General features: G+C 38.1%; 3 protein-coding genes and 2 long non-coding RNA genes across 10 annotated transcripts; 1 reads left to right on the top strand and 4 right to left on the bottom strand.

The window, feature by feature from the left end:
• Nucleotides 1-23,636: 23,636 nt before the first annotated feature.
• Nucleotides 23,637-76,051, bottom strand: LOC141570396 (uncharacterized). The gene is made up of 4 exons (XR_012494399.2): nt 75,600-76,051; nt 75,110-75,208; nt 72,655-72,748; nt 23,637-24,187 (listed from the first exon to the last, which is right to left on the bottom strand). It is a non-coding gene; the product is annotated as an uncharacterized LOC141570396 (long non-coding RNA).
• Nucleotides 76,052-97,729: 21,678 nt separating this feature from the next.
• Nucleotides 97,730-104,964, bottom strand: LOC148758510 (uncharacterized). The gene is made up of 3 exons (XR_016020549.1): nt 104,610-104,964; nt 98,287-98,378; nt 97,730-97,943 (listed from the first exon to the last, which is right to left on the bottom strand). It is a non-coding gene; the product is annotated as an uncharacterized LOC148758510 (long non-coding RNA).
• A 21,390-nt stretch (nt 104,965-126,354) lies between these two features.
• On the bottom strand, nt 126,355-139,166 carry CDO1 (cysteine dioxygenase type 1). Its single transcript, XM_019727833.3, has 5 exons — nt 138,545-139,166; nt 135,593-135,670; nt 133,304-133,458; nt 128,019-128,188; nt 126,355-127,100 (listed from the first exon to the last, which is right to left on the bottom strand). The coding sequence occupies exons 1-5, from the start codon at nt 138,712-138,714 to the stop codon at nt 127,071-127,073; spliced, it is 603 nt and encodes a 200-aa protein (XP_019583392.1). The 5' UTR covers nt 138,715-139,166; the 3' UTR covers nt 126,355-127,070.
• Nucleotides 139,167-142,132: 2,966 nt separating this feature from the next.
• ATG12 (autophagy related 12) lies at nt 142,133-153,680 on the bottom strand. Its single transcript, XM_019727836.2, has 4 exons — nt 153,238-153,680; nt 149,680-149,816; nt 143,955-144,017; nt 142,133-143,283 (listed from the first exon to the last, which is right to left on the bottom strand). The coding sequence occupies exons 1-4, from the start codon at nt 153,398-153,400 to the stop codon at nt 143,224-143,226; spliced, it is 423 nt and encodes a 140-aa protein (XP_019583395.1). The 5' UTR covers nt 153,401-153,680; the 3' UTR covers nt 142,133-143,223.
• Nucleotides 153,681-153,736: 56 nt separating this feature from the next.
• On the top strand, nt 153,737-219,320 carry AP3S1 (adaptor related protein complex 3 subunit sigma 1). 6 transcript variants are annotated; one of them, XR_002137042.3, is made up of 8 exons: nt 153,737-153,951; nt 169,686-169,777; nt 172,803-172,914; nt 192,958-193,029; nt 208,667-208,774; nt 212,077-212,117; nt 216,503-216,550; nt 217,793-217,860. XR_002137042.3 is itself a non-coding variant. In XM_019727835.3 (7 exons), the coding sequence occupies exons 1-6, from the start codon at nt 153,883-153,885 to the stop codon at nt 212,110-212,112; spliced, it is 489 nt and encodes a 162-aa protein (XP_019583394.1). In that variant the 5' UTR covers nt 153,737-153,882; the 3' UTR covers nt 212,113-212,117; nt 217,793-219,320. The 6 variants fall into 6 exon arrangements, 5 of the variants coding, with proteins under 5 accessions (XP_019583394.1, XP_074184688.1, XP_019583393.1 ...); XM_019727835.3 differs by lacking the exon at nt 216,503-216,550 and having other exon boundaries at nt 217,793-219,320; XM_074328587.2 differs by lacking the exon at nt 212,077-212,117 and having other exon boundaries at nt 217,793-219,320.
• Nucleotides 219,321-261,297: the final 41,977 nt, after the last annotated feature.

Consider the following 261,297-nt stretch of genomic DNA (forward strand, 5'->3'; position numbering starts at 1 on the left):
TATCTCAACCAAAACAACATATAATGGACTGAGTGTAAAAACATCTGAGCACCCAGCTTCTTGTATGAGTCTAAATATTAAAGAGACTCACACAAATATAGAACAATGTTACTCTGTCACTAAATGTTTAGTTGGAAAGTATAGCCACTTTTTAAAAAATGTGTTATGTTCACATGTATAGTGGGTTGAATTATGTCCCCCCAAAAACATGCGCAAGTCATAACTCCTAGTGCCTGTCAATGTGACCTTACTTGGAAATAGGATTTTTGCAGATATAATTAAGAATCACAAGATGACATCATCCTGGATTTAGGTTGGGCCCTAAATCCAATCACTGCTGTTCTTATAAGAGAAAGGGGAGAGAGATTTGAGGCACACAAACAGATATACAGGGAGAATGCTGTGTGAAGACAAAGATTGCAGTATTCATCCACAGGCCAAGGAATGCCAAGGATTGCCCAGAGCCACCAGCAGCTAGGAGAATGTCATGGAACAGATTCTTCCTCAGAGCCTCCAGAAGGAACCAACCTTGGCAACACTTTGATTTCAGATTTCTGGCCTCCGCAACTATGACAGAATAAACTTCTGTTGTTTTCAGCCACCATGTTTGTGGTAATTGGTTATGGCAGCCTCAGGAAATGAATACATGTAACGGGTTTATTATTGTTATTGTAAATGAATTATTCAATAAATATTTTAAGTGTCTATAAATTTTTAATTAAGATTATTTGTTAATTTATCTGATTTTAAAGATTCTGGGATCAAAAATTTGAGAACCATTGCTTTAGAGGAACTCATGCACAGGTACACCAGGACACGTATACAAGAATATTTAAAGCCAAAGCCTAATAGTCCCAACCAAATTGGAAATACCTGAAATTTCCATAAATTTTGGTATGTACAGAATAGAAAGGCTGACAACAGACAAAACCAAATGATACTGTTTTCCCTAATACATGGTGAAGCAATCCAAAGCAGGAGGCAAATAATTTTCTCAAAAGTCAGGATAGTGGAGAAGGATGGGATAATAGGTGAGAAGTGACATAGGGCTGTGGGTTGGTGGGGGGGATGGTTTCTTCGGGCTGGCATTGCTCTTTTTCTTGACCAAGGGCTTGTTACATTTATTTCCACTTTATAATTACTTATTAAACTTACATATATTTGATGTACTTTTCTGTATGTATGTTATATTTCACAATAAAAGAAGGAAAAATTAATATGCTAGGTGCATCAGCTAGCCATCATTGTAGGGGAAAACACAGCTCAACACTTGTGGCTTACGTAATACGTATTTATTACTGCTTGGGAGACTATAGGTTAGCTGGGACTGCTCTTATGCAGGCTCACTCATTTGTGGTCACTTGGGGGTTGGGGGGGGCAGCTTTGCTGATCTCAGCGGGGCTTGCTCATATTTTTGTGGCATAGCTGATTATGGGTTGGTCTAGAATGGCCTTGGCTAGGATAACTGGACTCTCCTCCATGTAGTAGTCTCTCACCCTCCAATAGGCTAGCCCGGGCTAGTACACACAGTGGTTATGGAGTTCCAAGGGAGAGAATGTGCAAGGCTTCTTGAAGCCCAGACTCAAAACTGGGCCCTGTCACTTCTGCCTCATTCTATCAACCAAAACAAATTACAAGGCCAACCCAGATTCAAGGGACAGAGTGGAACTGCAAAGACTGTGTCAGTCAAGGCTCCATTAGAGAAGCAGAACCACTAGAAGGAAAAACAAGAACTATATATGTGCATATATATTTATGTCTGTGTGTATATAAATACATATCTATGTAAAATATTGAATATAAACATATTTTTATATTTATATAAATGTAATCATATATGTGTATATACATTTATGTATACATACGTAAAATAAAGAGTCGACTATAGGAATTTGACATTACTAATTGTGGTAGCTGGTTAAACAGACTATGGAAGGCTGTTGTTTCTTCCTCTGATGTGGAGCCTGAAGTTTGCAAATAAAGCAATCAAAAAGAAAAGGTGGATGTGAAGTTGAAGAAGGGGAAGAAACTAGATCTGCGAGGATGGGCCACAGCCCACACCACTTTCTCACTGCCTGCAAGCCTCCAACTTCAATGATGGGTGGTCTGCAAGAAAAGCAAGTGTTCTTCTTCAGGGATTTAAATCTGCATCTGGCCCAGAAATAGAGAAGCTTCGGGTGTAGGAAGGAATATTGTTGCCGCTTCACCACTTATGTCTCTAGTGGACCACTAACCCCCAACTATGAGGATTCTAGGAAAGACTAATTACAGCTGAACTAAGTTAAAACAGTGCAAATCTACCATACACACTTTGTATGTTGGATAGCAATTTAGACACTAGAGTCACCCTTCAATTCTAGTATTTTTAGAGGTAGTCTATATTCTAGTGTTTTAAATAGGAAAAATACTCAATGCATTCCATATGCATACAAAAATCCAACCAATTTTCCTAAATATCAGTAACAAACTCTTCAACTTCTGTAATAATCCTTACGTGTGTCTGCATGATATAAGCATTCAAAATACTAATCATCCAGTTATTTAACACTTAATGGGCTCATCAATAGTATGTTTGTATGTAGCTCTCAAGGATATTATATAGTATCAGATATGAATCATGTTTTCCTTCTACACTGCAATGAACATGCACTGTAATGTAAATAAACAAGGACATACTATGTTAAAGATGTATAATAACACTCAGGAAACTAAAATTTTATAAAATGAAACATTAAAAAGCAGTTACTTTCTAATTGCCCCAGTGAGGTTTGGTGGTGGGAGGGAAGGGGGATGTGGTCTTCGTAGAGGTTTGATGATGGGTAAAATTTGAGAAAGCGTGAGCTACCGTGTTTCCCAAAAAATAAGACTTAGCCGGACAATCAGCTCTAATGCGTCTTTTGGAGCAAAAATTAATATAAGACCCGGTATTATATTATATTATATTACATTACATTACATTACATTACATTACATTACATTACATTACATTACATTACATTATATTATATTATATTATATTAGACCCGGTCTTATAGTAAAATAAGACCGGGTCTTATATTAATTTTTGCTCAGACGCATTACAGCTGATTGTCCGGCTAGGTCTTACTTTCGGGGAAACACGAGTGAAGGAGTTAAGTGACACAGTACATGTCAGAGATGTGTCCAGGTCTAAATTCAAGGAATAGCTAGACAGTCTTCTCAACGTGGCAATTAAGACACAGTCAATGACTGAGAAGCCTCACCTGAAGCAATAGGACAAAAACCAAAACAGCCAATAAAACAGTTCCTCAAAATGGATAGCACTCCCTTATCTTGCAGTTTATAAAGCTCCCAATAATAAGATTGTACATGGAAATGCATTTTTGAAGGTGATACTTCCTCTCATGTCATAATCATAGTCATTTACAACACCAATCATTTCCTATGGACGATCTAAAATATCTTTTAAACATTTGGCATTGAGTGTTCAGAATTGCTCTTTTTCCTCTTTCTCTTCTTCTGACCAACAATGAGCATTAAGTTGAACAAGTTTCTCTTCAAGTTCTTCAACATTTTCCCTATGTAAATATAGCCACATGTATATATGTATTTATATACCTCTAACTTTAGCAACATCTGCAATTTTTTGCTTTGAGGTGATCACTTCCCCAAAACATTGGTAGTCAACAACTAATTGGCAGCATCAATTTTCTAGAAAACATTTTTACTTAATGTTTTAGTCCACTCGGGCTGCTATAACAAAATGCCACAGACTGGGTAGTTTATAAACAACAGAAATTTATTTCTCACCGTTCTGGAGGTTGGGAAGTCCAAGATGAAGGCTCCAGCATGGTTGCCTTCTGGGGAAGGCCCTTTACCTGGTTCACAGCTGTGCCTTCTCACTGTCTTCAGATGGTGGAAGGCGTTAGGGAGCTCTGTGAGGTCTCTTATAAGAGCATTAATCCTGTTCATGAGGGCTATACCCACTTCCAATAGGCCCCATCTCCTAATACCTTCACTTATGGAGGTTAAATTTTCAACATATGAATTTTGGTTGTGGTGGTGATGGTGGTAGGGTGACACAAACATTCATAGCACTTAATAATGTGAAGGCGATATCTTTAATGTACAACCCGTGTAAACAAGGACAGCAAAGACCCATCCTATCTGGAAAAGGTCTGAGCTAGGTCTGCAGTGCACTCAGCATCTTCTCTTCCAGATGTGTAAACTAATCTACATATTTTGGCTGGTATGCAGATTCCTTACAGCAGGTTTTGAGTTAGAGAGAATTTGGAGTAAAATTGTTTGTAATCTTCAGATGGTGAGAATTCAGAAAGTAAGGGACACCTGTATTTTTGCCCGGCTCCCACAATTGCTCCCTAGTAAAGATTTATCTGATATCTCTGATATTTGAGAGAAAGGCAAATGGGCATATTAATTCATTATTCTTCACAGTTCCTTAATTTGAAGAGATAGACACAGAGATATGCACAACGGATGCATATTCAGAGTTTTGTGAATACCCAAATCTGTGAGTACTTCTACACCACGTGATTTTTTCACAGTAGGCAATAAATTTGAAATTTAAAAACTGATGTGACATCTTCAGAATCTTGCTGAGAGTGACTGCCTACTTGACAGTGAAAAAGAAACCCTCATGTTGGCCAATCATGCAAATCACATTTGTGTCTCAAGGAAAGACAGATTGTCAGATGTCCCTAGTCTTCACAAGTCTCTCACCAATGGCTGAAATGGAAAACACGAAGTCTGTTGAAGCCAGGAATCCACTCCACCATATTGTCAGCTCATCAAAAAGTGCTGCAATCAGATCCTGTTGTCCCCCTCTCCAAAGAAATTTCTCAACATTGTAGAATTAAGATTTTAGGTTTTGAGCATAACATTAGGGGCAATATTTTAAATACATGTTTGAAAAATGTTTTTGTGGTTTACACAAGTGAAGATGAAGACAGTAATAAAAACATCACCTTCCTTCAGAACATCAATTTTGCATTCTCCAAAATTTAGGAAGCAATGGATAAAGAAGCTTCACCTATAAATGAGCAGGTGGCCCTGTAAACACACTGCAGGCTTTCAGATTCCTGGTCACTCATCGACCCCACCTACACCATACTGTCCACTAGGTGGTGATGCTCCCCTTCTAATATTTCTGCTCAGGCACAAGCATCCAAGTATTCCTTTTTCATCCGGGATTTACAGCAACACAGCTGAGATATTTAAGCAAAACTTTGCTAAAGGCACCAGAATAACAAAAGGGAGGTGAGAGTTAAAAGTGGTTAGTGAACGGATCACAAAGCTTCTGGAAAGTCATGTTTATATATTTGGACTTCTTCCCAGGATAGTGCAGAACCATTGAGAAGTATTAAACATGAGAAATCCTAATTAGAGTTGTATTGTAAAAAGAGCATTCTGGCTACTATATAAAGACTAGATTAGAGAGGTGAGAATATTGAAACCAGGAGACCAATTGAAAGACTGTTACAGTAACCCAGATAAAAGATGGTGGTAACCAGAAATGAAAATAGTGTGTCTGGTGATGGCTGACTGGCACCTATTGGGATCACTGTCAGATGGGAGAAGATATGAATCAATACAGTAGGAGATGGTAAGATACTGGCCAGGAGTGAATGAATAGAATATAGGTGATGCTGTGGGAGAAAAATGATGAATGGGAGAGAGAAAGAGAGAGGGGGTTGAAAAAGTTGTGAAAATGTTTGCCTAACTGGAGCCAAGTTACTTAGGCACTCAGAGACATCTTAGTGATGCAAAAGAGACTGAAGCAGCCTGGCAGCAGAGAGCAGAGAGCAGTCATTTCTTGGGTAACTGTAGGGTGGCATTCTATGAATGAGCACCTCTGTTTTCTGGGCTAGTTGTTTAAAATACCAAGAAGTCAAGCATCCTTATTTTCTTATAATTTCCTCCTTTAAAAAAATCACATCACAAGACAGAGAACTGTCTTCTCTTTACTCTATTATTTTGCACAAAATACGTGGTAAATAAATATTGGTTAAAGGGATAGATGGATGGAGAATAAGAATGATAAATGCAGCTATGATTATCATTATTATTTATAGGGATATCTCTGTTGGAAACAAAATTTCACTGACAAATGCAAACAGCTCCAGATGGGTGGTCAGGGTAGGAAGCAATTTGGTATTAATTCATTTTCATTGAGCTTAATTGGCAAATACACAATGTCCTATATTTCATATTATATAGTCAGGTAGCAAAAACTAATAACAAAAAAATGTATTTTAGCTTAACATTGGCATTTGGAAAATAACCAATGGTCTTGCTGAATGAGGCAGACCATGTAGTATTATTAAGAAGAGCCTAGATAGAATATCCTTTGAAAAGATCACCCTCTATGATCCAAAAAACTATAAATTATTCTGAATTATACTATTATATAAAACACATTAAACAAAAAGGAATGCAGATCTGTCTCTGAGCAATAGTCTCATTTGATTGTTGTCACATCTATTCCGCTAGAAATCTGGGAATCATCCTTCATTTCCCTGTTCTCCTCAGTATTGTTTTGATTTAGTATTTTGATAGTAAGAAGGAACTCTGAAAACTTCAATCAGGTGCGTCTTCCCATAATTTTCCTTACTCCAGGGGTCAGGAGACAGCCTGAAAATATTATCAGGTTGCTACACCAACCCTATAGTCAGGAGCTGAGAAAATAACTACGGAAAGGATCTTGGGCCCACCTGGGCTTAGGGTGAGGCAGACTTGGATCACAATCCCATTTATTACTTGGCCCCTGCTCTGATTGGTGAAGCCTAGTGATATCTGGAGTTCCCAAGAATTAGGTCAGCTCACTAGTATCTAACAATCCTGACAGAATTATTTCTCCAAGTGCATAATTTCCAAGATAAATGGCCAAGGTCCACAGGAGGAAGGCTAGCAGTATGATCATGGAAAAGGTCTTTCTCAAGGATAGCCACCATCTTATTCAAAGCATTCTGGGGGTGGGAACTGACTCAGGTCTGGAAGTAGAAGACTGTGACTCTCTAGAGTGGAGGTTCAGGTCAGATTTCTCCCAGCCTTCACCTACTTGGAGTCTGTGACTTGTGTAAATGAAGTAGGACCGTACTTAGTACATTGTTTATCAATTTTATTTCTGTGGACTCCATGAATTAATCATAACCAGAAATCTCTGCATATTGCACCCCACTCTAGGTCTGATTAACAAACCCCTCTGCCACTTATTAAAATGATCAGAACCATATTCTTTAGGGCACAGTTTTTAGGGACCCTCCTGACCCCACTGAGCTCAGAGAGCCCATTTTATTCAGCTTTTCCTATCAGCCTTCCTAGTTTACTAAGGACCGCTAGTAAAGCCTGTTTTCGTGGTGGTGGTGCTCTCTTCACCAATCTAGTTATCAGGGCAAGAGTGAGAGTCTTTAGGGAGACAGTGGTGGTGAGAGGGTGGGGAGGGATGCTTATAATATTGAATCCAGCATGAATGTCTTCTGAAGTCTTTGAATTCATTCCTCAATTTCATGCAAAGGAATTTGTTCCTTTTTAAATATCATTTAACCAGTCAGTCAATCTTTGCAGGCTTGTATTTGCTGGTCCAGCCAACACACACTTTTAGAAACAGTTGATTTCCTGAGCCTGCCCATAGAATGACACCACCTGCGTCTAAATATGAGCTATCTTAAAATATTCCCTCTTCAACCACGTACCTTCAAAATCCATTTCCATTAATATTCTCCAATTTTTTTACAACACAAATTGGTAAATTCCTGCAATTCCATGTGATGTGATTCTCATTTTTCCTACTCTGGTTCTGTACTTTACTCTATTTGAGGTTGGAATTCTGCTTACCGGCCAAGGCACAAAACTTACGGTGTGATTGTTAGCTTTCTTCTCCAAGGGAGGTGAGGTTGACCAGCAAAGGTGAGCAGTGGCCAGTATTTCCGAAGATTTGGGGGGTTCTGGAATCTCCAGTTCCTAACCTTGTTCTGACAGCTACTCCTCTAATTGCCAGGCTCCTAGTTTTTCCTGATTCTTGTCCTAGAAGACGTTGTGAGGTTGTGAGTCAGCTACCATTATAATAAAGCAGCCCAGGAATTAACCTCTAGGTGTGGTTTGCAGTGACCTCAGGCTTCACCAATCACTGGAAAGATTTAGAGTTTTGTATGTGTTTTGAAGGAAAAAAATTAAGATTTGAATGTGACTTTCTTTTATGTTATCATCTGGTGGCTTCAAGAATAATTCTCCTGTTTGGTACCCCGAAGATTTGCCCCAGGTGAACACAGACTGGAGATTAGCTGTCTCACCACTGCATACCAAGGGTTGCTGACGTCACAACTTGGAATCTGAAATTTTGTCACTACCAAATTTTGTTTGATATTTTTTAGGGAATATGTATGAAATATACTATAATAATCATTTGCATTGGCAGGGGGCTTGTGATTAAAAACAAGTGAATAAAATGCTATGTTATTGGGCATTTTGATATTTATGCTGATTATATGTGAGCTTTTGGACTTGTCTCCAAAGGTCCTGACAGAATGATGACAGGCCACTTGTTCTGGGAATATATAGCACATCAGATATTGTGATAACATGTGCTCAGAAATTCATCTGATAATTGCCTTTCTTTGATTCATTTTAGAAGATGACACACATAATCAAAAGAAAAACAACTCTGATAACCAGTGACGCATACTTTTGTTAACTTTAGCTTGATGATAGCTTGTTAAATTTCTATGACTTGTGTGGTATAGAATCTGATTCCCATCAAGAAAAGGCACAGAAAGGTTATGTATGTCATCTAATCATCTTCAGAAGACAAATATGATTAGACAATTGCACACTACCTTTCCTGAAGCGATAAAAGAAAATTCTGTTTGTTGGTCATGCTCAGATGGCAACCATTAGCTATCTGCCCAATATATAAATTTTTCACCATGCTGCTGACTAAGAAGAAAAATACTCATCGGTAATTGGACAAATGTTATATACAATATTGAGTGTTCATATTTCATGTTTCATGTATTTATTTAATTCAGATGGAGAACAAGGTAAACTTTTATCTGGAGGTTATATTATTGGTGATTATTATTAATATAATGGGTTATATTATTAACCCATACCTGATTCCCCACTTACTGGTTACATGTGAAGGAGGAGTTAATCTTGAGAGTGGGTGAATTCACTGAGCCTTCCTAATGCTAAACCAAAATAAGTTTTTAAGTGGCTCTTAAAATAGGGCAGAAATACAGTTTCTGAATTAGGCTCTACCCTACTACATATGTATAGATTTGGTTTGAAAATTCACTTCAGAAATAGAACATGGGGGAAAAAAGGAAAAAGACAAGACAGTGTGTCAAAGGTGAAGATGATAGTGAAACATCTAGGATTCAGATTGTTCTCTTCCATAAGCTTTCTTACAATACAGGAATAAAAGATAACGTATTATTTTTTATGTAACTCTGGTCTAGTTAATGGTAGTGTTGTCTATATATGGTGCTATATAATACTGTGTTTTCCCTAAGCCCACACATAATGATACTTTATACTTACTTATAAGGAAACCATATACAATAAGCAGCCTAGCTCAGGAGACAGAAATCAATTCAACCAGGCAGCTCTTTCTGAGGAACTGTGGCCAGGCTGCAAAAGATTTTCTTGGGTTCCTCTTTTGCTATTGTTATTGCCCATAGCATATTCTTTTGAATAGTCTGACATGGAGAAATTTTAGGTTTAAGGAGGGAGATGATTTTAAGAAATAAACAAATAGCTTTGGAATGTGAATAATTTAGCTGGTTTTTTTTTTTTTTTTTTTTTTTTTAGAGGAAGCAAGGGAAAGTGAAAGGCAATTATAAAATAATGAAGCTTATTTTCTTGCACATCTGTGGTAAATTTATTTAAAAATAATTACACTAGACAGCATGTATCTGTATGCTCCTATGTGTCAAAATAATTGCATCAGATAGGACATATATGTACGTTCCCATGCACATCCACTAAAAATTTATATTTATATAACATAACCGAGTTGTTCTTAACACAGGACATGTAACTAATTTCAATGAGACTACAGGTTTTACATGATTGATTTATATAAAATATGTTCATTGTGTCCATATCAACTCTGGGGATTGATAAAAATCATAGCGAAACAAAATACCGGGATAAAGCACAAATATTGTAAACATCCATAACTGGTATGGATGTACCATAATGGTAACTTTAATTGCATCAAGGTAGTAAAGATGTGAAAGGAGCTGTCACAAATCAGCTCTCAATACACAATACATGGGATCCATCAGTGGATACAGCTGACTTATAGCACTTACTGCGTACTAGACCCTATCAGTTGCTTTACACACATTATATTGCTTCTTTCCCAGGACAGTCCTTGTACTACGTGGTAATTGCTATTACTTGTTCCCTTTTAACAAAGGGAGGTTTAGAGAGGTTAAATAAGTTAACTAAGATCACACAGCTTATTAGTGGCAAGGCCAGTTCTTGAAAATGTGTTTGTCCGACCCCGGGTTCTGCATTCTTAATCCTTGAAGTCTTTTCAAAATGTTTTCGGAAAAAGTAAACAAGGAGGTGAAACGGATGTGCTCTGCTTACATTGAAGCCATTACACTGAAAGTCTTTCCCCGACCTGGTCCTTACTAACTTATACACACACATACCTACCTAGTCCTGCTGAATGAATCCCTTCTCTCTCGCCTTTTATACACACACACACACACACACACACACACACACACACTCACACACACACACACACACACTATTGTTTGTGTTCCTTTATATCCCTTCTTCACTATTGCCCTTCCATCAGATTCTGTCTCAGCCCAGCTATTCCCATCCCTTTCAGCTGAATCCCACCCTTACTTCTTTATCAAAGGCAAAGACTTTGGTGGGAGGGGGTTAAGAGGAAGAGAACCCCCACACCCTAGTCCCCTCCTTCTCCCCAGCTCCAGGCCACACATCCATTTAGCTGTGTCTGAGGCTCTGGTTTCCCCAGCAGCCTTCTTGCCTTATTCTAAAAGCCCTTCTCCAGCCCATAGGCAGAGATGCCCAGAGTAATATCAGTCTAGATTTTCTCTGAATTGTAGCTCACCCTGTTACTTGGGTCCTCTGAGGCATACCTTCACCATCTCTTTTCTTTTCTTGATAAGGTTAGGAGGAGGAAACACAAAGACAGGGGTACGGGAGGAAAACTTTGCTGCATTTATATGGTTTCCATATTATTCCCAGATAGAAATGAGCTTTGGTAAAAGGTTATTCAGGAAGTGGGACTGCTCATCAGATATGACCCACTCTGGGTGCCCAAGTCTTGGCCATATTAGGCAGGTGAGGTCCATGACTAGGCCATATTCCACTGTGCGCTGGAGAGAGGGTGAAGGGGCGAGGTTTTTTAACTCCAAATTTCATTAAAATACCAACAAGATTTATGAGAAATGATGGAATCCACAGTATGGCATAAAAACGAATTTAACCATAATTATGTATAATAAACAGATACTATGCGATATTCCTGACATTAATTTCCAATTCCTTTATCCATAAAACATTGCTTTAAATATACCCTTGGCTAAGAATGGCTAAGAGAATAGTCTATGTTCTGCTCTAGTCTAAACGTCTCTTCTCTAATATGTTGATCTAATTCTGCTTATCTTTTTTTTTTTTTTTTTTTTTTTTATGATACTAGGTTGTTCCTGTCCTATGCAGGGATGTCACGCCTGTGTCAGGAACCTTGTTACTAATCAGTAAACTGTCTATATCTGCAATTGCTTAAGGTTCATACTTTTAAAGAACAGAGTCATTGTCATAGAAATGCCAATGTTTGTCTTCAATACCCTCATGATGATGCCTGGAACTAACTACTTTTTGCTCCAGGAACAGTGTCAGGCAACTAACAGTGGCCTAACGAAATGATTGGGTGTGTGGGGGTGGGGAGAGGCAATTTAGTAGAATGACACAGGGGTAGTTTATGGTCCCTAAGAGCAGGAAATATAAGTAGGCTTCTTCAGTAGGGACTGGAACCAGGAAGTAGAAAGTTATGAACGAAAGCTAGTCTGTCCACATTCACATGACCTCTTGTTTCTGCTTCTCTCTGTGCAAATGTTCTATTCTCTTTCTTCCAGACTGGCTCTTTCTGCTTCTTGCAGCACATGGGAGAATATGGCCACCCTACCAGCCCAAGTCATACATCCCTTCCAAATCATGCATTCAGGGAAGATTTAGTGTCTCTGTATTCCAAATCCACATTTGCGGGAAAGTGAACAGATGGATCGGTCGGTGGGAGTCAGGTTTACACTCTGGGTCCAATGAACCCAGGGCATGGGCCAACACGGGAGTCTGATTTCTGAGAAGGAGAGAGGAAGGGTGCTTTAAAGAGGGGCCTTGAGATGGGGTGGGGGGAACAATGGCTTCTCTCTGGGACAAATGGCTTCTTTCTGATGGCATGGTGGTAATGAGATTCCTCCTACCACTTCTTTCTGACTCCTCTGTCCTTTGTGCTTCTGTACTTTGTCAGGACAAAGAGTTTCTGACCAAAGCCTAAGCTGCAATTTGAGCAGCCACTGGGCTTAACAATGGATTCCAGGACACGTCCCCAGTGTTACTGTTAAAACTCACTGATAGTTTAACCATGGTCTCTCCTTTTTCTTTAGAGACAAAGACTAGAAGCAAAGCGCAGATACTCAAACATCTTTCTTCGTGAGTCAGGAATGAAGCAAACAGCAGTTGGAAGAAGATAGTTGTGTTTCACCCCCGATCCTGGGTTGTAATCTCCTATCAGGATTTAAATCATATCCAAAGGAAGCCTTTTTCCCCACATAGTGGAGGCCAGAAATTGGTCAATTAATAAAGAAAAAAAAATCAGTTAAATGGGAAATTATTAAAAAATACACACATACCTTAAATATTTTATTTTCATTTAAGACATGCATATTCATTTGCAAATCTTTTGATGTAGGCCCAGGCCCTTTTCTTTGAGTATAGAATAGTTGCTTGGTGTTCTAATCCATATTTCTTGCCTAAATTACATCCATTTACTATTATCTCCAGAGTTGGTTTATTTCAAGTGGAATGAACATTTAAAGACTCTTATGAAACAGACTTAACACAAAACACTAGCTCTTTACTACTTTTTCTCCCTCTTGTAAGGACATCTCTTTGGTGACTTGTCTTCACTGAGTCTTTCTAAAGAGTCAATTTACTTTTCATAAAAATAACGATTCTCTTCATTTTGCCCTCATATTTCATTGGCAAACATAATAATTAAAATATATAAATAGAGTGACAAGTCCAACTGGCATAAACAGGGGTAAGAACAAATCCAGCCGTCTCTTGGTAAGGCTGCAATTAAGCTGGTGATAGTCAAGTTGTGTTACACACAGGAGTGGTGCTTTGCAAACTGTACTGTGTGTGTCTCAGAATCGCCGGGAGGGCAGGTTAAAACCCAGGTGGCAGAATTTGGGCTGATCTGGCCTTGCATTTCTAACAAGTTCTTAGAGGATGCTGATGCTTCTTATCTGGGGCGGTGTGTGTGTGTGTGTGTGTGTGTGTGTGTGTGTGTGTGTGCATATTTTGTGAACCACTGTTCTAGCGAGCTACAGAGTGACCTGGTAGCCAGCATGGGCAGCCATTTGGATGTTTTCAGAGTGACCGGAGAATGCCAGATAATCTAGCCGATTCAATGAAGCTCGACTGTGAGCCCTGTCCCTGTCCTTCTCTATCAGGCACTCGAGTTGCTTATCCAGATATTCTGTGCTGAGCTGTAGAAGCTTGGTCGCCCTGGGCTCTGGTCCTGTCTCCGCAAGTAAATGATTGCGTGATCTGGGATGCTCACTTCACTTTAACACCCCCCTCCAGGTCACTTAACTTCAACAATCCTCAGTTTACTTATCTGTAGAAAATGGGTATGACAATGTTTTTCCCAGAGGCAAAGGACTTATGACTCATTGCACAGCAAGTAGCGTGAGCATCGATGTGTTTATGTTGGTCTCCTTTGCCATCAAGTCCCACAGGGGTGGCACAATGGGGGGACAGATGGACGCTATGCACTCAGTGGGTTTGTGTGGCAGCTGAGGAACACAGAGCTTGGAGAATCCACTGCTTATATAGCAAGCACTAAATAATCCTGCTCTTGATCTAGAGGAAGACATTAACTTATTTCTCAAGCTTATCAGCAATATAAAATAATCCTGAGAAATGGCCCCAGTGGAAGAACGGGCAGGGTCTTGCAGTCTTGGCACACCCAGCAAGAGTACAAGAGACCCAGGAAGGACCATTTCTCCCAACAGGATGCACTTGTACAAAAATGCAGAATTGCTGGATTCAAGCATATTCACATTTTACAGTTTGATGCTTGTTGCCAAATTGCCCTTCAGAAAACTCATACCAAGTTTACATGCTCACCAAGACACCACAAGAGGGCCCATTTCTCTACATTCTTACTAATACTTACCAACTTTTGACTCTGCTACTTTTACAGGCAAAAGGCAAATTCTCATTTCATTTGTGTCTCTTTACTCACTAGTGAGGTGGAACATACTTACTATTTGTGTATCTTCTGTTATGACCTGCCTGTGTTTGTTTTCTCAAGACTAGTTGGGTTGGTCTGCTTGGACCCAGGAAGAATGCATCATAGACCATCAGTGTTAGCACTGAGCGTCTATTATAAGCAAGACTCTGGATCTGCCTCTGAGCTTCCCCAGAATAGTTGGGGAAAGAAACCACACTCCAATAACAGGGGACTTACAATGCCAGCCTCTGAATGCTAAGGGTCAAAAGTATAACAGCCATTTTTCACTTAGTTGTCACAGAACCCCTTTCAGTGCCAAGTGTTTCTCTAGGCACTGGAGGTAGAAGAACCAATCCGACATAGCCACCATCCTGAAGGCACTCACAGTCTCATAGAAAACAGGCAAGTAGAATAGTGTGAGAAGAACTATGCTAGTAAAGGCATACATAGGGTGCTGTGACAGCAAATTCATAATTTTTAATAAAACAATAATTTTGATCTTTGATAATTTATGTAACTTTTGTGTGTAATGATAATACATAAGAAAATATTATACAAACGGGCAACTAAAAATATATCTTATATAGTCTTGCCGTATTAATTTTGTTTATATTTGGGTTTGGGTTTGAAGGTCCCTGGTAAGTGATTAGAGGGAGGAGAAGAATACTCGTAGATTTGAGATATTTATTCCCCTCGCTGCCTCCCTTCAGGGTTGACATGGGCTGGGGGCAGCATCTGTTGCTCAACGGTCGTATTTCCTGTCAGGTGACTCTCTAAACTAGGTTCCAGCCACTGCTCCTTTCCTTTCCTCTTCAAGTATGAAACTCTACTGGTTATAGTCCCAGAATATTGCACTATTCTTTGTGATTTGTCTTACACCACCTGCACTTTTAGAAATAGTCCTTCTGCAAAACTCTCTTCAAATTACCCAATTTGAGTATGCCATCTTTTTCCTGCTGAGACCCTGATAGGTGCAGTAATAGGTGCTGTAACTGGCTCCAGAAAAATAAATCAAAATCGTTAAAACGGAATCAGATAGAGCTGGGTTGTGTAGTATTTGAAGAGTATGGAGGAAATGTGACTATGGATAACCCTTCACATACAGTAGTATCACGATTACTGAAACTCTCACTGATGATGACACGGAAGGGCAAGGTATTGGGAAAGCAATAGCTGTGGACTTTGATTGCCATGACAACAATAAGGATTATTATATCTTCTGGGTAATTCTGATGTCCCTAAAAGGCAGTAGGAAATGGGAGAAATGAAATAATCAGATGAGAACTCAGGTGGACCATCAGAAAACCTTGACAGCAGCTTTAAAAGAGTATCTTATTTACTATAGTTGCAATGAAGATGTGGCTGAGAACTAAGCCTAGGGTTTGACTATAAAGGTTGAGAACCAATTAAATGCACAAGCCCATGAGGTCTGTTACATTAAAATAGGAACACTTATGGGGCAATGAGTGGGACTTTGACCACTGAGTCATAGACAGAGACACACTTTACAGCAAGGAAAGTATGACAGTGAGTTCGTACCACTGTAATTCACTGGTCTTGCCATGTGTTCAATCTCCAAGAAGCCAAGTGCATCACTAGCAGAGTGGAATAGAATAGCCTTCTGAAGACACAATTTTGGGATCAGCTCAAATAAAGCACTCTCAAGGTTAGGGCACTATTCTACAGGATAGGGTACATGCTTTAAACAAGCAGTCAATGTTTGGTGTATCTTTCTCCACAGTTAGAATGCATGGCCTGGGAACCAAGCAACATGTAAATCTGCAAAAATTTGTCATACACTAGGCCACAAAGCAGGGCGTAATAAATTTCTAAGAATTGATTCATACAATTGTTCTCTAAAAAGAATGCAGCAAAATTAGAAACTAATAATAAAAAATAGCAGAAACCTTCATATGTTTTGGAATTTTTAAAAGCACATTATAAAAAGATTCATGGGTGCCATAAGGCAAGAAGAAGAAATAAAAGGCATAGAGTTTGGAAAGGAATAGTAACATCATCATTATTTGCACATAACATGAATGATATGTAGAAAATCCAAACTATCTCTCTCACCTTCCTCCAAAAAGCTATTTAAATTCATAGGTGAGTTTAGTATGGTTATTAGATTTGAGATCAATAAGCAAAAATCAATTTTATTTCTATGTATTAGCAATGAATATCAGAATACAAAAATATTTAAATACCATTTTTGATAACTAAAATAATCAAATATCCAGAAATAAACTCTGCAAAAAATAAAACATCAATGGGAAATTTATAGCCAACCTAAATAAAGTAATGCAAGATTCCATGTAATCCCAATCAAAATATCAGCAGGTATTTTGATTGTGGAAACTGACAAGCTGATTTAATAATTCATATGGTAATGCAAAGACTCTAGAATGACCAAATCAATTTTGCAGAAGAAAAAAGAGTTTGAGAACTTCGACTATCAGATGTTAAGACTTCTCATAAAGCTATATTAAATAAAACAATGTGATTCAGGAGCAAAGATAGTCAATTACACCAGTGGAACAAACTAGAGTCCAGAACAGATAGATTCACAGAAAAATATCAATGCAATTCATTTGGGGGTAGGGGGAAGAATAATTATCTTTTCAATACTTTTTTCAATAAATGGTGCTAGATCATTTGGATATACATATGGAAAAGAAAATGAACTTTGATTCCTAAATAATGCCCTACACAGAAATTATTATTAAATGTAAACAGTAAGACAATGAAGCTTTTAGAGGAAAATATGAGAACAGCTTCATGACTTTGGGGTTGGCAAAGATGTCTTAAACAGGACACAATAAGCACTACCATTAAAAGAAAAAATTTAGAGTTCATTGGGTTATAAATTTTAATTCATCAAAAGAGATCATTTAGAGAGTGAAAAGGCAAGTCTCAGAGAAGAAATTCACAATGTATATATCTGATAAAGGACTCACATCCAGAGTATATAAAAAACTCTTACAATTCAATGATAAGAAGACAACCGAATTTAGAAATAGGCAAAATGTTTGAATAAACAGTTTATAAAAGAAGATATGCGAATAGCCAGCAAGCATATGAAAAAGATGTTAAACACATACAAGTCAGTAGGGAAATGCAGACTAAAATGATTTTATGGTACTACACACACAACCAGAATAACAAAATTTTTTTAAAAAAAGAACAATACCAAATACTGATGGGATGTTGAATAATGAGAACTCACACATCACTGATGGGAGTGTAACTTGATACAAACCACAATGAAAAACTGGAAGTATCGAATAAAGCCAAATATATGCCTACCCTATGGCCCATCAACTCATATATCCAGGAGAAATTAGGACATATGTCCACCAAAAGACATTTATAAGAACATCCATAGTAGTTTTATTTATAATAGCCCCAAATATGCATCAAGAGTAGAATGGACAAATAAATGTATTCATTGTCAGTAATGGAGAGAGAGAGGGAAAAAAAACCTGTTGTTATAACATGAATAAATTTCACAGTCACAAAATAGGATACATAATTCTATTAGGCAATGTTGCAAAGGGGGTAAAACTAACCTATGATATTAAAGTCAAAGCAGTTACCTTTAGAGAAGTATTTATTGGGAAGGGGCAGAGGGCGCTGGAATGCTGGAAATATTTTACATTTTGATCTAGGCAGTGGCTATACACGTGTATACATATGTAAAATTCATTGGGTTGTTCATTTAAAGTTGTGTACTTTACTCTATGTATAATACACGCCCATAACATTTTTTTAAAAAGTCATGGGATAAAGAAGAAACTATAATGAAATTAAAATACTTAGAGATGAAGGACACAGAAAGCACTACCCATCAAAATTTGTGGAATACATCCAATGCAAAACTTAGAGGGTAATTTATAGCCTTAATTGCATATATTAGAAAACAAGAAAGATGGGAAAATAATGAGCTATTCAACGAAAAAATTGCCAGAAAAATAATCATAGAGAAATTCTAAAGAAAACTGAAGGAAGTTGAAGGCAGAAATTAATATAACAGAAAACAAAAATAGTAGCAGTGGGGAGAAGAAATGCATAGAGAGAAAGCAATAAACAGAAGGCATGAGACAGTAGAAGTCATTAGAGAGAAGAAAATGAATAGCAGAAATGAGTCAGCAGCTACAGAAATTATTATGAAATGGATTATAAACTTAAATGCAAAAGGTAAAACAATGAAGCTTTTAGAGGAAAATATAAGAGAATAGAAGTACCAAAATGGACCAGCCCTACAAGAGGGAGCATACAATAACCTACTCTATGCCATTATGATATGGCAATTTCTGGAGTGGCTTTTTTGTTACAGAGTTGCAGTCAGACTACTGGACCTACAGCTCCAGTAGTATCAGGAACTGTGCTTCATTTCTCCATGAAGACTGTTTCCTGCTCTCCCTCACTTCCACATGAATCCTTGCAATAAAATCGTATCACTAGAGGTAAATTGAACTTGTCTCTAATTCAACCTATTGTGTTTACCTGACCAATATCGTTTTCCTCTTCTTTTGCTAACAGCATACCATTTAGCCTTTCGAAAACCATTCTTTACATATTCAGATTACATATGATTTTGTTGCCTGAGATGCTGACACAATCCTGCAGTTCCATGTTGGGTCCATGATCCAGCCATGGTTAAGTACAACCTTATACGCGGTTGGTATAGGGATAGGACACCTGCCCAGCCAGGCCAATCAATGTGATTCCTATGACTTTTCCTGAAATCATTGGGAAGAAGGCAATCTCTTTCTTTGAGGTTGCCAGCCTGGTTGAATTAAGCCTGGAGTTGCTGATGACCATCTTTCCAACTCAATGGGAAGAATGCCTTGCCTGAGAATGAAACCACCATACAGGAAAGCAGAGCAGCGTTTTTGTTTCTTTGTTTGTTTGTCTTGTTCCTTTGTTGCTTTCAGTTTTATATCCCACATATCAGTTTAGTGGTTATCAGAGGGTAAGGGGGGAGGGGGTTGGTAGATGAGGGTAAATGGGATCAAATATATGGTGATGGAAGAACTGACTCTGGGTGGTGAACACAGAATGTGATATACAGATGATGTATTACAGAATTGAACCTATATACACTTGAAATCTATGTGACAACTTTGCTAACCATTGTCACCCCAGTAAACTTTAATTTTAAAAAAAGAAAGAAAGCAGAGCAGAGATGGAGAGTGAGAGAAGGTGTAAGAGAGATGGCTAACAATATTGTTGGATGTCCTAAACACAGCAGTGGCTGAACTCATCACAATCAATTATTTTTTTCCTTACAATAATTTGTTCTCGATTTCTGCACGTATAACCCAAATTTTCCTAATAGCAACAGTTGACCAAAACAAAAACCTATATCAAATACTTTTTCTTTTAATATCACTGCCTTCAGCGACCCCAGGATCTACACATAGGTTTTCCCTTAATGTTACACTTATTTTTCCCTTTCAAATTATTGCTTAAAACATGGTTTCTATAGTACGTGCACCAACACGTACAAAATTTTTGCTGATTGCATTGCAATTTTTGCTGAGTTTTTATTGGCAATTTTGGAAGATTCAGCCAATGGACGAGTAAAATAATTTGGCAAAGCCCGTGTACATTCAGTAATTGTAATACAAAAATAGCTTTTGTGAAAAATTGTTCTCCTCTCTTCCTTGGAGACTCGTAGGCATAGGCTGCTAAAATGAGATTCACAGTTACTCGTACAATCAAAATGCTCGGAAGGATCAGGGCTCATTGAAAATGTGTTGAGCACTTATGATTTTTTTAAATACTTGGAATTCAACCCTTGTGAGTGTTAGCCTCAATTTCCCACAGAATACATGAGTAAAGGAAATAGAAATCTAAGCAACACCAACAGAGCCAGCAAAATAAGTGCTGAGCTAATCTCCATGTCACCCCATGATCCGCTCCCAGACCGAGCCCTTGGCTAACACTGTCACTGTGTGTGCCCTTTCTTCATGAATGTGCTCTCTTCCAGAGAAAGGCCCACATTCCTCCACCACAAACGCTGAAAGGATTCTCTGATGATTTCAAAGGACATACCATGGCACTAAGAAAGCTTGCCATTTTCATTGCTACGGTTTTCAATTCCTGTTTTAATAGAATGAATTTTGACAGTAGATCTTTCTTAATTAATGCTAATCCGTGGTTAATCGGACAGAACTTTAGAAATTGCAGATGACTGAATTCTTTTTCCCTCAAAATTAGACTCTTAACTAATGAAATGTATAGCTTCCTGAAGGAGGTTATTCAAACAACAATCCTGCAGTCCCCAGCACACAAATTCTCTCACAAGGGCTTTGAGGGGTCTTGTGTATACATTCCCTCTCTGACTAGACTAAGCAACATGCATTCCATTTTAAGAGATGCTGACAAAAGACCACTTTTCAGCAAACAAGCAATAAGAGTATTTCTTTTGTCTCGTTGCCTTTCTCATTGTATTTCTAAACACTGATAGTGTGACATCAAGGTAAGGCAATACGCTGAATCAGATTTACAAACATTTAATTATTGGAATAGATTAATAAATTCAGATAAGACTACATCTAAAAGTTCGCCAAAGAAGTACAAAACAAGAAACATATCTGCTCCTACCAGGAATATCTAGAACTTAATACTTGCAAGTAACTTTTGCTAAAAATATGTTTTTGTCTTTTATTAATACTCATATGTTTTTGGTGTCTAGCATAAATTTATCTTGAATAAGTGAATAAATGAATGGGTGAATTCTAGTTCCTTATGGAAATTTTCTTTCTTTTTAAATCATACCTTGGCATTCAAAACAAACTTTTTGTCATTTGTACAATTTTAACAACTTGGGAGTCAAATAGTTTGTAATTAAAGCTTTGCTACTTGAGGTCAAAAGTAGAAATCTTTGTTTAATTACTTGTCCAAATGTTCTCCTTTTAAGGAATTGTTCCTTCTTTCCATTTTGTCCCACAAACCTAAAGACTGGTGACTGAAAAGAAAAATACAATGCCAGAGGGTAAGGGGGGCGGGGGGTGGGGGGTGGGAGATGAGGGTAAGGGGGATCGAATATATGGTGATGGAAGGAGAACTGACTCTGGGTGATGAACACACAATGGGATTTATAGATGATGTAATACAGAATTGTACACCTGAAATCTATGTAATTTTACTAACAATTGTCACCCCAATAAATTTAATTTAAAAAAAAAAAAAAAAAAAAAAGAAAAATACAAAATTCATCTTCTTTCTTAGGATTGGCCAGTAATTGCATAGCCTGAGAGAACTTTCCCTGTTCATTGGTTGGTGGAATTTTTATGGATGAGTAAACAGTTCTTTGTAGGATGCCAATTGGCAAAATCAAGTCACATGCAGAGTGTCAAATTAGGAGCAAGACTCCATTTCCCCAAAAGGACAATGTGTATTGAAGAAACTGACCCAAAGTTTTCAGAGCTTTTACATTGCTCTACACGTAATGTCCAAGTAGTATCCTCTCCCCTGTAATTGATCTCATTTATTCCACCGTGAATTTCTAATATAGAAAGAAAGCTTTTTTAAAGCACTTTTAAGTTTGTTCAACCATCTGTCTCTTTTGCATAATGATTGCCTTTTAGAGTGATGATAATGCCTGTGGGGGGGGTGTGTGTGTGTGTGTGTGTGTGTGTGTGTGTGCGCGCGCGCGCACACACACATGGTTTTTCAATGAAGGCATTTGTTTGCTTGGTTTTAGAGCAGCATTCCTTGCTTTAAGTATTTCAGTAACTTCCAACATCTATCACTACAAGGTTTTCCAAGAGCTCAACTTTTGCTAGCAGGCAGTTGATCCACTATCTTTTTTGCCTTTATTAAAAAAAAAAAAAAATCCTGGACACACCATCCTATCAGGTTTTACAGTTATGTCTTGATCTTTTTGAGCATCAAACACTGGCAGTGACCAACAATTCTTTCTCTTTGCTGCTATGCCGCTAACGCCACATTTCCTCTTGCCCATCCTCACTTGAGGATCAACTCTGATTCCTCTACAGAATGAGTGATTTTGGGTATTTATGCCATGTAAAGTACAACTTCATTTTAAGAGTTAAAATTCCTTTTATGAAATATTCAAGTGTTTTCTTCTCCACCACAACTTTGTTACTGCCATATTCTGGCCTCCTGGTCACTTTTGCATGATGTCCGTGCACTTAGCTCAATCTTCCCCTTCATTTTTAGTTGGCCACATCCTGAAACATCTGACTGTTCATTGCCAATCACGTATCCTATTTTCTGAGTTTCTTACCCTTCTCAATGCCAGTGGTTTTCATTCACAGTCCACAAAAACAATTCCCATGGGCCATACTCTGGACCATGTCATAATTTATAGCTAATCTTCAACTGATATCCTAAACATTAGTACTGCTTGTACCCTTTGTCAGCAACCTCTTCTTCGAGCTCACTCTTTTGTTTCCAGTATATCAAATCTTGTCCACGTAGAGTTAATTGAGCCACTTAATTTTCTTCCAATTTTCCACCTCACCTTAAATGACATTTTTGGCCCATTACTGCATACGCTGACTTCATTTCCTTCTATTTTACTGCACTCATAATACCACAGCCCAGGATCCATGCCATCATACTTTTCTCATCTGCTCCTACCCATCGGTGGCTGCATATGGTGGGCAGGATTGTTGTTCAACATTATAGATTAAAAACACTGGGAACCAATGGTCTCCAAGCACAATGCTAAGCTCTCTCCTACTGCTGGCCTCAGTCAATAGATGACTTTGTCCCTGACTTCAATGAGAAAATCCCAAGTCATTGCATAATCAGGACCTCAGCTGACCACCCCTTTGCCACCTACAAATGCATCTTAACTGTACCCCCAATTTCCTTTCATGCTATCTCAGTCAAAGAGGCATCCTGTCCCCTGAAAAGGGGCAATCTCTCCACAGTTTTCCATCTTGTCCCATCACCCATCTCTTTCCCTTAACTTGCCTGCTCCACTAGGTCTCCACTAACTCTCCCTCAACAATTATTGAGTAAACACTTAGTTCTTGCTTTGTACTGCATTCCCATCACCTTCTCCTGGATACATCACTGCTTTTCTTGAGAAATGCTTCTGCCTGCCTCATCCCCTCCCACCCCACCCCCCGCCAACCCAACCTCACCAGGTAGCTCAGCATCACATGCCATGTTTCCCACATAATCCTATATGCCAGTCACAGCTGAGTCTCAAGAGAACGTTCTAAGATCAGCATTGGGACTTGATTGAAGGTGAGATCCCAAAGACCTGAGTATTCATTCAGAGGTGCCATGTCTTCAGAGAAGTACTAAAGCTCTTCTCTCTGAGAGGATGGTATGGATGAGCTTGTTGTTGTAAATGAGGAAGAGAAGAAAACCAAACAGAGAGAGAATAGGAAAACCAAGAGAAGCAAACAAGATGGAGACCAGCTGACACTAGGTGAGGAGTGTTGGTGAAACTCTAAAGTGGAGGGAGAGGCGGCAGGCAGAAGAGGAGAGAAGGGGGTAAAGGGAGAGGGAGGTGGAGAATATTTCAAAAATGGGAAACCTATTTCTTTACTTCACAGTGTTGCTGTCATTTCACTCCTCCGTCTTCCCACACATCTTCATAAAGCATTTTTCTGAGGCGATTTTGTTGTTGATGTTGGGATTTAAAGAGGAGACTGAGTTTCACGTCTGCATCACTGTGATGCAGCACAAAGACTTCGTACATGGAAGAAAGAATCAAAAAAAGGAAATGATGAGATCATGGAATGTGCCACCTGCATCCCACCCCTGAAACTTATAGAAATTATGAGATGAGCTTTGGACTTCCACGTGAGTGGGCTTCAAGTCCACTTTACCGTTTTTTGTGTTTTTTTTGAAAGGACAGAAAGAAGGCCCTGCTGACACTGGGTTATATGTTATATGCCCAAGTATATAAACGGCATTCCATGCACAGTTGCAAAGTAGTGGTTCTTAAAATAAAATTTGTCAAACACTGATGGAATTTGGGACTTCTCTTTGTGCAAGTCCTTTTTTTCCCCATTATTATGAGTGACTAATGCACAATATAAACTTATTTCACTCAGTGGATACTAAATTTAGCCAGTTAATAGGTTTACTGAATGAAGACTCTAATATAAGACATCTGGCTGCCACTGAGTGCTATAAAGTTCTGATTGCATCTGATTCAGAGTACAATTTCCATAACTCTCAGACCGAACTGTATTATCTGCAACATCTGTCCTGACATGAGTGGGCCACAGTTTCAATTGCTGCTGTTCTTGAAATAATAAACATAAATTAATGAGGTTTACTTTGGTGGATCATTTTGTTTTTATGTACTTGTAATTTTTTTGTGTAATTGCTGTAATGTTACCTTTTGTACTTTAATTTGGGCCCTCTCTAAGGTTTTTTTTTTTATTATTGACATGCAGTCAATGCTGGTTTGTCAAGAGCTTTTTCTTTTCTTTTCTTTTTAAAATGTTTATTAAAATATAGCTAACATACAATATTAGTTTCAGGTGTACACCGCAGTTATTCAACATTTATATACCTAAAGAAGTGATACCATGGTAAGTCTAATAACCATCTGACACTGTATGTTATCTCAATATTTTACTGACTATGACCCTCATGCTATAAATTACATATCTGTGACTTATTTATTCCATCGCTGGAAATTTGAACCTCTTATTTCCCTTCACTTTTTGCCCCCTTTAAAAAATTTTTTCAATTACATTTGGCATTCAATATCATTTTATATTAGTTTCAGGAGTACAGCATAGTGGTGGGACATTTGTACAATTTACAGAGTGATCCCTCTAATTAGTCTAGTGCCCACCTAGCACTATACATAGTTATTGCAATATTATTGACTATATTCTCTATGTTGTTCTTTACATTCCCATGACTATTTTATAACTACCAATTTGTATTTCCTAATCCCTTCACTTTTTTCACCCAGTCCCCAATGCTCCCCCCCCACCATCTGGCAACCATCAGTTTGTTCTCTGTATCTATGAGTTTGTCTGTTTTATTTATTTTGTTCTTTAGCTTCTACGTATAAGCAAACTCATATGATATTTGTTTTTTGTGTTTTTGTTAGTTAGTTAGTTTGTTTTTTTACTTATTGCACTTAACATAATACCCTCGAGGTCCATCCATGTTGTCGCAAATAATAAGATTTTATTCTTTTTTATGGCAGAGTACTATTCCATTGTATATATGTACCACCTCTTCTTCATCCAGTCATCTATTGATGGGCACTTAGATTGCTTCCTTATCTTGGCTATTGTAAATAATGCTGCAATGCACATAGGGGTGCACATATCTTTTTGAATTAGTGCTTTGGATTTCTTTGCTTAAATACCCAGAAGTGGAATTGCTGGGCCATAGTTTTGTTTTATTTTCTTTTGTTCTGTTTTGAGGAAGCTCCATACTGTTTTCCAAAGTAGCTGCACCAATTTGCAATCCCACCAACAGTACATAAGTGTTCCCTTATCTCCACATTATTGCCAACACTTGCTGTTTGTGATTTATTGATGATAGCCATTCTGACAGATGTGAGGTGAGATCTCATTTTTGTTTTACTTTGCATTTACATCAAGCATCTTTTCATATGTCTAGTGTTAGTTTTTTTGGTGTTATGTTGCATGAGTTCTTTACAAATTTTGGATATTAACCCCTTATCAGATATATCATTGGTGAATATCTTCTCCCATTCCATAGGTTGTCTTTTCACTCTCTAAGTCTTTGTTACGACCAAGCTTCTTTTTCCAGTGGGAGATTGGAACAGCTTGTCTAGGTAGGCCATGGTGCCTTCTGTTCTATGTTGGCAGAGGTTCAAGCAATTTTAAAACTACTAAGCTTAGGGTCTTTCGGTAATGACTTTGTAAGTAGTTTTTCATTCTGTGCTTCAAAGAGACTGGTGCTAGGGGATAGGAAACTTGTGCTCACTTGCATTTTGGCAGCCCCATTCTGATGAATACTTTTATTTGTGTTTCTCTAGGGTCAGTAGTGATGTCTCCTCTTTTATTTCAAATTTTAGTAATGTGTCTTTTCTATTCTTTTCTTAATCAATCTAGCTAAAGATTGACCAATTTTTGCTAAACTTTTCAAAGAACCAACTTTCATTTTGTTGATTTGCTCTATTGTTTTTCTGTTCTCTATTTCATTAATTTTCCCTCTAATCTTCATTATTTCCTTCCTTTTGCTTGCTTTAGGTTTAGTTTTCTCTTAAGTATCTTAAAGTGGAAGGTTAGGCTATTGATGTTAAAATGGTAATTTTTTTTTAATATAGGGATTTATACCTACAAAGTTTTAAGTACTACTTTAGTGGCATCCCATAAGTTTTTGTATGTTGTGTCTTCATTTTCATTCATTTCAAAGTAGTTTTAAGTTTCCCTTGGTGACTTCTTTGACCCATTGGTTGTTTAGGTATATGTTATTTAATTTCCATGTATTTGTGAATTTCCCCAATTTTTTTTTTCTGTTATTGATATCTAATTTCATTCCACTGTAGCTGGAGAACATATTTTGTATGATCAATCCTTTTAAATTTATTAAAGCCTGTTTTATGGCCTAGCACGGTTTATACTAAAGAATGTTCCATTTCACTTGAGGAGAATATATAGTCTGCTGCTGTTGGGTGGAGTATTTATCTAGTATTATTTTCTTACTCCACCTACAGCTTTACTTCCACCTGTGCTCCACTTTAAAAGTGCTTAAGACTTTTCTTTTATAACAATTGTAACTTCATAGCAAAATTAAGAGGAATGTAGAAAGATTTCCCATATACCACTTACCCTCACACATGCATAGCCTCCCATTATCAACATTCCCCCACCATATAACATTTGTTATAATTGGTGAACCTACATTGACACATCATTATCACCCAAAGTCCACAGTTTACAATTAAGTTCACTCTTGGTGTTGTACACTATAAGGGTTAGGACAAATGTAAAATGACATGTATCTGTCAGTATGGCATCATGCAGCCTATTTTCACTGCGCTAAAAATCCTCTGTGCTCCACTTATGTATCACTTCCTGCTCCCCACAACCCTTGACAACCACTGTCCTTTTTAGTGTCTCCATAGTTTGGAAAAGTTTGCCTTTTCCAAAATGCCGTGTAGTTTGAATCAGTGTGTTGCCTTTTAAGATTGGCTTCTTTCACTTACTAATATGCATTTAAGGTTCTTCCATGTTTTTTTCATGGCATGAGCTTTTCAAGCTGATTTCTTTTTAGTGCTGAATAATATTCCATTGTATGGATATACCAAAGTTTATTTATCTACTCACCAACTGAAGGATAACTTGGTTGTTGCCAAGTTTTGGCAATTATTAATTAAAAACTCCTATAAATATCCATGTGCAGACTTCTGCAGGGACGTCAGTTTTCAGTTCCTTTGGGACATACCAAGGACCATAATTGGAGGATCGTATGGTAAGAGTATGTTTAGTTTTGTAAGAAACTGCCAAACTGCTTTCCAAAGTGGCTGTACAAATTTGCATTTGTACCAGCAACAAAACTGAGTTCCTGTTGCTCCACATCCTTGCCAGCACTTGGTGTTGCCAGTGTCGCACATGTTGGTTATTCTAACAGGTGTGTCGTGGTATCTCACTATCATTTTAATGTGCATTTCCATGATGATAATTATATGGAGAATCTATTTGTATGCTTTTTTGCCATCTGTGTATCTTCTTTGGTAAGATGTCTGTTGAGGTCTTTGGCCCATTTTTTAATTGAGTTCTTTGTTATTGTTGAGTTTTTAGAATTCTTGTATATTTTGGATAACAGTCCTTTATAAGGTGTGGCTTTTGCAAATATTTTCTCCCAGTATGTGGCTTATCTTCTCATACTCTTGACACTGTCTTTCGTGGAGCATAAGTTTTTAATTATAATGAAATTCAGCTTATCAATTATTTATTTTAAGGATCATACCTTTTGTCCTCTCCTCTCCATGCCCAAGGTCATCTCCATGCCCAAGGTCATCTAAGTTTTCTCCTATATTTTCTTCTAGGAGTTTCATAGGTTTGTGTTTTAACATTTAGGTCTATGATCCATTTTGAGTTAATTTTTGTGAAGGGTATAGATCTGTACTTAGATTCATTTTTTTTTTGTGTGTGTGTATATGGATGTCCAGTTGCTCTAGCACTATTTGTTGAAAATACTATATTTGCTCCATTGTATTAACACCTCCAGAGTAAGACGTAGAATATATATGTCATCAGTTCTGATAGTACACGCAGAAATCTCATAATTTCTATTTGCCTTTACAAATAATTTAAGGTAAAGTTGTTTGGGCTTGAAATATCCAGACTGGGTTCCTATGGCAGGAATATCCCTCCATAAGTAGTTAAGAGTTTATATTTTAGAGTCAAACTTGACTCTACAATTTTCCAGTTGTGTGACCTTGGGTAAATGATTAATGTTTTTGAGTCATAGTTTCCTCATTTTTAAACGGCATCAATATTTTTCTTATAGGGCTGCTTTGAAGATTAATTAAGGTGCTTTTTGTAAAGTGCTTTTTCACATCAGTAAATACTCAGTAAATGAGAACTATTGCTATTATTGATACTAGGAGAATGGTTCTTTATAAAAGGAATATCACAAAAACTGTTTAAATGTTTTCTTCCCCTAGAAACTATAATAATTGAGAATTCCAGAGTAATCTAATATTACATTTGAGACTTAATCCGTGGAAACCACAAATGTTCCAGACAACTCTGGCTGGGGAACAACATTCTTTTGGAAGACATGAGATGCTGTGTGGAAATCAAGGGTGGTGTACATGCACAAAATATTTTGTTGACACTCTGGATACAAAATGAAGGTAGGAGATGGGTGTGACGCAAGACAAGAGCCCAGGATTTCTGAAGTTTATTTCTGGTGTACGTATCATTCTATTATGTTGCCTCCAATCTCCCTACCTCAGTCCTCCCTTTTTCCACTGCTTTGTCACCCTGATATTGTTACAGTACGGTTTCCTATGAAGAAGAGGTAACTGTAACTGCAATAGAAGTACTCCACTTTCCACTCTCAATTAGGTTAAGAATATGGATCAACCATGAAATTTATTCATACACTGAGGAGTTGGAATCTATTTAAAAGAGTCTTTGTATTTAAGAAAAGTCATGTATACCAATTAATTAATTAATTAATTAAATGAGAACTGAATGGGGCAGGGTTGTTCTAGACACTGGAGATGAATTGGTGAAAAAGATGGACAAAGAAAGTTCACGAAGCTTCTATGAGTTAATGTTATGAAATCATTGAAGTTGTTACAAATAGTTTTTTGAAAATTGTTATTATTGAAATTGTCAAACATACAAAAGCAGGGAGAAGCTGTAATAGTCTTATCACTTGGTTCAACAATTTATTAACACCTGGGCAAACTTATTTAATCTGTACTTCCCATACTTGAAGAGTTTTTGAAAGGCACTTTGATTTTAGCTTATCTGACCAACCACCTTTTCTGATTTGGGATTTAAAAAACTCAGAACACAGCTCTTAATTCTTCCAACTGTGGCATCATGAGAATAGCTTTTCATTCTTCTCAGCCACTCAGGGCTTAGTCATCCAATCCTGTACTGTGAGCCACGAGAAAATTGTATTGGCCTTATTTTCTGTTGCCTTGCCCCGGCTACATGATGAATTTGGGGAATGACATTAAACTTGGTAACCCAGCAACTTGATAACTTAGACCTCAGGTAACTCCCTTCTCCATGCAGTTCATTCTAAAACTCGTCATATCAATTATGCACTCCGCCCACCACAGTGAGCACGACCACAGAACAGATGTGAAGTATTTCACTCCCTCTGGACCTTGACTCTGCTTTCCTCTCTAGCAGTTCAGTATTTCACTATTTCATTTGCTCCCAGTCTTCCCTGAACACGAGCCTGCCATCTCAATAGCTGCACTGGCTTCAGGTCTTGACATGTCCTCCTTTATGCAAGACAGCTGCACCTGTGCCTCTCTGCACCTGTGACGTAGATGTCATCCTGGCTCTCTAACGCCCAGGCCCACACTCATTTCTTGTCTCTAGGTAAGAAGTCTTTTAGGGTAAGAGAGTTTTAGTGTGAGAATGACAATTCTCTTAAGGGTAAAATTACCCTGTTAGACGAAGTAGGTTGAAGAGGAAAAAATTATGCCAAACAGACATATTTTGAAGTCAGCTTTTTAAAGAATAAAAAAGTAAGAGAGAAGCCTACTAGGAAATATACCAGAATACTAATAAGATTGGTCCAACGATGTTAAGATTTGGGATATTATTTCTAATCACTTCTTTACTAAGTTATGTAATTTCCCACGTTTTCTAAAAATTAACATATTATTTCAACAATCAGAAAAAAAGCCAAAACACTAAAAAGCTCTCCAAAGTCATAGCATTAAAAATTGTAAACAAGATTAACATCATTTCATTTTATAAGGCGTATTGGCCAGAGGCTTTTTCAAAAATCTGTTATAATATTCTCACTGTGAAATGGCATGGCTCTAAAAAACTGGACCTAAAACACTTTAGGAATACGATTCTGCATGTGTTTGTTTTTTCCCGATTTTAGAGATAATACATGTCTACTTTAGAAAATTTGGAAAATACAGAACAGCACCAGAAAAGACTAAACATCACCCCTAGTAAACATACTGTGGCAACAATGGAGCTGTGCCTCTCTCCAGCTGGTGCAAGAAGTGGAATGATCCGATAGACTCCAGGGGCCACCCTTGGGGCTCTTGGCAGCATTCACCCAAGGCCATGCCCTCTCCCCTTTCAGCCAATGGTTGAGAAGGGCGGGGGTGGAGGAGGTGCCAGAACCAGGCCATTTCTGCTTGAGGCAAGACTCCCCTACCAAGGAAATACTCATTTATAGTTTTGCCCCAGGGCTCTGTTAACTTCTCTGCCTTCCCTCGTAATATAGTCTAAAGTGACCTGGACTTTCAGGTCATCCCACAGAACATTACACTGATCGGTTACCTCGATGACATCATGCTGAGTGGATAGGTCAAGCAAGAGACGACTAATATGTTTAGAGGCCTTGGTAAGACAACTGCCCTCCACAGAGTGGGAGACAAGCCCGAGGAGACTCAGAAACCCACCACTTGGGACCTTTTTCAGAGGTTCAGTGGTCGAAGCTTTGCCGAGACATTCTCTCCAAAGTAAAAGACAAATTTCTGAATCTTGCATTCCCTTCTTCAAAGATGGAAACATAAGGCTTGGTGAACCATTTTGGATTCTGATGGCAACACATTGCACATCTACGAATACTTCTCTTGCCCATATACCAAGCGATAGGAAAGGCTGACAACTGTGAGTGGTGCCCAGAGCAGGAACGAGCTCTGTAGCAAATCTAGGCTGCAGTACAAGCAGCTCTGCTGATGTCAGAGATGGAAAAAGTTGCAGTGTGGTGAGCCCCAGTGAAAGAATCACGCTGAAAGCCCTTGGGGTTCTGGACCAAGGCCATGCCACTTGCAGTGGAGAATTACATACCTTTTGAGAAATAGCTCTTAGCATATTACCGGGCCCTGTAAGAGCTGGAAGGCCTGACTGTTGAGCACCAAGTGACCAATACAAAGTGGGTTTTGTTAGACCCACCAAGTCACAAAGCGGAAAAGGCTTAGCAGCAGTCCACAGAAAGATGGAAATGGAATGTCTGGGATTAAAGCCAAGTGGGACCAGAGGGCATGAGTAAGCTGCATGTGCAAATAGCCCAGAATCCTATGTCACCACCGTGGTTACATACCAGTGACACTCCTTCAGCTCACACTTGTGGCCACCTATGCAGGAATCTATACAACCAGATGAAGGAGGAAAAAGCCAGGTTTTTGTATGAGTTGGCTTGGTATATGAACGAAGGCTGAAAGTGAACAGCAGCTATATGACAGCCACCGTCAGGGTTGGCCCTGAAAGACAGTGGGGAGAAAAATCTCAATGGGCAGAGCTGGGAACAGGACATCTGACTTTGTGTGGAAGAAAAAGTATCCCGTGGTGAAAAAATATATGGATTCCTAGGTGCCAATGTCCAGTCAACTGGACAGGGGCCTGGAAGGAAAAAACAACAACAGAAAAACCCTGGAAGATTAGAGACAAGGAGATCTTGGGTAATAGCATTTGAATGGAGTGGGCATGAAGTATGAAGATTTTTTAAATCACATATTAATGTCCATCAGAAACCACCCATGGAAGACATACTCAACAACCAAGTAGACACAAGGACTTGGCCACTTGACATTAGCCAGCTTGCAGCACTGACCGTCCCAGAACAGGCACATTGTGTACACGAATGGAGGTGCCACAGGGGCAGAGCAGAGGCCATGCGTGAACTCAACAGCACATACGAGTATGTTCATTACTAAGGCTGATTTAGCTACTGCCACCTTTGAGGGTCCAACCTGCCAGCAACAGAGACCATGCTGAGTCCCCTAAATGGCACTATTCTTTGAGGAGACCAACCTATCGTTTTATGGCAAGTAACCTTCTCTGGGCTCCTTCCATGCTGGAAGAGCCAGTGGTTCATCTTCACAGGGAAAGATAACTATTTGGAGTATCGGTTTGTTTTCCTTGCCCACAGAATCTCAGTCAACATCACTATCTGGGGACTTACACAATGCCTGATTCATGGCCATAAAATCCCACACAACACAGCATTCAACCAGAAGTGCATTTCACAGCAAAGGAGATGTGGGAGAGGGCCCATGACCATGAGATCCACTCAATATACCACATACAGTGCTTCAACAGCAGCGGCCTTCCCCTGATGGCCTTCCAAAGGAGCAAGTGCTGTCTTGGAGACAGTAAAAAATGGGGTGCCTTTCTTTGGGATGCAGCATAGACACTAAATCAGAGAACTTTATATGGTGATGTGTCCCCTACAGGAAACATACAAGTGTGTGAGACCCAAGGAGTGGAAGCAGGCGAGGCCTCACTCGCCATCATTCCCAGTGATGCACTGAGGATCGTTGTGCTTCCTGGGCAATTCCGGGCTCACAGGGGCTCCAGGTCCTGGTAACCAAAGGGGCACACTGTTGCCAAGGGAAACAGCAAGGGTCTCACTGAACTACATGCTATGACTACTGCCAGGGCACTTCGGACTCTGTACCCATGGACCAGCAGGTAAGGAGAAGACTCACCATCATGGCAGGGATACTTGACCCTGACCAGCCGGAGCATGAGATAGGACAGCTCATCTCATGCTCAGACATGAAAGCAGGGCAGAATTCATATGCATCCCATATAATCTGCTTCCGTTCTTCTTGGTATCCTTTGCCCAGCTGAAACAGTGAATGGACATGTGCAGCAATCCTAGCTTGAAATGAGTACAATTACCAAGGGTTCAGCCCCTGCAGGAACGAGAGTTTGTGTCACAGCACCAGGTAACTCATCAAGACTGTTCCCCAGGAAGAGAGGCCCATGGTTCCTGGAATATACAGAGCAAAGGATCTATGCCACGCAAGGGGTGGACTGGGGCAGTCATGAGGATGCATGCTCAGACGTCCTTCAAGAGAACCTGCTGCAATGAGTGTAGATAACTGTCCAAGCAGGGGCCACACTCTCCCCAGGCTGTACCCGCCAGTGACAGAACATGGTGGGGGTACTAGAGATGGTCCATTTCTGCCTGATGTAGGACTCTTCTAATGGGTAACTTCTGCTCTGAGGTTGACTGACTTTCTCAGAGCTGTACTGCAGTCTGAGACTCTTCTACCTTCTTCCTTCCCTCTCTCCTTTCACAGGTGTCAGACCTGCACTGCCATCTGAAGTCTCTCCCTGCATATTCCAACCTCCCCCCACCCCAACTTTTATCCCTCATAGGCATTTCCCCCAATACAGCTCTTGAATTTATAAATCCATCCTGGCATCTGCTTCCCAAAGGACCTGACCTGACGTATTAATGTACAACAATAAACATTATCAGTACTGTGAAGTACTTGCTTTGAATCATAAAGTATTTATTTATTTGGGACCACACTGTCTCTACTGAATTTATGCCCATGTATAAGCAGTTATACAAGCTGTTCAGGCTTGGGCACAAAAAAGCACCCTAATTGCAGTGACACCTACTATGTGTCTGAGGTATCAGTTTCTACATTTGCTTTAGTTCTCTTGCCAGTGCCACGTATTTAACATTTCAAGGTAGATCTTTTCATCCTTCTAATATGTGGGTCTTTATTACCACAATATCCGAATTATTGGGCCAGAGTCTACATCTTACATGGTACATTTCTGTAAAGCTGATCTTACATTATGTAATGCAGAACTGGGAATAGTAAAGTAAGCAGCTATGATCACGAGTGTGTGATAGTTTACATTCAGACCTGGTGAATGATGCCAAAAAGACAAGATTCTTCTTTCACCTCTTAAAAGTGATCAAGTTATTAACTTGGGGCCCAAGGCTGGAAAGCATCTCAGGAACAAAGGTAGAATCTGGGAAGGAACAAGGGTGGACAAGAGTCAGAGATGTGTGTGGGGGCCAGGTGTGGAAGTGGGAGTTGGCTGTCGGATGAAGATATCTATTGTGCACCTTATTTGGTCATTTAAAGTAACGCTGAATGTTTAACAGGTTGTTGTTGTTGTTTGTTTTAATTGCAAAGCTTTGCACACATACACACAGAGATGGGATTGCCACAATTTTTAGATGAAACACATTTAACTGTGCATGATCAAATGTCGGCTTGAATGGGCCAAGGGTTTCAATTAACATAAAAGGTTATATTAATAACAGATTTGTAGAATTACTGATAGATTTTACTTCTGTTGATCATTTCAAAATTTTTTTCAGTCAATTCAATAAGACCACAATTATAATTTTGGCCCTCTCCTAATTTTTTGTAATCCCCAAATTATTTTCCCAGTAGGGGGTTGATCTAGGTAGACAATGGGCTGTCTTAATCTGAGCAGGATTGAATGAGGTCAAAAATATTCGGGAATATTGATCCATAAGACTATCAAATATGCCTTTATAAGTATTTTATCACTGCCCCTTGAACAGACTTGTATTCCCCCTTGGCCTACATGCTTTTGGCTCTAGGAACTTTAGCGTTCATTTATCAGAGGTCTGGGCTTAGCCCAGCTCTTTCTTTGAATTATTTATTCTCACAGCCATTTCCCCAGGGCACAGTCCCTACCACTTTTTCTGGATTGCAATGAGAACAGGTGGCCACCATCTGAAGCATCCAGAACCACAGTTCTTTAACCTTCATTTTTCTCCTCTAGACTCTGAGGACAGATGCTGTCTTCTACTCTTTGTCATCAGGGACATTTATTTCTTTCAGGTGAAAATCCTATCCACTTAGATGATACAGTTACTAATAAACAACAACAAAACAAACCCAATCTAAGTACACAATTGCATTTACAATTTAATCTGAGCTAGGAAAAAAAAAAGAAATGTAGAGAGAAAGTTCTGAGAGGAAACACACCAAAATATAAACAAATATTCCTCTTGGGTGATAGGATTATGGGTAATACTTTTACTGCCTCTTAGCAACATTATAGTACTTTCCAAATTTCCTACAATAGCCATATACCTTTGATCAGAAGGGGGAAAAAATGGTGTAGAATGCTAGGGAACAACACAAAATGTGTTACCAATTATTGTAAACCAGATAAAGTTGCAGTGGCAGAGAATGTGCACAGTTTAGAATAAAGACCCTTGCAGCTAGGTGTGGTCCTGTGACTACAACATGGGGAAGAATGGAAGGCAGGAGCTGATCAGCTTGGTTCATCTTCCTACTATTCCTGGGCAACCACCATGTTGGCTGTGTCAGGGTCTTCCTGCCCCACCATCTGCCACCTCTGGGTTTGGAGCATGTCAAGAGCCCCTGCACCTTTTGCAGCAGTCCTCTTTTGCATAGATTTGAGCTGTAGCTCCTTCTGCCTTTCATCTTTCAGGAATTTTGTAGTCTCTGGTCCACTAAGAATATTACTTCTGTTCTAGCTTGAGTGCAGTATTTAAAAAAAAAAAATCTGTTATGTCTTGGAATTTAGGGAATAAGACTTCTTTGCTTTACATAATTATGTGAATAGTTCCTTCTCTTGATCACCTAATATTTTAATTCGAATCCACCAATACTGTCTCTGGGTTGGCTTAGGTGGCTTAGTTGGACTGTGGACTCCCTGAAATTATAAAGCAAAATATTGTATTTTGTAACACATACATTTTCTTAGAGCATGGTCCAGTAATTCATACTTCCAAAGAAAGCCATGAATAAACAAACAAACAAACAAACAAAAAAACAACAAAAAAGTTTAATGACTGCAGAAACAAAAAGCAATAAGATAATTTAATGATTTCAGAATTTTAGATCTGGTCTGGAATTTTAGATTTCCTTTTAAATTTTATTTTAAGATCTGAGCACCTTTAATCTAAAGAGGAAAAAATAAAAGCAAGAGTCTGCTATAGCCTCAACTGATTTTCACATAGGTTTGGAGCTGCTTTATGGGAAAAGCAATCTGTATCATCACTTGTAGTCAAAACTAGAGAGAGGAAAGATAAAAGAAGTTAAGAACCGAGTCAGTGAAGGTCTGAGGCAACAGTAGCACTCCTGGAATCCCACAGCATGCACTCAGCCCAGACAGTAGCAAGCAGCTGGGTACCAGCTGCTTTGTATTTTCAATCTGTTGTTTCCTTTAACAATGATTTCTTAAGAGAGGTCACCTTGCAGGAGTGGTTGCAATTGCAAGTAAAGAAAACAGATGAGAGAAAAGAATTTGTTTTCTTCTCTTCTCTGAATAAGGCACAGAGGTTAAATTTGTGAGAGGACAAAATAAAACAGTCTCAGCATGTAGATGAACAGTATCTATTTTTAAAATTACACTTGGGATTCTGTAAACACAATTAATGTGAGGGCAAGTAGCATGTGGCTTTCTGGAATCCTAGGAACAGAATGTGAATGGTGATAAGTGAGGATGATGGGACACGGTTGGTGGGAGAAACTCACTTTGCTAATCTCTAGAACAATTAAGAAAATGTCTGGAATTCATAAGTAACAGCAGAAGGAAAGCATGAATGGCCAGAAAGCTGTTGTTCCTGTGCCTGGCTTTTAGCAAAGTCTGAGGTATTTGTTTGGGTTATTTGAGAAATTCTTGTGGTGCTTGTAATCAGCCAATGTTTCATGGCGCTCTGCTTGCCCTCTGGTGATTTCCGGATGCGAGTTGTACAGAGGAGTTGTTAAATGAATTTTCCTTCACATCATCTCTGGGGTGTTTAGAAGTATGAGTACTCTGTCAAGAAGTGCACTGCAGAAGACCCCAAATCCCCAACCTCTCTTCTCCCCTGGAGGCACTGAGATTAATCACCAGGCCCTATTTACCTCCCTGACACCGCCCAGAGCCTTAGAGATTCCAGAGTCTTCCGAGGCATGACTGCAGGCTCTTGGTTTGGGGCTGAGTAGGCCTAAGAGGGCTTTGTCACCCCAAGGACTTTGCCTCTCCACCCTTCCCATTCATCGAGGGTTCCGCCACAAGTTGCTCGGCCTCTTAGCAGCCTCAGAAGCAGAATTCAGAGAAAAGGGACAGAGCTTCAGCCATGTGTGGAGAAAGTCAGCCCAGCACATAGCTGGAGAATACTAAGCATGCCTGTATGCATTCTAGAAGTCACCCACCTGGCCTACCGCTGAGCACTCCCTCTTCTCGAGGTTCTGCACTTGGGATCAGCTTTGAAGGCAGAGGGGAAGTGAGCCCCTGAAAACACATCCTTCCGACTCCAGAAGTGTAGGCTGGGATAGTGAGAAAAGGGGGCCTGGGCTGGTGTTCTAAGGGCCATCCTTATGATGGCCTCACTGACCAGCGGGTCTCAATCCTGGCTCTACATTACAGTCACCTGGACAGCTTAAACATCCAACAAAAAGCTCTGCCTAGATCTAATCCCGAGACTCAGATTTCATCATTCTGGGATGAGGTGATGAGTCTAGTCTGCAGCCAGGCCTGACAGCATCTGATTTGGACCTAGGATCACGAGCAGGTTGTATGGTTATAGAAACGAATTCATTGAGCTCATATCAGTCCCTGTTCTCCCATTTGTGCTTGGGGAAAACAACCAAGTAAAAACATTTGGGGAGATAGCTGGGGAAGTGGAAAGGATGCCTCATCCTCTAGAAGCAGTAAGGGTCCAGGCAGGAATTGACTCTTATATTCAAATGTTCCAATATGTTACAGTTGCTTTTCTTTGTTAATTGAAAGTTTGACTGAGGTAATTGTGGTTCAGACGCAGTTGAAAGAAATAATACAGATAGATTACACATATCCTTTGTCCAGTTTTTCTCCATGAGAACATCTTCCAAAACTATATAGTACAGTACCCCAAGCAGAATATGACATTGATCCAGTCCACTGCTCTTATTCCGATTTCCCTAGTTTTACTTGTACTGTGTATTTAGTTGTATTAAGTTTTCTCACGTGTAAATTCATATGTCCACAACCATAGTAAGCTACAAAACAGTTCCATCACCACCAGGACCCCTGTGGTGCCCCTTTATCACCACACCCAACCTTTCCCATCCCTAACCCCAGGCAACCACTAATCTATTCTCCATTTCTAAAATTTTGTCATTTCAAGAATGCTCTATAAATGGAATCATACAGTATGTAATCTGTTGGGATTGGCTTTTTTCACTCTGCCTAATTCCCTGGAGATTCAAGTTGTTGTGTGACTTAGTCGTAGCCAGCAGAATGTTTGCATCACAGTTTAACTATTCACCTATTGAAGAATCTCCGAACTCTTTCCAGTTTTTAGCTATTATGAATAAAGCCGCGATGAACCTTCATTTTTGTGTGAACATAAGTTTTCATTTCTTTGGAATAAGTACCCACAAGTATAATTGCTGGATCATAAGGGTAGTTTTATAAGATATTGCCAAACTATTTTTCAGTATGGTTGTACCATTTTATATTCCCACCATCAATGGGGCCCAGTTTTCCCATGTCCTTGTCAGAATTTGGTGTTTTCACGATCCTTAGCCATTCTGATTGGTGTGTAATTGCACTTCATTGTGGTTTTAATTTTAATTTTTCTTGTGTCTACTGCCATTGAACATCTTTTCATGTGCTATTTTGTCATCTGGATATCCTCCCCAGTGAAATGTCTGTCATATCTTTTGCTCATTTTCTAATTGGATAGGTTGTTCTTTTTACTGTTTTGTTTTGAGAGTTCTTTATGTATTCTAGATACTAGTGCTTTGTTGAATTCATGTAATTTTAACATGTTATTCATGAAATACATGATTACATTTTCACTGTAAAATTAATACAATAGAATAATATTTAGCATAAAAACATGGACGTCCCCCTGACACACCACTATCTAATCCCACTCGTGCCCCATAAAAAGGGGTAACCATTTTTAACCATTTAGTTCAGGCCTTGTTTTAAGCTGCACATATACAACAAAATGGGCGTGATCTCTATACAGTTTTCTGCAACTTGCTTTTTTTTAATTAACATTTTGACATGACAGAAAACACATAATTTACGTTACTTTTTCTCTAATCATTCAGCTTTTCAAGTTTTTTGTAATCCAGAAGGAAACACAACAATCACAACATCTCATGTCTCCAGGAATCTGAAAGTTGAGGACATTGGTTTCTTGAGTGAAATCTTAAGTTGGAAAAAAAAATGGAGACCATGTGGCTGAGGATGTCATTCCAGGTAATGTGAAGAAAGAGCCTTGTACCACCTGTGTAGGGCCAAGAGACTCAGTTTCCCTTCCTGGTGCTGCCATGGTTAACTGGGAAATTCCTTGCCTATCAGGACTCCTGTTTTATCCTGAGTAAAATCACAAAATTGGATGCAAAGCTTTCTCAGTGCCCCAACAGCTTTACCATCCTGTCAGTCAATTCTCCAGAGGAGTGAGGAACAGGGTCTGGGTCTAGCCCAGGATATTGATGCTTACGCAGGTAAGGGTGGAATCCATCACCTCCTTCTCTTCTCCACTCGCCTACAATAGAAGCCAACTCCAGGACAGGCAAAAAAATCAGCCCTTTCTTCTCACTGCCTGGGAAACATATTTCCCAGTGAAAAGAGAATCATGTTATCTGCAAAATAAGTGAGACTTGGGGAAAGAAGATTTCTTGTTCTCTGAGCTGCTCTACTATTTTAAGACATAATGCAATGTAGCAATGGTGACTGGTTTACTAATTTGCTTTCCCAAAAGAGGGAAAAGAACTTTCATCATCATTACCCCCATTAGTGAGATGTAACAGAGTCTATGTGTGTGTGGGGGAAACCTTGATTATTGTAAAAGCTGCCATCCTCAATAGCCTAGATTAACTACACACACACACCTTATTTGATATATTTATTCACTTAACAAATATTACTAAATGTCTCTGATGTTAGGAACCCTGCCAGGCAGTAAGGTACAATAATGACCATACATAGAGTATCCTAAAATCTTTAGCATCAGAAAATGGTCCAAACACTGAGCCCTCTTGCTCTTGTGGCTTATTAAGCCCTTCTAGAAACTTCTACCAAGGAAGAAAATCTGAGGACAAAGTGGACTCATAATAAAAAAGCAGAGTACCTACCAAATAGGGCACTAGCAAAAGTGTCCAGTGTTTCAAAGCTGGTTTCCTGGGCTTACAGGGTGTTTTAGTCACAGTGGTAAGTGTGGTAAACCTGTGTAACAGAGACAAAAGCATCGAGCAGCCCAGGACTGAAAGCTGGACACTCTGGGTTTCATTCCAGTTCTTCCTCTTTTAGGTCTAACATTTTGTCACGTGGCAATTTGAAGTTCACAAATTCCTTAATGGCTTGATCCGACCTTGACTGAGAACATTTGGTGTCACTGATGTAATGAGAAGAACCCACAAACGTTTGCCACTTTCACAAATGATTTTAAAGACAGGGTGAGACAAGAGTTGCTGACATCCTATGAAAATGTAAAAAGTGCTCATTTTTTTAATGTTGATTGGCTATTAACAAATTCTTCACTATTAGATGCCATGTTTGAACAGCGTTATACAATGAAAATACATTGTGTTGAGATGGCTTGGTATTTCCTCCCTCTCTGAATTGTCACATTAACCTCTCAGGGAAAGTTACCATTAACCGTCTCATCTATTTTTTTTTTTTTTTTTTTTGAGGAGGTTTTAAATCATGTATTCAATTCTCATCTATTTTTAAGAAAAAGCAAACTGCTACAGAATGAAAGCCAGATGCTAAGCTGCATACTGACTTGTTCGGATTGCTCAATATACAATTGCTTGTGATACTGAAGCCCTCAGGATTTACTTATGCTTCCTGTCTGCCCTCTAGCTATAGGCCTGAATTTATCTGGGTTGGATTTTTTGTGTCTTAGATAATTCCCATTCTAAATCTTTAAGAAGTCAGAAGTTATTCAGTATCTGGCTATTCTGAGAAGCTGATAGAGGAGTGTTGCTCAGGAAAGCAATAGGACTTTTTTAGGGAAGCAATTAGATCAGAGAATTTATTTGCTGAAGGAGGTTGGGGTTATAGATGTGTGAAAATAGTATGTCTTTAAAAGGGAGGGGGGAAAAGATCTTTAAAACATCTGTTAACTTTTATTGAGATTCAAGCTCATTTGGAATGTTTTAGATACAGAAAAAGTATATTAATGCCATCACCATTTACATTTCCACAATGTGGAATAATTTTGTATTTTTCATTCAATGTCAGAAAAATGCTTGAACGTTTTTCCTTATTGGTTTCCAGGGCTTACTGATTTCAAATCCTCCTCTTATATTAGCTAGCTCTAATTCCAGAGCTTCTAACAAGGCATTTGACATGAGAATTTCTATTAAAAAAAAAAAAAAAGACTTGTATAATGTAAAGAAATCAAGGGGACAAGGATCCAGAATAACAGGGGCAATGATTATTAATGATCATCCCTAAGAATTAGTTGCAAAAAGAAACAGATGATTTGTTGCTCTTGTTTGCTAGAAAGTAATTCAACAGCATTATTAACTATCCAATTTGTACTTCAAACAACCCTTTCCCCATTTTCATTTGTTAAAATTTATTTGTTCTTCAAGGCCTGGCTCAAATGTCACCTTCTTTCCTGAATTGTTTCTTCCTCTCCTGTGGCAAATAAATGATTTTGTATTGTGTACGTAGAGTTAAAAATAAAAATTTCACCTGCTACAAAGTAAGTCCCATGAGACCTAAGTACTACAGACTCAGTACTTAGAACAGTTGCTCAAAAATTATCACTTTATGAGGGGTTTAAATGTCTAACTATTACGTTGCTTTGTACACCTGAAACTAAAAAAAAAAATAAAGTGAAAAAATAAGTTGTGTCCCATTTGCTGGTCTTTCTCATCAAACTAATACAGGTACACCTTCTCTGGAGTTGCCCCACATACTGCTGAGTCATTAATCCCTGCTCAGCCAATTCAGAAAAAATCTCCAAACTGCAGTGGATGTACCCTAGCTATGCTCAGAATGGTCCAGTGGAGCAGAGGTATGTGATGGTTAATTTTATGTGTCAGCATGGTTAGGCTATGTTGCCCAGATGTTTGGTCAAACACCAGTTTTATATGTTGCTGTGAGGTATTTTTTAGATGTGATTAATATTTAAATCAGTGGACTAATGATCACAAAAATCTTTAGTGCCACATAGGTTCACCTGGTGGCAGAAGCAAGTTTATTCAAAGAGTTATCACACTGAAAGATAAAATCAAAAGGCAAAGGCTACAAATCTTCTGACTTCTTCTGTGAGGACAAATTAGCTGGCAGTAGCATGTCATCTACAAATATTTTCAAAAAGATGGACACACAGTCTGTTGTTTCAAGGTAAAAGTGGTAGTTTAACAATGAGTGAGAAAGTGAAAGCTCAATCATGCTACAGAAAGAGCATCTTGAAAGCAAATGTTTAAAAATAATCTTTGTTACTGAAAGTAACTTAAAAGTTACCTTAAAGCCTACATATGTATACATTTAAAAAGTTGGAAATAAAATGTTAAAATGTAGTACCTTTCAATTACTTTGCAAGAACAACTGGCTGTTTAATAGCCCATTTCAATAGCAACAAAACATTGGCATAATTACAGTACGAAATTTAAAAAATGAGTTTTATGATTTTTGAGAGCATTTCTTCCATCTAGGTCAAAGTACTTTAGAAAAAATTTTTTTCTACTGTGATAGCCATTAAAATTAAGTCTCCAAATAAACTGAACCTCATATTGCTGCATCACAATATATTGAACTAAGATTTAAAAAAAGAAGCCTATTTAATTACATTACTCTTATTTAAAATGTGATTCATAATAATGATGATGAGTTTAGTGATAGCAAAGATGATAGAAATACAATAATATACATTTAAAAGTGATGGATGTTAAGTTATAGACCTAGTTGTTTACACCCTTAAAAAATTATGAAGCATGCTGAGAAAATAAAGACAACTAATTACAAAACTACAAATTACCTGTCAATCAGAGGTAATCAATGATGGTAGCTCCACATCCTCACAAGAACTATCCTATTGTGACTATTTATTTATTTACTTAGTCTACTTATTTGAAGGATTATGTAGGGTTATGAAAGAAAGCTCTGAGGTGGCAGAGGAGAGCTGTTGGGAAAAATCAGTATTGCATTAACAAAGAGCTCTTGCCATATCAAGACCACTTTGTGGTCATGTGCAATTCTGAGCTCTTTTATTTTATTTTTATTCAACTTACTTAAACTAAAAATAAGTTCACCCATTTTCCCCCCACCCCATCTCTTGCAATCACAAATCTGTTCTTTGTATCTATCAGCTTGGAGTGAGCTTGGTTTATGTGTGCGTGTGTGTGTGTGTGTGTGTGTGAGTGTGTGTTTTAGGACTCCACATATGAGAGACATCATCCAGTATTTGTCTTTCTCTGTCTGACTTATTTCACTTAGCATAATGCCCTCAAGGTTTGTCCATGTTGTCACAAATGGCAAGATTTCATTATTTTTTATGACTGAATAATATTCCACACCACAATTTCTTTATCCATTCATCCATTAGTGGATACTTGGGTTGTTTCCATATGTTGGCTATTATAAATAATGCTGCAATGAGCATAGGGGTGCATATATCTTTTCAAGTTAGTGTTTTCATTTTATTTGGGTATATACCCAGTGGTGGAATTGCTGGATCATATGGTAACTCTACTTTTAATTTTTTGAGGAAACTCCATGTTGTTATCCATAGTGGCTGCACCAATTTACATTTTCACCAACGCTGCACAACGGTTCCCTTTTCTCTACATCCTCACCAACACTGGTTATTTCTTGTCTTTTTGATAATAGCCATTTTAATAAGTGAGAGGTGATATATCTTTGTGGTTTTGATTTGCATTTCTCTGATGATTAATGATGTTGAGCATCTTTTCACATATCTGTTGCCAATATGTATGCCTTCTTTGGAAAAATATTCAGATCTTTTGCCCATTTTTAAATCCCCCACCCCTTTTTTTTGCTATTGAGTTGTATGACGTCTTTATTTATTTTTGGATGTTAGCCTCTTATGAGATATATGATTTGTAATTCTTTTCTCCCATTTAGTAGGTTGGTTTTTAACTTTGTTGGTTTCCTTTCCTGTGCAGAAGCTTTTTAGTTTAATGTAGTCCTCCCACTTGTTTATTTTTGCTTTCGTTGCCTTTACTTTTGGTGGCAGATTTAAAAAATCACTATTAAGATCTATGTCAAGGAGCTTACTGCCTATCATTTTCTTCTACGGGTTTTATGGTTTCAGGTCTTACATTCAAGTTTTCAATCCATTTTGAGCTAATTTTTGTGTGTGGTATAAGATAGTGGTCCAATTCCATTCTTTTGCAGGTGGCTGTGCAACTTTCCCAACACCATTTATTGAAGAGACTGTCTTTTCCCCACTGTATATTTTTGGATCCTTTGTCATAAATTAATTGAACTTATATTAATGGGCTTACTTCTGGGCTCTCTATTCTGTGCCATTGATCTATGTGTCTGTTTTTGTGCCAATACTATACTGTTTTGATTACTATAGTCTTTTAATATAGTTTGAAATCAGGGAGTTCTTATGACTCCATTCATTATGCTGAACCAGTCGTTTCACTTTCAGGAATGAATTCACAATTCTACAAGGGATTTCTTTGGAGAGAGGTATCAGTAATATGTATAGGTGTTAAGCATCCGCTTAGCTAATTGTAAAGGAGGAGAATTGCCACACAAAATCCTAGAAAAAAGCTTTCTTTCATCAGATTAACTCTACTTATATGGGAGAATTCAGGGAACAGAAAAAGTAGGGCAGGATTCCAAAGTATTAAACCTGGCTAGATGCTGATGTGTCATTAAAATGAGGAAGTTCTTTTTGAAAAATTAGAAAGCTAACAATGTAGGAATTCTCCAGTTGTAATATCCAATGTTCTTCCCCAGAGACAGCCGGATAGTTATTCTCTGCCACAAAGCATTTCTGACATATTCACACATAATAAATAGTCATGCAAAGTCTTTTTGAGTATGTTCATATTTCCTGTTGGGACTAATTCTTGAGGCTAATGAGTTCCATATATTAACTATAGGTTTTGTGCTTACGTTTTAAAGAATGAACTCTTACTTTGACAAAATGAACACTTTGTAAAACAAAACAAAGTATGAACTTTGAAGTCAGATCAACTCGGATTGAAATTGCAGCTTCACCACTTACCTGCCATGTAATCAAGGACATGTTACCTAACCACTGTGAACCTAGGCCCCCTCATTGTGGTAAAACTCCTAACCTCATTGATTTTTATTTTTTTGGTTGAGTGAGATAATAGATACATAATTCAGCTCACAAATAAAATGGCCTTCTCACTTTAACTAAAATTTTAACCCCAAACAAGGTCTATCCTTCTATGCTTGTATCCTTCTATGCTTCTTTATGGTGTTTTCCCATTACATTTATCATTTATTTACTTTATTGTTCATCTCTTTGACTAGATTGAATGTAAAGTGATGCAGCTACTTTCAAAACAGTTTAGCACTTCCACAAATAGTTAAGCATAGCTATCTTATGATGTAGTAGTTCCACTCATATACCCAAGAGAAATCAAAACATGTGTCCACACAAAAACTTGTACACAAATATTCATTGCCCATTATTCATAATAGACCCAAAGTGGAAACACCGAAATGTCCATCAATTGATGCAATGCAATATTATTCAGCAATAAAAAGGAATGAAATATAGATACATGCTAAACTCTGAAACACTGATAGCACCAAATGCTAGTGAGTATGTAGAGCAACAGGAACTCACATTCATTGCTGGTGGGAATGCAGAATGGCACAGCCACTTTGGAAAACAGTTTGTCAGTTTCTTATAAAACTAAACATACTCTTACTACACCATCCAGTAATGATGCTCCTTGTTATTTACCCAAAGGAGCTGAAAACTTATGTCCACACAAAAACCTGCAGGCAGATGTTAATAGTAGCTTTATTTACAATTGCCAGAACTTCAAAGCAACACAAATGTCCTCCAGGAGGTGAATGGATAAATAAACTTTGGGACATTCAGACAATAGAATATTATTCAGCACCTAAAGGAAATGAGCTATCAAGCCACAAAAAGGAATGGAGGAACCAGAAATACATATTATTAAATGAAAGAAACCAATCTTAAAATGCTGCATACTATATGATTCCAATTATATGACATTCTGGGAAAAGCAAAACTATGGAGACAGTAAAAAGATCAATGGTTGCTAGGGTTGAGGCGGGGAAAGGGAGGAATAGGCAGAGCATAGAGGATTTTTAGGGCAGTGAAAAATCCTCTCCATGACACTATAATGATAGACACGTGTCATTATACATTTATCCAAACATACAGAATGTCTGACACCAAGAGAAAACCCTAATGTAAATTATGGGCTTCGGGGGATGATGATGTGTCAGTGTAGGTTCATCAATTGTAACAAATGTACCACTTTGATGGGAGATGTTGATAAGAGGGGGGGCTGTGCATGTGTGGGTGTAGGGGATACACGGAAAATCTCTGCATCTTCCTTTCAATTTTGCTGTGAACCTAAAACTGCTCTAAAAATCATAGTTGTTTATTTAATTATGCTAAGTGAAATAAGCCAACCACAAAAGACCACATATTGTATGATTCCAGTTATATGAAAAGTCCAGAATGGGCAAATCCCAGAGAGATAAAGCAGGTTAGTGGTTGCTTAGGTCCTGGGGGTGGGGGGAGGCGGGGGGATGAACAATGATGTGGATACCTAAAGGGTTTGAGGTTTCTTTTTGAGATGATGAACATGTTCTAACATTGTCTGTGATGGATGCACACATCTGTGAATATACTACAAACCATTGAATGATACACTTTAATTGCTGAACTGTATGGTATGGGAATTATGCCTCAATAAAGCTGTTAAAGAAAGCTATAACATCCTCTTGCTCATTTTATTACAATGAAATGTAAAGTAAGGTTAATGTGTACATTCTCTTTTCTATATGGGTGGGGGTTTGGTTACCACTGAAAAATTCTATTTAATTACACTCTCTAAATTTCTTGAAAGTTGAATGGGTCAGATAAGTTGTTTTTTTCCAAAAATATTTCAGGTCACAAAAATATAAACAACAACAAAAAACACACACACACACACAAAAACAAAAAAATATAAACATGTGTTTGACTAAATTAAATTGTAAGAATTACTGTCTCTTCAAGGGATTGTGCCTGTAAACATCAGACAATACTGAAAATCATTGATTTAACTATTTCATGTTCTAAAATCTTTAAAATACAATTTTTCTAAATTTTAATACCAACAGCAATTATGTTACTCTATGGTGTTCCAAATTAAATATAATTTCCAAGATCCTTAGAGTTGGACTAATATTAATTTTTAAATAAACTCTGGTTATCTGAAATCTTTGGTTATCTGAACACTTTCTAAGAGATTAAAAGTTGTAAAGCTAGAAAAACAAAAGCAATGCAAAATAAATAATACATATTTGGTCTTTGTAAAGCTCCAATTATGATGATAAATTTGATGTAGTACATTCATAGTCTTATATAAATTAATGACACAGTTAATATATCTGAAAGCTAAAATTAAAGCTTTAAAATTTTCATCTCATTTATATGTATTTGTGTATGTTTAAATTTACATATAAAGTTATATTAAAATTGTGACACTGAGAACCTTATGAATAACAAAGAGGAAGAACTAACACTTCAAAGGGAAATAGTCTTTGAATATTCAGTCTCCTCTTTAAAAAAAGCAAAGGAAAAAACAAAACCCAAGTCTTATTTGGTGGCTTTTTACAGAGAATAGAACTTTCTTATTTCATACAGAGAGAACTTCTAGAGAGGCTCTGGGTGGTGAACACACAATGCAACATATAGATGATGTATTATAGAAATGTACACTTGAAACCTATATAATTTTACTAACCAATGTCACCCCAATAAATTTAATTTAAAAAAGATGTGGTATGGGGGTGGCAGGATGGCTCAATTGGTTAGATCGCGAGCTCTGAACAACAGGGTTGCTGGCTTGATTCCCACATGGGCCAGTGGGGTGCGCCCTCCACAACTAGATTGAAGACAATGAGCTGAGCTCCCAGAGGGGTGGCTGGATGGCTCAGTTGGTTAGAGCTCAAGCTCTCAACAACAAGGTTGCCGGTTCAATTCCCACATGGGATGGTGGGCTGCACTCCCTGCAACTAGATTGAAGGACAATGATTTGACTTGGAGCTGATGGGCCCTGGAGAAATGCACTATACACCCCAATATCTCCCCCCCCCAAAAAAAAATATGTGGTACATATATACAGGGGAATATTACTTGGCCATAAGAAAAGATGAGATACTGCGATTTGCGGCAACATGGATGGATCTTGAGATTATCATGCTAAGCAAAATGTCACACAGAAAAAGGTGAGAACCATGACTTCACTTGTATGTGGGATATAAAACTGAAAGCAACAAACAAACAAGACAAACAAACAAAAAATCATGAATACAGACAACAGGTAAGTGGTTACCAGAAGGTGATGGGGGGAGGAGGGGTGGTAGAAGAGAGTAAGGGGGGTGAAATATATGGTGATGGAAGGAGAACTGACTCTGAATAGGGAATACACAATGTAATAAATATATAGATGATGTATTATAGAAATGTACACTAGAAACGTATATAATTTTACTGTCACTCCAATAAATTTAATAAAAAATTGAAAATTGAATTAAAAATCAGCACAAAACTGCAAAGATTTAGGAGCCTCTCTAGTCCATTGGTCTGTGTGTCTGTTTTTCTGCCAATACCATGTTATTCTGATTATTGGAGTTTTGTAGTATAAGTTGAAGTCAGGGAGAGCGATACCTCCAGCATTGTTCTTTTTTTCTTAGGAATGCTTTGGCTGTTCGGGATCTTTTGTAATTCCATATAAGTCTGATGATTTTTTGTTCTATTTCTTTAAAAAAATGCCATTAGGATTTTTTTTTTTATTCTTATTAAATTTATTGGGGTGACAATTGTTAGTAAAATTACATAGATTTCAGGTGTACAATTCTGTATTACATCATCTATAAATCCCATTGTGTGTTCATCACCCGCCATTAGGATTTTGATGGGGATTGCATTAAATCTATAAATTGCTTTGGGTAATACGGTTTTTTGACAAAAATCTCTTATTTCTGAAAAATTTAAAATTTCTATTAATTGTTACTTACTGCTATGATTGTTTTAAATGTTATTTCTGATTATTTGTGTAACTAAAACTTTAATCAGTTTTGTTTTTAGACACCTATGACGTATGTTTATACAATAATACTATAAAATGTTTCTTCAGCAATTATTTTTGATGTTGATTTCCCCAAATATTGTATAATGAAAATGTTAAGATGTTACTTTTGCCTAAACTATATTTAGGGTTTCCTAGGAGGCTTCTAGAACATGACAAAGATTTGTTTCAGGAGTTTATGAGACTACTACAAATGATTAAGGATATGTGTCATGTGTAAATATGTGAATTGCATAGAGCGATAATATATTTTTAATAACTCTACACAATTGTGAGAGCTGTACTGTTATCAATCTCACAGTATGGGGAAAAAACCCTATCAAACCATAGACATTCAACCTCATCTAGATTAATTATATGCAGGTAAATGTTATGAGTGTAAATATATTCCTATTTTCAGGATACTTACAAATCACATATATTATTAGAGAATTCCACTTTTCTTCATTCTGTTAATTCTGGCTAATGTAATGTATTAACCACAGCCATTCAATTTTGTCATTAATAGGTGGTTTCTACTTTCCATTTATACTTGCATAAAGGCTCCTGCTACAAACCACAGATCTGAGATTCTGGACAAAACTTCAAAAGGTCTTCAGGAAAGAACTGTTGGCTATTTGATTCCACAAGAATATATACTCATGGATCTGAACTTGCCCCCAAAAGTTGCCGTTCTTATTACAAAGAGACACCAGTCAGACTTCACCAAGACTGACTTAGAACTTCCAAAACTTCCATCCAGAAGTGGTTCACCTCACAAAAGTGAACTCTTAAACTAAGATTAACCAAACAAGAATTAATTAATTACCTAGGGCTAAAAGAACTGATTTGATTATGATTAATGTTTTATTTATAATGAGCATATTAAAATTTAGTTTTTCTTCTTAATAGCATTATTAATGTCCTCAGGAACCGTTTCCTAGAGATGCTATGGCTAATGATCGGTGAGATCCCTTCCAAAGCTATTATCCTTTGAGCTGATGTGAATAGTAACTCAGTGAACTTTAAGTGCTTCTCTGCAGGCGATATTTTGCTCTCCAGGATATAATTACATCACCAGAAATGTGATCTGTGCCTCTGATTGTTTATACTCTACTACATTAGTGATGTATTGATATACGTGATATTTTAAACATTAACGTATTAATTTCATCTGTCTTCTAAAATATATCTAAAAATAGTAACCACTGTTATTAGGAATGTGTGCTGCTTTTACGAACAGGGGTGGCTGTCTTAGCATTTATCAGTGTACTCTGTTCAGCTTTGTTCTGCTTTTTTTTAACAGGGAACTATGATAGTCAATTTCATGTGTTAATGTGGGTATGTTATAGTACCCATTTAATCAAACAGCAAACTAGGTGTTGCTGTGAAAATGTTTTGCACATGTGGTTAATATCTACAATCATTTGACTTTAAGTAGATTACTCTTGATAATATGGTGGGCCTAATTCAATTAGTTGAAGGCCTTAAGAGCAAAATCTGAGATTTCCCAGAAAGAAGAAATTCTGTCTCAAGATTGCAGCATCAGCTCCTGTCTGAATTTCAAGCAGGCCTGGCTGCCTTACAAATTTGGACTTGCCAGCCCTCCAAATCATGTGAGTCAATTTCTTGGAATAAATTTATATCTATCTATCTTTCTATCTATCTACCTATCATCTATCTATCTATCTATCTATCTATCTATCTATCTATCTATCTATCTATCTATCATCTATCTATCTACCTACCTACCTATATACCTATCTATCTGTCCTATCGATTTTATTTCTCTAGAGAACCCGGGCTGATACAGGAATGTATTTGCATAGAAGTTGGCTAAAGTTAGGAGTACTCTCTGTGCCTATAGAAAAGAAGCACTCTATGGAAAGCGGACCAAAGCCACTTAAAGATCAAATCCATTTACTTAAACTCATAGGACCACCATGTTTTACAGTAAGGACCCAAAGTGGCAAGCCCAGACCAAGACTTGTTTTTTTGTGTGTTTTTTTAAGAAAGCATTTTGTTCTTTCATTGAATTATATATATTTGTTTCAAGGTCAGAAGGTGAGAACTCAAAATGCCAAGTGTTATCACAGTGGAGCTCTCTTTGCCACAGTTGTTCAGTTTAATGGCTGACCAGATACTTTTTCCAGTGCCAGATCAGGCAGTCTGATGTGCCACCTGCTAAGGAATGGACCTTATTTTCTATATCTGACATCTTCATATTACTGAATGTTCCAGTGAAAGAAACATTCCAAAATCAGCAAGGCTGAATTGGAAAAAATGCATTTCTTTTAAAATCATAACCACACCTGACCACAATACAGTTTTGCTTTCTTTTGGAGACCACATCTATTTCTGCTCTAACCACCAACGGCAATACAATGCTATTTCCTCTGTTCTTAGAGGAAGAAGCATTTTCAATTTTATATTACTGTATATTTAAAGTCTTCATATAAAAGTTTTATTTAGAAACTTTTCTCATAACACTGTTGTAAAATTAATTCCATAAAATATATAGGAAAGGGGGGGGCAACAGGACTTTGAATAACTTTTCCAGGAACAGTTTAAAAAACTAACAAAGGATATCTATTTCTCAAATAATTTCTCCTTGTGCCCAGTAGAACAAGACTGCATTTCTAGCCTGTTGTTATTTTGTTTCTGCTGTTATCTACATTTAAAATATTTAAGTTCACACAATACAGAAAAGTTTCTGAGACAATTAGTATCACCATTTGCTATGTGCCTTCCATCTATTCATTTCCCAAGTCTGTATGAAAAATTTGAAACAAAATCAGAAGAATGTGTTCCCTGCATTACTATCCCCTAGGATTTTGGTTCTACTTTTTTGAACATCAGTTACTACAGAAGATACTCTATGTAGAACATACTTTATTCTTCCCAGGGTATACAAATGCTAAATTAAACATTCTATATATTATCATAAAAGATCACCAAATTAAACTGTTACATGACTAAAAGCAAGTTGCCCAACAATATTTATAGTTATATAATGTATGTATTGCTATGTGTATCTATTTAAGCAGGAAAAAATATGGAAGGATACAGAATAGTTATCAAAGGAGAGTACTAAGATGTGGGGTTGAAGGTAAAAGGAGATTTCTTTTTAAATTCCATATCAAAAGCAACTGGGGAATAACAAATTAATTCTCTTCAAAAGAGTCAAGGTCGTGAAAGATAAGGAAAGACCAAAGTACTGTTACACATTAAAAGAGACTAAGGAGAAATGACAACTAAATGTCACATGGTATCCTAGATTGGATCCTGGAACACAAAAAAGACATTAGTGGAAATAAGGTGAAATCTAAATAAAAAAAGAAACTTCCTGGGATTCTTTGCATGTGAGAGAAAATATAGGTAATCTTTCTTTGGAACCTGAACTATGGGATACTAAACTTGATGAAATAAATTGAGTACTTTCTTTTTTCCCAGTTACTGCTAAGTATAATAATACATCCATGTTCCCAGTGGCATATGAAGATCAGAGAATTATAAAGTATATATCACATATAAATGCTTTGTCAACAGTGATTCCTTCTCGGCAAGAGAGTGGAAGTGGGAAGGCAGAATAAACTTTTTTTCCCCACATTTATACCTTATATACTTCAATGATGTTTGGGAAATTTTCAGAGACAATGGATCAGTATATTGCCTGAATAATTAAAACTCCATGAGGGTCAGAGACCTTGATCACTACAGTTTCTAGAATTCCATAGGAAGCCTAGAAGTGTTTCCCACAAAAGAACAACAGCCTCCATTCATTAATGGAGGCTGGTTGATGCACAGAATTCTTTTCCTTGAATTTGTTAAAATTTAGAGTTCATGAAAACAAGCTCAGAGGGAAGGGAGACATTAAAGTCAGGTGTGCTTTAGACAGATTTTCTCAAACTGTGGTCAATTGACCTCCAAGCATGCCTATGGATAGAATTCAGGAAGTCCATGGACCTGGAAGGGAATAATTGTGTATTCATTTTCACTAACCTCTATCTGAAACCTAGAATTTCCTTCAATTAAGAACATAGACAGAAAACCACAGTAATAGACAATTGCGTATTTATCGCTAATGGAAATGACAGATCTATTCATACCCATTACAGTTGTAGATATCTCAAAATCCTGCTTCTGCTCATCATGCTTCAGAATTATAGTAGGTAGTAGGCCTGCCACTAGATCGTAGTTAATGCACTATTAAAGAAGCACATGTTACCGTATCATAAATTTGGCTTGTTGTTTAGGTAACCACATTTATAAAACTGTTTTTATTTGTAGCCCTACACATGGTGCTTTTAATGCATTTAAAACATTATCCTAGGGGTTGTAAAGTACAGCGTAGAGAATATAGTCAACAATATTGCAACAACTATGTATAGTGCCCGGTGGGTACTAGATTAATCAGGGGATCACTGGATAAATTATATAAATATCTAACCACTATGCTGCACATCTGAAACTAATATAGAATAATACTGAATGTCAACTGTAACTAAAAAAATAAATAAGTAATTTAAAAACGAAACAAGACATTATTCTAAGAAAGGGTCTATAGGCATCACCAGATTTCCAGAGAGGTTCATGGCACAAAATAAGTTAAGAATCCCTGCATTAGAGCAAAACAAAATTAAGCAATCATTTAAAAATAAAAGCAATAATGGTCTTTTACTCTGGTTAAAAGAGTTTTACAGATATGTAAAAGTCCATATGTCAAAATAGTCATTTTCATTTTGCAGAGACTTAGCACAAATGAAATAACATCACCGTTGTCTGGAGATAACCATCTTCCTATAGCTGTAGCAAGACCTTTCCTTTAGAAAGAGGAGCTAAGCAAAAACCAGTTTCTACAACAAAGATGATATTTTTCATTTTAATCAAGCACACAGTATTTGACCAAGTCCTGATTTATGAACCTTAACAAGAACCAGGATCCATACAGCCAATCAAAGTGATGTGACAGGTACAAGTACTCGATTTAGGAGTTCAAGACTATGGCCTGGAATCACTGCATTGAGGTTTATGGCCATTTCATTTCTCAACTCTAAGATCTTTAGAAGGACAACACCTGACGACTGATAGAATTTGGTGAGGGGATATTAACAGAGGTTGGGAATGGGGAGAGGCTGCAATACCATGTGAGGCCGCAGTGTCCACAGAGCATATTGTGTAACCCCCGTGCTTGTCCCTCAGTGGGACACATGTTCTGTCCTCATGCCGAGTTGTGACTTGCGTAAGTAGAGATATCAGTGTTTCGCTTTTTGTTTTTTCTTTCTTTCTTTTCTTTTTTTTTAACCTTACCTTTGTTTTGTGTTCCCTTTGTTTTCCCGTCATAAACAAGATGCTGTTTATGACAGCAAGGGCATCAGGCCCCTTTGTCTGACTTATGGGCGAGGGAAACACCACTCACTCTCTCCTCGTCTCCTTAACTTCTCAGTGGTCTGAGTTTGTGGCAAGTTGCAGGATGTGCCAAGTTACCATAGGAGGGCAGGGAAGTCCCACTTGAGAACAAATACAGGAGGGACCAGGGTAGAAAACTATCAGGGCTCAGATATTCAAAAGTATGGCACCAAATGGCAGACAGATATACTACATGTTTTTGAGGTTTGTCTGCTTCTGACCAGCCTGGCTCCATGAGCCATATTTATCAATAAATAAGAAGTGATCCACCAAAGACACTCAAAGTGTGACCTGTGGACAGGAAACATCATCTGGGAGCCTGTTAGAAATTCAGATTCTTGGGCCCCAAACCAGAACCTACTGAATCAGAATCTCTGAAGGCGGGGGCCCAGAAATCTGTGTTTTCAGAAGCCTTCCAGATGATTTTTCAGGTACACCAAGGTTTGAGAAGCTCTAGTCTCAGCCACCCTCTGCAGTCTGCTCTTCTGAGGAAGGAGGATGTCACTGTCGCACTGAACAGCAGCAGTGTAATGTGCTGTTTATTAAGTGAGCAAAGTGCCGCAATGAATTGCACCAATGCCATGATCTCACTGGACACAGATCAAGGGGGAAAAATCCATTCGTTCCTTGTTTTTAATTTGCCCATGCTACATCCACATCAATGATTTTACAAAACATGACACACCCCTACTGTGACTAATTGTTTTGAAATTGTAGGCAAGAAGTAGAGGTTGAGTAATTCGGAGAATTAAGGCAGAACAATTTGTTTGGCAAGTCAGGAAACTTTTTCTGGTCTGTCCACTGACTTTGTATAAATATGTTGAGAACTGGAACTGAAACTCCCACTTTTATTACCAGCAACCAGCTTAGTGCCAGGTTCACTGTAGCTGCTCAATGAATGCTTGGAAAATGAATAAATGAGTAATGAATGAATGAAATGAAATGAAGCTTTTGTCTTTACCTCCCTGTATTAGTTTTATATTGTTACCAAAACAAATTACCACTAACTTGGGGGTTTAAACAATGAAAAATTATAGAATCTTAGAGTTCTCCATGTCAGAAGTCCAGCCTGGGTCTCACTGGGCTAAAGTCAAAATATCAGCAGGGCTGCATTTCTTTCTAAAGACTCTAGGGGACCATTTACTTCCTTAATCACACAGGTTGATGGCAGAATTCAGTTCTCTATGGTTGTAGAAGTCCCCATTTCTTTGCTGGCTGTTGGCTGAAAGCCCTACCAAGGTCCTGGAGGTTGCCTGCCTTCTTTGAACCATGACCTCTTCCTCCATTTCCAAAGCCAGCGATAGGGGGTTGAGTACGTCTCAGGCACTGACTCTCTCCTCTTTCTTATTCAGCCACATCTCTCTGATGGACCCTTCTGCCTTCCTCTTCCGCTTTTAAGGGCCTATGGCTAGATGGGTCTTTCTCGGATAAAGCAGGATAATTTTCTTATCTCAAGGTTCATAATCTTCATTACATGTGCAAGTCCCTTTTGCCATATAAGGTAACCTACTTACAAATTAAAAACCAGGACATGTACAATTTGGGGGCCGTTATTCTGCCTTCTATACTCTGTTAGCCAAAGTGTATTAAAAGCATCTGAATCCCAGGAATTTGGGGGGGGAACAGGCATGTTGTCTTTGTAGAATGCATTAGCACAAGGCATCAACACCCCAAATAAGGTCTTTGCAAGGTGATAAGTTTAGAGAAATTTGTAGCTTTGTACCATGACCACTTTTAAAACTCTTCCTCCATCTGCCATGCAATGCTAAATGGCACCCAAGCTCTCAACCTTTCCTCCTCTTTCCTTTTCCTGCCTCCTAATCAAAACATAATAGGAATAGTTAATAAGTATTCCTACTACATGTTTGTTGTTTACTACATGTTTGTTTAGTATTTTCACACAAACCATTACATTAAATTATCATATGATCTCTATTAAGTAATTATATTCTCATTTTAGAGGAATGGGAAGATTAGAAAGTTTAAATATCCTATTCAAGATAGTAGAGGTCAGATTCTCTTACAAGTCCCTCTTTTTAATCATTACAAACCCTACGTCCTGTGACACCCCATTTGCACATTTCCCACATTCCAAGCAATGAACAGTAAACTTAATATGTTTACTAGCTGATATGCCAAGAAGTGTGTGTTAGTCAGTGTTCTTCAGAGAAACAGAATCAACAGGATACATAGACAGACAGATAGATAAGAGGAGATTTATTATAAGAGTTAGCTCATGCAATTAGGGAGGTGGGGAAGCCCCACGATATGCAGTGTGCAAATTATAGAACCAGGAAAGCCAGTGGTGTAATTCAGCCTGAGTCCAAAGGCCCGAGATTTGGGGTGGGGATGATATAAATGCCAGAAAGAGTCTGAAGGGCCACACTCTGGGAGAACCAGGAACAATGATATCCAAGGGCAGGAGAAGATGGATGTCCCAGCTCAAGCAAAAAGAAAAAATGTGCCCTTCCTCCACCATTTTGTTCCTCTGAGGCCTTCAGTGGATTGAACGACGCCCAGTGACATCAACAAGGGCCCTCTTCTTTCCTCCGTCTATCAATTCAAATGCTTATCTCTTCCAGAGATGCTTTTACAGACACACCCAGAAATGTTTTGCCAGCTATCTGGGCATCGCTTAGCCCAGTCAAACTGTCACATAAAATTAACCATCTCCAGGTCTTTCATAACAAAGATGCTTTGATTTTCACAGATCTCAAGCTGTAAAGAACAACATCAATGGTGAAAATCAAAGCATCTTGTGATAGGCCAGAGGAAAAATCAAAACATCTGGTTTTGTTTGGTATACAACAATGTATAAAGCCTGGCAGAGTAGGAGTTTAAGAGAAGAGCATTTGAGAATTCCTTTTTTTGTCCTTTCTATGCCAGAAAAAGTCCTAGTTGTACGGATTAATTAGGAAGAAGATCTAGGGGAGATCTCAGGAAACTGGTGATTGCTATAGACACAATATTTGGACAAAGTCCTTCACTTCTAGATAGAAATTCTGTTCCTACCAGAATTGTATCCAAACTGGTCAAAATCTTCCCTCAACTCGCAGACGTGCAAATAGGAAGAAGAACTATTGAGTAATGGAGTTATTTTGCCCCTCTTTTGAATAGTGTTGGTCTAGTTTTATTCATTAGCATTCAGTGACTCATTTTTTAAATACAGATGGGATATTCTCTTATTTGCAGACACCATGCTAGGTACAGAGGTAAAAAGAAAGAATACAAAGTTCAACCCCAGAAAGAGAAACACTCACCAGCCACCAATTATAATATGACAATTATTATGTAACCACAAAAGTACAATCTCATATTTATCCTTATCCTGGAGGATGCCTTAATCAGGAAACCCCAAGGAAACATGGATTTGATTCTGGATGGCTTGTTGGTTTAGAGGCCAAGGCTTGTCCCTAAAATATTCATTTTTAACAACTGTCCCATGCAGGGCAGGGCAGCACACTCCCCCTTTGCTCTGTCCTGTTCCATACACAAAAAGGAACTGTGTTCCTGGAAAACCAGACTACAGCTCCGGCACTCTGTTTCTGCCTATCTCTGAAGATGGGTTTCGCCTTAGATTTCCCACTAGCTTTCCTGAGAGAAGAGCAATTCAATGCCTTTCCTGCTACTTACATTTTTACTGAAGCTACGGTATAAATAAATATTTATTGTGTCCTGTGTTTACCATGCTTATAATTTATCATGGAGAATAATCCTATGGCTAGGATGAGTGTGCGTGATTTTTGTTGTTATTGCTATTGTTGCTTGAGCAGGACTAACCCTGTGAAAATGATAATGTAGGTGAAGATTGTTTTAACCCATCTCTTCTCTTTCAGCACTGACTCCAAAGGTACCAAGAAGGCATAGATGCTATTGGATCCATCTTACATAACTCCCACCTCCAGACTTCACCCACGTAGAATGCTTTTCCAGTATGCATTATGTGCTTCTGAAATTTGTATTGTTGATTTCAATTCCCCATTCCATAAAACTTCCTGTCCTGTTCATCTCTCGGTTCAAAATTTAGCTATCTAACAGATAAATAAGGAAGCAACTACGGGGCAGGGTCTATGACTTACACACATACCTGTATTCCCAAAATCTAGGCCACTTTGCCCGGCTATAATAATAAGTAACAACACTACAAACCATATCAATAATAATAGCATAATAATAACATACGTTTATATAGTATTTACAATATTGCTAAGCAATTATTTATACTTGTATATATTAACTTATTTCCTCTTACGACAACTGTAGGAGACATGTACTATTATTATATTCATTTTACAGATGAGGAAATTAAATCTGTTTGTTGAGCTAAGGCATGAAAAAATGGAAAGTTATCACACATAATTAAATGGACTACCTTGAGACAATTCCTCCAACAGTGGGAATTTGGGGTCTGGAAAGGTACTTGGGAGTGGGGAGGACTGGAGTGGGAGATGACAAGTCTTTCACGTCTCTTCAGCCACACAGTGTTGAACTTAAACAGTTTTTCAGGGATCTCTCCTTGTCTGTGATCTTGCTTCAGACAACTCCACACCATCATTTTTCTGATTTTAAGGATTCCCAGGAGTCAGGGAGGTTGTAAACACTTTTGTCCAGGTCAGGGAAGTTTTGTGGAGAAGTCTGCTATCCAAGGATCCTAAGAAATGTATTGGAGATGAACAGAGAAAGCCAGCCTAACCAGCCACACGAGCCTGCGGGATAGTGCCGGGAAGGCTCTCGTCCACGGGCTCTCTGCATTAGTTTTCTCTGCTACATCAAAATTACTACAGTCTTAGCAGCTTAAAGCACCCATGTATTATCTCAGAGTTTCTGTGGATCAGGAGTCTAGGAATGGCTTATCTTGATCTCACAAAGCTGCAGTCCCCGAAGGTCACCCAGAGGCTTGACTGGGGAAGACTCTACTTCCAAGTTCACTCATGGTGCTGGCAGAATCCAGTTCCTTGCAACTGTAGGTTTGAGTGCTCTGGCTGCTTGCTGGTTGTTAGCTGGTGGCTGCCCCCAAAGCCTTGCCACATAAGCCTCCCAACATACTCCTTACGTCTTCAAAGTCATTGAGGGAGTTTCCAGAGTGAGTATGCAAGCAAGATGAACTCTTATACATCCTATTGCAATCAGGAAAGTGACATTCCCCGACCTTTGCCAGAAGTCACGGGTCTGGCCCATCCTCAAGCAGAGGATGTGTACCAGAAGATGGAATTGTCAGGGGCTACCTAAGAGTCTATATGCCAGTTTCTCAGGACCCTCTTGAAGGCAAGGCAGAGTGTTATATGCACTGCATTCACCTAGCATGTGAGTGGATGAGATCAGGGGCCCCTTCAGACTTGTTCATAGAGGTATCTCGAGTCTGAAACAGTGCCTCCTCCAGTTAGGGTTTCGGGAGGGTATTCCTGTCCATCCTCAGGAATTTTTTTCGCCTTTCTGTTCCAGAATCCTGAGATATAAACTGTTTTCCTCGATGAATCGTCCCCACAAAGTGACAGCCGATACTACCAGCCACCTGGGCTCAAGGAGCCGATTTTCCCGATTTCCCAACCAACTTTTCTCCAGATTCGGGAACAGAAAAGCAAAAGAAATTCCCGAGAACGGGCAGGAGTTCCTGCCTGGAAACCCTACTCCTCAATAAACCTCTGTGAATGAATGAATGAATGAATGAATGAATGAATGAATGAATGAATGACTTCTGGTATCATGCTTGTGGTAAAGAAAGGGAATATACATGATGGGTAGGAAATAGGCTAGAAATCATGCTTTCCACTAATCTGATGTGTAAAAGATAGCTCTTTACTACTATTTACTCCTAGTTAACAGTCCATTTTCTACTACGGAAGGCCGTTGGCAAAGACAGTTTTTTAAAAATTGGGCCAACAGCTAAGGGAGGAGGAAAAAGCCCCTCTGTCAGGGCACCTTTCCTGGGACAAAGAAATGCAATGTGCTCCCAGGAAGAATCGGCCCCCAGACTCCAGAGTCTTTCTGGTTGACTCTGCTTTTCATAGAGAAACTTGGCAAGAGCTACACACATTAACAAGGTTGCTACGCCTTTCTCTTTTATAGCACTTGTAAATTACAAACCCTCAGGCATAATTCTGAGTCTCAATCTCCAGGTAGCAACACTGGACCCAAAGAGAAAACAAATGGAAAGACAGACCCACTCAAATGAGAAGAGAAAGTTTTAGCAGTAAAGTGGCCAAGATCCAGCCAAAGATCAAAGCCACATATTGCTTGGAGCCATTGAGTCGTTGACTGTTCTTTCTAGAGCAATTCCTGATGCGGCCTCTCGGCGTTGTACTAAATTTGATCCTGGTGGTGAGGCCATGGGCATGGAAATATGTACAAGCAGGGACACGAGGACAAGGAGCACAGAAGATATTCAAGATGTGACCTTTGCCATTTACTTGAAAACATGTAGAAACAGAACAGAGCTTGGCTGACAAATGGCCACACCCCAGACAAGTTCAGTGTTTAATGAAACATTGGTTGCTGGTGTGTTCATGTGACAGTGTGTGCGTACAGGGAAAGGGATGGGAATTAGGGAGGACACGTCCAGCTTCCCTTCCAATAAATCTTGTAGTTATGAAAGCGAGGAATAAGGAACTTGTTAAGAGGAGAATGAAACATTAGGCTTTCCCAGCATGCAAAACCAAGGTTTGTGAGAAGAAGTACAGTAATCAGAACTTGGAGACTGCCTTTAACCTCCCCTTCAGGAAATTTTCTAAACTCCAACAGCACAGAAACTTTCAAACAGGACAAAGTGTCTATTTACATGCTGAGCCTTGACGAAAATTTATGAATCAGAACATATTATATAACTAAGAGGTAGGCCCTGAACTCAGGCCAGGAAAAACTCCAACGGGGGGCATTTACTCCCAAGAAGAAACAGTGGCCACAGAAAACAGAAAACCAGTGAGTAATCACCATTGCCTTTCCAACCCATGACTCTGAGCTGGGGTTTCGAACATGGGATTCTCATCTTCTGTGCCTCAGGCAGGTCACACTAACTTACCAGACGCTCTAGGGACTTGAGAGACCCACTCTTTAACTGGAGGTCTGTGGACTTTCTTTGTCTTGCTCCTTTTCCTCTTCTACCTGTCTCATGGTTGATGATGAGACACGTTATTTACCTCTAACATTCACCCATTAGTTCTGGGTGAACTTGTTGAATGAAAGGCCTCTCAAAGTTGTATAATCCTGGCTCTCTCAAACACACCAGACATTGAGAGTCGTTGTTGATGAGTGACCATCTGATCAGCCCTATCCCCTTCATTCAGATGGGAAGTATTGAATCTATATAATCTGCCAGGGCTGCTAAAACAAAGTACCACAGACTGGGTGGCTGAAATAACAGAAATTTATTGTCTCATAATACCGGCAGCTAGAAGTCCAAGATCAAGGTGTTGGCAAGATTGGTTTCTTCTGAGGCCTCTCTCCCTGTGTATTCCCATGATCTTTCCTCTGTGTATGTTTGTGCCCTGATCTCTTCTTCTTATAAAATACAAGTCATATTGGATTAGGATCCACCCTAATGACCTCATTTTATTTATTATTATTTTTAAATTAAATTTATTGGGGTGACGTTTGTTAGTAAAATTATATAGGTTTCAAGTGTAAAATTCTATAATACGTCATCTATATATTGCATTGTGTGTTCATCACCCAGAGTCAGTTCTCCTTCCATCACCATATATTTCACCCACTTTACCCTCTTCTACCATCTCCCCTCCCCCCTTACTCTCTGGTAACCCCTAAACTGTTATCTGTATCTATGAGTTTTTCTTTGTTTGTCTTGTTCCTTTGTTGCTTTCAGTTTTATATCCCACATATGAGTAAAGTCATGTGGTTATCGACTTTCTGTCCAACTTATTTCGCTTAGCACGATAATCTCAAGATCCATTCATGTTGTTGTAAATGGCAGTATTTCATCTTTTCTTATGGCTGAGTAATATTGCATTGTGTATATGTACCACATCTTCTTTATCCAACCATCTGTCGAAGGATACTTTGGTTGTTCCCATGTCTTGGCCACCATGAACATAGGGGTACATATATCTTTACCAATAAATGTTTTTAGATTTTTTTTGGTAAATACACAGAAGAGGGATTGCTGGATCATATGGTAATTCTATTCTTAATTTTTTTGAGGAACCTTCATACTGTGTTCCATAGTGGCTGCACCAATTTACATTTTCACCAACCATGTATGAGGGTTCCTTTTTCTCCACAGTCTCTTCAACACTCGTGATTACTTGTCTTGTTGATGGTAGCCATTCTAACAGGTATGAGGCGATATCTCATTGTGGTTTTGATTTGCATTTCCCTAATAGCTAGTGAAGTTGAGTGATTTTTTTCATGTATCTGTTGGCCATTTGTATGTAATGAGCTCATTTTAACTCAATTACCTCTTTAGAGACCGTATCTCCAAGTAGAGTCATATTCTGAAGGGGGGGGGTGTTATTCAGCCCATAACAGACTCCAAGGAGGTGGAGACCAGGATGAGAGTTTTGAAAAGGATCTTCCTTTCCTATTTCTCCCATCACTTGTAGAACACCTCTCCTAGCTCTGTAGATGGACCCAGAGGCCAGGAGTGATTTCTTTGAGAATCCACTGTTGGGTTTGAGATTTGACCTCAGGGTCCTTTGTGGAAACTCAGGCAATAGTCAGAGGGAGCCTACAGTAGTCTGTCCTTTCTTCTATGACAAAGCTGCACTTTCTAAGTGGATATTCTACTAAGATCCAGTACAGCTGCATCTTTAAGGGGCATATATCATTTCACTAAGAAACACAAAATCTTCACAAATTTTATCTCAGCTTTCTAACATGTGACACACATGCCATCAGCGATACCTGAGACACATGAACAGGGTATTAAGTTACATCAAATCAAATTGTGAAAAAGTTATTCCCTTTTGATCTTTTTTTAGTTCTTTTGATTACATGCAAAAGAAACTGTCAAGTTGGGGTTAATATATCTTTAGCACCTAACACTAATGGTTCTTTTTAACAAAGCGAGCAGACCTTAGGTCAGAGACTTTAGCAAGCAAAAACATCCAGCTGGAATTTAGTAACATTGTTTAGTCTCCATTGTATTTACTCTTATACTTAAATACCATCACCAGAGGAGTGATAACAGTGCCCATCTACCTTTTACAATTAATCTATATTAAAAACTGAGTTAATTTAAAGAAACCATGATGAGAACAATAGCACAAGTGATATTTGAATATGGAAAAAATTATATAGGCAAGTTGCAAATGATTGAACTTTGGGAAAGCCAGCTTTACGTCATTCTTCCAGCAACTTAATAAGGTAGGTTTTATTCACCACATTTTAATGAAATAGAAACTGAGACTCAAAGAGCTTGTTGTTCACAATCCCCCATCTAGTTATCTGCAGAGCCAGAGTTCATATGCAATGTGTTTGATTGCAAAGCTTATGCTCTTAACTACTAAATGACATCACTTGCTCAGCAGGCCCACAAGAGCTTTTTGAGTAAAAGAAGGCAAGTGCTTAAAAGTAAACACCTCGGGTATGGGACCTGTGACTAAGGAGGTCTTGGGGCTTGACTGGTATGGGAACAATCATTTCTTTACTCAGTCAATAAATTTGTATGGAGTATCTGCTATCTGCCAGCCGGATTTTTTTTCTGGAAGTAACCAGAGACATTAGTTCCCAGACAAGAAAAATAAAAATCAAACAAAGCAAAAGAAAACACAAAACAGGGAGGTTTCTTTTTTCCATGGAGATCACTAAGTGGCTTGAGAATGACATAACTCCCAAAGGAGCACCAGGATTGTCTGCAGCAAAACGCATTGACCCTTCTTCTGCTCTGGGCCAGGAAGGAAATATTAATGGTCTCCTCTATAAAAGAACATTGCGCCATAATTATTTTAAGGCATGGGACTTTAAAGAAAAGGGTAGGAGGTTCTCTCATATCCAATCTCTGCTAGTATGAGTTTCTTAGTGTTGGCAATAGTCCCCAGTAATTTTGCCAGAAAAGTCATTGCAGTCTTTTAAAGACTTTATCTAGGAGGCCTGCCAAGACAGAAAATTCAAACTGCGACAGGAACCAAATCCAACTCACTCATGCTCTCCCTCTCCCCTCACACCTACTACTATCTATAATAAAAAGAAGTGTTCTAAGGCCTTAAACCATTGATTGGCAACTGACCATATGAGGACCAACAATTCCATAATCCCTATAGTACCAGAAGAGCAGCAGGGACAAGGGAATCAAAGGCTTCTCTGCAGCCTCCATCTCTTCGGTGGGACCCCCATCAGTAGCCACAACCACAAAGATACAGAAGTCCAGCATTAGTAACTCCATATTGCCGTCCCTCCCACCCTCCTCCTGGCAAATCTTAGAGACCTTCTCCATCTTCAGTTAGATTAGAGAAACAGCAGTAGAGTTTGCTCCTGAACACAAACCGTTTCTGTTGGGTCAATTTGGGGATTTCCCTCTACGTCTTTCTTCTTTATGAAGGGATCCCAACCTTTTTGGGAGCACCTGAAAACTTCTGATTAAAAATTCCCTGAGAGTCAAGTCTCCACCCTGCAGTACCTTGGTACTGACTGCCCCTCTTCAGGGGCAGAATTTCCTTTAGGCGTAAGCAGACATGATTATTTGGGTTATTATCAGACTGTACTGTCTACTCCATCAGTAGACCCAGACAATTTGAGCATGAGAAGCTTTTTTTAGTATCCTCCAAAAAAATGGTGGGGACCACCACATGACCACATCTGTTCCCTTAATACTGGTTGAGATGACGTGTAATGACAAAAAATATGACATAAGGAGTCCTTCTAAATGATGTTGGCATTTATTAATCCCAAAGCAACTATAAGCTTGGTGCAAAAATAATTGCGGTTTTTGCAGTTACAAAATAAACCTTTTAAACCACAATTACTTTTGCACCAACCTAATACATACGTTTTTAAAATACAGTATATATGTCTGAGGCAGATTACTTATTCAGTCTGATGAGTAGATTCTCAGAAAAAGGCTTCCCACGGAATCTCCATTCTGTAGGTTGAAAAACATTACATTATATTATGAGCTCCTTGAAGAAAAAGCTGTTTTGTTCCGTTTTATATTCCTAATCCAGTGCCTAGCCCATAGCAGGTACACAATAAGAAATCAATATTTGGGAGGAGTTTTGATTTAGCTAACACTTGTTACATTCACAGAGCATTATTATATGCAAAGCACTGTTCTAAGTGCTGTACACATATTAGCTCATGTAAGCATCAAACAACTCTAGGGGGGGCAGATGTTATTACCATCCATATTTTACAGGTCACAAAACTGAGGTTCAGAGATCTTCGATAACTTACTCAAGGTCACACAGCAAAGAATTTTACAAGCTAGGATACAAACGAAGATTTTATTGTTGTTCATGTCTTTAAAAGTAACTTTGTGGAGTCCATCGCAATAGGTGTTCAGTGGGGTTTGGGCAGTGCTGACGGACCATTAATAGAATGTGACTTGGGCAACTCCACTGCATACGAGGAGGCATGAGTGCACTTCATGAAGAGGCAACAATCTCCTCGTCTCTAGGTTACTAAGAAACAGTTACACAAACATGCATCACAGTGTGTGTACCCTGTCCGTCCCAACCTGATGTATTTCACACAGTGAGCTCTCACCTGGTTTGTAAAGAGAATGAAAGGTTACACGAATGAATGATGAAGTGAATGAATGTCCCTTCTTAGAGGAAGGCTTTAAATGACATCAATTACTTTTCTGGCTGTGAGGTTTGTCGTTACATTGTAAGCCCTTCCCTGAAAGAAAAATTATGTCAAGGCTTTACTTCTAGTGGTTGAAGAATTAGAACCCATCAGTAAAAGAGACAAAAACATGAAGCAGAGACAGACGGGAGGGAGTGGCCGGCCCAGCACAGCCAGTGTGACTCTCCTGTGTGCCCTCAGCCCTGAGTACACCAGAGAGCAGGTGCTGTGGGAGATGCAGAGAGAAATGGGGCAGCATTCTGCTCTTAAGGAGCTCACGATGGATTAGAGAAAGTGAAACATTAATAAACACCACACAAGGCAAAATGTGACCTGTGTTTAAAAAACAATAACAGAGAAAGATTTGAACCAAGTGTTCTGGGAGCACAGAGAGGGGCCAGATGACTTCCAACGAGCGGAAGCAGGAAATGCCAACCTCTGAACAAACAGTATTTTAATTAATAGAGATTAGAGTAGACAGACTTTCTACATAAGTGAAACTTTCCGGAGATGTGGCATGGGAACGTGGGAGGAGAACTGGCAGTTCGTTCTGGTTGACTGAAGAGTGGCTGCACACTGGCCAACTCTGGACTAATCTTTATTTAGCTAGTATACTATTGTCCTTTTTTTTTTTTTTTTTTTTTTTTTGTAAAATACAAAGGTTGTACTTAAATGCCCTGAGGGAAGACATGGGCTTTTTATCCTCCTCCACTGTCTGACTTACCGGCCCATTCACATATTCCTGTTACCTGCTGTCTCTGCAGGGTTTCAGATGGCTGAACAGGCAGGAGTTCTCAGCCAGGTATTAAGGCAGGAAAGGAGTGTGTGTGTACAGAGAGGTTGAATTTGATGGGAAAAAACATGCACCTTTATTTTTACTCACTCCTAACTGAAATCTAGCATTTCCTTCCATTTTAAATGTGGGCCAAAAAAAATCACAATGGTATGAGCAGTATGTGTGACTGTCACCAGTAAAACTCACAGATTATTTTATTTCATATTACAGTTGTTGCAGATATCTTAAACTATTGGTTCCACCCTTCAATACTGTGAAAATATGGTAGTTATGAGACTGATGCTGGCTCTTGTTATTTAATGAGTTAATAAAGAAGTATATCTATACTACTACATCACAAATTTTATAAGCATTTTGATATGATTTCCATGTAATTGGTTTCCTTTGTACTCCTATGTATTTTATTTTATGTGTTTAAAAACATTGTTCGGAGAAAGAGTCAGTAGTTTTCACCAGACCACCAAAAGGGTCCATGATAAAAATAAGTTAAAAACTTTTGCTGAAGGTAGCTTGGGACCGTACAGTAGAGAGTTTTAAATATCTTCTTTAGCAGTGTGAATTGAATCTTAAAGGCAAATGGACGCCACTGAAGTTTTCTTTCTTTGGTGGGTTTTTAAATGTCGGTTATTACTTTTTAATAATCTGATTGGAGTGTAATTATTTTTAATCATTTTATTGTGGTATAATTAAATTGAGGCATAATTATAATTAAGTGCACCCTTTTTAAGTGTACAGTTCAGTGAGTTTTGACAAATGTATATACATATGTGACTACCACCGCAATCAAGATATAGCTTGAGTAGTAGAAAGGAAAATTCTGAAATTGTACTTCCAGCTCTCCCACCCTCACAGGAGCCCCACTCTGGGCTCACTAGTGCAACAGCACTTCACTGAGAGACCCCAAACCTAAGCTGTAAGGGGGGAGAACAGTCCACAAAGCACCCAGGTGTACAAACTGATGGCATATTGAAAATCAGGGACTTCGGTATAGATGTGATACATACATGAACAGTCTAATGTGAGTCTTCAAATATCTACCTATGTGATAATTTATGTCACCACTAGCAGGATCCCAACTTTTTATTGGTTAAGAAAGGGCCGGAGTCTGACCATCCATTCTTGTGTTGCTAGCACATGATCCTGCTAACCTTATGGGCACATGCATTGATGACACCTGATATTAGCCACCACTTAAGCTATATCTTGTTAAAACTTCTGAAAACTACAGACATTCATTTAAAAAAAAAAAAAGTCACCTGTCACCCTCTGGGACTCTGAGAAATCAGCCCAGTTTGGTTTGTCAGGTCCTACAAATATTTTTACCAAGAGGGCATAAAACAAACAAAAAGAAGTCACAAAACTATGTGCATTGGTTGTTACTTTAGCTGCAGTATAGTGGGTCTCGATCACCCTAAAATAAACTAATCTTTTCCCATTTAAAGACAGAGAAGCTAAGAAAAAATCATTCACTTTAGAACAGCTCTCCAAATCTTAAGGAATTTTGAAGTTATCACTGAAACCCTCCAAACATATTTTTAGGGTATGAAATAAAATTGAAAAGAGGTAATTTTTTAGAGGGTATATGAAGAAATCTTTCCTTGACTGTTATTATGCAACTCTCTGTCACATGCTTCCTTGTATTATTCAGGTTGAAATTACACTAAAATAGTAGTGTAATATTAGCAAAATATTAGTGTAGAAAATTACACTAAGTATTAATAAATACAATTGTTTCAATATAAATTTTCTGTAAGAAAGTTTATAAGCCTATCATTGCATAATAGTGATTACAACAGAGATAAGTGATATAGTGGCAAATGATTCTTTTTTCCAATGTAGATGAGCCTTCTAGCACTTCCTTTAATAATGATAGCTCTCATTTACTGAATGCTGGTTGTGGTGCAACATTTCATAAGACACTTAATTTGCATATATGTTCTCATTTAATCCACCCAACAATCCCCAAAGCAGTACTAATATGCATTTTTGTACAGATGAGGAAACTGAGATCCACAGAGCCATAAGTGGCAGATCTGACTCTGTCTTCCAAGATTGCATTCCTTCCACTTCCTTGCATTATTCAACAATGTATTCCTAGTTATCTCACATATTAGAGTATGCTTGTGCTTCAGTATCTCATTTTACAACATCTGGATTGAAACGTATGAACTAAGAGTGATGAATTCTCTTTTGCAAGGGAGAATCTCATCTTTTGTAACTGGTGAGAGGTAAATTCTCAAGAAGGAGATAGACCCCATTCCAAGCTCCCCAGGACAAGTTGGCTCCATTCTTCCTTCCAAGACCTTTACTCTGAGCTCCTTCATGTCCTACCATAGACTGAATGTTTGTGTCCCCCGAAACCTCATGTATTAAAACACCAATCCCCAATGTGATGGTATTTGGAGATGGGGGCTTTGGGAGGTAATTAGATCACAAGGGTGGTCCCCTCTGACAGGATTAGTGCCCTTTTAAGAAAAGAGAACTTGCGTCTTCTCTGTTCTCTCTGCCATGTGAGGATACAGCTAGTAGATCACTACCTGCAAACCAGAAAGAAAGCCCTCACCAGACATCAGATCTGCATTGCCTTCATCTGGGACTTCCCGGCCTCCAGAACTATGAGAAATAAATGTTTGTTGTTTAAACCACTCTGTCGATGGTCTTCTGTTACAGCAGGCTGAACTAAGAAACTTCTTTAACTCCCAGTTACTGTACAGCCATACAAATGCACCTAACATTGGACCCAGTCATTTTTTGGTTTTCATTCTTATTAGCTAGTCTTCATAAATGCAAGTTTTCTAGATAATTTAACAATTGCAGAGACTGGTCATAGGACGACTGCAGGTTCAGCTTTAGCTCTGAATAACAAGTACATTGAATAAGCACATTCATGAGATATGATCGAAAGGAAATTTGAGCTTTGTCTCCCATTGTATCTTTAAAATTTGTTTAGTTTCCAAACTCACGGATACAGAGGTAGTTGCCAGAAGGGAGAGGGGCTGGGGGATGGGTGAAAAAGGGGAACGGATTAAGAAGGACAAATTGCCAATTATAAATACAGTCTTGGGGATAAAAAGTACAGCATAGGGAATATAGTCAATAATGCTGTAATTACTGAGTGGTGTCAGATGGATACTACAGTTTTGTACCCAGGGTGATCAATTCATAAGGTATATAAGTGTCTAATAACTGTTGTACACCTGGAACTAATACAGCATTGTATGTCGCCTATAACTGAAAAATAAATTAAACAAATTTTTTAATTGGTTTTGTTTCCCCTTCCCTTGAATGAAATCCAGCATGTTCCATGCCTTTTTGTTCACTCTTAGGTGACTTTGTGTCACAAAACAGTCTCCATTCAATAATGAGAATGCCCAGTCCCATATAATATGCAGAACTCTTGCTTTGATTTAATGTTAAATCTTTTTCCTCTCCTAGCCAGCGCAGGTTTCAGGAAGAGTGGCGGTGCCTTTTCTCTCTCTTTCAACCTGCTCAGCAAGGCTCCTAGACTGCTGGGTTGGAGGAAAGCGGGAAAAGGAGCACAGAGAGTTCTTTCTTGACTAGTGTAATTCTAAAGAGCTCTGCGCTATCTGGCATGACAGATTCTTAAAGCTGGTTTTCCCACAAGGACTACTGTGGATTCTTTAGAAGTTCCCTTGATAGGTCCCTCCCACTGCAACTCTGCTTGAGAAACCAGTTCTCCAACAGTTCCTTTAATAATTTGCATTTCATTCTGCCTCATTACCTTCTTTGGTACCTGATAGCTATCATTACTCAGAGTCTCAGAGCAAATTTCCTATTTAACAATCTATAACATTTGCCATTACATTAATTCTACAAATTATGGCTTGCGGTTCTTTGGTAGGTATGAGTGCATGACATTCCTTTCAAGGCAGCAAAACTATATATGAAAAATGTTGGCTGACCCTTGTTACAGTACATGAAAATTCTCTTATATTTATTACTTTGCATTCAAAGTATTGTTTTGACTTAAATTTGAAAATGGGTTATAATACCTCTTCCACAGACATTAATTCTTTTTTCATTCCCCCCCCCTCCCCCCCCCCACACACACATTTCAGAGGTTTTCAATAAATAGGCACTCTCAACTTTGGTCACCCTATGCCTGGACTTGAAATCAAATCTGTTTCTCCTTCCTGACGGAAAATTTTCATGTCAGTTCATCACATTTTATTCTTTTCTATGTAAAAATGCAGAAGAGAGCATAAACTCAAATTCCCAATCTCCAAAAGATTTGCATTTTAACTCAAGATCACTGCATCATTCTTGGTCAATATCACCTGTACTGTTGACAGACATATAAGAAATTTGTCGGAGTTAGAAATGTTTAAATAACAGTAGCATGTTAATTTTTAAACACTAATCCCTTTCTCTGTCTCTCACCCCACCACTGCAATTGCATCAGCACTGCAAAATTTAGGGAGGGACTCAACTTCCATGGTCATGCAAGCTCTGTGCCTGCTTAAACTTTGTACCCCAGGTGCCTCACTCACCTTACTGTAGTCCTGTCTCTGTGCACGAGACTAGCGTTTATTCAATAATACTCTCAAGTACCTGAGTGGGCCAAACACCGTTCTTGGTCCTGGACATCCAGAAGAAGAGCAACTGGATAAAAGTCTCTGTCCTCTGTACTGAGTAGCAACAAGTGCTATGAGAAAGATAAAGCAGAGAAAGGGAATCAGGAAGTGCCAGGTAGGGTAGGTAGGGGGTGCCATTTAAAATAACGTGGTCAGAGACATCTTTACCGAGAAGATGACATTTGAGCAAAGAATTGAAGGAGGTGAAATGTTTATGAACATTTGACAAAGTGTTCAAAATATTTTATAAATTTGCTGCCAATAGTTTATAATGAATAGATTTCACATATATATCTGGCTTCTCTTGACAAAGGCAAAGCTCTGGTAGCATGGAGCCGCACTCCTATATGACAACAACCACATGCTGCTGAGAGGGGCTGCCACTTGAAACCAAGCCAGGGCCTTTGTCTTGGGCAAGAGTTCTCTAGTTCTCCAAGTCCCCACCCGCTTTTCTTGCGCAATTTCATCTTCTGTCTGTCCCCTGTAAGCACTTGATCTTGCAAACTCTGGCTAGAAGCCTTAAGAGAGACCTCAAATGCTGCGACCTGCCCTCCATGCAGTGATTCCGAGGCTTGGTGGTTATTGCAATGAGATGGTTTGCTCACAGACCACAGTGACATCACAGTGAGGCAAGGAAACCCTGGACTCTGGATTCCAGAGAGGAATGGTGTTTACTTAGTTGCTTGAAGCTTGGGGACATAGATACCATTGGGCTGTCCTCTTGCTCAGGGACTGACATTACCAGAACTTTGTTAAAACCCTGCTATCCTACTCTTCACATGCTTCAAATTTAACAACCTATAACATTTCAACTAGTCTTTCGTCTTTTCTTGGAGCAAAAGAAAAAATAAATTCTGGGGTGTACAAGGCATGATTTTCTGTCAGCAGAATTTCAACACAACAAGCAGTCGCAGGCCTTTGAAACCCCACCTATCTGCTGGCACATATCAAGGACAGGAATTTTCCACTTGGGTGAGATGCCCATACTTATGTTCATTGAAAGTACCCTGAGGAAGAGATCTGTGGTGGCAGATCACACCACAGGGACTTTTGAGTGACAAAGCGTCATTCCCAAGGCAGCCAGGAGAGGAAAGGTGCATTGCCATAGCAACCATCACTTATACTTTCCATGCTTTAGTGGCATTTTATTTCTGCAACTATCTGCCTAAATTATAAGAAATTTCTAAACTGAAGCAAAGAAGGTGAGAATGAGTTCAGATTTCTTAACTTCAACTTTGTAAAAAGCTCAATGGTGAAACTGCATGAAAGCAGTTTTGTTGCAAAATGAAAACAGCTGGGAGCACTGTGACTTTAAAGCAGATACGGCATTAAGTGTTTGACAAACAGTGGAAGATTCTGGATGTATTTCAATCAACTCACTATATTTGCACTGGATTAAAAAGCCTCAAACCCTGCCTAGTGCACAGAGTACATTACATCACTGGTTTATTTCACAATCACTTGAAAAATAAAGAAAGAAAAAGAAGGGGAGGTGGGATAATGTTTTCAATCTTAACTCCAAGAGGGGTATTAGAAAATTTAACTTTCGTGTTAGTAAAAATGAAAACCATGGATAAAAAACATTAGAACTATTTTTAAAACAAGTTTGTAAATAGCTACTGTGCTATTCATATAACGTGAATACTAAACTGACATAAATTGAAAGAAAACATTTTAGGGTGACCCTAAGAAAATTTGTGAAACAGGAGAAATTTCTCTTTGTTGTGCAAAATCTCTCTTTTCTGTACTTTTCCTTTACCTCTAACAGGTTTTCCTCTGTAGGGACCCGGCCCACAGGCAGATAAGCTAGCAGGCAGTCAAGGTCCCCCAGCTTCTTGTGCATGAGAGCAGAACTGCAGGGCCTGCCAGGTGATTTCTCCCAGAATGCTCTTTGTTTTGCTGTACCTCTATAACCTCAATTCTTCTCTGCCTGGGGGCAGGTCACTACCTCTCCAGCCCACCACCGGAAGCTCTACCAGGTCTGTAAGTCTCAATTAACCTATGTCTCACACTCAGCCACCTGGTGTGTTCTTTGGGCTTGCGGTTTCTCAGGCACAAATCTTGGAACAACTCTGGACTCAGTGCCAACATCCTCCCTACTGCTCACCACACAGTTCCCATAATCGTACTCTTTCCCACACTGTTGCCTGCTTCCCTGTATCAAAATATGGGGCAATGGAAGGTACAAGAAGCATTTTTTAAATTTTTTCTAAAAAGCTCTGACCCAAAAGATTGCTTGTGATTTTAAGGGCACGAGGGAAGGAAGGTGCAGGCAAGAAAGGCCTTACAAATTTTTATGACATGCTTCTCTTCTTGAGCAAATTTTTCAAAGGATGCTAATCATTTTTACCATGAAAGGCTCCTGTGGTTTTCTTTTGGAAATCATTAAACAACAGCATCTGGCCTACAGGTTGTTCTATTAACTCTCATACCTTCTTGCTACATTCATTGCTTCAGTAGAGTTGCTTTGCAAATGTTTTCTTGTGGTATCCTGAATAAGCGTATGCTGTCATTATGTAGTAGACCTGGACCTAGCAAAGGGAAAAAGAAAAGAAACCCTATTTTAATTTCTCCATAAAAAAAATCTTACGTTCTTTTTTAGCCTGTGTCCCTTTTCATTCTTTTTGTTTTGCCTATAAAACAAGTTAGCAAATAACTAACCCATATACACAGCTTGGATACTAAATTCGTATTAATTGCAGGAAAAGTTAATTTTAGTGGGACCTTCCACTTTAAGGATATTACATGTGCGAGAGATGTTATTTTAAAATAGTACTTAAGATGCAATAAAGCCATTTAACAAGAAAAATTTGTTTTAAAGATTGAGGAAATAACTTTGAGTAAGAGTCTCTTTCCAGCGCCCCAGAAATCACAGCCACGGCACTGGATAATTCTGCTCTTGCTGTGGTTCACCCTGCTCACCTGTTTTCCTTCCATGAGTCACTGCTAAGATGCAGCAATGTCTTCGGATGATCCAAAATTAGATGATCCAGGCCAGCCCCTGCCCTCAAGGTTGTGTATTACATAAGAAAACAACCACTTTCTGTGACCGTGCCTCCCTCTCCACTCCTCACATCTTCCTGCACAGGCAGAAGCTACTCTCTTCCAACGCCTGGTTGCATCCACTTGTTTTCATCCACCCTCTCTTCTCCTTTTGAACATCTTCCTCTCCTCCAGTCCCTTTCTTTCTGACTAAAAACCTGTGCACGTATCCCCCAAACCCTCTTTACATAGTGCTTGCACCTCAAGGTACTACCGTCAACTTTGTTTCCGTACCAATCCCTCTGAACAAGTACTCTGCAGCCTCTCAAACATTATTGTGCGTGTGAATCAGCTGCCGACCAGTGTTTGAATGCAGATTGACTCAGTAGGGGCTCGAGAATCTGCATCTTCAATGAGCACCCAGATGCCGGCCATGCTAGAAGACTCTCAGTCAGTACCTTCGCTCTCCATCCACTCACCACCAGCTGACGTTCATTTCTTCCACTTCAGTGAAACTGAAATGGTTTCTAAATATCACCATTGATAGTCTCATCCTCAAATCCAATGGCTCTTGCCTTTGTCCTCATCTTCTTTCATCTGTCCACAGTATCATTTTTCTCCAGTAGTCACCTAAGACCCTTTCCTTGAAATTTTCCTTTTTTGGACTTGCTGACACCACACTCTTTTGGATCTTCTTCCACAGGAAACTCCAGTTTCCTTTGATTGCAGCTCTTCTCTTGCCACATGAAGGAACCTAATTACCACCCAGGTGATGATTGTCAAATTCAGTATTTACTCTTTGGCTTATCATTTTTCTCTGTCCTTTTTCCTAGGAATTATTTTGTGGATTCGATGTGTATTATTCAAATGTGTATTTCCAAAGAGACCTTTTTCCCAATTTATATTCCAACCTCCAACTAGTCATTAGTTATTTCCACCTGGATAAGCTGCTCACACCTCAAACTTAAGTTTGAAACAAAGCTCAAGACCTAACTAATTTCTAGGCCCAACTTTTCTATTTCCATGTCACACAAGCTCTCAGCCTGAGTCATCCTTAGTTTCTCCCATTCCTTCAGATTCCATCACTAAACTTAAGCCAGAAGGACAGGAAAGGTGGCTCTTAGGATCCAGTCCCGGGTGAGGTGAGAGAACTGTGAGATTTGCTGGCCATATTTCCAGCTACAATTTAGTGACACTTTTATGTTCTGATGACGTCTAGATACTCGTATGCCTCAGCTAACCTACTAGTGATGTAGGAATATTTTTCTGTGAGTGCTGGGATCGTGTCTCATGAAATCGAAGAATGCAAACACTGACCAAGGAGAGGTGAGGAGTTGTAAAAGAGGATAGTTTATTAAAAGTAAAGGGTTACAGCTCCCGAGCAGGAGGGGGTTCTCAAATGGGATGCTCCCAGATTAAGGCAAAAGCTCTTATTTTTATACCTTCCCTTGCCTGTTTGGAGAAGTGGAGCTGGCACCTTCGACTATCGGGTTTGTCCTCTTTGCACTTCCTGAAGGGATTAACGAAATAACCATTCCTATCTATCAGATCTGTTCCATTTGTTTGTCTGGCCAAAAAGGATTTATGAGATAATTTATTAACCTCAAGGCACATTCTTATATCTTTATCCTGGAGTGAAGGAGCCATTCCAGAACCTGGAGTTTCAGGATATGGCTGCCTTTTGTTTATTCCACCATGGACCTCCCTGTCTACCTACTAACAACATGCTAACTCACCTGTCTCACTAGTTTAAACTCCTGCCTATTCTTTACCACCCCCTTTTCTTCTTTCTCTTTTAATCTTCATCTTCGTTTGCATCCACATCTCCTATTTCCTTTTCATTACTTTCTTATCTCCTTTCTTTGTTTTTCTCCTTTTTTGCACTAGTAATCAATCATAATTTTTTAAAAATTATCACATTCCCTTTGCTTCTCGCTGTGGCACTCATTTATTGAACAATATCTATCCAATCCTATCCATCTCTCATCTCCCTATCTAGCTCACATTATATTTCATCACCATATTCATTCTTGTCATCCTTCTTAATCTTAAAACAGTTCCAGGAGAACAAAGACCATTCTTCTGTTATTCATTATTTTATTTTGTAACCCCTGGTGTCTGGCACTGAGTAGGTGCTCAGTAAATGATTGTTAAAGGCAGGAAGGAAAGGGAGAGGGAAGAGAGAGAATATAATCCCCATTTTGCAGATAAGTAACTAAGGCTCTAAGAGGTTAAGCAACTTGCCTGCAGTCATATAGTTAATTGGTGATGGAGTCAGGTTTCTACGCCCATTCTACCAAAGGCTAAAGCCTGGGTTAAGAATGCTGCCTTTCTGTGTCCCCAGCTCTGCACTAGGTGCCCCAAGAGAAGACAAATAGTATAAGACAAAGGCTCTGCCCTGCAGGAGTATATAATTTAGTGGGGGAGCTAAATACACAAATAACTATAATATAAAGCAGGGTATAATCATGAGTTCACATTTTCTAAAAAGATTTGTTCAGTACCTAGCTTCTGGGTACATAATTTTAGTGTGTGGCAGAATAAAACAAGTTAGTCAACAATGTTCAGACAGAAGGTTCTCCTTTTCCCTGGAACCTTGTGGTTGACATTACTAAGGGTCCTTAGTAATGTCATTGCTAAGAATAAGACAACATTATTCTTAGTAATGGTTGACATTACTAAGAACAAGAGTCTTGAAGTCCAAGCAAAGAAGACTCTTCCTCACATGTGAGATCCAGAGGCCCAGGTTAATGGAGATTACAGGATATTTCCCAGCCTGAAATCTGATCCAACGTGCTTAGGAGCAACTCTTAACTGCCAGCCAGCAGGAACAGAAACAGTATTATTAAAAGGTGATTCTGTTATTGTCTTTTATAAGTTGGTACAAAAGGAAAAAAAACCTGTATGGCTTGGAAGAAACAGAAAGTAAATTCTTCCCCCCCCCCCCCCCCCAAGCCCAGTGTAGATGAACAATGTAAGTTTCTCTTGCAATTTTTCATTTTCAAATGGTTTATCACAAAACTGGTCTTCAGAATTAAAAAAAAAAAATGCATGACCTGGCTGCTTAATGAACAGAGGATATGGGTAGCATGCTCAAAATTATTCAAGGCTCCTAAGGTATAATAAAACTAGCGAGTAAGAATTATAGTGGGATTAGTGTGGAGTGCAACTCCTGAAGTGCAAAACTTTAATACGACAAAGGTAACGTTAGCCACGGACAGGTAGGTTCCAGTGTTTCTTACATTTCTCAGTCTCCACAAGTCTAGGGACAAAATAGATTGTCTGAATCAGACATTTCAAATCAGAGGGAATGATGACATTGGGACAACTGGTTAGCTATTTGCAAAAAAAAAAATAAGGTTAAATCATTGACTCAACCTTCTACAAAAGAAATATATCACGTATGTTTAAAATTTTAAGTAAAATGTTAAACTATAACGGTACTAGAAAAATGTGGAATAGATAATTTTATACCCTCAGGGTAAAGAAAGGTCTTTGTAGTGTGACACAAAAGGCAGAAGCATGAAGCACAAGATTACATGTCAGTATGTTCAGAAAGGAAAAACAGAAAAACTTTTATATTGCCAAAAATTGCAAAAGAGCAATGTCAAAGTTCAAGTAAAAAACTGGAAGAACATATTTAAAATACATGTGATAAAAAATTTACATTTCTACAGTTGTTCAATTCAAAAAGGAGGAAATGCATCCTTGCTATAATCACATAAGTAAAATAATTTATTTTAAAAACCTATAATTTCTCAGCTAACAGACTGCAAAAAATGTAGGAGAATCATCATATTCAGTGACAGCAAGCATACAGGAAAATGAGCTAGCTGTCCCACAGGATCAGTGGGAGAATACTGGCTATCTTTTTTGTGAAGGACATTTGGTAATTTGTACCACAAAACCTTCAAAATGGACATGCTCTATGACCCAGCAATCCTCCTTCTAGAAATTTATCCTAGAAAATTATAAATCAATATATATGCAAATCATTTACTGTAGCATTCTTTTTAATAGTGAAAAACGGAAATACTCTATGTGTTCAATCGTGGATGATTTAAATATATTATGATCCAATCCTATAGTAGGATATCATGCTGTTATTAAAAAAATCAGAATCTGGATATGTTTTTGTTGACACAGAAAGTTATTTAGGATTCACTGTTAAGTGAAAAAAAATCACACTCCACAACGACTTGTATAATAATTTCTTTTTTTAAAAAAGCATACCACACAATGTAACAATCTATATAATCACTTCTTTTTAAATTATATAGCTATATATATATATATATATATATATATATATATATATATATATACATATAAATATGTATTAATATATATTAATATTGGGGTTGAAATGGCTTTGGATCTGGTAAGACTTGGGTTACATTAACACCAACTCCGAGGCTTTGAGAGTTCAACGCCCTCCGCTAAGGTTTGCTCCTTCCTTCTTCATGCGTCCATCTGCCTCTGCACTTCAAGGCTGTTGTGTGCTGGTCTGGTTTCACCTCATAAATCAGATATGAAACTTAGTGCTTTCACAATAAATCCATTCCCAGTAAGACTTTTGTGAGTTTTTGCTGACTTTATCTACGTGATCACAAGACTTCCATTCTCTATAGTTCTTCAGTCTTTCTCTTGCCCAATTCTGGGAAGCTTTGGTGCCATCCAACATCTGGCCTCAAGAGAAAGGTAATAGAACACAATTTTCTTTTTATCATTAGATATGGGTGTGTATGTATATATTATACATGTGTATGTACATGTACATGGATATGTGTTTTATATATAATAATGTATGTATATATGTGTGTGTGTGTGTGTGTGTGTGTGTGTGTGTGTGTGTGTGTATCTATAAAACATCCCCTGGCTCCCTGGATATTTAAAGATCTAGGAAGCTATTATTTGAATGTTAACAATGACTATCTATATATAGTGGAAGCTCAAATGACTTTTATATTCATCTTCAAACTTTTGGGGATTTTTCTAAAATTTTTACAAGTATGTACTACTATAATAAGAGAAAAAAATAAAATTATTTCAATTTTAAAGGATAGAGGCATAGTAGTGAAGGCAAGGCAGTATTTCTCTGGATCTGTCCACACCTACTCCACAGAAGCCCGGTGCCTTAAAATTTACCCCAAATTATTCGAGGAGACTGCAGGGATTATCTCACATGTACTCTGAAACTAGCCATCTTGGCTACCACATTAGTTTCCCATTTGCTGCCTCCCCTTTAGTGACATCCCTGCCAATACCCCAAAGGGCATCCGTCCTCACATGGCCCTCAAAGATCCCTGCACTCCTGCTGGTGGATGCCTGCCAGCATCTCAGCCAAGGGACCAAGGTCTCATAAGGCTACCATACCTCATCTTTGCCCCAATTGACCTTCTTCTATTGACTTTTTCTTTTGCAACTACTGTGGAGGACACTGCTACTTTCCAGAACCAGTAATGACCTCTTTTCCCCTTTTTCTACCTTTGATAGAAAGGAAAGATAAAAAATAAACAGGGCTTACTGTCCAAACCAATCCTTCAGTTTTCCCTCCTCCTCAGGTCAGAGAGAACAAAGGCTCCTTGTATTCCTGCCTTCCTGGAAATCTTATTGCAAGGCCCTGTCAGGAGGCTGCCTGGAACAGCTAAGAGATCCGTTGGACCACCCACACTGAAATGACAGAAGACTGTCTGACTCTCAGTCTGCTTCTTCGGTGGAGTGGTGGGGGACCAGACAGAAGTACCCCCAAGTAAGCACCCCGGGACTTACAACGACTGTCCTGCCAGTTCTAGTCCATCAGAGAAGACGTGCCAGTGTGCCCTCTCAGCACTCCTAGAACCCAGCCCTACTATGGAAGGGTCAACCCCCTACAGTCAACCCTGCAGCGGATCCCTACGCAGAGGAGCTCGACCAAGACCAGAAATTATGGCCTCCTATCATGGTCTCCACCTGTTTTCACACCCTCAGGATGGTCAGTACACAAAATCTGGGCCTAGGTCCTCAACCTGGAGCTGCCTCACTTCAGGAGCCACAACATTGATCGCAGGATTTATAATCCCTGGAAAAGGAAGTTGTAACACCCTGAAATTTACTCATTGACCACACCGCACAGGTAAACTCTAGAAATGGAGCCTCAATTTGAAATGAGATTTGAGATGAGATGAAGCAGTTTCACTCCTGAACCCATAGCACACTTTTCTAAAATTATTTCACCAATTAGGATAAAAGTTAATATTTACTCAGAAGGTTAGGGACTAGGGATTTAGCCTGAAGAGTTGTATATGATTTGGGAAAAGAAAGAAATTTGGTCAAAAGTAACCCGGCAGAATTCAATTTAAAAAAGCAAATTAGACCAAGGTAAGTTAGTCAATGTAAATTTGGACTAAATTAATATCCCCAGTCACAAATGACAACTTAAATGTATGTGAATCATTATGGAACCAGCTGATAGTGGAATCCACATATCCACTTTGGTTATAGAGCTGTTATTTTGAAATACATGAAACATGAAGGTACATCACTAGGGTTAAAAGATTATGACTGGAAGACAGAGTAGATGTATTTCTCGCTATTCCTTCCCCTAGGAATAGCCAAATCCCTGTATATAAAACAAGCATAAGAACACTGTGAAAGGTGAGAGAACAAGACAGACTAGCTAGGGACCTTGGAACCTTAGAAACAACATAACAACAAATACTCTGGATTTTCTTTTGCCTTATATATTCTGGACTGAGTGATGGAGAAGCCTGGAACCCAGAAATACCAACAGGCACAGACAAGAAAAACCCAAGAAAAGCCTGCTGTCTAGCCAAAGGGCCAAGAAAGAGTCATTCTAGCAAGACAAAATTTTTGACAATAACCACCTAACTCTAGCCAACACTATGGGCAAAATTATGGCCCCACCTCAACTCCTGTCAACGAAGGCCAAATAGAGAGCCTAGACTTCTACCCTCACCGAGCTATAATGAGGTGTCCCTCTTGGGGTGTCAAAAGAGGCTGAACTGGGAACCTAGACCTCTAACCCCACCTGGCAGTATCCTCTTCCCCTGCTGCTGCGAGGTCAGAGGTGACCTGCCAAAACAGACTTAAATAAGATCCAGTCTTATAACATAGTGCCCTAAATGTCCAGGTACAATAAAAAAAAAAAAAAATCACTCTTCATTACAAAAACCAGGAAAACAACAACTTGAATGAGGAAGGGCAATAAACAGTTGCTAAAACTAAGATGACACAAATGTTGTTAGAAGTATCTGACAAGGATTTTAAAAGAGCTCTCATAAAATTGCTCCAATGAAATTTATGAAAATACTTGAAAAAAAAAGGAAAAGAAAAAGTCTCAGAAAGAAAAAAAAGAGAAAGACTATATAAAGAAGAGCCAAAAGGAATTTTTAGAGCTGAAATATATGATAACCCAAACAAAAACCTCAAATAATGGACTCAGTAGCACAAGAAAAAAGAAGAAAGAGGAAAGAATCAGTGAACTTAAAGATTAAACAATAGAAATTACCTAATATGACCTACAGAGTGAAAATAGACTGAAAAAAAAGAATGAACTGAGCCTCAGGGATCTATGAGAGCATAACAACTTCCAACATTCGTGTCACTGCAGTCCTGGAAGGAGAGGAGAAAGAAGGTGAAAACAAAAAAATGCATTCAAAGAAATAATGGTTGAAAAATTTTCCAAATTTGCCAAGAGACATAAACCTATACATTCAGGAAGTGACATGAATTCCAAGTAGGATAAATCTAAAGAAATCGCCACCAAGACATCGTAATCAAACTTCTAAAAACTACAGACAAGGGACAATCTTGAAAACAATTGGTGAGAAACAACATCTCACCAATAAGATAAAAACGATTTGACTGTTACTAGATTTGTCATCAGAGATTATGGAGGCCAGAAGTAAGTGGCTAATATTTTCAAGTGTTAAAAGAACTGTCAAGATAAAACAAAACAAAACCAAACAACTGTCAACCCAGAATCTTGTACTCAGCAAAATTATCCTTCAGAAATGAAGGGGAAATTAAGCCCCTTCAGAGAATTTGTCACCAGCAGAACTACCCTTAAAATACGGCTACAGGAAGTTCTTGAAACAGAAAGGAAATAATTGAAGAAGGAACCTCGGAACACCAGGAAGGGAAAAAAGGAACAACAGAAAGAGTAAAACAATGGGTAAATACAATAGACTCTCCTCTTGAGTTTCTAAACTGTTTGACCATTAAAGCAAAAATTATAACATTATTTGATATGGCCTTCTATGTTTATAGAGTAAATAGTTGACAATTATATTATAAATGAGAGTAATGGGAATTAAAGGGAAATAAGCTTTCTACACTTCACTTGAACTGATAAAATGTTGACACCCATAAACTGTGTTAATTTATGTGTGTAATGTAATAACTAGAACAACCATAAGAAATATAAAAAATAATAGATATATCAAAATGGAATTCCAAAAATGTTCAAGTAACCTACAGAAATACAGGAAAAAGAAAACAGAGAAATGAAAAAAACACAGGGATAAAACAATATACAAAACCCAAAATGGCTTACGTAAGCCCTAACATAGCAATACATTTTTTATTATAAAATGATTATGGATGGACTGGGTGCTATCCCTTATTCCTCAGAATCCTATTATTTTGTGCTGTACACCTCCAACTCTTGAAATGACAACTTGAATTCTCAGATTCAAACAGAACGGTTAAAGTCACATTTCCCCCCATGGTTTTCCATTGCTTTGACTAATTATATGCCTGAAAATGTGTGTTCTTCAAAGCCACAAAACTTTGAAACTAGATAAGTAGTCAGTCAGTTACAATTAAGTAGTCAGTTACACAGCTTTAGTTGCAATTAACTTAAGCTATGATATAGTATTCCCCCAAACCAAGGCTTTCCAAATATTTCAGAATTAAATTAAGCCTTTTATTTCCTACCATACCTCTGCTCCTTAGCCAAATGTGAGGATAATGTTGTAATGTCACCAGGAAGATGTACTCCAGTTGGCTGTAAGGCACCAACATACACTGTGGTCGGAAATGAGATGAAAGAATCTGGTACGTCCATCTGGGGTATAAAAGACATCCCTAAGCTTTGTGAGCTAATTCTTGGAAACTCCTTTTGCATAAAAAAAATGATATCCATCTTGAGGATTAAACAAATTTTATAAATGTGAATATGTCTCACATAGAGCAAAATGAACAATAGGTACTTAATATTAGTTTTCCTCCTTCGATCTCAGTTTTCTGTTGGACAGACAAATCTACAAATCTTTAGAATGGAGCTCTACTCTACATATTCATATTTTCTTAAAAAAACTTTTGTGAACCCAAATATAATCCTGATATATAGATCACTTGGAGAAGAAACTAGTACAGTGTTTAATCGTGCTAATGCTATCAATAGCATCTGTAGGGTGACCACATAACCTATTGTCTTATCTGGAATATTTTTGAGAATGAAAGAGGACACTATTAAATACATGTTATTCCAGGACATTAGGACTGCATGGCTACATCAGGACATGTCGCCACAGATCAGAGATTCAGCTGTGACCCAAGAGCTGAATCACAATGGCATCAGAGCAGCCAAAATGAAAACCCCAAAATGAAGACTCCCCAGTTCACTCAAGGTCACACATTGGATTTATGGGAAAACTCCAGTAGTTCTCAGCAGACCCCATTTACTTTTATTGTATACCTAGTTTATCAAAATTTCTTTTCTCATTTCTAAATCTTAAGGATGTTGATTACAAGACATGACATCTGATAGACAGGGAGGCAGTACAGCTGTGAATAGGAGACATAGGATACGCAAAAGTACAGCAGTTTATGAGGGGGGGCAAACAGTTACACACCTCAGCAGGATTTTTATAGATTAACACCAGCAGACATGTTCAAAATGTTGACCCTGAGTCATTAAGGAAAGGTTGATTCATGTTCAGATTATATTGTTTGAGGCATTAGTGAACAGTGAACTGCATTTCTACCCAAAACTTTTTTGAAATTGTGCTTTTCAGTGAATAAATGTTTAACTATTTGAAATTCAGCCAATTGGAAAATGTAGTGGGGCCTTAGCTTGAACCCCAGCTGGGCCTGGCCTAGGACTCGGAGCTATGCGATCACGATAAAAAGGCCCATGGAGAAAACGACGGTGCTCCTTGAGAAGGGAGTGACCTAAGGAGAAGGCAGTGCTTCCAAGAGAAGGTATCCAAAGAGTGTGACTGAATGAGAGAAGGGCATTTCTGAGAAACTGGTTCTTATTGCCATCTGGTCCACCTTCCTCCATTCCTCTTTTCCTCCTCTCCGCTGCTACCCTATCGGCAGGTCTGTGAGAGTTGTATCCTAGAGAGTTTTCTACTAATAAACATCCATTAGGCAGTAGCCAAAAGCACTGTGTGTCAACAACGCATGAGACACCCAGGGACTTGGAAACGGCTAGAACTCTCCCAATAGTGGGTAGAAGCCAGAGCCGGAGAAATCGTGTGCTACCTTCTGGGTGCCCCAGACTGAAGGGGCCTGGATCTCAGACTCATTTGGGGATCTGAATAGCTGAGATTTTTACTGGGCATTGCTAAATGGATCCTACTTACCCTGTGCTACTGTTTTTCACATGAACAACACTTGAAGATTTTACACATAAACTTTTTTACTGATGAAAAAAGAAATAGATCTACACATGCCTGACATAAAAATAAAATCACAGTATTAATTGTGAAGAAAAATATGAAAAATTGTCTTGGATACCTAAAAAAATTGTGAAGAAAAAAGATAAATATATATTACATATACATGTATATCTGTGTCTACATATGTATGAATGTATGTGTGCATACATGTATGTATAATGTATATTCTTTAAGTAAAGTGGGAAAATGTAGGAGGATAAAATTAGATCAAATAGCTGAAAGAAACAAAAATCATAGCTACAATAAGGCCTGGAAAACTGGTTACAGTGTTTGGAATCTGTAACTGAAGTTTGTCATACATTAACTTGTGTGATTGTATGTACATATTCAGGTTTTTGCATTTCTCTATAAGGGAAATTATTTGGTGAATGATGTCTTTGGAGAATGAAACTCTGACAAAATTGTTATAATGTAGGTGACTTTTGCTTAAATCACTATCCTGGGACCTTAGACCAATTTATTTTTCTACACAGCTGATTTATCTTTCTTCAAAATCTTTCTTGAATAAATTATTCAAATATTTCCTTAGGTAAATTAGCTCTCACTCAAATATTGAAAATGACTGTATGGTGTATGTGTGGACACACTTGGACACACACTGGTTCTGGGATTAATTTTAGTTGTAAGAGACTGATTTAGAATGTGACTCATTATTTTGAATAATTATGAGATAATTTTAAATAAAATGTTTACCATTAAAAATAGTAATGCACAATATTGGGATTTGAGGAAAGTCCAAGAATAACACCCTTCTCTTTGAGTTCTGAAATAACATTTAAAAAAACAACAGATGTGAGCTCCAAATCTCACCTTTATTACTGGTAAAACAGATGCTGGAGAAGGGAGTTTGTATCTGTGGACAAGCAAACTTCCTAATATTGGAACCAGAATTAGACTATCCGTCTCCCAACAGCACCAGACAGGACCGTCCTCTGCTGTGGAAGAAGAAGGCGCATGCTCTCCTTTGGGTGGCTCACTCTCAGAAGGAAGGGAAAATGAAGAGGCAATGCTATCCATGCCCATTTTCTCCTTCCAAACTCACAGGTCTGATAAATGAGGGAGTGGAAAAGTATTATCTAGGAATGGAAGTGTTATCTAAGGAGTGGAAAAGTGTTATCACATGGAAGGAAACATCAGGCATGTTTCGCAAACATATTCTCTAGTTTAGTGTTTATTAACCATTAATAGTGGGGTGCAGCCACCCCTGGGGGGAAAATATTAACACTCTGCCAATACAGTCCCATGATCCCCGATCATGAGTGCTTCCCAAACCACTGTCCTCCCCTTTGCATAGCATTCTGGAAGCACTGATGAGCAGTTTTGATTTTGCTTCCAGAAGGCTCATAAATGCATCAGAACAATGCATTAGGTAGATTAAGGCTGAGGCCACTTTCTACCCAATTACGGAAGTTGACTGACTACTAATTCTGTTTCCCATCACAAATCCTGAGCAGTTTGTTAGAAGTTTATAATGACAGCATATGACATCAAGATAGTCCAACAGAAAATGGTCAACATAGAAATATGAATACTTTATACTCTTCTCCATTAACAGTTCTCAAAGAGCAACTGAGGTCTATAAACTAAGCCTTGCTTACAAGGTAAGTCTAAAGCCATTATAGTCCAGAGAAAAGTCCAGAATCAATTTCCTTTACCTTTCAGTATTAAAGTACAAAGACATTAATGTTCAAAATTTACCCTTCCTAATTTCTTACTATTTTGTTCAGTTTTTAGATAGAATTTCCCCATTTTGGGTAAAGTCATGCTTCTTTCAGCAGCTGTAACTTAGGCTGCCTCATATAATAATTAATGTCCAAGAAGTGGTATTGTGTAATACCAACTCTTTCACAAACCACCCTTGAAAAAAGTCCAGAGTTAATTATTAGTAGAACATACAAGATTATCAAAGCACTGGCCCCACAGCAACCAGATTTAGAAATTGACTCAACCCTCAGTCCTAGCTAGTCAGCCCAGAACAAGATTATATTCCCAGAATTCAGACTTAGTCTAAACCAAAAATAGTTGGCAAAAGCCACTGCAGAGATTCAATGGCATTGAGAGGAGGAGGATACCTCCTTGGTTTGAGCTGTGTGTGGGGGCCAGAGTTTATGCCATTGTTCAGAAGCCACAACTGTCAACTTTGAATCCATGGGGAAATATCTCTTGGCAAGAGATTATTTTTGGAACTATGAATTTTCTAGATTGGGAGAGAAATCCACTTATGTATACCATCTCTTCTCAGACAAGGGAATTTAAAGATATTGCTGCTTGAATAAAGTCTCAAAATTTGACCTGGTGGTATCCCAGTCTTATTTGAGGTACTTCCTTGCCTATCCAGTATTTTTCAAACCTTCTAATTTCCCTTTTCCCTTTGAACTCCATGTTTCTAGTGTTAAAAGATATTTTTGAAAATCGCAAAATCATTACATAGATATATAAAATAAACATGTGTTAGAGATTTTATTTAACTCATTGACTAAATGGAAGAGTCAGGCAATTGGTTCATAGGAAAAGTCAAAGAACTGCAAATTTTTGTGGAGTCAGGAATGTGGAAATGAATGTGCCAATAGATACAAAACTGGCTTTTGCACAGCATAGTGATGTATGGGTTGTCCCTCCACAGAAGGAATCCTTTTCTTGTCTATAAAGAATTATTTTGCATTGCTATACGTTATTTTCAACTTACAGAGTTATACAATAGCTCCCATAGGATCAGAATCAGATAACTATACAGGGTGTGTGCTAGTCTAGATGCAACCTAGTTACATAGTTTTCCACTGGAGCACACATTCTCCCTCACTAGCACCCCAATATTGAATTGAATGTAGGCCCCAGGTAGTTACACAGTATTCACATCCTTATGTGAGGAGGCGTTTTCTGTCTTTGCCCATAGAGCCTGTTTTTATTACCTCTTGCTGCTGGTTCACAAGTCCTACGAACCCTGCCTTCTAATCGGAGCCATATTAAGATCACATACATGGTGGGGAGTGATTCTTGGCTCTGGGCACAAGCTCTGTGAATCCAAGGTTAGCTTCTTCACAGTTCACTCCTGGGTCCTGGATGCAGATTGGAATTGAGGCAGATCAGCTACTGCTTCCTACCAAGGTCTGGCACTCATAATTGAAATCCTCTGTAATACACACACACACACACACACACACACACACACACTCACACACACACACACATAATATTCAACTAATTCCATTATGAAAGCAGCAAAAAAAAAAATGCTGCTTTAAAAGTATGTCCAAAACATCTCTTTTCCCCCAAACTGGACGACTGCCTTAGCTCCTTCAGCCATGACTCCCTCTGAGGCTCAATGGTATTGCAAGAAGCCCAGGAGGCCAGGACATGCATGCCTGTTGTAATCCAAGGACAAGCTGCAGCCTGCACAGTGAAGCCACCACGTGAGGATAGGACATTTACTGAGGACAGCAAGCCAGTGTCTGCTGGCTCACCAGCCCCGTCATGGCTGTCTGCTGAGGCCAACCGTGGATGCCATACATTTGCTAGGTCCTCCTCCAGAAAAGACCGCCACTGGCCTGTGAATTGAGCCTCATAAACAAGCAGCAGTAACCAGCAAGTTCAAAATACCCCATAGCCCAGGGGAAAGAGACTCTGGCCTAGGCTGCAACAGTTAAAGTTAATTGTATAGCTGTTCAGACAGACTGCATCAAACCACCATAGTCAAAAATTTGTGTGACCTGGCCTCACCTAAGGCTCCATCTAAGACTGCCATTTTGCTCCAAATGACTTCTATTCCTTATCTATTTCTCCAGATTTCCTGCAAATGCCCCATTGCCCAGCACTCCCCTGGCTGCAACTTCACTCAGCATTCTGCATTCCCAAGAGGAACAGGCAAAGAAGGGGTGTGTCTCTGCAGCCCGGCTTAGGCCATACTCTTCAGTTAGGGAGGCACTCCTCTGAAGGGGAGGGTAAGAGAGAGGGAGAGAGAGGCCAGAGGCATCAAGGCTAAATGCTGTGCTTTCACATCCTTCACAGGAAATAGAGTGGGAAATAACTACTCACCCAACACAAAGCAATTGTCTTAAGATGCATTTCTGTTTCATGTATCACCAAGACAGCAACAAGGGCTGTCCATTAAGCCACGTCCAATGAAGCCAAGACACATCCCAATTAGAAAGAAGTTACAAATTAGAAAAAAAAAGTGAGTCTTAGAGTTAGTAAAGTATAGTAGTAATAGTTATAATAGCTAAAATTTGGGGGTAGTTACTATATGCCAGGTACTGTAAGCACTTTACTTGAAATATCTCATTTAATCCCCACAAGAGCCTTATAAAGGCAGGTATTATTAGATTGGTGCAAAAGTAATTGTGGTTTAAAAGATTAAAAATAATTGCAAAAATCACAATTACTTTTGCACCAACCTACGTATTAATATTATGTTCCCCATTTTATAGAAGGAAATGGAAGTAGAGTGAGATTAGTACTTGCCCAAAGCTACATAGGTATTAGTTTGTAGCTCATTGTAGCCGCATCATTGTAGCTCATTTGGAAATTACAGAAAATTTATAGAAGCAGGGAAAAGTCATTTGTTATCCTACCATTGAAAAACAACATCACAGATTTGACACTGTTTCTTCCAGTAATAAAAATAGCAATAAATTTTCCATAAGATTTTGAATCTCAGTACTTTTTCCTTTAAAAGGCTTAATTATTTTTTTTCAATTACAGTTGACAGTCAATATTATTTTATATTATTTTCAGGTGTACAGCATAGTGGTTAAACATTTATGTAATTTACAAAGTGATTCCGCAATAAGTCTAGTACCCACCTGGCACCATGCATAGTTATTACAATATTATTGACTGTATTCTCTATACTGCACTTTACATCCCCATACTGTTTTGTAACTGCCAATTGTACTTCTTACTCCCTTCATTTTTAACACCCCTCCCACCCAGCAACCATCAGTTTGTTCTCTGCTTGTTTCTGTTTTGTTTGTTTACATTGTTCTTTAGATTCTACATATGAGTATAAGTGAATTCATATGGCATTTGTCTTTTTCTGTCTGACTTATTTCACTTAGCATAATACCCTTTAGTTCCATCCACACTGTCGCAAGTGATAAGATTTCATTCTTTCTATGGCAGAGTAATATATATATATATGTGTGTATATATATATATACACACATATATATATATATTACACACATATATATATATATATATATGTTATATATATATATATATATATATATATAACATATATATTACTTATATATATAATATATATACATATACATACATATACATACATATACATACATATACATACATACACATACATATATATATATCACCTCTTCTTTATCCAGTCTTCTGTTGATGGACACAGGTTGCTTCCATATTTTGGATATTGTAAATAATGCTGAAATGAACATAAGGTTGAATGTATCTTTTGAATGATCAGTATTTCTGAAGAAACAGCTTTACAGGAACCAGAAACTATTAATAAATATCATCCTGAAATTTCTGTCTAACATTTTAGAACAATCCTACTATGAGGCTTTTGAATAACAAAGTTTTTGTTAGTAGCCCCAATCCATCTCCTTCCTATGCCCCTTAATGAGTTAATTCAAGCCTTCCCATGGTTTGCCCTATTTCTATATTGTACTTAAGAAGGTCGCCCAGGAGTGTGTTTCTTGTATCAATGCCAACTGTCTTTCTTAGACCCTGGACACTATAACATGATTCTGCTGAATTCTTACAGAATATAATCCCAGACCCCTTGAGACTCCATATGGAAAGCAACCAAATGTCATCACAAAAGCATGACTCGGATTTCTGGGCATCCAACCACCTCAGAAGACAAGGCTTTTCCAAGGCCTTGGAACTCTGGCAACACCATGAACTGGTTGGAATGGGCACCTCCAGGTTAGAGAATCCACCCCAGAGGATATCTGACACTTGAGAATGCAAGTGGAGCTTAAAATCTTGAGCAAAACAAAGTTGAAGACACTGCCTCTGGCTATGACATCAGCTATTCACACACCCAACAAACCCAGACAAATGGAACGCAGAGTAACTATATTTTACAGGAACAAGTTGAAAGCATCATGCTAGGATATTCCCCCTTAATCCCATACATAAGGAAACAGGGTGGTGCCTTACACTATCGGGGACTCCAAAGATTCCATATGATTGAAAATGGTTTTGTAGAGAAATAAACTCGTGGCTGCTGTAGGTTTTCTCAAACTGGGCAGGGGGTGAGAGAGACTTGCAGCATTCTTAGAGGCTTGGAAGTTTTATGAGGAATTTCAAATGTTGAGTTTTTATTTTAAAGATAATATAAAAATCTTCTTACTTGTTAAAAAGAAAAATTCATTTGCAGTGATAATTCACATCTGAAAAACTTTTTTTGTAACATAAGACATTTGTTTCTTAAAGTAGTGTTTTTCCCTTTGAAGTCACCAACATATTCTTGAAACTTTAGGAGAATTTTTTGCTCTTGAAAAGGCTAATATAATTTTCAAATTTGAGAAACATTGGTGTGTTACATTAAAAAAAATTAAAACATCAACACCTAGTATGGTGTCAGAGGAGTCTTAGACTTATCAGGGTGATCACTTTGTGTGTTACATAAATGTCTAATCACAATGTTGTACACCTGAAACGAATGCAACCTTGTATGACAACTCTAATTGAAAAATAAAGCTACAACACCTGACTATAATTTTGGATTAGTCCCTTTTTACCTCAGTTTTTCTGTTACATGACTTCCTTGCACTCGTTCCCTTAAATGAGACGTCAAATCAGATGAAATGAATATGTTTTACCTCTCTCAGTGGAAAGATACAGATATGAGGAGGGCATTAATTGTGTTAGGCATATACATAGTTCTTGAGTAGGCCTACAAAGCACTATACAGATAAGAAAAAATTTCATTATTACCCAGAAGCCTTGTGGGGGTGAGGGTGAGGCAATGGAACATGTACTCAGAGCCAAGTGACCAGCTGGTCAGCAACTTTGGCTCCTACACAGGGGTAGAACATTCTGGGTATGATCAGCATGGGAGGTCCTCAGAAGGAGCAGCAATTGTAATTTGGCCAGATGAGCAAAGTAAACTTCTGTGGAGAGGACTGATGCAAGGCATAGGTGTAAACGCATGTAAAAGTACCTAGCAGTTCTTGGCACAAAGCAGATGCTCCACGTGTGTTTGTTCATTCTGAATCTTTAATTCCAGTTCTGGAGTTTTATACAAATCAATTTGGCTTGACAGAACTGTTGTTTTGATTTATGTTCTGGATAAGCGTTTGTATTACGCTGATGCTTACTTTGGATAAAGACCAAGAGAACATACTCCCATTTCACAAGCCTACAGTGGATAACTACCATATGCCAGACACATGTGCTAGGTGATTTTATGGAAACATCTCAGGGATCTTTCAGCTGGTCTAATAATCAAACAGATGTGAGACAGATTAGCAAGAGAAAATAACCAGAAAATAACGTAGATTTTGTATGGGGACTCCATATACATGAGAGAATCAGAGACCCCACGTCCACGAGGGGTTCAGAAACAGAAAGGGAACATGGGTTTATAAGACATTCTGAGTTAGGGATGAGGTGAGGTAGCTGGAGACTTCAAAGGTCATTGCAGAATGATAAGAAGCGCAGATATTTAGTAAATAGAAGTTTGTCCTGCCCTACAGACAGGTCAAAAAGAGGTTATTTCTGATAATCTCCCATTATGGGAAAGGGCCTTAATTCCAGTTCTTCCAGGTAGTCAAGAGAGGGGTGGAAACTTCTCCTGAGACCACAGCTAAAGTTGCCCTTAGCTCAAACCAATCTTCATGTCACAGAGGCATATCTTGGAGTGACTAGCTCTGTACCCCCACAGCAGAAAGCTACTCCTTCCTTCATAGATTCAGAGAACGTGAGAGCTGCCCATCTCTTACATTCCTCCCCCACCTGACAGAGCTCACATTTCAGTTCTTTGTATTGACCAATTTACGATTCATGTTATTTCTCACTTTGAAATCTTTGTATACACACTCTTCCCTCTGCCTGAAATACTCTGTCTCTCCAATACTTCACCTAACTTTAACTCATTCTTTTTTTCTTAATAAATATATTGACTTGTTCTATTATGCATTCTCATTCTCTCTCTTTTTCCTCTTTCTGTCCCCCAAATATGTATTTACTTTCCTCCACCCTCTTTTTTCTTTCTTTCATTTGTTCAACAAGTAGTCCCCGAATGTCAATCATATGCCAGGAAAAACATTAGCCAATCAGATAAAGTCTCTGTCCTCTTGGAACTCATACTTTAGTGAGGAGGATAGATATTAAGTTCACTGTTCACTCCTCCCCAAAATAAACCCTTAAGTATATAACACATCATGTGATAATGACTGCTATAAAGAAAAACTCAGGAGGCAAAGAGATAAAATAGTCGTGACATGAGGAGATATTTTAGTCCAAGTAACTTAAATAATTTAAACGTATTTATCTTCCTCATAGACTGAATATTTCAGTCAGACCTGAGATCATTTACTTCTATACCTTCAGTACTTAGAGTGTCTGAAACTAAGAAGATGTTTAATAAATATTTGTTCAATGAAAGAAAAAAAGAAAGGTTAGATTTCAATATAAACTCCAGATGAGAAAACTGAGGCCCAGAGAAGTTTGATTTGCCCAAGATCAAATAGAGAGCAAGAAATAGAAACCTTAGCTCTAAATGCTTGTTTCAAGGCCAGTGTTGTTTTCACTTTTTTACTCTGTGATATTATGCACGCCTAAAACATCTTTATTTTAATAATGCCCATCTGTTCTTCTTTCAGTGTTGACTAAAATTGGCTACTTGAATGAAATTCTGAGTTCTTGTTTTTCTAGTTTTTTACTTATTCTTCATGGAAACCATCACTGTTTACTCTTGAATAGACAAAGTGTTTCACCAAAGTCCCGTCAATATATTTGTTCACCTGGTCAAGCAGTTAGTTAGTCATAAATCACAAGGATTCAGAACGCACAGTGGATCAAGGACCAGGAAAGAGTTTCCATTGCAATCCCCTTGGATTCTATTATAGCTAAAAAATAAATTTGGGACAAGAATTCTCAAACTTTTTGGCTCAGGACTGTACTGTCTTACAAATTACTGAATACCCCAAACGTGAATTATATCTATTGATATTAGAAATTAAAACTAAGACATTTTAAAATATATTATTTTAATTTAACACTAAAAGATGCATTACATGTTAACATAAATATCATTTTTTATGAAAAATAACTATTTTTTCAAAACAAAATATATATAACGAGAAGAATGGCATTGTTTTACATTTTGAGAACCTCTTTAATGTCTAGAATGCTTGCTGCTTTTACTGTGAGATATTATGTATGCCTAAAACATCTTTATTTTAATAATGTCCCACCTGATTTTTTTCTTTCCTTATAGAAAAAGGCTAGATCCTCCTATCTGCTTCTGCATTCAGTTCGTTGTGATACCGCTCATCATTTAGCCTCTGAAAAATTCTACTGCATATCCATGAGAGAATGATTATTAAAAAGTCTAATGACATCTCAGTATTATTTTTTAAAGTAGTTTGGTTCTGTGGACTGCATGAAAAGGTCTTGGGGACCCCTGGGGTCCCCTGGACCATATTTTGAGCAATGCTAGTTTCAAAAGCCATAAATTTATATTTAAAAAAATTACATTAATAAAACCAGGAATTTAAATGAAGCTATGTTTTGAGTTTTTATTCTTAAAATGTTTGTATTTTCATATTCCTAGAGCCGTGGTCCTCAACTTTTAGTGCATGTGCTTAGGAATCATTTTGGAGGCATACTGACAATACAGACTCTGGGCTTCCATCCCCAAAGTTGTTGATGCACTAAAGTTTCAGCTAGGATTCAGGCATGCACACTTTTCAGTAAGTCCCCACTCCAGTTCCTCTGTCCCCAGGAAATAATAATCCATGGCGGATAGTTCGAGAAAAATTATTCTAGAGAAAAAAATAGCTTGGGTATTTTTGGAAAACCTGAAATGCATTTGGTGAGATGACATTTTAAAATTTGAAGTGGAAGCAAATATCTGACTAAAACAGAGGGAGAAACCAAGAAAAGGGAGACCCTTTTCTTCCAATACATGTGAGCCCATTCTGTGGTTATTGTACCAAGAATGTGTGTTCTTGGTAGCATGTGGTGTATGGAATTTTCCTGTCTGCTGGATTTCACTATAGTAGCCCCCCCTTACCCATGGGACATACATTCTAAGACCCCCAGTAGATGCCTGGAACCATGGATAGTACCGAACCCTATAAATAATACTGTGTTTTTTCCTGTACATACATACATACATACATACATACATACATATGATAAAGCTTAATTTATAAATTAGGCACAGTAAGAGATTAACAACAATAACTAATACTACTAAAATAGAACAATTATAACAATATACCGTAATAAAAGTTATGTGAATGTGATCTCTCTGTCTTTCTCAAAGTCTTATTTTACTGTATTCACCCTTCTTCTTGTGATGATGTGAGTTGATGCAATGCTTACCTGAAGAGATGAAGTGAGGTAAATGATGTAGATGGTGTGATGTGGTGTTAGGCTAGTATTGTCCTGATATAGCATCAGGATCAAAACTAGCACAAATTCCTTTTTCCTTCATAATTTCAAGGGTAAAAGATTTGTTCTTATCATACATATATCTTAGCAACCTGAGCATATGATTTTTTTCCTTTTCTTATTGAGAACTTTTACCTTTTCACTTAAAGGAAGCCCTTTACGGCTCCTCTTTGGCATATCTGAATTGCCAGCATCACTACTCTCTCGCTTTGCGGCCATTATGAAGTAAAATAAGGGTTACTTGAATACAGGCACCACAATACTGTGGTAGTGGATCTGGATCTGATAATCAAGATGGCAACTAAGTGACGAGTAGGTGGGGAGCATATGACGGACAGAGATGCTGGACAAAGGGATGATTCACGTCCAGGGAGGGACAGAGTAGGACTGAGCAAGATTTCACCATGCTACTCAGATCTGCACCCAATTTAAAACGTATGAATTGTTTATTTCTGGAATTTTCCTTTTAGTATTTTTAACCCACAGTTGCCCATGGGTAACTGAAACCTCAGAAAGAAAAGCCATTGATAAGGGCAGATTAATGCAGGGCTAAAACTCCCTTAAAGTCATCTAAACACAGTTCTTTAACCTACTAATAATATATTCACTTCATGCTATGAAAGTGAAAAACTATTTTTTTCAAAAAGGAGCTAAGGATACCATTAAAGCTTATGAAAAGAAACATTAAGGAAAAGTAAACATATTTTAAAACGAGGACTTGGAAAATCAGTGAACACTCTTGCTAAACACAGTGACGGCAATTAAATGCACCATTTTATTCATTCATTTATCAAATAATCATAAAGCTTGAATGCTAGGTTCTGGAAGTACTAATGTATTTACCCTAAAGGCTCTCCCATTTCTGCCACTAGCACGATCATCCTCCTAGTTGTTCAGGGTAGAAAATTGTGAAAGTCCATTTCTTCGTTTCCTTTACACCCACTTCTCATCTTTCAACCATGTTAATAGATTCAGCCAAGTTGCCCTAAACAAAACAAAAAACAAAGCCTGAATCAATCTGAACTCTTACCAAAAGGATAAGAGAATATCTCTTACTCCATGTACTTGCCAATTATCGATTCACTGAATATTTGGGGTAACTAACCCACAGAATAAGGTAGTTTGGTGACACGTTTGTGGAAATATGTTTGGCTATTTTTTCTATTTTCCTACAGATACTAGTCTATTCAGATTTTTAAAATTTTTCTACCATTTCTACTGTTTTCTATAAAGAAATACTAGATTTTAAAAGTCATCATTAAATTACATACAATACTCTCACAATATATAAATATTTTGAGAGATATATAATTAAGTTCCATACATACCCATTTCTATATTTTTTTCCGTTTTTCTTTGTTAGCTGTTTCAAAGTTGTATTCTTTTTCATTTTCTCCCTAGCTCTTCCTCATTTGCTTGCCTGTTGAAAAGCAAAAATAAAACAAACAAATAAAACTAGCTATTTTTCCCTACGGAACAGCTGGGCCTAGTTTTATCTGATCACTTTATCCAATAAATGTGAATGCATCATTAATAATATGAAAATCATGCCTGTTAACTGATAAATGCTGTTATTGAGAGGTGGTGGGTTACAATATGTGTAAGGATTACAACATTTCTGATACTTTATTTTCTTAATCTTTTATACTTTAAGCTTTATGTTTATACAGCACATAAAGTTAAACTTATCACCTGTATTGAACTAAATTCAATATATTAAAATATTTATAGAAATTATATTTTTCTAATGGTTTTACCTAACCAGAGATCTAAAAGTTTTAATGTATCAAAAAAATGACTGAACAATGATTCAGAACAGTAAGAAACTATAGAACAACTGAGAATGAAACATTAGAGGGAAGGTCTAGTAGACTATAAAATTGAAATGAAATGCTTCAGTAATGAAGGTAGGCAAGAAATCCTGAAGAAAGAAAAAAAAACATTAGAAAGGAGAAGAATACATAGAACTCATCAAATAGAAGAACAGGATGCAGATAATCAACCCAAAAGGGAAAAACATAGGAAATAACTGTTTCATTTGTAAGCACTCAATGCTCTTGAATCTGTTCTCACATAACACATATCTCTCATTTCATCTGTTCTCTATATTTCCCCCTTCAGATAAAGCAATCCCAATATATATTTAGACTTCAATGTCTATCAACAAATCATAGAGGCAAAATTTGACAGAATCGCTCAGACCTATCCAAAATGTTTTATTTTTAGATAATAATATGTTATTTGCACATGAATCCGGTCATTTGACTCACTTGTCTATTTAACTGAGAAGAAAAATATGTTGAAGTCTATGAATAAGAACATAAAATGTGTTAATATTTACTAATATCTTTTAAATACTTGTTATTTCATTGTTATTTTATTTAAATCAATTCTTTACCTAAGTCTTGTCTTATTAGTTTCAGGTGTATAAAGCAACATAGTGATTAGACATTTATATACCTCACAAAGTGATAACGCACTAAGTTTATAATGCATCTGACATTGTACATAGTTATTACAATATTATTGACTATATTCCCTATACTGTATTTTATATCCCCATGACTATTTTTTTAAATTATAGTTGACATTCAATATTATTTTGTATTAGTTTCAGGTGTACAGCATAGTGGTTACACATTTATATAATTTATGAAGTGTTCCCCCTGATAGGGCTAGTACCCACCTGACACTATAAATAGTTTTAAAAATATAATTGATTATATTTCCCATACTGTACATTACATCCCCGTGACTATTTTATAACTGCCAATTGTACTTACTCCCTTCACCTTTTTCACTCAGCACCCCCCACCCCCACCTGGTAACCATCAATTTGTTCTCTGTATCTATTGAGTCTGTTTCTATTTTGTTTGTTCATTTATTTTGTTCTTTAAATTCCAGATATACATGAGATCATATGCTATTTGTCTTTCTCAGTCTTACTTATTTCACTTAGCATAATACCCTCTAGTTCAATACCCTCTTGTCACAAGTGGTAAGATTTCATTCTTTTTTATGGCAGAGTAATATTCCATTATATATATATATATATATATATATATATATATATATATATATATATATATATATCACAATTATCTTTGTCCAATTATCTATCAATGGGCATTTTAGTTGTTTTCATATCTTGACTATTGTAAATAGTGCTGTTATGAACAAGTTTTCACCAAAAAACTATTAGAACTGATATATGAATTCAGTAAAGTAGCAGGATACAAAATTAATATTCAGGAATCAGTTGCATTTTTACACACCAATAACAAACTATCAGAAAGAGAAATTAAGAAAACAATCCCATTTACAATTGCATCAAAAGGTAAAATGCCTAGGAATAAATTTAACCAAGGAAGTAAAAGACCTGCACTCAGAAAATTGTAAGACTATGAAGAGAGAAATTAAAGAAGGTACAAGTAAGTGGAAGCATATACCACGCTCATGGATTGGAAGAATTAATATGGTTAAAATGTCCATACTACCCAAAGCAATCTACAGTTTCAATGCAATCCCTATCAAAATACTAATGGCATTTTCCACAGAACTAGAAAAAATAATCTTAAAATTTATATGGAACTATTAAAAACCCTGAATAGCCATGGCAATCTTGAGAAAGAAGAGCAAAGCTAGAGGTATCATGCTACCTGATATCAAACTATACTACAAGGACATAGTAATCAAAACAGCATGGTATTGGCATAAAAACAGACACAAAGATCGATGGAACAGAATAGAGAGCCGAGAAATAAATGCCTACATGGTCATTTAATTTATGACAATGAAAACAAGAATTTACATTGGGGTAAAGAAAGTCTATTCAGTAAATGGTGCTGGGAAAACTGGACAAATATATGAAAAAAAAAGAAACTGGACCACCTTCTTATAAACTCAAAATGGATTACAGACTTAAATGTAAGACCCAAACCATAAAACTCCTAGAAGAAAACATAGGCAGCAAACTCTCAGACATTACCCTTAGTAATACTTTTACTGACATATGTCCTCAGACAAGGGAAACAAAAGAAAAAATTAACGAATGGGACTACCTCAAACTGAAAAGTTTTGGCACAGCAAAGCAAATCATCAACAAAACGAGAAGACATCCTACTGAATGGGAGAAGATATTTGCCAATGATACTTCCAGCAAGGGATAAACATCCAAAATTTATTTAAAAAACTCATTTAACTCAACACCAAAACACCCACAAACAATCTAATTACCAAATGAGCAGAGGACCTGAATAGACATTTCTACAAAGAGGACATACAGACGGCCAGTAAACATATGAAAAGATGCTCAACATCATTAATTATCAGAGAAATGCAAATAAAAACCACAATGAGATATCACCTCACACTGTCGGAATTGCCATCATCAATAAATCAACAAACAAGTGTTGGCAAGGATGTGCAGAAAAGGGAACCCTTATGCTATTGATAGGATTGCAAACTGGTGCAGCCGTTATGGAAAACAGTATGGAGGTTCCTCAAAAAATTAAAAATTGAACTACTTTATGATCCAGCAATTCTATTCCTGGGTATTTATCCAACGAAATGCAAAACACTAATTCAAAAAGATATATGCACCCTATGTTCACCGCAACACTATTTACAATAGCCAAGATATGGAAACATCCAAAATGCCATTAAATCTTTTTTTAAAGACTATTTTTTAAAGCCTCCCTCTCTCCCCCACTGCTCCCTCTTTGCCTTCTCTCCATCCTGTCTCTGAGATGGACATCAGAACTTCTGGACTGTGCTAGGTTATAAGCAAATTCTTCATCTAGATCTTCTAATATTTGATCTTCAATTTTGCCCATTCTTCTATTAAGCTTATTTACTGAGCTTTTATGTTTTCTATGCTCATATTTTTAATTTCTAAGAATTTTGGGTCTTTTCATAATCACCTATAATTGTTATATATGAATATAGGTCTGTATTCCTTTTTTATCACACAAGGATGTTAATTATAACTATTTTGGAGCCTTTTCTATTTGTTCTATTAATTCTATTTCTTTGAGGTTTTTTGTTGAGGTTGGTGCCTCTCTTTCACAGTATTTCTCAAGTAGTGATTCTAACTTTTATGCCTTTCTTCGTATCTATGGCTCTGTGTATACATGCCTGTGGATTTGCTTCTATTTACTACAACTTGCTTCCAGGGATTATGGGGTGGGATATGACACGTAGCCGAGAGGAGGTATTCCAATAGGGGTCTTCTGCATGACAGGTCTCCTATTCCTCTCACAAGTCAACAGCTATGTGGGACAGTGCTACGCCTTTCATCCCCAGGGTCCATTGTGGATGTCAGAAGACCTGCTACCACTCCTTTGTGCCATAAGAAAAATGGGAGGGGCTACCTGCCCAGCTACTCTGCAAAGGGTTCCCTAATTAATAATTGTGGCCTCCCTCTGCTCCATTGCATCGATTGAATGGGCTTGCAGGGTCCTGGAACTACAGTTAGGTTTCACAAAGTTATTTATAAAAAATTTTCTTTAAACAGCAATTATTCTAGAGAATTTATGTATAGCATAAAATGAAACATTTACGTCAGTATTGTTATTAAGATTTGATTTCTACTAAGGGATCTATTAGAGATGTCTTGAAACCTCTTTAAAAATGCTTTTTTGTGTGTGACCTGCATAAATCATTGTAAGAAACTTGTAAGAAAATATGAAATTCTCAATTTGCTGTTTTAAAAAGGCAACACCAGCCATAAATGGCTTTCTTGGTGATATTTACTGATCTCACGGAAAGAAGGTGGAATCATGACCTTGCATAAAGCAAAGAGGTAAACAAAAGCAAAAGGATTAATGCAAACTCAGACCTAATTAAAGAACTTTTTGGTGGGAAATTATTACCATCATCAACAAAAGAAAAACTAAGCACCTCCTTTAACAGAATAGATCTTAAATATCTCAGTTGGGTTCAGGGAGATGAAATCAGAGAGAAAAGGGCATGACTCAATTTAATTTGATGTTTTTGAAGAAACCCAGGTTATTCAAATGATCTTTTAAAAATCTTTAAAATTTTAGAAAGCAAGTCATTTTACTGTTATGTAAAATGTTTAATGCTTGTTATAGCTAGAATATTATACTTAGGTGGTATTACTAGGCATCTGTATATACAGGACACACGCTGTATTTAATTATGTTGTCCTGTGTCCTGTTTTCACATTGTCAGGACACCTTAAATGCCCTGCATACAGTTTTTTTCATAAAATTACAAAAAATCATCAGAGCTATTTTTCTGCCACAATGATTGATGTTTACATCATTTAAATGGCAACACCAACTGAAAACCATACCTCTACCAACAAACATATGGACAATCTCTTATTGTCTCTCCTGCAGATTTGGCTGAGAGGAGATCAAAAGGGGGAATGGAGAATCAAAAGTATTTATTTTTTAGAGTCAAGAAAGGAAAAGACTATTCTTTGACCAAATTCCCAAGTTGTGAACAAGCAAGTACTGTGAATCCAAGATAACTTTGTATCAGTGCACAAGCTCTGAAAATCAGGCAAACAGCTAAAAGTCCCATTCCTGTGGCCTTGCTTCTGGAAACCAGCCAGTCAACTCAACAGGCTCACTCCAAACATCTATAAGAGAGCAAATCAATGGCAGCTCGCAGCTTCTGAGAGTCAATCAATGATAAACTTCCAGCCCTGCAAGTCAGCAATCTGTGACAGCCCATCTGATAGCTTCTAGACTCAGCTGGTCAGCCAGTGTGTCACTCCAATAGCCTTGCTCCCAGAGGTCACGGTCAGCTGGTCCACAGCAGCCTTCCTCCAGCGCACAGTAACATGGCCGAAAATCCATCGGTCTTTACACACTCCTGCTTCTGAAAGTCCACCTGTCTCTGACTATCAAGCTTCTCAAAAGCTCATGTAAGATCAACTATAGTTTTGCTCATGGAAATTGCCTTACAAGTATCGCTCTCCCTTGCGGGCAAACAAAATGTTTCCCTTTTTACATCAGATATTGAGTTCAATTTATTGCTAGTTGGCAAACTTGCAAACCTTCAACCCCTGTTTACAGTTTGGTATGAGTTCAGATTTGTGAGTAACTGGTGGCATGGATACGGCCATAAAGTTATCAAATTCAATCTTTTCAAATTTTGCAGTGATTGACAATAGCAAATCAATAATTTTTTGGTGTGTATTTGAAACCCCAAATGCCAAAACACAAGAGTAGGTTTTGTGATGAATCTCTGAACAGTGGACACTTATTAAATGAGACAAAAATTCCCTCTGAAGTTGTTTTCTGTAATATGCAATTGTTCTTTCAATATAAAAATTGTCAGATATAAATTAGCATATATTAACAGCTACGCGTAAGAGATGTATGATTTCCTCAACTAGCACTAAGGCTGATACAATAACAAATTTTTTTGATTAAGAGAAATTCAGATGAACATTTAAATAATCACAGCAGTTGTCATGGCCTTCCACAGTATGTATCATGATTAGCCTTTCAGTTCTAATGATTGTTAAAATGTACCACAACCAAAAGCATTTTCTGATTACAAAACTGCAAGCAAATATTCAAGTACCAGGACAAAATCTACAGCAATAATGAAATGTGTAACAGCTGCATTTACTTCTACAAGTTATCAAAGACCTAAATGCCTCCTTCCTTACCTTTTTGCAGCACAAAGAATTCACAATCACATTCACAATCAGAAAAATTTTTTTCCTTTTGCTTGTACAATATTTTTCTTGTGAAAAAGACTTGCTTACAAGGCCTTTATGAGTAAAAATTCCTTGAAGTCCAGATGAGACTTTAAAAACATTAGCATATTTTAGCAAGGACTCTCTTTTTGAGCTAGGAGTTTATAAGGTAAATTGCATTGCTTTTGGTACAAACTATGCAGATGTTTACCTAACGGTGCAGAAAAAGTTTATTCAAAGTTGAAGCAAAGCATGAACAATTCCATAAAAAGTGTTGACTATCCTACCCATATTTTGTATAGTGCTGCCCAACTAGCATATGATGTTCTTTCTGTTGGCAGTGATGACATTGTTATGAAATTGCTCTCTTACTTCATATCCTCACTTATACTAAGTGTTATTTACTTAGTGAGTAACTTACTAAGTGTTACACCGTTTGTACTGAGCTATGAAAAATTTCTGGAATTTTGTTGGCATTATTCAACTCTCTCAAAAAATCTACTGGCTCTCTTTAACAAACATGTTTGAAGGAATCTTCAGTTTATCACTTAAAGTTTGAGATCATACATTAATTATGAAGAATAGGCCCCCCGACCTCCCCCCCAAAAAAAATTCTTGTTGAGTTTTAATCATCTTTAAAGTAAAGGCTACTTATTTCTTGTTCATAGTTTTCAATCACTTTAGCAAAGGATTATGCAAATTAAAAGAAGAGCAAACAATGTTTTTGAAGTATTTCATTGTTTAAAGGAAATTGTTGAATGCTTTAAAGAAAGAAGTGATGAAGAATTTGTCCCTTTCATTTTCAAAACTGTTCTTAAGGGGGCAATTGTACTTTTGAATGGGAAAGAAACTCCAACTCAAAGTAGGTAATTATTATGGCAATTGTTATAACTATGCTTTAAAATAGATATTATCCTTTGAAGAATTTGATTCTCTTTTACTGGATGTTATTAAATATTCTTCCAGAATGGGAAAAAGTGGAATCATGTGTATTGATGAAGAAGAAAATAAAAAGGGACAACGATGCTCCTTTATATCAGTGGACAACATTTTTAAAAATTATTAGTCAAGAGATACAACATAATCTTCAAGAATAGAAAGCAAGTTATGCCATGAAAGATGGCATGTGCTTTAACAAACAAAATTTGAAGAGCAATTACCAGAATTTTAGCTTTATGCCAGAATACGTTTAGGATACTGGCTTTAAATGCTAATATGGACCATGTTTTATCATTGATGACTGTCACATGGACAAAAGAATGAAATAAGTTGAATATGACCACTGTGGATGATATGTTGCAATAGAAGTGAAACACAGACTATAATCATAAGGAATTTTATAAACAAATTCTGCAAAATAAGAAACCATTAAGGAGAGTCAAGTCATCAGGGAAATAAAATTAAAGAAAGTGGTATGTAATTCAGATGGTTATATTTTATTTTGGATAAATCACAAATACTTTTATAGTAAAGTATGTCCCATGCAATATTGTTTATTTATCTAAACGTATATCTGCATAGGCAGTTAGAAATAATCCAAATTTAACTGGGCATCCTGTATTTTTTTTTTCTAAATCTGTAACCCTATATTTAGGTCAAATTTAAATTTTAATAGAGTTTTATGTGTTATATTTATAGTTTATAATAAATGGTGGCACTTTATATGTCAATATAATTTTGCCCACTTTTAAGACCTGGGAGCACTGCTCACCTTTTTTTTTTCTTTTTTTGTTACTAGGCTTGGTGTTATTTTAATCTTTGTTCTTAATGACATATCATTAGCAATATTAATATTTTTTTCATAATAGCATATTTTACAACTGCTTTTTGAGGGATAATAAATATACCATACAATCTACTCATTTAAGATGTATTGTTCAACGGTTTTCACTATATTCAGAGATATGTGCAACCAGGACAACACTCAATTTTAGAACATTTTCACCACCTCCAAAAGAAACCCTTTAGCTGTTTGTTTTTGTGCCTCATACTCCCTCACCTCCCCCTTTAGCTGTTTGTTTTTGTGCCTCATACTCCCTCACCTCCCCCTGCCCACTACCACCACTCACCATTAATTTACTCTCCATCTCTACAAATTTGCCAGTCTTAGATATTTCTTATAAATGGAATCATATAATATGTGCTGTTTTGTAACTGGACTCTCTCTTAGCATAATAATTTTAATGTCATCCATGTCACAGCAAGTATTAGGTTGTTGCAAAATTAATTGCGGTTTTAAAGGTTAGAAATACTTGCAAACACTGCAATTACTTTTGTATCAACATAATAGTACTTCATTCCTTTTAATGGTCAAGTAATACTGCAGACTCGTATGGCTGTATTGCATTTTGTTTGTCCATTCATCAATTGATGGACATGTAGGTTATTTACTTAAGGTGTTACTTAAAAGTGGAATTGCTGGGTCCATTGGAAACTAAGGTTAATCATTTGAAGAACTATCAGGTTGTGTTCCAAATTGGTTGTTCCATTTTACATTCCTACCACTAGTGTATAAGGATTCAGATTTCTCTGCATCCTCATCAGCACTTGTTACTCCCTTACTTTTTGATTCTAGCCCTCCTAGTGGGTGTGAAGTCCTATCTAATTGTGGTTTTGATTTGCATTTCCCTGATGACTGATGACATCCAGCAACCTTTCATGTTTATCGGTCATTTGCATATCTTCTTTGGATGAAATGTCTATTCAGTTCATTTACGCATTTTTTAAATCGTCTTGTTTGCCTTTTTTATTATTGAGTGGTAAGAGCTTAATATAATCCAGATTCAAGTTTTTTTAATCAAATGTAACATTTGCAAATATTTTCTCCTATTTTGTGTGTTGTATTTTTACTTTCTTGATAGCGTCCCTAGAAACATAGAAGTTTTTAATTTTGGTTAAATCCAATTTATGTATTTTTTTCATTTGTTTCATGTGCTTTTGGTGTTATATCTAAGAACCCATTGCCAAGTCCAAGGTACCACAGACTTCTATGTTTTCCTCTAAGAATTTTATAGATTCAGCGCCTACATTCAACCAAAAAAAGTATCCATTTTGAGTTAATTTTTGTATGTTATGTAAGGTAAACATCCAATTTCATTCTTTTGCATGTGGCTATCCAGTTGTCCAGCACTATTTGTTAAGAAGACTATTATTTTCCCATTGAATAGTCTTGGCACCCTTGTTGAAAATCAGACCAAATTCTGAGAAATATGGGGGAAGAATCCTGGTAGGAGGACTGGGTCTTCAGGAGAGCTTCCTTTCAGGAGATACCTGAGAGGACAGACTATGCCAATCTGCTTCCATGTGACCCAGGAAAAACTGCTGGACATCTGGGGACAGCTGAACAGGGACACGTCCTCCTCTCTTTCCCTGAGGAACACCAGCCTCTACTGGTGAGAATAATGGAGGCAGGAAGCTCTTGCCTGCTTGTCCATCACAGGCCCACCACAGCAGAGACCATGGCATCAGCAATCTCACTTTGCTAAACACACCTCCACAGCTTGACTAAACCTCAGGGGAAGATAGAACCAAGAGTAGACCAAGAAATAGTCTTAGGCAAGCTAGCAGCCAAAACAAGCATAAAGAACAATCAGAACACCTAGAATTGGGTTAACTTCGATTGTAAGAATTGCTAGAGGAGACAAAAGACAAAGTTCATAGTAAATAAATAAGCACTCATTCAAGGAGATTCTATTACAGCACAAAAAGGACTTTGTGAGCCTTAAAAGCATCATTTTGAAGCTAAAATGGAAAGAGAAGAAAGATGAAATTAAAAAATCCAGTTATTGGTGTGATCATCAAGGGGAAGAACTATCTCAGAACAAAGAGCGAAAGCTCTGGTTTATATAAAGACTGAAGTCATCACCCTGCAAAGGTTTCCTGAGTTCTAGGCCAGATTAAAAAAATAAATAATATGTCTGTTCCTAGATATATGCTAGCAAATTTTCTGAATTGCAAGGATAAAGAAAAATCTTCCATGCTTCCAGACAAAAAAGCAAAGCATCAGATTGGTATCAGACTACTGCTCAACTGCAACAATGGATGCCAGAAGACAGAGGAATAATATCTACAGGGCACTGAAAGAAAGGAATGCAATCTAAAAAACCTACTCTTGGTCAAGATACCACTCACCGCCCAGAGTAAAAAGAAACCTATTGATGAATATATAATGATTCAGATTACATATCCTCCATGTATCCCCACCGAGGAAAATGCTTAGAAAGAAACTTTCGAGCTAAGGAAAGCTCAAGAACCTGAAATAAATATAACACTGACTGCCAACTGTAAATGAAATATTGAAAAAAAAATTTTTTTTAAATAAGGGAAACTGAAGAGAAGATGCAAGAGTGAGGAACAATGAACCTTGAAGCACACATTTTTTAAATCTAAATAAATAGTGGTAGAAAGATTGGGAATTTGTAGTGTAAGTATCAAAAGAGTTCTCAAAAACTGAAGGATCTGAAGACGTATATGGCAAAAGAAAAATGAATAACAGTTTAGAACTAAAAGTACCAAAATATCTCAGCAAATAGGAATTGGGAGAGGGTCGGGGATAAGGAAAGTAATAGCATTCTAAAGCTCTCGTTTATAAAGTGAGGAAACAAAACCATAGTGAGGGTGAGTACACAGACAATAGTACCCCTTAGTATTTTGCTTTTATATAACAGTAGGAAAATACCCTTTTTTATGAAACATAGGAGAAATTAGAAAATAACCTCCAATGAAATGGAAAATTAAATAAGAACTTCTAAAATAAGGGCCATTAGCCAGGGGAATTTGGAAAGAGTCTCAGTTTTATGCCCAAGGGCTCAGTTTGCTGGTTCTCAGCATCTGAACAGCTCAGCCTGAAACTAGGATACGTATCTGCCTCCTGCTCAAGTGTGAGAGAAACCTCCTGGAGACTGAGAACAGCAGCAAGCATGGAACACAAACTTTGGAGTCAGACAGAACTTGGTCCCACTCAGAAGTCTGCCACTTTGCAACTTGCTCTGAGCCTTTGATATCTTTATTGTAAAACGAGGATAAAAAACACCCTCACAAAGTTGTTGTTAAATAATATGTGACTGTGCAAAGCCATGCCTGGCATAAGTAGCTGTGCTACCATAGTGAATTTCACTTTTTTAGTGTTCTTATTATTTGGGGGATTACCCCAGCCTGGGCTCAGCTGGTTAGCCAGGGGCTGCTCTTTCAACTCTCTGACTTCTGTTTAAGCTCTTCTCTATGCGACTTTGCTCAGTAACTGCAAAACCACTCTCTTATGCAGAGACCCAGAACTTTCCTCTCTGTGGACCTCTGTTTACTTGAATCTGTAAAATATCTTTAGATGAATTTGTTCATCAGTTTCTTTACATTTGGTGAACTGAGGATAGGATAAAGGAAGAAAAAAGTGACCATTTTATGACTATTCTGAAAAAATACATACAAATTATAGAGTAGATGAGTTCTGTTTCCAACCATTTTGGATTTTAGTTTAAAAAATTGAATTTGGGGCTGACCTTTCCAGACGAAAAGTGAAACCTTTAAATTAAAAGAAAATTATTTTTTCTCAGTTAAGGACATTACAAATTCCTGCTGGTATTTGGTATGGATAAAGAAAGAATGCATCAGACTCAAAAGTAGATTAATTGCATTCATCTTAAAATATTGTAGGTGAATAAAAAAAACTTGATATGCTTGCAAACAAGAGCTAACTTAACATATGCAGACAAGTTTATATCTTGGAGAAAATAAAGCATAGCAAAATAAGTAGAACTAGATTTTCATGCACCATTCAAACCACCTTTAATGATTTGCATGGAAGATTTTTTTCTGAAAGAAACAAATGTCACAATTCTTTCCATCATGTGCCTGAGAATCGGAGTCTGTTATATTTACATCATAACAATCTATTTACCCAGGTAAATTAAGTGAATCTGCTCATATGAAGAATAAAAAAAAAAAAAAAAAAAGTCAAATTCATAGAAACAGAGAGCAAGATGGTAGTTGCAAGGGGTTGGGGTATGGGGGGAAATAGAGAGAGGCTGACAAGCCGAACAGGCTCCTTAGGGGCTGCCTATAATGTTATATTTCCTAATGGCCAGGAAATGATTAGAGCGGCTGTGGGGACAAGTTAGAGCAGAGTTAGGTAAGTGCTTGTGGCTACCAGGCTGTGTTTTGTAGAGACGGTGTTCGATGCGATGCAGAGGACAGAGATTTCCCAGCAGATGATAACGCTTGCAAACTTAGGCGGATTCCATGTGTATATTCCAATATGTCCAGAGATAGGAGGTATTTCTTTGTACTGCACTTTCCTTATTTATTATATACAAGAATGGAAAGAATGCCTCCTGATTCATTTAATGGAAGTCATTTATCCTTTCAGTGCCTCAGTCCCTCTGGCCAAAGGAAGAACTTTGTTTGCGCCTGCCAAGTTGCAGGTTCCTCACCCTTTCTTGTTAGCCAATGACCATGGCTGAACATGGCCACCACTGCCCAACCTGGGATGTCTCCCTTGGTTGCTGATCAGTCTAAGGGCCTGCTTGCTGAGGTAATAGCCCGTCATCCTTGAACAGAGAGAAAGAACTCAGGGGTTATTTTATCTTGTCTTGAGATGATCTGATGACTCTCTGAGTGGAACTGTACCTTTTAAAATGTTCTGGACGTTCTCTGCACAGTCTGTTGTTTCTGGCAGATAGTTTATCAGGGATGTTGCTGTGAGGGGCTAAATGGAGGGGAATTAGTAACTCTGGTGGAAACTGAACAGAGGTGAACAGGGCCTTGTCCTTCTCTGATAATTAGGCTTAAATGACTCTTGAGTAGATCCTTGTGTGTGTGACTCTTGACGTATTGTCACACACTCATGTCACCCACTCACACCTCTGGCTCTTAATACGACATGCTTCCCAGAGGTGAAACCTTTCCCCCAGCTGAATAAAACTGGCCACTACAGACTGGGCATGGGAAGGGGCAGAAAACTTCACAAAGAAGGAGTCTGTGCCAGGGATTCCATCTAGAATTTCTGGAATCAGACACTAGAGATCAAAGGGACTCTTTAAAGACCTCTTAAAATCCTGTGGATGAAACAAACAAACAAAAATCAACACGAGGTCTCTCCCCTGCCCAAACAAAACTATTAAAGGAATTCCAACATATAAAGTAAAATTTCAAAGCCAAGCTGGATTGGTTCCTGGAGGAGTTTGGGAGGTCTTAATCCCAGATTACTTAGTCTATCCTTCACCCCTCATGAAATTTTTGAGTCTGAGGACATCCAGGAATCTTAGGGGTCTATGGAATTCAGTACAAAAAAAATCATTTAATTGGACGATGAGGAAAGCAAGGTCCCCAAAAGTTAGAAGCCCCGTACCACAGAACAAGCTAGTAACAAAGCAAGGTCAGAAGCCAGGACTCTTGGTTGAGTGTTCGATCTGTTCCTCCTATGCCGATCTGTGTTTGGCATAGGATGGAAAACAAAGTCAAAGGTGAAAGAGACTAAAATTCAGAAGAGTTACTAAGAAATAGTTTAGGCATATGTTTTATAGCAGAAGGTTTCAGTAATAATAATAAGAGTGCTGTTTCTTCAACTATGTACTGTAGACCTCCTGCATCAGAATGCCTTGGGTTTCTGGGGAAAGTTATTAAAAGTGTAGATTTCTCGTCCTTATTCCAGACCTGAAGAATTGGATTCTCCAGGGGTGGGTCCAGGAGACTACACTTTTAAACAAGTTTCCCAGCTGATTCTTGACTATTACATAATCCATCCTTCCCACAGCGGCCTTCACACCAAGGTGGGAGCGTAGCACATAACGGACAACTATATACCACCTCTTGTAGCAGCTGCTACTTGGTTTCTGACTTGTAAAAGTATCTATGGTAATTTTGAAGAGAGGCACAGTGGCCCCCAATTTCAAAGGTAATTTCCTGTTTTCACAGTTGCTTCAGCTGGACAAGCTTCCATAACTGTTTCTGCTCTTTCTTTGACAGTGTCCTCCAAGAAACAGCTATCTAACCTTCAGGTGGGTAGGCCTTTCTTAGTAAAGAAAGGTCAGTAGTATAAGAGGGCATTTTCCTGCTCCTGCTGACACTGCTTCTTACTTCTGTGCCCCAGCTCACTTCCAGAGCTCACCCTCTTTTCCTTTTTTGAAGGTGGAGTTTTGGAGAAGTAGTCGTAATGAGTCAGTGTAGTGCAGAAGAACCAAAATGACATTCCGGTCTGCGGCCTCAGGGTGAAAGGTGATGTTTTTCTCTTTCAAATTTACATTTAAATCACATATGGAAACAGTCCTAAGAGACCACTATAAGCAACCAAGACCACTCTAACCAACACCCTGCTATTGTTCCATGAATACACTCCAAATTCTCCTCAGTGGGCTTTGGGAGCGAGGACAGGAAGAGGGGAGAAAGAAGGAAATAGGGCAGCAGCTCTTGTCATCAAGGTTGAGGAGAGCACATATAAGACAAAACAAACAAACAAACTAAAAAAACAAAAACAAACAAACAAAAAAACCATCTCAAAGTCTCATAGAATGACATTAGGAAATGCACTAAGGTTCAGAATCTAGAACAGTATAGAATCATTCAGAATCATGACCACAATGCTGGAATTATTAGAAGAATTAGGAGACTCCATTATTATGTCATCTGATTTCTAGTTCTTGCTTCATGAATCTTCTACCATTTTACCTAAGGATGTATACTGTTGAAAAAAATAGTAAAATAGAATCTCTAATTTTTTATTTAAGATTAATTTTCATGTCTCAGGTCTGCCTTTGAGCAAACATTAAACTACATATCTGCCTGAGTTGGTGCTAACTCATTTTGTGAGATGACCAGCGTTAACTTTTCATAGCATCATTTCCCCAAGTGTGATATACATCCACTAATATACGGGAAATTATTTTAAATTATACAATTTTTAATAGTTGAGTACTTATTTCAATGTATACGGGAAATTATTTTAAATTATACAATTTTTAATAGTTGAGTACTTATTTCAATGTATACTGAAAATATAGATATAATTAGCAAATCAAACTCTTATTTCATGGGAATTTTTGCTTGGGACAAGGCTAAAGTAGAAAAAAATTAAAGTAATATAATGAACAATTCATAATATGGTGAGAGGTATGACATTCATGTTTCTGTGTGGAAGTTGCTTAGCTTCACTGATACCATTGGTGTCTTTCCCCACCTGTTCTTCTGCCTGGAGGAGGAGGGAGTGATCTGGAAAAGAAGTAGGGCACTTAGCCCCTTCCTCATTTTAGAGACTGTTCCCTGCCTTGCAGCAAGGGTCTTTCTCCTGAGGAAAGGTGCGTGATGCAAAGGGGGTTGAGGAGGAGGGCTGAAGTCATCTAACTGGGCCAGTGAGATATTACTGAGGCATGAGATATTATCAAACCCGCTAGGCCATGGTTCAGAAGCCATATTTACCCATCAACATTATCAGTAACAAAGTTGATATTTTCAACTTTATATGTCTGTCTCCTAACAATGTCTCTCAATTTGTTCCAAGCTCAGGCTCCTCTGAAACTCTCACAGTATGTGCAGCTATGAAAGAAATCTCAGAAATAGGAGAGTGTAACTTCTGTGAAGACAGTAAACATGGATTCAGTTGATATCTGTATCTACAATCTCCCAGCATGTTCCAGTTATTATGACTAGGTAATAAATTACCCCAAAATGTAATGGTGTAAAGAAAACATTTGTTAAGTTCATGATAATGAGAGTCATGAATTCAAACAGGGCACAGAGGGGATGGTTTTTCTTTGCTCTGTGATATCTGGAATTATCTGAAGGCTCATTCACTCACATGGCTGGCAGTTTATGCTGGCTGTTGGCTGGGGGGGGGGCTCAATTTCTGCTCCCATGGGCTTCTCCATGTGGTCTCTCTGCTTAGGCTGGTTTGGACTTCCTTGAAGCGTGGTGGCTGGGTTCCAAGAGTGAAGAGTAAGCATGCTGATTAGGGAGAGAGATAAAGAGGTTGAGAGCGGGCAGAAAATGGTAGTCTAGCCTTGGAAATCACAAAGCATTATCTCTGCCACATTCTACTAATTGAGAATATTACAAACCCACCCAGGTTTTGGGAGGGAAAATAGGCATAGGTTCTGGAAGAGCACGTGGGTCCAGAAATACTGCTCTAGCCATTTTGGAAAATATAATCTGCCACACAGAATTGCAGGGTATAAAAGAAATGGTTTCCCTCTTAACCAATTTGCATAATTACCACTGTAAGAATATGCTACAATTAAGTGACTACTTAATGATATTGTGGTTCTATATAACCATTCCTGTCAGTCTACTCTGGAGTGTTAATGAACTCTGAAGGTCTGTCCTTCAGTATGAAAATGAGGAAGGGGTGAGGGGTGGGCACCAAGGTCGAAACTAGAATAAAGAAAGAATAAGGCATTTAGGACACCACTGTTGTGAGAATATGATAGCATGTGACCCATGGGGACAGACTGGAGAGTAGAAAAAAGGAATTCAGACGGTATGTCAGTGCACTGCAGTAAAGCACTGCAGTAAAATTGTTGTAGGATCTAGATCTGCATATTGAAAAACTTCATATTATCTATACTGTTTTTTTAATAATGTATTTTTGCCAATATTTTATTATGAAAAATTACAAATACATAGCCTAAAATAATTCAGCCCATTTTTGATAAATTAGAATTCAACATTTGTTTATAGAACTTTTTTGAGGTAAAATTTAAAATTCATTTATTTTAGTATGCATTAACATTTTTAGTGTTGAGATAACACCATGCTCAAAAGATTTGGGGAGTTTAGCTTTATCCTTGCTTTGGCCAAAATATTGAAGAGGGCGTGGCATTCTCTGGGGCCAGGCTGGATGGTTGCAGCCAGAATTGGAGTGGAAGAGTGTTTTGAAAAAGTGGGACTTGGGGTACAGAATGAGAGCTATGTGGCCTGGTGGCCTGCCGTCTCACTTGGAGATGCTTCCCAAGTAGTAAGTCCAAATAACTTCTCACCAGCCTGCAACTGTAACCTAAGATACCTTTAATTTCTATTAAATATCCTCATGATGAAGCTTCCAGACCACACCAGTATGATTTTGACCTTGCAAAGCAACTCCTAGGTATTTTTAAGAACATGCAGGAGGCTGTTTCATGTGGGTGCAACAAGTCCCCTTGGCTCTTCCTTCCTGCTTAGCCTAATGCCACTGCCAATGGTTCCTGGAGATTACTGATCCTTGGGCCCATCACTGCATCCCCAAACCTGGTCTCAGGGAGAGGATCCCACCGCCACTTTGCAGGTCCAACCCAAACCTTCCCTTGATCTCTCACAGCCCCCCAGAGACTAAACTGAGATTAACAAAGTATCACTGAAGGTTTGGGCACAATGAAATGGACTATATATAGTACAGAGTCTCATAGTATGGCTAGATGTAGCTTCTCTGAGACCCCAAACTCAGACCCGCTCTGAGGTCCCTTAAAAGGCTGCCTCTTGCCTCCTCAACTTGGAGGAAGCAGCCCTGCCCCCTTTCAAAAATGATCAGACTTGCTGCATATTTTACAGCTTTCTGCTGAGGCAGAAGAAGGAATTTTCACCCCCCTTTAATCTGTGGCTCATCTAGTCTTTCGCTCAGCCAGAATCTGTCTCTTCCCAGAATGGCTGAGAAGAAACAGACCCTCCCCATTCAGGGTAAGCCTGCCCCACCCCCTCCCTTCCTATCTCTGGAGGTGATCTGGCCCTCTGGCTCCAGCAGAACACTTACAAAGAAAACAGTCCAACTGTTCCTACCTTGCCAAAGTTGGGCACATTCTGTCTTGAACAACACTGAGAGAGGGACTCCTGCAGAGTCACTCCAAGCCAGGCGATCTCCTTTACACCATTTCTTCTGCAGGGGGAGGTAACTGTGAGGCTGTCTTGCCTCACCTCTAGGTCTCTGCAACTAGCTTGACCATACACATTGTCTCTACAGAGAAAAGATCCATTTATTCCAAAGTAACAACGAAGTCTGCAGAGACATAAGTCCAATTCATATGATCACCCAGAGCATTTAGGTTATTTATCTCAACGATCGTTATTGAGATAAATGATAGCATCCCAGTTTCCCCAAAAGCAAAGGGTTAGGGCCCCTTGATTCCTTGAGTGTTACTGATGTTAATAAAAGACTGTCTGAAAATATTTTCCATGAACAAAGAGTCTTTCACGTAAGTGAATTCCCAAAGTACTTGCAGTTTTTAAATCATATTATTTTCCCAATTTTTAAATGTCACTGAAGTTTCTAAAAACACCAAGTCATCCCATAACACTTATTCATGTCCGACCTAATGAAGATTTAAAGGCTTCTATGGTTCACACATGTTTATAGGAGGCATTTAACTACTGTATTTGTTATTGATGATGTACATTTTGAATCTCTGATAAGTGTCTGTTGCTTGTCAGGGACCAAGAATGACTATTTTATAAGCTGCCATAATGCAGAAGTGCACATTTTCAGAAGGAGGCAAGACAAAGCGCATCTCTCAGCTCATAGCCTGTAGGTGGTCACCTGATCCCTGGATGACATCACCTCTGTTCTTACACTATTTGTGCTCTTCTACTCATGACTTGGACCTTTTCTGCATTATAAATCCAGGTGTTCCTAGCAGACCCTGGCCCTGGGGCCAGTGGAGTACAAGTCTATGAATCTGAACTAAGCTTGGAAAGCCCTTTTGATTCAGCATTCAGTTCCCAGCAGCCAGGATCTTATCCTACATTAGAAGATATGTTATTTTATTTTTCTGTGAACCAAAGTAATCCCAACTCTTAGCCAATATCTTATAAGGCTGACAGGAAACTCAATTTTGGTTTTTATTGGAGCGAGTTCCGACCCCCTATCAGGATTACACAAGAATTCAAGAAGCTTATGTGATGCTGAGAATGTAAATGCCTCTATACTTCAGTTCACCTTGTTATCACAGATAGGCTTATTGCTTAAATCCTCATGGTCCTTGGAAAAATCCTGCTTTGTGCTAAGGCTGGAGGTACTAGTTCTCAGAGTCCAACCTTTGTAGGTGTACCATAAATCAACTCTTCAAAATACTTCCAGGGAATGGGGCACAGGTCCTACTAAAAGAAATCACGTCCTTTTCCATTAGCTACCATCCACAAAGGCTTCTAGGAGCCTGCCTCTACACCCTACCTGCCCCTTGAACACCCACCGTAATCTCTTCCATCAGTTTAAGCTTTTGAATAAAAAAGTGGGGGAGAAGAGAGGCTGTCCTGAAGCCACTTCTTTAGTCCCTGAAATGAGGGAGGGAAATACAATTAAAAAAAACAAAACTCAATGGCCAGTATTCTTTCTGATTTCTCTAAAGTAGCAAAACAAGACAAAATTAGTATTCTTTAAAAAAAAATTGTTTTGCAATAAGAATTAGCTATGGCCTGCTGAATGGACGCCATCTCTGGGGCTGCTCAGTGACTGAGGTATGTTATCTGGTATTCCTGTAACCTAGAGCGAATGTGGCAAGTGCTCCAAGAAAGTTAAAATGAAATTCTATGGAAGCCCAAAGATAAAGAGATTCCCTCCGATTGGGGAAATTTCTCAAAGAATTGATGTTTGAGCTGGGCCTGAGAGAGGAGTTGCTATTATCCTCAGAAATCAGGTACAGGGCAGATTGTATTTTAGGCAGGAGACAGAAGAACAAAGCCAGTGAAGTAGGAGAGTGTTATTTGGCCAAAGCACAGGGAATTCTAAGATCTGAATGGAAAATCTGGCTCAGTTGGGGAGGAGAAGGGAGAAATTAGAGTGGATGGTGGGGGTGGGCAGCAGACATCAGTATGGTCATAGCAGGAGCTGGCGTGTGGTCCTAACAGACTTAACGCAGTCATGTGGATTTAGGAATGAACATTAGGAAAAGGATTTGAGTAACTCACAATGGCAATGCAGACTCCAACTCCTCAGCCTTATTTTATACAGAGTGGGGAGTGTTGATGGGCTAGGGTTGCTGCTAGGACAACAGGTCTACCAGCTCCTAGTGAACCCTGAAGGGAAATACCTTACTCCAACCTCTTTGTCGTGCGGGGCGTCTGGCGAGGTCTCTGCCCCCGTTCCCCACAAGAGAACGCAGGATATGGTGAGGCCAAAAAGGAACACCCACGGAGCCATAAGTAGGGGAGTCATATCACCATATTCTCTCTGGCGGAATCTGCCTCTCTGCAATCCGCTCTTGCTAGCTCAGCCACCATCTCCTTGCTAGCCCCCATTTTCTGCTAGCGTAGCCACAGCAGTTATATTAGTGGCCAATGGCTCACTGGTTACAGCTGACGGCCAACTAGCCACAGCTGATGCCCATCCAATCACAGTTGATGGCCATTTACTACTTGAGCCAGCATCTTTCTATGTGAGGCTGAGAGCCTGGAAACTGCTTTCTGGGGTTCTGTCCCCACACTCTTAGTGACTGATCTCTTTAGAATATGATGGGTATTTGACACCTTTTATTTTCAACCTTAGAATTTAGCTAGAGTCTGGGACAATGCGAAAAGCCCACTTGCCTCCTATTACACAGAGCTGTAAGTCTGGTGGAAGAATTTTGATGTGGGTTAGGACTGATAGAGGATATTTAGATACTAGTGGTTTCCTTGGGGCATCCCCATGAGTCTGTCTGTAAAGTCCTCTGTTTGGGGAGTGATGGGGTATTTTATAAATTTCACCAGCAAGAGAAAGAATAACAACTACTCTTGAATTGTTTGAATTAGTGTCATCAGGAGTAAAAAGGTGATGGTGATTTAGTTGCTATGATCTTTGATCATTTCTTCATCCATAATTCAACAATTATCTATTGAGCTCCTATGTAGTAGAAGAAATCTGTTGATTTTGTCTGCCTAGCATCTAGTCTTCCCTTTCCCCTTTCTTCTCCTAAGAGAATCCTGATTTTCTTTGGTGACCCTACTCCCCACACCTATTTATTTGATTTGGGGAACTGGTTCTACCCGACTCCAGAGGTAAACACACGATTCAAGTCAGCGCCGAGGTCATACCTTGCTGGTCACCATGCATGTGATACCATCAGAACCCGTACAGCTAAATTCCTTAACTGCTGTGGAAAGACTGCCAAAATTAAAACTGAGGTTGTAAGCTGGGAGATACTGGGAATCTTCTTACTACCACACACATAGACTTTAGAGTCAAGAAAGGTGGAGAGCAAGATAGAGTCCTAAAAGGTGTTTGAACCCCTCGATCTACCCTTGCCTGAGTATCCCCTGAACTTTGCAGTTACATGAGCTTGTTTTGTTCAAGTCAGTTTGGGTGACATGTTGTCACTTGCAAATGAGTGAGTCCTAACCAAAACATACTGGTCTGGTGCCATGGGGTAGAACTTGTAAACATCGTCTCAAAGTTTGTAACTTGTGCCCTGTCAATTAAGTAGGAATAAAAGCCTAGTTCCAACCTCTGCTATGACAGAATAATTAATTGGATCCACGCAGGAAAAATAAAATTCTTCATTCTCCCATCCAGCCTGAGTACCTCATGAGTTTTTTGTTTGTTTTTTTAACTATGAAGTCAGGAACCAGTTGACAGATTTCAGACAGGAAAGCCAGAGAGTCACCATGGCGTTGGTCACGTTGTTGACTTTCTGTCTCTGCTTAATAGTTTTTCTCTTTTGCCAAAGGTACAATGTGTCCTGAGCAGAACCAACATCTATTTTGGTTTTTCCATTACCTACTTGTGTGTCTTTGGGTAAAATAGTTCATCTCCACGTGCCTAAGTGTCCTCATCTCTGAAATGAGGCAAGGAGTGATAGTATCTCTCTTACCTTAAAGGATTTCTCTGAAGTGACAATAACATATATCTACATATGCAAAAAATGATTAAAAAATTTAGAAGTCCAATAAAAATTAAAGGATAGAAATGTATATTTAAATAGTCCAGGCAAATCTTGTCTTTACCATATTTTGCTGTGTATAATACACTCCCGTATATAATGCGTACCCACGTTTTTGGCCCAAACTTAGAGGGGGGAAAAAATCTTTCGTCTTAATTTTTTTAATTCAAATTTGTATTTGTTTATATGTAGGAACTTGTTTTTTTTTTGTATTATAAAGGAATTTTAGCATTTATTTTTTAACATATTATAGTAGAAAAAATTTTATGTAAGAAATAATTACAAAACAGAAGAACAGATACAAGGTATGAGAAATTTTATGTACAGGTAACAAACTTACAATAATTACACATCATAGAAGGCCAAGAACTCTTTGTCCTTGCAAGTTTGTGGTAAGTTCAACAAAACCCATTATCGTATTCCAGGGTATTATTTTCCATACGATATTGTTATTGGTTTCTAGAGTTACACTTTTAACTCATAAGCATAAATAAAAGAATTAACAATATTTATATAGATATGGAATTAGTACTACCCATGTATAATGCTCATCCTTATTTTTCCCTCAGACATTTGGGCAAAAAAATGCTCATTATACATGGCAAAATATGGTATTTTGAATTGGTTGAATGGCCTTAGCTACGATGGTACACTGGCAGGTGTGTAACAAGACTCTCTGGGGAAGAGATCTACCCTGATTTGTAGCACTGACAGATTTCCACAGTGTACATACTCCCAACCACAGACAATTTTAACCTACCAATCAGCTTGCAGAATTCCCGTGGGGCTGTATGAACCTGCACGAGTACAACATTGCTCAGGTATGTTGGTTACCCTTAACCTCACCTGCCTCAGTTTCTTCATTTATCCAAAGACTTGTTTGGCTAAGTACTCACTCAAGTACGTTTCATCTTTATGATTCCATGATATCATTATTTTATATTTATCAGTTAGACGAATCCAACATAAACTCATTATGATCATACAGCTTTCGCTGAAAGGTGTATTGCAGTGATCTGTTCTGGTAATGACACTGTTTATTCTTGCTGTGACATGCCTAGGAGGGCTTTTGGCATCGAAGGCTAATCCATCTTCAGTCGCATTAGATCACTCTGTAGTTCCGTATTTCTACTCCTTACGTGCAAGGAATTTTTCTGGTTGTACTTTTAGGTAAACATTATACATATCGCTATAGTATATGGATATCGAGATGCAAATATTTTAAGCAGAGATGACCATGTCCTTGAGCTTGTGTTAGGAAGTCTCACAGTCTGCTGACAGGTTTAAATCAGTGCTAAAACCCATAGCCAGCAGATGTCAGTGTCTCAGTTTCTTTATGTCTCTTTGTGAATTACTTACAAACAAAATGCCCCTCATTAAGCAACCCGTGAGGCATGTTTTCAAATAGAACCTAGGGTTATCACATCTTCTCCAACCACTCAAAAAGCCTAGTGATAAAAACAAACAAAAATAAACGTCAGAAATGAAGCAACTCTCCTAGGCAGAATTCTAAACTGACTATGACCAGATCATTAGTTTTCTCATAAACATGTGGGCTTTCTTGTTTGTAATAAGTCATCTCTCAGAATGTCAGGCTTCCAGTGAACAAACGTGACAAATGCACAGACTGAAATGGCTGCATTGAAGAGCAATGATGTCAGGTGACAGATTCTAAACAGAAGGGATACTCTTCAGCCAGGGCCGCTTGCCATGACCTTTTCCTGTTATCTCACTTCCTGGGGCTCAGTTATCTTAGTTGTTTTGTAATAAAGAAACAATCAACTGATGTTTGTGAAATGACATTATATACATGGTTATTCATTACAGAATTGTTTGCAGTTGTAAAAGGTTGGAAATTGCATCAAAGTCTATCAATAGAGGACTGGTAAACTAAACTATGGTACATTCACACAGCAGAATACCACGTAGCCAGCAGTACAAAAGCATGAGGAATGGTTTGTATTCTGATATGGAAAGGTCTCCTTATAAATGTACAACATGTGCCTAACTAAATGGACTTTAGGGTGCTATCCTGTGCATAAACCATGGAAAAAAATTAATGAGGAAACACAAGAGACTGGTAATATAGGTTACCTCTAGAGAGGGAAACTGAGAGCCTGGGGAGAGGGATGAAAAGGAAACTTTTCACTGCATGCCTTTCATAGTGTTTGCATTTGCTACGGCAGTATGTCTTACCAACACACACAGACACAGACACACACACACACACACACACACACACACACACACACACACTGGCGCATTTTTCCCCACATATGCTTTTTTTAGAAATAACTTTTTATGATGGGAAAATATGCATAAATAATATTTATCATTTTAACCATTCATAAACATACAATTCAGTGGCATCAAATGTATTCATACTGCTGTGGACCCATCACCACTATCTACGCCCAAATAATTTTCATCATCCCTCCAAGAAACTGTACCCATTAAACAATAACTCTCCTTCCCCACTCCGCTCAGCCCCTGGTAACCTTTGTTCTACTTTCTGTCTTTATGAATTGACCTATTCTAGGTACCTCATATAAGTGGAATCGGACAATGTTTATCCTTCTGTGTCTGGCTTATTTCACTATCCCACATATACTTTTTCAAGAAAGCATCTACCAACTGGATAAAGCTGTGAAACTTTTTTTTATCCTTTTGTGATGTCTTTGCAAAGAAAGAAAACAGATCTTGTGAAATGTGTGGATATGCCTTGGACAAAGTATCATCAGCCTCTGGTGTTTCCTAGAAACCCTGTTGTGATTTTTCAAAGGTTAACTTGTCACCGAGTTTGCTAATATCCTCCTATCACAGAAAATAACTACCACTTCCCACACTTCTGGACTCACATATGACAGGGTTCTTTAACTGGGGCCCCTAATGGTCTTCAGTGGGTCCAGGAATCTTTTCTGAAATTGTATGCATATTTGTTGTGTGCTGGCCTTTCTGGAGAGAAATTCTTTAGCATTCAGAGATTTTCAAAGTGGTCTGTGAATCAGAAAATAAATAAATAAATAAATAAATAAATAAAAAAGGCTAAGCACCATTGATTGCTAAATGGGGGTAATTAATGCTGTCCCTGTCCATGAAAGCCCTTCATTCATTAACTAGTTTGTCTAAGTATATGATTTAGTGAGCCCACATCAAAAGATAAGCCTCTGACATGGGCCTTACGAAAGAAGAATGTGGCTTAAAAAAATAATCCTTACAATTTCCATTCTTAATAAAAATAACACGGCACCCCTGATTTGGTGGCACATAGAAGACAGCACAGCATCAAGGGTTTGTTAATACAATTCTTATGTAAGGAGATTGAGGGTTTTTCCATTCATTTCATAAATATTTATCGAATACCTCCTGTGAGCCAAGGATGGTCTACGTGCTCAGGATACGGCAGTAAATGCAACACCGTCTCTACCCCATGGGGCTTGCATCCTATTAGTAGGATGTAAATGATAAAGGAGTGGAAAAAATAACGACACTTTTCAGATAACCGTAAGTGCGTCAGTGAAATTGGATGGAGAACGCCTGGAGATTTTACTTTTAGATAGGGTGGCTGGGGAATTCCTTTCTTAGGAGATGGCATTTGAGCTGACATCTGAAGGGCAAAAGGAGCCAGCCATGGAAAGAGCTTGGACAAAAGCATTCCAGGCAGAGGGAAGAGCAACTGCAGAAGCTCGAGCTGTAGGGAAGGGAGGGATGGAGGACTAAGGTGGGGTGTGGGCCCACCACCAGACCCACCTCTCACTGTCTCCTCATGCAAAGGGCGCGTTCCTCCCGTCTGTACTCAGGTCCTTACCGGCTTCTTCTTTTACATCCCATTCACCTTTAGCAACCAGCAAGATTCCAGCCCTCATGTTCTTTCTCCCTCCTACATAAAAGGCCTTTGAGCCCTTGATGGCTTCACTGCCCTGCCATTCGGGCATCCACCTCATCAACCCAAGTGAGCGCTGAGCTCCTGGAGAAGCATGGCTGCTTCTCCGTGAACTCTGTCGTGGGCGGTAGAGATCAGAGGCGGTCACAGAGGTCAGGGTGGGCAGGACGGCCCGGACAACCAGAGCGTCCCTTTAGGTTGGGCCTCACATGCACAGGGATCCTCAAATTCAAATTTGGCCGTTATTTGTCACACGTAGGGTATTACCCCATCCGTTGTGTTACAATTTATTTATCAAACATATAAATATACCATAACTTTGTTGTTTAAAAAGAGGAAACACAAAAATTGGAAGTGGCCCAGGTTTCTCTTACCCTGAAAGGCTTGACTATAAAGAGAATGGGTTTTAAAGGAAGGTTGCTTGGAATCAAATCCTGGCTCTAATTTCCTGGCTGGTTAACTTTTGGTAAGTTTCTAAACTATGCTTAACAGGTTTCCCTATGGGAAAGAATTGTGTCCCAGGATGGCTAACACCACCTTACCATACCTAATTTAAAGAATTTGGAACTTGAGTTGATGAGATTTAGATAAGATTTTTGGAAGTTCAGTTGGCATTGTGATGGAATGAGACTTTGGGGATCTTGGGATGGGGTGAAGCTACTTTACACGTGGGATAGACATGGCTCATTGGGAGCAAGAGGGCAAACTGTGGTAGGCAGGACCCCACGGAGATCCACATCCTGTCCCAGGACCTGTGAATATGTTAGCTTACATGGCTAAAGAGACTTCACAGATATAAATAAGGGTACAACCTAGAGATGGAGATGTTATCTAGTCACTTGAGTCCTTCAAAGTCCAAGAGAAGGAGAGTAGGTCAGTGCTAAGATATAAAAGGACTAAGCCAGCCACTGTTCGCCTTGAAGATGGAGGAAGGAGATACCAAGCCACAAAATGCTGGCCATCTCTAGAAGAAACAAACCAGTAAAATAGATCCTACCCAGAACTTACAGAAAGAAATGCAGCCCTGCTGACCTCTTGATTTTAGTGCTGTGAAACTGTTTGATTTCTGACCTATGGAGCCAAAGGAAAATAAAATTTGTGTTGCTTTAAGCCACTAAGTTTGGGATAATGTGTTACAGCAGCAGAAAACCAACACAGTGCCTAATTCATTAGGAATTATACTAACAAAATTAAGTTACTACACATAAACAACTTACAACAATACCTCGTACATAGTAAGCACTCAATAAATGCTAACATCCTTCTCAAAGATGAGAGGAAGCAAAGATATACATAATTCTGAGACGGTATAAATGCAGCCAGACCTATGTAGAAATGTCTTCAAAGAACTTTACTTTGTAATTAAGTTCCTAAGAAATTGCCTGAAGTAGGGACAGCAAACTCAAGGGATACAGGCAAGTTGGAGGCTGCCACAGATTGGAAGCATCCCTCATCTAAGGGACAGACCCTAGCCTAGATAACTAATGTCAATGAAAATGCAATGCAGGTGCAGTGTTGCTAGGTACTTCAAATTTTTAAGAAGCAGAAATCTGCACTTTATTTTCCCATGAAATCTCGTTTTTAAATGTTGGGAAATAATTCACATTAAAACACAAACAGGCATACCTCGGAGATATTGCAGGTTCAGTTCCAGACTACCACGATAAAGCTAGCTGTAATCTTTTTGCTGGTGGAAACTCTTGCCTTCAATTTGTAAAAATCGCAACATCTGTGAAGTGCAATAAGGCGAAGCACAATAAAACGAGGTCTGCCTGTTCAGACCCACACAAAATTTTCAGGCAAAATTGGTTATGTCTACATTCAGCCACACAGGTTAGTATCTCCAGGCAGTTAGTGAACACAAGTAATGCCACAAAGGGTACGTGGCTTTTGAATGCACTTTTTGGCCCTCTCATATTCTTACATCATAAAAATCATACTTTGCTGTGCTTTTGGTAGTCTACTGAAATCTAAGAAACTATGAATTTTATAAAATTCTTATCAGCTTAAACAGAAAGACAACTTCAAATTGTGTTCAAATCCAGTTTTATTAAAATTATTTGGGAATTTGGGTAGCATCACAAAGTTTTTGACTATGACCACTGGACACACTAGACATGAGTTTATGTTTTTGGTTTGTTGTGGGTTTGGGTACATGTACTTTTCTAAATCATCTGTCCTTCATTTCGTTACCAAATGTCAAGGTACCTTACATTTCTCTATTTATAAGATCCTATTAATAGAACAGGAATTTGTAACATAAGACTGAAAAAAAACAAAATTCATAGGTTCAAAAAAATTCCCTTCAAACATTAAGAACATACAAAGTATACTAAAGACATCTACATTTAGTAATCCAAGTAACAAGGCAGGCATTTGATGGCTGTGGTGTCTTGTTTTTATTTATTGCTAATTACAGTTCAGAGACCAAAGTGTTTCCAAAAGCTATAAAAACCTTCACTGACATTTCCAGGATGGTTCAATGGATTTAGAGGATAAAACCAGGAGAGCACTTGGTTTGGCCTTTATAATCACAAGCCTTTTTCTTTTCTTTAGTGGGATTTTTCTTCTGCAGTAGCTCAGGGCACTATTTGCTTACTTCATGCCTTATAATTACCATCTGGCTTACAGGAGATCTAAGTATTGGCTTTGTAAAGTGTACTGTTGAACAGCAAATGGTGGGAGGCCTTCCCGTCCAAGGCAAAACTTTCAGCAGACCTTAAAGTAAAAGCTCCTTGATTCTCCTTAGTTGTTCTCCAGTGATCCTGAAGTTGTCTGTAAGAAAGAAAAAAAAAGAAAGCTGTATAAGCATCTTCACACCAGACATTTCAGCTTGTTCTACTTAAGCAGTCCTGCTTTCTTATCAGACTATGAAAACTCAGCTATGGCAATGGAGCCCTGTTGTTTTGTTCCTGCGATAAGAGTCGCTCTTGGGGATCAAAATGCAGAAAACAAAGCGGGGCAAACACTTGAGAAAATTCTGCCCTCGCTTTTCGCTCCAAGGCTGTACTTTCATAAGACTCATGAGAGTTGTTTACAGTCTTAACAGTTCCCTAAATGGCCAATTTATTTCACGAGAGGTAGGAGATTGCTATTCCATATGACTGCTGGTTTCCTTATTATTTTTTAGGTGGAAGCACTTGTTCCTCTAGAGGGAACATGTTATTAGATAGTCTGTTCTCATTTGTGGTCTGAATAGCATCTCTACTCAAAGAAAAAGCAACTTGGCAATCAAAATAGGCAAGTTTCTTTATTTGTACCATCAGAATAGGGCCTGAAACTTTTCAAAGATTAACTATGTAAGTTATTTGTGTGTTGTCCCAGCAAATTAGACGTAAGAATATTAAGTCACAGCAGAAGTTATATGAAATAATACAGGTTTCAGTTTATTATTCCAATAAATGAAAACATTTTCTTTAGGAATGAGCATTCATTTTGAACTTGCTCAATAAATAATTCTTTGCATCTAATTTAAGGCATTTTTAAAAATAAATGGAAAATATAGTCTTCAAAATTAAAGAAAAGAATTAGGATATAATGGGGCTTTCTCCTAAGTTAAGGTTCATCTAAACTTCAATTAAAGAATACTTAAAACAAAATATTCAAATAATATATAAAACAAAAAAGCGATGCATAGTGTAACGTTGCCAACCCACAAAGTAGTTAAACCTAAGAGAAAGAAATTATACTTACAAATGGAGTCCTGATTCCAAATTTGCTATGGAATGTCATGGTGACTTTGTTTTTATGTCCTGTTCTTTGATCAAAGGCATGGCATGAATCAAAAGGTGGACTGTACAAATGAAGGCTCACGGCAGGTTCCGTATGGCTAACATTCTCTACCCGATGTAAGCCAATGGAATCTAAACAATATCCAAAAAGAATAGATGAAGGATTTTAGATGATAGCTGTAGGTAAAAATTTTGTCACTCACCTAAGATTGTAAATAAACTGGATACATACGGAATTAATAGAACTTGGTTAGAATTGAACTTCCGGTTAAAGATAATGAGACACATGTACTTTGTTCTTTCCTGAAAACCCCCTACAGCTGCAGTAAAATAAAAAAGATCCACAAAGGTAATAGGAAAAAACATAAAAACTTAAAAGGCTGAAAGTACAATTGACTCTTGAAACGCAACATTAGAGGCACCAACTCCCACCCCCTGCAGTCAGAAGTCTGCGTGTAACTTTTGACTCCCCCAAAACTTAAGTTGTCCCTTAGTATCCATGGGGGAAATTGGTTCCAGGACCTCCCTGTGGATACAAAAATCCACAGATGCTCAAGTCCCCTGTATAAAATGGCGTACACATCAATGCATACAGTTGGCACTTGGCATCTGCGGACTCAGATGGAAAACTGTACAGGTACTTATTGAAAAAAAATGTGTAAGTGGACCTGCACAGTTCAAACCCGTTGTTCAAGGGTTAACTGTAGATGGATAGCTTTGCAGAAGAGAGAAAGCTAAATCCTCAGCTATGCAGGAGGATAGCCAAGAAATAACCTGATTTATATCTTGAAACTCCGAAACGGCTCAGGAATTGGCGGCATGGGCATTTCTGGAAATGAGGATGAAGGCAGGGCTAACAATATAAGAAATGGTTGAAAGCCTATTTAAATAGTCTCAAATCCCTTCCACCACTTCTCCCTCTCCTTCCCTCTGGTTCTAGCCTGAGAGCTACTCTAGAGGACAAGTATAGTAGATGAACTCAGGACAGGTGAAAAACAGGTGACTGAAGTCAATTTACATATTGAATGGAAAGATCTCCTTTCTTCACCACCTAGTTGTCAGAATGATGCCAGACAAGGAATTTTTTCTCCAGCAGGAGTTGGAAAGCACCTTCTCAGGAAATCTGGTTATGCAAGAACAAATCCCTAAAGATATTGCCATTGGTTCTTCTTCAAGGAAAAAGCTCTGCCAGACTATCCCAGAGTGAAGTCCAGTGTTCAGAGCTACTAATTCACTTTTTCTGTCTCTGGTTTTTAAATATTAGCACGCAGCCAAGGCCACCAGAAATTTGAGCAAGACCTCTATTACGAAACACAGGCCAGAGCAACCTGAAAAAAAGCAACTAGAAACAGAAACTATTTAAGAGAAGACTTAAAAAAACCACATACAAAAAACACCTTATCATTAAGATCCTCAGAGATAAAACATTATAAAAAGGACCAGAGAATAATAAAAAGAGCTTTAAGAAACAAAAAGTGATAGCAGAAACAAAAACCCGAGTAGAAGGTTGGAACCAAAACTGAGCAAAACTCAAAGAACAAAGACAGAAAATAGAAAGATAAAAGAAATCAGAGGAATAGTTCAGGACGTTTAATATCTGAGCAGTGAGAATTTGAGAAACAGCAAAAAAAAAAAAAAGTCAAAGAAATTAACTTGAGAATATTTTCTTAATGTAAGGACATGAATTTCCAGATTGAAAGAACCCAGTAAGAACCCAGCACAATGAATGAGTCATGAAACAAGGTACATCACTATAATAGTGGGGACAGAGAAAAGATATCAGAAAGAGATCTCCAAAGTTTCTAGAACGAAAAAACAGGTTTCACAGAGAGATTCAAGAATCAGAATTGCACCAGGCTTTCGAGAAGAAGACTGGAAACCAAAAGACAAGGATTACCTTCATAGTTCTGAGGGAAGATGGCTGCTGTTATCATTCGTGTTACAAGGGTTGAATAGAGATTTTTAAATATAAGACGTCTCAAAAAATTTCTTCCCACGAATCCTTTTTCACAGAGCCACTGGAGGGTATGCTCCACCAAAACAAGGGCATGGACCAAGAATGAGGCAGACATGAGATCAGGAAACAAGGGGATCAGCAAAGAAGACAGCAAAGGGAAAGCTTGGATAATGTGAGGGGACCCCAGCATGACAGCTGAGCCCTGGCCTGGAGATGACCTAATTCACACTGAAGCAGGTCCACAGGCCCTGGAGATGTCTTCAAGAAGATTAAAATAAGAAATGACAAGATACACAATTGCAAAAAAATATGCTGGGAAGAAATTTATAGTTAGGAGAGAGTTTGAGAATTAATCAAGGAAAGAATTCAGTGAAATTAGTGTAGAAATATAGGCACCTAATTTGGCTTTATGCTTCATGATCTAGGTCCATGAGCTTGCATGGTAAAGAAGAGCTAAGCTTAGAAGCAGAAGACTTAGGTTCTACTCCCAGCTGGACTATCTAGCTGGATTACCTTTAAATAGTTCACAACTTCTAGAATCTTCAGTTTTCCTCACTTCTAAAAACACGTAGGTCCTAACTCTCAGATCTAGAAACTCCTTGATTCCGAGGCTTACTGCTTTCATAATATACTGGCTTAAACACAATTTTGAACAAAAGTTCAACATTCTTAAGAACTGACTGCGCTAATACAAGTCAATTATTTGTTTCTCCAGTTGCAAGTACATATACCACTCAATGCACGCTGGACAATTCTGCAAGACTCTGCAAAAACTAGTCAGCTATCCTTTAGAGAAGCACATGAAGCTCATATCTGACCCCAGTTGTTAATCCCAGCATTATTATTATTTTTGGTCTTTGCCTCCTTTCCTTTATCCCCATGGTATACCCTCTGTCACTGTAATGTAGAACTTGGTGATACTTACGGATGCCAGTTTGGTCCTGGCTATGTCTATCTTTTGCCTATTACAACAGGTAATTTGGTCTCCTTGCCCCAATTCTCCCTGTTCTCCACCCTATGGTGTATACTGGTACCAAAACTGATCAAAATACTCGCAGATAATATTCTGCTGACCAAAGCAAGCTGTTACTTTAGGCTGGTCTTGGAGGGCCAGGCCCTGACATCACTTTACTCTTCCTCTACTCCTGTCTAAACCCATTCTTCTTTGTTCCCTTTATTTTATTTTTATTATTTGCAACAATTGTGCCTTCACTCATGTTTTCCCCTGTATTTGAAACATCCTTCCCATTGATCACTATCTGCAGTCCTACGCCTACATCTGTAAAAATCAAAGGCTGTAAATTTGTGACTTTTGATCATATGGATAATTAGTCTATAGAAATATTTAGCTATCCCACCCAGTATTTTACCGATTGGCAAAATTTCCCACAAAAATTGGAATTTCCCACTTCTATGGAAAAAGAAATCAGAATGATCTTGCTGGAGCTGGTTGCCCATTGGTGCCCCCTGGCTTGCACACGTCAGTTTCTACAGCCTATTCCCAGCCTGCATGGCTCATTTACCTTATCTGCTTGGCTCCAATAGTCTTTTGTATTGAAGACTCTTGAAAAAAGTACCTATTCTTTAAGACCTAATCTAGTTTCATAAAGACTCTGACTAGCTGAAAGTAATTACTCTGAATGGCTTTTCGCTTTATTCTGAGTTATATGGGCAACAAACTTGTTCTTGAAAGTTTGGTATGCCTCATTCATACACACACACACACACACACACACACCTGACACAAAAGATATCAGAAAGAGATCTCCAAAGTTTCTAGAACGAAAAAATAGGTTTCACAGAGAGATTCAAGAATGAGAATTGCAGCAGGCTTTCGAGAAGAAGCCTGGAAACCAAAAGACAAGGATTACCTTCATAGTTCTGAGGGAAGATGGCTGCTGTTATCATATAGTAACTCTCAAATAAGAGTTTCCTGCTACATAAGAAATACCTTGTGTTATGTGAATGGAGGGAAAAAACGTCCTACACAGTAGCCCCTCCTTATCTGCAGTTTTAGTTACCTGCAGCCAACCAAAGTCTAAAAATAGTAAATGAAAAGTTTCAGAAATAATTCATATGTTTTAAATTTTGCGCTGTTCTGAGTAGCATAAAATCTCCTGCTGCATCCCGCCCAGACGTGAATCATCCCTTGTCCAGCCTGCTGTATCGGCTACCTGCCCGTTAGTCACTTAGTAGTTATCTCAGTTATTAAGATCAGTTATCAGATATTTTGAGACAGAAAGAGGAGACCACATTTACATAGCTTTTCTTACTGTGCTTAATTTATAAATTAAACTTTATCATAGGTATTTTTATGTATAAGAAAAAGCAGTACATATAGGGTTCAGTACTACCTGCGGTTTCAGGCATCCACTGGGGTCTTGGAATGTACCTCCCGCAGATAAGGGTGGACTACTGTACAATCTGACCTTTCTAAGTGGCTTGCATTCTTAAACTAATTAACATATTTAGGCCAAGTATCAAGGCTAGTACTGGTCTTTAAAGAAAGAACCTACTTTGCCAGAAAAATCTCGGTACTATTTTATTTTATGTAAGTGGGATAGCATCCCAATTAAGAGTGTGGCCTTTGGAGTCAAATTGCTTGAGTTCAACGCCTGACTGCTACTTACATGTTGAGTGACTTGGACAAGTTATTTAATCTTCCTATGTGTTGTAATATCATCTATAAATGGGAATAACATCTCATATAAGTTTTAATGAGCTTTTGGGAAGGTTACTACCTGCTTTAAGAATACAAATGTTAATCGCTGCCTCGCCTAAAAAGCACTTGGCTCTCCCATATCACATTTCGGGGAAAGACTGAATTCTTGGTAAGAGATCTACAAACCACTGCTAAATAATGTGCTTTGTAAAGTTTCCCTTGAGAATATTCTTTTAAGTATGTTGTATGCATTTTAGAAAACCAGGGACTAGTTAGCATTCTTAACCACTTCCAGAACTTTTCTTTACATTTTCTATCACAGACTAATATTTCCAACGTGGCCTTACTCCTTTATTAAAAGATTCTACATATGTAAATTCATTATTTGATTCTAACTGTCCTAAGATTTGGCAGGTAAATGACTTTTTGGTGTGCACTAATTTACATGCATGTGTTTCTAATAGTGATTCCAATTCAGATGCAAAACTTTAAAAAAGATCATTTCCCAAGTATTTGAAATCATGACTCCACAATCCAAGTTATACTGCACATATATAAGTAACCCATATTTCAGATGGGAGTCCCAAGTTTTTCCCACTTGCCCTTAGAGAAAGATATTGGCTGTTACCATTGATGTAGGCACACTGGTTTTCCCCCAAGGTTCTTTCTGACTTCTTGGTCATCTCATTGGACTTTTTGTCAGGCCAGGCAAATAATGTCTCCTTTAGATTTCCTTGCAGCATCTTCAAAAAGCAGTGGGAGTTGGTGTGATCATGGATACTGCTATATATACACAAAACAACAATTGAACTCAGTAGATGGTCCAGTACCCAGACCTGCAGTAACAGTCAGCCCAGAGCTCACAGCTGCACACTGTCCAGTAGGACAGCTCCCAGGACAAAATCCATTTCAGCTGGATTTTCAAATGTCATCAATTTGTAATTCAACATTGTTCAGGGCAAGATAATAAAATGTTTTCCACATCAATGCGCAGAAAGGGTACAGTTTTCATGAATAACCTCTACTAAAGAACAGTTAATTTTTAGAAATCTTGTTTTAATACTACTTTGATAAAAGAAACACAAAATCAGCAGACTTTTATCTTCTACAAACTATAGCTTTTAATAACTCAGCTAAGCTGGGCTAAAGCTTGATTATAAAACTACACTGGAGAAATTACAGAAAAGACAAAAATAATCATCTATAATAATTGCATCACACTTTGAAGATCACTTAACATTTAATATTTTTTTCTCAGGCCTTTTTTCTCCTTCCTTTGGGGGACAAAAGGTATGTGTGTGCATTACCACCCTAAAATTATAGACCTAAAGTTTAGGTATATAATTTTATACCTAAAATTATACCACCCTAAAATTATAACATAATGTATACATAATGTTAATGCTTTGCAGATTTAGAGTATGCTACTTGTAATTAGTATGTCCCAATATTGCTGGGAGATAGAAAGTAAATTGGATTTGGGGAAAGAATTTATTCATACAATGTTAGAGTACATAGTATTTAAGTGTAGGTAGGATTAGTTGTAAAGTTGATTAAAGTATATGAACTTATATACATTTTTGGTATTTACTTCATACGTTGAATTCTATTAACCCATATTTGTACCATAAGAACTTTTTCCTAAATCCAGAGCCTAGTCCTACTCTTGACATATAATTGGCTTTAAAAAAATACTGAGAAAGTAAGTGAAAACAACTTCACCCCATATGAGTACATAAATGTACCGTATTTTGCTGTGTATAATGTGCACTTTTTTGCCCAAATTTGGGAGAGAAAAATAAGGATGCGTATTGTACATGGGTAGTACTAATTCCATATCTATATGAATGTTTTTTATTATTTTACTTATGCTTATGAATTAAAAGTGTAACTCTAGAAACCAGTAACAACATCTGTATGCAAAATAATACCCTGGAATACGATCATTGATTTTGTTAAATGCATGAGGAAATTGCAACAACAAAGAGTTCTTGGCCTTCTATGAAGGGTAAATATTGTAAATTTGTTACCAGTACATAAAATTTCTTGTTACCTTGTATCTATTCTTGTGCTTTATAATTGTTTGTTACACAAAATTTCTTATACTGTAATATATTAAAAAATGCTAAAATTCCTTTATAATACAAAAAACAAGTACCTAAATGTAAACAAATAAAAATTTGAATTAAAAAACTAAAAAGATTTTTTCCCTGAAAGTTTGGGCCAGAAACATGGGTGTGCATTATACATGGAAGTGTATTATACACAGCAAAATACAGTACTCTATAGACCAAACTTTCCAAGACTTGTAAATTCACGTTTCCTTTCTCCCATCAAAAATGAGTCTGGATTATTGGTTTCACCATTCTCAAGACTGAGAAGGATTGGCTGAAAGAGATAACAATACTCAATTGGTAATAACGCTAGCAAATATTTAAACTAAGGACAATTTAAAAAGCAAGTTTCAAAGAATTGACATTAGTTTAACTTGCCTTACCCTCTACATAAAAAAAGTAAGCAATTCATTTTAAAAACGAAAAACATTTTTTGAATTTGTGACTTGCTTTTCTAGCTCCAAATCTGGACACTTGGTCTTTGGTCCCCCAATTGTTTACACACTTTAAAACAAAGGCCAAGTTTTAGTACAATTCCATAAAAGTTTGGAGAGAGATAAACTGGTTACTACCTCTTTTTATTTATTATTCATTTTGGGGGCTGGTTTTGATGTGCATGGTATATGACTAAACCCCTCATGCTAATTCCCATGAGATTTTTTTTTTTTTGAGATTAGTGGATATTATGAATAATTACAAAATGATACTTGTTAGTGCTCTCACGACTTGTGGCCAGCCTGGCTCTGTACATCTCATAGGCTGAAATACTCTCATAAATATCTGTGAATGAATAGTTGTCTTACCTGCCATGTCCTTCACCCCAACATAGAATCATTAGATTAAATTTTCCGTTTCCTTGATCCACAAGATTTCGGGTGTACCTAAAAAGAATGTATTCAGAAGTTTGAATTTGGTTGATGAAACAAGCACTGGGAAAAATAAGTGTGTCACAAAGTACCATTCATTTACAGATGTTACTATTTTTGCCTCTAAGTAACTTTCTTATGAGAAATCCAGCACAAATGAAAAATATTTTTTCACAGTTCATTTTGGACTTTTTTTTTTGTATTCTGCATCACCACATTTACAGCTTCTCAGTTTTAATTAATGGCATGGAAAAGTTAACAGGAAAAAAAGCAAATTCCTCGATTCTCCGTTGACTGCCTCAAACTGATAAAAAAGAATCCAAGTTTCTCTCAGAAGGTATTTGCAAAGTGTATTAGTGCTCTAGGCAAGAATGAGCTATTGTTTTGCTTTGTCTCTCCTCCCTCCTCCCCTAGCTCAACCAGAACTTGAGAAACAAGGTTTTATTAAATGGCTGTTACAGAATTCTCCTTAGTTTTCCGATAGCCTAGACACAAACCACATTCAAAAGTACCGCTAATGAAAAGTCCTCCACAAATAGGGTGGGGGTTGACCTAAGTACCAGAACATAGGAAGTAACTGAATCTTTTACAATGATGAGAAAACAGTAATTAGTCAAAGTAAATCCTGAACCAAAACAACCACACCATCAGAGAAAAAAAAAAAAAAACTTTAAATTTTCTGTTGGTCCAAGAGGTACTACTGACATCATCTAATTAGAAAGTTTGATAATTATGACATTCATTTAGAACATCACTTTTAAGGAAAGCAATCTTTACCCAATTTTTAGGATACTGTTTGTTCACATGCCCCTTCCCTTCCCTCTCCTCCCCCAGGCTGCAGGCCAGGTGTTGCCTAAGCAGGTTCATTGATGGAGTTGATTAGTAAAAGCTTTTTAGATGTCAATCATCCTCACTTAGTAGCCCCTTATGACTTAGCAAGGAGCCGTGCTCACTGCCTCTAATTCCTAGTAAATGCCTTTAATTCCCAGTAAATTCGGTTCCTGTACCAGGATCCTACTTCTCCCTCCACCATCCCTCTTGCTTCTCTGGAGCTTCTTCCAGAGAATTCACTGTTTGGCCCACACTGGAACATTTTCTGTCTTGGTTCTTCTGCACTGGCCTTCCCAAGGTCAGCGATCAGAATCTTTCACAGTGCTAGGACACCTATTATATGCAAATCAAATTGATTTCTGCTCTTTTCTCCCTCCCTCTTTCCTCCCCCAACTGCCCACCCAGCACTACATCTATTATCTTAATTAGCTGCACCTCACATACTTGTGGAATAGATCAATCCAAGTGGTAGCATTTCAAATGGTTCAGAGCTTGTCAATCAAGATGAATTCAAGGCCTCTGAAAACGCTCTCGTTCTAAAGATTAAGAGCCCTTACAGCTTATTCCAGTTAATTAATTTCACTTGGTCAATAGTATATCTAGGCAGAAGAAAACTATTATGCACCATATGTCTGCAAGAAGTTTGGTAGTGGTTTTGAATGTGGGCTCTGGAACAATGCTAATTTGCATACTGGAGCCACTACGTGACAGAAGCATGACCTTGTGCAGGTAATCCAACCTTTTTATTGCCTGCCATTCATTCCTCATCTGTAAAACGGGGATAAGAATGATGGTACCTATGTCATAGGGTTATGGTGAGGTCATGAGTGACTGGGACAGTATCTGACTCATAACAATCCCTCAGTTATCTGGAACTGATGGCACAATTAAAAACTAGACGCTGGTAGCTTTATTAGCGGCCACAGAAGGACCTCACCATGAACTGAGTTCATAGGAGACGAGAGAATATCCTAGAGCTACTTGCAAGTGAAAAATGGGACCCTAAGTAGGCTTCACTTTATTTCAAATCGTAAGCAGCAGCCCTTGCCAACAACTTTACCAAACACGCCAGGTATGTTTAGTGAAGTGATCAACAAAAACTGCTCCCACGGAAAACTTAAATCTTTCGTTGTTCGTCTCTTTCAACTACCTTCAACCCTACTAACCTGAGACTGAGGCTCTAGCTTTTCCCTTCGGGAGATGAACCCGTCACCCTTCACGGTGATTCAATTTTACTTCTGGCCCCAGCGGATTGGTAGATTCATTTTTACTTAATCAGCAAGCTGGGGCTGCAAAGGACCCGGCCTCCCAGGGCATCTCACTCCAGCGTAGCTGGGAAACAGCGCTCGTCAATTCACATTGCAGATCCTCAGAACTAAGGATAAGAAGTAATACTGCTTAGGGCAGAAAGATAGGCATTCGTTTAATCTGCGAGCCTGACAGTGGGTTGAAATAAAACCTCAGTCTGAGAAGTTAAATTGGTTTGGGAGAGGGGGCACCACAGATTGAAAAAGAGCAACTGACAACCTCAAGATACAAAAAATGCCTGTTGGCAGGTGCCCGGTCGTAGGCGACCCAGGGCGAAGTGATGGAGAATTGGCGTCTGGGAACTGTGTCCTGTATCGTTACCCCTTTCTCCAGACGGCTGACGTAGTTCTCTCTGGGGAACACCCTCCGTTAGTCCAGCCAGCCGGTTCCCTAGGGCGGCAGGCGGCTAGAGCCTGAGGGCATTGATCCCGAGGCCGGGAGCAGGAGGAGTGGCGGTTTGGAAGCGGAGGTGGAGGCGTGAGAATAGAAAACTAGCTGCGCCGTGGCCTCCCCTCGGGACAGCGAGCCCCGCAGCCCACGGAGGCGGCGCAGCACCGGCGCGCGGCAAAGACCCTTGGGCGCTGGGAGCGTGGGCGCGGCGGGCGCTGCGCCGCCCGAGCTCTCCCGGAGCAAGCCCCCTCCCCCACCCCACCCCTCACGCCCGCTCCTCCGCGGACTCGGCGAGTCGGCGCCCTGGGCTTTGAGGCCCGCGCCGGGGGTCCTCGGCGGGCACCGCTGCAGCGCGCTCACCTGTACTGGTCGTATTTGGCGTACACGGCCCACTCGTCGGGGTCGCTCTCGTAGGCTTCCATGACGGCCTGCACCTCCTCCACATTGACCTCCTCGCCGGCGAAGAGCTGGTGCAGGATGCGGATCAGATCGGCCAGGGTCCGGGGCTTTAGCACCTCGGTCTGCTCCATCCCTCGCGGAGGTGGCGGCGCGCCCTTCTCACTGCTGGGCTTCGGAGGGGTGCTGGGCAAGCCGAGGAACCGAGGACGAGGGACCCTAGCTGCCAGCTAGACACACAAAACCCCCAAACGCTCGAAGACCACAGCTGAAAGAATCCCTGGCCAAGATATAAAGAGACCCCCCCCAACCCCCCAGGGCAGCGTGGCGGGCCTGGGCTTGCAGAGGACGCGCAGAGAACACAAATCAGGACCAAATCTGCTGGGTTTAGCCTCGCGGGCCCTTTTTAAGCTCTTAGAGTCAGCGGGAATGTACCAATGGCCCTCGGAGGGTGGGGAAAAGCGGGTGCGACCTGAAGAAGGTGGTGGAGGAGGCGAGAGCATGCGGGCAAGGCCCACGCACTTGGCGCCAACCCTCTGAGCACTCCAGCGCACGCAGGAGCCCTTCCCTCCCGAGTCCTGGTACTCGGAGTGGGCTTCGCGCAACCTCTCCCCCACCTTAACAGGACGCATTTTGGCAGCCCATCCCAACCTCTCTCGCCGCGCCCCCCGCCGTCGCTCCCGTTGGCTCCTTTGGACCGCAGGGGCTCGCGACGCAGGGACGCAGACCGCAGTGGTCGGGAGAAGACAGCTGGGGTTGGATGAGGAAGAAAGGGGACCCTGCCTCTCAAACAGAGCTGAGGAATTGTGAAGAGCTTGGGAGATTGCGGACGGATTCCTCTCCCAAGATGGAGAGTTACTGTTTTTGTCTATAGAAACTGTAGATAATGCGCTCCAGGCTAGGTGAACATAAGCGTCTTCCTTTAAAAAAACCTTGAATGTACTGTACTGAAAGTACATTTTGACAAAGGAGACTCAGATCTCAAGCAAGACTAGTGAAACGATGGAAAGCTGTGTCCCTCTTTGATTTTAAAATCAAACACTTCCTAAAAAGATATTCAGTGCAAAGACCTGATGTTTCAATTTATGGTGAAAAAAAATACTGACTTTATGTCTCCCAATGCAGAAATTTAAAGGGTTCTAATTAGGCTATTTAAATCCTTCAATTCTAGGCATGTGCTTGAAGGAGCCTACTGTTAACACACGTAAAGAAACACATTTCTATGTTGTGCATAGTACTTAGCACGCTTGGAGAACAATGCAAATTAAGTATGAATGAAAAGTAAGAAAAAATGTGAGGTACAGAAGAAATGCAAGTATAGATTCCTTCCTCTTCATAAATGGACCCAGGGAATAATTTGGATTAAGGTTACTAAAGGTCTAGATTTCAGGAAGACTGCTTTTTCTAGACTGCTTCAATATATACCGGAGGTGCCAAAAAAGTATACACGACTTGTATTCATCTTTTGTTATTGGTATGTATTACAATTTTAATATTTTCCTTTCTTAAAATGTGCAACACATTTTTTTGGCACCCTCTGTATTTCTGTGTATAATGTATTTACATTTACTTGTGCCACGTGAAGTCTTTCAAACATCCCTGGTTAAACCGAAGTATTCTAACAACGCTATTAGGAAGTAAAAATGACAGCTCAGTCATCATTGTTCATAAAAGGCTTTGGGTAGAAAAGCAGGCCAGAAGCCAACCTTTTGTGTTGTGTTGCAAGGAGAGGCTCTATTAGAATACCTAGATCTAAAGAGGTTGTAGTTCTGCATTGCCCAGGGTGATGGTTTACACACTTTTAAGACATTGATATCCAGGGTCTTCACCTCACCCGTGCTGAACCTCCGGGCTGCGGGGTGATTGGGTGCAAGGCAGATCCTGCTTTTGCTTTGATGTGGGATGGTATCATCATATAGGCATTGTAACATCTCACATTACAAGAGAACATATATTTTGAGACAACACTCATGTAACTTTTATTACAGTAGTTATAACTTTTTTGTTTTATTAAATCTTACTGTACCTAATTTACATATTCAACATTATCATAGGTACGCATGTACAGGAAAAAACAGTATCTATAGGGTTCAGTACTATCCAGTTTCAGGGATGCACTGGGGGGAGGTCTTAGAACATATCTCCCATGGATATGTGGTCTGTAGCTGATTTCCCTGGCACCCAGTATATTATAGTCCTTGGAAAATGAAGCAGAAGCTGCATGCAAAACGATTTTCATTTTCATAGCCCCTGAAAACTGCAGACTTTCCCAATTTGGATTACACACAACTAAACTGGCTGGCTAATGCTCTATAACTGAAAGCATAGTCTGTACTTCTCTTTCAATTTTCTAGTCTGACATTTAGGTGATATTTAAGATCCCTTCAGGGTTAAAACTTAAAGAAAATCAGATTCCAGGAAGTATTCAATCTTAGTTTGATTACAGATAAACATTCTTAGCTTACCTTATACCCTAAATATGGGGAACTGATTATGAAGTCCTTGGCTTGGATACCTTCAAAGATGGAAGCACAATATTCTAATCATCATATGTACGCCGTATGTTGTGGGTCATTTTTGCACAGTAAGATAAAGCATCACACTACTGACATTGATTTTCTCATAAACATGGAAAACAAAATATAACCTGAGGGTTCAGGCCCCGCCCCCCCATCCCAAGTTCAATTACAATTAACACAGTTTAAACCAGACATCTGCAAAAATGTTTGTGAATTGTATTTTAGGTTTTAGTCACCCAATAACTCATGGGATCCAGGCGTACAAGTAAATGTTGCGGCAAAATTAGCATAAAATAACTAATTCTTTGGGTAAGGTTTAAGAAATAATACTGTAAATATGGTCTGAAAGAGTATAAAGCCCTATATATTCTTCAAAGTTATTAGGGAAAAAAAACAAGTAAGGTATACATATTTAGCTAACCTTTGGTTTAATAAAGTAGTAAGTTCTTTAGCTCAAAATAGAACAATTAAATTGATGTCACAAATTTGAACTCATTGAGGTAGTAAATATTCTATCAACTGAAACCTGAACAGCAAATATAAGTTAAACACATTTTTGCTATTTGTTAAATATATATACAAATAAATATATTCACATCCTTCAGTAAACTACAAATGGACAAAGCTAGAGAACAGATCTTTTCCATATCCAACCTATTTGACTTGAAAATACACTTCCCAGTTTTCAACACAGATACAAATTTCTTACCTAGTTTACAAGATAAATTTGCACAATTCAATCTGTATTATTCCAGGGCTAACTACTAGCTGTATTAATTTATTCATAGGAACACTGATATAAGAGGACGTAAGAGTTCATTCTTGGACAGAAAATGAGAACTGAAAAGAGATTTCATTACCGTAAACTGAATTGTTCCTTAGCATCCCCCTGTGCTAATGTATGGCAGATCATTAACCACATAGTACATTCTGGGATTTAAGGGACATAAGTATAGTTCAAAGTCCTTTGACAAAGTCATACCATTCCCATCACCTTTGGAAAAAAACATAGAATTCTTGTACACACCTTAGATCCTGTTTGGACATTCCACTCAATTTATTGGAATGCTTTCTTTTAAATGCTACATTACAAATATAATACAGAATGAAGAAAAAAGTTAAATCTCACTTCAAGCAATTACCAGTATATTAGCATTAGTAAAAACGTACTTTTAGTCATGGCATGAAATACATATAAAATCTAAGGCTATTTTTCAATTATTCTGTAAGCATTTTCAAGTTGAAAAATGCATTACAAAGAACTGAAAGATGTTGCTACGTTTACTCAAGGGCTTTTGACTTTGTAAAAATAAGAGACAGAGTTACCACCACAACTATAACCACTGGGACTCAAGAATCATCAAATGACAGGACTGAAAAGAGCTGTATGACTCATTTGTTCAAAATTTGTAAAATTCCTTCTACTTCCTAATAAAATAATTAAAACTAAACTATGCATATTCTAAAGCAGTCTTCCAGTGTATCAACACACATGCTCTCTTGGCTAGACGTTTGCTAGAATGAGCAGGAACAGCGTTTTTCCTCCATTATCATCCAGCCAAGATGTAAAACTAAACTCCTTCTTTCTGCCAGCTGGGCTGCCCTCTACTGGACGATATAAGGTATAAAGAGAGCAGGTCAATGAAACTTTGTTTCATAACATACCGTAGTAGGTGACAATGAAAATGAGAAAAGGCATATTCCATTAACTCAAACAAATTGAACTTCCCGGAAATAAGCACAAAGAATCCTTTAGTAAACTACACTGACTTTTACAGTGGGAAAAAAATCAGCAGAGTGCTAATTCTACAAGTAAACAGTTTCAGTCATTTAGAGAATTGGTAATAAAGCTTTGTACAGTCTTAGTCTCTATCTGGAGCAAGCTGTAGTAATAGATATGCTGTAATGTCAATCTTTCATGATGATTTCTGTATTAATGCAAATCGATTTTTTTGTGAGTCCATCTCTTTATAGATTTTTTTAAATGCATAAACATGGGTCATAGTAGATAATACGCTGAGTAGATCATATCCACAAGTCTCTTGCCACAAGTATCAAAACTTTTCAGAGCTGTTTCCTTTGTGAAGATTTATTTATAGTTAGCAAGATCTTTTTCTCTGTAGTTCATCCCCATGCCTGAGATTTGCAGTAATGCAGGACCAGTTTACCATCACTGCCAAAACACTACAAAAAGAAAAAGGCAATACATTTGTTATTCTTAGATAAAACTAAGAAAAAAAGTTACATGCATCATAAATATCCTCATACAAGTACGTGTAAGTTATCTATAAAGCTATTTCTTTCAAGAGATCAAGTTGCTATCAGACATGTATCAGCAATCATAAATGTTTAATAAATCCTGTCCTTTAAGAATTGTAGGCATGCATGGGCTTACGTATTTTACTTTTGTTCATTCTCTACATCTTGACTATAATGTACATAACTGTTTTGTATACTATTTTGTAGTAGTGATGCTAGTGTGCATTCTATAGTGATTACTGCCATGAAAATGTAAGAATGTTGAATAAAGTCATTCTTATGTAGTTTCCTTTTAAATTTCTTGGAGGCAAATCTGGATTACTGACTATATAAACAATGTAGAAGAAACAGGTAATAAAGGAGACCTCACTTTCTGGGCATACTTCAAAGTCATCTTCATTCCCTAATTTTTCAATCACTGTATAATTCATTGAGATCTAGCCACATTCAAGGTGTTAAGAGATATAACAGAGAATAGAAAGTAATCTCTTTTTTCCTGATAGGCAATTAAGAATGGCATCTCTTTAAATAATGATGTGAATTAATAATCACAGATGTGCATACACTATTAAGAAAATAAAGCAGTAATGTTTTACCTCATAGAGAGTTCCAACTTCCTGGTCAGGGGAAGGGGCAAAGGACTGATTCACATAAATAAACTGCAAGAAAAAAAAATATGGCAATTCACTTTTAATAGTATACTGATTAATCCATACCTATCTGGATTCCAATCTGCCAGCTATTTCAAATTCTTTGTCTTCAGAATTGAAGAAAGCTTCCATAAACTTCCTTTCCTAATTTTCATAAATTAGTCAACTAATGCGATTTTTATGAAGATCATATCTTTCCTCTGGAAGAATAGAAACAACATATTTGCTCCAAGAACAGTGGTTACCAACTTATAACTAAGAAACTTTTAAATATTGTTTTTATAAGTATCTTTAGAAGGTGTATTCAAGAAATTATCTAACGTATTAATTTTCCCATTTACTCATAATTAAAGACAGAATTTTTCCTAACAAGATTTCACTCACATAGCCCAAAGTCAAATATTTGAGATCGTCTGTACCTTTTTCTTGGGTAAATGACCTACATGGTTGGATTTTTTTGACCTTTGCCACTTTTGACAACTCTGAAAGGTACTGAACTCCAGGCCAGGTGCCACTACTGTAGTCACTTGTAGCCAAATAAGACAGAAAAATAATGTAACATAATTGAAACCTAATGTCCTTTGTTCTTTAAAGGATTTATTATTCAATGTTTTAGTCTGGTTTTACTATTAGGTTGGTGCAAAAATAACTGCGGTTTTTGCCATTAAAATAATGGCAAAAACCACAATTACTTTTGCATCAACCTAATAAAACATTTTTAGTACAGGTATCCTTGGTTTTTCAAAAGTTCGTGTTAAGAAAGACCTACATTAGTCCTGTTTTCACTAAAGAGGACTCTTGCTTTTATGAAGGTGCAAAGTGAAAATAATGTTCAGCATATGTTTTGCAGTGAGCCATTATATTCATAGAAGCAGCTCACACCCCAGCAGTGAGTGGCTCTGCCAAGCTCTTTCCCTGGAAACTACACCCAGCACCTCAGCATCAATCCACCGTAGCTTTGAACGGTGTCTGTGAGCATCTGTGCTTTATCTTGATTTATTTTGTGCATCTATTAGCAAGATGTATCCAAAGGTATCAGAAAGCCGAAGAAAGCTCAGCATAAAACCGGATATAATTAAGTGTATTTAGTACAATTTGATAGGTTACTTTTTGGAGTCTGGAAATGCTCAAAAGCCTTCCCTTATAAAGTAATGGTAATTGCTTCTTTGTTTTATGCCATTTTGGCTTAGGAAAGGTTTGAAAGGAATGGTCTCTCTACTTTCGGATAGTGAGGAAAACCTGTACTTAAGGAAAAGATTCCTTAAGATACTGAAACAAAAAGTCACAGTGTAAAAGTAGCTTTTGATAATTTTCTTTTTAGAAAACAAAACTTTATTTGCAGGCAACATATTCAATTTTCTTTCATCTATAGGCAAATTCTAAGACTAAAATTTCCCGGGGTTTAAATAGTCTTTAAAACCCAACAATATCAGAATAGTTGGTTAATAGAGACTATTTGGGTCACCAGCTATAACAAGAGTAAATATTGCTTACAATTCTCCCTTAGGCCATACAGTACATTAATTAAGAATAGAGGTTCTAGGTTTAAATTCTGGCTCTAAATACAAATAACTTTTCTCAGCCTGTTTGCTTACTTATGAATACGGAATATAATAGTAACTATAATAGTACTTGTGGCTGCTGGGAAAGATAAAATAAGATAGTATCAGTGCTTGGTATATGTTCTAATCATGAAATTATTTAGAAATAGTTCTTTGTAAATATCAATTAGTGGTTAACGTTGAGTAACGTTCTAATACTAAAAATTTCAGAAACTTAACAGAGAGCAGTGTGCATTTAAATGTGAATTTCTGTAATACAGATATAATTTGTCTTTAGCTCCTGGCAGTTTAATTATTAATGAACATAGATTTTCTCTTGGGTACATTTTAAATTAGGAGGGCCCTTGATAACAGTTTATTTCAGCAAACATTCACAGAGTGTCTATTATGTGGCAGGAATTACAAAAGGTGTGGAACGGTGAAGATTAATATGATATAGCCCCTACTGAGGGGCTCCTGTAGTTTTCAATCTACAGGAGAGGCAGACACATAAACAGATAACATAGACAAGAAAAGTGCATCTGACAAGGTGTTTAGTACACAGAGATGTGGCCTTAGTTTAGCTCAGCAAAAAGGTCAGGGAAAGCCTCCTGGAAGGAATAGGATTTAACTAGGTGAAGAGAATTAGGACTTTGTAGGCAAAAGGGGCAAAAGTAAGATGGTTTGAGTGTTGAGGGGACAGTAAACACAGTAGAAAACTACGGGAACTCAATGTGATTTGTAACAGGAGTCTGCAACTAAAAGTGATTTCAACAACAACAACAATAATAATAATAATAAACCAATTAAGCTAGTTTAAAATTCTACGTTAGTGAAAACTTCAAAATGCATTCTTTTGCTATATGCTAGACCTTGGGTATATAAAATTATTTTAAAGAATAAAGATTTTGTTTTTAAATCATCAGTCTTTATGGAAATAGTATTCCTTCAGTTCTCCTTTTTCCCCTAGATGTCCAAAGAATTTCTTTCTTATTTCAAGTCTAGCAATTTTACCAGAATGTGTCTTGGTGCTCACTATTCTTGGATATTTCGTATATTTTTTTACTATGTAGTTTCAAATCTTTTTAAAGAAATTTCCCTTGAATTATAGTTTTAAGTATTTGTTTTGTCCCTTTGCTTTGGTTTCCTTCTTCAGGACTCTTGTTTTCCATGTTCACTCTCCTTTGTTCATACTCAATACGTATCACTTTTTCTCAAATCCTTTTTACCTTTCGTTTTTGATTTACAAAAAATTTTTCTTTTTTGCCTTCTATTTTTAAAGGTTTATTAAAAAATGGTTTATGTGTTCTTGTCCATTCTACTTTAGTCTCCATGTCTGAAATAACTTTTATTTATAATTCTTTTCCTGAGTGGTGTCACTTCATTTGAGTTTTCCTAATGCCGATTTATGTTGTTCTTTCATGTCTTGCACAATTTTCTTAATGTCTTTGAGTTTGTTTTGAAATATTTAGGGAGCTGGAGCATTAAGGGTTAAGAAAATGTAACTTCAAGCAGAGTTTGGGAGGATCGCTAAGGGGAACTCTGATAAGCATAAAGAACAAACAGACACCAGCTGTTCTGGGGATGAGGAATTATCAAAAAGGTAAAGACAGTCAGGGTCAAACTTTGAAAAAACATAACTAATCTGTACTTGCTGCCTCAGCCGCTCTATGTAAACCTTGTTTCTGTGTGTATAAAAGAAAGCTGGAAAATAAAACAGGTGCAGCAGTCTAGTCAGAACTGCTCGCCCTCCCGATCCCATCTTTGTCTCTTGTCTATTTTTTTCTCAATCCTCACTCCCCACTTCAGGGACCGTTCGTCTCATCGGCAGGCTCTGACAGAAATAGTAAGTTATAGTCATTGACCTGTCTTGTAGGCACATTTTTCTGGCACGCTTTTATTGTCTTTAGTGATGTTATTCTTTTTTTTCAATAACATTGCATGGGATTTGACCTTGATACTTCTGTTACTTGTTTTTACATGAAATTAATTTTCCTTAACTTTTACCAAGAGGTCAGTGTAGTTTCTCTAACTCCAGAAAGTTCCCTCTTCTGTTTTTTTTTTTTTTTGTATAGTCCTCAACAGCGTGGAAGCCTGCTTTCTGAGCATCCAGGTTCTGTTCCCCTCCACTTTGACCTTGTTCTTCTGTTTCTGTCCTCTCTGTTCCTGCCTTGATCAATTTCACTTTTTTTTTCCTTGGAAGCTCCTCCACAGTGTGGGGTCTTGTCCTGGAAGGGAGCCTTACTGCATCTGTTTTGAGAGCTCTCAGGGGCTAGACTGTTCCAACCCCTTCAGTCCTCCTCAGTTTAGATATATGGTAATCACCTGCTTTGGAGAGAAAACCCTCTGAGTTTCAGCTACTATTCTTAAACTGGTCCACTGTACTCCCCAGTGAATATTCGTTAGCTGTATCCAGGTTCTCCTTTCTCAATGTTGTCAGATGACAATCCTGTTGCTTGCCTGCTTCTTTCAGCACATGTGCTGATGCCATGTGGATCCTGTGGTTGGCGGTTTGTCCCAACCAACTTGTGTTTTAAGGTTACTGAGGATACTTTGCCATTTAGTTTTGTTATAAATACTGATCGGGGTTTTTGGTTTTGCTATCTAGTTGACGGTTTTTGTGGGAATTTGGAGATTCAACTACGCTTTCAGACACCTCTGCTATCTTCCCCAAATCCTATCATTATTTTTTTAAACATCTATTTTGCTAAAATAACGTGGGGTACAACTAGATCAAAGCCAGAAGATATAAATGTTAGTTTAATCTAGAAAAGTGACAAAATGATTCTACTTTTGTTTGTTTCCGATTGCTTAAATGGGAAGGGATAATCAGATTCACTACAGAAGTTAAAGGTTGAACCATATGAAACTGTTGTTTTTCTAGTTTAAAATGGTTGATTAATGACAATTTTACATGGTTCAACCTAATACATGTTGATATTAATCATGTCCTTTCAGATTACTGGATATAGACATGCAAAATGTAAAGACTCTAACATTAACATAGAACATAGCATCATTTCATCTTTTATCTATAAATTTCTGAAAGTAATTCTTTAATTACTTGGTACTCTCCTGGTTTCCTCTCTCTCCAACTCTTCATGCTGCACCCTTAGTAGAGATATAGTCTCTCAAGTGTATGTCTTCATTCCTTTGACTTTTCCATTTAGACTCAGACTCTAGGCAATGTCCTCTGCTCCTGAGGTTTTAGCTACCATATGCATGTGGATGACACTATCAACTTCTTGACCATCTCTGACATTTAATTAAATTCTATATGGCACTTAAAATACACATATTTTTCTCACTCTGACTGATCACAAAGGGAGATGTTCACCTGCAAATCTCAAATATTCCCAACACTTTTCCTAAACAACTTCCTTTGGAGGAATCACTGGCTCTATGCTATTGTCACCTCAAAAAATTCTAGTGATTGACCTGTCTTATACGTTGCACCTATGTTCCTTTTGTAAGAACCACTTACAGCCAAACTCTTAGATAAGTATTAATATTGACAGTATTAAAATTGTGATCGGCAGATGTAAGTTTCTGATATATTAATATAACATGCAACAACATTCCTAATACACGTAGACATCTAAATTTTTGTAGTCGAATACCAAGTTAAAAAACAGTGGCCAGTGGCATTTAAATATTAATCCTTACACCTGCTACCATTAAGTGCTTAACATATACTATAATATGAAATAAGTATATATATCTTAGTTCTTCCACCGCATAGGGAAAAGATATATTGCTTACCTCAAGAGGAATGGGAAGGAAGCAACATTGAGAGCAAAACAAATTTTAAAACCCAGAACTTTCCATGTTAATGTTCTATGATTGATCTTTCTGCACAGGCATTCAGTGACTTTTTGAGGGGAAAAAACCAATAACATTAGAGGAAAAAAATCAGTTCACACTGTAAAAGCAAATCTAAAAATTCAATTCCTTTCAGGGTTACCCAGAGAATCCTTCAATAAAGTACATAAATTCCACCAACAAAAGAAATAAAAATAACTGAAAGTAACATGTGGATCCATATGCATTTCTACATACAACAATTATTCATTGTTGCCTAGGAACTATTGTGAATTTTTGTAGGGAAATATTCACCATTGGTTTCATACCAACTGTTCTGAAGCCAAAAGTTTAAGGAACTTTTTGATGAAGTCAATGAGTCCTTGGATGGTTCGGGTTCGCTCTACAGCCCACTTCTTTGTTTTCATTATAGGGGTGTCTCCCACAGCCTTTAGCAGGATGTCAACTGTAAAAGGAAAAAAAATTCACAATTATACTGAAACATCAAAAGTGAATGTGATATAAAGGAGTTTATAAAACTTAAACCTTTAATCTACATTTTATGTATTTATGATACTGGAGGTATGTCCAAGATGTACAAATGGTAGGTAAGATTCTTTTTTGTAATGTTTTTGTTTTTTTTGCCCTTGATTTCACAGTCCCACAAAGGTTTCCCCATGAAATGAATTTTAAAAATTCATTTGAACATAACAATTCCAAAAAGAAATATAAATAGTCAACAAAGGTATGAAAAAAAAACATAAAATGTTATGGCCTTTTTCATCTACCAAATTAGTAAACATTAGAATAATAATACTGTAGATGATACTACTGTTGGGAATATAAAATGGCACACCCTTTCTGGAGAACAGTATGACAATACGTTACCAAATACTTAGAGATATGCTTTGACTCAATAATACTCAATAATAATCTTAGGAATCTAGTCTAAGAAAATATGAGATGTAAAATGATTCACTTAGAAGGATTTCACCTTTGTTGAAATATTTACTTTTTATAGAAAAAAACTGGTAAACCTAAATATCCAACAGGATATTTAGAGGGGATTGGTAAATAAAGAATATTATATTCTATGATAGAATGTATGTAATGCAGCAAAGAACATACCCTCTAAACTCCCTGGGTTCAAAATCCTGGCTCTGGCACTTGCTAGGTACATATATCTAGATAAGCTCTTTAATCTTTCTGTGCCAGTTTCTCCATTTATAAAATGAGGATAATAGCACCTACTTCATAAGGTTGTTTTGAGAATTAATTGAGTTAATACATGTAAAGTGTTTAGAACAGTATCAGCTTATAACTCAGTTACTGAACCTTAAGATTATTAAGTTGCCATTAAAGAACACATATTATAAAAGTATATTTAACAGTATGAAAAAATTATTAAAATATACTAAATATAAAACAAAACAGCATGTATAACTTCAATTTCATTAAAACCACACAAGCACATATTCATATAAATGGGGACTATGCACCAAAATGTTATTTCTCAGTAGCAACACTATAGGTGATTATTATTTGGTTTTATTTGTGCTTTTAGTAACCACCAAGTTTTCTATATAACCTCTTTAATAAACAAAAATTTTTAGAAAGAAAATACAACAACTAGGGGCCAAAGTTTTCAGTTAGAGAAATGAAAGGTTTCAATAATCCAAAATACAAAGACACAAACCCAAACTATGAATGTCACCTGAAGTTACTTTGCTTAGGGGAAAAAATAAAATAAAATCAAAAGCAACCATGAAAGCAACATAGTGTTTTGCTGCCCCCTAAAGTTAATTCTATTCTATTACATCTCTCTTGTCCCATTCCTTATTAAAAATTGGGACCCAACAGGGTCCCAATTGATCATTGAGATCAATTTATTCAAGTTTACCTTGGAATGAAAAGCATGTAGAACACACGATGCACATAGTCATTCTTTCTGCTAATCTTTCTTCCTCCACATAATAATTCTAGCTTCAGTTACCTAGGGCATAGTGGTGAATTGGAAGATAACTGAGGAGATTTTGAGTAACTCTTCTTCTGTGCTCCCTAAATCTGCTGGGGCTATCAATAATTTAGTTGCAATGGAGCATTTCAAGAAAATGAAGCAGAAAATATAAATTATGAGTTGTACTACTGAAGGAAGAAAATTGGGAAGACAAGCTAGAGAAGGAAACATATTTACTGTAATATAACTGTACTATTTTTTTAAAAAATTCTGAACATGATTTGCTTGTAGTTCTCAACCCTGGCTATGCATTAGACTTAACTGTGGGAACATTTACAAGAATACCAGTGTTCACATGAATTAACACGTTGCGTACGGCGGGGTTTAAATCCCTCGTGAAGATTCTCGTGATCCGTTAGCAACGTGTTAAATCAGAATCTTTTGGAAATTAGGGCCTTGGCACTGGTATGTACAAAAGCTTCCCCAGGTGATCCTAATGTGAGGCCAGGACCAACAACCTCCATCTGTAGATTAAACCAGAAGTGGAGCATACGAAATAGTAATAGTTAAGCTTCTTTCATCAGAAGAGGTCCTCAAAAAAGAATGACAATTTCAGGGTAGAAATTCAATAGCTAGAAACTAAGTTTTATACCAGAGAGGCAAACGCAAATGCTCAGGGGAGCCAGAAAACAAAAACCTACATTTTTAAATGATGGTTTTAAAAACACATACTGTGCAGATCGAAGAAAACACGCTATATCCCAGTAGTGGCTCATTATTTTTTAGCCATTGTTTTACAAAGCTATCTTCAGGGTCAAGTAATGACCTTTTAATTAAGACCGTCAGAACCTACAACAAACAAACCTTTTGAAAGTCTGTTCCTAGTTATAAAAAGCAACAAAAACCTGTAAAATTCATAGAATTCTTCTGAAGAAAGATTCTAATGGTTACATATAAAAATAATCAAAGGTTTCTGTTTCTCTGCTAGTGCATCATACGAAACGACAGAACAGATTTCCCCTAAACGTAGTGGCAGTCTGACTTAAAAGGAGGACAGTGCTGAGAGACAATTATCCTCCATAGCAGGAGAAACTGAAGTTCGACCAAAGACCGCGAGATCACTGAGCAGAAAACAAGCCATACCCACACCAAGACTCTGTACTGAGAAAACCTGTCTCTGGCTCAGGGTCATTCTCTTCGAATTGCAGACGTTGATTTGCTGCTTTTCTCAGAGGTAATTCTACACAGAATGCTCCAGGACAAGTAAATTTAGGAATTTCTGTATTTTACAACGGCGAACTAATTCTCAAGCAATAAAGGGTTGATGACAGCTAGTTCAAATGCAATGATTCGCTTCTAAAGGTTCCAAAATAGTTTTTAAAAAAATCGATGCTTATGCCTTTAGTTTCCCCCTAACATTCTTCGTACGGGATAAAATTTCAGTTGTTTGGTTCAAGGAGTGAATTCACATGCAATTGAGCGATAAAAAAGCGAATTAGTAGGAAGGCGTGGATTCTAATCCAGAATTACCACCGACCACCTCTATCACCTTATATCATTAAATCATTTTTCAAATAATTAGCTACCATGTTAAACACTTGAAGCTATCGAGATCCCTCCCACTCAGCTCCCACCTTCAAAGAGCTCGCGCGGTCTAACCAACTCAAAAGAAGCTTCGAGTGCAGTGTCTTAGGTACCGCAGCCAAGTACCGGATACCACACTGCGAAGATGCGTCCAGAGACCGCTTTCTTGGGAGGCAATCAAAGGTCTTGAAAGCCAAAAAATACACTTCCTCTCTCCTGACTGGTCAAATACCACGTCTGGGACAGGCCTTCCTCTAAATTTTTCTTCTTTATTGGCCGCTATCACTAGTGAGAAACAACCTAAACCTCCCGCCTCTGTCCAGAAAGAAAATGCTCTCAAAATTACTTTTTTTCTTGGTGTCGCCGGCAGGTTCCTCTGTTCCCGGGGAGACTGAGGCGGAAGAAGGGGGCTCCGGAGTGGCTGTTCCTGGGGAGCTCTCCGTAGGTCCTTCACCGTCAGCTGCCGTTGAAGGAGCGAGCGGCAGAACTGACTCCGACTCCTCAGCCATCTTGCTCCGTGGGAGGCGAGAGCGGAAGTGGGGGCTCAGCGCGTGCAGTGGGCGGGCTTTGCGCCGGGGCAAGTCGCTAAGGAGGAGCCAGAGTAGATGGATCCAATCCAACAGTGAGAGTTGGAGATGCCCGCTAGTCTTCTACGTCGAATCTGTTGCAGACCCTTGACCATTAATATCGCTACTGTTTTCCCATAGCAACGAGCCTTGGAACGGAGACTAAGGGCAAAGTCGCCGCACGCACCCTAATGCGCAGGCGCCCCTCTGGCAAGTGGGCTGCGGCCTGGAGTGTTTCCGCTTCCCTCCGCACCAGCCCCGCCCAGGCCCCGCCCTGCCCAGGGCCCGCCCCGCGGCTCGGGGGCGCGCGCGCGCGTGCGAGAGGGGGCGGGTGGGGAAGGATCGCCGGTGAGATCCCGAGGCAAGGCTAGCGCGCCCGCCCCCGCCCTGGCCCCCAGCGCCCACCCGGTCAGCCCGGCTCAGCCATGATCAAGGCGATCCTCATCTTCAACAACCACGGGAAGCCGCGGCTCTCCAAGTTCTACCAGCCTTATGTGAGTATCCCGCCGCCGCGGATCCGGGAGAGGGGGACTCGTTGGCAGCTGGCAGCGCCCTCAGGGCGACCCCCTGAGGCGCGCCGCGGCCCGTCTCGTGCCTCGCCGGTCTCGCGCTCCGGGGCTTTCAGCCTCCCAGTGGGTGTGAGCAAGGTGCCCACCTCCCGCCGCGCTCCCATCCTCCGACGTGGCTCTGCCTAGGCGGCTCCTCCGCTCGTCTGTTGCCTGGGTGGTTTCCCTGCTGCGCGGGCGAGGCCCTGGAGACTTTCCGGTGCGGAGCCCTTGCCTGTCGGGCAGCCGCAGCCCACCTGCGCCCGCGAGCCCACCCGCGCTCACGCCTTCCTGCCGCCCGCAGCAGCTGTTATCCTCTGAGGAAGACAGAGCGGAGCTAGTTGGTCTCGCAGCCCCACCTCCCTGACTCTCCGTCTTTTCCTGTTGGACTTCTTTCTCTTCTGCAATGGACAGATGGGCTTCTGTTTTTCTGGATAATCCTCTCATCGCGCAGGAACTTTGGCTTCCTGCGGTTTGATAATAACTGCACGCTCTGCACAGTCTTTCCTGTATGTTGAGATACGCGATCGACTGTCCAGTTTGACTTTCAGGTGTCTCCTTATTAAAGAAAAAGATAAGTGAGGACCTAACATTTTTATCGGGCTTTTTTACCTTAGTGGCTGTAAATTATTTACTCCTGCAATACCTGGAGACATTTGTAGTTGACCGGTTAGAACTGTGATGCTCTGTACTTGAAAGTTATGATTTCAGCTGCTGGTTTTGCATTTTTCTACATAAGGGAATTTGCCCTAATTTACAGTTTTTCTTCTTATGAAGAATAGTAATATTTGTAAACTTTTGGAAGTGTAAATGATGCTTTAAAATGCAGAAGATTTTAAGGTAGTAAAGATAAGTAATTTATTGACCAAGGGAGGGTTATAGACATAGGTGCCTATCTGAGGGTAAAATTCATTAGGTAAAACAAACTGGGCTCTCATTGCTAGGATCATTGTAGAGATAATAACTATTGCATAGTGTTGGGACATTTTGTTTATAGCCAGAAATGAACTTTCAATTAAATATTGAAATTGTGCCAAGACTAGCACTTTTATGGAGATTAATCCCACATAGAAATCATTCCTGCCATTAAAAATTAAATGTGAATATGTCACTGTGCCTAAAATGATAATGCAGTCTGTAGAGGTGTTAGTTGAAATGAGAAATCTTGAGCTGATTCCTCATGTTCTTAAGTAGTTTTATTTTTCCTAGCGTTAAAGAATATAGTGTAATTTAAATGCTTATGCTCTATTTAAAAATTTTGCATCATTCCTTAATCCAGGATAAAGTTTCCACTTGATCCTGAGTGAAAAAAAAGTCCTTAACTTTACATTGTTACCTATTTGCATAAAATATAGTAGACTATCCTTTATTGAAGGAACTTTCTCTTAACCATTTTGCCTGTGCCATCAATTTTCAGTATAGAAAAGTATGATCCAATAATGAAACAGAATTCAAAAATTTGTTTTTCCATATGTACGCTTAATAATTAGACAATCTTAAAACTAGTATGTTTCTTGGCTAATCTAGAATTTAACCATCTACAGAAGAATGAATTTCATCTGGAATACATCTTTTTCTTGTCTAACAGTGGGGACAGAATATATTTTACCTTTACTCAGTAGGTAGCAGTGAAGGTTAATGTGGGAAGAGAGGCAATTATGGAAGCAGTGGCAGCTCTGGTGTCATTTTTGGCCATTGCGTAAGTGACAGTGTTATTGGAGGCAGGAAGGTAAGAGGCATAGAAAGAAGAATCTAGTGGTTACTAGCTGTGTAGAAGTGGGGATGCCAGAAGCTGTTTCTGTGTATTAATCTTTTATAAATTGGGTTTTGCCAGCTGTGTATTTATTTTTGTCATTCAAGAATAATTCAAGATTACACGTACACACACACACACACACACACACACACACACACACACGCTTCCTCTACTAGACCATAACCTCTTTGAGGGTAGAAATCTTTTTCACTCATTTGTTGCATCAATCAGTTTGTCAGCAAATACTTATTTCATGCCTACCCTGTGCAGGCAGTGTTTTAAAATCTGAAGATGAACAGATAACCTCTGCTCTTTTGGTAGGGGGATATGCAAAGCTGCTAAGAAGTAGAATATACAGCATGTCAGATAGTAATAAGTGCTGTGGGAAAATAAAACAGGCACAGGAGATAGGGAGTGCAAGGGAAGTTTTTGCTGAGAAGGTGACATTTGAATAAAGACTTGAAGGAGTTAAGAAAACCAGCCTTGCATATATCTGGGGGAGGGATGCAAAGGCCCTGAGGAAGAAATGCCTGTTTGAAGAACACCAAGAAAAGTGACATAGCAAGAGGAGAATATGTGTTTGTATAGGGAGTCAGTTTATTCTATTCTCACTGCTTGGAATGTCCTTTCTTTCATTTTGCCAAATGTCTAAATTTGAACCCTTGTTCCAGGCCTAACTCAAACATTTTTCAAGCATTCCCTGAAGCCTTTTAGCTTGCTGAAGAACTCCTCTTGGTTCTTAGGATTTTATTTTTACCTTTATTATGGTATAATATTCTGTTTCACAGCCTGTAATTCCTTTGGGACATCCTATAGGTTCCTTGAGGGAAAGGTATCAGGTTTTAGATTTATTTGTGTCACCCCTAGCAATCAACATTGAGTTTGGAATATAGAAAACTCTCAGTAAATCTTTGCTATATATATTAGTCTCTCCTAGCTTGGGACAGAATTTGGGCTAGAAGTGACCTAAGATTCCTTTTACCTCTTAAAATTTAGTCCTTCATTAACTAGAGGTTTTAAGAATCTATGCCTTTAGGACAGAAATTATGATGGAATAATTGTTACTTCAACTGCTTCTGTTTTAAGTTGAAAGAAATCTCTAAGAAGTATATATCCAATAAAATTTACAGTTTTGAGTATAATTTATTAAGCAATATTTAGGGATGTGGTTGGGTTAATAGTTTCATATCCTCATAGAATGCCAAGTCCAATAATAATAGTTTAACACTAAGCATTTTGAAAAGTGCTTAACCGTTTGCCAACCAGCTTCCCCTACTGCATTGGATTTCCATTCCTCTTTCATTTATCCTCCCTCACATAACAATTTATATGTTCATCTTTACCATTTAATAGTGCAGATTTCCATTTCCTGCTGTAATAGATTTTAAAATTTGTGCCTCCAAGTTGCTGTTAGGTGTGAGACATGAAGTCATAGACCTATTTTGCTAAACTGAAGTTTTTGGTTCATTCTGCTAGACTCAGACATTAAGAATTCAAAGATGAACTAAGAATGCATCCTTTTTTGTTTAGCCTTTTATATCCTTGAGCTGTGACTGCACAAATTCAAATGTTTTTCTTCTTTTGTCTCTTCAAATTGATGCTTAGCCACAGCAGCTTGATAGCAATAAACTTTAGTTTTTTAGTATTTGCCTGGCTAATATTATGTGGCTTACTATAATATAAATGACTAATGAGACTTATATTTTTTAAATCAAATATATTTTTACATAGCCATCAAACGAGAAAATAAAAACAAAACCTTGGGTTATGATTCCTGTGTTATTAGTGAACCATTGCATATCCTTTGGTAAATAACTTTAATAAAGTAAAAAATGTTTTTGTTGTATATGAATTATCTTAGTTGTTTCTACAGCTTTGAAAGATTGTGTGTATACTTGTGGGCAAGCTCACACACAAACACAAATGAAAACAGAAGTTTTCAAACTGTTACATTTACTCTTTTCTTATAAACTGTATGTGATTTATTAAGTTGTTTCTCAACCACATGCAAGTCCTAGAAGGAACCCTAAGATTGTGCTTTTCTTTTTTTGAATTTGTTATATAAAGTATTGAAACTCTGTAGAACTTTTGTTTTCCTTTTAAAAAAATCTTTAAGAAAGACTCATCCATGTTTATTAATGTCTTTTTTTAGTGACTGTTAAGACAGTGTGGCAGATGGCATAGTTAAACTTAAGATCAAGATAGAATTGTCAGCAGTTCTAAGTATTAATTAAGGTGTTAACACATAATATTAACACAGTATTTGAGCTGTTCTTTGTTGAGAAGATAATTCTAAGTGATTTGTTTTCTTTCCACAAAGAAAAGGATGCTTTTGGCTACATAAATTGGGTTTTATGTAGCCTGATTCAAATTAAAAAAACCCCACAAACTGTTAGGATATGTAACCTGTTTCCCCGAAAATAAGACCTAGCTGGACAATCAGCTCTAGTGCATCTTTTGGAGCAAAAATTAATATAAAACACGGTCTTATACTATATAATTTTATTAATTTTTGCTCCAAAAGACACATTAGAGCTGATTGTCTGGCCAGGTCTTATTTTCGGGGAAACACGGTAATAAGCAGTGCAGAGTAATAGATAGATTCCAAAATTATTTGATTCAGCAAATCAATAACTTCATCATAGGTTCAATTTCTTTCTCTTCCTCTGCCTTGCTCTTCACAAAGTTGATATCCAAAGGCTGAATTCCTCCTTGAAATCAGTGGTAATCAATTAAATCCATAAGGAGAGAGTGATCTATTCCTGCATTCCTGGAATATGCCTTTCCCTTCAGTCTGGTTAGTCCTACCCGAAAGTAATAATAGCTTGCACTAACTAACTAGGATCTACCCTTGGAGCTGAGGATGAGGATGGAAATATGAATAAAATTGGTATTCTATTTGAAAGGTGGAAAAGAGGAGCGGATGTTGGGTAGGCAAACAGGTGTGCAATATTCTCTATTAGCTCATGTTATTTCTTTTGAATAGATACTAATTTTTCTCTCTAATTTTAGGATGCTTATGAAGTTGGTAATATTAGGAATGGTTCCTGGAAATATGTGGTTCTGAACACGTCACACAAAAGATCTTAGTTCAACGCATTCCTAACATCAAAGAATCATTGAAAAATTCCACTTTAATATGATCACAATTATTGTAGGTAGTATGCTTGAAGACTTGCTTTTCAAGAATTAAGATTAAACCTGTGGAAAGTTAAAGGAGGAAATGAAATGTTTAATTACAGTGATTTTTGGTTTTAGGGGAAAGGTTATAAATTGTGCTTTGTTATAGGTCTTTCCTCCACCTTTTTAAAATAAGTTTCTTTTTGTGATTATGTGGAAAATACTTAAATATTAAAATCAGTAAAGTCATCCTTGATTTCACTATCCACAGATAACTGTTAACATTTAGTAGTACTTCCTCCAGCCTTTATTTTTCCTTTCAGATGTCTCAATGAAGAGTATACACCATTTAGGCATTAGTAACACAAAATGAATGCATTGGAACTGTTGGTAGATTTATTGAACATTTGTGGCTTTAATATAACCAAATATGTTAATGTCTGGCTGCTCTATTGTTAAAATGTTTAAAAATACATTAATATATGTTAATAGGACTCTAATAACTTGCATGTATTTTTTCTCCGTTTATGTCTTTCTTTTTGTTACAAAATTAAACTTTATGTAACGTGAGTGTATCAGGGCCTTTCCCTTTTCTGATCCCAAAAGGAAATCTTTGCTATTTTTTGTTGGAAAGTCAGAATTTATTCTTGTCGTTAGCACTTGTAGTCTTTGTACTTGTGGATTATGGATTTCTTCACTGCTGCTGCTAAGCCCAGGTGATTCTGAGTTGTAGACCACCTAGAGGAGCCAGTCCCCTTCCAGCCTCTTGTTATCTAAAACTCGCTTCCTCGCCCACCCCGCCAGCCTTCTTACCAAATCCTTTGAACTGCAATGTAGATAAACAGCTTTCTTTACTGAAGGATCAGGCAACTCTCAGGATATTGCAGAGGAGGAATAAAGGCTGTCATTCTAGCTAACAGGTGTTAAGTTCTTGACACTCCAAAGGAAGGTACTTCTAGACAGTCCTTTGAGAGGAGTGGCCTTTTGGGATATTACCTGACCTGTCCATTACACTCTCCTTTCTCTCTTTCCCTGTCCATATTCCTTCAACAAATACTTATTTGTGTTTGTGAGGCCCTGTTTTAAGCACTGGTAATATTGCAATGAGGATGATAGATATTACCCCTGTCCTATGAGTTTATATTCTAATGATAGGAGACAGGCAGTAAACTAGCTAAGGTTGTGATTAGTATATGAAGAAGAATGAAACGGTGTAAGGAGATAGAGAGTGATTGAGGAGAGGCTGTATTAGATAAGATCATCAGGAAAAGCCTCTTTGAGGACCTGACATTTGAGAAAAGAACTGAATGAGGCAATGGAGTGTATGAAAACAGCTGAGGAAAGAATGTTTCAGGCAGAAAGAGATGCAAGATCCCTTAAATGGGACCAAACTTGGTGTGTTGAAGAATAGCAAGAAGGCAAGTGAATGACTAGAAAGAGTGGCAAGAGATGAGGTTGGAGAGAAAGACAGGACCAGATCAGGCCCGCAAATCATGCAGCCCTTTCTTCAAATCTTTCAGTTTGATGACATCATCTCCAAAATTCTCATCACAAGAAGAGATATTTCTCCTTCAATCCTATTTGTGTTTTGCACAATTCAACAATGCCTCTGGCCTCGGCGGGAGAGGCAGTGATGATCTCTTCTGCTCAATTACTTTCTTTCCCACCTAATTATCTTAGGCTCTGGAAGGGTAGGAAGCTGGCCCAGTGAATAGCGGTAGGAGTGCTCCCATTCTGCACAGCCTCTGTACTAAGGAGACCAGTCATCAAGCTGGGTCGGTTTCCTCAGTCACCTGGGAAATAATACAACTCAGGAAGAAAAGCATTTCTTTTTTTCAGACATCTCACAGGCTTAGTTATAGGGGGGCAAAGTTTATGGGAAGCCCGCTGGACCACCTCTCACTGTGTGGAGAAGCATTTACATTTTTCCTTCCTTGCTTGAAACCTGGTGTAATTACAAGAATCACTAGCTGTCAGTCATTATTCTCTCTGTTGCCCAGGAGGAAAGGGCTCTTTGTCAACGTGCCAGATCCATTGATTATTTTGATTCATTCCTGTGTGCTGTCTAAATGGGGAAGATTGCCAGTTCGTCCCATCATCTAGATACACCTTGCTGTCATTCATATATCTTAGTATGGTTGTTGAAGATAATTTTTACAGTGATAAAATATACATAACATAAAAAATACCATTTTTTAAGTGTACAGTTCTGTGATACTAAATACATCCACATTGTGTGTGACATCTCCATCATCCATTTCCAGAACCGTTTTATTTTCTCCAGTTGAAAATTGGGAAGATTATATAGCTAAGGAACTGTGGAACATTTCAGAGGTTGTTCTCAGCTACTCTTTATATTTCCTCAACATGAATTGTCTCTTTTGTTTTTATTTTCAAAGACTCCAGTGTTTAAATTATGTAAGCCGTGTTTGGGAATGAACTTCTTTCTTATTGCAAGTTACAGTGTCCTCCAATATTCTTCCTGAGACTATTTCCATAAGGAAATATTGTAGCTATAGAACTTGCTGCAGCTTTTCTTTTTTTTAAGGGTTGCCTAAACCATAAAAAAATCTTTATTAACATATCATTCACATACTATAAAATCTACCCACTGAAAATATGTAATTCAATGGTTTTCATTGTATTTACAGTTGAGCAACCATTACAATAATCTAAGTTTAGAACATTTCAAACCAAATGAAATCTAGTACCCATTAACAGTTATTCCCCAATCCTACCCCCAGCTCCTGGCAGCCACTAATTTGTTTTCTGTGTCTATAGATTTGCCTATTCTAGACATTGCATATAAATGGAATCATGAAATATGTAATCTTTTGAGACTTGCATTTAGCATGATACTTTCAGGATTTATCCCTGTTGTGGCATGTATCCATACTTCATTCCTTTTACAGCCAAATGATATTCCATTATATAGATATACCACATTTGATTATCCCTCTGTTAACTTGATGGATGTTTGGGTTGTTTCCACTTTTTGGCTATTATGAATAATGCCACTGTGAACATTTATGTGAATTCATATGAAGTTTTTGTGTAAATACTTGTTTTCATTTCTTGGGTATGTATCTAGTAGGAGTGGAATTGCTATGTCTTATGGTAACTCTGTGTTTAAGTGTTTGAAAAACTGCCAAGACGGTTTTCCAAAGCGAAACTACCATTTTACCTTCCCATCTGTGATGTATGAGGATTCCAATTTTTCTGTATTCTCATTAACTCTTGCTATTGTCTGTCTTTTTGATTCTGGCCATCCTGGTGGATGTGAAATATTATGCTGTGAGTTTGATTTGTATTTTCTTAGTGACAAATGATGTCGAGCATCTTTTCATGTGATTATTGGCTATTTGCATATCTTCTTTGAAGAAAAGTCTATTCAAATCCAATGCCCATTTTTAAGTTGGGATTTTTGTCTTTTTATTATTGAGTTGTAAGAGTTCTTTATATATTCTGGATACAAATCCCTTATCAGATATATGATTTGCAAATATTTTCTCCCCTTCTGTGGGTTGTTTTCACTTTCGTGTTGATATCATTTTGCAGCACAAAGGTTTTAAATTTTGACAGTATCTATTTTTTCTTTGCTTGTGCTTTTGGTGTTACATCTAAGAAAGCTTTGTCTAATCCAAGGTCATAAAGATTAATACATACATTTCCTTCCAAGAGTTTTGTTATTTTCGAGCAGGGGTGTCCAAACTTTTTTCAACGGTTTTCACCAAGGGCCACATGCGGTGAAATACACAAATAGCCGGGCCACTCACTCGAGGTGAAGTATGTATTGCCTCACCTGGTTTATTTAAGTAAACTAAATATATTTTTGGAATTTGCTGCAGGCCAATTAAAAATAGATGGCAGGCCGCAGTTGGCCCACGGGCCGCAGTTTGGACACCCCTGTTTTAGAGGTTACATTTAGGTCTATGATCCATTTTGAATTCGTTTTATGTATGGTGTGAGGTAGGGCTCTAACTTCATTCTTTTGCAAATGGACGTCCAGTTTTCCCAGAAGCATTTGTTGAAAAGACTATTCTTTCCGCCACTGAATTGTCTTGGAACCTTACTCCAACTTTTGTTCCCTAAAATTTACCTTTTTTTGTTTTGAGTTCTCAGATCTTTTCAGTTGCTACCATGGTTCAAATTCTCTCTTTAAATAGTTCAAACTCAGTCTATCACTTTCTCGGCTGTTTGTTATTTAAATAAAATAATAAGATCTTTGTCCCTGAAACTGGGAAACATCTTACTATGGTAGGTGGATTAACACTCTGGTGTTAATAGCTGCCATTTATTGAGTGCCTTCTTTGTTGTGCTAAGCAGTTTAAATACATTTTTATACACTGTGAGGGGCATAGCAGAGGGTTCTTTAAAGAAATATAATGAAATTGCTAGGCAAGTGTTAATACAATTTCTGTTGTAGGTGCCCTTTTTCCTCCTTGTTTGGGATTTAAGGGTAGCCTCATCCTGACCGCTTGTTCTTCATGCCCCGAGGCTGAAGTGAAACCTACCCACATGTACCAAATCTCGCCAGACTTCCTACTTGGGAGAGGTCTGGCAAAAAAATCACACTCGTGGAGTTTTCTTTGCTGGGGCCTTCTCTTTTTCATGATTCCTAAATGTTGCAATGCTTTGAGGCTTAGTCCTCAGATTTCTCTTCCATTTAATGCAAAAAAGAACTAATTATTCCTCATATGCTCCCGTTTTCCTGATTTCATGCTTTTGCCCTTACTTTTCCTTCTTTTGCCTCAAATGTCATGCAAATTTACCCTCTATTCTCTGTATTTCTGAATTCTACCTATTCTATGGACCTTTCTAGATGTCTGTCACTTTTCTTTGAAGATAATAATCTTGCTGCTGGAAATCATTATTCCCCTTTACTTCTTATACTACATTATTTGTAGTATTCTTATGTTATGGATTGCTCTCGAATTTTGGTTATAAATACAGCTATTTCTTTTTTGGAATATAAAAGACAAGATACAGAACACTAAATAGAAGTTTAAAGTAGTTGTATTCATATTTTATTTCTTGTGTGAAGCTCTGAGAAAGGCTCTGTTTCTCTTTTATCTTGGTAATCCTCGGTATTCTAACATCTAGCAGAGTGAATGAATGCATCTTAAAAAAATTCTCCTCTGAATGTGTGTGGGAGGGAGGAATGAGGATAAGGACATATTTACTGTTGGATTAGAGGGGAGTTTGCATTTTAAAGTTGCCTTTTATGACATGTATACATAAGTACAGGAAAAGAACATAGGAAAAGAGAAAGTTTTATTAGTGGGTTACTAAATTTTTTTAAATTTATTTTTTATTAATGCATTAACAGGTATTTAAAATAATGCAAATTGTTGCCTTTTATAACTACCGTGTTTCCCCCAAAATAAGACCTAGCCAGACAATCAGCCCTAATATGTCTTTTGGAGCAAAAATTAATGTAAGACCCGCTCTTATTTTACTATAAGACCGGGTCTTATATAATATAATGTAATATAAGACCGGGTCTTATATTAATTTTTGCTCCAAATGACATGTTAGGGCTAATTGTCTGGCTAGGTCTTATTTTGGGGGAATCACGGTAGTTGTCTTCAGACTGATGTAATCTGGTAGTTATGACCAACTGAAATGTATCTTTTTTGACTTCAGTTATGAAACTGTGGTGTTAGGAAATCTGATCAGTCTGAATTTTGATCCTCAGTTTTGATGTCATTGCTCCATTACCTTTTAGTTTCCAGTATTGCTGTCAAAAAGCCTGTAGCAGTTCTGACTATTCTTTTATATGATCTGTTTTCATTGTCCAGAAAGTATGTAGACTCTTGTTTGTCTGCAGTTTCTGAAGTTTCCCAGACAGACCCTTGCTATGAGTTTGTTTTCCTTAATTGTGCTGGGTACTTGATGGGCCCTTTTATTCTGAAAACTCTTGTCCTCTCTGATTGAAAAATTTCTGTTTTTTGTGTTCTCTTTTTGAATCTTTTATTCGGTATTCCTCTACTTTTCTTGTCCTTTCTCTTCTACTTTTCTTGTCTTTTCTATTTCCTATCTTTTTTGCCCTTTGGGTCTATTTTCTCAACTTTATTTTTCAGTCTTTCTCCTGAGTTTTAAATTTTCTCCTTTTATTTTTAATTTTCACGAGCTTTGTAATTTCTGAATGTTACTGTTTTATAGTATGCTGTTCTTGTTTTGTAGTTGCATATCTTTCTTACCTCTCTGCTAGTAACGGTATGTATTTTTAAATTTTTTCTCCCTACTTTGTTTGTTTTCTCTGAGTTGCTTTTCCCCCCCAATTCTGGCTTTAGCTTTTATGTTAGATGTCCAATAATCCTTGGTTGACTGCTCCCGCCTAAAGGCAGGATACGAAAGGCTAACTGAAAGCCCAGAATCCATGGGTAGAGGTTGTCTATCTGAGCTTTACTTGAGATGGTCAGGCCCGGCAGTTTAGCTAGTGTAAGAATTGCAGTTACTGTAACAACAATCTCTTAAATCTTAGTGGCTTAACACAAGTTTATTTCTCACTCTCATAAAGTCCTGTATTGGTGTTCCTCATCAGCTAGAGAAGGGACCAAAGGGACTTCTGTTAGCGTCTAGCTAACATGGAAGATTGTGCAGGAATTTTTATGGGTGAGGCTTGGGTGGTATATTTTTAACAACTGGCTCAACTGGGAAGAAAGAGCTCTAATTTGCAGTGCCTGCTACATGGTGTAAGTACCCCCATCATGGTCATGTCAGGCTGCCTACGTGATGGCACTGGATGCACAATTGGCTTCCAGTGGTGCCAACTCTGGCATACCACCAGTCATGTTCCGTGGGTCAGAACTGAGTTGTATGGCTCCCCCTAAATTCAAGGGAGAATGGAAAATACTGTTGAATTGTGTGCCTGGAAAGTAAGGAACTAGGTTTTGGTGAACAGATAACAGTTTCGGCTGTAACTGGAACCTCCAATGTCATTATCTTTAGATCTAGGTAGAGTTCCCAGGAGACGTTTGTTCCAGGCTCCTGTCTGGAAGGTGAAGAAGGTCATACATTTTTGTGCGTTCAGAGTCTGACATGGGTTTTTCTGGGCTAAAATCAAGGTATCAGTAGAGCTGCGTCTCTTCCTGGGGCGCTAAGAGAGAATCCATTTCCTCGCCTTTTCCAGCTCCTAGAGGCCAAGCACTGTCCTTGGCTGATGACCCCCTTTCTCCATCTTCATAGCATTTCTGACTTTTCTAGTCATAGCTCCCTCTAACCAGGAGCCATTTCATTAGATTAAGCCCAGTCAGATAACATGGGGTAATCTCCCCATTTCAAGGTCGTTAATGTTATCACATCTAAAAACTCCTTTTGTCATGAAAAGATTTATTCACAGGTTCCAGGGATTAGGGTATTGTCACTTTGGTGGGCTACTCTGCCTACCATAGTATCCCATGCTCTCCAAAGACCCTCTGTTTTATTGACTGGGAATCAGTTTACAGATTTTTCTTGGGGGCTGTGGAGGGAATTTAGTGGTCTTTCTAATTCTTAAACCGCCCTCCTATTTTTCACTCCTCTCTTCGTTTTCGCTTCCAGAACGTAAAAGCACCAATTCCTGAGCCTTTGGATTTTGTGATACAAATTGGGTTCGTTCTTGGGTGTCCCTGTTACCAATTTAGGGTTACATTTTCTGAGGTTTACTTAATACTTTACCATTTCCAAATTTTGTTGCCCATGACTTCCTTTACCACTTACCTCATCCTTGTGAGTTTATGCCTTTAAAAAAAAGAAGGAAAAAAACCAACCCTTTATTGTTGTTTTAACTGGGTGAGAAGGCAGCAAATGTAAGATGTGTGTTCAGTCTATCACGTTAATTAGAACAGGGCTCATACTTTTCACTACTACACCGTACTGCTTTACTTCATTGCCTCTTTTATGGTGTGGGAAGATAACCTAGGTTTTTAATAATATAAAGGGATGTGGATCCCATCTTTTAGATTACAATTCATTTATTCAGTACACTTTTATTGGCTATTATATGCCAACCACTTGTTGAGAATTTCAGATTCAAAGACTATCTGGAGGAGCTCAGAGTCTGGTGGAATTCAGGTGTCTACAAAGGAAATTTAAGCACATTGTTATAAGTGTATAATAGGAATAGAAACAGTACCAAGGAAGCACTGAAGAAGAAGGAACTAATTTTTCCTGGGAGAGTAAAACAAGACCTCACAGAAGTTACCATGTTTGAACTGAGTCTTAAAAGGGTTCTGCTAGAGAATGGGGTGAGGAAGTAGGAAAATATGGAGTAAATAGTGAGAAGTTCACTGTGGTTGAAGCAGATTGTATAGGGGAGAAGGAACAGATGATGAAACTTCAAACATAGGTTTTGGAGGGTGTTTTATGGCATGGTAGGGAGTTTGCATTTTATTTTAGGTCAGATGGAAACTGGAGGGCTTTAAGAAAAAATAGAGATTTTTTTTTTAGGAAGTAACTGGTGACACCTGTGGTATGGAATAGAGAGACAGATGGCAGAGTGAACATTTGGTTGGTTCTTACAGTATTCTGGGTAAGAATAAGAATCTGAGTTGAGGTCATGTCTTCAAATCCAATTATACTGTTTCTGAAAAAGTAACAGGACTGAATGGACATGGGAAGTGAAAGAAAAGGAATCATCAAGGTTTTTGGCTTAAGAGTCTGGTGAATGGTGATGCTATTAACCGAGATTAGAATATAATAAGAAAAATAGGTTTTTGGAAAAAATGGGATGTTTTTAGTCTTCAACATATTTAAGTTTTAATATAACTTTATTGGCTACAAGTGGAGATGCATATTGGAAGCTGGAAATATCTATCACCAACTCAGAAAAGAAGGTAGACTTCTTTTAGGGACTAGGCATGTGGGCAAATTAAAAATTAGGGAGCTAATAACATGGTTGAAGCCACAAGAGTAAGTAAGGCCACCCAGGGACACTATTTAGCTCTAGATGAAGCCTAGAATGAGATGGTAGAGAGACAATCAAGCAAACATGAGGGGAAAATAGGGCCCTGTCTTATACAGTGCTTTTCCCCCTCCCTTCCTCCCTCCCTCCTTTTCAGTTTTTCAATGAAATATTGATTAGATAAAAAGGAATATATCAAACATCTATAAGATAAAAGAAATAACATCCTAATTACAGTGTATCCACCACCCTTTTTAAGAGAAATTACCAGTATCTTTTGAAGTCTTTCTGTACCTGTCTTATATTTCATCCTATTTCCTCTCTGTTCTATAACTACCATCTTGAATTTTTTAAAATAATTTTTATTTTTGGTTTGCCACATATTTTTGTCCTTAAACAAGTTATTGTTTAGTTTTACATGTTTTTGAATTTAAAAACATACAATCATAGTGTTTATAGTCTTCTGTGACTTGATTAAAAAAAACTCAACATTTCTAAGATCATCATTGGCATTATAGCTGTTGTAGTCATTCATTTTCATTGCTGTGTAATATTCCATGCAGGAATAAACCGCAACTTATCTCTGTATTCTAGTATTGATGGATGTTCATCATACATTGTAGTTTTGTTTTGTTTTTGTGTGTTTTTTTTTTTGCTGTTACAAACGGTGCTGCTGTAAGCATTCTTGCAAACATCTTTTTTAATTTTTCTAGGGTATAACTAGGGGTTGAATAGTGTAATAGCGTTCTCCTAGTGTACTCGCGTGTTCAGCTTTACTAGGTAATGCTAATCTGTTTTCAGAAGTACTTGTACCAATTTACAGTTCTTCTAGTATTGTATAAGTGCTTTGTTCCACATTCTTGCCAATATTTGATATTATTAGACATATTTATATGTCTTCATCAATAGTATGGACACAATAGGACGGACACTATTGTAGTGTTCATACTAATGTTGTCATTGTAATTTTAATTAGCAGCATTTTTGTTTTTCATTTTTTCATTTATTAAATTTATTGGGGTGACATTAATAAAATTATATAGGTTTCAAGTGTATATTTCTGTAATACATCATCTGTATATTGCATTGTGTGTTCACCACCCAGAGTCAGTTCTCTTTCCATCACCATTTGACCCCGTGTTCCCTCTTCTGCCAACCCCACTTCCCCCTTATCCTCTGGTAACCACTAGACTGTTGTCTGTGTCTATGAGTTTTTGTTTCTTTGTTTATCTGTCTTGTTCGTTTGTTGCTTTCAGTTTTATATCCCACATATGAGTGAAGTTACATGGTTCTTGACTTTTTCTGTCTGATTTATTTCACTTAGCCTAATAATCTCAAGATCCATCCATGTTGTCGCATTTTTTTTCTTTTCTTTTTTTCCTGTGCAGACTTCAGCATCTTTCATAGTTTATTCACCATTCTGGTTTCCATTTCTGATAACATATAAAGATAAGTAAGATGGATTGACTCTTATCTCAATTTGCATTTAGTTAAACTTGCTTAATTGGAAGCTCCAAACTTTCTTTCATTAAAATATATTAGATTAGCTACATCAATTAGTTATAACTAATTCTGTTTCAGTTTACTCATTTGAAAAACAATAGGCTTTAACTAGTTAATATCTAGTGTCTCTTTTACTAGTGTCTGTAATTCATCTGATAGTTTTCTTGTTGGTTTTTGAACTTAGAAATAAATTAGTTATATTGTAGTGGTAACCTATAAAGTGTTGATTCTTGTTTTGTTTTTTGTTTTTCATAAAAAAATGTTGGGTTTTGTTTCTGTAAGATGTGATATGTTAGTTTTCCAAGGAACTCTCTTTTAGATGAATTTCCTAGACAGATACTACTTTTATTTTTTAAATTCTTAAAATGCTATTAAAACGATAAGTTCGAGTCTAACATATGAATTACTCTTTTTCAGAGTGAAGATACACAACAGCAAATCATCAGGGAGACATTCCATTTGGTATCTAAGAGAGACGAAAATGTTTGTAATTTCCTAGAAGGAGGATTGTAAGTAAAGCATTCTATAGACATTTTAAATCTTTGACTGTGTGATTAAAATGTATACTGTTTAATCAGTTTATGTTAAAAGGTTCCTAATTTTAATTAATTGGATGAGATGAATTTATTGCCACTTATGCTAGCTATAAATCTAACTTAAAGAATGTTTTTAAGATATGTAATCATTTTTTTTTCTTTTTAAGAATTTTATAAAGGTATTTTAAATAAAGATAATATATTCACATGGCAAAAATTCAAACATTGCAAGGAAGTATAAAATGTAAACTGTCTCCCTCTCCGAACTTTAGTCCTTCTTCCCAGTTTTTTGTGTATCCTTCTAGAAAATTAATTTTGCATTGACTAACATATAAAAGTATGACCTTAAAACGTTTTATTTATGTGATCAAACCATGTATGCTAGTTTGCATGTTGCTTGTTTTCACTCAATATTTTGAAAAGCTTTGTGTGTAAACACATCCAGACCTATCTTCTTCTCTTTAATGACTACAGAGTACTCCTTAGGGTGAATAGATCTGTTCATAAAATTTTAGATTACATCCTTTATTTTATTATTACAAACAAGACTGAAGTCTGCTTTTCAACTATATATTTCTGTATGTGTGTACATGTATGTATAGGCATGTCTGTAGATATATAAATTACAGCTAATATATTTTTCTATTTTAAATGAATAAATGTTACTTATAATTAAATTGCCAACGATTAAAATAAATACTTTTAAATTACTAGGTTCCATAAATACAATTTGCTATCAAATAATTTTGTAAATGTTCCCCCCATGTTTATGTAATTTCTTAATAAGATACTTCCTCATTGACCATTCAAAAACTAAACTTTAACTGAGCTCCATTATGAATAATCACAAGTTAGTCAGCGTAACCTACACTTTGTATCTTAAGGTACGTATTATAAAAAATAGGATAGTAGTAATTCTTATCTGACCATAAATTACTTTTTATCATGTAGAAATTTTACTGTCTTTTCATAACATTTTATATTATGCTGTGCTTAAATTTACAAATACACACTTAAAATTTGTAAATTTTGCTGTTAATTCAAGACTTCCAATTTAATAGTTGAGACAGGTACACCTGCTTTCTGTTTTTGTATTTTAATTGTACTTTACTTGGTTCCTTTAAACTTCTGTAGTTTAGTTGTCTTTGCCATTACCAGGACTTCCCTCATCTCAGCCTCTTAATCTCTTATCTCATAGGAAACTTACCACCCAGCACAGTGCACTGCATGTGATAGACGAGCAAGAAACTGGTTGATCTAACCAGGGCACTGTTTGAACTAGAAATTATGTGATTATTCCTTTCCAACCTTATAAAAAGTAGAAAGCAAATGTTGCATCAAAGATGAGGCTACACGTCGGTTGGTTCTAGTTTTGTCATTAACACACTGATTTTCTCGGCCAGGTAACTTAAATTCTTAGACCTCAGTTTTCACCTCTGTAAAATGAGGTATTTGGACTAAGGATTTCTAAACTTCTGTGGTTTTATATGATGTATTGCATTCCATACAAGAATTTGTATCAGTATTTATTTTCAGTATTGTACTATAGTTTAAAGATGAAATTATGTTTTTAAAGGCAAAATATATACTTGCCACATTAATTTCTTTGCTTTCTTTTACTAACATTTATAGCCATTTTGAAACTTAAAGGTTGGGTCATCTTTTAATGCAGAGCCAAACAAGAGTGTAAGATAACTCACTGCTACATTGCTGATTCAGGATGAAACAAAGCCTGCTGTTTGCGCTTTTTGTCTCTTTCAAGGAACAATCGCAGTCATAACCTTTAAAAATAATCGCAGAGAATTTTTAAAGTTCACATATTTTTAAATTGAATATCTTTTCTAGAAATGTATCTAGCATGGTAGAAATTTTTTTTGTAAACGATTATTTCCCCTTTTTCTATTAGAGAACATAAAGATAGTGTATAGAGAATTTGTTTCTACAGGGCTTGTAAATTCAGTGTTACCATTATTAAGTTAGTTATAGATGTTATTTTCCCATATCTTGTTTGATTATTCAATTAGCTTTGTTTACATGTAGTCCTGCTAATAAGTTAGTGCTAGAGGGCCTTTTGAGAGGGTGAACCAGTTATTGTAAACTTAACTATGAAATAGCTAAACTCTATTTAGAAAAATGTTAGATGTTTGGAATGATTTCTAAATTATTTTTAAAATTCTGTAATTCTAGTCAATATAAAAACAGTTGATGATAGAATTGAATATCTCTTAGCTCTTTTTTCTTTCTTTGCATTTATATTCCAAAAAATGTATTTTTGGAGATCTTGATGGGAAGTCCATCCAAATTTAAGAAGAAATGTCATTCTTTTTATTTTCTAGTTGTTAATCAGTCTTAAGCTGTGTAACTTACTGTGACCTATGGAGTTAAATCTATTAAACACTTACAAATGCCCTGTGATATGATTTCTGTGTACTTCTCTGACCTCATTGTTTACTAATCTTTCTTTGTCTTCAAGCTTTGTTTCTCTTCCCTGAACATCCAGATTTCATTCTTGGTGAAATAGCCTTTTTATTAGTTGTTGCCTTTGCCTGAAATGCTCTTCTCTAGTTTTTTTCACAGCTGGCTCATTATCTAGAGCTCAGCCTAAATGTCAGTCTTAACATCCAACCTGAAATAATGAATCCATCAATATGGTGTCATCCTATTTTGATTGCCTATGTACAGTAGTACTTTCCACTCTGATAATTTTTTCTTATTTATTTGTTTGTTTATTGTTTTTTACCCACTGTCAGTGCCTGGCACATAGTAGTTACTCAGGAGAGAATTGAATGAATGAATTAATTAAAATTAAGCACCAGCATCTTTTACTTGACGTTTTTGTAGAAAACAACCATCTTAATTTAGTCTCTAATACAAATTCACTTGAATGCTTTGCTATTAAATAAAAGGTTTTTAAGCAAATCGTCAGTTTGCTTGAGCTAATGAGAATGTTTTTCATTTTGTTCCTATAACATTGCAATTGTTTTGTTTTGTCATTTAGATTAATTGGAGGATCTGACAACAAACTGATTTATAGACATTATGCAACGTTATATTTTGTCTTTTGTGTGGATTCTTCAGAGAGTGAACTTGGCATTTTAGATCTAATTCAAGTAAGTTAACCCTTGCCTCTAACTGTCTTAAATAACAATTTTGGCATTTATAGTTTTAAAAACTTGTATGTTCTAAATTTTCTAAACTAATGTTTTGTTTGGTAAGAAATGAAGTGTTCCATAGTAGATATTGGGTGGATAAAAGAGGGATGAGGGATGTAGAAACATGTAGACTAACTTAATCTGATTAATACTAATCCCAGCTAATTTCATCACGCCCCTCTTTTCCTGTTCGTGTAAGTCACCGCAAGAGCCCAAGACTCATGATTCTCTTACTATATGTATCCAGATCTGACCCCAAAACCCACTGTCCCTGTCTCGTGAAAATCTTTTATTAAGTTTCTGGAGCTTAAGGTCAGTTATCAGCAAATTCCTCTTAATCTTCAACCTGTTCTGTTAATACTACCTTCACCTCTTTGCTCTAAGTTAAATCTAGTTTCTCTGATGACATTACCTGCAACCCTTTCCAGTGGTAGCAGTTTTCTCTCATGCTTTCTTCATACCATGGAGTCTGGAGGTATTCTCTTTGCTTCTCATTGCTTTTTCCAGACGATTCTCGCTTCTAAAACATCTCCAACTTTATCTCATGTTATCAAACTGTACCTGTACCACCTTATACCCGTTCCGTGGCAGTAATCTTTCATCCCTACTTCCCATTCATTGGAGATTTTGTCAAAAACTTTCAAGGGTCTGAGATTTTACCTCACTTGCAAGCTAACAGGGTAACTGCTACAGTTTCATCGATGCTGGCAGAAGACAAGAGATTTCTGTGCCAGAAACCAAGGACTATTACTAATAGCAAAAGCAGGAGCCAAAGTAACAGCATTTGCTTACACTGGTTCCTCAAGTCCCAGTTCCCAAAGTGTGTCTTGAAGAGGGCCACATGATACCTGCGCACACAGTGGGCTGAGCTGTAGGAGAGGAACCCCAAGCTTAGGGAACTGGAATCTTTTATAATGGACACTAATGCACGTCTGCCCTTGACACGGAGGAAGAAAATATCTGCTAATAGTATAGGTAAACCTACCCTTTGCTTCAGAGGGAGACAGTCTCTGTTTTCCAAGGCTTTTTGCTATATAAGCTTGCTTGAAAAGATAGTCCACAATAAAGGCAGTCAGAAACTCTGTTCCCATTATGTGCAGAAACGGGAGACCCATGGAGAATTGTTCCCTGCATTCACTCCTGTCCTACTTGTGTTAATAATTCTTTGTGATTTCAGTGTTCGTGGATAAGTCTTCCAGTACGCTGGTATCTTCAAATGTAAAATTCCTTTTCCTTAATGAATTTTGCCCTCTACCCCACCTCACTACTCATTTCATTCCTCCATCATCTCAATTTCACAGTTTCCACACTCTACCACCTCTTATCTTTCATATCGCAACTTCTATTACTCCAACAATTCTTTAAGACTGTTGGGATCTTCAGTCTTTTAAATCTATCATTTTTTCACTGTCCTTGAACTTCTTGATGTCTTACATTCCTTATCCAGCTTAAACTCTATGGTCAGTCATGATAATCACACCCTTATATACTCATATACTCAGCTCCTTCCCTGTGCCTATACATCTGAACATATCAGAGAAAAAACAAAACAAAAACATAACCATACTCATTGGCCTCACTTTAAATTCATGATCCCTAACCTCATTGAGGCCTTAAAGCTTCCCAGAAATCGTACTGTAGTTCCCTGGTCCATTCACTGTCCCATACTCCTAGACAACTACTTACACATTCTTCTTTTTCCTTAAACCTCTAGCACTTCTAGCATCTTGGAAGCAATCATAAGAGAATTTCCACAGAACGCCTACATCCGTGTCCGTGTACTCTCTCTACTCTCTTCTGTGAGAGATGAACTCACTGTCCTCCTAAGCTAAGGCCAGTTTCCTCCTCCTCATTGCTGTAGCAATTCTCCCTTTTTCTTTTGTGTTACTTTTTCGCTCTTATATCATTCCCACTAGCCTACAATATGTTCTCCCATCTTAAACCAAAAAAAAAAAAAAGCCCTGTCTTTACTTCCTTCTCCAGCCACTGCCTCATATCTTTTCTTCTCTTTACAGCAAAAAACACTTTTAAAAAGTTGTCTGTTTACAGTGTCTCAAGTTCTTCTTCTCCCATTCTGTCTTGAACGCACTCCAATGAGGTTTTTAGCTCTATAATTGCTGAGCCAAAGGTTTTCATCAGTCCTCCTTTATTTGGTTAAGATTGTCACTCTCTCTTCATGAAATGTCTTCTTCACTTGGCTTCTAGGACACCTTACTGGCCTGATTTTCCTCCTCCTTCTGCAGTTGCTTCATTTCAGTTTCCTGAGCTCTCCAACCTCTTCTTCTTTGGCAAACCCTCTTGGATATACAGAATCTGACAACTTATTCCTCTCTGCACTGCCACAGCCTTGATCCAAGCCGCCATCAGGTCTTGCTTGGGTTATTACAGTAGTTTTCTGACTGGCCTCCCTGCTTCCACTGTCTTTTCCCTTTGGTCTTGTCTCAGTATAACAGAGTGATACTACTAAAATATGTTGTATCTTACACTCTTCCATTCTGAACTCTTCAGTGGCTTCCCTTCTCACTCAGAGTAAAGGCCAAATGCCTTACAAATGACCCATGAAGCCCCTATGTGCTTTGACTCCTCTCCCCACATCCTACTACTTTGTCGTTGTCTCCTTTTCCTTTTGCTCTACCCACACTGGCCTCTTTGCTGTTCCTCAAATATACAAGGCATGCGTCCACCTCAGAGCCTTTCAACTTGCTGGTCTTTCTACGTGATTGTTCTTCCATTTGCTATCCCTGTGGCTAGCACCATCGTTCTTTCAGATCTTGATCCAGGTGTCACCTTCTTAATGGTAATCCTTGGCCCTTCTCTTTGGTAGTTTCTAACCCCTTTCCTGCTTTATTATTCTTTTCCTTAGTACCTATTACCACTTAGAATACCAAACATTTGACTTACTATATCTTGTTTATTGTCATTTAACCTTATAAGATTGAATATAAGCTCTGTGAAGACCAGGATTTTTGTTTATTTTGTTCACTGATTTATCCCCATTGTGTAGAAAGGTCCTGACACATAGTAGGTCCTCAACAGATAACTGTTGAATGAATGAATGTATTTAATGCTAAGTTTTTTGTACTTTCTGTTTGTGATATTCCATTAAAATTTAAAAATTAACTGACAAAAAATGTGGTTGCTACAAATAATTGTATTGCATTATGATTATCATGAGGGAATGTTCTGAATTTATATTTTCTTTTCCTTTCTTGACTTGGGACAGTGCAAAAACATAGGGACAGGTAGGTAAGTTGTAGATTAGAAGAAGCTGCATGTCAAAAGGAAGTTTTATTTGCCAAACAAGTTTCATGTTTTTGAAATCAACAAGGAGGCATGGTTTGAGATCTAATTAGTTATAAAGTAAATGAGAAATTAATCAAAGCAGAAAATTATGGTAATACTTATGAGTACTAAAGCTTAAAAATATTAGAAGTAGGTAGTATCAAATATTGGCTTTCAGTATCAAATATTGTTAAAAGAAAGAAAAGACACATGATAAGTAAAGGTTAATATGCTAGATTACTCGTAAATCCATAATTCTTAAAGTGGGTTTTGAGGAAGAACTAGATTAGATATTTGAGTTCTATGAAACCACAAAGAAATCATGATAAACGTTCTTGGTATGTTGTTTTTTTTTTAATTGGTGGCGAGGAAATGACACTTTTAATGTAAACATGTATATATCAAGATAAATAAACGTGTATATTATGAGGTAGAATAGAAATTTTATGTAATATTTAAAAGCTTTAAGAGGAGACTTTTGAGCTTGAGGTGGATATTCCTGAAGACCTTGGATATATATTTACTTTTTTCCTGGGATTACTTGAGCAGCACTGCTAAATTTTGTTGTGTTTTATTTTCCCAAAGGCTTTTCTAGTGACGAAAGAGAAGCCAACTTTTCCATATTCATGTATTGGTAACAGTTCAGGGTTGATCAGAACTCTATACTGCATTGCCTTTTAACTTTGTTAATTATTACTTTTGTTGATTTATCTTATATAATAAGTAGTAGTTAATTCATTATACCATTATTTCAAAGAAACTTTGTATTTTTTAAAACATGGTTTTTTAATCTGAAACTGTACTTATATTTCTCTCTCAATTATCCATGGCTGAAGAGAGTGATAGAGATACACACTATATTCCAAAACACTGCTTTTTTATTGTCTTGACATAGCTACTAGTGTTATAAGAGGAAAAACAGAAAAATAATCCATTTCAAATTCATTCTATTTTGTTGAAGAGAAATATTGCAATTATGAAAGACTAAAACAAATACAAATTTTCCCAGAGGCAAATCAGAAGTATTTTACACTTGTGTCCTGAGATTTAAGAATTATCATTGATAATTATTTTCATGCTGTGGTTCATCTTAATGGTGATGACAGCATAGTTGTTATACTTCAGAAGGGAGTTATACGGGAACTTGTCAAAGAACAAATATTCTTTATCATATCTGAAGTAATTCTATTATGTGTTTGTGGAAAGTGGAAACTATGTCTTATGTTTTGCAAAATTTTATAGCCATTACTGTTGAAATGTTGATTCTTGATATTTCAAATTTGTCTTGATTTTATATAAGACATAGATAAGAGAATTTCAGGAGAATTGTGTTATCTTCCCATTACTAATGTAGGCTAGAACTGGTTTTGCAAGGTCCTATTGAGTTATCACATGTTGAACTAGCATGTCACAAAAGAAGAATCACAAAAGAAGAAAAGTTCTGTAATGTACCTTACAGGGTCTAATTCTGTCACTACTATGAAACGGAAGTTCTGTAGTTGATGTCTTTCCCCTGTTATTACCACAGATCATTCAATACTTAAGAGGGAGTGCTGAACATGTATGAGTCAGTCACTTTTAAAAACATTGGTTGAGTGAACAAAGATGGAAAAGCTTACTGTTTCTGCTTCTGTTTCGTGAAACAGCTATTCAGAGCTTATTTAGAACTGATTTTCTTATTTTGTCCATCCTCTAGTTTTGAGACAGGCATATGTAATGTAAAAAGTAAACATGGAAAATTATAAGCTAAGAATTTAGATCAAAACCTCTTGATTTTGCATATTCTTTAGAGAATGGAGCAAGAAAACATAAACATCAATATATAATTACTAAGCATATGCTTAATTTTGGTATTTTGAATGTTAAAAATGATACCATTTAAATTATCATGGAAGCATATTATTTTTATGCAAAAATTTTGTGTAAATGCATATGTCATCCCAGATTTGACATTATGTCTTGTATAAAATCTAGGAGAAGTCATTGTTAGTAAATTCCTCATCATCAAATTGAATAATCAGCTTATGTTGTCTTTTGTTTCTTTTTTTAAATTCTTTATAAGTTGGAAAAAAAGACGATCCTTTTTTGTTTCTGATATTTTACTGTGATATTGACTGCCATATAAGCAAATTTAAGAGTTGACAGCTAGCTTTTTTTAGTCCTTTCTGTTGTAGCATATCTTCTTTGGGAATGTTAAAATATTTACACAGTGAGAATAGAAGTTCATTAAATATTAATGTCGAATGTTTGAGTTATTTATGAGCAGTCATATTGTCCTCAATTTATTATCCCAAGCTGATAATGGAGGCATAAAAGTTCAGTAGGTAATTCCAAATTTTGTTGTTTTCCGTACCACATATTGTAATTATATCAGCATCAGTCTTGTTCAGATGTAGTTAGGGAAAAATTGAGAACTAATAGCTAAACTTTTCTTTAGGTATAGAAAGGTGTGTTTTGACCATTGTTTTAGAATATGCATATGAACTTGTGCTCCATGTATAGCATTTTCATTACTATGGTACTGAGCATTAGACTAGCTTTTGTGAAATTATTTTGTTTATGGCTGCTAATGCTAATTTAGTATGAGATTGAGTATGTCATTTAATCTTTATACACCTTGAATTTTTTCATCTATAAAGTATGCTTCTTTCAGTGTGCTGCCTACAGACCTTGCGAAAGGTGTTGTGAATTAAAGCAAACTAGTAGTGGCTAAAACCATTCAAGCTGTGCTTTGTACTGGCTGTATAACTTTGGGCAAGTTATTTAAACTCTTTGACCCGAATTTTCCTCAAAATGGGGGTAATAACAATAATACCAACTCATAGAATAGGTACAGGTATTGAAAACAAGATATTGTACATGAAGCTCATGGCTAAAAGAATGACAGGGAGCAGTCAGTAGTTTTTAACTAATGTTATCATTAAAGCATGTATTTACAAAGAAGACATAATAAAGTATTATTTCATTAGTATACAAACTGAATTGGATAAAGAATTCCTTTTAGCGTTTTTTCATTTTTACATGAATTTGTGAATATTTTGTATGTGTGTAATGGCTTAGGATGAATTCTACTCTATGGTAATAGAGTTATGTGGTAAGAAATGGGCTTAATTGGGGAAACTTGTAAGCCAAGAATAGTGAGGTAAGGGAAGATCCCCTAATCTTTCCACTGTCACATAGGTATTTATGCCGAGGTGGGTGCTGCCTGACAGAATGGCGAGCCCGTGGAAGCCTCGCCCCGACCTGCATCATTCTCTTCTATTACATAGGCAGGCGTGAAAGCACCCTTGTCAGTGGGGTGACGTACACATAGACTAAAGCTTTAGGCTACGTAGGTTTAGGCTCTGTAGGCTACGTATGTTTTGGAGAATTATCTGGGAAACTCAGCTGATTAGCATTTGGGGACTATGAGAGGTTGCAGCTCCCTTATTGGGAGGGAGGCAAGGGAATAAACCCCTGATCCCCTGGGAAGATGTGTTCTGGTTCAGTTCGTCCTGCTGGAGAAAGAGGGAGTCCTGGCCCTGCTGGCTTATTTTCCAGGCAATCCAGAGTGAGTGCCCAGGGTCATTTTAGGAAAATTCTGCCTGCTACACCGTACTGTATTACCAGAGTGTTAGAACTTTCGTTTTCAATAACTTTTTTTCTTCAATATATGTGGGAAAGCAAAAAATATTTCTGTAAACAATTTGAATTAGATACTGTTAGAAAGTGAGATTCCTAAGATTCTTTCCTATCTTATTTTCTTTTTGAGAAGTCTAATTTCCAATAATTGGAAATATAAAATTTACTTTTCAGTTATGTACATTGCTACTTCTTCATGATAAATCTTGCTAACAAATTTGGTGATACTTACTGTTCTGATTTGCATGTTTTGTTATCTCAGCAGTTCTCTCAGGAGGCGTGATAGTGTCAGATTGGCATTTGGAGACTGATGGCACGGGTTTGAATACTGGCTCTGTCATCCAGCAGTTATATAGCTTTGAGCAAATGACATAGCCTTATCCATCCCCAATTTTCTTGTCCGTAGGTACTGATGTTCGTACCTTCCTTGCCAGCATTGTTGTAAGATTTGGAGCTAATGTATATAAAGCAGTCGGCATAGAGCCTAGAATGTAGTAGATGTTGTTATTATTTACTTAGTAATGGTGAAGGAAGTATTTTTGAACTCAGGTACTTAAAGTCAGAATTTTGGAGCTGGAAGCAACTTAAAATTAAATTGTTTCCCTTCAAAGTAGGTTTGAGAGAGAGAAAACAACTCAGTTTATGGTGTTTTCCTTTAATTTAAGGTGTCTTCTTTATTTTCCAGTGTAGAATGGTAGGTTTTCAGGGAGGAATTGGGGCTAGAGGAGGAGAGCACCCTTTGAGCTTGGTTTTTCAAATTGTTTTATTCTTTAGAAATTTTTAAAACACTTCTCATGTTGAAATGATTTCAGACTTACAAACGAATGGCAAATATAGTACAAAGAATTCTTCCCTACACTCTCTTCACCCAGATTCCCCAAATTTAAAATCTTGGCATATAACCACGGAACAACGATTAAAATCAGGAAATTAACATTGATACAGTACTACTGTTTAATCTTCAGACCTTATACAGAATTTACTGATTGTTCCATTAATATCATTTCTTTTCCTTCAGAGTTCAATTCAGGTCACATACCGCATTTAGTTTTCATGTCTCCCAAGTCTCCTTTACTCTATGATAGTTCTTCATTTTTATCTTTTGTTTATGTCTTTCATACCTTGATCTTTTGAAAAGTACTGGCCAGTTATTTTGTAGAATATTCCTCATTTTGGGTTTGTTTGATGGGTTTCTTAATGATTAAGTTCAGGTTATGTATTTTTGGCAAGAATACCACAGAAGCCATGTTATGTCCTTTTCAATGCATCATATTAGGAGGTACAGGATGTCATTTTGTTCCATTTCTTGTGATATTTATTCTGATTCCTTGGTTAAGGTGGTGCCTGCCAGGTTTACTATAAACTTCCATTTTCCCTTTTTGCTTAAAAGTAAAAAGGAATAATTTTGAAACTGTAAATATCCTTTTTCTAGTCATATGTTTGGTCATTAATTTTTAACATATATTGATGATTCTTGCCTGAAAGCATTATTACTGTGGTATTTGCCAAATGGTGATTTTGTTTTTCCGTCATGACTTCTGTATTTCTTGGTTGAAATTCTGTAAGGAAAAGCTTTCTAAGATTTTTATTCATTTTATTTTGGTTTAAAATTAGTGCTCTAAATAGCAATTGTACCATGTTCAGTTGTAGGTAGAATATCTTTCAAGGCCAAATACCATTTATTTTTATATTTTTTATTTTACAGCCTTTTAGTCATGCTATATCTTCAAAATCCAGCATGTATTATACACTAACAACATTTCTTCTCCATTTGGACTGGCTACATTTTACACGGTCATTGGTATCGTATAGGACAGGCAGGTTTAGACTTTTTAAAATGAATTCGTTTTGACATTCAGTATTAGTTTATATTAATTTCAGGTGTATAGCATAGTGGTTAGACATTTATATAATTTAACAAGTGATACCTCTGACCCACCTGGCACTATGCATAGTTATTACCATATTATTGACTATATTTTTTATGCTTTATTTTACATCCCCATGACTGTTTTGTAACTTCTTAATTCCGTCACCTTTTTTACTCTGCCCTCCAACCCCCTCCCATCTATCACTCCGATAATCTAGTACCCATCTGACACCACATCTAGTTATTATTGACTGTATTCCTTATGCTATACGCTACATGCCCATGACTACTCTGTAGCAACCAATTTGTACTTCTTAATCCCTTCCCCTTTTTCACTTACCCCTAAACCCCCTCCCATCTGGCAACCATCAAAATGTTTTCTGTATCTATGAGTGTTTCTGTTTTGTGTGTTTGTTTATTTCATTCTTCAAATTCCACATATAAGCGAAATCACATTGCATCTGTCTTTCTCTGTCTGACATACTCCCCTCAGCACAACACCCTCCAGGTCCATCCATGCCGCCACAGATGGCAAGAACCCATTCCCTTCCATGGCCGAGAAATATTCTACTCTATATATGTACCACCTCCTCTTTATCCATTCATCCATCGATGGACACCCAGGCTGCCTTGACATCTTGGCCAGTGTAAACAATGCTGCACTGAACATATGGATGTACATGTCCCCTTAAAGCAGTGTTTTGAGTTTTTTTTGATAATTATCCAGAAATGGGATTACTGGGTCCTTCTTTGTCTCTTGTTGCAGCCTTTGTTTTAAAGTCTATTTTGTGTGGTGTAAGTATTGCTATCCCAGCTTTTTTTTTTTTTTTTTTCATCTCTGTTTTCATGAAATATAGTTCTCCCATTCTTTCACTTTCAGTCTGTATGTGCCTTTCGATCTGAAGTGAGTCTCTTATAGGCAGCATATGTAAGGGTTTTGTTTTCTTATTCATTCAGCCACTCCATATTTTGCTTGGAGCATTTAATCCATTACATTTAAAATAATTGTTGATACGGAGTTATTACCATTGTATTATTCATATTTTTTATCTTTTTTTCTTTTTCATCTTAAGTCCCTCTAATCTTCCTTGTAGTACTGGTTTGGTGGTGATGATGAACTCTTAGCTTTTTCTTGTCTGGGAAGCTCTTTATCTGTCCTTCAATTCTAAATGATAGCCTTTGCTAGGTACTCTTGGTTGTAGGTCCTTGCTTTTCATCACTGAATATTCTTATTCTGTACCAATCCCTTCTGGCCTGCAAAGTTTCTGTTGAGAAATCAGCTGATAGGCTTCTGGGAGCTCCCTTGTAGCTAACTAACTGCTTTTGCTGCTTTAAAGATTCTCTCATTGTCATTAACCTTCGATATTTGAATTATGATGTGTCTTGGTGTGGGCCTCTTTGAGTTCATCTTGTTTGGAACTCTGCACTTCCTGGGCTTGTATGTCTATTTCTTTAACCAGGTGAGGCAATTTTCCCATCATCATTCCTTCAAATAGGTTCTCAATCCCCTGCTCTCTCTCTTCTCCTCTGGTTCCGTACCTATGATGGGAATGTTGATATGCTTGATGTTGTCCCAGAGGCCTGTTAAACTATCCTCGTTTTTTTTTAATTCTTTTTTCTTTTTGCTGTTCTGATTGTGTGTTTTTTGTTACCTTATCTTCTAGATCACTGATTTGATCCTCTGCTTCATCTAATCTGTTGATTCCCTTTAATGTATTCTTCATTTCAGTTATTGTATTCTTTATTTCTGATTGGTTCTTTTTTATGTTTTCTATCTTCATTTTTATGTTTCCTATTGCTTTGTTGAAGTTCTCCCTGAGATCATTGAGCATCCTTATGTGTTTGGAGCTCTGCATCTGGTAGATTGCTTGTCTCCATTTTGTTCTTTTTCTAGAGCTTTGTTCTGTTCTTTTATTTGGGACATGTTTCTTTGTCTCCCCATTTTGGCTGCCTCCTGTGTTTGTTTCTATGTATTAGGTAGGGCTGCTAAGCTTCCTGGTCTTAGTAGAGTGGCCTTATCTAGTAGGTGCCCCGTGGGACCCAGTGGAGCAGTCTCCCTGGTCACCAGAACTGGGTGCTCTTGATGTGTCCATTGGGTGTGTTGTGTGTGCCCTGCTGTTGTAATTGAGCCTTGGTTGCTGTTTGCATGTCAGTGGGAGGGACTAACCTTCAGGCTGATTGGTTGTGAGGACTGGCCGTGACTACAGTGGAGGAGCTGTGGTGTAAAGCCTCACCCTACAGAGCAGGGTTCGCTTTAGTGGAGCTCTGGTGCCTGCCCAGTCTGCCCTTTGGGTGTGTTGTCCTTGGAGTTGGCTGGATGATGCTCCAGGTTGGTCTGAACCTGGCCATCAGGTTTGCCAGCCCTGAGGCCTTCTGGGAGGGTACCCACTGCAGGCCAAGTTTAGCCATCACCTGTGCCCAGCCCAGGGCCACCTGGCATGAGCCACAAAGCAATCTGCAGATGGCCACCACCTGCCCTGTGCGTGGAGGTGACTCAAGAGGCCAAGCCTCAAATGAGGACACCTGTCGCTAGTGCCGGGCTTAGGGCTGCTCAGCCAGAGGTACGGGACACGCTGAAGCCACATGCTGTTTGTTTGGGTTTTGTGAACCTTTGAGAGATTTTAGGAAAGTCTGCAGCATGAGCTAAGATAGCATTTTTGTACAGTACAGCCACTGGAAGCTGCCTGGGTGTGCCCAAAAGTTTGGTGGGGCAGGGTGTCAGGCAATCACTAAAGCAGGGAGATGAAAGGTGATAGCCAGTTTGATGGAGACTCAGATATGGCTTCTCCACGTAGGGAGGAGGAGGGCTCAACAAAGAAACAATGGCTACTGCTGGCTTCTCCATCTGGGAAAAAGCTGCCCCTCCAACCCTTACCCTGAAGCTAGATATTTCAGTTCCTCCCCGTATGTTCCTGGTGCCACTGAAGCTGCTGTCCCAGTGCTGGAGCTCAGAGCGAGTGAGTCCATTAGCGGTCCCTTTAAGAGGAGTGCCTGGGATTGCAGCCTCCCTCTGTCTCACTCAGCCACAATCTTTGCTGGTTTTCACAGCCAGAAGATATGGGAACTTCTCTTCCCAGCACTGGAACCCTGGGCTGGGGAGCCTGGTATAGGTCTGGGGACCCTTGCTTCTCGTTGGTGGACCTCCAAGGCCAAGATATCCCTTCTGATTTTTAATGGTCACACATGGGTGTGGAACTAGGGTGTGGGACCAGCCTGTTCTGTGTCTCTGCCCGTCCTACCAGTCTCAAGGTGGCTTCTTCTGTATGTCCTTAGTTGAAGGGCTTCGTTTCAGCTAGACTTTAGGCCATTCTTAGTGATGGTTGTTCTGTGGTTTAGTTGTAATTGAAGCGGTCCTGAGAAGATATGAGCACAGTGTTTACTTACTCTGCCATCTTGACTAGAAAATTCCAGCCAAATACCATTTTTAAAATCAACTTTTGTTTGGAACTTTAAATATAGTTCTAACAATTTAAGTCAGTGTACATTTTTAAAAAAAATGTTTCCATGAGTAGCTTGTGTGCTGAGAAAGAAATAATCAGAGGCTACTTTCATTTTTAAAATTAATATTTGTTGTATTAGCCTGACAAATTCAAAACTCTGTTTCTTCCTTAGACTTCTAAATTCAACATATAAATCATATATAAGTCACTTTAATGGAGGGGCAACAATGTAAATAAATTTCCCATAGTACAAGCAGTCTTTGTTTTGCACTATAGTATGTTAATGTGGGTGGTAGTATGGAAAGTTAAAATTGTGCTTTATGCTTTTCTGTATTTTCCAAATTATTTAAATAATCACTTTTACTACATTAAAAATAAAGTCCTATTTTTTATTCTTGTTGGAGGGATTATTCCTAGTGAATAAGAATGTAGATTCTGCAATGAGACTTTGTGGATTTTAATCAGGACTCTACTACCTGTGTTAGTAGTTAGTTAACTTTTTGCTTTAGATTACTCTTCTGCAAATGGTTGATAATAAAAATACCTGCCTTGTGGGATTACTGTGAAGGATTAAATAAAATAATCTATTTAAAGCACTTGGAACAATAGCAGTGCCTTAATAGTACATACTGTATAAATGGTAGCCATTATCATATTTACCTTTTGTAAGAGAAGTAAATCAGTTATTTCTGATTTATTTCTATTTCTGTTTCTGAGAAAAACAGTTATTGATGTGATCCTTTTCAGAATCATTGCGACATGAGTATAGAAGACAGTCCTCTCATCAACCCTTCATTTCTTCATATTTAAATTGAGAGTTTAGTATCTGAAAGTGCCTGTAATAATGCTCAATAAATGTCTCTGTTTTTACTAACATTGTCATCATTGTCACATTAGTGTCCAAGTCAGGTTTAGTGGAAACCTAGTCCAGAATCTAGTCATATGCTGAGTCGAGTGCCACACGTCAACACAAACACAGCTGTGAGACACTGATATACCAAGGTTATGAAACCTCACCGAGCTGTGTGTACAGCGCTACCAGTGTAAGCACACGGTGGCAAGTTCGCGAACGTAATTGTCAGACCTCGTACACACCTTAAACACCATACCTTAAAGATTCTGAATATTATGTGCAATGGTACATATTGGAGAGGGTACCTAGGCTGCATTCAGAGTTTGTCTTCAGAGGTAATTGATCTGATTTTAAGTTCAGTCTGTCTTCCCTAGCTTATTGGTACATTTTTAGCAGTATACTTTGATTCTTGGTTTGAGCTAAACCAGTTTCTGTAGAACATTTTGCTGCTGACTAAGAAAATAAATTCTTTTAGATCTCTTGGCATTTTATTAGTATTCTTAAATGTATGCCTCCAATTCTTGAGCTTAAGACTTTATCTTATAACATGTCAGTTTCACATTTATATACTTCATTTAATATTATAGGTTACAAATAGTAGGATCAGTTCATCTTAAAATTTAACAGAAGTCACCAAACCCAGAAAGAAATTATTATTTAACGTAGAAACTCTAAAAGGGAGGTGGGGGTGTGTGCTAAATAAGTGATATTGCTTAAGGATATTTTGTGGCATCTATTTTTATTTTATCTAGTGTACATTTTTATTTTTCTGTATGTGTGTAGCATTATAGTACTAGCTAACATATATTGAATATTATTTTTGGTGCGACACTGTTCTAAGCCCTTTATATTTATTCATTTTTATCACTGAAACAACCCTATGGTGTAGGTGCTGTCTTTATGCCCAAGTGAAGGAACTGAGGCTTAGAGTTAAATAAGATTTAACTAGATTTCATAGTTAGAGGCTGCACTGGAACTTTAATAGAGACATGCTGAAGCTTGTGCTCTTAAGTGCTCTTAAGTACTCTTAATTGCTAAGCTGCCTCATAATAGATTCCTGTTGTCCTTTGTGGCCTGGACATAATATATTTGTAATTAAAGATAAAGGAAACAGAAGGAAGTTCTGTTGATAGAAGAGCATGGGGAAGGGAAACTTTATATGTGGATGTGGCATTTTTCTGAGTATCTCTAGCTTTTATATTTATTTTTGAAAAACTAGGTAATTATTAAAATGAAGGAAAATTTAAAATATGGTTCTCTTAGTAAATTAAAAGTAACTTTTCTCCCATTAGCCTTTGAATTCCTTGAGGCCAGAGATTAATGAATAGCTATTTAGTAGATAACTGTTATATTGAAATTGACTTTAAACTTTATTTTATTTTAAAAATGAAACACAAGAGGGTGCTATTTACCATTCATGACTAGTTTTTGGTTTTAAAATAAATCTTTCTCCTTGTGAAATATAGTGCAACAGCAACTTTATTATTTTTTGTTGTTGGTCTGGCTAGAACTCCCATGGCTCATTAATTTGTTTTTCTTAATGTCTTTACTTCAGTTTGTAGATTAATAGTTTTTTATTGGCCTTGTCCTTGTAACACATCAGCAGTGGGTATCTATTATACCTTGGGGCTTTAGATTTCTAGTTATATTAAGTAATATAATTTTCCTAAATTAAAAAGAAAATTAATGGAAAGTTTTTTGAAGAGGGTTTTGATTTTTTTAACCAAACTTACCATTTGAATGCATTAAATTTTAGGAATTCTTTTCCTAAATTAAGAACTTGTAGTTATAATGACATTTTGCTGCAGGGTACTTTTTAAAAAATATTCACATTTTTCATAGGTGGTATGGTTCTGGTTTAAATATTGACAGCCTTTTTTCCTTTTAAGTTAACAAGCAAATCACAAAGTGTTCACAGCCTCAGCATATAGTTACCTTGCTTTTATATCAGTATTTATTAGCAGAATTAGAATTTTCTATTTCTATTTTAATTTTATAGTAGCATGTATTGAGCAACAGATAAACAACACTGACTTCCATTTATTAAATGTTTTGGGCACTGTGCTGAGTGAGTACTTTATCTAAATCATTTAACTAAATCTTTAAGATCATGCAGAACAGTAAGTAGTTTTATCACCATTTCATAGTTCTGATATTTGGAGTTAAGTCATGCTCGAGCTCACGTAGGTAGGTGGCGACATAGCAAGAATTTGAAGGCAGGTCTCTCTGGTTTCCTCACCACTATACCACACTGCCTCTGTAGGCGGCCCATATTTTTTGCCACTCCATAGTTCACAAGTGGCACTAAGACATTTTTTTTTAATTTTGTTCAACATAATCTGCACATTCACTGGTTCCACTGATCTTTCATAGGGAAATGAAGGGAAACTATTTAGGCAGTATTTTCACCAAGATAGTCAACTCTTAATGGTTAAAAAAGGATGTCTTTTGTATATGGGTATTCAAACCACTGGAACTGAAAAAAGTAAGCATGAAAAAATAAAGTCTAATAATAATTTTATATTTACGAGGTCCACCTCACACTGTACACAAAAATAAATTCCAGATAGATTCAGTCCAAATATGAAAAATAAAACAATAAAGCTTTTGTTCTCTTCTGGGAGAATATATTCTTGACATTGTTGTGGGTAAAGATTTCTTAAATTGGACATAAATTAACCATAAAAGAAAATAAGCTGATAAATTGGACACTATTGAAATTTAAAACTTCTGTTCTTCTAAGAATACTGTTAGGAGAATGAAAAGGCAAACCACAGAGTGGGAGAAGATATCTGCAATAGGTACATATGACAGGACTGCATCTAGAATATGGAAGGATTACAGTGGTACCTAGGTTTTCAAACATAATCCATTCTGGAAGACCGTTCGAGTTCTGAAACGTTTGAGAACTGAGGCATGGTTTCCACATAGAAAGTAATGCAAAATGGATCAATCCGTTCCAGACCTTTAAAATTAACCCCTAAAACTGCAAATTTAGCATGAATTTTACTATCTAATGATACCATAGATCCATAAAATGTTCGTCAATGGAGACGTTCGAAAACCGAGGTACCACTGTATCTATATTATCAAGAATATACAAATCAATAGATAAATGAGCAGAAGTCCTGAACAGACATCATGAAAAAAATATATCTAAATGGCTGATACGTATGTAATGGTGTTCAACCTAATTAGCTATCAGGGAAATACAAATTAATATCACAATGACATACTACCATAGAGCCAGAAGAATGGCTAAAATTAAAAGAATGACAACATAAAGTGCCAACAAGAATGTAGAACTGTGGGAACTCTCATATATTACTATTTTGAGTGTAAATTTATATAATTATTTTGTAATCTATTTGGCAGTCTACAAAGCTGAATATATGGTACTCTGTGACCCAGCAATTCTACTCTAGGTATACATTCAGTAGATATGTGTACGAGGGTTCTTAGCAATACTAATTGTAATGGCCCCATACTGGAAACAACCCAAATTTCTGTAAATAATGGAATGAATAAATACATTGTGGTATAGTAATACAATGGTATACTGTACAAGAATGAATGAGCTGTTGTATTATGTACTAACAAATGAATCTCACAAAAATAATAATGAAGGAGCCAGTCACAAAAGGTTGCATACTGTATGATCCCATTTAAATATAGTTCAGAAATCGGCAAAATATTATCTATAGTGTTAGGAAGCTGGGGTAGTGTTACCTTTGATGAAGAGGGAGCTTCTGTGGAGCTGGTAATATTGTAACACTTGATTTGGGTGTTGGTTACACAGATACGTTTACTTTGTGAAAATTCATGTTATACATTATTATGATTTGTATATTTTTCTATATGTAATACTTCGGTAAAAATATTACTGAAGTGGGATGGAACTTAAATGGCTTTATTTCCCATAACTTATTTAACTGTGATTTTATGAATTGGTATTCAGGCCATTTCCAAGCTAAACTCTCTGAAAAGTAAATATTTTCTTCTTTTTCAATGGGAAGTTTTCTTTTTTTCACTCTGATTCTTTCTTTCCCCAAGAAGTTAATGTTTGTTAAGGCTTACTCTGTGTTTGAACAGCATTATCTCATTCAATCCTCATAACAAGAATCTGTTATAAGAAGAAGTAAAATGAACCTGAATTAGTTAGAAATAGAATGAAGAAAGTCATTCCAGGGGCCATGTCACTAAGGCCTTGAGGAGAAATAAGTGTTTGTAATTTGGGTGGATCCTCAGTGATACTTATTTTCTACCTACCACAAAATTGAAATAAACTAGAAACTCATTTGAGGCTGACTCGTGTATGTCCCACATTTGGTCATCCTACTAACTTGACTTCTCATAAATAAAATTATGAATAAAACTGTATACTCTTGGTTACAGACCTCTTATTTCTCTTAGTGACTCTAAGTCAAGGGTCAACAAACTATAGCCTGCAGATCAAATCCAGCCTGCCACCTGTTTTTGTAAATAGTTTTATTGGAACAGAGCCATGCTCATTTGTTTAGGTATTGCTTTTATGCTATACTGTATGGCCCACAAAGCCTAAAATATTTACTCTCTGGCACTTTGCAGAGAAGTTTGCCTACCCCTGGTCTAAGACAATGTTGATTATAGCCATCTAGTTACATATCTACATTGTTTCACCTGTCTTACCTGTCTTCATTGATGCCAGGAAGTAACCTTGGATCATGGATCTGTGTAAATTGGCCTGAGGTCAGAGCAGTTATATCAAGAAGCCTACTATTTAGATTTTACTCTTTGTCTCGTAAGATCACCTATGAATAGGGTGACCACACATGTCAATTTGCTTGGAGAAGTCCTGGTGTACATCTGTTGTTCCAGGCTGTCATTATATTATGATAACATTACATACTATTATTATAATAATAATTAATAGCTGCTCTCTGTTAATAGCCCCCAGTTTGGATGACAAATTGTCCGTAATTGTATGTAATTCTATCTGTGAAAGTTACCATTGAGAAGGCTAGTGGGGATAGAAATAGAATAGATATTGACAACTATGCAAGGTGGAATTTAAGAGATTAATTTTTTTTTTTTTAAGATTTTATTGGGGAAGGGGAACAGGACTTTATTGGGGAACAGTGTGTACTTCCAGGACTTTTTTTTTCCAAGTCAAGTTGTTGTCCTTTCAATCTTAGTTGTGGAGGGTGCTGTTCAGCTTCAAGTTGTTTTCCTTTCAGTCTTAGTTGTGGAGGGCGCAGCTCAGTTCCAGGTCCAGTTGCCTGTTGCTAGTTGCAGGGAGTGCAGCCCCCCATCCCTTGCAGGAGTTGAACCGGAAACCTTGTGGTTGAGAGGAGGCGCTCCAACCAACTGAGCCATCTGGGAGCTCAGCTGCAGCTCAGCTCAAGGTGCCGTGTTCAATCTTAGTTGCAGGAGGTGGAGCCCACCATCCCTTGTGGGAGTCAAGGAGTTGAACTGGCAACCTTGTGGTTGAGAGCCCAGTGGCCCATGTGGGAATCGAAGCGGCAGCCTTCGGAATTAGGAGCACGGAGCTCCAACCGCCTGAGCCACTGGGCCCGGAGATTAATTTTTGATACTTTGTATCAGAGGTCCCCAGGACCATCTGAATGATTTGCTAGGATTCACAGGACTCAGAAGTTGCTATGCTCGTGGTGAGAGTTTATTACAGTGAAATAATACAGAGTAAAATCAAAGGCACATGAGGGCAAGTGTGGAGGAAACCATGTGCAAACTTCGAGGTGTCCCTTCTCATTGGAGTCACACGGATCCCCAAAATGATGTATGATGACATGTGCAAAGTGTTCCCAACCAGGGAAGCTCACCTTAGCCTGTGTGTCCAGGACTTTGATTGGGGGTCAGTCACATAGGCAGGAAGAACCTGTGTGACTGACCTTGGTTACTTAAGCTCCAGAACCTCAGAGATGATCACCATAAATCACATTGGTAGCAGAAGCTGTTTGCTCAGACTGGTACAGTGTAGCCCAAGGTCTAAGGCATATAAAACACTCTTATCAGACAGAGCTTTCCAAGGGCTCAGTTCCCAGGAGCTAGCCAAGGGCTGGTCTGACAACAGGCCGCTTTGGGCAATGTGTGGGGTTTGAGCAACCCAGGCCTGCTGAGTTACTACTTTTCCACACTAGGTCATGCAAGTTATTCGAACCAGAGTCTGAACCTAGGTAACTCTGATTCCAAAGTCTGTGTTCTTTCCATAATTAATTTTTAGTGATCTTTTATACTGATTTGCTGATTAGAAATTACTGGCTAATTAGATGTGGTGGAGACTTGGATTGTGCCTGTCTATCTTGATAACCGTGTTTCCCCAAAAATAAGACCTAGCCAGACAATCAGCTCTAATGCATCTTTTGGAGCAAAAATTAATATAAGACCCAGTATTATATTATGTTTTGTTACGTTATGTTTATATTAGGTTTATGTTTATGTTATGTTATTTGTTATGTTATGTTATATTATATAAGACCGGGTCTTACAGTAAAATAAGACTGGGTCTTATATTAATTTTTGCTCCAAATGATGCATGAGAGCTGATTGTCCGGCTAGGTCTTATTTTCGGGGAAACGTGTAAATACTTCTAATAAGCTTTATTTTTTTCTCACATGAGGATAGGGAGCTTGATTTGAGTATATTTCAATGCTTTTAAAGTAATGATGCTAAGAATCTCTAATTCTTCATTATTTTCAGCAAAGTTTAGTTTGTTTTGTATATTAATGCATTAAAAAGTAGTTTAAGTGAAGAGTAGTTTGTAATTACTCCTTTTGTACTTAACTACAATTTTGTAATTTAAAAAAAGAAATGTGGTAATAGACTTAGAAAAGTTTTAGTTCACAATTAAGAATTGTCTGCCTTATAGATAATAGATTTAAGTAAACTTACATAGTCCTCAAAATTTTTTAACCTTTTTCTCTTTCCTTTTTCTTTAGGTATTTGTGGAAACATTAGACAAGTGTTTTGAAAATGTCTGTGAACTGGATTTAATTTTCCATGTAGACAAGGTACTATTTCTGTATTGTCAAATCTAAACTTTTGATCAGGAACAATCTTAATTTGTATTTGTCAAAGTAAAAATGGATTTAACGAATAATACTTTATTTATTTATTTATTTATTTATTTATTTATTTTTTATGTATTATTCAGTTCATAAATTGTTTTTACTATGAGCCAGGCACTGTGCCTAGTAAAGAAGATTCAGGCCCTGTCCTAGAGGAATTCTCATCTAGAGAAAGAAACAGTGGCATTAACAAGTAACAGTATGTTTAGAGTGTTAATGGGCACACAACTGAACCACCTACCTCTGCTGAAAGTGTGTAAAATGGAAGAAATTAATTTAAACTGAATTTTTAAGGATTAGTAGATGTTTCACAGACAGAAAAGGAGAGGATGTTTCTATAGGCAGAGATATAAAATACAGGCTTCTTGTGGAGGGGAGGGATTGTTATCGGTCGAGAGACCTAATTTTGAAGTGCCTTTAGTGCCGTGGATTATGGACTTCATTCGGAAGCAGTTTAATCTTTTTTAAACAAGCTTTTATTGGCATTTTTATTTCTTTGTACATTTTGGGGGCAAGATTTTTTTCTGCTTTTCATAGGTCAGGTTGGTAGGTGGGAGATTAAAGACAGGGAAATCAATTAGGAGTCTGTTGCAGTAGTCCAGAAAGAAATGAACTAAGGCAGTAGGGATAAAAGAAAGTAGACTTGACAGGCCCCGATAGCCTATTGAAAGGTGGAGATGAGAGAAAGGAAGAATGATTCAGTCTTCTATCCAGTATTACTGGGTATTGGTGATACAGAATTTAGAAGGAAGAGATTTCACTTTTACTATGAACAGAATTTTTTCTGTATTAAGTTAAGTAATGTAACAGATTGTTTTGAATAATTAAGCCATTGAATAAAAGAGTCTGAAAATAAGCTGCCAAAAATTTTAGCAAAAAATTTTAAAAATCGGCTTTATGGAGGTATAATTTATATGCATTAAAATTGAGAGTTTTAAGCAGTATACAGTTAACTAAATTTTGGCAAATGTACAACGTGTGATTAAACAATACGGTGAATATTTAAATAAAAAAATTTATTACAGTAAAAGACACCCTCAGTCCCCCTCAAAATACTCTCTCTCTTTGAACACACTTATCCCATTGTTCTTGCCACTTTCTAAAGCAGTTCTCGAAGTCCTCTTTTGTGACTGTCTTTAGTTGCACTGTTGTGGCTGCTTAGATGTTCTGAGTTGATTCAAAACATTTACCTTTCATGGTCATTTTGACTTTGCGGAAAAGCCAGCAGTCTCACGGTGCCAGATCTGGTGATAAGGTGGATGAGGACACATGGTCATGTTTTTGTTTGACAGAAGTTGCCCTACCAGACACATATGTGTGACATGGAGCCTTTCTGTTGTGATAAAAAAAAAAGAAACGATGAATGCTGCTGCCGAGTGCCATCCAACTGAAAGGCCAGGGTCTTCAATATGGGAAGTGGCGCATCGAACCTTAGCAACAGTATGTGACAAGTTTCAATTTGTTTCGTGCAGTCAGTTGGGTGTGAGCTACGGTTGAGAGGCGGTGTGTTTTAAAGTGTGCCGTAAATCATCCTCCATCATGACAATGCTCCGTGTTACACACAGCTTCTGATATATGGCAATTTCTGTCAAATAAAAACATTACAGTGTGTCCTCATCCACCTTATTCATGGGATCTGACACGGTAGGACTTCTGGCTCTTCCCCAAAGTCAAAATGATTCAGGACATTGAGGCAGCCATGACAGCACAACTAAAGACATTCACGAAAGAGGACTTCCAGAACTACTTCAGAAAGTGGCAAGAACGATGGGATAAGTGTGTTCAAAGTGAGGGGGGGTATTTTGAGGGGGATTAATGTCAATGTGCCTTTTACTGTAATAAACTATTTATTTAAACATTCACTGTATTATTTGATCACACTTTGTACTACGTAACCACTACCAAAGCTAGAGCACAAGGAATGCATTTTATTTGTGAACATCAAAAGGATGCGTTTGTCATTGGTCAATCCTCTAGATCATATTTCTCATTTACTAAGTAATTTGATATCATGTATTAACTCATCTTGGACAGAGAACTTAAACTTCATATTTTAAAGAGTATTTTTAGTTTTCTACTTCTTTTCTCTAATATAGCTTATGCTTTTTCACACTTACAAGGACTTTTGTTAATTTTAGGCATTAGTGTTCACAACATTCAAAATTGTGTTTTGGTACACGATTAAAATGATTTAAAAAGGTATTTTTAAAATGACTGCTTAAAGATCATTAACTTATATAATACATCTAGCAATTTTTAAGAAACTTGATGATTCTGTTGTAAAATGTTGCTGTAAGAATAAAGTTTTCACATTTGTACTAAAGAATAGAAGTTTTCTTCAATAGGGAAATTAAGGTCTATTCATATATAACTTCCATACATGACATGCAATGTTTTTAAAACTTCTATTTTGTATTAACATACATTCATTTTAGATAAAATTAGAAAATACAGAGAAGAGGAAAGTAAATAGAAGCCATCTCAATTTCAGAGATTGCCTATTGTTAAAAAGATAAACTGAGGCATATTAAAAATTTTAAGTTTATTTGAACAAAAATTGACTTTACTTGGGCAGTGCCAAACCAGAAGTCGTTAGGAGTACTCTACTGACAGGAGCCGGGGAAAGACTTTTATAGCAAAGAGGCAGAAGCAAAGCAAGGATTATCTGATTGGCTCCAGCTTAAGCAGTTATATTATTTGGGAAAGTGAAGTTGGCTGTTTCTGATTGGTTGTCCTTAGGTTTTGATTTCTTAATGTAAGCACTTACAGGCTTAGGTTTTGGTTTGCTTACATAGGCTGCTGAGGTATTAGAACCACCTCAGTCTGATGGCCTCCTTGTTTAACACTAGCACTAACACTTCAGGGTATGTATATTTCTAGATTTTTTTGTACAGATAAGTACAGAAATATGTCTTTAAAAGAACAAAAATGTAATCATACAATATGTAGTGTGTATAGCCTGTTCATTTCACACAATAATGTGTCACTATTTTAGAACCTGCCAAAATTAGCTATGTCTCTTCTTTCTGGCTAAGCTGTTGCTTTAATTTTTTTTTCAGTGCAGTGAGACAAAAGCTTCAGGTTACTAAGAGTCAGAGACCAGTGAAGTAGACACTCCCTCTTTCTACATTCTCTGTCTAAAACAATGCTAGCCTTGTTTTCAGCCCTTCTACCCTGTTTCCCCCAAAATAAGACCTAGCCGGACAGTCAGCTCTAAGGTGTCTTTTGGAGCAAAAATTAATATAAGACCCGGTCTTATTGTAAAATAAGACCGGGTCTTATAGTAATATAAGACCGGATCTTATTTTACTATAATATAAGGCCCGGTCTTATATAATATAAGACCGGGTCTTATATAAATTTTTGCTCCAAGAGACGCATTAGAGATGATTGTTTGGCTAGGTCTCATTTCGGGGAAGCATGGTATGAAAGTAGGACTATTTCCAACTTTCAAGCAGCCCTGGACCTTCCAACAGGCAGGAATCTTCTGTGGCTCGGCTCATATTTTCTTAGGGGCAGGTACAGAAAGTTTTGCACACAACCCTCAGCCTGCCTTTGGACCATAACTAGGTAGATGAAAGGAGGAGGCTGTAAAGAATATCCCTTTTGTTATCAATCAGGACGGCCTAGTTTATGCTGCAGTAACAAATATCAAAATATTTCTCGTTCAAGCATTATGTTGATTACATTTCACATACTGTTACTGTGAGATCCATGGTGACAAAGCTGCCACTATGTGGACCATCGCCAGTTTCTATGTCAGAGAGAAAAGAGTTTTCATGGGTAAATTTATCTGCTTTCCTGGGTATCACAGTTGATAGTTTTACCAAATGTTTTGCCACTACAAACATGGACCACTAACTTTGTAGCTTCTAGTACACATTTCCATGTGGCCTACTGCCCAACCCCTAAGCCAGTATCTTTTCCTTTTTGTGATTGTTACCAATTTCTCATTACAAATTTGTAAGTCACATTTTTGTATCAGTCACATAAGCTAATATTGTAGTCACCTTGAAGGAGTGGGATAGCCCCGAATTGATTTGGATGTAAAGACTGAAGATGCCACACATACACCAGGAGGATCTGATCTGAGAAGTTTATTATTCCTATAATAAGGGTTTCTGGCGAGAGCAAGGAAAGCAGCTTGGCTTGGGGTTGTATGTGGTTAGGGGTTGGGGCTGGGATGAGGGTTTCCACACGTGAGCCAGGTCTTACATGGTTTGAAAAGGAACCTTGCAAAGGAAGGAGCACTTGGACTTTCTTATCAACTTGCCCAGATCTGGGAAAGGAGGAAAGGAGAGTAGTGGGGCTTGAGAACTGTCAACAGTCAAACTCCAAAAATAGAGCCAGACACAGCGAACATCTGCTGTGGTGATAACTCATAAAATATGAGTAACTTGGTTTATTTCTTAGCACTACATGTCCACTGTGGGTTTGCTGGGAAGGTCTGCTTATTTGCTCAACTTGGTTACCTGCCCATTTCCTGAACATTGTGGCTTTAATTGGGCAGCCCCAGGTTGTTGCCAGTACTGCAACACAGCACCAAATCCCAGGGCAAAGATGAGAGAGCTGAAGAGTCTACTGAAGAGCTTGCTTTCGAGGATGTATGACTTTGACAGCTGTGAATGGCTCTGACCACCCCTCCCTGCATTCCCTCCCTGCCTTCCCCAATGATCAAGATGAGGGATATTGATCTCATTGGAGGCCTAAATGTCTTTCCTACCCTTCAGACTAGAAGAATGGAAAATTAAGAGCAGAGTGATTTCCTGCAGACCAGTCCCTCTTCAGGAGTTTGACCACCTATCCTTAAACCGCAGTCCTCAGAATGAGAGGCTCCTTTTCTTTTCACTAACTAAAAATGTCTAGCCATTAAGAATATCTCAGCAACGAGACCTAAATACCAGTAAGTCAATGGAGAAAAAGAATGCCACTTCAAGAGGAGACAGGAACACTAGGAACAATCAGAACATACGCTCCATGAAAAAGAACTACTAGAGGAGATACCCGGTTTCCCCGAAAATAAGACCTAGCCAGGCAATGAGCTCTAATGCGCCTTTTGGAGCAAAAATTAATATAAGACCCGGTCTTATAGTAAATATAGTATATATTATAGGTCTTATATAAGCCCGGGTCTTACGTTAATTTTTGCTCCAAAAGACGCATTATAGCTGATTGTCTGGCTAGGTCTTATTTTTGGGGAAACATGGTGGGTAAACACTTAAAATTTAAAAATGATAAAAAGTACTTGAGGTATAATTTGGAAAAGTCTTTCTGGGGCTTAAAAACAATCTCCCTCATCTTGCTCATTGGGGAAGGCAGGGAGGGAATGCAGGGAGGGGTGGTCAGAGCCATTCACAGCTGTCAAAGTCATACATCCTATTGAGTTTAAAAGAAGAGGATGGTGATAGGTTGAGGCTTGAATTATAGGTAAAAATAAGTGCAGGAAATAACCTTAAAGCCTAGGACTGAAAGATTAAGAGAGAGAAAACATGAAGGAAAAGATAAGAGACTTTGAAGGGTACGTTTAACATGTATTATAAAAGTATTTTGATTATCTTATTCAACTGGGGGAAAGGAGAAAGAATAGGGTATGATAAGAACATTTAAGTAGGAAAAGAAGGCAACTCAATGATAGAAAGACTTGATATTTGTTTTACAAATACTAACAGTGTTTGATTAAAAGAGCAAGGAGAAAGATAATAATCATTAATGGAAATTATAAACAGTAGAATCTCTGGTTTAAAAGAGGGGGAATAATATAAAGTTTGATTAACCAACACTGGGAGGGGGAAAGGGGGGTGGGGGGCGGGGGGTGGGAGATGAGGGTAAGGGGGATCAAATATATAGTGATGGAAGGAGAAATGACTCTGGGTGATGAACACACAATGGGATTTATAGATGATGTAATACAGAATTGTACACCTGAAATCTATGTAATTTTACTAACAATTGTCACCCCAATAAATTTAATAAAATAAAATTTTAAAAAAAATAATAAAATAAAATAGATAACGTTATTCAGTACACTAAATGTGAACTGAATGAAATAATCCATTCAAAGAAAGAGATGATGGGTTTAAAAGGCATAGTTTACATATGAAAGGCACGATAAATTCTAGAGCATTTTCCTTTATTTACTAGTTTTCACAACAGTTTGATTCACTAATACCCACCAAAAATGATAGTTGAATTTTTTCAGTATCTTTGTGACACTTGAATTTTAAAATAATCGATTTATTTATTTATTTATTTTTTAAAGATTTTATTGGGGAAGGGGAACAGGACTTTATTGGAAAACAGTGTGTACTTCTAGGCCTTCCTTCCTAGTCAAGTTGCTGTCCCCTCAATCCCAGTCGTGGAGGGTGCTGTTCAGCTTCAAGTTGTTGTCCTTTCAGTCTCAGTTGTGGAGGGCGCAGCTCAGCTCCTGGTCCAGCTGCCATTTCTAGTTGCAGGGGGGCGCAGCCCACTAGCCCCTGGGGAGTCAAACCGGCAACCTTGTGGTTGAGAGGACGCGCTCCAACCAACTGAGCTATCCGGGAACTCAGAGGCAGCTCAGCTCAAGGTGCCGTGTTCAAAAATAATAATAATCGATTTATTTTAACTACAGATATTATTCTTTTTGATGCTCAAATTGTACCATCTTTGGCCAATGGGAATCTTTTCAGGTTGTCTTTTGTGTCCTTTTGACATGATCTTTTCCCCCATGCACTTTGATATCTGTTTTGTATTCTGGTACAAGATGTTTCAGACTCATTTTGTTCATTTCCTGCTCAAGACATGTTATCAGCCATTCCTTTTCAGAGCTGATTCCTTTTAGTGGGAAATGGTATATAGAAACCACAGTCTGGAGGTGCTTATAATTATGAGGCTGATCATTGTTTCCAGGCCTTTTCTGTGGACAACATCTTGAACGAGTATATTTTCTGCCCAGCCCTCGAGTCAGCTATTTCTCCAAGCAACCCTGGTTCCTTTTAGTGGGCAGTGATGTTTAGAAATGACACTCTTAGCACCAGTATGTATACTCATTGCTAAAGGGGTGATATTACTCCTGGTTCTCTGTGAGCCACGCTAGGAAATAGGTGTATGTACACACCCATACACACACACCCCTATTTCTATATCATTATATATATTAAAAATCATTGAGTTTTTCTTAATACCTTAGAGTCTAGTGCAACATTATAGAAATTATTCTAGCCTTCTCCTTTTTCATATTTGCAATTTGCTTCTCTGACCATGAGAGATTATTTTTATTCTCGTTCCTATTATTCCCATTGTTCCTGATGCATTTACTTGTTTGCTCAAACCCTTCCTTTGTATAACCAAACTCCTGGCTGGGTAATTCAAAAGCTAATTCCCAGACATGCCAGGTGCCACCCTCTCCTGTCAGCACTAGTCAAAAGTGTGGCACCCCTACCCCATCTACTCAGCAAGTTCTTAAGTCAATATGGATAAAAATTGCACTGAGTATTTAAAAAAACAAACAAACAAAAAAACAACAACCCATGTGATTTGAAAAAGCACTTGATAGAATTTCTAGAAGAGGAAAAAAATGTGAAAATTAAAATTTTCAGTGGATGGGTTTAAAAGTAGATTAGACATATCTGAGTAAATGAAAAGATAGAACACATTGCCCATAATGCAACATAAAAATACAAGAAAGATTGAAAATACAATAGTTTACAGATCAGGGAGGATAGAGTGAGAAAGGTTTAATAAACATTTATTCTTAGTTTCAGAAGAAGAAGAGAGAAAGAATGAGGCATGTTCAATATCTGTTGGCTGAGAATTTTCCAGAATTAATGTAAGATACAAATCTACAGATAAAAGAATCACAAGTGGAATAAATAAAAAGAAATCTACATCTAGACTAATGATACTAAAATTGAATAGGAGCTCTTAAAATCATCCAGAAATAAAAGACACATTACCAGGAACAGTGGTTAAATTGGAAACTGATTTCTCAACAGCACCCACGGAAGTTAGAAGACAATGTGTTGAAAGAAAATAACTGCCAAACTGTAATTCTAAATCAGCAAAAATATCTTTCAAGAATATGGGTGAAATAAAGGCATTGTCAGAAAAACGAATGTTGAGAGAATTTGCCATCAGCAAGCCTTCACTAAAGGAAACTCTAAAGAGGGTACTTAAACAGAAGGAAGTCAGAGATGTAAGAAGGAATGAGGTAAAGAAGGAAGAAGAGCAAAGGTAGTAAATTTGTGGGTGAGGATAAGAGAACATTAACTATTAAAGTATATGTAGGATTAAAAGGAAAAAAATTTTTATTAAAGAGGCCCTTTACCTCTTCCACCATGTGAAGACCCAGCAGAAGGTACCATCTAGGCACCAGAAAGTGGACCTTCACCAAACACTGAATCTTCTGGCACCTTGATCTTTGACTTCCCAGCTTCCAAATTGTGAGAAATAAATTTTTTATTGTTTATAAGGAAAAAACACAGTTATTCCTGTATAGTCAGCCCCAGAATACAGAATACTAGAATGTAGAACAGCTTTCTAACTTTTCAGTTAGACTTGAATGTTTTGAATTTTCAGATTTTGAGACATTGATATTCTGTGTAAATATTAAATGCATTGTGTACCAAAACAATTTCTCTTATCTGTTACTTGGAATTACTGTACCCCTGTTGCTGTCCATTAGTCAGCAATTAACAAATCTTTTAATTATTAATATATTAATTATATATTTTCCCTTCCTATTTTTATCTTGAAAATTTTACCAAAATTTTGATAGGCTAACAAAATATACTCCCAGTTCCTTTCAAAATTATTTTCAAAATTGTCATACTTCAAAATTTTCTTTCATAATATAATACTAAAAAACCCAGGACTTTGTGGGTAGACTGTACTTTTTAGCAGCAGAGACAGTTCAACTGAATCAATCTTAAGATAATATTAACCAAATTACTGTAGAACTGACTATTTTCTTAGCAGGCACCTTTTAAAATTAATAACATTATCAAGTGAAAATTTTGAGTTGTAGAACACTTTAGAAACAGGAAGGTTCTTCTTACCTGTTCTTCCTCTCCTAGCCACTCATCCCCACCCCACACTGCTTCCCTGAAGTAAGTTCTCTCAATTGTTTGGCTAGGTAGGCTTCCAGACATTTTTTTTCTACATATTTTCGAAGGTAGGCATGGATCTGTTGGTTCAGTAGGTGATTAGGTTTGTTTTTATTTCACATAATGTTCTGTGTCTTGCTTTATTGACTTCATCTATCTTTAGATTCCTCCACACCAATATATACATATCAGTTTTATTCTTAAGTGAAGTATTGAGTAGAATAGATATGCCATATTTTACTTGACTACTCCTATAGTCAGGTATTAATATAGTCAAATTTTAAAATGTTTGGTGCAAAGGACCTCATTTCTAGCATAAACTGTAGCAAAGTAGCTTTTATGCCCTGAAAACACACGCCAGTCCGTAGAAGGGAATCTACCTAATCTGACCTCCTTTCCTTTATCCTTTTTCAGATGCTTGGTTCAGCCTGGTAAGAGGGCTTATAACTGTTAAAAAGTGAAATATGTTTGACTTAATCTTCATTCTACTCTGCAGTGATGTTACAGGCTTTACTCAACTCAGGATGCTGCCATCTGTGAGCACCATCTGTGAGCACTATATATATAAATATTAAATATAGTTTGCTGATGGGGCAATGAAAACTGTTACATACAATAAATAAATGCCTTGTTCTTTAACTTTTGAATTTTAAGATAACTGAGATAAACTATTTGAAAAGAGACCCACATGTACATTATAATATTTTATAAACAATAAAATAGAGACCATTTAATATGAAATATGTTAGAGTAATTTTAAGCAAAAGTCTCCATGTTCTGCATTGACACATATATGATAGAATTCTTACTATTTTTAAACGTATGTAAAAAGTGGCATGCTTGTGTTTCCTTATCACTGACAAATATTCAGCAACTTTGTGCTACCTGTTAACTAACTTAAACATGTGCATGGCCACTGCCCTTATTATTGTTCCTCTGAATTATAGCACGGTCGGTTTCTTATTTTTAGTAGGCAAAGTAACATAAACATGTGTTAAAAGTTTCAAAACAAGAAAAAAACTATAAAATGAAAGATAAGTCTCCATTTTTCCTCAGTCTGCCAGTTCTATTTCTTTAGGTAACTACTATCTATTAAAAAACATTTGCAGCAAATTAGAGCAATAATAAGATACTACTACATAACTATTAGAATGGCCCAAATCGGGAGCACTGACACCACCACATGCTGGTGAGGATGTGAAGCAACAGGAACTCTAACTCATTTTGTGGGAATGCAAAATGGTACAACTACTTTGGAAGACAGTTTGGTGGTTTATTATAAAACTAAACATACTCTTATCACATATCACACAGTCCTGCAGTCACACTCCTTGTCATTTACCCAAAGGAATTAAAAACTCATGTCCACACAAAAACCTGCACACGGATGTTTATAGCATCTTTTTTCATAATTGCCGAAACTTGAAAGCAACCAAGATGTCCTTCAGTAGGCGACTGGGTAAACAAACTGTGTTACATCCAGACAATGGAAAATTATTCAGCACTAAAAAAAATGAAGTATCAAGCCATGAAAAGACATTGAGGAACCTTAAAATGCATATTACCGAGTGAATGAAGCAAATCTGATAAGGCTACGTACTATATGATTCCAACTATTCTGGAAAAGGCAAAACTGTGGAGTCAGTAAAAAGTTTAGTGGTTTCCAGGGATTGGGAAGTCAGGGGAGATAGATGAATAGGTAGAGCACAGAATTTTTAGGGCAGTGAAAATACCCCGTATAATACCATACTGATGGATACATGTCCATACATATTTGTCCAAACTCATGGAATGTACAGCACCAAGAAGGAACCTTGAGGTAAACTGAACTTTGAGAGATTGTAATGTGTCAATGTAGATTTATCAGTTGTAACAAAATACCACTCTGGTGGGGGATTTTGGTAATGGGGGAAGATATGTGTGTTGGGCAAGGGGCTATATGTATGGGAAGTCTCTGTACCTTTCTGTCAATTTTACTGTGAACCTAAAACTGCTCTAAAAAAATAGTATTTTTGAAGTATTTAAATGTTTTTTCAGAAAGTTTCTGGGTATATCCAAGTATTGCATGTGTATAATTTTTTCTTGTAAGTTTCAGTGGGACCATGTTACAGATATAATTCTATCCCACTCACTTTTTCATTTAATAACCTATCTATATTTCTGAGCGATCTGTAGATTTTTCTCATTTTTAGCTGTGTAATAATAGTGTGACTAATAAAATAGTCACCATTTTACAGTTTTGTATTTTTGTGTCTGTTTTTAACCAACAAATTATCATTGATTATCCTTGTACGTGTATCTGGCACCGGTATCTTTTATCATTTTCTTAATTCACATCTTTATTCTTTCCTGCCTCTAACTTTTAACACGTTTTTCATTTTCTTGCAGAATTATAAAATATAATGTATATAATGTGATTTCATTTATGTAAATTAGATATACATATAGACACATCTAATAAGTTTGTGCATAACAAGTTTTCTGGAAGGATATATAAGATACATATAAGATATATAAGATACAGCTGTGATTATCTTTGATAGAGGAAACTAATAACAGATACAAAGGTGATGGACACTGTTGTTCTTACGTAAGTTTCTGTATGGCTTAAACTTTTAATCATTTGCCTATATTTTGATTTAAAAAAATGAAATTTAGAAGTTATGGTCTATGCCCAGAAGCAGCTTTGGGGTTGGATAAATGTTGCGTCCTGCGCAACGAGGGTTATGGGGAGCAAGGAGGGAGCAAGGAGGGAGTCGCAGGGTTAAGAAAGACAGTAGCCAAGAATAATATGCAAGCGGGGCCAAGGGAATGCAGCCTCAAGGACTGAGCCCCGAATGGGGCCTACACATAGCTTGTATTAGTTAGGTGGGGAAGTAAAGGAGATAAAGCTTGTCAATCTCAAGATCTGTGAATCCCATACATTATAACAGGAAACTGATTCAAGCCAATCACCCTTGCCTGCAGGCAGTTGAACCATAAACCTCAGAATGTACGTACTTCCCCAATGGACAAAACCTATATGCATATGAATAGATGGAGAGCACATCACTGAATCACTTCCCCTGCAGGTTTTGGGAAGGAATATAACCACAGAGGCAGAGGCTCTCCTTAGCCGGGGGAAAGTGGGGGGCTGTGCCCACCTCTATCAACCCCGTGGGTTCTCCTGTTGGTCCCCACTCGGCTATGTCTGGCTTGAGTTGTCTCCCCCCCCCCCCCCATGGGGAATCTTACTCGTCATTGGCTAACAGCCATCTTTCTGGGGCCAAACAGGGAGACATAAGGTGCAAGTACAAAGGCGAAGCAAAGTCCCTGAAAGGATCCGTCTCAGAGACTCTCCTTTCTTTAGGGGAGGTACGAGGAGACAGACGGTTAGGCTGCTGCGTGGCAACAGATAAATAAAGCATGCATGTTTTAAAAAAAATAGAAAAATACATTGTATTTGCTACTTTTTAAAAATACTTAAATACCTATAAAAATTCAAATAAGAAGGTAAAAACTCACTGAACTCTTATTTTAGGTGAATCAAAGAGTTTAGTAGATTAGTTATAGTACGGACATATTGTCACCCTTTTATTTCCATAAAAACCTGTTTTAAGTAAAATTTATAAAACAAAATAATGGAATATGTTAATCATATGAGTTGGCTACACTAAAAGCAGAGCTTTCATCATCCTCTTTCTTTTATTTTTTCCCCTTCCACTTCTCCCCCCCACTCCGGTTGTTTCTCAGTTTCGTTGTATAGGACACAGCTCCCTGGCCCATGCTGGTATTATGAGCCTTGCGGGGCCTGCCCCCCCCCCCCCCGAGGCAGTTGGTTGCCAGTTGTTGGTCTGGTTGGCAGCTCAGGGCAGCTCTCGCCGGCTGCCGGCCACTCACACTAGCTGCCATTATCATCCTTGTTCTCATATTAATTCTGCCAAAAATTCTTCCCAATTCTTGAAACATAAATTTTCCCGTCACTGGACATACTATGTTCAGCCTCTAAATTTCCCCTCCTTATGTGACATACTTTACTTTGGATACCACAATCTTGATAATATTGGAGTAGCCTTCCAATTAGTAATTCTCATTCCCATACTGTTTATCTCCTTGAATTTCTGCGTAATGTCTAGTGTCTCACCAAGAATGGTTTTTAGGCATTTATTTATAATAAATGAGATTATGTTTCTTTCTTTTTTATTTTTAATTGGGGAATATTGGGGAACAGTGTGTTTCCCCGGGCCCATCAGCTCCAAGTCTTTGTCCTTCAATCTAGTAGTGGAGGGCACAGCTCAGCTCCAAGTCCAGTCGCTGGTTTGTTTTTTTTTCAATCTTAGTTGCAGGGGTCACACCCCACCATCCCATGTGGGAATTGAACCAGCAACTTTGTTAAGAGCTCATGCTGGAATCAAATGAGCCATCTGGCTGCCCCTCTGGCAGCTCAGCGGCAGCTGGTTGTTTTCAATCTAGTTGTAGAGGGCACAGCCCACTGGCCCATGTGGGAATTGAACCAGCAACCCTGTTGTTCAGAGCTCACTCTCTAACCAACTGAGCCATCTGGCCGCCCTGAGATTATGTTTCTTTAAGGATTTAGCTCACAGGCCCTTCATTTGTGTTTTCTGTCTCTTCTAGATTTCCAAATTTGCTTTCATAGCAGTTATTTTTACTCTGAGGACAAATGTGCATACTAGTTCTTATCTTACTTAAATTGATATACATTGCTAGAATTTCTTGGGTATGACCCACATTTGCAGGCTTATATTTTGATACCTCTAAACTTAGTAGATATTTCCTTAATACTGAAATTTATGGTTTCCACTACTTTAGTGCTTGTGTTCTGAGGTGTTTCTAGAAAGACAGTAAGTAATACATTGTATAAAAGGATGAACCCACAAGAGAGCCTGAGCAAAGTGGGATGGTGTAGTTGCTACACTTTTATCAATATTACAAATTGTGCTTTTCTCATGAGAATTTGTTTTAAAAAGAAGACATGAAGTTCCACTGCTGAAAAAGAAGTTTTAATGAATGCAGTACCTATTAGCTATTATAAAGTCATTTTATTACCTAATCACCTTCTTGACCTTTAATTAAATTTTCATAGATTGTGACTAAAAATTAATTAGCTGTGTCCGTTTCATTTATTGTTAACAGAAGAAAGCAAGGAATTGGATTTAGATTTAGGTTTGAATTGTTAGTTTGCCACATATTAGTAAGCTGGTTTATTCTGAGCTTTAACAAAAATTAATATGAGAATTAAATCAGATATCATAAACACAGCATCAAAATACAGCTTTAATAATGATATCTAGTAACAGAAAAGATAGAAGTAGAAGTGATGGTATTTAGCACTAGTTTTTAAAAACAATTGTGGCTTCTGGTTTTGTGTTGTTTGCTAGGAAAAGTAATTTCTATAATTCTTTATTCAATATTTGTAGGTGAGATGTCCATCTTGCCATCATGAAAAATTAGTAAATAATGATAGGATATTTTTAAAACTATGAGTACATTTGCACGAAATCTTATAAAGAAATGAAAATCAAATAATGTAATTATATACTTAACCAAAAAGAATTTTTGTTTAAAAAGTACTACTTACACGTACTGTGCTAAGCATGTTACATGAATTATTCTTATGATAATCCTATGCCTATACTATTTCTATCTCTATTTTACAGATATGGTGACAGACTCAGAGAGGTCATGTAACTGCTGAAGGGCATATCATTAATAAATGGTAGAATCAGTATTTACATCTATTGAATTTCAAAGTCTCCGTTCTTAATGCCACCACATTATTTTTAAAAAATTATAGCAGAGTATACTATTCTGTGAAATTTAATTCAGATTTGAATTGGTGATTTTTGACCCAATAAACACCTTATGAAAAAAACACTTGAGTTATATTTTTTTTCCCCAATGACACTATTTTTAGTCAGAAGATGTATTTGATGATTAAAAAATATCAGTATTTCATACAGAGAGGGCTTTGGGGTAAAAGCATCATTAAAGTACCTAAAATAAAAAACAGTATTTCACTTGTTTTCAATTTAGAGCTTATAGTGATGCCATATAGCTTCATTAAGTACCTTGAGCATAAAACAACTTCATAGTTATTAGCTAAAAATCTAGTATAAAAGGCCCTTGTAGATCTTTTTTTTTTTTTTTTTTTTTTAACATTAAACTTGATAATAATGGTAGCTGATGTTTATTGATCATTTACTTTGTTTTGGGCACTTCCATGAATGACTTCATTTAACCTTTCAGCAATCAATCTATGAAGAAGGTACTATTATCTCTGTTTTACAGCCCATTAAACTAAGACTTAAAGAGGTTATGTAACTGCCGAAGGCTTAACAGTAGTGACAAAAGTGAATTATGAACCGTTACTCCAAATTATTGTATTTTACAGCTCATACGTATAAAATAAATACAGTGGTATTTGGAACAAAAACTACTGAAATTATGAAATGTTTTTGTAGTGAGTTTTCTTTATAGGTGTGTACTATTTTTTCCTTTAGGTTCACAATATTCTTGCAGAAATGGTGATGGGGGGAATGGTATTGGAGACCAACATGAATGAGATTGTTACACAAATTGATGCACAAAATAAACTGGAGAAATCTGAGGTAAGAATGGAAAGTGCTCTAGTTAATAAGGGTAGTAAGCATGATCATAAATTGTGCTTGATTTGTAGCTTTCACTGTTTGTCCTTCAGTATCACCCTTTAGGTACTGCAGGTATGCTTACTCAGTTTTTAAAAATGGAATATACAAATTTTAGTATGCTAAATGTTCAGTGACTACTATCCACCAGATAGTTTTGTGCATTCTTCTTTTAGCCACAGTCATAACTGCCTTGGGTAAATTAACACAATTCCAAGTTCTTATTGCTTAAAAAAGAAAGTATTTATTTGAAAAATGAAATCAATACTGTGGTGCCACAAAAATGTATGCAAGTGGACACTTTGGTGAAGCAGTAGTTCGCCATTGTCAGAAGTGTCTAGACACTGCTGGTAACCACTTTGAGCACCTCTTGTAATTGCAGAAGTCAAACGTGACTTGTGTTCATCCTTTGTTATCCGTATATATTGAGTATTACAATTTTAATACAGTTTTCCTTTCTTAAAATGTGTGTACATTTTTTTGGCACCTGTATTTGCTTTGTAAAACATTAGTCAGTAATTATCAAGGAAATCTTAAAATTGATACTTTAAAGGTACATAAATTTACAAAAGGAAAGGAAAGACAATGGCTTAACAAGCCTAAGTACGTATTGAAAAAAGAAATTCAGTGCCTTACTCTTTTAATTCTGGATCCTTCTCAAAGGTCACTGACAAGTTTGTTAAGTCACATTTATATTCAATGATACATGTATTCATGGCTTTTATTGCAGTCTATAAGAGAAAGATTTGGTTAGTTATATATACATGGTTAACTGTGCTGTTAGATTGGGTGAATGAGGACCATCCAGCACTATTAGCATTGTATAAAACCCTATTTTAGAATTTTAGTGACTTTTCTCTCATGTATTAGGCTGAATATCAGTAACAGGTGCTGTAGCTGACCTACTCAAGTTCACATTATTTTGGTTGTTTACTGTAGCAGACGTTTTGAAAGATGAATAGTCTCAATATCTCATTCAACACTGTACTTGTTTGAGGATACTCTTATCTTTGTTATTTATAGTCATCATTCAGATTAGGAAAATATATTTTATTTATAATTATTAGTACAAGTTCAGGTGTTTGGTTGATATAAAGTAAATATTACTATAAAAGCAGCAAGGTATTAAAATATGCTAGCAAAAATTTACAACAGGTGAGTTCTGAAGAATTATTATCTTGTTTGCACTGTCGAGGGTCAGTTTAACACAATGCTGTGCTCACTGAAATTGAGTAAAACACATGGGATGATGGATAAATCTGAAATCGGAGGGTTAGAAGCAGGTAAAGCTATGTATAAAAACATTTCCCAATCTTTTATTTAAAAGTAAAATAGTCCTGCATTTCTCCTCATCTGAATTTACCATCCCTATTGGTTTCCCAAATGAGAGACTTGTAATAGTGAAAGCTTAAAATTATGACTTTTAAGTAATTGGGTATCTTTTGTGTGTGTTCTATAGCCAATTTTTAAAATACTGGTTTTTGAAAAGGGAAAACATAAACTAGATTAATAGAGAAAATTTTGTTTTAGGACAAGGACTCAGAATATTATTTAGTGTGGTTGGTTTTCAATCTTACATACTAAAAGATTTACTATAAACTCTAAGATATAGTTTTTAAAGTCTTAAAATGATAATTTGAAAATTATGTAATCTGTTAAACTTTGTATTACAAAACTGTATGGATATAGATTTTAAATGCCAAGAGATAGACAGTGACACAAGCCATTAATAATCAGTCTAAAGTGAATGGATACATGGTAATTTGTAAATTCTTTGTAATCTTCTTTAGAAATGTATTGATTTCTTGTCTGGAATTTTCACATTTCCAGGTAGTTAACTGCTTTCCACTAGTGGTGTCCTGTTTTTTTTCTTTTTCTCCTTAGTTTGCTATATATGATATTGACAAAACTTATAAAGGACCTATAATAATTGGACAATGAATATTTGCATTTTAATTGTCCAATAAAACTTTGTTAATGAACATTTTTTCATCTCTTAAGAGCATTTTAAATACAGAATTTACATTTTTATGGAATGTATAGTTACAAGAATACTATAACAGAAATCCTTTTACAGAAGCAGTGCTTTTTAAAATGGTTTTGAATATTAGTGAATACTTACATTTTTCATCCACTGATCATCTTTTAACATATAGTCAGTTGTTATCCGCTACCAGATTAGTTTCTCCTTTACAAGAAAGTATGTTTTAAATCTGATTAAGGATAGACCACATCATTATATATTTATCAAGTGTTTCTCTATATGTGATGTCTGCTAATATTTTAATTATAAAATAGGATTTGGGGTCGAAGTGACGCCATTTAGTCCTGATCGTATTTTAAGAAATTGTGTTGAAAAATAATGTTGATTTTGGGTGATTTTTCAATAATTTTCATATAGTGTAAGTATGTTTGGAAGGCTACTGGCTTTATTCCAGACAAACTTAAAGGTCAAAAAATTTCATATAGGTTCAATTTCCATCTTACTTAAATTGGTTCTATCTACCAAACATGACTGCAGAATAATCCAAAATTACTTGAGAGCAATCTATAAGCTTTTATTAATCTGAGTCGTTCTAAATTTTAGTTAAAATTTATTATGTAAGCAAAACCTTACCAAAAGACTTAATTAAAATCCAGAGTATCATTATTGATGACAAGACCTGGTTATCATATTTTTGAAATTAATTTAATAATATTTAGAATAGCATTTATCTTTTAAAAATCAGCTTGGGTATAGTTAAGATACAGCTTTTAAAATACAACATGGATCTATCTAGGTCCTTTTACTTTGTCAGAAATAGAAGATATTATTTTGGCTTAAAGGTAGTATATTTTCAGTGACAGTCAAAAGTGAGCCAGTTTAATTCCCAATACCTAGACAGGTTAGAAGCAAAGATCACCCAGATCTTTAAAGAGGGAAAAAGCAAAGGTGTACTCTAAGTGTATTTACGTCCATCCTGCTTTGATAGAGAAACGGTTTACTGTAATAGTGGGATCTTGGAAAAGCGGGGTTTAAGCTGGGAGGTGGGTGGAGTTTGGGAGAAGTGTGAGGCATCCAGGAATCTGCCTAGGAATGAAGGGATTCCCTGGGGGGGGTGGAGGTAGAGGGGTGGGGTTGGGGAGACTTGTTAGTTTTTATGTATTTCATGTTATTTTTAAGATGAAAAAATGGGTCTGAATTTAGTCACTACTTTTTGAAAGTCAGTCCTCTTTTTTCCGAACATCCTGATCTTTCTAGCTCTTTCCATTCTTCTCTCTTACAGACCTTTATCTTTCAATCTCCCAGACAGGACAGGTAGACAAGGTATTGCTGACTTTGAGAAAAATATACTTTAACAAAGGGAAAGCAAAATGATGTCAAAGGCAATTAATTATTTAGGCCAGACTCAAAAATTCTTTGTGTTAATGAACCCATATAGTCCCTGTAGCCTATTTTCCATTCTAGTTTCTCCTTGTAGTTTCTTCATCTTTTATTGGACTTAGTGTATTTTACTAGTATATCATTGATGTCATGTTCTGTTTTGTCTGCCTGCATTGTAAAAGGAAAGTTTAAATTTTTTGTTTTTTTTAAACATTGTCATTTAACTGACAAATTCCATTTTGTAGAAATGACAATTTACTTTGTATATAAAATTTGAGTTTATTTTGAGCATCATATGGCAGAACCAATCTTAATTTAACTCTCACAGATTTTTTTTTCCATCTTCCTAAATTAGGATTCTGACATAAAATTGCCTGCTAGGCTTTGGAAGCTGTGAATTTAAAAACCAAAAGCTAAATCTTCAGAGTTTTGCAAAGTGGGAAGCAGGGAAGGCTTACAATAATGACTGTTAAATACTACTTCCCTCCCCCTCCACCCCAAAATGGTTTTCAGTTCCAAAGTCTTAACAGAATTGCTTAACAGAATTGACTAGTTTTGACTAACAGGTACATACTAAAAGTGACCAACAAAAAGCAAGATCAGAATCTTCTAAAATTGAATTAAATGCTCTAAAAAAATATAACATATTGACCAAAATAAAATGGATTTCCACTGTAGCAACCTTCTGACATCCATACATACATGTCATAAGATTCAATAAACTATTGTAAACCTTGAATATTTTTGTGAAGCATATTGGCAAATATTACAAACATTTTTAATAAATTCCTAGCTTTACAAAATTGAAGTTTCTCTGATATTTCCTGTGCATTTTTTTCACACCATAAGGTAACTGAGTGAATTACTTTTTTAAAATTTCCATGTAGGTGGTGATCAACAACTTTTTTATACAAAGCCATTTCAGGAAAAATGAAAATGTTTTTAGGCCCCCATTTAAAAATTTAAAAATGAAAATACTTTATTAAGTACCATGGAGGAAAAAAATCTGTAAACTTAACAAACTAGATTACCTACCTTACTAATTAGGAAAATGTCACTGAGTATTTGGCATAGCTTTTTGGCCACTAAGTGATTACTTTCTGGATGTGTTTGAGAAGTAGCGACAGACAGGTGGCTTTATAATTTCTTATCCTGTGATCATGGGCTATATCATGAAGCTGGGGGTACCACTTTTGGTCCCTCAATCCATAGGACTTTATCCCTGGAATACAAAATACATAATGGTCTCATTCACTTCCCCCTCCCCCACCTTTCTTTCTTTTTAAATCAAGTATCTGTTTTCAAAGTGTGTAAAATAAGAAAAGTGGGCCTGAGAAACATGTTGGAGTCAGCTTGTGAGTTAGTTCCACCCCGCTATGTTGACATGCACAGTTATTCTGTTCTACAGTAGAACAGAGGTCACTTGTAGTGGGCAAAACTAGTTACATTAAATCCATGAATGGTGTTAGTCTGCTATATTTATTTTACTCAGGCAAATCCTGTGCTAGAAATTAAAATGATAAAATGAAGATTATATAAAATGACTAGTAATTTGGAAGGCTTTACAATTTTTAAATATTTTAATTTTGATAAAAAAAAATTTAAATACCATGTTCTTGCTCATTAGAGTATTGGCATCAGCATTTCTAGTCTCTTTTGTTTAAAATTGCAGTATTAAAACACTGCCTTTAAAGCAAAGAGCAAGTCTATTAGAACCCAGATTAAAATTTATTCTACTTTATATTCAGAAATTAAAATATTGACATTTTCTATTTTGTTCAAAACATGTTTCAAGATCTGCCATTATTTTGTTAATGATTTTGAGTCTGAAACCATTTAATACTGTTTATTATGTTGATGTTCTTTCACTTCGCTATTAGGTCAAAATTGTGAATGTGCAAATAGCAACTTCCAGCCGGGAGGGTGTGTAAAGGTTTTAGTATGTACAAATTGTTCCAACTACCATCTTATGCTATATTTCAAGCTTGAAAAAATATTTTAAGATGGTAGAATGGTATTTTATGTCTTAGATGAAATAAATATTTAGATTCTTTCCTTTTTCCTTTGAGAAAGTAAATTGCTTATTGCATGAGGAAAAGGAAACTTTCAGATTTTTTGAAATACATTTTACTAGTAGCTGCTTTTTTTCAGTTTTGCTTGCACATATTTTGTTTATTTTTGGGTCTGGCAATTTAAAAACAAAATCGAAAACAAACCATATCCATCCATTACTATCTTTGTGATTCAGTGCTTGAAATTTCCGAGAGTTATGTCTGTATAAGTCTTCTATCTGTTTGGCCTCATTTTGGTATACTTGCAGACTTCATTTTGTTTTCTTTCTCTTAATTCTGTTTATTTAATCTCATGGGAGAAAAAACATGACCATTCTTTTATATACTGTACTTCATTCTTTCATCCAATTCATACTCTTAACTGCTTTGGATTCACATATTTGTTTTTGTTAGTGGAGTTGCTGCAGTTTACCTGCCATGGTGGTGCTCGAGTAAAATAATATAGATGGAAACAAGTTATTTCTCCAGTAGGGTTTCATTCTTTTTATTTCTGCTTGTGTCAACTGTAAAATATTAAATCTTTAAGAACTATGTTGTACTGTCAGAAATATCTTCTTTTTATATTTTAAATTGTATATACTACTAACAAGTCAGGTAAACTTAATTTCTGTAAATTTTAGTGTTGAAAAATTTGAGTGTTAGTAAAAGTTATCTTGTTGCTTTGAGTGTATCTTACAGAAAAAAATTTTAACTAAGATGAAAATTACACCTCTGTGTTGGAAACTGATTTACTAATGGTAAATTACCTATTTTACATTTTATTCTTTAATAAACGTGTTTCAGACTTCACTTTCTGGAAGTCTGAAACATGAAGTTGATTTTATAGCAGTTTGGGTGTTGACTACCTGGTGACATGAAGTATTTTTTTTTTTAAGCCTTAAGTTTTTTTATATAAACATTGATAGCTCATTTAAGCATCTATTTACTGATCAACTGTCCTTCTATTCTATAGAATCTGATTTCTTAAAATGCTAGTTTAATTAAAACCCAATTTATATACACATTACAATTTTTAAATTTCATACCATTTAAATTCTTGACGTTCTACAGGAAAGTATTGAACATGCTTGAGAAATAATTTGATTCTCTTAATTCATTTGCGTGTTCTGAATAGTTACCATCCTTTGCATGTCTATGGCTTGCTGCTTATGTTTAGAAGGATTGTAGTTTGTTGTACTTAGAAACTTCTTTTGGTTTTACATAATAAGAACTTGGCACATATATGCTATTTAAATCAATTGCTATATTGACTTGATGTATTCTTATTAGCAGCCAACAATCGACACCATCTTTGGTCAAAGAAACGACTTAATCTAATGAAATTTAACAGGATGACTTTTTATTCTCATTTTCTTTGCTTTAGTTTAGCTGTTCATGGTACAGGATATTCTGGTAAAGAAGGCTTCTTGACAATTATATTTGATTTGATACTGAAAAATATTATCTTAACTATAAAATATAAAGCATAGCATCCAGTAAAATACACACACACACACACACACACACACACACACACCCCTACCTTTTCTCTCTGTTATAAAATCCTCTAATAATAATTCATGCTTTTAAATAATATTTATATTCAAATATCTTATCAGTACCTTTTCTGTAGTCTATATATCATTGGTATCCTATATAGAAATTTCAAAGTAAAAATAGTGGCAAATCGGTTTGTTATTTAGAAAAATTACAAAATCCTTCTACCTGGAAAAATGATACTAACTCCAGGATGTTTATAAGTTTGTAAAATAATTTTTGTTCCTTTGGCAGATAACATACTTCCTGGTAAAAGGAAGAGAGCCTACAGCATAGTAAAGTTATTTGAACTGAATACTTCTTTGGTCCTATACCATTCTAAATTTTTGCAGCTAGACATTGAACCTGAAATGATCCCTTTGAATATGATTCATGGTGCCCTAAGTAATATTCATTTGTATCTCCATTTTGGGGGACAGTGGGAGGAAAGTGTGGGTGTAACAAAAACTGTATTACTTCAGGTAGGTATAAATGTAGCGGTCAAACTTTTAGTTATACATCAAAAACAACCCCTATTAAATGAGAAAAATTGAATTCCCAGCCCTACTCAATCTTTAATTAGGTATGGAATGTTTTATCCATATCGACCTTATCATTGCCTATGTGGACCATATCTATTATTAATATTATTTTACTGATTTTTTCTATTATTTCCAATTCTGACTTGATAATCCATGGCTTTTATTTCATTGCTTAACAATGTTTGTATCCTTTATTCAGCAAATAGTTTACACTGGCCTATTTTGTATCAGTCAAGATTTTTCTCAGGTAACAGCTTTATTATTATTATTTTTTAATTAACAAAACAGGTAGGATTACATAAGAGAAAAAAACAAAAATTACAAAAAGGGACTTTAAAATTAGTGTATCTAATTACACAAGCATTGTCTGTTACATACGTAATCTAAGCAAAGTGGAAGATTTGTTTTTGTTAATTGTCTGCTTTTGTGCAAGACGATGTATGCCACTGAACTGAGATGTGTTATTATATAGCCTGAATAAAAATTGATGAACTCTAATGGTATATATATAAATTAAACCAAACCTTAAAAATGTGAAGACTTTTGATGTAGCTAATGGAGAAAAATGATGTATATTCATTTTTCTTTTTTAAGCGTATTTTCTTTCAAAATTACTTCATAAAATTATAAATTTTCCTACTAAGATGAAAGCCAAATACTGTACATTAATAGTACTAGGAATTTTAAAGTTTACATACATATATACTATCTTTTATATTTATGCTATTCTTTACATTTATATTTTGTAAACTAAACATGTTGAATCTACTTGATATGACAAAATATTTGTAATCATTATATTTACTAATGCATCAAAGGTTGGACTGATCCCTATGTTGGTGTTTCGTTTTTAGGCAGAACTGTTTTCTTTGGATTGAGACTTATTTTAAAAGACTGATTTTTAATATTCTGGACTTCCCTAGAAAATTTAAATTCCCTCCACAATTTAAAAAATAATTTTAAAATATTTTTATTGTTTTGAAATGTTTTAAGGGGTTAGCCCTAAGTAAAGAAACTTATAAATAAGCATGACCTATTACTTTTAGTTTTTATTTCACAGCATATATTTATAAAAATGCCATTTTAAAATCAGAAAAACCCAAAATATATCACAATTGTTGCAAGAGATGTTTAATAAGGAAACTAATCTAAAATATGCTTCATACTTATGTGTCTGTTAATATAGTTGAAGATCTAGCTTTTGTCATTTGAATATTATGTGTAATATCTAAGTAGTACAGTTTAATTTGTATTTAAATCTTTACATTGTTATCATTGCATGTGTTCACTGTATTTTTTTAATGTGTCAACTGTTTTCTCTTTATAGATTAGTATTTCAAAGTAACCATCCCATACCAATTCAAACTACCATCTTGTCTCTAAGCTTGTTATATGAAAACCTTTTATCATTGTCCTCCATTTTTAGTGCTTTGATGAGCTACATCTGAGTTGTACATTTTCTTTTTCTTTTATTTGCTTCTGTATACAGGCTGGCTTAGCGGGAGCTCCAGCCCGTGCTGTATCAGCTGTAAAGAATATGAATCTTCCTGAGATCCCAAGAAATATTAACATTGGTGACATCAGTATAAAAGTGCCAAACCTGCCCTCTTTTAAATAAAAAATTTTAAAGGCCACTCCCAGGTAAAATCCAGGGGGAAAAGTCATCTAAGTTTACCATGCAGTTGTTTACCAAAAATAGAGGAGGAGAGTCTTAACTTTTGCTCTTGGATTTAAGTCAAGGTACTGTATAGAAGTTGTGTAAAATCAGTATGGCGGTTCAATGTTGCTTTTCTTGCTCAGTGATTTTGAAGAAATTGAGTAGTTCCGGTGTGATTTTGTTTCTTTTTTTTTTTTTTTTTTTCTTAATTGCATTCCTATGCCCACTAAGGCATGCCTCTCTATGTATTGGCTACAACAGTATTTCAAAAAGTGTTTGAGACATTTCTTTAAATTATGTATAATCCATAATGTTGCTGTTTTGTATGGATCACAGGTGCAGCATTCCTTAATTATTTCTGTTATTTGTCACGATTGTTATTTAAAGAACCAAGTATGTATTGCATGAAAACATTATGACCTTTTTCTCTTAGTTTAAATAAACTCCAAGGTAACTGGACTTCTAAAGCACCTTTCTGTTTGCCTGATATCTACTTTAGCAATAATTTTTTTTACGACCCTCTGACTCAACAAAGTAAATAAAACTATATTTTATCACTGTTAAGAAGCTGTTAATGTTGATTTTTTAAAATTTATATTTACGTTTTTACTATTCAGAAACTCACTGAATTATTGTAAAGCTCAGTTATTTCACAATCGAGTAGTGTACTGTGGTACCTCGGTTTTCGAACATGATCTGTTCCCGAAGACCATTCAAGTTCTGAAACGTTCGAAAACAGGTGCGGTTTCCTCATAGAAAGTAATGGGAAATGGATTAATCCATTCCAAACCTTTAAAATCAACCCCTAAAACCGCAAACTTAGCATGAATGTTACTATCTAATGATACCATAGATCCATGAAATTTACAGCGTTTGTAAACCGAAATATTCGTCAACGGAGACATTCGAAAACTGAGGTACCACTGTATCTCATAGCACGTTGTGTAGGATGAGATCTAGAGTGAGAGATGACAAATCTTTTTCTAAAAATTGCAAAATCTGTTTTATACATATAAGTTTAAACCTTGCATCTGAGCCCTTCTTGCTCAGAAAATGAAAAGCTAAATTATTTTCTTAAGTCCTAACACTCTCATATTGTGATTTCTCATAATTGGCCCACATTTTCTTATTTGGTCTTGTATATCTTGTGAACCATGAGTGGGGTCCCTCTTCTAGCTAGACTAAGATTTTCCTACGGTTCTAGTCCTCCCTCCTCAAATGTTCTCTTGGAAACATTTCCTTAGATTTGTGGTATGTATGAATTTTACTCCAAGCTCTGGAATGTAAGAAAAATCACTTTATTTTTTCTTAAATAAAATTAATCTGACTCTAAGCCTCATCTTGTTAAGGCAACAGAAAATTCAGTCTGTGATTATTGGGATTTCTGTCAGTTCACAGAAAACAAGTGATCCCCCTGTCTAGTCAAGTACCCACCTGACACTATACATAGTTATTACCATATTCTTGACTATATTCGGTATGCTTTACATCCCCATGACTATTTTGTAACTACCAATTTGTAATTATTAACCCCTTTACCTTTTTCAGCCTGCCCCCAACACTCCTCCCATCTATCACTCGAATAAATCTAGTACACACCTGACACCATACATAGTTATTATAATATTGACTATATTCCTTATGCTGTACCCTACATCCCGATAACTACTTTTTAACAACCAATTTGTACTTCTTAATCCCTTTCCCTTTTTCACCTATCCCCCAACCCTCCTCCCATTAAACCATTAAAATAGTCTCTGTGTCTTTGAATTTGTTTCTGTTTTGTTTGTTTGTTTCTTTTGTTCTTTAGATTCCACATAAAAGCGAAGTGACGTAGCATCTGGCTTTCTTTTTCTGGCACTCCACTCAGCACAGCACCCTCCAGGTCCATCCATGCCGCCACAGATGGCAAGAACCCATTCCCTTCCATTGCTGATCAATATTCCACTGTATATATGTACCACCTCCTCTTTACTCATTTATCCATTGACAGACACCAAGGCTGCCTCCACATTTTGGCCATTGTAAACAATGCTGCAGTGAACACATGGATGCATGGATCCCCTCAAAGTAGCGTTTTGGGTTTCTTCAGATAAATACCCGGAAGTGGAATTACTGGGTCCTTGTTTGTCTCTTGTTGTAGCCTTTGTTTTAGAGTCTCTCTTGTCTGGTATAAATATTGCCACCCAAGCATTTTTGTTTATTTTCATTTTCATAAAATATATTTTCCAGACCTTTACTTTCTCTGTGTGTCTTTCAATCTGAAGTGAGTCCCTTGTAGGCGGCATATGTAAGGGTTTTGTTTTCTTATCCATTCAGCCTTTCCATGTCTTTTGATTGGAACACTTAATCTATTTACATTGAAAGTAACTTTTGATAGATATGTAGTTATTGTCATTTTATTCATATTTTTTGTTTCTTTTTTTTGGTCTTAAAGCAGTCCCTCTAAGATTCCTTGTAATACTGATGGTATTACCTTGATGGTGAGGAACTCCTTTAGCTTTTTCTTGTCTAGGAAGCTCTTTATCTCTCCATCAATTCTAAGTGATAGTTTTGCTGGATAGAGTATCTAGGTTGTAGGTCCTTGCTTTTCATCACAATGAATATCTCTTACCAGTCCCTTTTGGCCTGCAGAGTTTCTGTTGAGAAATCAGCTGACAATCTTATCAGAGCTCACTTGTAAGTAATTAGTTCCCTTTTCTCTCACTGCTTTTAAGATTCTCACTTCATCTTTAACCTTTGCTGTTTTAATTTTGATGTGTTGAAGTGTGAGCCTGTTTGATTCCATGTTATTTGGGACTCTCTGTACTTCCTGGGCTTGTATAGTGTTTCCCCAAAAATAAGACCTAGCCAGATAATCAGCTCTAATGTGTTGGAGCAAAAATTAATATAACACCCAGTCTTCTTTTACTATACTATAAGACCGGATATAATATAATATAATATAATATAATATAATATAATATAATATAATATAATATAATATAATATAATAATATAATATACTACTGGGTCTTATCGTAATTTTTGGAGCATTAATATTAATGCTCCAAAAGATTCATTAGAGCTGATTGTCTGGCTAGGTCTTATATTTGGGGTAACACGGTATGTCTATTTCCTTCACCAGGTTAGGGAAGTTTTCAGTCATTTCTTCAAATAGGTTCTCAATGCCTTGCTTTCTCTCTTCTCCTGGTATCCCTATGATGCAAATGTTGTCACGCTTGATGTTTTCCCAGAGGTCTCTTAAACTTTCCTCATTTAAATTTTTTTTTTATCTTTTTACTGTTTCAGTTGGGTGTTTTCTGCTACCCTGTCTTCCAAATTGCTGATTCGATCCTCTGCTTTATTTAGTCTGCTGGTGATTCCTAGTGCATTCTTCATTTCAGTTATTATATTATTCATTTCTTACTGGTTCTTTTTTATAGTTTCTGTGTCCTTTTTTATGCTTGCTATCTCCTTGTTGAGGTTCTCACTAAGTTCCTGAGCATCATTATACCCATTGTTTTGAACTCTGTACCTGGTAGGTTGCTCATCTCCTTTTCATTTAGTTCTTTTTTGGAGTTTTCTCCTGCTTTTTCATTTGGGATGTACTTCTTTGTTTCCTCATTTTGGCTGCCTCTCTGTGTTTGTTTCTATGTATTTGGTAGATCTGCTACATCTCCCAGTCTTGGTTGGATGGTCTTACATAGGTGCCCTGTGGGGCCCAGTGGTTCAGTCTTCCTGGTCACCTGTGACGTGTATTCCAGGAGTGTCCCCTTTGTGGGTTGTGTGCCCTCCCTCCTGTTACAGTCAAGCCTTGATTGCTATTTGCACATCAGTGGCTGGGAATGACCTGACCCTCAGGCTGACTGGCTATGGGGTTTCGCCATGTCCACAGCTTATGGGCTGCTGTGCAGTAGGCTTACCCCTTGGAGTGGGATTCTCCCCAGTGGGCTCTGGTGCCTGTTGAGACCGTACTTTGGGTGTGCTGCTTGTGGGTCTAATTGGGTGGTACTCTGCTGTGTTCTGAAGCCATTCCCCAAGTATGCTATTTCTGGGTCTTTTTGGCAGGGGCTCTGTTGCATGCCCAGGTCATCCATTGCTTGTGACTGGCCAGGGACAACCTACCTGGTAGGAGCTACAAAACAATTGGTGGTTGGTCACTGGCTGTACTAAACCTGGAGGCCTATCAGAGAGGCCACGCTGTGAACCAGGGATGGCTGCCACCAGTACTGGGCCTGAAGTAGCTCTGCAAAAGCCAGGACACTCCGAGGCCTGCTGCCACCTGCCCACTCCTGTAAGTTTCAGCCACTTTTAAAGCCTCATGCGGTACACAAATTGGGTGATGCGGGGTCTCGGAGTCACTAGAATGATCACCAGCTTACTGTGGGTTCTGGTTTGGTGCCAGTGCTGAACCTGGAGCTACTCAGCAAAAGTCTCGGAGCACACTGAGGTCAGCCACTGCCCTCCTGGGGCCCATGGACCCCTGATAGTTGTCCAAGAAAGAGTGCAATGCAGGCAGGGCTGGCTGCAAATGAGGAAGTGCCTCAGACCAATTTAGATTCAGATTGGCCATGGGCATGGGGAGAGGGCTCCACACAGGAAAGATGGCACCCTCCTGCCAGCTGCGTAGGAGGAGGACTCCACACAGGGAAATGGCAAGTGTTCCTCCAGTCCTCGCCTCGAAGCCGCACAACTCAGTCTCTCCCCATATGTCTTCAATGCCCTCCGAGTCACTGACCCTCCACCAGAGCCCAGGGTGAGTCCTGCAAGCCAATGAGTAAGTGTGTGGACCCTTTAAAAGGACATCTCAGTTTCCTGCAGCCTTCTGTCCCACCTGGATGGTTGGAATCCCCACTGTTTTACATAGCCAAATGTGGGAGCTCCTCTTCCTGGTACCAGTATTCCAGGCTGTGGGGCTGGTGTCCTTGCTCCTCTGGGGGGAACCTCCATAGCCAAGATATCCCTACAGATTTTCAACCACCACGTGGAGGTTTGGGGCCAGCCTATTCTGCATTTCCACCCCTACCGGTCTTGATGTGGATACTTCTTTATACACTTAGTTATAGGACTTCTGTTCAACTAAATTTGAGATGGTTCTCCAGGTTGATCTGTGATTTAGTTGTAATTTTGATGTGTTCACGGAGGAGGCGAGCACAGTGTTTAAATACAACTCCATCTTGGATCGCTTTGTTGCCTGACTGTCTTTGAACTGGGACATTGGCTTTTTCCTGCCTTTGGACGTGAGCTGAAACATTGACTCATCCTCGGTCTCAAGCCTGCCTACTTTCAGACTGGAACTATATCATGGGTTCTGGTTCTCAGGCTTTTGGACTCAGACTGGTTCTCCATCTTAGGTTCTCCTGGGTCTCCAGCTTGCCAACTCACCCTGGAGATCTTAGGACTTGTCAGCCTCCATAATCACATGGGCCAATTCTTAGTAATAAATTTCTTTAAATAAAATAAAATCATGGTATTGGTGAAATTTTTTGAAGAAATAAAAGATTTATTATAAAAGTCGGTTTGAGTTTGAAGGCTGGAAAAACCTGATATTCTAGTTCAAAGGCAGTCAGGCAGGAGGAATTCTCTTACTTGGCTGAGGGTCAGCCTGTTTAGTCTATTCAGAACTTCAACTCATTGGAGGAAGCCCACCCCCATGGAGGGCATTCTGCTTTATTAGGTCCACTGATTTAAGTATGAATCTCATCCAAAATCACCCTCATAGCCACACCCAGAGTGTTTGACCAGATGTCTGATCATGGCACAGTCAAGTTGACACAAAATTATCGCAGTATGCTACCAGTTAAGAAAAAGGGAGAGAGAGTATTTCTGTTTATATTTTTAAATAGAAGTATAAACCATATATATTTTTAAAAATACACCTATCGTGAGAAGGATAGAAGCTAGACTTCTTAGAATGTATCTTGTTTTTGACCCATGTAAAGATTTTACACTATTAGTAATTGAAATTAAAAAAAAAAAAAAAAAAAACTCCTAAAAATTGAAAGCAAAGCAAATGAATAATAGCTGGTGGCATAATCACCCAGAGAGGAACTATTTCACATGACTTTAAAACACTTGACTAAAGACAAAAAGACTTGTCCTCCCCAAAATTAAATTATTTTCTGTAATCCTGGTTTGGTGACATGTTAAAATTATGAGGCTGTGTGTGTGGTTTGTGGGTAAAGGAGAAAGTGTCCTGGGGCTTGTAGTGGATACTCTGGGCCACTCATTCCCTCAGCTCCCAGCAGTGTTGGTGGCTGAGAACACTCAGCTTAGTTGCTCTCCAAGAACTGCCTCAACTGAAAAGAGCTACTTCATCCAAAAATCATGATTCTTCTCCAAAGACGTCCTACATCCAACCTCCTTGGCTAAAGCAGGACAAGTCTGAAAGGCCATCCCTACTAAAGAGCAGCTACCTGTGGGATCAGCCAAGGCCTTCGTCGTGACTGCATTACAATTTAACTTGGCCCTACATTTCATTCTACTTCCTTCAGACCACACAGGCTTTGATCCCAATGGCATACCACAGTGAGCATCTTGCATGCAAATCTTTCTCTCAGTCTGTTTTCCCAGGAAGCCCATCTACGACAATTATAGTCAAGAATGGTCTGAAGAAGCAGATTCTAAAATGAGATTTTGGAGCTGGTAACCCCGTGGCAGGCTGGCAATGGAGCGGGCAGGTGGAGCCTGGGTCACCAGTAGCATGCCATAGCAATGTAATTGTGGAAACTTTCACTGGTAGTGAACTAGGATGGGATACTAGGAATACCCTGATAGGGACAACGTCTCAGGCATTTGAGAAGTTCTAGAGAGGTGGTAACTGTAAAGAGTGTGGAATTAGATGGCTGTTGTTGGGGTCAATCAATGCATTAGAGAAATGCTGAGGATGATTAATCACCAGGTAAAAGCTATGTGTGAAATCCAGAGGGCATCCTTGACAGTATATAAAGACTCTCATCTCCTGCAGCTGGAGGAGAGAAAAAGCAGAGGCTCAGGCCCAGGACTTAACTGTAAGATTGGCAGAGCTCTAGAGAAGGTTGGATTCCAGCCCTATCATGTCTGCTAAGCCATGGTCAGGGACATGATTGCAAAAAGAATAGGACGGTGAGACGGAATGAAGACACCTAGGTTACGCACACTAAAACCTTGGATATGGACCTAGAGAAGTAGCCCACTTCTTCCTGTTAGGCTCCCACTCACTCCCTTCCTCCCCTTGCTTGAAGAGGATGCAGAAGCTTCTACCTTGCAGGATATCATGCCCCCTCTTCACCTTCTCTCACCACCAAGCCAATAACTAGGGTCAAGACATAACCTAATTGGGCCAGGGAAGTGCTGGGCCTGCCAAAATTGCTACAGAACCTTGCCAAAATAAGCCTGGAGGAGCTGAAAGAAAATATATAAGCCTGGATCATGAGGGTTCTGGGTCAAGGGAGAAGGAACATAAAGTTGAGTGAGGGAAAGTTTGTTTATATGTAAGCACTCTCCAATGATAAAAGATTTAACACTCTGGCAGGGATTTGGAGAGACAGTGCTGATACACAGCTGGAAAATGCCTGAGCCACTTAGCTTGGCCCAGTTAAAAGAAGTGTAACAGAACTTCCAAGGCAGACAAGGGGAAGAAGGAATCAAAAACTTCAGAGAAGTGTGCGTGCTAGAGTGAATACACTGTGTAAGGCAAGAAAGCCCAGAGGTTCTTCCTTTTATCAAAGCTATAAGGATGTGCTGTTTAAAGGGACACCAGCATCGTTTACACGCTCAGGAGTGGTTTTCTTCTGAAGGCCTGGACTGATGGTAGGAAATTCTGTTACTGAGCTAGGTGCCCTCATAACAATGGGGATGAGATCCTGAAATAATAAATGCCAGATTGTGGCACTTAACTGTCAGGAGCAGAGGGTCAATTATCTTAATGAACGAACTGCAAGGTCAGGGTGGCAGCCAAAGTTCCTGATCTGCAGAGAGCTATTGAGAGGATTAGTGGAACCAGCAGGTACAAGACAGATGGCCCGCCAGTAAGGGCACTGCCCAATCTATATAATCAAAAGAAATAAAAAATGGATTATCAGGAGGCTGCGAGCAGCCACCGCAATAAAAAATCATGAAGTCTTGTTCAGTTTCTGGTCCTGAGCCAGTTCCGACCCAGAACTCATTGACAGAGGAAGGACCCTGCACACCATGGCAAGCGGATCCGTGAATGATTTTCCTACTGCTTCCCCAAAGAGTCTTACTTGGGCAACCAAACATTGGGAAATGGAAAATACTCAATATTTTGAGGATTATTGGGCACAGTTTCCAAGTTGACACTGATAATTAGGGAGCAAACATCATCATGTCCATTTGTCCCTATTACACTGGGAGCATTTGGGGTTGCTAGGTAATAAATTTAGTCTTGACCTGCATCTAGCTCATAGTGAGTCCACTGTAACCAAAGATCCAACTAGTGGTCATTTCCCCCCTCCATGAATATATCTAACCATGATGGACACACTCGTGTTGGGAAAATTTCCATAGTGGTTCCTTAGTCTGGGATAAGAGCTATTTTAGAAAGAAATGCTAAGGGGAAGCTTTGAAATTGCCCTCATACTCTCAGCTAAGATAATAAGTAATAGCAGTATTATCTTGGGGAGAAGGGAGAGGTTAGTGCCACACTTAAAGACCTAAAAGATGGAAAAATGGTGGTCTCCATCACATACCCATTTAATTAACCAGTCTGTACTCTACAGATGGAACCTGGAGGAAGACAGTGGACGACCACAAACTTGACCAAGTGATAGGTCCAATTGTAGCTGCTGTTCCAGATGTGATATCTTTGTTAGGGCAGATCAACAAGGTAGATGGTATGTGGCCATTGATCTAGCAAATGCCTTCTTTTCCATCCCTGTTAGGAGGGAGGACCAGAAAGTTCATGTTCTGGGTGCACTGCAGTGTTAATGTCAACTCTCCTGCCCTCAGTCATAATATAGTCAGAAGGGATCTAGGTCATCTGGACATACTATCACATCGGACCACATATTGGTAACATTGTGTTGTGTCACCTGAACTGGATGAACAAAGAGTTGCAAGCACATGGAAGGCCTTAGTAAGATACATGACCTCCATGGATGGGTCACGGACCTGCCATATCAGTGAAGTTTTGAGGGATCCAATAATCTAGGGTATGCCAGAATATCCCTTTCAAAGTAAAAAACAAAGTATTGTAATTTCACACCTCTCCCACTCAGAGGTAAGCCACAGTGGATGGTATTCTCAAAGTGCCTTGGATTCTCATGTCAGCATATTTCAGACTGGGAACACTATTTCAGCCCTTTTATGCAAATAGCTTCTAGCTTTGAGTGAGGCTCAGAACGGAATGATCTGCCACAGGTCCAGGCTGCAGTGCTAGTCATCCTTCCTGCCGGACCATACTACCTGACCGGCCCCATGACAGAGCTGACCATTCCAGAAGAAGGTGCCATGTGGTGTTTATGGCATGCCCCAGTTGGAGAATTACAGCATAGAGTCTGCAACTAGACCATGCCACCTGTATTGGAAAAATTACACACCATTTGAAAAAATAGTTCTTGGGTGCTTCTGGCCCCTCGTTGAGACAAGCATCTAATTGTAGAAGTGATCATACATCCAGTACTGAGCTGGGATATGTCACAAAATCATAAGGTTAGGCAGACCCAGCAACAATCTATAGTAAGATGCCAGTGGTGCATGGGAGAGAATGGAGCCAGAGGGCACAAATAAGCTGCACAAGTCCTGACCCCAGTTTCATTCCCCACTGTTGACCAGTGCCTCTCCTTCAGCTCCAGGGAAAGTATGGTGAGGAAAAATCCTTCCAGTGGGTGAGCTTTGGGTTCTTTACATGGGCATCTACTTTATGTGACAATAAAAGTGGCCCAAGGACTCATAGGCAATAGATATATATGACTTACAGGCAATAGCTAACGGCTTGGCAGGTTAGCCAAAGACCTGGAAGGAGAAATATTGGAAGATCAAAGACAAGAAAGTTTGGGTAAGAGGTATGTGGCTAGAGCTATAGGAAGGAGCATGAAACTATGAAGATTTTTGAATCAACAGTATGTTACCCACCAGAGATCATCTATCACAGAAAAGACACTACGAAATAGAATGACTTAGCGAAGTATCAGTGTGCCTCTGTTTATTGGCCACTGCAGTGTGTGGTATAATGGGAGCTAGAATGAAGTAGCCAGGGGTGGAGGCTACCCATGGGTCCGACAGCACGGGCTCCTGCTCACCAAGGCTGATGTTGCCACTGCTGTGTCAAATGTCCTATCTACCAGTAAGTGACCAACACTGAGCCCCTGATACAGCACCTTCCCTTGAGAAAACCAAGCAGCCACCTACTGGTAAGTAACTTTGGACCCCTGCCAATTTAGAAAGGGGAGTAAATTAATCCTGACTATAATTTACCCATAATTTGGGTATGAGCTTTTCTTTCCTGGCCGCCTAGCCACAGCCAACATCACTACCCAAGGACTTACAAAGGGTTTGATCGACCTACCTAGGATCCTACGTTGCACCACAAAGGACTAAGGAATCCACTTTACAGCAAAAGAGGTGCAGCAGTGAATTCAGAACCATGAGATCTACTGATCTTGTCATTTGCTGCCAAACTCAGAAGCTGCTTGACACAGCAATGGAATAGCCTTTTAAAAAGAAACACTTGAGGCATCAGCTTGAAGATGATACTGTGAAGATGGGGCAACCTTCTGCACGATGTAATGTACCCTAAATTGACAACCACAATATGGCCCTGTGTTCTCAATGGGTAGACTACCTGGGTCCAGGCACTAAGGAGTGGAAGTGACACCACTTATCCCACTCCCAGTTCCTCACAGGGGAGTCTGTACTCCTGCCCTCACAATTCCAGGATCTATGGGTATAGAGGTCTTGGTTCCCAGAAAGGAAATGCTTCCTCCAGTGACGCAACATGGGTCATATTAACCTTTAATCTCTAGCTGCTCTCCAGTTATTTCAAGTTCCTTTTATCAAAAGACCAGTTGGCAAAGAAGAGTCTCTATCTTCCAATCCTCCACAGCTCATTGAAGTTTGACCCAAAAAGTGTCTTGCAGAGTACCCAAAATAATAGCTAGCATGCTATTTTGGAGATAGATTTCATTATCACATTTTGGAGATAGGATCCTGCTGCTGGGTTTCCAGGTGCTGACTTAATATAGCTCACTCAAACTCCAAAATGAGATGTTAAAATGTGTGTGAGTGTGTGTGTGTGTGTGTGTGTGTGTGTGTGTGTGTGTGTAGGGGGCTCAAACTGAAGGGTAACTGAGTATCGCAGGTGAAGAAGAGGTGAGGATACCTATTAGGCTACTACCCATGTAAGATCACAGAATTTGGAAACATAATTTGTTAGAATTACCTCTGTAATAGTTTGCACCCTATGACTTGACAGGGAGTGATGGCAGCATCATGGTGCTGTAAGACATTTCTCCTTCCACCCACCCCCACCCCCACTCTTTTTAAAGAAGTGGTGAAAGAGAAGTTTATTAGGACAGAGAGTACACTCCAAAGAGTTAGTAGGGGGCCCGAGCACCTCCTTTCCCATTTTTTAAAAAACAGATTAGACATCCATCCAAATAAAAGTGCCTCAATGGGAGATGTGGGATCCAACAACTTATGCTAAGGGACCTGAGAGGATTCTTGCCTACCCGTGCTTTCAAAAATGAACAAACATACCTGGTAAGGGCTGAAGATCCAAGGGAATCAGTGAACCTGCCCCGTCCCTGCTCACCCCAGTAGGGGAAAAACCTGGAGAGTGCTGGCCTGTTCAGATACAGGTGAGACAGAATTTGTAGAAAAGTCCAGTCTGCCTGAGGTGAGATCTCAGTGCATCATTGGAGTGGAAAGGGGAGGAGTTTGTACATAGGAGAGGGAGACTCTGCCAGAGCCCTACACACCTTCTCCCCCTCCTTCCTCCCTGGGACTGCATGGGGCTAAGCTGTCAAGTGTTGTGGAAAACTGTGTGTGCCCAGTTTTGCGGGTTCTGGCTGGAGAAACCTGTTTCTCCAGCAGCACCCAGAATACTGAGGCAGAACCTCCATGACTGGGGGAAAGAAGAAAGAGAAGGAAGCGGATAAGAATATCAAAGGGCATTAAAGAAACATGGTTCCTGCTGACTGCTTCAGGACTTCAGCAGGAACACTACCGACAAGGCTTTGGGAGTTTCCCATTTGAGAAACTCCCCACTGGGTCCCCAATGCCCCCAAGTGAAACCCACACCTTCCTTGACTCTGTGGCAGTTCCTTGCGAGTGCTCCTGAGTGCAGCAGTGAAAGCAGGTCTAGCAATCGCAGTGCTCTCAGAAAAACGGATCAGGGTCTGTGGGCAATGGAGAAACCACAAACTGGAGCTGTGGCGCCACCTTCTGGGAATAAAAGAAAGGTTTCCAGTAGTCTGCCTAGAGAGTTATAACAGGAGAGATGTAAAAGCTGAAGAATTCTGCCACAAGAGGGAGCAAGAGGGTGGAGCAGGTCTATCCCTTAAAAAGCTGAAGAAACCCCAAATACAGCAACAGCAATGATATGAAGGCAACCGATAAAGAATTAAGAAAGGTGTCTGCCACTTCAAACGGGAAAAACCAATGCAAAAATGCAAGCAGCATGTTTAATCAAGAAAATATGGCACATAAAAAAGATATAAATATCCAAAAGCCTAGCTCAAAACTAGAATACTGTGATCTAGCTGATAAAGAATTTAGAATAGCTGTTTTGAAGAAATTCAATGAACTACAAGAAAACTCAGAAAGACAAGTCAATGATATTAGGGGGAGAAACATGAACAAACAAAATGAACTCTTTACCAAAGAGATAAAAATCATTAAAATAAACCAAAGAGAAATTCTGGAGCTGAAGAATTCAGTGAATGAGATGAAGACTACAACAGAGAGTATCTGAAGTAGAATAAAACATATGGAAGATAGAATAAGTGACTTAGAGAATAGGGATTTAGAAATAACAGAAGTGAACAACAACGAAAAAAGAAAAAAGAGCAAAGAAAGCCCGAGTGACCTAGGGACTCGATCAAAAGGGCAAATATTAGAATAATTGGGATTTCAGAATGAGAAGAGAGGGCGAAGGAGACAGACGTTATTTAAAGAAATAATAGCTGAAAACTTCCCAAACCTGGGAAAAGACTTTGACATCCAAGTTCATGAAGATAATAGATCACCAATTTCAAAAGGTAAGCATAAACAGAGGGATCAAAGAAAAAGTGAAAATACAAAACAACCAGAAAGCAATCAATAAGATGACAGTAATAAATCCTTTCATATCAATATTTACTCTAAATATAAATAGATTGAATTCACTAATCAAAAAGCACAGAGTTGCTGGATGAATAAAACAAGACCCAACTATATGCTGCTAACAGGAGATCCACTTCAGTTTTAAGGACTTACATACTCTCAAAGTGAAGGGATGGGAAATATATTCCATGCAAGTAGGGACTAAAAGAAGGCTGGGGTAGATATACTTATATCAAACAAAATAGACTTTAAGCCAAAAAAATGGTAACAAGCGACAAAGAAGGTCATTATATAATGATAAATGGGTCAATACACTAAGAAGACATAATAATCATAAATATTTATGTACCCAACATCTAAATAAGCAAATCCTAACAGATCTGAAGAGAGAAATAGACAATACAATAATAGTAGGAGACTTCAGTACCCCACTTTCAGCAATGAATAGATCATCTAGACCAGGGGTGTCCAAACTTTTTTCAACGTTTTTCACCAAAGGCCATATGCGGTAAAATACACAAACAGTCGGGCCACGCACTCGAGGTGAAGTACGTATTGCCTCACCTGGTTTATTTAAGAAAACTAAATATATTTTTGGAATTTGCTGCGGGCCAATTAACAATGGATCATGGGCCGCAGTTGGCCCGCAGGCCGCAGTTTGGACACCCCTGATCTAGACAGAAAATCAGTAAGAAATATTGGAATTGAATCATACTTTAGGTCAAATGGATCTAACAAACGTATATAGAACATTCCTTCCAATAGCAGCAGAACACACATTCTTCTAAAGTGCACACAAAACATTCTCCAGAATAGATTATATGATAGAACAAAAACAAGTCTTAGCAAATTTCAGAAGATTGAAATCATACCAACTAACTTCTCCTACCACATGGTATGAAACTAGAAATCGACAGCAAGAGGAAAGCTTGAAAATTTACAAATATGTGGAAACTGAACAACACACTCTGAACCAGTGGGTCAAAGAAGAAATCAAAAGGGAAATTAAAAATATCTTGAACCAAATGAAAATGGAAACACAACATGTCAAAATCTATGGAATGCTGCAAAAGCAGTTGTGAGAAGGAAGTTTATAACAATAAAATCATACATTAAGAAATTAGAAAGATCTAAAATGAACAACCTAACTTTACATCTCAAGGAACTGGGGAAAAAAAGAATAAATTAATCCCAAGTTAGCAGAAGGAAGGAAATAATATAGATCAGAGTGGCAGTAAATGAAACAGAGACCAGTAAAACAATAAAAAAGATCAACAAAACTAAGCTGACTTTTCGAAAAGATAAACAAAATTGACAGAACTTTAGCTAGAACCAATTTAAAAAAGAAGAGAAGATTCAAATAAATAAAACCAGAAATGAAAGAGGAGACATTACAACTGATACTACAGAAATACGTACTATGAACAATTACATGCCAACAAATTAGATAACCTAGATAATTCCTAGAAACACACAACTTACCAAGACTGAATCAGAAAGAAATAGAAAATTAAAAGAGACCAATAACAAGTAAAGAGATTGAATCAGTTATCTAAAACTTTTCAACACAGAAGACCTACAACCAGATGGCTTCACTGCTGAAATCTACTGAAAATTTAAAGATTAATGCCAATACTTCTCAAAATCTTCCAAAAAATTGAAGAGGAGGGAACACTTCCAAAGGCATTCTACGAGGCCAGCATTACCCTGATACCAAAGGCAGATCAGGACACTACAAAAATAAAGGGAACTGTACATCAATATCCCTGATAAATATAGATGTAAAAATTCTCAATAAAATATTAGCAAACTGAATTTAAGAGCACGTCAAAAAGATTATACACCATGACCAAAATGCTGTATACCTTAAACTTACACAACGTTAGATGTCAAATATATTTCAGTTAAAAAAAGAGAGAGAGAGAATTGACAGGATTGGGAAAAGGAAAAAGAAACTCACAGACCTCTCCCATTTCCACCATCTATAACAATTCCCTTCACTTTGAGCCCACTATAAAATAAACCTATGGCAGTTCTTGAAAGAATCCATGCACTGCATGTTCCAGGATGATTACTTGCATGGCCTCTACAGTCAAATTGCCTAATTGCTAATCGTAGCTTGGTCCCTTGTTAAGCCAAATACTTAATTCCTCTAAGCCTGTTTTCTTATGTATAAGTGGGAATACTACTGGTACTTCATAGAATTACTGTGATGAGTACATGAACTAATCCATATAATGTGCCTAGCACTGGGTCAGCATTTAATGAACTGGTCATTTTTCTTTTCTTTTCTTTTTAATTTATGTGCCTTTGTTCCAGGGGGAAATACATACAAATACAGAAGGAGACTGACTGGTTAGTTAAGAATATTTTTCACTTGTAAGGGTTTGTTCTGCTTGGAACATTGCCCTTTGGAACCTTCTCTTTCAGACACCTTCCTTGACTATTCAAGCTCCTGAATTTTGGTTTGCTAAGGCCTCTCCTCACCACTATTCCAACCTCCCCTGGGGTTGGAGAGGGGCTGCGTATTGCAACACAGAAATTAAGATCAGAGTATTTTCCACCGTAAGGCTATCTTAGTTTCAGAAGGCAGGAATTCTAATTATTATGTTTAAAAACCCTCTTTGTAATGTATATTCCACTTCCTGGAGTTTATTTTTATAGGTGCTTTCATGTTCCTGTGAAACTAGAAGAGACAATAATACTCAAACCACAAAGCCATTCATTCTGGAATCAACAATACTTGCATGATATTTTTTTCCAGAGGCCCCCCAAATATGAAAGATAAACACATTATGTTCACAATCTACCCTTTGACCCTGAGTGCCACCACTCCCTCTATGTACCACCACCAACCCTACCCCAGTGAGCTGGCCCTGTGAATGGGGCCTGTGCATCCCTTCGGAAGTTGTCCCATGTTGGCTTTAATTAGATGTCATTTCCTAAACATATGGTATATTTTATACCAGTTATTTGTAGAAACAACAAAAGTTGGTTACTGACTATTCCTTCTACCCTTAAGCTGCTTTCTAGTGCCCTACAATGGACCGTATAGAATCAGAAACTGGTAAAAGTAGTTTTAGAGTGAAAAAAACTCCTAAACAGCTCTCTAATGTGGAAGTCATTATCTTTGCAGTTTTTAATGGGCCAATGCTACCTGTGTCTCACTCAAATGATTTTCAAATGTACTTTTAAATCTGACTGTAGTAAAAGGTACCAACCTAAAGCAGTAGATTTTAGATGACTAGAGGAGCTACTTGGAAGTTTGAAACAATCTGCAGGTGCGGTGCTTTAGTTAACTGAGAGCCCTAGCTTGGAATATGCCTCTGTGTGCCAAGAAGATCTCTTGCTTATTTCACCAGTTACTGCTTTCAGATTTATTAATAAACTTTTAAAAATGCAGCTGTCACTAGCTGCTATGGTATGAATTTTGTGCCCCCCCCCTCCAAATTTATACGTTGAAATCTAACCCGCAAGGTAGTGTTATTAGGAGACGGGGCCTTTGAAAGGTGATTAGGTCCTGATGGTGGTGCCCTCATGGAAGGGATCAGGGCCGTTATAAAGGAGGCTCCTGAGCGCTTGCTTACCTCTTCCACCATGTGAGGACACAACAAGAAGTCTGCAGCCTGGAAAACGGCCCTCACTGGCACTCTGATTTGGCCTTCCAGCCTCCAGAACTGTGCGAAATAAGTTTCTGTTGCTTATAAGCTACTCAATCTGTGGTATTTGTTACAGCAGCCTGAGTGGACTAAAACACAAACCTAATCACAAGAGCTTGTGACTGTTTTATGCTGGGTAGGAAAGGCGTAATTTTGGACCATGGGATATCACAAAGGAGGATACACCTGGCTTCAAAAGAGACTGAATCAGTCTGGACATAGCTGACTAAGGGAAGACGCAGCTAGAGCTTGATTTCTCAACAATGGCACCACTGACATGTGGGGCTGGATAATTCATTGTCATGGCAGCGGCCCTGTGCATTGCAGAATGATTAGCTGTAGCATCCCTGGCCTCTACCCACCTAATGCCAGTAGCGGCTTCCTTCCTAGTTGTAACAGCAAAAATGTCTCCAGACATTGTCCCACGCCCCCTGGGCTGCAAAATCACCCTCAGTTGAGAACCACTGAGACAGAATTCAGAGTTCCAGGGAGAATCTTTGCACCGACTATATTTTGTTTAGGCTCCTGACGGCAGTGGTACCACCTGTGGGTTACTAAAAAGCATTTGTCATATGATGTCAAGAGGTTGACATTTAAAGTTTATCTCAGCTGATCCCAATCTGCCCTTCTTTGGGCTTAGTTACTTCCTTGAACTCTAGTGTCTTTCAAGATTCTCAGGAGATGATGAAATAAATTTAATGGCCCCTAACCAGCATTTTCTTAAAAAATGAAGTAATGGAATGAAATAAAATAGTACAGAAAATATCAGAGTATACTTTGTGGAATAAATATAGACTTGCAAAACTTTTGATTATGAGTTTGTGTGTGTACAACGGCATATGCTTGTTCACATTGGATATTGATGTAAAGCTGTATTACTTACCAAGAGTTTGCAATCAAAGGAGTTTGAGAATCCCTGTTCTATTTTAGCATACCTCCTGCACATATACTTCTTTCCTAATATGCAATGTATTAGTTTCTCATTGCTGCTGTAACAAATTATCACAAACTTAATGGCTTAAAACATAAAAGTTTACTCTCTTGCAGTGCTGGAGGTGAGAAATCCCAAATCAGTTTCACTGTACAGAAGGCAAAGTGTTCGTGTTGATAGGAGAAGGCCCTCAGTCCTATAGATGCAAGGAACTGAATTCTGCCAACAACCCGTGAGCCTCAGATGAGATAGCAGCCCAGTCTGACATGTTGCTTGCAGCCTTGTGACACCGTGAACAGAGGACTCAGCCAAGCTATGCCCAGACTCCAGACCCATGGAAACTGGGAGGTAATAAGTGAGGGTTAAGTCCCTAAGATTGTGCTAATTTGTTATGCAGCAACATAAAACTAATGCAGGCACTGAAGGGAATGACTAGAGCAAAAATCTAAATTATGCTGACTTAGTACACGGTTATTAATATTAAAACTAAGTGATTTTATGTAACAACGTGGAAGAATCTCAAATGCATTTTTGCCAACTGAAATAAGCAAGGTCCAAGAGGCTGCCTACTATATGACTCTACTTATATGACATTTTAGAGAAGACAAAACTATAGGGATGAGGAATAAGTCAGTGGTTAACAAAGATTAGAGATGGGGGAGAGGTTGACTACAAAGGGCAACCAGAGAGAATGTGGGGTGGGGTGCACTAAGTGAACTGTATCATGACTGTGCTGGTAGATACACGTCTTCATGTGTTTGACAAAAGACATGAAACCGTACATCACAGGCAGTGACATTTACTCTGTACAAATTTAAACATAAACTTAAAAGTTAAGTGATTTTTTAAAAATTATAAATTCCTTACTTGGAGTTCCTTGCCTTGGGGAAGGTTTCTCCCCCAGTTGGACAACAGGAGAGGCTGAAAAGAACTTCTTGTCCCAGGACTGGGGCCACAACCATAGGGTTTAGCCTGGGAATTGTGAAGAACGTGGCTTCTGAACACTTCTGTTCCGCTCATGGAGTCAGGGTCCAATCAAAACGCTCAACTCCAATACGTGGCCTGGTGAAGTTACTACATTTCAATGATAATGTTACTAAATTTCAAAGCAAAATTGTTAGGAAAAGTGAGTTCTGTAGAAGAAGGGGAAATCAGGTTGGCTTATACTTCTCCACAGTTACATTATCTACAAAATGTGTAGTAATGGGTTAGATTTGGAGACATTGGTATGAACTCATGTTTAGCTTAATATAGATACAGATGGATGCACATAGGAATATTTATGGATATGTGTGTATACACTGGTTAGTATACACACACATATTTCTTTATTCTGTCAGCTGAGAGGGTCTATAAGAAGCAAAAAGAAAAGATGGGCCACACTCAGATTCGGAGTTTGGATTCTAAATGCCATTCTTCCATAAAGGGAAACAAGGTTCCTTAGAGAAATGGCTGCTTCTAGGGCTGAGGCAGGGAAAGTACAAGATGAGCCTGGAGCATCTTGTGGTTCCAGAAAGTAAGGAAGTGTTAAAAAAGCAAGACAATGGGTGCATGTCAAAGGGACTCAAAAGCCAACTGAAAGAGCTCTGAGTCGCTGGAGCTGAAATAATTTGAGCAACAAAGTAAGTCACATAGTATTGGCTTATAACCCAAAGGAAATACAAAAGAAATACCTTTGAGTCCATACTGACACAAATAAATGAGTGGGTCGATAAATAAATAAAACAAATCTGTACTAAAGAATTTCAAATCATTTATGTAGGAACCATATTCTCAGGTAGGTATGCGCTGCATGCACTGACTTCCACCAAGAGGGGACAAGAACGAGAAATATGACAAACGCTGCTTCCGCCGTGCAACCAAGCTTAACATCACGTTGGTAGCGTGTATTCTGGGTGCATCGTAGTGAAAATGGCACTTTACCTTTGCAGTCTTCCTCCTAAGAACCCTAGCCCTAATCATGAGAAAGGCATCAGACAAACCCAGATTGCGGGCCAGTCTACAAAGTTTCCCGACCCACACTCCTCAAACCTGCCAGTCACCAAAACAAGAAAAGTCTGAGAAACTCACAGTCCAGATGGGCCTAAGGAGAAATGATGACTTAATGTGATGTGGTGTCCTGGATGAGATCCTGGGACAGGAAAAGGACATCAGGTAAAAACTAAGGAAATTTGAGTAAAGTATGGACTTCAGTTAATAATAATGTATTGTTTCATTAGTTTTGAAGAATTTATACTAATATAAGATATTGTGGGGACAACTGGATGTTGCGTATAAGGGAACCCAACTACTCTTGCAACTTTTCTGTAAATCTAAAACTATACTAAAATTTTAAAATATTTAAAAGTACATTTTTAAAATCCCAAAGCATGTATAGTATGATTTTCCTCCCTCCCTCCCTCCCATCCATCCATATATCCATCTATTTGTTCTTCCATCATTTCTCTCTGTTTAAAGACATAGAGAGATGCCTGTAATGCTATCCACCCCATTTCAAGGACTGCTATAGCTGACTAGTGGGATTTGTGGTGATTTTCTAAATTGCTTCAATTATTTTTAATAATTGTGTTATTTCTATCAAAATATTAAAGTCACTATGTTTTTTAAAATGAAGTTGGAGAGAAAAGGGCTAACCATCAAGAACTTTTTATCTTGATAATGTTCTAATTATGATTGGAACCAACATACTGTTTCATTTTGTAAGGGTTTGCATAAATACGGTTAGTTATATAACCAAAAACAAACAAAAATATGTTAATTTTTTTTCCTGGGGGAACTCCCACAAAAAAAGAGAAAAGGACCTTGCTTGTGTGATTTTGCTATTAAGATACATAACATTTTTTACAGGTAGCCACTGCAGGGAGGGGGAACGCTCGTGTTCCCACCTGGATGCAGCAGAGCCCCGTTCATTTGTAATCAAGAAGTAAAGCACACCTGAAAGCAAACAATGCATTTAATCCGTAGTAGAACTTTGCCTTATGTGAGAGGAGGACCTGGCTTAACACAATTATTATTTCAGGTGAATATAATTACCATAAGGGGTTGGTTATGAACAAATGAAAAGAAGACAAAACTTGAGAAGAATCACTGTACTTTTGCCCCCATCCCTCAAAGCAGAAAAAGTGGCCAAATCTCTCAATTTCTAAAATGTAACGTTCATGAGAGGTTGGTTCTAAAACCTTATCATTTTAACACTGGAAGAAATATCCCAAATCCGAGTCCACCTCCCTCATGCTACAGACGAAGAACAGAGGATCTACATGCTGAGTTTTAGAAAACCTGGTAAACCCATTTCTGCGTACAAAACAGAAAAATCAGAAGGTGGATATTAATTTACAAAATGTGGTATTCTCTTAAATGTGCTCCCCATATGTTTTTAAAGTATGATTTAACTTGTAAGAATGGAAGTCACACACAACCTTTAGGAATTCATCCAAATTTAGCAAATACACATTCCTAGCATGTCTTGTGTTCAAGGCTCTGTGCTAGGCATCTCCAGCCTTGTAGAAATGGATCCCAGCTCTGCCGTGAAGTAATATGTGACCTTGAAGAAAACTTCATTTATCCTGGAAACTGACACTCTTCTGTAAAAAAACAAGTTTGTAAGTTTTCAGAAATCATCAAAGTCCAGTGAAAAGCAAAACAGCCATGGTCTGAGTGTCACATCTCCCTCCCCGTTTCTCTTCTCATCACTGCTTTTCTGTGTCCCAGGCCAAGAGCCCACAAACATCTGACTAAAACAAATCAAATGTTCACATATGTAGATTTCCAAGAAAACAAGCCAACCAAAACAGAAATGAACTAGACAGGAGAAAATATTAAAATTCTTCTAAATCCTTTACTCTTCGATTGAACTTCACTTTGGATTTGTATTATATGATGATTGTGTATCTTAACGCTTTAATTCATCCAGATAACTGGCTTATAGTTTTCAGGAAATCATATATTCCGGGTTTAAACATGACTGCTGTTTGTCTTCTTAGAAAGAGTATGTTAAGATTTTACTACCAAGGGGAATGTGAAAGCCTAAGTATCAAGTGTGTTCTGAAGGTTCCACCCTAGGGAATGTACGTGGCTGTAGACAGTCACCTCAAAGTTCTTGGAGAATTTGTAAAACCCATAGACCAACTCTAGGACTAGGAATAAGATGAAAAGGAAACAACATAACCCTTTATTGATAGCAGCAAAGCAGCTGTGTACAAGTCAAGGTGATTATTTGTAAAGGATTGATAATTGACGTAGAGACGATAAAAGTAACTTGTTCCTTATACCAAAGCAGTGTTACCTGAGACAATTATGGTAACGGAAGGATCCAGGCAGATTGGAGGTTCATGGAGATTATATTCAAATGTATGTAAAACACCCAGATCCATTTTTAAATAATAGATGTTCAAAATTTGTCCCCAGTTCTCTTTCTGAAGCTCTTGTCTTCTGGGCTCACAGAATCTGCAGTGGCAGCATTTTTCTTTTTGAGTAATTATGAAGAAAATCTGACTAGAAAAAAAAACCAAAGCCCAATAACAAAAACAACTTGTGAAAGGAGGAGAAAAGTCAAGGTGAATTTAAATTTCTAAAGATGCTATGTTTTTGACTAGAGGAAATAACACATTTGCCAATTGGCTTCATGAGATCCCAGACTGGGCCCAGAGACAGATGGAACAGATGGTGGAGCTTCTTGGATCATGTGGCCACACCTATATCCCTTAGAGTCCCCAACCATAATTCTCTGAGAGATGGGAACTTGTCCAGGTCCTCTCAATTGTATGCACGAGCTCATTCAGAGGTGATGATGCTGAGGCTGTGCTTTCCCGGGGTGTAAACGGGGCTAAAATATTGTGATCCTGGCAGATCCTGTGTCCCAGTATGTCCCTTGGCAAATTCTGCCACTTCTGGGAAGACCTGTTGCTGCTCATGTTTCGGCCTCTCCCATTCCCTCCCTCTTCCTGTCAGTGAGACCTGCTTTCCTCACTGTGCAGAGAACACCCCCGGTGGCTTCTGCTCGCAAAGGTCAGCGCATAGCTAACATTTATGGGTCTGGCGCATGTCCACATGCCCTAAGGAAACTAGGAATCTTGACAGGCTTGAGAGGAAGTTCATGAAACACAAACTAACCACCCTAACATTTCACAACCAGGAAGGGAATACAGAAATCAAATGAAAATGAATTCAATGTCAAGATGGAGACTTAAAAAATTGCGAGAAGAACATTGACATCATATGTGGAAAGTATAGGGATCTGTTCTAATTATTTTAGAAAAAGCCACAATCTGAGAGACATGCTCACAGCAATTTTGCAGACTGAGCAGGGTGGGGAGGAGCAGAAGGAGCAGATGGGAAATGTCAGCCTGAGCATTTCATGGCCATTTATCTCACAGAAGCGCTCCTGGACTGATAGGAACCTTTAATTCAAGTTTAATAATCTGAGCTGGCTCTTACAATAATAATAATAATAATAATAATAATAATAACAACAACTTATGAATCATGTTGCCCTTAATTAAGTTTCAATTGCTTTATAGAAGCTCCTCTTTCAAGTGACATAATCTTGTCTTTCCGACTAGATTGTAATTTGCAGAAGATCAGAGACTGAGTCTTAGACTCCCGTTTATTCTGTTAGCACTGAGGCCACTTCAGCGGCTGGTAGTAGGTGCACAGTACGAAATGGAGCTTGAGTTAGTCACGAAGCTAAAATAGCTCTAAATGGAAATATTCTCCAAACCCCTATTGAAGCAGGTATAACTCTCCAGAAAAGATATCTCTCCCTTCCCTTCTTACACATCCCTAGAAACTAGAGCCTGTGAGCACCCCCAGGATTTTCCATTCAGACTTGATCGATCATCAGCTTGTATGCCATGGGATGGCCAAATGGATTGGTAAAATACTGAAAATACTGGTCTGAAAATAGGCCCTGCCCAAGCCTCCAAATGTTCTTCCTCTGCCCCCCAGGCTCCACCCCTGGCACTCACAGACCTCCTCCCCAGGCGCCTCAGTTTGCTGAGACTGCTGTAACTAAGTACTGCAAACTGGGTGGCCTGTACAACAGAAATGTCTTGTCCTACAGTTCTGGAGGCTGGAAGTCTGAGGCAAAGGTGTTAACAGGCTCATGGTCCCGCTGAAGGTGCTTAGGGAAGGACCTGCTCCAGGCCGGTCCCCTGGCTCCCGGTACTTTGCTGACAGTCTTTGGTGTTCCTCAGCTTGTAGACAACATCACGCTGATTCTGCCTTCATGTTCACATGGGGCTCTCCCTGTGTGCATGTCTGTGTCCAATTTTCCCCCTTTTATAAGCATACCAGTCACACTGGATTAGAAGGATCTCATCTTCATTAATTACATCCACAGGGACTTTCTTTTCAAATAAAGTGACATTCTGAGGTACTAGGAGTTAGGACTTTAACATATGAATTGGGGAGGGGGCACAATACAACCCCTAACATCATCTACTAACTAAAATTCAACTCTTGGGCCTGACAGTAGGTCTCTAGAATTCACTCCAGTTCTCACCCATTGTGATTCATCCCTTCACATGATATTGTGCTTGGTAAATATTTTGAATATTACCTTACTCCCAAGAAGTCCATTCGGTGCTGATAGATTGATTGATTTCCCAAGAAGTATATATGAAACCTTTTTGTTCCACACTTGGATAATACCAGGAATGCTACAGATGAGTATATTGGAGGTTCTGAGCCAGCTGCATGCTTACAATTCTACCTTCATACTTTTTTACCAGCTAGCGAATCAGGAGGCACCAAATGGATCTACCTAACCCCCTCCCACTGTCGAAGGAAACCTTGGTTCTTAGAGGCCAGAGACCTTTGACATCCATCTATGGGGGTCTCTGAATTCTTGATCTGTTGGGATGAGCCAAGCTGGAATGAAGACATCTTTAATGGTAGAAAGAAGACCTGCAAGGAACTGAAGAATTGTCTTGCAGAGCAGAGGAGAACTTGGTAACTCTTTAAACCTTCAGCAAACTAAGGATCTCAACTATAGAGCCATATATAGGGTTCCCATCACCTCCTGTGCAAATTCAGGATGTACTAGGACAAAATTCCTCAACACAGTTTTCTCTTCCTGTTTATCAAGTCTTATTCAAACTGTGGCTATGTTTACAAATAACTGTCACAAAGTGCAGCACACATCATTTTTTCATCTTGCTTCTTTTCTGCCAGAACAGAATAACAGTTCTAATATTTGAATAGCACTTTGCAACTTTAAAATTCGGTAGGGTTGGAACTGTGCTTCAGGCATCTGGGGGACAAGATACATCTGGTTGGGGGGAAGGTGCAGGGCATACGAGAGAAGTATTCTTGGGCATTTTCAGTCAGGGAATTGGCAATCCTTTAGACCAGTAGTTTTCAATTGTTTCCTTTCCAAGTTTAACAAGAGCAATTCTTGTTTAAAAATCTGTTTTGAATAGTGCTATGCTTTACAACAAACAAGTTTGAAAGTCTGATACAAGCTAACAGTTCCGAGAGGTTTGGGCCTTACTGGGGAGCTCACAGATGTCTCCCCTTGGGAAGTGATGGACTGGGTTACAGTGGCCTTTTTCTCAGAGCAGTCTTCTTGCTTCCACACGACTCTGTTTCTGCCTCCAGCCCCTGATGTTTAATTCGGCTGGAGCTGGTCCTTCCCTTGTTTTATTTCTCCCATCCATTTGGAAAAGTCCTTTCAAAACAAGGTCCCTGTTCACCGAATACTGAAAAGAGCTGTGGCCACAGAAGGAGAGAGCACATGGAGCCCAAAGTAAAGAAACATTTAAGTGCAAACATCTGGACAGCTGTCTCGGGCCTCTGCCTCAGTGCAATGACAGCCCGAAGCTTTGACAAACTCTCTTGATCTCTCATTATTTCCTCTGAGCGGCGTGCTGAATTATTTGGTGAAGCATATGTTTCTCTAATGTTGGAGATTGGGGGGGAAAGGAGAAGAGGACGAGGAGATAACAGAACTTAAGGTTTCCATAGCTTTAGGCTGTCCTGATGCGTCCTGCCCTAGGTTCCCTGGGTCCCAGTTCATCCCTAGAGTATGAGATCCTGCCTGAGGGTAGGTCAGGTTCTAAGGTGTCCAGGGGCCTGAAGGCCTCATGGTAGCTGGAGGTGTTCTGGGGTGTTCTGGGAGTGTCACAGCCTCGGACACTAAAAAACCGGTCCTGCTCGCTTTTCCTACAATGGGACTCGAGCTCTAGTCCAAGGATAGCCACCCCAAAACCCCCCTTCCGATGGACTGGCTTTCAGTGTCTTAAGGAGAGAGAAAAATACACATTTAATCTCTAGCGGGTGACTCGGCTACATTATTGTACATTTCTGTGCAAATCAACAGCTGAACGATGAGTGACACTTGAAAATAAACCCCATTGCCAAGAGGCTGCATTTGGTGCATCACGTTGCTCTGCGAATCATCTGTTTGGAATTGTAAACCTCACTGCTTGATATGATACACTTCAGTTTTCATTTGGCCCAGTTCCACCACGGCCCCAAGGAATTCCCCGTAGAGGCACATCTGAAAGTGCTCTGGTAGGTGTGTCAGAGGCCAGACAATTGATGGAACAATGGGAGCAATGTTTCTATAGCGAACCCCAGATACCAGATGAAGGTTCAGGATGGAAAAACATTTCCTGCGCTCTCTGTTCCTAAGTTTCCCACCTTAAAAGAAGAATCTCAAGCACACTTAATAATTCCAACATTCTGAGTTGGGGAAAAAATGATGTAAGTACTTCTCTGAATTTTTAAATTGGTCATAGTGAAAGGCAAGGAACTGGGGCAAATTTGCATGCATTAAAGCTCTGATTACAAAGGGAAGTGGGGAAGAAGCAAGATCAGAATCTAGATTCCCCCCACCTTGCTGGGTGGGGGGGTTGGTTGGGAGTTTCTTTTTACTCAGCAACAGTTTTGAGGTCCTGGACCACCCACCCATTTGCACACGACTGGCTGTTTTGCTGTACGGGAAATTTTGATCCTGAGACATTTTGCCCTAACCTAAGAAACAAACCATCTTGTCCTGGGTTCTTCAAAGAGCAGAGCCCAAGGCAGAAGCTTATGTGCTACAGCGTTATCAGGGAGTGCAATCCCAGGGAAGGAGTGTGTGTGTGTGGGGGTGGGGTGGGGTGGGGACTGAGATGGGGAAGTAGGAGAGCCCGCAGGACAGTGTATTACCCACTCCCACTCCACAGCCGGGGCCAAACAGCTGATTGCTGCGTCTCACAGCACTGTCTTCTGAGACTAGGGCAGAAGAATTCTGCCTACTATTGGCCTGCACGCCACCAAATAGGACAGAAACTGCCCACGCCCTTTACTCCACATGAATCGAGCTGAAAGAGGCAAGGCCTGTCAGGTTGCTGGAGACTCCATGGAGCTGGTCATCGTAGTGGAGGCGGGAAGGGACCTCCGACTCCAGGGTCCAAGACTGAGAGCGGGATTTGACCTCACTCTCCAGGTGGCTTCGGCACCTTCACTCTTTGCCCATTCGCATCTTTTTATCTTCTCGTCTCTTTTCCTTCCTGACACCGACGTGCATCATGGAGAGCCCTCTTCAAGGAAAGATTTGGTGACTAGCAGTGGGAAGTGGAACCAGAAGACAGCTTCCAGCTGTCAGCTCTTTCAGGATCTGCCTCAGCTGCAGAGAGTCTCTGACCAAGGCCATGCCCGCCCTGGGACCGTCGGCCATCTGGTGAGTGAACATGGGCGGACCATTTATGTCAGGGGTTTAAAGTCCCAGACTGTGGTTTTGGGATGACCCTGAAGGGCAGTATTCATTCCAGAGCTCCCCCCTGGGTTGGCCCGTGTTGCAGTGTGACATCTCCCTCTGCCAGTTGTGCTTCATCCCCTTCCTGTCACACGTTCCTAGTAAACATCTTGCACCCCACATTCCATCTTAGCATCTGCTTCTGGAGAACCCACCCTGCCACAATTAATTTACAGCACCGCATGCCCAGCATGTGTCAAATATGTATAAGGAATTGGAAATGTAGGCCATTCAGGAATGTACAAGTGTCGTCTACATCCCAACCCTGGTCCCCACTAGCCTCAAGGAAACTAGTCCTGAATCTGGTCCAGGAGCAGTAGTGTCAATGACAGCAGTAAATTTCTGATTTGTGTTGGTAACACCACATGAAGCTATCTGGGGCCAGAGAACCCCTGGATAGAAATTTCTGCTACTAAGTGCACAAAGCAGTGTCTTTGGGACATTACCATACATGTGACCTCATTTACATCCAAAGGTTAGATAAATTCAAAGGCCAGGACATATAGGTACATTTATGTTCAGTATTTGGTGATTGTAGAGCCCTCATATTTCCTCTCTAGGTTGCTTACCACTGCCCTGGTCTATTTATTAGACCGAGAGGCAGGAAGCCCCATATCCTTCTGTTCTGCCCCCTCTCTGCTTTTTGAGGGTGGCCGATACATTACAGTGGCTTAGGGAGCAGTGGGAAGTTTTGTAGTAGCTCTTGAGATGACAGATAGTAATAGAACATTTTCCCTGGTGATTTTTAATTGTGTTTGCTCACGTTGGACACTGGGGTGGCATCATAGGGGGCATATCCTGTGCAGCATCGCAGCCTACCTCCTTCCATGAATGAAACTCAAGCAGAATGTGTAGGACAGGCTTATGTGCTCTTACACCCATATACTCCCACACGCCCTCCTTAGTAGGTTCATCCTTCCTTCCATCAAGTTGTACCTGAAGCCTCTTTGTCAGTCTTCTCTCCCAATAAAAAATAATATATACTTATTTAAAGAGAAATGGAAAAGGTAATTGAGAATTGAGTATCTATTGGAACCGTCTCTGTGGGACAGAGTCCCAGGGAGCAGTTTCCAGACTCTCGGCCTCTCATGGAAAGGTGCTGGCTCACTTATTAGATGACCATCAGCTGTAACTAGTTGGCCATCAGCTGTTACCGGTTAGCCATTAGCCAATAATATAACTGCCGTGGCTACGCTGGCAAGGGGCTTGGTTGGTTGGCAGAGAAGTGGAAGGCGGATTGCGGATAGTGTGGCTCCTGCTTCCTGTGTCTCCAACTCAGCCGCCAGCAAGAATATAGTGGTATGACTCCCCTATCTATGACTCCGTGGGTGTTCCTTTTTGGCCTCACCATATCCTGCGTTCTTGTGCAGGTTGCGGGAGTTGAGTCCCTGCATTACAATCTCCTCTCAATTTCCATGTCACTCAACCCAGACATTAGTGTAACTGAAGCAGAGACACTGACAGGAAGCTTCCCGTTAGCTCCATATTATAGCTCAGGCTTGATGTGGTACGTGTACTTCCAGTATCAGAAATTCGTTCCATGTTCTGCCCTAACTGTTGATTTCATTTTGTGGAGCTGAGAATTGTTTGGAGATTTCCAACTTAACTCAGTGAATTAATACGAAACGATGCCAAAGAGATCCAAAGTAACTTACATGCCCAGGTAAGGTAGGTGCTTACTGCAGAAACAGGTGGGGCTCACCAACCGTCCATGTCCTTCTCTCTACATTTCCTGGTCTCCCTTGCAGGCAAGTTCGATCATATGACTAGTTCTGCCCACTAGACTCAGTAGAAGGTAGGTATGGCACTTCTGGATTGAGATAGTTAAGAGATGGTGGGCCTCCACCATAATCTCTTTCCTCTACTCCAGTGAATTTGAAGACCACAGCTTCTAAGTGATGAAGCAGCAAAATAGATAAAGACCACTCAAGTCACAATAGACATCTTTTCTCTTCCTGTATTCTGTGGTTCCTAGATTGTCCTTGGGCTTTCTCGTCTCCCTCCTCGCCTTCCCCCATCCCTCACATTCCATCTTTCTTGGTAAAGAGGCTAGCAGTAGCACTTGACAGAGGTATATATGTGAGTAATGTGAGACTCAGAGACATACCAACCAATGTCTCTACGAGACAGTAATTTTCTGTTCTGCTATGTCGTCTCTGCCTCTGTGAGGCCCATGATGTCACTAAGGAACCCCACTGTGCCTTTTTTATTGTTACTTCCACAACTGACAGTCCTTTAGCTAAAAATCATGTAGTTTTAATTTTTCTCATATAGTTGGATTTCATTTTCAGTACTAAGTACAGTACTAAGTCTTTGTTCTCCTTTATCTACAATTAATGATAGAAAATATTTACATTTCAATAATTTTAAGAACAATATATTTACTCTTCTTCAAGCTAATCAAATATTATTTTAATTTTTTGATGTTTATTACAACTGAGACAATCCTTAGTCCTTTCTAAATCAATATCAAAATAAACATATAAGGTACTACATAATATAGGTCTCTTCAAGAGAGTTATTGTTTAACCCACTGATTAAGAAATACTCGCTTTCTATACTCTTTTACCTGTACCCCAGACTGAGATTCTGCCATAGCTCAGCAGAAGTAGAGACCTTTTCCTATGATATTTGAACCAATAGGAGCCTCCTCCAGGTCCAGCCACAGATTTTTTTTTTCAGTTTTATATAAAATATGGATCTAAGTGCTATCTCTTTTTCCAACCAGGAAGTCCCTCATGGCTTCTGGTGTGTTCTTCTGGCTGCTACCGCCATTGCTAACTTCACAACAAGAACATCAGGATTCCAAGGACACTGTGTCTCTTCGACTTGTCAAGGGACACTGTTCTGGCCTGGCTTCCTACTGGCATCCACATCGGTCGTTGTCTTTGCCTCTCATTCCATCCCCGGCCCCCTTTTCCAGCTGTTCCTGTAGTAATACTTGCCAGATCCTGTTATTATTGTTCTTTGGGGCCCTTTCAGAATAAGAAGTGGGCAAGTTTACAATTTAAACCTTATGGGATTGAATTTTCAAGTTGTGAACTTAAACCTTTTGGTGATTACTCTTGTCCAAATGCAGATTTCTGCTCTCATGAAAAAAAAAAAAGGAAAAAAAAACACCTCCAAAGACATTTGGACATCTAGTAGCTTTTGCAAAATAATGTATCGTTGGTGATTTAAGTGTAAAGGAACCAGAAACATATGGATTACATTTCATTTTAAGTGAGCGTAGTCTTTAAGATGAGGAGAGGTGGTCACTATGAAACTATTTGAAAGGTAAGGCAGAGAACCAGGCCTACCTTCAGGACTCTCCATCCTGAGTAACAGGGAGCTGCTGCTATACCTGGTCCCATTGAGGCCACTCTGCAGCTGTGAAACCTGCATACGACACAACCACTGGCATAGGTTAGGAGACCACTACTGTCCGAAGGCATTATTGAGTGATGACTCATCACTCAAATACATTTAACACCCATAAATAAGTGGTTCATAAATAGAGGACATAACACTGATGGGATATTAAATATTTGAAGCCGTTATCAACCTAGTCTTTATAAACAGAAAGGTCTGTTTTCAAATCCTAGCTAAGTGACCTTGAGCAAATCCTTTTGCTTTTCTGGGCCTGTGTCCTCATCAGCATGAGTATTATTAAATAAGACAATGTACATAAAATATGTGATTTTTCTGTGGGTGACTGGCTTCTTTCACTTAACCTAATGTGTTCAAGGTTCATTTATGTTGTAGCATATATCAGTATTTCATTCCTTTTTATGGCCAAATAATAGACAAATAATATGGCCAAGTAATAAACATAATATATTTTGTTTATCCATTCATAAGTTGGTGGACATTTGGGTTGTTTCCCCTTTTTGGCTGTGTCATGAATAATGCTATTATAAACATTTATGCACAAATGCCTGATGGACATACATTTTCATTTTTCTATGGCATAATATCACTGAGCCAAGTGACATTACAATTGAAAAATGGTGACAGTGTCTCCTAAAATACTCTTCATTCATTTCTATTATGCAGATCCCTGAGTCTGCTTTGAAGACTCTGTCCCTTCCATGACCTGATTCTTTAACTCTTTTCTTGAGTCTATAAGCTATCCCCTTAAATTACCAATATGCACCTTTTAAATTTATTTCCTGTTTAAACTTGATAATCCTAAAAGATACATCAAGTACAATAATACTCGTATGAAATGTTTCTCCAGCACTTGCTGTGGACCCGGCACTTTGCAAAACTCGTCACCTAGATTTTTTTTAGTTAATCTTCACGATCACGTCTGAAATGAGTAGCATTTTGTCTCCCTCTTATGCATGAGGAAATTATATCTTTGAGAAGGCAAACGACCTGTCCCAGGAGACACAGCGGATTAATGGAGGAGCCAGGCTGACGCTCGTTTCCCAAGTACGTGCCCTTAGCTCTCATGCTGTTAGACTTCCCATGGCTTCTGGCTGGCAGCCAGTGAGGGATCCTCTCCACTGAAGTGCCTCACACAGTTTTTGGTGTCGAGGATAGTTCACCTTTCTCTGATGACACTTAATCACACTCTATCTTTTATTACAGTCATTTGTGTACATTTCTTAACTTACTTAGCCCAGAATCTAGTATGTATAAGAGGTAAACAATAAATATTTCTGAATGGATAAATAAACACATAGTTGCATCTATAGAAGACCAAATGAAATTTCCAGTTCTAATTGAAGAAGTAAATTGCTTTAGCAGAGCAAGTAGAGGGACCTTACTCTGCTGGCAAAAATGGTGGCAGCTACCCTTTTCCCATGAACATATTTATAATTTTGTCTTTAAAAAGCTTGTCTTATTATTACAAAATTCTGATCTCCTTTCTAGCACTTTATACACAAACCTTTAATAGTGTATGGTGGTTAAAGTCACCAAGGTTATTTTAATTAAATTCAGTGGTTAGCAAATACTGTGGCAGAATTTCTCCCAAGTTATATCATTACCCAGTAGAGCAAACAGCTTTTTACTAGAGTCTCTACACTGGGATGTTTTCTCCTGCCTTTTTTCCCCCAACATTTTATTTAATTTTTTTCTCATCTTGCTTTTCCTAGATTTTATTGTGGCCCAGCTGAACCAGATGTCTCTCTCCTTGTCACTGTAATGTTACATTCTGGAAAGAATTGAAGGAGAAACAATTTCCCAGGTAATGACTATTGGTAAGGATAAGAATGGAGGGAGGGGAGCAGCCCAGTTGGGAAAGGCCGATGCCAGACTGGCTGGCTGATTCCGGGTAGAATTAAGCAGGGTGGCACAGGCCAGCACAAATGACATCAGTAACAACCTTGTAATGTTACCACAAACTGTATAACTTGTCTAATTGAGTCAATTTTTTAAAAACGTTCACGGAAAAGATGCAGAATCTAAGTTTTCCTTTTAAATATTCCCAGCTGCTACCATTTACTCTCCAGACTTCGGAGGTCTAGGATTTCAGTCCCCTTTATTACTGTCAAGGAATGCAATATTTGTATGTTCCATGTCCCCTATAGTAACGTACAACACTTTAAGATGCCCCTATCAGATGAACTATGTGATGGAAAATCAACTAGAACTCTGCAGATATGGGTAAGTGAAACTGATAACTGTAACTGGAGACAGAGGAGAAAGGCTATGGTGGACCATGGAATTAGGTGGCTTCAAAGAAAGATGAGATCCATTACGGAAGATCAATAAGGAGAATAAAAGCATTGAAGGTAGTAGGAAGTTTCATTCCTTTCAAAAAAAGTGAACATATTCTATGCACTTGGAAAGTTTCTTTTTGTTTCATTTAAATGTTCTTTCCCAGTAAACGACTGGATTAAGAAACTGCAGTACATTTATACAATGGAGTATTACACAGCAATAAAGAAGAATGAAATCTTACCATTTGCAACAATATGGATGGACCTAGAGAACATTATGCTAAGTGAAATAAGTCAGACAGAGAAAGACAGATACCATATGATCTCACTTATATGGGGAATCTAAAAAAAAGAATAAATGAACGAACTGATCAGAAATAGCCTCAGAGACATAGAGGAAAAACTGAGGGTTGCGAGAGGAAGGGGTGGGGGAATGAGGGAGAACTTAAGGGGATTAGAAAGTACAATCGGTAACCACAAGATTGCCATGGGGATATGAAAGACAGTTTGGGGAATATAATCAATAATATTGTAAAGATTGTGTAGGATATCCGATGGACACTTGTCTTATTAGGGAGACCACTTCATGGATGATGTAGATGCCTGATCACTGCACTGTACACCTGAAGCTGAAGCTGAACAATAATGAATGTCAACAATAATTATATATATATATATATATATATATATATATGGTTACAAGAAGTGGAGTACAGCATTAGGAATAGAGACAGTGGAAATGTAATGGCCGTATGTGATGTCAGAAGGGTAGTAGATTGGGGGAGGGGGGTTATTACTTTGTGAGGGATATAAATGATAAATATCTAACTATTACATTGTTTTGTACACCTGAAACTAATGAAGAAAAAAAAGAATTTACTATATGCTGGTAGATTTGAGGCAATAATCCTGAATCACCAAGTAGAAGTTAAACGATGTCTAAAGTACTCTGCTAAATTAGGCAGGAAAATGCATATAGTACACCTCAGAGAACAGCTTAAATGTTCAGAGTACTAGGGCTAAAATCTAAGTGAAGGTCTCTCAAGATTCCTAATACTTCTGATTCCAGATAAAAGAAGTTTTACTATAGTGACTATAGAACAAGAGAGTATATAATGGGCAGGGGGACTCCTCAGAAATGGATATATAAAGTAACAAATTAATCTCTAAAAATGTTCTTTCCCAACATTAATAAATAAGCAGAATAGTTCTTAAGAGGGGCATGCTTAATAATGGAAATATCATGGACTTCAGGGCACAAAGACCTGAACTGAATCCTGGCTCTGCCACTTCTCAGCTCTGTGTTCTTGAGCGAACTGCTGAGGCTCACTGAGCCTTAGTTTCCATGTTTACACAGAGGAGATTAAAAAAACAAAACAAAACAAAGAAAACTGCCTGCAGGGCTATTATTACAAGGTGTAAATGAGGTGCATGTATATAAAGTACTTGCTTCAATGAGTGACACACAGTAGGTGCTCAACATATGACAGCAATATATGAGCCCTTCTAATGTGCTGCCCTGATCACCAGCCTCTTCATGATCAATGAAGTGAACACGCCCGAGTCACTATGTCTGGTGCAAAGAGAGATGGTAAAGGAAGTTAAAAGATTATGTAGAAAGCCTATGACAAAGAGCATTTCTTTTAAAAAAACGATATATTTCTCTCATGTAAAGTGTTCATGACACTGCTAAAGTATCTGAACATTTCTTTTGTAGGATTTGATAGAACTACACCTTTCCAACAGAATTACAGACTAAGTACATCAAACAAAGTGGAGGCTGCCCACTTTGTAGGTAAATGATGACCTCAGTACACTTTTAATAATTTTAATTCTTGCTAACTCAAGCCTATGTGAACACTCAAGAGAGCCAACTTGAGTCCCAGAAAGAAAAAGAATGTTTGAAGCAATGGTGAGTTTAAATTATGATGAAAATAAAATGGGCAGGGTAAAATGAACCTTGTTATCTAAACCAAAGAGTTTTAATAACCTGCAATATAAATCAACAATCAACCTTACAGTATGAGTTATAAAGCCACTGGGTAATAGTTGGAAAATGGTTACATGGTCATAGCCAAAAATCACAGGAAATCATAGACCTTTGATTTGTATCTTGAAAGAATAGACTTGATTTGAATTTGAACATTTAAATTAGATGCCATACTTTCATCTTACCCAGCCCTCTCTAGTTTTTGGCAATGATTGTTGGCCTCAGTAATAAGATTCTTTTTGTTTTCTTTTCTTTTTAAGATTTTATTGGGGAAGGGGAACAGGACCTTATTGGGGTACGGTGTGTATTTCCAGGACTTTATTGGGGAACAGTGTGTTTTTCAGCTCCAAGTCAAGTTGTTGTCCTTTTGATCTTAGTTGTGGAGGGTGCAGCTCAGCTCCTAGTCCAGTTGCCATTGTTCAATCTTAGTTGCAGCCCGCCATCCCTTGCTGGAGTTGAACCAGCGACCTTGTGGTTGAGAGCACACGCTCTAACCAACTGAGCCTTCGGCTTCCCGGGAGCTTGGTGGCAGTTCAGTGGCAGCTCATTGTCTTCATTCTAGTTGCGGAGGGCGCAGCTCGCTGGCCCATGTAGGAATCCAATCGGCAACCCTGTTGTTCAGAGCTCGCCCTCTAGCCAACTGAGCCACCCGTCCACCCAGTAATAACATTCTTGAAGCTTATTCTATGCTAGTAGATATAACTTCCATGGAAATAAATAGAGTTGGAACAACATAGAGGGGGAAACTGAACTACTTAAAATTGTTCATTGAATTTGCAACTTTTTTCTTTAAATGATAATTTATCAGTTATTTCCAGAGAATGAGCTGCTCCACCTAAATAAATTTTGCAAGCAAAAACCAAGACAGTTTTTTTTTAAACTATTTATGTGAGGAAATCTGTTACATTTTTAGCCTCCTTAAACAGAATAGACCGAATATCAGCCAATCTTTGTTGACTTTGACCTGGAGGACTCAGGGTAACTATTTTGAATATTTGGAAGGTAAAGCAGTGATACATTAGAAAAAGCACAGGATCAGGAAGTCTCATTATAACGAGCTCTGTAAAGTTGGACAAATCATTCATCTGGGTCTTGATTTTCTCACATTTAAAATTAGGGGTTGATTTCTAATTTTCTTCAAGAACTAAAATCCTTTACTTTGGGGGCTGGCCCCGGGGCTCAGGCGGTTGGAGCTCTGTGCTCATAATGCTGAAGGCTGCCGGTTCCCACATGGGCCAGTGGGCTGTCAACCACAAGGTTGCCGGTTCAACTCCTTGAGTCCCGCAAGGGATGGTGGGCTCCACCTCCTGCAACTAAGATTGAACTCTGCACTTTGAGCTGAGCTGAGCTGCCACTGAGCTCCCAGATGGCTCAGTTGGTTGGAGTGCATCCTCTCAACCACAGGGTTGCCGGTTGGATTCCTCGACTCCCAGAGGGATGGTGGGCTGCTCCCCCTGCAACTAACAACGGCGACTGGACCTGGAGATGAGCTGCGCCGTCCACAACTAAGACTGAACAACTAAGATTGAAAGGACAACAACTTGACTTGGAAAAAAGTCCTGGAAGTACACACTGTTCCCCAATAAAGTCCTGTTCACTCCCTTGCCCAATAAATACATACATACATACATACATACATACATACATACATACATACATACATAAAGCCTATATAAAAACCAATGTAGGCAGACGGTTAGCTCAAAAAAAAAAAAAAGAAATCCTTTACTTCTGAGATCAATTATGAGATTACGCTCTGAAGCAACAAGCTGTAGCTAAATTCATATCCTCATCTTACTTAACCCTTCAGCAGCATTCAACATAATTGATCTCTCTCTCCCCTTAGAAACGTTTCTTTAACTTGTGTTCCAGGTGAAGGTTTTCCTCTCACTTCACTGGCCTCTCCTTTTTTGTGTGTCTTTTGTTGAATCTTTCTCACCTTCCCAAAGTCTAATAATTGGAGTCTGCACATCTTTCCTAGATTATTTCACCCAGTTCTATGACTAAAGCCATAAAAATATCCCAACTGTTGATAACTCCCAGACATATATGTATAGTCCTAATGTCTCTCCATAATTCCAGACAAACTACCAGCTAGTCCGTTGGAATATCTAATAGGCATATAAAAATCAGTGATCTAAACAGAACTCTGGGTTTTCCTTCACACACCTAATTCTTGGCAAGAATTCTGGATGTCAATAAACGGCACTTCCATTTATCCTGTTTCTCAGGTCAAAGGCTTTGGAGTCAGTCTTGGCTCCTCTCTTTCAATCGCATTCCACATGTCCTCCATTAGCAGATACTGTGAGTTCACTTCCAAAATATATCCACAATCCAGGTACTACTCTCATCTTCAACTGATACCACCCTAGTCTAACATACCATCATCGGTTGCCTTGAAACCGTCTCCTAACTAGTCTCCATCAGCGGCAGAGTGAGGCTTTCAAAATAAAACCTCATTATATCCTCCCCTGCTCATAACCTTCCAATGACTTTCTGTAACAAAGAGAAGAGAATCCAAAGTCCTTACCTTACCCTAGGTGATCCGGCCCTGGTCGCCCTCTGCTCCGTTTTCTTTCGCCTCTCATTCCACTCCAAACACACTGGCTCCCTTGCTATTTCTTAAATTCAGTAAGCACATGCTTGCCTCAGGCTCCTGGCTCTTCCTTCTGCCTGGAATGCTTTCCCCTCAGGTCTTTGCATGGTTTGCCCCCTCACTTGTTCAACTACCACTTCTTCAGAGAATCTTCTTTAGCCATGCCTAAAATTGCAGCTGCCCCACTTCCACCATTCTCTTCTTTTACTGACTTCCTACTTCTTTAAAACATTTACTTCTACCCAATGTTATTGATTTGTTTGCTTGTTTATTGTCTGTCTCCCTGGCTAGAATGTCATCTGGAGGGCAGGGACTTCAGTTGTTTTGTTCACTGCTACATTTCCCAGCAATCACAACAGTGCCTGGCAGTCCATAGGAACTCGGTAACTATTTGTCAAATGAATGATGAAGGTATTGGACTGTTTGCATCGAACTTAATTTGTCCCAGAATGTTTGTGAGCATAATGTTTGATGGCTCCGTAACCTACTCCTCTGTGTGCTAGCTTCTACTTCTACTCCCACCTTTTTATGATCTGCTGCTCCTTATGAACTATGGTTATAACCTACAAAGAATTCCAGCGTTTCCAGGGGAAGCCAGATAAATAAACCTGTTAGGACAGTGAGATTAATTTTATGTCTAGTGCTGCATTAATAGGTTCTGTCTGCAGCAATGTGAAGGGGAAAAAAAGAGACCTGAATGGGAGCCAGCCGCTTGCAGTTCTAGTAATTATTCTCCCACCAACCAGCTGTGGGATGGGGGTGAATCAACGTGGATTCTCATCCCCCTCCTCTGTCCCTAGGTCCTGAAGATACCTCATATTGCTGCTGAAAAGCAGAGTACATGCATTTGTGACACCTATTTCTATCACTCCTGGGAAGGTATTTTTCATGCTTTTGCCTTTTGGGCTGAGTGAAAGATATGCTTGTTTGAAATGATACATCGTAGTTGACTAGAATTCAGGAACCTTGTATTCATTAATTTTATAAAAGATTTATTGGGCATATACTATGCCAAGCAGCATAATAGAAACTGTAAATAAAGTGGTGAATAAGATAGTCCTTATCTTTGCCTTTATGGAGTAACCAGTCCAACGATAAGACTCAAACAAGCAACCACAGGCCAGGAGACCAGTTAAAAGGCTTTTGCAAGGCTCCAGGTCAGGGATAACCTTAACCTGACCTGGGGGGTGTGTAGAGGCATGGAGGAGAGAGAAAATTAGAGAGATATTTTAGAAGTGAAACTGATAAAACTTGGCAATTGACTGGATGTGTGGAGTGCAGAAGAAGGGGAAACATGGGTAACTCCCCAAATTTGGTGATTGATTGGATGTGAGAAATAAAGAAGAGGGAGGAAACATGGCTAACTCCCAACTTTCTTGCTTAAGCAACTGGAGGTGGGAGTGGTGATGCCATTTCCTGAGACAGGAAACACTGGAAAAGGAGCAGATGTGGGGGCAAGAAATCGGGCGAAAGAATGAGTCCAGTTCAGGCCAAGGAACCTGTGAGACAGTCAGCGACCATGTCAAGGAGAAGGTGGGCCCCTGGGCCGAGACTGCAGACACACATGTAGGGTTGTCATTGTGTGTGTGCTGTTCGGACCTGTGGTGACGACAGGGTGACATCACAGGTAGGAAAGAGTACAGAGTCGGAAGAGACTAGAGCCCAAGCTCACGCTTGAGGAATCGTTATATTTAATATTTGGTAGAGAAGATTGAGCAAAGATGCCCGAAAAGACAAGCCGGAGAGGAAGAAACCAAGGAGAGCTGGGTCCCAGAGTGGTGAACTGTGATGGATGCTGCAGAGAGAGAATGAAATGCTGCGTCATTATTTTGAAAACTGAAGTAATTCTACTGTGCAGCCATGGTTGAAACCACTACTCCAATTCTGGCATATTGGGCTAATTAACTGTAGCTACTGCTGCATTTAGATTCCAGTTAATTTCAGTTCAGATCTTCAAGCTAATATATTAAGAATGGAGTCATCCATTAAATGAGAGCATCAAAATCAATAAATTGGACCTGATTCAATCTTGTATTTGGTCTAACACCCTTGGAATCTATTCCCATTTATGCTCCCAGACTTCTGCTGAAACACAGTTGAAAGGTCATAGCTGTGTAGGCTCTCTTCCTGGAGAGGGCCTAATTTGGGATCTCATTTTGAGCCTGGAGGCAGTAAGAAGTGTTAGGGTGAGAACTGAGAATAAGTATCCCTTTTCAAGGTAACTGTCCCAGATGAGACAGAAATGTTTCTCTTTGAGGGAAGGCTATTCCTCAAGCAGAATTGACAGCTGCTGCCACTGGTAACAGAGGGTCAGAGGGAACTGATGGTTTGACATTCACAGCTTTGACCATGTCTGTCCAAATATCCCCGTTCCCAGTCTCAGCATCTCACTGTTTTCCACATGGTGCCCTTACTTTAGCGTTAGAGACTTGGTGGGTACAGGTAACTGACATTGCAACTCTGGGCTGAATCCAAACTTAGAGCTAGATAAATGACTTCTAAGGTGACAACAGAGATTTTCCGACTGTCCACTTATACCTTGAGATGGGAGTCTAAAGCCTTAAGTTTATGTTTTTCTTTTTCTTTGTGGCTCTCTCCAATGCAGTCAGAAGATGCAGTAATAATCCACCAATAATCCTCATAACCACTATTGTCACCATAATAACTAAATCTTATAGCCATTCCATCTCCCAATGCCTTGCTTTCTATCAGTGATCCATCCTACACCACCATTGTAGAGACTTTGAGTAAGCACTGTCCCAGCTAGGCGGACAGTCATATACTCTTCACATACGTGAGCTGCCCAATCTAATTGCCACATTTTGAGAGTTTATTCCCTGGGACAATTCCTAATAAAAATTATTGTATCAGGTTCCAACAGAAAACAGATCGCACAAACCATGGGTTTAACTGGACAGAATTTAACAAAGGAGCTGTTTCTGGTGGTACAGACAGGATGAAGGGAAGCAATAAGGAATGTTATACACCCAGACACTGGCAACAATGAAAAATCATTGCCACATTGAGACCTGAAGGGATAAGAGGAAATGGTTTTAGCAGAGCCTGGAGAAAGCTGGACTGTGGAAGAGAGCCACTCAACAGGAGCTGTGGCAGAGACAAGCTCAGTCCTTGCCAGAATCATAGTGTCAAGGTCTAGAAGCAGCCAGGGAGAAGAAATACCCCAACCTCTCTCTCTCTCTCTCTCTCTCTCTCTCTCTCTCTCTCTCTCTCTCTCTCTCTCTCTCCTCCCTCCCTCCCTCCCTCCCTCCCTCCCTCCCTCCCTCCCTCCCTCCCTCCCTCCCTCTTTTCCTCTCTCTCTCTTTCTCTCTCTCTGCCTTTTGAGCTCTTGATGGTGCCTCCCATTGGTCAAACCCAACTGGACTCAGAGGTCAAGAGAGGCTTGATATAGTTAGAAGAGATCAGATTCCCAGAGCAAAGAGTGCATTAGATGGCGAGGAAGTGATAACAAGGAGCCCAAGATACCAATCTCTTTCCAGAAAGGTGCTACAGGAACAAAACAGACCTCTGTGAAATTTCCATTGATCTCAGCCTTTGCTACCTATGAACTTACCTTTGGCCAGTGATGGGATGCTCCCAGGATATGGGAATTTAAATAAATGTTTTATTTTTCTTGATCTCATTTTGATACTGTCAGTCCATGGGAAAGCTTCTTAGTGAGGTAGTAATAGAACCAGGGAGGGAAATGAAATTACCCAACTCTTAGCTTGCTATTCAGTTCTCTGCCTGAACTCCAGAACTTTCCCTGTTTTGCTTTTGTGTGGTGATCCTGATTTACACAAATGCTGAAGCTTCACTGGATGCTGACTAAGGGTTTTCTGGTGTCTGGGCAGGCTGCGTGAGATGCCAGTTACAGGAAAGTGCTCAGTCACACCCCCACCTCCTGAAGGCATAGGACATGGGGTGGCGTGGGAATTTGAGACAGAACGCTAGACAATTGAAGGTGTAGTTGGCAGGTCTGAGCTCCACTTTGGGGTAAATTTCATTGCTTTCCTATGGCTCATAAACTGAGTGACAAATGATAACCATACTGACAGTGCTTGCCATGCATCCTTAAATAAAAATTATGTTTGGCACTAGACAATATTTTCCCTGAGGTTTAGCTTTGTGGTAGCCTTCTCTTTTGTCTTTTATTTCAATCCTGAGGCAAAAATGCACTAAACTGTTTTTGTCAAGGATGGCAACGACTGCTAATTGTCTTCCAACGTCTATTTGTTCTTTTCTCCTTTTAGTAATAAAATCTCCCCGTAGAAATTTAGAGACAAATATGGTTTCCCTTAGAGCTACATATGGCCACGTGATTTCCTTCCCTTTAGAATATGAACAAAAACGACATGTGCCACACATCTGCATCGCTTTCCTAAAAGAAAACATATGCCCTCCACTTTCGCTCTTTTCCCCGCGTGGGGCCAGGTGCCACATGTGGTGGGAGCCTGTGCTGAGCGTGTGGATAAGGACCACGCCCTCGGGGGCCGATGATGTCATGGGAGACAGCCGCCTGCCCAGCCCCCATCCTCCACTTGCCTCTGGACCATCGTGTCAAAATAATAAGTTTCTGTCTTGCTGGAGCCACTGCTGCTTTGGATCCCTTTGTTACAGCAGCTTAGCCTAAACCTTAACTACCACGTCAGAGCTCACTTGGAAGTAACCTGACAACTGACGGACGGGTTTGTGCATGTTTGTCTGAGAAGTGCTCCTGTAATTCCTAACTTCCCATCTAAACAGGTGACCAACCAAAATATTTTGTTGGAAATCAAGTTTTAAATTTGATTTTATGTCACTAAATGGATAGTTGAAAAAAGAAATGAGCACATATTTTAAAATACGTTTTTGAGTATTATTTCTAGGATGGTTTTCCCTTTCATGTGTTTTTCTTCCTCTCCTTATTTAATGACTGTTTTCCATACGGATGGTTCCCACACTAGATTGTGTGCAAGATACTACAGAGAAGAAAACACGATTTTATCCTCCTCTTCTTTAGTTTGTTCTCAATTATCATATGTGAACTGCCAAAGTTAGGCAGTGTATTTTCTAATTTAGGAAAGAGGGTTGATTTACATGCAGTTGATCTTCATTTTAAACACATTAACTCAGCGAAATATTATATGCAATACGACAGAGTGGAGAAATAAAATCATTGGGAACTAATCATTTGAATCCCATTATTCATTCTACAAACGTTTATTGAACATAATATGCTGTGAGGGTGCTGTGCTCAGTGCTTCAATCACATTGAAGCCATGGTTTCTGTAAAAAATGCCATTAATGTATAGAAGGGAAGACAGTGATTTGCACATGTCTTGTACAAGACTGTGGGGGATGAGGTAGAGGTTTCTGGAAAACAGCATCTCCTGACGCACCCTTCCTCAGCTTGTCTAAAATACCCAATCAGCTTAGAACTTCACTTATCCACTCCCTAGATCAGAAATAGGAACATTGTTCTGACTAGAGACTGACAAGTGTCACCTGCTTTACAAGTGTGGTTTTTGCGGTGCCGTCATAATG

This window comes from Rhinolophus sinicus, chromosome 3, assembly GCF_057876585.1.
Source record: "Rhinolophus sinicus isolate RSI-liver-muscle chromosome 3, RSI-T2T, whole genome shotgun sequence".
Lineage (NCBI taxonomy): Eukaryota > Metazoa > Chordata > Mammalia > Chiroptera > Rhinolophidae > Rhinolophus > Rhinolophus sinicus.

What these genes read in the sequence shown, in the direction of transcription:
- CDO1 (XM_019727833.3), bottom strand. Translation starts at nt 138,714, where the DNA reads ATGGAGCAGACCGAGGTGCTAAAGCCCCGGACCCTGGCCGATCTGATC. An exon ending in GCCAAATACGACCAGTACAG is followed by an intron (nt 135,671 to 138,544) that starts GTGAGCGCGCTG and finishes CATTCTTTTTAG; the next exon opens with GTACACCCGAAATCTTGTGG. An exon ending in TTGGAATCAGGACTCCATTT is followed by an intron (nt 127,101 to 128,018) that starts GTAAGTATAATT and finishes TCTTTCTTACAG; the next exon opens with ACAACTTCAGGATCACTGGA.
- ATG12 (XM_019727836.2), bottom strand. Translation starts at nt 153,400, where the DNA reads ATGGCTGAGGAGTCGGAGTCAGTTCTGCCGCTCGCTCCTTCAACGGCA. An exon ending in CGGCGACACCAAGAAAAAAA is followed by an intron (nt 149,817 to 153,237) that starts GTAATTTTGAGA and finishes TTCCTTTTACAG; the next exon opens with TTGACATCCTGCTAAAGGCT. An exon ending in AAGTTGGAACTCTCTATGAG is followed by an intron (nt 143,284 to 143,954) that starts GTAAAACATTAC and finishes TTCTTTTTGTAG; the next exon opens with TGTTTTGGCAGTGATGGTAA.
- AP3S1 (XM_074328587.2), top strand. Translation starts at nt 153,883, where the DNA reads ATGATCAAGGCGATCCTCATCTTCAACAACCACGGGAAGCCGCGGCTC. An exon ending in TAATTTTCCATGTAGACAAG is followed by an intron (nt 193,030 to 208,666) that starts GTACTATTTCTG and finishes TTTTTCCTTTAG; the next exon opens with GTTCACAATATTCTTGCAGA. An exon ending in ATAAACTGGAGAAATCTGAG is followed by an intron (nt 208,775 to 216,502) that starts GTAAGAATGGAA and finishes TCCTTTATTCAG; the next exon opens with CAAATAGTTTACACTGGCCT.